This window comes from Python bivittatus, unplaced genomic scaffold (genome assembly GCF_059951505.1).
Source record: "Python bivittatus isolate LINGU-HERP-01145 unplaced genomic scaffold, Pbiv_v1 ctg000330_np1212, whole genome shotgun sequence".
NCBI classification, from domain to species: Eukaryota; Metazoa; Chordata; class Lepidosauria; order Squamata; family Pythonidae; genus Python; species Python bivittatus.
In genome coordinates this window covers 28324766-28613123 of record NW_028277058.1, presented here as the reverse complement: position 1 = coordinate 28613123, position 288358 = coordinate 28324766, and the positions used below count along the sequence as shown (strand labels likewise).

Here is a 288358-nt window from a genome sequence, read left to right as displayed (position 1 = left end):
GCATTCATAGCAATTGTATGTTTTTAAGACTAGTTCCTGACTGAGGTCAATGTGAGACTCTTTTATCAGGAAATATACAAGAGATTTTTAAAATCTGCAAAATTTTGTAGATGCTTAGGGTATGGCTGGTTCTGTAAATTTTCAGGACATGTGTTCAGTGGATAGTTTCCTCCCTGGCATAATCCACAGGTGCAATCAGAATTACATTCCAGAATTTAATAATAAATGTCACTTCTGTACATGGGGCGCATATCTGAGTTCTGTATTAAAAAATAAAAAGAGAAAGAAACCAGACCTTCTGAATATTTCTTTTTCTTACAACTATTAAGTCTTGCCCTTTTCCCCAATGAAGAAAACATACAAGATAGCAAGTAGTCCACAGTGTTCAACTGCAAGAGGTCAAATCAGTATGACCAAAGCACACAGGAGGTTTGCAGTATTGACAGCACAACAATGTGCCGAAGCTTCAATACCCATGCAAGTAGTGTATTATTGTATCCATTAATCTGAAAGCTCAGGTGTGGTAAAGTACTAAAACAAACAATTTACAACCAAAGTTTCTAGTACGCAATAGTTCATAAAATACATTCCTAAGGCTATAAGTCTGAATTCCAAGAATCAAATCCCAGTGATGTTTATACATCTGCATTTCTGAATAGATATGCATAGGACTGAACTGTACATTAACAGAAAAGTGATCAATAATTTTAAATTAAGATTGGACTGCTCATTTCCCTTATCATGTGCCCGTAAATCCTCATACACTTAGAGTTTTTAGATACAAAAAAATTGGGCTTCTGTTCCATGAATAGTTGTGCAGAAGAAGGAGTTCCAGCAAGTACAAGTTGCATGACATGCTACATCTGTTAAGGTTCTATTTTCTACATAACTATTAAAGGGGCAGAAGACCTGTCTTTTTGGCACTTGACCATCCTAAATATATCTGTGTGGCAGATTATAAATATTTAGATTTAGTTAACCAAATGGCTGGGAGAAGAAACAATGAAGAGTTTCAGCAATTCAGCTTCTCTACTGATTCCCATGGAGTGTGCCAAATAGGGAATATTCTCAAGAAGCTGATGCAAAGCAGTGATATTTGAAAAGGCCCTATATTAACTTCTACAGTATAAGTTGTCACATCAAATGTATTGCAAATTGTCATATTTATCTTAATCTTTCAAGAACCTATTTTCCTTTTGGCCCCTAAAATAAATTTATTCTGAGGCTACAAGCCCTGTTGCATGATAGATTACATTTTGGACCATTCTATCTTGTGTGTAATGCTGACAATTTCATTCAAAAAGTAAGCAAAGAAACATCATAATCAAGATTTAACCAATTAAATACATGGGAAAAATCCTCTGCCCATCCAGATTCTTCCTTCCACAAATCACTTTGACAGTAAAACTATTTATGAGGCATTTGTTAAAGTGATTTGTAGTATTTTTGTAGCTATTGTTTTTGTAAAACTAAAATCATTGGTGTTGTCATTTACAGTTCTGCGAAAGAATATTCTACTCTTTCAGATTTTCTAATGTTTTGCCTTTTGCCATTGCATGTTCTCAAAGCTTCATGGGGTCCTACGGTGAAATTGGCCCTTAGATTCAGTAATTGGCCACGCCCCCTTTGGCTGCAATAACTGCAGTCAAATGCTTCCTGGAATCACTCTCTCCCATTCCTATGAAGGTAAACCGCTGAGCATAAAATTCAGGCCCTGCAACAACATTTCCATCAGATTTAGGTTTTTTGGCCTGGTTATTCCAAACATTGAATTTATTTTTCATCATTCATACTTTCCCAGACATAGTTGGATGCTTGGGGTTATTGCCCCAAGTGTGTTTCAGCTTCAGATGAGAGACAGGGGACCTGATAGTCTCCTGTACAATGTTTTGGTGCCAAGCAGAATTTATGTTTACTTAACTAATGGAACACATCCTGATCCTGAGACAACGAAACATCTCCAAACTATGACACTAACATCTTCATGCTTGACAGTTGGCATGAGGTTGTTATTGCAGAATGTAGTGTTTGGTTTCTGCCAGACATAACAATACCTAGGAAGCTTAATACATTTCACTTTTGACTTATTTGTGATAAAATGTTTTTCCAGAAATGTGGAGGGTCATCCAGGCTCTTTTTGAAAAACTTAAGAGAAGCATCAGTATACTACTTAGTAGGCAATGGCTTCCCCCTTCCTGTTTCATGAAAGTTTAGTCGAAGTGAGAGATGCCTGCAGAAGCTAGATATTTAAAGTTCTGATTTGTTTTGTTTGTTTGTTTGTTTGTTTTTTAATGGCTTCTTGGAAATTTTTATGCTGTGCTCTTGGCATGTTTTTAAAATATTCTCCATGTCAAGACTATGCCCAACTGTGGATCCAGTGTAGCTTCAGAGTTTGAGGAATACATTTGCAATCTTTCACCAACTGACAGATATCAAGATCTTTAGAAACTTATTTCAACAGGGGACACTGTGCCATTGATTCTGTATGTTGAGAAATTCATTGTGAAGGAAAAAAAAAATCAAGAGATTTATATAGGACAGCTCTGGCCCAAATTAGCCCTGATTGTTAATAATGAAGTATTCACCCAACTGGCTCTAGTTATCCCTTTAATTGAATTGACTGAATTAGGAGAGCAGTTATTTTTTTCATACTGGTTCAGTTGCATATTAGATGACTTGGGTGCCTATTTCATTTATATTATAATGAAATGTTGGCATTATTTGTTCACTTAGAATCCCTTTATATATAGCAATGTAGCCCATATAAAGAGAACATCAGAAAACAAAGAAATGCAAAAATTCAGAAAATCCAAAAGGCATGATTTACATACACACACACACACACACGTGTGTGTGCGCACACATGTGCGCACATGCATGTGCATATGTGTGTGTGTGTGTGTGTGTATGTGTATGTATGTATGTATGTATGCTGCATTGCTATATATAAAGGGATTCTAAGTGAACAAATAATGCCAACATTTCATTATAATATAAATGTATGTATGTATATATATCACTTTATAGTGATGAAGAAAGCCATTTATCGGCAGAAATACATTGGGTTTAAAATTAAATATTTTATTAGCTTCCTGGGAGTTTTGTCTCTTTTTTCATATAATTCTGTATTTTCTCTTTTCAGATTTTGTGTACAAGTTTGCCTATTTTTGGATACCTTGGGAAATACTCTTTCCAGCCAGAAATCATTTAAAAGGTGAAGAACAAGTAATAAGTTCTATTTATCCCTTTTTCAAAGAGAATGTTCCAATCACTTATGTGACTATGATCACTTAATACCTTGAAGAAAGAGCCCGATTTAACCTAAGCAGATTTGGCACCATTATTCCTGTCCCCCAAGTGCTATGCTTTACTCAAGAGTCTGACAACTGGCACATCCTGCAAATTTAAAATTCTGACATTATGATTCCCTTTCCAGATGTTATGCTTTGAGGGGTTTTTTGTTAGTTATAGTATCTAGGTTAAGGAGTTCCATCATGGCAGCTGTTTAAGTTCATACAACACAATAAGTCTGCAACCTTGCATAAAACAAAGTGGGGAGATGCATTAAAGTTGGTGCAATGCTTGTTTTCATTACTCATATAGGATTACCAGACTTGGGCTGCAAAAATACCAGACCACCTGTAGATGGCAATAGAGTTAGAGTTTGTCTATATCTCTTTCCTACCATCTAGTGGTCACGTGGATTTTCACAGTCCAAATCTGGTTATCTTAATTTGAGGATTTTCCATGTCATGCAAATATGGCCTATGTTTGCCAAATATTAATCACATGCTGCCCCTTCAAGTAAAAAGGCATTTTTAAAGACAGAAGATATCTGCTGAGTTATGAAAAAGGCAAAACAACATAAAACAACTCAAAACATTAGAAGGCTATAACATGGATAGAAAGTCCTCTGCCAAAATATTCTGAGTAACAAACTAAATATGGAAACAAAGAAGGTTGGCAAACCAACACCAGTGTCTTCAACATAATGTCATATCAGGTTCATTTATTCCATATGAATGAGAATAAATGTGCAGAACAAGTTTTCAATGTTCAGAAGCCCAGTTCAATCTATTTATCAACTTTCAAGTAATAATATAAATTTCTACTTAATGGTTTCATAGCTTCGACATAAAGCTTTTTTTTCCTACCTCATTTCAACTTTTGCTTTCCAAGACTAAAGGATTCAAATAAGCAAATTAGAAGGTACAGTATTTCACTTTCTTTCCCTTATCAAATATTAATTTCCTTTTACTGAATCACAAAATAAACTTGCTAATGTTTCACCCAGCATTCCCTTTATGAAGGTGAATAATATGATTTTGCTGATAAAATTATAATTCAAAAAGTACTAGTGCAGTTTACAGAAACGTAAATGTCTAGGGCAGTGTTGTCCAAACTTGGCCACTTTAAGATGAGTGGACTTCAACTCCCAGAATTCCCCAGCCAGCATGACTGGCTGGGGAATTCTGGGAGTTGAAGTCCACTCATCTTAAAGTGGCCAAGTTTGGACAACACTGCCCTAGGGTGTGGATTCTTTTTTCCTTCTGGAGGAGACAGCTGAACAGCAGAATTCATTTGAAGCTGAATAACCTAGGTTTGAATGTTAGAAGCACTGGAGGAGGAAAGCTTTCCATAAAATTTCCCAGCCATCTGCAATGTTCTTTTTCAAAACATATCATGTTCACTATTGCTACCTACATTTCCTTAGTAAACCTCTTCAGTGAAAAGTGCTTGTGTGGATCTTTCCAGTGACTGGTGGAAGGATATACTAGTCAAAGAACTCTTTGTGTGTGTGTGTGTGGGGGGGGGGGTGTCTTCTTTTTTAGGGCCATCAGATCTAGGCTGCAAAGTTCCAGATGAACTTTAGATGGCACCAAATAGACAACTTTTTTATCATCTGATTTCTGCAATCCAGATTTCTGCAATCCAGATCTCTTGGCACTGTTTTTCCTATTTGCCGATGTTCATATTAAAATCAATGAAATCTAAAAGTAATAGTAGAAATTTATTGTGGTGCCAACAACTTAATCCTGCATTCTTTTATACCAAGCCGTGGCTTATATATGGCTTTTATACATTTTTTTCTTCCACATCTAGGGCTTCCAGATGGTGATTGAGGAATGTCCAAACAATTTGATGGGCAGTTCTTTCTTGTGCCTTAAAAAAATTTTTTTTTTTTCTTTTGCCATTGAGGGCAGCAGGGGACATATTTGGTAATGTAGAGTTGTTTCCAAGTACACATTGTTTCAAGTTGTCAATATGTTGTCTACACCAGAATTAGGCCCCAAAACATACTGCAATCTACAGTTTTTGATCAGGTGAATGAAATTCTGCCAGAGGACCATGGGACTCCTCTCTCTCTCTCTCATTCTCTCATTCTCTCTCCCTCTCTCCCCCTCTGTATTCAGTATGGAAAAAAAACCCTTTCTAATGTATCTTTTCATTTACATCATTGTTACATCTTATGCAAGGAAAATAAACAAAATTACTAGAACTGCTTTAGTGCCACTATGTTTTTTTATGATGCTTTGAGCAATGTCCAAACTGAACTGTACATTTGTGGTATCTTAATGCTTTTCTGAGACAAGGTCTCTGTTTAGGTAATATACATGTACAAGCTGCAGATTTTGTGGTTTCTTCTGAATAAACCACTCTAGTCATATGATATTTGAAGAAAGGAGAAGTTAGTAAAACTTTCCAGAACAGAAGATTATGTAAGAACTAAAATGTTGGTCTATCAGACAACTTTATTCATGTTTTAAGAAACTGGAAACTGAAATGAATAGTAATGGTGAAGAGAGAAGGGAGAAGAGAACATAATTTTGCATCCTATCCAGTGATAGCATCCTATCCTATCCTTAGGACGTGCAAGATATTCCCTATCCAGAGGAAATTAGAAATATATCACTGTAGCATACTCATTATATTAACTTCATACATTCCAGCCACCATGATAGAAGCAACCCGGACTATAATAAAAGGAAGAGTCTCCATAGCACCAAGAATACGTGCCACAGAGTTATGCCTATTTTCCCCTCACCTGCCAGTCAAAATCACTTTTGTTATGGCAGTGTTGTCAGAAGGATACCCACAGGAATAACCTACAGAGCCTTTTCTCTTAGTAAGAACAATGAATATGTTCTTAGGATGTACAATACATAATGAAGTGAAGGGCAGCAATGACATCTGCAGCTTCAGCTCCCAAAGGATTTTAGCTTTGTAGGAGAGCATTTACTGTGCATGCAGACATTTTCAAGATCAGCCCCAATATCTTCAGGAAGGATATGCAAAACTGATACCTAAAATCCTGAAGAGGTGTACCAGTCCTTTTGATCATGCTGGGCTGGTTAAACCAATGAACAGAAGGCAGTTTCTGGGTTCCTCAAAGGGGATTATTTATACTACCCAATGCTTAAAAATAAATTATCCCTAGGCATTATACATCTAAAAACAACCTTTTAAAAATTGACAGTAGTCTAGAAATAATCCTTTTACCAAAGGGAAAGCTGAACATGCAAAACAAGTGATCTTGCCAGTCACAAATATTATTCAAATCTTCCTGTAGTTCTATTAAAATTTAAGGTGATTTGCTCTTCATGAGAGGTCTATGACTCCCATTGTGGCTCCAGAAAATGAACATGGTGTATATATGCAGCACCAAATGTGCTATATGTGTATTAGTGGTTGTTTTTATGGGTGGGAATAAATAGAGTACATGCTATGCCTGGCTTCTGAGTAATGGTGACATAACAGAACCAAAGAGATGGTTTTAAGTTCACTCTTAATTGAGAGAAATTTGTACCAATAAATTTATACCAATAATAATATTTTTAGATTAAGGCAGGCATTTCTTATCTGTTTACTTATCATCTATCAAGAGAATTCAAGGGAATTTACAAAATCCACAAATAACAATATCTTATATCTGACAAGTTTCACTCTAAAGCAATGTAGTAGATACTTCTCCAATGTATATGTACTTAGGATGTACAATAACTGCATGATAAATTTCTCATAGTTAATGATATGAGAGTAAAAGCCCTTCATTTATATTGAATAATTGAAAACTTAATGAATCAATGTGGCTATCTAGAAAAGTGGTTCAAGAGTATTTCCTCTGATATAGGAACAAGAATTTCATTAGGCAAAATGTTATAATCATATGCTTTCTTTTAAGGTCACAGAAGGACTTCTGAAATCAACTAAATTTCTTCAAAATACATTGCCTTTTGTTGGAATGTATATTGTAACCCAAATCATGATACAAATGCTGAACACAAAATTGAGAGAATATAGGAGGGAGATAGCAGCAGTGAAAAATGAATCAAAGTTGTGTATATCTGAACTATTACAAGAAGTTACAATGAAAGATTGTTAGAACAATATACTCCTTTAAGCTCTATACAATTTATGGGGAATGCTGCATACGACCTGGCATTTTCTACAGACGGATATGAATTGAGACAGAAAGAGAAGTTAAATTCATCTAGTCTGCAAAGTAAGGATCTGCATAACAGATTCTGTCACACTGGGGGGCTGGCTGTAATATAATTTTTTATGGGTATATATGAGAGGTAATATTCTAAAAGCTGGATTTCCTTCTTTGGCACTCATTAGAAATGTTTGAAAAGACAGAAAAATGGCTGCAAAATGAAATGGCCTTCAGTGAATGCCAAACTAACTGAAGCTCACAAATTCAAAATCAAGGGCTGTCTCAGTGACCTAAGAGGAATTTTCAGTAAAGGAACTTATGTACAGTAATTGCCATAGCAGTAAATGAAATGATCCAAACTCTGTCTTCATACAGCTCCACTGATTTCAATAGAAAAAAAACATGAAATGGATTTTGATGACAGGTCAAGAGTGCTAATCCTGATTTCAGAAATCTACAGTGTGAATCATCTGCAATCGTTGATTTTCTGTTGGTCGTACCAGCTGGCTACTAGGCTTGTTTTTTCAAGAAACAAAAATTATAGAAAAAAGCATTCAAGCAAGTTTGCCAAGCGTGTATCTGCCTCCTGCTAAAACTGGCCTATATTCCCAAATTAAAATCTATTTGTCACGATGGATCACTTATTCTGTTATCTCCCTCTAGACTGCATTTCAACCAATTCAGGATAATGGTACTAGAAGATAAGATTTCAAATGTTCGTACATATAATCCACAGCTGACATAGCTGAAAGGCTGGCCTAGTTAATTGTCTGAAGGCAAACAGAAAAGATTTACATGTCAAAGTCAAAAAATGTCTTCTTTCTAATTCTACCTGCAAGACTTTCTATCACGTCAGAAGAAAGGGAAAAGATAGAAATGCACAGGAGGAGAAAATAAATTTGCAAAAGTCCTATGATAAGGTTTGCTTCAGCAAGAAGCCAATAGCACGTAGGGCACAGAAGTTCTGGTTCAGATAAACTCTTGTTCAGATCCCAAATGTGTTCATGGCTGTTTGAGTAAAGATGCATTCTAAGTACTTATCAGAGAATATTTAGTCTTCTATATTTAAGTCATGAAACGTAGCCACGTGAGGCATAAAATGTCATAGTAATTTACAGAATTTTTAATGTTTTAGAGGCTTATAGTGTTGCATCATCCCAATGGCAAAATCACTTGAAGGAATGTGCAGTTATGTGCAATAATCAACATAAAACCAAAGTTCCACAAAAGTGAACTAGAGAAAGTAGAATAGATATCTGTAGAAAACATTAACAGTATATCCTCTTAGCAAATGTTGTATGTGCTTTTCTTTGGTATTTGTCACACAGCTTTGTTTCTTCTCAAATTTTACTGAGATTGCATTCCCATTTTCAGAGTGTCATAATACTGGCCATTTTGGTACAATCCACACCAGTTCCAGACAATTTCAATACAGATGTTGTAGCTCAGTATAAGATTTCACGTTAATTCAACTTCACATTCTATAAGAAAATCAGAACATTACAATAATTTAGTAAATCGTGCAAAATATCTATGAGATAGGCTATGTTTTTTCATTATTCCTATATCACAGCAAACAGTATAAGACAGAACCATTTGTCTGACTCTCTCTATTTTCTAACTATGTAATCTTATTTTATTCAAATCATACTGCTGAGCTAAAAAAGTTGTTTATGGATAGTAGCATAATGTAATAATGTTCTTACAGAATCATGAACAGAATCAAACTATCCATGCTGGCAGGATTTTAAAAGATTCACTTGTATGACAGGATCAACTTAGTACAGATTTTTTTTTCAGTAAGAAAGTGAAAGCATTGACTGAAGTAATGAGAAATGAGTTGGCAGCCAGCTTTTTTGAACCTGAGGTAGTGCAATAAAAGGACACTTAATAAATTTCACCAACAAAAAATACAATATTGCCTTGCACTTTCCCCTCTGTTTACTCTATTATGGTTATATAACCAAACTGGCTTTAACAAAGAGAACAGAAGAGAAGGAAAATATCAATATTATATGCTTGTTAACAATTATTGTCAGCTTTTTTCTTTTCTATTATGGCATAGATCTAAATGTTGTTATCATCTCATCTTAATGCTGCAGATATTTATTTATTTTTCAAAAAAAAAAAATTGCCCTTGAGTACAAAAGGAAAAATGGTAGCTATCTCAACCTTTATTACTTCTTCATATTGTTTCACAAGACCAAGTTCAGGTTATAGCAAGTTTGGTCCATCTTCTCTATCATATTCTTAAAGTTCCAAACATATTTATAATGAATCCATTAATTCAAACCACAGCCTGTACCAAAGTTTCAGCTACATTATAAACACAAGAAGTAAAAGAGCTCAGCAACTGGACCCACTTACAATTTCTCTGTTCATTTTTTCTTTGCTTTAAAGCCAAAACAAAAAAGCTCTGTGTTTATGCATGTTTATGTGTGAGTGCACACTATCCTACCTTATCTAAGATTCTGGCAGCTCGTAATGTAACAAAACCAAGGACTGCATGAACTAGAGGCCATAAGAAATAACTAGCTTTTAATTCACTTGTCTGACAATATTGTGAGACAAAAAACACAAAACAACCTTTACCTGAATCTCTTCTTCTCCCACTGGCCGCTCATCTACAATGCTAGGTTGTTTCCTGCTTGTCAGCATGCCTGGCATTGAATGTTATCCAAGGAAAAAGCATACAGTGAATTAATAGTACTCTTTGTACCTCTATTCCAGAACTTCCTGTATGTAATGACCAGAGAAATTATACATAACTGTAAACTAAAAACAACGAGGGAAGTAATGGAGCCAGAAGGGAATCTACTGTATCACTGCAACAGCCACAATACTTCACTACTGTAGTATATCATTCCATCTGAGATTGTCAATTCCATTCCATGTTAAGTTTCCATATTATACATCCAATGGAGTTTCTTCATAGCTATTTGCCGTATGTATGTATGTATGTATGTATGCATGTATGTATGTATTCATTGATTCAATTAGCACAATCAGACTGCATATAGCAAAACTGGAACTTTTTTGATATCCACTTTATAGGATTATCCAAACCCTCTGACTGGCCAGAGTTACTGTATAGACAATATACCAAACATCTTCAGGAGTTTCAGTAAAATAAATTGTTGAAATATTCCCCCTGCATCTCTTTTATGGCAGAGATACCATGATTGAGCCAGGAGAATACCCAGCACAAACTCTTATGAGCTTCAAGCAAGAATCTGAGCCTTGCTGAACAATAACAACATCACTTTTATCAACTATATGATAACATTGTAAATTTGGACCATCACCCTCAGATTGATACTTAGCCAAACAACCAGTAATGACTGATGACTCATTGTTCACATTGAGTAAAACAGTTTCTGATTTTCTGAATTGTGATAAAAAGAATCTATTCTTTAGATACCCACTCTCCAATATTTTTTAACTTTGTCAAAGACTATATGCTGCTGCAATCCTATATATCTAAGGTAAATATTCAAAATTCTGCCTACTTTCTGAACTATTGTCTGGAATCTACTTTCCGTTGAAAAATGAAAGTATAACATTGAGATATTGACATCCTACTACAAAAATAAGAAAGAACATTTTCTTTCTTTCTTTCTTTCTTTCTTTCTTTCTTTATTTATTTATTTATTTATTTATTTATTTATTTATTTATTTAAAGAAAAATATATGGATCATAAGGAACTGACTATTAAAAGAAAATTCCAATTAAATATTCTCTGAAATCTTTAACCATGGGGCAAAAAGTCATTTATTAATAAAATGTATCATATTTATTGCTGTCAGAACAGAAGGAAAAGCTGGAATGAGATATAAAACTCTTTTTCATATTACAGAAGGAATAAAGGAGAGAAGAGATCTGATTTCAATAAAGATTGCTTTTGTAAGTTAGAGTTCATTTATGAATGACTATTTATTACAGTATTTTGTCTCCTTTCAATCATTATTAGAGACATCTAGGATTTCTTTATGATTTTTCTTTGCAGTGTACTCAGTGAGAATCTATTGACTTATCAAAAATGTCTTCCTAACAATGCCTCTTGAAAAAGGGTGAATTAATTTAATGTTGAGCAGTTAATCAAAGGGTTCTCAATCTATTTTGCCAATGGATATGTCTGGAATGTTGTAGGCTTGTCATGGGCTTTTCCTCAAAAAGATTGTCATGGTGATCCTGTCAGTCACAAACACTGGGTAACAGCTATTTCTAAGAATGCTCAGGAACAATCTTCTAAATAAAGATGGTGCCAAAGGCTGGTGTTTTGTTTTGTCATATGACAGCTTCCCAATTAAATGTTTTTAATTAAAATGTGATTTTAAGTTTGGGGGGAAGGGATCCTAGCAGGCACTGAGGGGAAAAGAGAGAGAGAAGGAGAATACACTGTCACCTCTGTCACCATCTGACAGAGAGGAGGATGGAGAAGAAGATCGGCCTGTTTTGTTCATCAGCTAAACAGACCCAAGCACCTACTGACACTGCTACTGGTTAATATACTTTATGCTATTTGTGCATCCAGGCAACATTTACATCACAGACCAATATTTTTTACTGTTGTTTTGCTTAAATTAGTATTATAACAATCTTGTGGAACAGCCCTGTTATTTAGAGTAAGATGAGGGTGGGTTACTTACACAGACTCACCCCCCAGCCCCAGCACTACTTTGTAGATCCCAAGACAGCCAAATCACACCACTGAAGTTCTGTAGCAAAATGCTGGTCTTTGGTGGTGTAAGCTTCTTTCCAATTTTGGTTATTAAAAGTTTGAAAATAATTGTTTGGCATGTTCACTTTGGATATCTGCTGCTCAGTGGGAAGGACATATGAGGCAATGAGTGTGGAACCTAGAATTCTTGTTTTTCTTGAGAGTTTGGATAAGGGAAGAGAGTAGGAAGCAGATCTGATCACTTCTAGATTTACAGAGTCTGTAGCACCCTTACCTGATCCATAATCTCTGAGCCCTAAACAGCACCACCACTTCTGAGTGGAGAAATAAAGGTCTGAAGGTTGGGTGACTGTCAGACTGCAGTTGGGCTCCCTGGGAGAAAGAACCATTAACAAACAATAACAAGCACCAGCTGAGTCAACTTGGAACTTTATAGGGTGGGGACAGGACTGAGTGGTAGCTGGAGACAAACTGGTTGGTCCAGTGGAAATGCATAAAATGAGAGAATGAGAAGACATTAAGGTCAAACACAGTCAGTGCCATGCAGGTGCCAAGTCTAAAGAATTGTCCAAATCCAGTCTGTAACACAAAAGCCAAGCAATGCAGTTCCATGTACAAAAGTGGGTTGAGCTCAAAGTGCAGTTGAGGTACCATTAAAGATAAAGAAATCCAAGTATTCATGGTTGTGGGTTCTGGCTATACAGCATAATTCATGCTGAAATAAATGTTGCCTTCAAGAATTCCTATAGCCTATGCTGCCTTCCAATAATTTCATCTCATTATAGCCATAGGCCAGTATAAGCCATAATACAAAAAAGAAACATATAGAATAGAGGCAATACCAATTTAAAATCAGCAGATTATTCAGCAAACACCAACAGATAAAGATAATGATTTCATTAGGAGGCTGATTGGATTGTTCTGATTACATGTTGATGAGTTGTGCACAAAACCTATTCCAAAATTGTCAGATCTGTATAGGGGGAAAAAGGTACATAAAACTCATTAGAGCTGCCATGTTACCTAGAAATAATTAAGGAAATAGAAATGATTAAATGGGATATATCTGAAGTATAAGCAATGCAAAAGAAATGGTCTCATTGTCTCTATCTCAGGGCATAGATGAACAAAATATTTTCATACCTACCTTTAAGCAGTGCTGATGGCAAAAATTAACCTGGTGCAGCACTGTGTTGGCGAAAAGATTAAAAAAAAACTAATGTGTTGGTGCAAGATGCTTCCTGCAACCTCAAAAATTAAAATAATTAAGAATCATTCTACATCTCGCATTATCTCATAATGCATTTTGCTACATAAAGTCTCAGCAAAATCAAAAACTCAAAGGAGAATCCTTTGACTAAGAGGTTTCATTCAGTGACCTCTACCAAACAGAGCAGAGCTGTCTTCTAAAATTTTAAGTGGCTGCCCTTTCTCGGAGTCAGATTATTGTCTCTTCATGATTCTAACTCCCAAGGATGCTACTTCTCCGAGGGAAGCCAGCTCTGCAGTGAGTCACTGCTCTGCTGTTTAGTCTCTGGTCATTCATTTGGCAGCGGTAGCATTATCTGAGGTTCAAAAGCTATGGATTAGAATCAGGGCCTGGAGCTGCAGAGTCTGCAGGTGTAGGTCAGATCAGAACTATTTCAGCCTCCCTCCCTGACTGAATCCTGGAGCAAATCATGAAACCCAGGGTCCATGCTTTCAACTTTTGACATCTCCTCTTTACCCTCTGAGGATGATAGATCCAGAGGGGACATGACAAAGTTAAGTCTCTGTTATAACCCACTCAAAATCCCCCAAAGAGGGAAAAGCGGCCAAACATTTTTGGCCCTGCTGTCCAGGGAATATAATAAGTTTCCTCGAGGTCTCAATGTGTCTGCAGACTCTGGCTGAAAAATGTTGCCCGTATTTGGACCAGCACTGAAGTAACACAACTGTTATAAACTTATAGTGGTCTGTGCCAATGCCATTTTGTGGACTACTACTATGAGCACCCTATATCATCAGGCATTTCATTATAGTGAGCTAAATCTGCAAAGTAGAAAAGAATGGACAGGCTTTGTCTGTTTCCAAGCATTGCTATTTCTGTGTACAAAAACATATGCCTAATAAACTAAGAGTTCTCCTTAACAAACTTGGCATTATCCTTGCAGGATACTTTTGATGAATGTGGCAAAGAACACTATAAGCCTCCTTCAAGAATATTACAATTCTACAGACCAACTTTGCAGACAAGGGATAGGGTTACTTATTGAGTTTGGAAAGTAGAAAGCTCTGAGTATCTGACACCCTACACAATTTTATTTAAAATACCTCTTGGCCAGTGATGACTTACACACTTTGCCCATTGGGAAAGCTTTTTTACTCCATATCGTTACTGTAGGAAGCATGTGGGAAATGAGAAAATTGCTGTGAAAATTTCTAGCTATTGAGAAGTTGATACATGTGTAATATGAAATGGAGCAATAAAAACATAATAGATTTTTTTTTGAAGAAACCCCTTTTTTATATTCTTTTCTGTATACATACCGTATATAGAAATTTTTGCAGGAGGAACAAGAAAATCTATTTGGAATCCTCCCTCCCTCCCTCCCAATTTATTTCAGAGACCCAGCAAGTGCAAACCATGATTTTGTATTAAATATGGAATATTTGGTCATTCCAGTCCTTAGTTAATCTCTTCAAGCAATAAGTGCCACTTCTGTGCCAAAAGAATAATTCATAAAGAACAGTCATTCAGATGCAGTATCCCTTTCTGAATTATTCTAATCATTTAAACAAAGGCAGCCAATGAAAGAATTATAGTTCCTCTTACAGTGAAATGCAGACAAAAAAATATAAGACCTGAGACTTACTGTAAGTTTTTACTGTTCTATTCTATATGCTTGTGAGTTGAATAAGAATAGATTTCCTCAGAATTTTTTTTTCCCTAAATAAAAAAGGCAAAACTACCATTGGTTCTTCTGTTTATTTAATATGTATTTTTTACCTATTGATATTTTTAAAAATGGTTCTGTCCACCATATCAAATGGTCTGAGTTTCAGTCTCCTGGAAGACAGTACCTGGGCCTAAGGAAGCACAATAGCTTCTGTCATTTCCAGAGATAACAAAGAGGACAGCCCTGAGCAGACTTTAGTAGGGTCTGAATGGGCCTGACACGGTAGAAACATTTTTGCAGGATCTGAGTGTACTGCTATTGCCATGATTACAGGAATACAGCTCATCTCTTGGCAAGGATCGGATATTTTGCAAAATGACACGTGGGGTGGGGATGAGAGCACTTGAGCAGCTCATTGGGCTGGTTTCGTAAGCAGGACTGATAAATAGATGCTTCAAGTCCCCCTGGGGGCAGGGGAGAGGGAGGAAACGATATTGCAAAATCCTTACCCTCCCTATCTAAAGCTTTGCTTGGGTTTTACAAGGGTGTCACTTCGTATGTGTACCTATTAACTTGTCCAGAGATCACATCAGGGTTTGGCCAACTGATGATACACTTACACAGTGTACTCACACAAACCTGTGACTTAACCAACAAAGAAAACCCAATTTCTTTAATATCATTAGTCTTTCTGACAATTGTAAATTGGGAAACGGTTATGGTATGATCTACATGGTATGTTCTGTAACTGTTCTTCAAATAGGGGTTGGGGTTAGATTATAATTTCAAAATCAGATATAATTCTGGACAACAAGGGTTTTGCCTGATTATAAAAAGCAACTTATTTTTATTTTATTTATTTATTTAATAAATGTGTATGGCCCCCCCAACTCACACACGGTGACTCTGGGTGGCTTACAGAATTAAAATCCACAATATAAAAAGCCCATCAACCCTCCCACCCCCACAGTGGCTACAAAGACAATCAAATCAACCACTTGATCAGCTCTGTATCAACCTGGGGTCCGTAGGCCCACTGACAAAAACCACTAATTTTATTAAAATATTATTTTATTAATATAATAATATTATTAAATATTATTTTTAATTAAAATCTCCTTTGGTCCTCTGCTTGTTATCCTAGAGGACAGTAGGGAATCTATGGTTCTCCAGATGTTGTTGAATGATTCCTGCCAGCACCTGTTATCATTATCCCTGCAGTTATAATACTAGATAGAGCAAATGCTTTCAGATTCTTCCATCAACTAGCCCCATTCACCTTGTTCATGATAAAAAACACATTTGAAATAAATAATGGGCCAGATTAATTCTTAGATAGCAGCATTTTCAGATGTTGTTTTACAAAAGATGCATGCATTTTAATCATAATTCAGGCTTCTGCTTCAGGGTGATCTTGGGCTTGGTAAGACTTAGTTCTAAGTCAGCATGATTAGAATTACATATAGCATTGATACAAAGGGTATGCATGTTACCCTTGTACAACCTGATGTCTTCCAGATGAGTTGGATTACTCCCCTTTATCCTGAATGTCTACAGTTTAAAAAGGCAGTGCTTCAATCACATTGCAGCCACCATCTTGACTTGTTTTACCATACCTTGAGGATGCCTCTGCTGAATCCAGCATGGCCAATTACTCCAGCTGCCTTGGGAGGGAAGATATGAGAGCTGAAGATCAACCCACCTGGAGAACCCCAAGTTGAGTGCACTATGCTTTTAATGTTGTATAATATGATATATAATTTTCAAATATGAATCTAATATGAACCACTAATTTATCATGCAATTTTTTTTTCATACTATAACAGCATGTCTACTGAAAAGAAGACAAATTCTGGGCAGCTGAAGTATTGACTAGATGCTAGGAATGTACTAGACTCTTAGCTTTAGCACTTGCTGCTATACTTCTGTTTCATTCATTATTAATTATTTCAGATTTCATTAATTACTTGCCTGAGGCAGAAACATACATACTGTATTCCCATAGCCTGTATAGTTAGACAAGACTGAACAGGTTATGAATCTGTTCAGCAGGTTTTGTAACTAACTCACATGGTACTCCAGCAACCATGAATCAGTTCCACTGCTAAGACATCACTTCTATTACATGACAGGATTATTATGCAATCAAAAGAGAAAATAAATGAAACTGGCATCTTAAATATTTTCATTTCAGATAAGGGTAAATACAACACAAGAAATGTTAGTGACTGGAAAGAAAGACAGCCAGTAAGCTTCATAGGTTATCCTTTCAAAAATACAGTTAAAATAGTTGTGGATTATTATTATTATTTACATTTAATATCAGCATTTGCAGTATGATTCTGATAACTTTTATTAAAGGTTTATGCTTTGGATATGTGCACCTGCAAATACCCATTTCATTTTTGATAATGATAGTGGTTTGCCATGTGCTTTGTCAGCTGGCCTCAGAGATGGGATCTCAGGTACCTCCTCTCCACCCTCTTCAAAATCATCCAAACTACTATCTGCAGCTTAGTAAGAAAGGGGGGGGGTGGAAGTAGGAGGGGGGAAGAAAGGAAGGTTTCTTTATAATTTTAAAGAAACCAGCATTTATAATTGTATATTTTTATCTTCAAGCTGGCTTTCCTTTAATATTAGGCAAAATATACAACTTATGAAAAATAGTGACATTTTCCTAATATCAGATCTGATCACTGGGCTAGCTTCATTTCATGCTACCCCCATCCCCACCTCTCTTGTCTCTGGGCCCAGTTTTGCAAGTCTATTCTGCTTTTGGCAGCAGGGAAGCCTGCTTCTTTCAAACCAGGTTTTCCTCCTGCACCCACCAACTCTCCAATCAGACAGAACTCTTCTAGAACAGTGTTTCTCAACCTCAGCAACTTTAAGATGCATGGACCAACTCCCAGAATTCCCCAGCTACCATACTGGCTGGAGAGTTCTGGGAGTTGAAGTCCACACATCTTAAAGTTGCTGAGGTTGAGAAACGTTCTATGGTATCTAAAATCATAAAAATCCCCTCACTTGTCATTATCTGATCCCTGATAGATGCTTAATTGTTACTTGGGAATATCTGAGCTGTAACCTATAGCCAGGACAGGGCAGGCATTGTATTTAAGATCAGTTGGTCAATTCTGTGTGCCAACAGAATTTCATGCTTAATATGAGTAATATGAGTAAGAGTTAATTCGTGTGATGAGTTAATACCATTAGCCAGTCATGTGGCCAAGCTAGTACAGACTAACTCCGTGGTGAAGATCAGCCATGAGAAGATTAAATGCACTGAACACAGCAGCATGGATTGGGACCTTATGGAGGCCTTGGCTTCCGTGTCCACAAAGAATGCTGCCACAGAAAAGCTGCCAGCTTGGATGTCTGATTCCTTCATATTTGTGTAGTAAAGTGCTAGGATGCTAGCAGAACTTTTTACTTGTCCCCCAAAACAGAACAAATATGTGCCTGACTGTTAGTAGGAGGGGGCTTTTCCATTCATGATAAGAAGTTGTGGGAAATATCTGCCTTCATAGTCAAAGATTCAACAAAAAAAGGTGGATCAGACCCGTGAGACACAGGAGGAGACCAAACAAAAAGAACAAGGTGACAGGTTAAATTCAGAACAAGGTAATATAGAAAAAACAAATAAGACTTTATTATTGTAGTTTAACAGGAAAACTAAGGTGTCATTAACAGAGAAAGTTCCATCACAATCTTGCTATTCCAATAGCCCCAGGTACAACCTTAGCAAGTTGAGATTTCATTTGAAATCTCATTAGGGTGTCATGACACAGCCTCCACCCTTTACATACTTTGCATCATCGTAATGTTAAGCATCAAAGGGGTGGAGTACATATTGTGACAAATTCCCCCCTTTCACAGCACTCACAAAGCAGTAGTGCCTCTAGAGTTGAATTTAACAGCCCCAAGGACCCACAAATTCAGCTCCACATGTGTCTTTTAAAAAAATATTCATCGGAAGTCCAGTGTTCTCCCTTTTCCCTTCCCTTCCCTTCCCTTCCCTTCCCTTCCCTAGAGGACCTCTGAGGAAACAAAGAGGCCAGGCCCCATTCAGGTTTGCTCTGTAGGGCTTTGCTGTGCAGTACACTTCAAATGTGTTTGTGTGGAGGGGAATGTTCCTGCCTGCTAAGGCAGGGGGGAAAAGAGCAGAAGTGGGGAGTGTGCATTAGAGAGGTAAAAGGGTGCCAGGAAAGTAAATTGGAGCAAAGAGAAAAATGTTGGGTTGGACACCCACTGTATGTGGAGTTCTATAGAAAGCAGTTTGTCCCTTCAATATAGGCAGTGCTACTGCCACAAAGATTACAGTACAGCTACTCATGCTAATGGGAGCTATTTCCAGACCAACTTTATTTAGAAATGTATTAGTTTCTTTGTAGTTGTTATACTGTATCTAGCACAAACCACTTGAAGTTAGCATCAAAATTACTCTGGGAGTTGGGAAATGTCTGTATCTTTCCTTAGGAAGCATGAAAGTCAATGTGTGCTTCTGCTTTTTAAAATCATTTTTGTTTTATGCTCCATTATGCTCTGAATATGTTTCGTTTATAAAATGATTCATTTGCTCAAAGTCAAGGTGACACAACATAGAAAGCTTGGTTCATAAAATATGAATCCAAAAATATTAGTATTTTATTTTCCTTCTAAGAGTTGAAAAAAAATAAATCATAAACAGCTCTATGACAAGACTTATGATGAATCATTCATTCCATGTCAGCCAGAGGTGACAGTCAAATCCAGATACTCAACCATAGCCTCAAACAGAGGAGACAACTTCTCAGAATGGCCAGGCAGCATGGACATGAGTAGAACAGGAGCAGGTGTATTATTATCCAAATAAACTTTGGAGTAGCTATGTCCCCTTGGGCAAGCACTGCCACCAGGTAAAGTGAGACAATAACACAAACAAAAGATTCTGGGAAGTGGCCAGAAGTTGCTGGAACTGTGTGCCACACACCTTGCCCTGTGCCTCCTCAAACTCATTTGCAGTCTTCAGGGAGCTCCTGTCCAAACCACACCAAAAAAGAACTATGTAGCCACATTTGTAAATGGAATGGGACATCTTGTTCTTTGTCTCATGCTGCTGCTTGGTTGAAGCATAGAACATAAACTCTCTGCTCACCAGTTCTCTGAAAAATACTTCCTCATAGACATATCTACTTTGATATATATACGTATACAAATTCATAAATACGACCACCTACTAGCATGTGTGTGTGTGTGTGTGAGAGAGAGAGAGAGAAAGAGAGAGAGGAGAGAGATAAAAAACCAACATGAGGTTCTTAATCCTTAATTTCCAGAATTCCACTAGGTTAATGGGAGAGAAAGGGCATTATAACCACTAGTATACAATTATCTGGACAAAGCAGTATATGCTTGCTGGATAATATTATTATACTAAGTAAAAATGCTGCAGCAATACAGTAAATGCTCTGGGAATGGAAGTAATTAGAATGTCTACTATTAAACAAATGGATAAAAATCTACCTATAGATTTTGGTAACACATCGGGATTTTTATATTGCCTGATTCTATTAAATACCTGGGGATAATTCATCCTTAGAAAACAGCTTGCTTACTGGAAATGAATATTTTATGTTGTATCAGCTAGATAATAGGGAAAATTAAGAGATGGATAGTCTATAAGGAAGAATAAATGTAATAAAAATAAACATGGCTGTAAGATTTAGAAAGAGACAAGTGGAGAGAAATTGACTGTGTTGAGTCCACTTAAATACTTTAAAACAATTGATAAGCTAATGGACGGAATACATATGTAACATTTCTCTTAAAACTTTACTTTTCATATAATAATGGTTGTTTTAATTTTCTTGGTTTAAAGAATACTATTGGGCATATTTGTTAACTTAAGTAGTGTATTGGAATGAAAATTATATTGAAAATTATATTGTGGGCCCAACTTCTGTCACTTCCTTTTGGAGTCCTGACAAGCGCTTGGTTCCAATCATCCAGGAATCCCATGATTTTTCCATCTGTTAAGAGATTTCAAGATATTTGGGCTTTATGGGGGAATAAATTAAAATTTGATCTTGGTTTTCTTGAGATATCTTTGCTTTAAAATAAACTTATTTAATGATAGCGGGGGGGGGGGCTTTTTTTGAAAGAGTACAAGTGGTGCTCTAAATGAATCTGTACAAAGGTCTTCTTAACTACAGCTGCCATCTGTTCTTTGAGCAGAAGCTGAAAGTCCATGTTCTCCAGATTGCAAACCAGACTCAAAGACGAGATGAAGAACCCCCAGGACTGAGTGGTTCAAATACCTACAGTCACTCAATCTTGTCAGGACTGAACCTGAGTTGTTTCTTGGCATCCAGATCTGCACAGCTTCCAAACACTGGGTTATTACCAGCATCGCTTTAATGTCCCGATGTTGAGATGTACAAACTGGGTATCATCCAGACCCCAAACTGACAGATTACCTCACCCAGCAGTTTCATGTAGTTGCTAAAAAGAAGAGGTGAGAGTGTCAAGCCCTAAAACCCCTCACAGGTGAGGGGCTGTAGGCTTCATCTCTTCCCTCTGTCAATATCAAGATGGCCATGGAGGAAGGAAGAAAACCACTGTAACACAGTGTTTCCCAATCCCAATCTCTGCAGCCACTTTAGAAAGATACCATGATTGATGATATTGAAAGCCACGGAGAGATCAAGGAGTATCAGGATGTATTATCAACAAGCACAATCAGTGAAGTCTCCATACTGTGTCCTGGTCTGAAACCTGACTGAAACAGGTCCAGATAATCCATTTCCTTCAGGGTCTTCTGAAATTGTTGCTCAACCATCTTCTCAAAAACCTTCCTTCAAAAGTAAACATTTAACGCTGGATGAAAATTGTTCAGAATCATTGGGTTCAATGATGGCCTCTCGAGGAGGCAACATACCACTGCTTCCTTTAGGCTAGAGGGATCACCTCCTCCCTCAAAGAAGCCAACACCAGAGCATGAACCCCACACAACCCAGGAGGGCATGGATCTAATAAACAGATGGCCAGGCTTTCAGTGTGAAGGACCTGTCCACTTAATCAAGAGTCATCAATCAAACTCATTCAGGTTAAACCTAGAAGATCATGCCCCAGGCATATCCACTGAACCTGCCCAGTCAGAACCCAACTCTAACTGGATCTGAGTGACTTTATCTGCCAGATAGCTAAAATATTCTTCACAGCAGCCCTGTAGATGTTCCTGTGGCTTGTCCCTCCCCAGCAAGGAAAAGGTCACCACAAACAAGGTTGCCAGACAGTTACCACCAGATGCAACAAGGGCAGAGAAATAATGACATTTTGTCACCCTTAGCATCATGATGTAATCCCAAATCAGATTCACTCTTCATCTTCCTCCAACAGCAATCCCTGCATCTCTTCTCATGCTTCATCTCCCAAAGCTCCTGAGAAAATCAAAGGGCACCTGAGGATCAGTGCACAGGAAGAGGCTGCATAGGGGTAATGTGTTCCAATCCTCCACCACCAGCCCATTCCAGCCAAAATGCCCACAAGATCTTCAGGGAAAACCACAAGGTCCTTTTGGAACCCAGCGGGGTCCTTAAGTTACCTGGAGCAGGCTATTCTAAAAGATCCTATCTCCCAGCCAGCCAGAAAGCTATCAGACAGTGATATGACCATGGCACAGGATTGATAATAATATCCTCCACTACCAGATCATGTTGCAACTGCCCTGAGACAAAAACAACAGATTGAAAGTATGATCATCAGGATGTGTCAGGCCTTTGTTAACTTGGGACAGGTTCATGATTGTCATGGTGGCCAAGAACTCTTGAGCTGCCTAGACTCAACATTGCTTGAAGGAAAGTTGAAATCCCCAAGGGCTAACAGCCTCAGGGTTTCCACAGCCAACCCAGAAATAGAATCTAGCAGATCAGATAGAGATGATGCTGTGCAGAAGGGAGGGCAGTACAAAAGTAGCAATCCCAACTGTTCTCAAAATCCTAACTTCAGCCAGAGGGGCTCACATCTAGTTATCTGGAGCACAGAGCTTCTGAGAGCCTTCAATGACTTACAGATAGCATCCCTGAGCTCTTGGCTGATACCAAACCCAAAACTCCCCTTTCCAAGCCTATCCAGGTCTTGGTTATACATGCTAAGTTGGCTGCCTCATCCATGATTAAATCATGAATGAGGACACTTAGGGACTTCCAGGGAAGAAATGGCTGATTGAATATAGCTCCCTTCTTTATGGAGCTGATGCCCACAGCAGTTAGAGGAGTTGGCCTTGATCCAGCTCTTTGGAGTCATCTCTAGATAAAGGAGACCAACAGGATCAGCCACAGGTACTCCTGACAGAGATTCCCTGTGAAGAGACTGCAATCTAGCAATTTCTAGCAGGTGGAGTGCTCTGGGAGTCGAGGAAACCATCAAGCCCAAGCTGTGGTGTGGAATCTTCAAATGGACACTAGATCGGCTTTACTTCCTCTTTTAACTAACATCGTAAACCTATTTGTGATTTATTTGGCAATTAAAAACCTCCTGAAAGACAAGTTGCTGTACACTGGGGGAATTTCCTATTATCCTGGGAGAAAAAAGACCAAAGTAAGTTTCAAGATCAAAAAGAAATACTTCAACATTTGGAAACAGTGAAAGAGAATTAAGAATGTTGATTGGGGACAATTGAGAGGCTAGATGGATTTGAAATAGCTTTTTAAAGGATTGTTTTAAATATTTAAGAAAATACAGTAAGTGAATTTGGATTTAATTGCAAGAAAATCTGCTCTGGGAAAGTTTGGCTTCTGAAAATAAACATAAGATAAGAAAGAGCCTTCAAGGTCAGAAGGAACAGACACTAACAATGTATCTCTTTTAACAATGGAAGAGTCTCCTTCCAAAGAAGAATTTTTAGCTGTTTGGAATCAGTGTGTCCAGGAACTATTTGCAAAACTGGGGCTAACAGAGGTTGTAGAAGAAGAAAAGATTTTACTGGACAAAATAGTAGTGGAGGACGACTTGAATAAGGATTTTAAAATGGACTTTAAACAAATGCCAGATTATAAGAGAGACTTGGAAGATATGGAAAAAGTTGCTGTGGATCTGAAGATGGACCCAAGTTGCTTCAGTATGAGTGATATGGGGAAAGAAGCTGTAATGGACTGGAAGAGTAACTTTGAGAACTATTCTGCTTTGGACATAGTGAAGGAAAATATCAAATCTCTGAAACCTTTTTTGAAAATAGGAAGAGAATGATAAGAGATTGTTGTCTGGGGTTTTATTTGGAGAAGAGACTGAAGACTGAGCCTTTCAAAAAGAAGAGAAAGGAATTCAAAGTGGATTTATCAGATCAAGGTTAAATTGTCCATGTTTTGATTTTGGATTGTTAATATTGAATTTTCTTTTTCTGACCAGGACTGTAAGATGATGATTTATACCTGTAAAAGTGATTTCTTTGGTTTAGCTTAAAACACATACATGATTATTATTGGTCTTTTGTATGCTTAAGAGGACAGATCTTTTAGGTTTCACTTCTCAAAAAAAATTTAGAAGCTAAAATGCAAAATTGACCTATTTGTTTAAGCTTAAAATTTATAGTTTATTATTACTGGCACCCTTAATCCTTTTGCTGATTAGACTGATTGGTGAATATTTTTTACAACTCTGTTATTATTTAGGGATAAGAAAGGGGATAAAGAGGGTTGTTGGTTTTTTTTAGTAATAGAGAAGGTGTTAAGTTACTCTTAATACATATACTTGTTTGGAGAGAGGGGGAAGTCATATTTTACATTTCTTTTTTTCTCTCTTCTCCTTTCTTTCTTTCTTTCTTTCTTTCTTTCTTTCTTTCTTTCTTTCTTTCTTTATTTCTTTTTCTTTGTAGGTTTTTTAGTTTTGTATTAGTTTTTATGTATATAAACTTTAATAAAAATATTATAAAAAAATGAATGAGGACACTTATTACAGACCAACCTGACATTCCAAAACAATCAGAGCCCCAAGCCACTGGGCTGGTTTAGGAGGGTGAATACTGAGGGCTGCTACCTCCTTTCCCCTCTTCTCACTCTCTTAATTACTGTTTTAATATATTATTCATTTACTTTTCAATTGCTCCAGTCAGCCTGCATCAATAAAGAGCTTAACTTAAAGAAAGAAAACAGAAGATTTTCATCAAGGAAAGATAAAAACCATAAAAAAACATTCAGAGAGATTACTTCTAATGCCAGATTTTGTTCGCTTGCAATGAATATATATTAAATGTTAATATAAATTAATATTTAATGAGTTTTTAAATAAATAAAATTGGATAGGAGAATATTATATGCACTTCTCTAAGCTCCTGAAAAATAGGGGGGAAATGTAAAGAAATATATATATTTTAAAAGTAATATATACTGTAATCCTAGGGCTGCAAGATCTGGCCTGCAAAAATCCAGTCAGTCATTAGATGGTACCAAAGATCTTTCTGTATCCCTTTACCGGCATCTACTGGTCATATGTGTTTTTGCAACCCAGATCTGATAGATCCCAGTACAAAGAATCAAAATATCTTAGTTGTAAATACATGGAAATCTAAAATTCTAAATATGATTCTGTATATATATATAAAAGTTTAATACATTTAAGGAAGCTTGCAAGCTTTATTTTCTCTGTCTATCTGTCTCTCTTTCTTATCTTGATGGCCTGGACATGGCAATATAACATGTGTTGATGTTCCGAAGTTGATGTTCTCTCTGTTATTGTAAAAAGTAAGAAGCCTTTGGTGAAACTACCTGGAAGCATGTTATCTGTAGAACAGAGCCTGACAGATGGAAATGAATTCCAAGGACCAATCCGGAATCATAATTGTTGCCAGGTAAGCCTTATTTTTTGACATTCCTTAAAGTTATTTTTAAACATTTATATTCTACATGTTGATCAAACTATCCCAAAATTAGTTTATAGCTGGCTTAAACAATTTTACTTTTCCTCAAGATCCACACTCCCTTGAAGAAATATTGTTAGAAGAAGATCAATGCCATTGGCGGATTGATACCTTCTGTCTTCTTTCAAGATTATTATTGATGCTGCTTCCCCGTTTTTCTCACACTCTCAATAATCTTGATCTTAAAAGAGGAGCAACAATAATGCTAAGATAACCACCATCTCAAGTTCTATCAAACCAAACCAGAAACTCAATATAATCTATAGCTCTGTAACCAAATAGCCCACCCATATAAAAATGCAATCTGATCACCATAAAATCTCATGCAAACATTACCAAAATCATACTGCAAATGTCTGTTGAAACAAAACATTCTTCACAGCTCTGCTGAAGTTTAATAAGGATGATGCAAGCTCATTTCCAAGGGGAAGGTATTCTACTGCATGGGGGCTATCACAGAGGAGAATTGCCATGTCCTCTTGGGTTCTTGGTACCCTGACCCTATATGCTTGCACAGGTTGGGCGGGGTCCTCTTCAAAGAGGATACAAGGCATCCAAATTCCCTAAGACCTCTTGGTTCCAAACCATATAATGTTTCGTAGATGAATCCTTTGAACCCTTGGAAACTTCTTGGTAATCAATATAACAAGCAGAAAATCAGTATTATGTTGCAATAGCAACCCCTTTGCTCATCTCTGTCTCTTGTTCTCATGTTTGTACACACATACGTTCTGAATGGAGGAAATGCTGTTGGCTTGTCGTTTTCCTCTTGTGCACAAGGGACTGCATATGTGCTATTGTGCTTGGGGTCAGTGCTTTCCACCTACTACTGGGAGTAGACAGAGATACTGAATGTTACTCCAGCCAGCTAAAATTGCTTGACAAAATTTAAAATATTTTTTCTTTTGAAAATTGTAGCTCCAGCAACTATTCTTATTATGTTCCTAAGTGAACATTTATTGGAACTGTCATTAAAATCAGAGATTTAGGAGGAATTTCCAATATAACCAATTCCACCTTGAGCACACAAAACACGTTTGCCAGTGCCTCAAGGAAAATTAAGCAGTCATCAGGACTGATCCCTCATAACATGTCAGAAATAATTCCTTGTCTTCTCCTCTAGTTCCCTATCAGTCCTGCTTAAAGGCACAGGCTCTAGTGGCTTCTTGGCACACATCTAGGGAGCTAATAATTTTAGCCACTCCACCCAAACTGTAACATGTACACAACCAGACAGAGCCCTATAAAGGGCAATACTATCCCTTCCTTTACCTCTCTGTTTGTATCTAACATGAGGTAACTGGGTTACTCTATTTGTATCCTTGGGAAGGAGCTTTGTTGTATTTTGCTGTATTTCACCTGGCCATAAGAAAGGAAAAAAAATATTTTCATATTTAAAATACTGTGGAATCAAGACACAGGACTGAAAGCAAATAATCAAGGCTAACTGCAGTTTTTATTGGACAGTGTGTACTGGAGGGGGCACCACCATGGGCTAGCGGGAGACACCCCTGCAAACAAAAGAGATGCACTGATATTTATATATTTCAGAAAAGGGAAGGGAAAAATGAAGCATACATACATATTCATATGATGATGCAGACGTACTTAAGTAAGTAATAGATCTCAAGTTACTTTCTGCCCCTCTGCTTATCTACAAGGAAAGCAATAGCCTGAGAAGAAGAAACAAATAAACTCAAGGTGCCAAATGCCAGGAAGAGCACATCCTCCTTCAAGACAGTTGCCTTGGTTGCTATGGGGATGTTTGTGGTAAGGTTTTTACAACTAGCCTGGTTCACACCAGCTTCAAGGGTGCTGCACATTCTTTTATATTTCAATTTTATTAAGGTGCTCCCATTCATCTGAAGCCTCTAAAAACTTATTTTCCTCATAGTCCTCCCCCCTTTTGTCCTCCAGAAAGGCAAAATCTAGGTCAGGCAGGAGAAAGTACTAGGATAATTACAGCCAGAAGAGTTAGGCATCCCAGTGCCAAGTTTTGTAGCCAACCTGCACCAGGTAACCAAGAGGTAAGCAAATTCCAGGGATTGCCACTTTTTTGAGATCAAGCTGGTGTGCCAATTATGGATATAGCAAGCCCATAAACATCTGTGGTACTGAACAGCCCTATGTGGTCATCACAGTCGCTATCAAGCAGTGGGCCCTCAGTAAGATATTGTGATGGAATGGAATTATGAAGGCCAGGCTCAGGGAGATAAGCATTTTCTTAGCTCGCCGCAGGAGCGTGGGAACTACAAGAGGGTGAGACTGGCACCTCCCTGAGGAATTCGCACTGTTGTGGCTGGCTGACTTGGGACCTGGGGTTTCAATCTGGGAAGATTCTTGCTAGAGGTTGTAGCTAATAAACATAGCTGAACTGATTTTGCATTGTCTCTTGGAGTTCCTTGGGTTAGGCCTGACAGATATCTATGTAAGGCATAGTTTTCACACAACAGACACCAGCCCTTTGGTAAATACTTGTGAGTGTGTACATAGCCAAGTTCTATTACCTCTGTGCAATTTTAAAGTGCCGATAGGAAAAGGCATGTCCTTTTGTCATCACAGCCAAACACTCACACACAGTTGCACCCTGGCAAATTGCCCTTGGTTTCTACCCTGTATAGTGCTTGGTTGGTCCACTGGTGCTTGGTGGGTATAGATTGAACATTCAGAAAGGTTTGCCCTAGGTGATCAAGGCTGAGTGGTTTATGTGTTGGGATCAGCATAGAAATAGTACAGAGTACCTCTAAAAACTGTTCAGGTACTCCTACAAAGCAAGTTTTGAATACAGAATCCCATTTATTCCCTCAAAAGCACATAAAGGTTCTCCAGGTGGGATTATGGAATGGATTAGGGCTAAATGAGAGTTATTTGTAGGTAGCCAGTTTAGTGATTATTGCATCTTACACCTTGGCAGCTGCAAACAGACACACTGACTAACATAAACATAACGTTTAGCAGAGCCATTACTTTGCTGCAAGGCAGGAAGTAAAGAAAGGAAAAATAATGCAATAGAATAAGCTAAATATCATAACTGCAGTAGCCTTAAATGTCAAAATTAAAGTCCATTAGAACTTATCTTCAGAGCTCTTCAGGATTTCATAGTAAGAACTTCAATTTTCTTCAACTCACTTCCCGGGAGCCTGGAACAATGTCTTCGGTAGTGCTTGCTTCTGGAGCTGGGGCTGGAGCACGCTTGAGATGATTTAGGTGAACCCACGAGGTCAGACCTTCAAGCTTTGCACTGCTGTGAGTTACTAGTAACACTTGGTATGGGCCTTTCTACCTTAGGGAGAGACAGTCTTTCCTCTGATGCACTTTTCAATGCACCTAATCTCCTGCTTGCAATGGGTCAAATGGTTCAGTTTCAGGTAGCTTGTTCCAATCACAATGTAATCTGACCCACTCTTGGGTCTGGTGCTGCTCCTGTCCTATTTTCCTCATAATATATTATGTTTATAAACCCAGATATCTAATCATATACTGTAACATTTTGAGCAGAGACCTATTTATTTGTTTAACGATTTTCAGGGGTAGAATTATTAGAAATGAATAATGGATTCTCTTTGTCTGACACTTCTAATTTTGTACAAGATAAAATATGATCACTTTTTACATTGATTCAACAGCTTTGTATAAACATTATACAATATGTTTGAATATTAAAACAGTGAATTTGTAACAAATACTATTAAGGTGATTAACTTATCTATCTCTATTCTGGATGTTTTTTTAAGTGACAAAGTAAAATGGAAACATATCTGGATTTCTTTATGATAGTCAGAACTTGCATATTTTATCCAAGTGTTAAATTCTTAAACAGAATTAAAACCAATCTTGATTTTTATTTAAAGAGTGATTTTTATCTAAAAAGGGATTTTTATTTAAAACAAATAAAAATATTTTTTCCTGTTGTTTACCAATGATGCACGTTAGATTTGGCCAAAGCCTAAATCTTGAGACAGGCTGGATTAGTACATTTCCATGAAAATGTATTCATTTTTTAATGTTTCTCCTACTATAAATAGTGATGACGTAGCTTTGTACCAGGTAGGTAGGTAGGTAGGTAGGTAGATAATTATTTATAATTATTTTTAATTAAATGTCCAATCAATCATGCCCTTTTAGAATCACAGATCTACAACTCAAATCCATTCAGGGCTGATTTGCACAGGCCTACTCAGGCCGGCTCAGCAGTTACTGCCTATAGCTTTACTGCTAGTAAAGAACTCTTAAGCAGGACAGGGTAACAAAGTAACTCCAATTATGTTAAATTCAACACATGAAAGAACTTTGAAGGTAGCTGTGTGCCCTTTTAGTTTATGTTGTCCCAAGAACCTAAGTATAGCAACAATGCCTTGTTCCCCAGAGGGGAAAGATCTGCTTTCCATGAAACATCCACTGAAACCAGTGTCAATCTCATTGCAATGAAAGAGGAGAACAAGGAAAAGCATGTCAGGCGATGGAGAACCAATCTACATTGTATCTTTCCTCCACTAACTGGAATCTGTGCTGGGTGAATTACTCACACCAGATCACATTCTTACACATTTCTATATTGGGAACAAATCTGCATTTAGCATAGATGAATTCCACACATGTTCATTCTAGCCCATTTTATGGATTCACAATAATTTCATCAGCTGAGTAGCTGAGGCAACAGGACCTATTCTCCATGTATGGAGCAAGGATAGATCACCTTTTGCTGCCGAGGGATCACACTTTCCATTTGAGGGGCAAGGATTTCAGGAGGGATAATGCAAAATATGACAACGCTGAATTACGCCCAGGGATGAGACCAGAGGCATGGGATTATTCTTTGTCTTTTCAAGTTATTCTAAACCTATTTTATATCTTTCTTGCTTCAGATTACTGCGTTTCTTACTTCAAATTGGTAGAAATGTTCAGATGTTCAGTTTTGGAAATTGTGGTCAGTAGGGACTTCGTTGGAGGTTGAAAAAAAAAAGGATGTAATCTGGGGCCTTAGGTTGCCGACCCATGACTTTGAGACATTCTGATGTGTCTACACTTCTGGTGACATCATGAGCTGTTGGCTTTATCTTAACATCACTAGGTCATCAAATATTTTAACTGGAGAATGTATTTAAATTAAAGGGTAAATCTAAACACACACACACACACACACACACAACCAAAAGGCAATTTCAAATAATACATAAATTCTGTTTTTAACAATGACTGAGTTAAGGATTCTTCTTAAAAATTTTCTGGAGGAAACTGAACTATCTAATATCAGAATATTAACAGTGTGAAGTAGAAGATAGGAATTCCATACTACATTCCATGGACTCAAAGCAAATTTAACTGCCAGCAATAACCCAGACATAGCATCAGAGATGAAATAGTAATATGAACCTGAGGTTTTCCCTTAGGAAAATGTTCAATGTTCATAGGTCAAAGGGTAAATATTTGCAAAATGGGCTGTGAAAAATATCAATCAAATCTACCGGTTGGGACCCAGAAAAGGATATAGGTTATATAATAAAAGCATCATGACAAAATTATCAGAGCACAGCAATGGTGGCAGAACAGTACATGGAACAGAAGTATCTTTTACCTGACTAATATTTTTATATGCCTAGGTAGTATATTAACTGTATCTGATGCAAACTATGGCAGCTCTTCTGAAAATATGTCGGGTGAACTATAGAAATATTGACAATCCTCTAATAATTATGGCTTCTAGTTTTTGTCTGGCTCAAATGTACACTGCTGATGACTAGTTTAAAATGTCTATTCCTTCGGGTACATGGATGAGTGGCTGATGGAGTGGGTTCTTAAGTTTCCAAGATTATTGTCTCTCTTAAACTCTGGAAAGGGAGTTTAAAAGTTTCCTGCAGAGGGAACATATTAGAAACATATCATTTTATATTTCAAGGAAAGACTTTTTTAAAAGTGCATCAACCTTTTGCATAGTTTGCATTATATTCAGTTAAGCTGAATTGTACCATACCCCGTTTTCCAATATGAATTCTTGCACCTAAGTATTCTGCTTGTTGAATCCTGGTAAATTATTTGGCTACCTGATGCCTTCTACATATCACAGTTGCTTTAGTATGAAATTAATATTAATAGTTAGTAAAGTAGTATTAAAACAGGTGCCTTAGTGTATATGATTGTAATAGTCTTATTATAAGGCTTAAGCAGAGTCTCCCAACTGGTTTCTCCAAATGTTCTAAAAGTGTACCTGTATAAGCCATAATGTTTGGGCATTCCAGAAATATTGGTGCCAACATACCGGGTACATGCTAGGTTGGAAAAAGCTGTGCTCGGGTATTGCATTGCCCCCAACTAATTCTGCCATTCTGTTTATCTGGTGAATTTGTGTCATTTTTAGAATCATTATTGCATATTAAGTTAAAATATCAGTATATATCAAAGTATTTTTTTAAAGGGCCATCAAAGCCAAAAAGCTTGGAACTGCTGATTAATAAAAAGACAGAACAATATCCCTTGCATGGTTATAGATGAAGCGGGTACTCCTCGTACTTTATAGAACAAAGAACTAATTAAACAGATTTAGCACTCAGTATTCAGTACAAATGATCTTTTAAAATTTACTTCCTCTAACTATAACAGACCCTCCATAGAGCAGAGATTATTTTGCATATTTCAAAGGCTGTAATCAAAATGCCAGAACCATATGGAACATATGGCTTAGGCAGCAACACTTAGGTGCTTAGCGTGACGTGCATTTGTCTTTCTAATGCAGCAGCTATATTATCTGAAATGCTCTGAACCAAATTAATAAAATCAAACTTTCAATAAAGACAGATATTTCACTCCTGGGAACTCTTATTTGTAACACTCTATTATCCTCTTTGAGGAAAGGAAAGAATGCTTTCTCCCTTCATGCATTAATGGTTCTCAAATTTAAAAAATAGATGAAAATCCTTTATATCATAAAAGGCTACCTGTTTGGTTCAATAAGACCAACTTTATGAAATTAGGCTACTATTTATTTTCTCTCTAACTCTGACTGCTCATGCCCCAATTATATAATTTCCTCGGGATTTTTCAGACTCGCTAATTTAAAATGCAAATAGCCTTGTGAGGTATTGAATGCCACGAACCAGGCTTCTCAGCATTTTCTTTCCCTAAGAAGAAAATACAAATACTTATCTTGCAAAGAATAAAAAGTGTAGTATAATTACAATACAAACAATTATTTCATACTAACACTTCTATAAATTGCTGTGTTCTATCAGATCACAACCGACCTTTTCATATGCTTGCTCCCTCTTCTTTACCTTTTCCATAGCCTCTGCTTTGACTGTAAGGAACAGGGTTAGCATATTTGGGCTGCAGAGATCTGCATGGCCTCTAGACAGCAGTGGCAGTGGCAAAGAGGTAGTGTGTTTGTAAAACTCATTTCATTCTAGTCGTTGTCCAATACAGCCCAGATGGAACTTTGGTTTACTGAATGGCAGTCCTGTAGGGTTACCTGATCTGGGCTGCAAAAACCCAGATGACCTACAAATGGCAGCAAAGAGATACCTAAACTCTCTTTCTTGCCATCTAATGCTCATCCAGATTTTTGCAGCTCAGAATTGGTAGCTTTTTTTATTCCTCTATGCAGGCAGAAACAAGAGAGAGAGAGAGAGGGAGGGAGAAAGAGAGAGAGACCCCTTTCCTCTACTCTAATTGAACTGGCATCTTATGAAAAAAGCAGCGGGTTGGGTCAAATCAGAAATTTTTGTTGCTCATTCAAGTATCCTGTAAAGAGAGGAGAAAGATACTCATTCAAGTATCTCCTCAAGAGAGGAGAAGCGGGCCTCAAGATGGTCAAGAGAGATGGGGATTGTCACCATGATGTACGTCAATTGGCAAGAGAATGAGAGAGAGAAGAGGGACAAGTAATAGAGATAAGGAGGGAATTATAGAAGGGGAGGAATAGCACATGTGGGGATATTGAGAAGGGGGAAATTTATCATATGGGTTTCCAGGTTTTGATTGGATATGCAGAGGAATGGGCCTATCACCTTTTCTATTGGAAATTATGTGCCAGTTTAAACCAGAAAATTCCCAAATCTTCATCTAAAGCTTGTGATCTAGAAAGGACACTTGTCAGCCCCACCAGGTAGACCAGACCAGAAAATCAACTCAATGGGAAGGCTAAAACTACTTTTATAGAAATTGGTTATAATAACAGAATCTTGCAAATCTGATTGTGCTGTAACTTCTCTTCCTTCTTATGGTTCAGTGAATTAGGGAAGCATCTGCCTGAGCTGCTTCCAATTGTTCTCTCTTCTAGCCTTAAAAAATGCTTCAGCCCCTTTTGCCTTGCTTTTACTTATCTCCATCAAGGTCGTCATCCTTTCTCTCTACAACACCTAAGATACCGATGCTTTTGTTTGCTCTGTCATATGTACCTCCACGTGCAACATTTGCACCACTTCTAAATTGGTTCAGTGACCCAATCTTACACTGCCAACCTATTGGGCAGTTGAGCCAACTTATTTGTGGTTCATCTGCAGTGCAAGAAGAAGCTGTCTGAAGACAGTTTTCAAGAACCTCTCTGAAAACAGTTTTCAAGTTTTCAAGTAAACTGTGGTGAGGTCAGCACAAATGTGTTCTGGGGGTGCATGGGGAAATCAAATAAAATCTTTATTATGGTCATAGACCAGCTTAGGTATCAGGAAAAAATGTTAAAATATAGAAGGGACCATAATGTATTGAATCCCAGAGTCTTCTCTATGGACATCCAGAAAAGGAGTAGAGGCATATTCACCTCACATTCTCTTTGATGGGATCTGATTTCCATACCCTGCAGCTTTTGCAGTGGCTCCTGCTCTCAGACTGTGCCTGCAGGATCTTGCACATCTAGTCCTTCCCAGAATTATTTGGCAATAAACTCTTCCTGCTTGCAGCAATCTTGTTCCAGGATAGGTATGTGTGCTCTCTGAAGATATCCTGCCCTGCCAGTGTATGCAGACTCTCTCCAAACTCTTTCCTGAGTGTTATGTAAAGACCACATGGAGACTGGAATCTTTTCCTGTAGGGATGCCTGGGGGAGGCACTAATGTGCTTGCTGTGCCCAGTGGGCTGACAGACTAGATACACTATGGAAATGTCTTTGTCTATCTGCAAGTTTTGATTCAAGGGTTCTTGCAGCATGTCATGACAAGCTGATAGGCTGCTACCATATGTGGGCAGACTGTAACTCTTATCACCAGCACCAATACATAATTTGTGGACCATAATGACATTTTCATGGACACAATAGACACATCTACTATTTCTAGACTTTTATTTTTGAATTTTCTGGTTTGGTATTTTTCTCACCCTGGCTTGTGGGATGTGATGGCTATTGCACTGAACTAACTAACAGCTTATGTCTCCCCATGCTCGTGTGAGAAGTGTGCTGCTTTGGCTGGACTCTTTTTCTATTAATCAAGTGTAATTCATCACAGCATTTTCTCATTCCTAAACACTTTACAACAGTACATGTGGAGACAGTGCAGGTAGTTCATGTGTAGGAGGTATACATAAGTCATATGTTCCTTCTATCTATTGGCATAGCAACTGTGCTTACATGTGGTTGCATTCATAAAGTGACACAAAGTCTTTGATTGATTCACAGAGAAAGATATTATAAATCTTGACAAAAGAGAGAGAGAGAGTGTGTGCACAATGTCTGACCTTTTAGAAAAGCCTGTCTATTTTTAAACAGTCCACCCTTCCCTCTAGGCAATCCAACTTTTCTAAAACATGATCTGAACAAACTTACATTGTGCTTTCCCTGTTTGTGCCTTGACAGCAAAGAAGGTGCCTTAAATACTTGGTAAGGGGTAATTCCTTTGTCCAATGTCAAGATTAATGTTATGTCAAAGTTGAAAAGGATCAATACAATTTGCCAAGGAAAACTCTGGAAAGTAGTACCTTAAGTAAAGGTATGGTTTATTACAAAGGCTTAAATCACACAATCACAGATTGCACTCTCAATCAAACTTACCTGGAATCAAACACAATTAAGCTCTTGTAAAACATCAGGTTTTTACTGTAAAACAATGCTGACAGCTGGATATAAATGAAATAAACCACAGTGCTGCCAGCTATACAATAAATGGAAATCAAAATGGTTTAAATGCACTCTATGGTTAAACTGTAAATGCAACAGTAATTTTAAAGTCAGGGATTGGATTATTTTGCTGTTGAGCAACAGTTGGCATGTACTGCCTTAAACTCCTAGGATTAATCTAAATCCCTGTTCACATAGAAGGAAAGATTCTGTGTATCTAGCAATGTTTGCTAAAGACTGACTTAGAAAGTTATTATCTAATAAATAAATGCTTATGTTTATGTATATGTATATGTATTAATTTGGCAGCTACTTGTAGCTACTTTGTTATGATACCAAATATAACTTTAATAATTGTTCAAAATGATAGCAGAACACCTAGCGAGCATAGGTGCAACTGTAATTTTTAAAATATGCACATTTAAAATAGCTGAATAATAATAGTAATGTACTTGTTTTGGGGATGACATTCCTATCAATGCTGCTTCTGGAAGATTATGACTCCTCCACCAATGTTGATGTATACAGCTAGTGGAATATTATTTGAAATCAAATTATTTTAAAACCAAATATGGCTATTATGGAATGGCATGGCATGGCATGGCATGGCATGGCATAGAATAGAATAGAATAATGTTATAAAGTTTGTGAACATATTTACATGCTTTAATTACTGGAATATATATTCATATGGTTGCTTGATTGTTTAATCCTAAATATGTTTATTTGGCATTGCCCCATTGGGTTAAATTTACAAGTAAGCAGGTAGAGGGCTGATTACTACAATGCCTCCCAAATGTTGATATATTTATAATAAAAACATGAAGGACAAAACTCTGCCACATAAAATTAGAAATACCATGGACAACCAAGAAAACAAACAAATGGATCATCAAACAAATCACCCCAGAGTTCTCACTCAAGGCACAAATGACCAGGCTCAAATTACCCTACTTTGGATGTATTATGTGAAAACCTAGCTGTCTGGAGAGGGTTCTAAGGTAGAAGGAAAAGAGAAGAAGATGACCAGCACCAAGGTGGATGTATTCAATTACATGATGAGTGTACCATTGGAGGACCTGAAAGACCATGTTAGGGCTTCCAGAGCAGGTATGGTGAACTGAAGACTTTTCCGTGAAAACTGAGCCAATGACTTCAGCAAAGATCAAGGAACTTGTGAATAGACCAATCCCTCAGAACCTCCCTGGATAAGGAGAGGATGGAAAATTGCCTACATGGGCTCTGGACAGCTGCTTCTCATGAGTAGAAAGCAGGACAGCAGTCATCTGTGGGTTTGAGTGCCAGGAAATAAAGGGATTAGCCATTTTGCTCGCAACTGTGTGGTGCCTTTCAAAGGACACTAAGTTTGTAAACCTCACTTTCTAATCACTTTTGGAAATTGCCTATTAACCATCTTACAGCTATTAAAAACCTTTGGAACAACACATTTGAAAAGTCATCAGGTGAATTTATTTTCAACACTGAACAAAAGAAAAAATAATTATAAGCTTAAGAACTTAAAGAATTTGAAACAAACAGCAAAAAGCTAAATAAGATTTTGATCTAAGAAAGTTATAAACAGATTAAGGGTCCAAATAAATTTGGAATATGAACTTTTACTATAAGTTTTTGGAATTAACTATAAAAAATAAATAGCTTCTTGTGGGAAACAGATTTATTTTGGCTATCCTGGCTATTATAAGTCATAACAAAGATAAGTTATTTTATGACTTTAGAAACTGGGCACTAGAGATTCAAGGTAGAAAGGAAAAAAAGTACAAGTCTGTTGTTGATGTCAACTAATACTGGGACTTACCAAATGACACAAAACATTATAACATCAGAAACATTAAAGGAGATCTTTGAAGAATGGAGCCAGAAATTAGTAACTATAATATCAACACTGCCAGTAATGATGTCTGCTTCTATGGATAGACTATGTCAAAAAAATGTTAATGAAGGAATAACAAATGAGGAACAAAAGACGCTTGTTAAAGCCTTGAAGAAATCTGTGCGATGGGATAAAGAAGAATTGAAGAGAAATCAAATCCTATGACAAAATTGGATTCAATTAAAGATTAAGACTGTTAGAAGTAAAAGGAAGGAATATAAAGTGGATTTATTCAATCAGGGTTAAAATAAGACCTTTTTTGCAAAGTTCTGGAAAAAAATCTATTGACTTTTTGCTGACATCAGATTGAAAAATTGATGTTTTATGGATTTGCTTATAGATAAGGGATGGGATTTGGGATGAAGAGATATCTGTTTGTAACCTTATGAGGGTAAAGAGTTATTAAATTTGTTTATACTTGTGATGAAGGTTGGAAGTCACTTCTTTATATATTTATTTTCTTTTTCTTTATTATATTCTTTTTTCTTTTTTTCTTTCTTTTTCTTTTTTCCTATACTTTTTATTCTTTTTCAAAATTCTCTTCTCTTTAACTCTTCTAAGTTTAGTTTGTATTAGCTTTTACTATTGTAATCAAGATTCTTAATAAAAATTATATGGAAAAAAAAAGGAAGACCTGAAAGACCATGTCAGGGATTGCTGGAGAAAATCTGTCTGTTGTCGCCAGAAGTTGAAAATTACTTCAGGGCACATAATCAATAATAATAAAAAAATCATCTGTCTTCAGTTCTGACTGCTAAAGTCTAGTTTCTGAGAGAGAGAGAGAGAGAGAGAGAGAGGGAAAGAGAAAGAGGGAAAGAGGGAGGGAGAGAGGAATGACATACCAGATCAAACTTGATTACTTGTAAATATGCTTTTGGAATAAGTTGGAATTGGAAGTACTAATTATTTGTGGGATTATGTCTTAATATTTCATAAATTGCAATACATAAATCATGACAGAAGGGAGAAGAAAGTCTGAAGAAATACAGAAAGCTGTTTTATTTTGAAACATCTATAGTATCTCAAGACATAATGTCACAGTGTAGGCATTTACCTGAAAGCATGTCACTTTGAATGAAATACAGCATATGCCCAGGAAAAAGGTTTCAGATGCTGTGAAATCCCACCTGCATTTAAAAGCAGCCCACATGGATTAGTTATCCTATCATACTTCTAGGATTTGTTCATCAATTCTTCAAGGAAAAAAGAGTACCATATTGTAGAACACTCATAATTCATTCTCTAGGTGACTTATAGTCCTCTTATGCAAGCAAGTTCAATTTGTATTAGTTTTAATGTTCAGCTGCAAATACTTTCAAGCATACAAACTTCTGTTTGGAGATTAGTTTCATTCTAAGCAGTGTCCAAAATGTGTTCTAAAAGAAAAATACTGTATTTATGTATGTGAAACAGGACATTTTCTACTTGCTGCTTGCAATGAAAGAGGTATTTACTCTTAATAGATTCATGAATAAGATAGCAGTTACTAGCTATGTTGGATATATAAATATGACACTAAATACCAAAAGTTGAATAACACTATGAGAGTTCTTGAGAAGATGGCATTTTAAATAGATTCAGCATGACTCTTCTTAATTCTTATGTTAGCACAGGTATTATTCTAACATGTTCAACACAATATAATTTATTTTCCAAACAGATGTATATATTTGTATTCCAAATGGATCTGACGTCATAAGTGATCTGACTGAAGTGATAAGCCCCATCATTTCAAAAGTATTATCCATATTCAAAATCTCAGTTTGTTATATGAGTTTCATTTAATCAGATATAATCTTTGCAGTTTAGTTCAGAGTTTCATTTAAAGCACATGGATGTCCCAAAAAGGAATACTAGACAAAAAGCTTTCTATGCGTGTTTGTAGACCTGACCTTATCTTTATTAATAAAAAGCTAAAATGACTTATATTGTCTTGAAAAATACTTGCTTACTACTGTACTTGCTTGTAATTCTTATAAATCAAAAATAGTGATTGGATTAATTGCTGCAAGAATTTCACATGAGAGATTGCCTCTTTGCCTTGGTATCAGTTTCATTCAAGATCAGCCCCGAACAAATTCCAAAGAAATGTCCTGATGGAAAGATGCCCACAGAAATGACAATTCCTTCAATTACTCATTTAGGACATAAAAGTTGCTGGGTCACAGGAAATAACTTTGTGTATCCCCCTCTCCATTCTAGAAGGGCACATAGAAGGCTGATTTTCCTGCACAGCTGCTGTTTTTTGTAGAACTTGGGAGCCCTCATTTCCAAGGCATCAGCTGAGCTCAGCTACATCAAATAAACTCAGACTGTGGAGCAGAAAAGAATCAGTGGAAAAGAACTCCCCATTTTGTATTTGCAATCATTTGCTGAACTACAGTCATGACAAAGAACTTTTGAGTCCAAAGGCATTAACATCATAATTTCAGAATATAACATAACAAATTATTAACAGATTATAACTTTAAATTATTAATCGACAAATACATTAATTATTGCAGGAAAGCATTTTAAGATGGAGAACTATATGTTCTCTTTATGAAGTGAAGCTACAGAATCAACTATAAAGTACCAGCTTTAGAAAATATTATTCCAATCTTGCCAGTAATAGTTCTTTGTTATTACTAACCTGACTGCTAACATTAGCCCTGCAAAAAATTACTATCCTGTTAGAAGAGACATCACTGAAATGTCTATAATTACTGACAGATTTATCCATATGCAATATTACTCAATCTTCCAGAGCTTCTCCTCTGATACTTTGTTTATTTAGATTTAAAGGCTGTCCAGCTGCAGAATGACTTTGGGCAGCTTACATTTTAAAAGAGTAAAAACAATAAAATTTCCCTCTGATATGCAGTTTGGGAGCTCAGTGCAAAGAGGGATTCAATTTTTTAAAAAATGCTAACTTTTCACATTTGCTAACTGAATGACTTGGTAGGGAACTGCTTTTTTTTCAGGGATCAATATGTCCTCTCTCAAAACAGAATGATCCTAATTTAAGCCTTCTGAATAGATACAAGTTCATGGGAGAAATGAGAGACAGAGATATGGATGTATAACCTACTGCTGCTACAATCACATCTCTTAGTCAACAAACATCTTTTTCTTTGTGTGTAGAGAACCTCTTTCTTGCAAATTGAATTATTTTTTCATTCTTATTTCCAAGAACTTTTGATCCTCCCCATAGTTAATTTATACAACTTTCCACTCATCTTTCCCAACCCATTCTTTTTTCCCTTGCTTTCACATTTTCCAATTGTTTTAAGTCCAGAAATTTTTCAACTGTGTTAGTTTCTTTACTTAATCCTTCATGAATAAATCCTGCTTGCAAATCCTTTATTACCTACTATTAGCTTCTACTTTGTTACCTATTAATAGCTTTTTAACTGTGTAAATAATTGTAAATTATATTGCTGTGTTTGCCTTCTTTTTGTCTTTTGCCCCATTATATTTTGGAGTACTGATAGAATTGTGTTTATGTGTGCTAATATATTAAACACTAATTTTTATGAACCTTGGTGTGCTTTATCACATTGTAATGGTTTAGCTTTTGTCCTTTTCTGGTGAAAAGAAAATAGGTTATGGGCATGTTAATAATCCAGAATGTAAAGGAATATAATTCAAAAGCCCTTGTACCTATTTTTATTAAAATTCTTAGCATTTACCAATTTCTATGAGATTTGTCAGGCTTCAAGCCTTCATAAGGTTCTAAGTTTCCTGCAAAATTCATTCTGGTTATCATGGATTTGCTTACCCATGCCCGATAATGGGAGACTAGAACTCCAGTTGTCCCTTGTAGGAATCAGTTTGAAAACATTGGTTTAAGTGACTAGAGCATGCTGGCTGGGGAATTCTGGAAATTGAAGCCCACATGTCTTAAAGTTCCCAAGGTTGAGGAACCTTGGTCTAGAATATAGACCTTCTCAAGACATCCCTGTTTGAAAAGGAGAAGCAGCGATCTGTACAGAAAGGAAAACTGAAGGCAGAGACATCACACATAGCCTAGTGCCTCTTGCACATATTTTAAAGCATATTTGGGCTAATGACTGATTAAGACTTCTTGCACCAGTAAAGTTTTCTTCCAGTGAAGAGCAAAAAGATACTTTCGTTGACAAATCTGGATGAAAGAAGTGGAGGACACTTTCAGAGAAATGGTATGGGAAAAGCCATTGATACATCAATGATTATATAATATATGCAGAATATTCTGATTTCAGACCTTCCTATTAGGTAGGACATAATCTGATTCAATAGCATTTTTCAGCTGTTATTCTAAAAGCACATGGAGCAAATGCTTGACTTCTCATGTCTGCTAGATCTATCCATTATGTCCTTTCACCATATAGCAACGACTTTATGTGGATATATACTGTACATTAATACGACCTATGTGTGACATTAACAACCCTGAACAGGCAAAATGCCAAAATACATGTTTGTTTATTATGCAGGTTGCGTATGGGGGGAGTGATCCTATTCTGTACCACCAAGCACATTCTAAATTAGGTGGAGGTAATGGACATATCTACCCTTACCCTTTAAACTATTTTTGTTCTGTGTATACCAGCTCAAGAAAATCCTGTCTAGACTGAGACACTTTGGCAACAGCTTGAAAAATATTCCATCTGGACTGCAACTTACTATGTCCTCCCACCTCCATTACCTTCCCACCTTTCTGTTCCATGAAGGCAAATGCCAATTGCTTTTGTTCCTGTGGGAGGGTCTTGCTGAACAAATATACTGTTATTGTACGTATACAGTAGATGTATCTGGGGAGAGAGAGAAAAAGTGAAAATTATGCACACACATGGTTAACACATAATACATATAGATACAGGATAGCAAACAGGTTAAAATAAATTCCCCTCTTTACATCCTGTTCCACTGCAACAGGTTCTATACTTCCCTTTTACTCAACAGAGCTGAAATAGAAAAGTTTGCTAGTTTAAAACCCCTGGCAGAATTTTTTTTTTTTAAATTACTATCTTTGTTTCCTACATAGTTCCCTCCCCCCCCCCCCCCCCGTCCTGGGCTTTTTTTTAATGTCTACTTTTCCAGCCATCTGAGATAGAAAGGTTTCATCCCCTGTTCCCAGTTAGCCCATTAAAAAAAAAAATCCCCAAGGGAAAACTAGATACTGAAGAAAAGAAAAATAATATTTTTTTCAAGTCTCAGGTTTTGAACCACCAGCCTTCTCTATGCTAAATGAAGAGAATAACCATGGATTTACTTCAGCTCTGCTGGTAAAGAGCGGTAGCATCTCTCAGAGCGAGGTGTAAGCAGCTTAGTTGAAGGGGCAGTCACTTATCTGCAAAGTAGCAAAGTAGGACTGTTGAGGTTCGCCTGCAACAGACTGAAGCGCTGTGCCCCAAATAACAGGAAAAAATATATTTAGGAAGTAAAACAGAAAAATGTATGTTAAAGTTGCTTTGAATGGGTGTGTGTGTGTGTGTGTGTCTGTGATAATAGAGGCAATGTTATATTTCTGTCCTCCAAAATAGTTGCCTGCTTATTCAGGCAGTGGGACAACTGGGCAGTGGGCATAAGCCATTCTTTTCTATTAGTGTGGTGAATTCTGATAATTGTGGATTTCAAAAAATCCAGATCCCAATAGAAAAGCTAATATTTATATATGGTAGCCTAAACAGCAATGTAGTAAATGCACAAATTTCCAGTGGAAGAGGAGTAAAAGTAATTGCTGAAATAGACCTGATTGTAATACTATTGGACTTTTCATTTGTGCTACAGCTACAAGAGGCTAACGTGTTTTATTCAGGACATGTTACCTGCATATATTTTACAACAGTTAGAAACACACAGGAATAATTTTTACTTTTAATACTCCGAGTATCAAGTCCTCTTGTTCTTTTCAAGATTACTAACAGGACTGCTGCTATTAAATATCATGCCTTTATGTCCTTCTTCCCAGTATGCTAAAGAATATTCAAAACCAGGACTATCAGCACTTAGATTCTACTAAAAGAAGTTGTTGAATATCTTCCAGATACATTTAAGCGAGAAGAAACAGTTGTTACCTGATGGACTAAACCCATAATGTTGGGCAAAATAGCCTAAATTTAGAATCTAAGTAGCAAAACTTGAGTGAAACAGAAAATCTAACAATTCAAGCCAATAACTTAATAATTCTTTTGCAAAGAAATTTTAGGCTGAACATTAGTTATATGAATATTGGCAATCAATTCCGGGTATCCATTTTTACACAGAGTTCTATATATCCAACCAATGTTGGTTGCTTCTGGCCTTTTTGACAAATATGGATAGAAACTGATAGAGCTGAAGTATCATTTATAGCCTAGATGTTACATGACTCACCAATGAAAACTGATCCCCCCAAATGCTAATTTACTTCCTTTCTCTCTCTCACTCTTTGAGACTAATACAGAAAGCTGGAAGAATAAGCTGAAAAGCTTCCCTTACATGGAAGCCACATACTGTGAAATTTTGTCATCCCGCCTCTCCCCACTCATTTTTCATGAGCAATTTCCATTCTGTTGTGTTCTCTCACAGATGGTGTTCTGGAGATATGAAAGAAAACTAAGACTATTTTTCAATCTGTCACAAAACTATCTGTAGGAATGAATGTAGACTGTTGGCTTATAGACACAAAGTCCTCTAAGGAGTACTGTCACTAAGGAATGCTTTCATGCTTGGTATTCTAAATTAGCTGAAATATAGGGACTATAAATAAGGAGGCAGCTCAGTTTTCCATATTTTCCTCTTCTGTCTGCTGGAAGCATATGCATTATATGAATTTGGTTTAGCAATTCTAACTGTATAGGAGCTTAATGTTGAATGGTTGGTTCCTTGCTTATCTTCTTTCACTTTGATCATCAGTTCTCCCATTTTCCTTAACTCCTTTGCTATTTCATGCCCAAGCAGGATCATACCCGGTTAGTATTGGGAGGGGAGACTACCAAAAATACTAGGATTGTAGGCTAGATTGTGAAGCTAGAAAACATCCCAAGAAGGCAATGGCAATGATTATAAATGTAGGAAAGGGTCTGCTCTAGATGAAAAAGGAGACCTGGAATAAGCAGACTAGTTCATCTGGCAAGAAGAGAGGAAGCAGCAGATATTTGCTCTGATGTGCAGACCTGTAGTTCATATTGATGTATTGTTTCCAAGAAAACAGTAAGGGGGTCATGAAGTCAGTACAAGTCAAGCTCAACTTGAAAGAGTTTTATCTTTGCATTGTATTATCCTGATGTATACCTCAGCTTTCTCACTGGGGCACTTGAGGTAGTTACTAATTTAAGAAGTATTAGCACTTAAAAGTTATTAAAAGCAGCTAAAATTATTATTACTTGAAAAAGGTTGGAAGAGGGTCCTCATTTGTTTCCTTAAAGTAGAGAGTGGGGACAAATTAGAAATCCAAAGAAGGTCATTCCATAATTTGGGATGACATAGGAGAAAGACCTCTTCCATACGCTCAGTTGACATGCTTTTGAAATTACAGGCATCTTTAAGAGCATCTTACTTGCCAACCCCAGTCCTGGGCAACTTTATACCAAGACAGGTGTTCTGTTAGATATTCAATCTCTATAATAAGGAATGATAAAGCAAAGCATCCTACTCTACTAGAAATAGGTTTTCATTTAATATCTGGAGGCTTTTTTCTTCATTCTTTTATATTGTATAAATAAGAAACCATTAGGATTTATTTAGGTGTATATTACAATTTCCTACTTTTATAACCTTAATTGCATCTAATAGTGGCAGCACAACCATATCCATTTATTTCTTTAATTCCTAAATGTTTGATAACTCATAAATTAATTACTCTTGTGTTCTAAATGTTTCTGGTTTAAATAGAAAATAAGGATCCAGTATATTTATTTTATTAAAGTTATGTCCACTTTTCAGAGATATCCTTTCAGAAAGCAGCTGATTTTTAAAATATTTATTTATTTATTTATTTTCATTTGTATACCACATGCCCCCTACCACCAAACAGGACAATCAAATCAACAAGGACAGAAAATGTTCATTTCTCAATGATTAAGCTGGCTGGCACAACTGAACTGATAACAGGAATAAATAAAGTCCCAGGCCTGCTAAATTTAATTGAAGTTGGTGCTGTTGCTCCTGCTGCATGTAAAATAATGAAGATGAGAAAGAAAAACAGAAATGAATAGGACCCCGTTCTCAAGAATTCTGTTTACTCACAGCCCATATGGTGTGGAATAAACACAGTGGGCTTTCTATACTAGAATGGTGCAGTTTGTAACCTTCTTTCCTAGCTAAGTCTTGATTGCAGCCTTTGTATAAGCATAAAGACTATGTTGTTTATATTTCTATATAACACACCAAGAGAACTCCAAAAATATTTCAATTATCGCTTCCAACAAAAAGCACTAGGAAAGGGTTTTCTTATAATCTAATCTTCTGGGTTCATGTCACTTCTGAGTGTGTGTGTGTGTGTGATTCTAGAAAGTACCCAGAAGTAGGCTTTGAAGAACCACAGTCTACTGCTGTTCTCTAGATTTCTGTGGATAATTCCATGTAATGGCTCCTGAAAAGTACAAGGCTCCAACAGAATACTTTCAAGAGTAAATTACATGCCATCTGAGTCACTCTGCTGACGAATGCCTATACTATGGTAAAATATCAAATATTCTTAATGCAGCAGATGGCTTTTAAAAAATTCTGTCATACAAAATATCACTTTGCTTGCAGCCTTTCCTTTAACATTGCATTTTAGCATCCTATGCATATTGATGGTTTTCTGAAATGAATTTAATGGCTTTAAAATGTCAGAGTATGTTTTTCTTTCGGAACCTGCCTTTCTGAACAAATGTATTCTTAAAGTTTACATGACATTTTTAAAAAAGAAAAATCTATACGCTGATCACCTTATTTTTACAGTATTGAGAGGAAATGTTCCTCTCAGTCTGATTCTCCCATCCAAGTCTAATAATATCACTAACATCATATTTGACAGGAATGCTGGAAGGGGTTCGGGGAGAGAACAACTCATGTGAGCTCATTATTACTGTGTCTGTGTGTGAATAGTTTGATAATTATTTTCAAGCAACAGCTTTCTTTCCCCCTTTTAAAGTGACATGGTTTGGTATGCCCAAACTTTCAGACTTATCACCTAGATTCTATGGAAACCCCTGACTCCAGTTCCATCACTCCTCCTCTTTCTGTGCCTATGCATGTTAACAAATCAGCAGCTTCTTGGTATCTTATTTGTGCAACAATGTGTATATATATACACATTATCTATAATGTAACAGATATAAATGCCAGATATAGATTATATTCAATTTAAAAGCAAATTAACTCTTCAAAACAAAGCACTTATATAGAAATGGAATCCATTCACATGACCAGGACTTATCATATTAGTATCTTTAGCAACATTAACATAGTAATATGTGATGTCAACCCTTAATCTCTTCCAAGGGCCTTTACACATCAATATGGTGTCCTATCCTGAAACTTAGGTGGAAACCGGACCTGACGGGGTTACACAGACTAAGCAGGTATACCTAATTGTCACTTACTTATTCAACTTGATTGATCTCTGGTCAGTTCATGATCCTTTCCTGTAAACTAAGCTGCAAAACACAATTAAATCCCTTGACAGTGAAATTACCCAGAGGCTATAGGACTATATAATAACGAAGGCACCAAACCAGTATTGTTGTATAGATTTAAATCTAAGCACTGTGTGACAGCTAAAAAATACTTCTTAAATCCCAGAAAACTTTCAAAGCCACCCCACAGTCTACCCTCACCTCCTACTCAACCTAAGAACTGCTAAAAATGAAAAGACATTATGAATCTCTATAAAAAAGAGAGGCTTTCTGACAGCAATTAATACTATTGGTTGGGGCCAAAGAGTCAGCCCTATTTGTTTCGAGTGGCCAGGTTTAAACTCTCCCATAGGCACTTGGCAAGGTGGGAGTCCCCTTTCTTATCACTGTTTAACATCTCAGATGAGGTCCAGATACCTATACACATATTTGAGGGCTATTTTGACCTCTGAGAGCAGAAAACTGATAGCTCAGCAGAAAAATGTCAAAGCCTCTCAAGATGATTACATCCCAGCTGAGCCAATTAAGGCAATGAATTGGGGTATTAAGCTTGGCTTCAATTTTTACCAATATCAATAAAACTTCCCTCATTCCTAGTGACCAGAGATCAGCAGTTATCATCTATATATTTAAACAAATTAGGAAAAGCATGCAAAGTATAGTTTCTGGAATTATTTCCATCCCCTTAATAACAGCTCTACTTTGGATCACATGACCAGGAGGGAGGGGTCTTAGGATGAAGCAGTCGGCAGCCTTCTAAACTGCCGCCCAACTGCATTTCTCATAGGAATGCATGAAGGATTTTTCCTGGAATATTTTTCTCAGATCTATCCCATTGTTTAATTCAATCTTTCTTTTGGTGGCTTCTCTGTGCCCCCTGCCCCACCCATTTCAGTCCTGTTCTGTTTGGTTTTTAGAGAGTTATTCTGCTGATGGACAGACTCCCAAGCCCCTTTACATAATTCCCTTCAACATTTCATTGGGTAGAAAGACTAACAAGGAGGGAAAGCATTCAGAGCCAGACTTCAGGAATTCTTTTCAGATCCTTTATCAGCTGTGCCCATAGGAGGCAACTGTATTTTCCTCTGTATAAGAAAGATCTGTGTTTTGTGGCCGCCAGGGAGGCACTTTCTCCCCAAGTGTTTTGCCACAGCAAAGTGTGGCCAGTGGGTTCATGGATCTGAAGGCAACAAACACACAAACAATGTAAAAGCTGAAAGGATTTATTGAACAAAGCAAAGCACAAGAATAACAGCTTTTAATTGCAAAATGTAACAAAAAAATATTCACAGATAACAAGAAATGGCAACATTTAAAAGAGGAATATGAATATTTAATACAGAATAGAATCTCATGTTCCTTAGCTGATGGGATCCCTGCCCTCATCAAAGGCAACATCGAACTTCCCCCAACTATATCAGCTAATATGCAGTACTTTTTCAAGGATTTAGATCTAACCTGAAGCTCATCCCCAGGAAGTGTTTCAAAGCTTATATAGTATATTATTGCAATTAGTTATACTTCTAATTAAGTATATTCATTGCTTACATTTCTTGTCCATTAGCTATCAGAAATTTATGTGAGATGGAACCAGTTCATACATCACCTTCCCTGATACAGGTAGCTGGCCTTGAAGTTAGCAGAATTCTAAAGGAAGAGATAACACTCTTGAACTAAGCTACATCAGAAGATGAAAAAAACAAAACAAAACAGCTAACTAAAAGAAGCACTGGTGGAGAGAATGGAACAGGTACAGGACAGAGATTTGCTTTAAATATCTAAGGCTTTACCAAGCCATGCTATGCACAAGAATACATAAAGGAAGCCATTTCATACAGGAAATCACAGAGGAAAATGGGGCACCCTATCTCCAACTCCTCACCATTACAGTAGTCTTCCTCAACAGCACTACACAGGGACAAATCAAGGTGTATGACTTGATGTCTGTGTGCATGTTTGTATGTGTGTGTGAAAGAAGGACTAAGCAGGATGGGTGTATATGTGTTACCTCTGTGTGTCTGTGTCTGATCTCCTTTCATGATGTCTGCATGTTTGTGTGCATATGTATGTGGCCAGATGGAATAGAACACTTAACAGGTAGACAAGGATATAGAACCTTTGATTTGTTATAGAAGCAAAGAAATGTGTATGAAACAACTCCAGCAACTCTCTCAATATGTGCACTCAATATGTGTATTCTCAATATGCACAGTTCATACTGCAATCATTGTTTAATTTCTTCTCCTTCTTTCTCCTACATGTTGAATAAAGGGCTAAAAGTGACTCTATTTTGGCAAGAGGGTCATTTTTCTACCTGTTCCATGTTTTGGTATTGGCCAGATCTAGTAGCAGGCTGTTTGCTTTTGACCATGCAAGAACTAATTTTTACCATATACGTGCACTGAGAAGCACAAGGTGGGCTACATATGCTCTGCTGTGGGTCACCTGAGCAGAAGGGAAAAGAGGGGAGCTTAGAATGGAGAAGCCATTATCATTCCAAGCCTCTACCACCTGGCTTTCCTGTAAGGATGCATGGGGAGACATTTTTTCTGGATTTTTTTTTCATAGCACCCAGCCAGATCTGGCCCATTTTCAAACTCAGTTTTTCATTTTCTGGCTTCTTCTGCCAAACCAAATTAAGTCCCATTCTGGCAGGGTCATGACCCACTTTACATAATTATTTTCAACATTCTATTGAGGTGGCAATAAAAAGGCAGCAGAGCAGATTCTGCTAATTACCATCCTATAACCATCATGAAGATATTAATTGAATTATATGTTGGGCTATGTTAGAAACTTCAGTACTGGATGGAGCAGAAGAACATTCTGACCAACTTTATAGCATATGATTCTTCTATGGGCCAAGCATTATTTTACAACATATGTTTAAGAAATACTCTAGCAACCCAAAATAGAACTATATGCAACATTTGTCATTTTTAAGGGGAACTTTGATTCCATCTTGAAAGAAATATTGTGTTATAAGTTTAAGGCCTCTACCATAGATAAACATTTGCTCTTCATTATTTATAAGCTACACAATCTTTCAAGTGAGATGCAAGCATAGGGAGATTCTTATATTTTAAATCCAGATCCAGAAAGAGGTTAATTTATTATCCCCTTCCTCTCTTGCCTTTCCATCTCTACATTAACTCCTTAGTCAGATCCTTGGAAGCTCTGGACTTTCACACTCCTGAGATAAGTGGTAAAAGTTCATTAATTCAAGTTTACACAGACCATGCTGGGATTTTTATCATAAACACCCATCAGTCTCAGGAGAGCATTGAGGATCCTTGCTTAGCATTATACTGATGATTATCTTTTGATTAATGATCAGAAGATTACAATTACAGTGCTTGGCAAAGGCCCTAAGGTGAATAAATGGAACATTCAGGGCAACACTATTGAGCAAGTTACAGTAAATGCTTTAAATATCTCTGGATAGTATTTCATGCCTCAGGCAGTGCAGACAACACAGCTGCAACTACCTTAAGATTCTTCTATTTAAAAAGAAGTTGCTTTATATCTGTTGCCATCAAACTGTTACAAGCTATGTCATTGGACCAACTCTTATATGGAGCCCAGTTAAGTCTATATTCCAGTTATAATTCTCTGGAAAAAGTTCAGTCCAAATTTCTGAGAGCAGTACTTTGAATCCCTAAGTGTGTTCTAAATTTCATCCTGCAGCTGGAGGTTGCTTTACCTGGGATCCTACATCAATTTAAGGACACCACTGCATTTGATGAAGTAAGCTGCAGCCTTTTTTTTAGTCTGAAAAGGTGTTTCTAGACCCCTTTTGATTGTTGGCTACCATAGACTAACATGGCTGTCTTCCTACCTTATGCCTTAGTAGTAATCTTGAATCTTTGCTTAAAATTTAACATTAGTCTAATCAGCTTGAATCCTCTAATAATCTCTGATAAATTTCATTTGGCCTCAGAGTATAGAAACTGTGAACTTAACAGTCTTTCTCCAGAGTTTTTGCTCTCTGCGGACTATGACCAAATTAGAGTGTTCTTAAACAGCAAGATGGGGGAAGAAATAGCTGTAATATAAAAGAAGGGAAGAAAAAGTGGAAAATAAAAATGGAATTAGAAAGGAGAAGTAACAGACAGGTAAGGGTGGGGGGGAGAAGTCCTGTACAGGTATTAAAGTACACAAAATGTTAAATTTACCAGACAGACAGCCCGTCTCAAGGTACAGCTGATTTTCAAAGACATTTAAAATTTTAACAGTAATATTTGCAGCTACTTTCATCTCCTCCTTAATCCTTTGTTTTCAATAGCTTCTTCCAGTCTATTGGGGAATATAAAATGACTCCTATTTGCAGGTAATTATTTGGGGAAAAACTTCCTATTAGGTGAATATTGTGATTATTTCATAAAGTATTGGAATTATGTTTTGAAACTTTTAAACCATTATACTTATAAAATATTTTATTTAAAAGAGCCTAAATGAAATGAGTGTGACTGTGCACAGGTATGATTATGTACAAGGAGTTAAGAGTTAAACTGTGGTCCAAGCTTGCAAATATTAATTTGTGCTTGAATGGCCCAAAATCTCAGTAAGTCAAAATCAGCTGCTAATAATAATCATAATCAGCCCCCAAGAGTCTATGGATTTCACCGAGTAGAAAGATGTAATAAATCAAAGCTGCCTTATTTGGTCACATTTATGATTGTATAATATCTCTTTTGCAAACGTAACTAGAAAAAGTAGAATTTTGCTGTTGGCATGGTAAGAACAAAATAAATCCTCCAACAATGGGTAATTGCTTAGTTACAGTATGTCTGTGTAACCACATAACTGAAATATATGTTGACTGGAAGTGTTGAGTAATCAATGTTGGAAGTTTAACATTAAAAGATTAGGAGTGATGGTGAAAACTAGCTAAGTTGTGATGATTGAATACATGTTGCATCTAAGGAAATAACTGTCATCTTTAATCCTACAATATAGGTTCTGAAAGAATTATGGTTTGCTTTGTTTTCAGTGTTTCTCTACAAGTATACCACTTTTCCTTATTTACTAGGACAAATGATGTTATTTTTGTAGAATAAGTATTAATTTCTGTCAGTTTATTTCATAGTATTAAAGTTGAAAATTATCCGTAAACTCTAAGATTGATTTGGTTGCATAAGCCAAAATAACTACTAAATTGCAACAGAAAAAAGAAACCAAGCTTACCATTCTGCCCCTTACAGATGCTTCATTCAAAGCAATTGTGTCAATAAAAGGTATTTCTGATAGTGCTTTTACTACATTGTCATGGAAAAATGAGTGAAACAATACAGCTATTATTGAACCACAATCCTCCGAATCTGTGATCATTCACTATGCTATCAGGCTGTTAAGAGCTATAGTTCAGCAACATTTGGGGGTCCAGAGTCCCCATCACAGGCTCAATTCAGCATGTGAATGATCCTTCAGCCAATATTGCTGATTAACATTTCAGAATGACAAAAGGACATGCACCAAAAATTTTGGGTTTCACCTTCAAGTACTCCTGCATACGTATTTTATAGAAAATGCTGTTATCACTAAAAAAAAAACCAAAAACTTACAAGTAAGCACAAACACATCCTTGATTAATTTGTACCACTTGTAATCTAAAGAGGGAACATATATAAAAGGTATTACAAATAATATTATATACTTTCTTTGTGATCACTCTAAAATAGTACAGAACAAGATTTGATGCTAAGTAAAGATTTGATCTAAGTCTCCAGTCCTTCATCGCGGTAACTCTATTTTACTGAAAATTGGAGAACTAAAATATTCTGAAGTAAGACACCAATTTTCAGTTCTGTTAATGATAATGTTCTGGGGGAAAAAATCCATTTTCTCTTTCTGACCCCTTTTTTCTTAATCTCTGGCACATTCCTCTGACTCCCTTCTCTCTACTTCCCTGTCACACCATAGACTGGGTTTCATTGTTCTTGCTAAAGAATTTTTTGATTTTGAGATCTAATTATTCTGAGAAGCCTAGGTCAAAGGCTGAAAAAAAAAAACTATGCAGAGGTCAACGTGCAGAAGTATGTGTGAAAGTTGCTACTTCTGCTTTTACAGGCTAAGTAACAATTTCATTTATAATGGTTCTTCAAAGCTTCTTAAACCACATGCATATGTAAATATGAAGAGCTATGGACTGAAGCCAGAATTATGTTAAGATTGTAAAATGTATGCACAGGTTTACTCAAATATATGCATTATTTTCTAAGAATGGATGTTTCTAATAAGAATCTCAAATATGCTTAAGAATATGAAAAAAACCCTCATTTTAAATTTATTGTGGAGGATGACTGAATAATTAGAACGAAAATTAATTGTCACTAGAAAATTGTGCTTTTAAAAATCAAATACAATCTGACATCACCAAAGAGAAAAATGGGAAACTATTAGTTAATGCATTCAATTCACATTTTACACATACATGTGACTCTATGTGACACAACCTTTTTCACTAATAATTTTTAAAGCATCAATGAAGTGGTTCCATTACTTTACTAAAATTCTAATTTTTATCAACTGATCAAGAGAAAGTGAAAGTTTGACCCTTGCTTTACTAGAGTTAAAATACAGTAGTATCTACCACAATAGACTTCTAATTCTGATTATAGATGGCGAGTAACAATAGCTAGTGTTAATAACCCATTTCAGACTCTCCCACTTCTGAATTGCCCCAGCTGATATATTATACACTTACCTGAATATGCACTGTTAAACTTAATGCTTCAAAGTGACATGTATTGTAAGACATCATTCGAACACATACACATTTTATTTAACAAATTCTGCCATGCTTTATGAACTTAGTCTTTGCAATGACTTTTTCCCCTTCACTAACAAGTTATATAATTTGTCCCACACAGTCTGTCCCATTTACAGTGGTACCTCGGTTCACGAATTTAATTCGTTCCACAACTCTGGTCGTGAACCGAATTGGTCGTGAACTGAATCAAATTTTCCCATAAGGTTCAATGTAAATACAGTTAATCCGTTCTGACCCCTATGAATGTGGTCGCCAACCAATTTTGGTCGCCAACTGAATCAAATTTTCCCATAAGGTTCAATGTAAATACGGTTAATCCGTTCTGAACCATATGTATTTTTTTTTAAACCACAAAAATATGAAACAAAGTACAGTACAGTACAGTATGAAGAGAGAGAACACTAACCTTGCTTGAGGCGACTTCTGGCATGGAGGACAGGAAGGCGGGTGGGGAGGCGGTTATTGTTTGGAGGGAGAGTCCCCCTCGCCTACAGGAAACCACGACCATGTGTCAAAGCAGGGAAGATGGCTACGGGTCGTATTCGTCACCCGATGCGGAGTTCGCGAACTGAAGCAAAATTTTGCGAACGCTGCTGTTCGTGAACTGAATTGTTCATGAACAGAAGCGTTTGTGAACCGAGGTATTACTGTACTATCTCCGCTTGTAATCCTTTGGCATCTCTCCCATTGGTTGATGTTGTTGTGCAAGGTGGCACTGTACTCTCAGATATGGATCTTCTATAATCCACATTGCTTGGATTATTTCTCAGTTCTTTCATCCTGGCTAAAACGGTTGCAGTTTCTGGTTATCCAATGAGTAACTGTTCCTTATTCTACAGAGCGCCAAACCAGGAATTCTCTTCAGTACAGATCTTTAGGACAACAGTTCTTGCTTTATTGACACGTTTTTCTGGGCTAGCAATACACTGGATAACAAAATGTATTGTCCTCATTTGTGAGTGAAATAATATTTTGAGGATGCTAATTGGCAAATAATATGTCTCATTCCTAAAATACCTCACAGCTCTTCCAGAAGTCTATCAATGACTGATCAAGGCTGGTTTGGTCACATGAACATACCTCTTCCAAAGTTTGGATATTTCAGTTTGGACACTTTGGTTCTTGATGGATTAAGCAAGAAAAATATGAAGTGTTATTAAAATTTGGGTGGGGAAAGATAGCATCATGTGACCAAGGACTTACTAGGTATTCTGATGCCAATATAAAGATTAAATGAGTAATGCTCTTTCTTTCTTAGCTTTAAACTGGCAATGTGACTATTTTTAACTTGAACGCTTTCCTCTTCTTTCTCCAATGTGATTTCACTTTTTTCATAATACTATTACTCCTGTGGAATAGAATAGATGGTGTTAATTTCCTCTCATGTGGAGCTAATAATTCCAGTAAAGGGACATTTTATACTGAGGATAGGATATAAATCCCCCCACCCCACCCCCAGTACAGCTCCCAATATCTTACAGAATCATAGACTTGGAAGATATCCTAGAGATTATCTAGTTAAGCCGGATTCATAACCTGCATGTGGGGACAACTTCCAAAATTCCCAGCAAGGATGGTTTTCCTGTTCAATGCAGACTGCCACTAATCCTTATAGAATGGCATTCTAATTTCCATTGAAGGGAAAAGCTTCTAATTTCCAGTGGAGGGAAAAGCTCCCAAGGCATTTTTTTTATTGATGAAAACAGCTTTTTATGCAAACAGGTTTTTTCCTAATGTTCACTTCATTGATTTCTAGTCCTAACTTCTGGGCCCACTTATTCTATTTAAGAACTATCAGTCTCCTTCAGGCTAAACACACCTATAGTTATTTCAACTCTTCTTCATAGGTTGCAATTTGGTCACAAGTATAGTTGTCCTGCTCCAAATACTGCAAATTTTTCAGTGCTTAGAACTGGATGCAATGCACAAAATGCTGAAATGTGGAGCAGAACAATCTCTTTTGATTCTATCTGCTTTAGCTTATTGCTTTAGCTTATATTTTGTAAGTGTCCTATTGCTTTAGCTTACATTTAAAAACAGTTACATAGTATGATTAGGTTGTCCCCTCATCCCCATGCCATATTTACAGCTATTTGTTTTTTGAACCTAAGTGGTGGGATTTTATATCTGCTGGTTTTGGCCCAGTATTTCATTCTCTTAAGATAATTGTTATCTGTATTCTATCTTTCTTTACTGTTTTGTTGGAAATAATGCAACAATGTAGTAGTGATCCACCTCCAGAATGCCAGATTTGGGTTTAACTGCCTAAAGCAAGTGAGTTGTGGCTGAAGAACAGGGATTTTCAATACTGGCCTAGACATCAGCAGCATCCAGTCATCCTGCAAACATACACAGTCACAAGATAAATGAACAATGTAGTTATTTTTATTTCCCATCAGACTTTTGCAAATTACACATAGAAAAATGGTATACAGATAGCTAAACAAAGTAATAAGGTTGCCATGTTAGGAAAAATGCAGTGTGTGTGTTGGTGGCATGTGCACATGCAGATGTTGCCTTGATTTCATAAATATATATTATGCCTTAAACAGATCCTATTTCAAGTTGTTTCTACACTTTTTTCAAGGTTCAATGAATTCTGTTTCTATAAACCTCACCTAATTTAAAATGATTCTTCCACATCTCTGCAAAAGACAAGTGTGTAAGATTTGAAGTCATAGACTTGAAATGTTCTTGGATCTCTCCATACTAACTTTTCCTGGGAAACTCCCAACTAATCCTAAAGTCCCAACTAATTTAACTACCAGTAGACACTGCATGCAGATGTAGCCTATATCTGAAACAGTTATTTAGCATTAACTTCATTTGAAAAGAGGTGTAGAAAAAGATGCAGTTAGCTACTTGGTGATGGACTGTTATGGACAAGAAAACTGATGGACTATATCTCCTCAGAATATTATGAGATATAAAACATATAATTAAAACAATAAATTACTGAGTTTATTTCCATTTATGTAAATGCAAATTGTATTTGTGCTGGATGGAGTTAATTGTCTTGACAGGGGTACCAAACATAATGTATCTGAGAAAGGTAATGAGAATGTTTTATTCCATAGCTTTAGTTTGAGGTAGTAATTCATAAGATCATAGAAAATATATTGAGCTACACACATAAAAGTAATGGTCCCATTAGTTTGAAAGCACATTTATTTTGTCTATTAGACTCCTCATAAAAGCAGTGATTTGTTTGGGAACATAATACAAAGAGTACAGATTTTATAGGTAATTATTATTGAGGTGGGAAAAGTCAAACATATTGATATCAAGGAAAAAGTTATGACATAATTATTTCCTAGCATTTTCTTCTTTTGTGTGTGCATGCGTGTGTGTACATGTGTGACTTTAATAACTGAACATATGGAGATTAATTTGAGCGTGGGAGCCAGTGTGTATATCTCCAACAACTCTATAATATTACCAACGTTTCTGCCGTACTTGTACAGATGAATTAGCTCAACAGCTTTTCTGTGTTATGGATGAAAATACTATAGAGCAGAAAAATATCTATTAACAATTATGTCTGTAAATTGTTTTCAGATTTTTTCCCCTAAGCTGAACTGAGTTGGGCAATTACCAAGCAATTGGAATCAAATATGAAATAGTCCAATTGTATGGCTGTCTATATTTTCCTTTCTTTTTTCCTGGCAATATCCTGCATTTACAACAGCTGCCTGATATGCAGAATTTCAATACTGAAGTTCACAAAGATGAAATCCTGCTGAGAGAACTCTGCCAATCAGTAATGAGCTCTGTAGCTATCTGTGAAAATGCAGCTTGTCAAATACAGTAAATGTAGCTAATATTAACTATTTGCTGCATCACTTCAGACAATTCTGTTTTATTGAATTCCAATCTAGTGTTACTCACAGGTTTATTTGATGACTTCTAAAACTAGAGCTTCTCTGGGAAGTTCATCTGACATTCAACTATGAACACATTACATTATTCTAAGTCACCAGCTGATTTTCTTTTTGGATACACATGAAGATATTTCAATTGGCTCTCTTGTGACATAAGACTGTTCAAAGCCATTACTTGACCCCAAGATCTACTGATACATGAATAAGCCAATGCAGCCTGAATAGGAGATATTTTTGCATGTAGACCAATGCAAGGATGGAAAGGCTAGCATTCCCTCCCCAAGATCACAGGTCCTTTGAAAAATTCTTCCTCTTATCTGTTTGAAATGAAGGCTATTTTAAAAGCTCATTGTCATGTTTATACGTAAGACACAAAATCTAAAATAAGAAAACATATCTATAAATAAAGCTGCTTAGAAATGTGTCCATTATAGGGTTGCTTTGTTTAAAAAAAAATCACTTGATCTTTAGTTTTCATGCTATCAGAAAAATCCTTAAATACAAAGTTTTCTAACTATGTCTTAATTCCATTCTTCAATTCTGTTTAGTAGCAGTTTCCATTCCCATGCCCTGTGCCATGCTATTGCCTATGCCTAGAATCAGGCTACTAGTTAGAGATATTGTGTTCAGTATGGGAGCTAACCCTAAATAGTAGGCCCATTAAGGTAGTAATGAAAATAGCACTTCTGTGGTAACCATGCGAAAGAAGAGCAGCTTCATAAAACTATATCCTGATTACTTCTCCTGCCAAGCAGACGACTGACTTGTTTATTTATCTGCTTACTGTGGGTTATGTGCCACTCTAATCCATGGAAACTTATATATATCATGGAATTTACCACGTTGTAAATGATTATATTAACTTTAATAAAAATCCTTCATGAATTTCTAAAATCCCACCTGAAAACTTCCAACTTGGTAGTCACAACTACATCCTGTGGTAACAAATTCCACAGTTTAACTATAAGCAAATTATGAAATAATTTGCTTTTAATTGTGTATATCCTGCCACTGCAGGAAAGGTGGGATATAAATCTAAAGAACACCTAACATTATTAATGGGTCTTAGAACTGATTAAGTGAAATGTTTCTCCTATCCACTATATCCAAGCTATACATAATTGAAAATACTATTAATTGTTTCCTCACCATTCTTGTAAGTTTAGAAACTTCACACATTATAATCATTTCTTCACAGAGAAGTTAATTTTCTCCAGGATCATGATTAGGAATCAGAAACTTTGTGCCTATGAAGACTAGTCACACCCATAGTGTATGTTCTTCTGCAAACTAATTTATTTTTTTTATTACAAATTTAATCAAAATCTTAACATATTTTAATTCAGTATATTATTATAAAACAATATACAATATTGTATGTACTGTATGTTGTAAGATCTTCTATGAGAATGTCAACATTTCTTTCATACATTATCATACGAGATTTTTTGTATTGTCATGTGAGATTTTGGTGTGGAGGGTTAAGACTATCATTATATTGGCAGCCTCTTCTGGCACCATGAGTCTTCTCTTCTTAACTACTCTTTTCAGCACATTTTCTAGCTTATAAAATGTTTTAAGGTGTGATGGCCAACATAATATACAATATTCCAAGTATGGTCACACAATAAATTTATATTATATATTAACATGATTTATATACTTAACTCTTTTTATAACAAACCCAAACATGCATTTTTCTCAGCCTCTGCACACTGTCAATGACCATTCTCCCAATCTGGAAATCTCTTTTTTGGACTCTTTGTGTTGACGTTGGTAAATGTGATCATCTCATTTTTCACTCTTAATAATTTAGAAATTACTTAAGAATCATTCATCCCATTAGCTTCTTGTATAACAACTGACATCCTTCCATTTATGAGGCAATACTTCAAAAGTGACTAATTTCTAATATATACCAACAATTCTGAAATAGGGGAAACTACATTAAAACGTATATTGTGTATAGTACTCATATATTTCAAAGGGAATTATAAAGGACAACTTTTAGGTGTATGGAACATGCCCAGGAGATACTGCAAAAGGTACTTTAGTTTTTTGCTTTTTACTTCAAGATAAACAATAACAACAAAAACCCCAATAAATTATTCCATGTAGACATTTATTATGCAAACTATTCTTACTGATAGGAAGTTAGAGACATTAATCTCTAGTCCCAGCACTGTCCCTGTGTGTCAAAAATGTCAAGATGGCAATTGAGACTGCTTGATTAAATCCCCACTCTTTTGTACATATCAATATTGCATGCATGTACAAAGGGGTGCAGCTTCTATCATGCAGTTCTAATTGCCATCTTGACTTTTTTGACCCTCTCCCTTGCCAGTACCATTGTCTACTCCTGCTTTCTTAAAAAGAAAGCAGTGGGTGATATTCTTTTTCTGAGTTCTATCTGTAGAGAAATAAAAGAGGCTGAGGTAACTGTAACATGATTATAAATTTCCCATGGGAAGTGCTGAAGGGAAAGTCTTTAAATGGTGTAGATATAAAGCACTATTCCCATATTAAACTTATTAAAATATTTATTTAAATAGTTTTTTAAAAAATTCTTGTGCAAATCAGCCAACTGTTTACAATGTTGGATTATTAAAAGAGATAGTAATACTTTGCTCATTGATTATATGTCTCTAAAATTAATCATAGCAAAAACACATCTTTCATAGACTTTTACTATAGAGAAACCTACAGTTTGGGGGGAGGGTTGCATTTATACTGTCTCATTATTATAAACAAGTAAGTGTCCATGAGAATGGTTTCTCTAACAGTTATGAATATCATGCATTGAAGAGCAGCTGTGAGGCTTTTAGATAATGTTATATTGGTTTGCTATGTAACCTAAAATGACCCCACAGAACCTGCATGAATGATACGAACACTATGCAAGTAAAATCTGCAGACCTCTCTATTTTATGGGTCAAAGTTCTTTCTTACATATAAATGTGGCCTACCTTCTTTCTCCTTTTTTATGTTAAGATAAATCAAATAACGTTATTTCAATTGGAGGAGTAAAAATGCAACATTAAAAATGCATTATTTCTAAGGAATCTAGATAATTTGATTCAGTACCTTAATGTAATTCATTCACTTTTAATACTGAAGGTTTCCATCTAGGAGTTATAACAATTGATTGGAATTCTGCTATCTTCAGAAAACTCTGTTCTCAAAGGCAATTTTCAAAAGCCTAGGGAAGCCTTGCTGAGCTACAATGATCAGTATAGATAGGGACACTGAGCTGCAGATAGAAAGAGAGAATTCTATATATCTGTGATGTGTCTTTTCTTATACTAGGAAGACATGAAAGAGAATTGCATAAATAAGTCTGCAGGATGTACCTGTTTCATTGTTTTGATTTTTTTCAATTAACCTAAATATATCTTTCATAAGGTTAAACCTAGCTGTATTCAGAAAAGAAACAAATACTGTAGTGGTTTCTTCATTCTTTAAAGGACTTTTCAGAACTAGCAAACTTGGGTCAAATAAGAATAATAGGGCATGTGATGGAGCCAAAAAAGGAAATAAAATAATTACAATAACAGCTCTGAAAGAATTCTTTATACCTATTTAGTTATACTGTCTCTGTTCTATAATATACCTTTATCATGTGTCTGCAATTATTATAACCTCAAGCCCTCATAGTTGCTTGCCTTATGTAGGATTCTGCATTTGTGTGCACAAACACAATATTAGAACTGACAACTTGAAATTAATTCCATAGTTTGATAGGATAGATAGTCCCTTGTATTAATATAGTGACATAATTAATTAATAACATGCATACTATCAGCATGTGCAAGTGAATATTCAAAACTTTTTAGTCTGACTTACCTGGTACTTAAGACTTCAGGGAGAGTAGAGTGTGGGGGGAGAGGAAGGAAATCTGAGAATGGAAATTACATGTTCTATATATCACTTGGCGTATTAATAGTATAATGCATATTGGGCCTAAGTTCTTTGGAATTTCTCCAAATGATAATTTGTATTTTCTATTATGATTTATTTCAATCACAGGCCGGAACATACATAAACATGAAACATACATATGCAAATAGTTCATAAGCTTATCATGCAATTTAAAAAAAAAAAGTATTTCAAAATTAAAATGATTGAAGTTTAAGTCTTACGGTCAGGTTTATAATTTATTTATTTACTTATCGATTTATATAGCCATCCATCTTGCAATTGTGACTCTTTGCAGTAAACAAAAATAATGAATATCAGCAAACACTGACACTACTCTGTAACAACACAATGTTGCCTGAGGGCAGTCAACTCAAGCACATAAGCACAGTAATGCCAAAGAAAACCGTAATGATGGGCTCACCCGACCCATAGGCCCCATGTCTGGGGGAGCATCAAGGTCTTCAGGAATTACAAAGTGCCAGCAGGATGGGGGCCAAACAAATCTCAGTATGGTGTTCCAAAGGGCTGGCACTGCGACAAAGAAGGTCCATACTTCCTGGATCCTGTCAACACTGCTTAATAGATGGGACCTAAAGCATGCCCACCCTGCCAGATTTAGTGGGCCAGGCAAAAACAATTGGAGAAAGGCAATCCTGCATATAACTTGGCCCCATGCTGTGTTCCTGCAAACTACCACACAAAATATAGCTATTCTTATACATATATTAGCATCTGGGCTGGATAAGTAAAAAGAAAATGGTAGATTGCGAGTCACCTAAGAGATGAACAGAAATTAGAGACCGGTGATTATCTTGATAAAGAGCATATCTTGAGAACACATGGTCCACTGATTCTGCCACAAGGGCTTGTTTCCTTTATCTTCTATATTGCTCTGCAAAGGGAAATAAGTCCACCCTTCTATGTGTAAAACACTTCTAGTAATTAATATATTTGGCTTGAACAAGCAATTCATTCTACCCAAACTATAATAGCTTGAAACCCAAGTCACATTTATTTGGTATTCCATAGCAAAAATGCTTGCTTTAACACTGACTTTAGTATGTTCAACCTCTAAAGCCAAGAGTGATCTTGGTGAAAAGCCTTATGAACAGAGTTTAGCCTCTATTTGATGGCACCACAAAGACTGAGAGGAATTAATACTAAAAGACCAAGTTGAGATGGGTCAAGACTTAACTTTAACCAAAAATTAAATGTGGCATCTCATCTTAATCTTCAGTAATCTGACCTTTAATTTTAAAATAGTATTTGATATGCATTTAGGGAGACTATGTATTCTGAATTTAGAATATCATAAACAAAATATTTATTAATTATTACAACTTATATGCCATTCTATTTCTAGAGATTTTGAGTGGTTTACAATGTTAATATAAGTTTAAAACAAACAAAAATCAAGAATACAATTATGATCAACCCAAAGCAGCACCATTACCAGGAAGATACCCAACGTCTGCCACTTTAATCATTGATAGATGCCTATTAAGTACCTAGTGAATCTGTTGTTTGGGGCAGTTTGGACTTTTGCTATCTGCAAGATCAAAGGAAACAGATAATCATAGTTCTCCTTCTTGACCAGGAAAACCTATGTTCTTTCATCTTTCACTTTTCTTTAACCCTGTCTCATAGTCTTCTCATTGCACCCCTTTAGTCAGAAAGTGTAATTTAAAACAATGGTCTTTTATTTTAGGTTTCCTTGACCTGGTATCCATTAAATCTGATGGACTTCAGCTCCTGACTTTCAACTGTGAATTTCAGAGCCTTGAATTTAATACTAGTGGTTGAAATCCAACATATGTGGGACATCCATCAGGTGAAAGAATAATCTCGGCCTTAAATCAGCAGCCCTAGGGAGGTACTAACATAAGATGTACCCAGATATGTAATTTTTAATAACACTGGCACTCATCCTATATTATACCTAAACTAAGAGCTCCATAGAAGACCTTGAATCCTACCAGCTATAGCTGCGGGTCAAGAGGAAGTGTCTAGAAAAATGGACTTCAGCAGCATTTAAATAATGCCTAGCCAACGGTAGTGGTGGGAAGACATGCCTAGAAAAATATGAAAGCTTCAAGAAGGGGAACTTTCATAGGGTTTTCCCCCCTTCCTTGCTTCATCTGTCATTTGGAAGCAGTCCATACAGGTGACCAGAGAACATGAAAGCAATCAATGTTTGTATTCGCGGAAAAAGCTGCAATTCAAATGATTGCACTGGTTTAGGACTGGGGTCCAACTTCCCTCTGACGCTGCTGGGAAATAAGACTGATTTAAATTTTAGGCACCGCGCTGTTTTCTTAATGGCAGCCTTCCCGTTTCCTTACGTCTCTCGCGCACCCGTTCTCTTTCTCTCTCTCACATACAAGCACTATGGCAAAGCTCCTCGGATGTAACTGTTTGGGCAAGACGAGAGGAAGTGACTAAACATGAAACAGCGAAAGTCGTCATCTCGGTTCTGACGGGGAGGACATAACAAGCAGCACCCGAACAATAAATCCGTCCTCCATCACCCCCAACATCAAGTGCCTGCGAAGGAAAACGGTCTGCAGCTTTCCCTCCCATGTTCCGAGTCTGTAAGTACCGGCCCGCCGGGTGGCCTGAGACAATATCGCTTCGCCTCAGCCCCACCTCCTCTCCCGCCTAGTGCCCATCGCCCGAATGCGCTGGAAGCGACCTCCTCTGCGCTGCCGTGCTACCGGAGCAGCCGCTCCTCCTTCGCTTCGGCGCTCTTTGCACCGAGGCTTAAGCCCACGAGCCACTACCTCAGCCCCTGGACGGTGGGCGATCCGACTCATCGCCACCCCCTTTTACGCGCTTGCCATCAACTCTCCCCCGCCCCGTCGTATTCGCCGACCGAAATAAAGCAATAGCGTGATTGCCCGCGCGGGCGCCAGACGCCCCTGCGGGTACCTTTGTGGGGGAGGATCAATGCTGGAAAAGAGGCGGGACGAAGGAGCGCGGAGGAAGGGCAGAGCGGCTACCCACCACCCCGCTTCTCCTCCCCCTCCTCCCCAAGGGAAACGCTCGTGGCAAAGTCAACGACCCGGAGCCCGCCGGGCCTCATCAAACGCCTCGGCCCGACCCACACACGTAATGGAAACAAGCACGTCAACCGATCCTGCCCAATAAGGAGGCGACAGGAAGGCGGGGAAAAAGGCGCTCACCGCCCTTTCGGGCACCATTCCCAGTCTCCGCCCCATCGCTCATGCCCCCCTTTCTCCCCCATACCCATGAAGGCTCCGCGTCTTCGAACCCCCTCCTCTTCCTCTAAACTGAGCGAGACCCTGTCACGTGACGGGGACCGGGCCGGTTCTGAGCCTGGCGGCTCCTGGTGTGCTTGGGGCGGGGGAGAGCGGCCGGGCACGGCGCGAGCGAGCGAGCGAGCGAGTAAGTGGCCACCCCTTCGCAGGAGGGCGAGGGGTGGATGGGAGACGGTGCTGTGCCTTTACGGGGCTTGGGGCGGGACCCGACGAAGCCGCCGGCTCTTTCCGTGGGATATTGGCCTGGAGAGGAAGGCGAGCGGAGCTGCTCGCACGCCTGCTCGCCTACCGCCGACTAACGAGGGCGAGGTGCTGCCAGGGTGTTAGTGCCGAGGGCAGGGCGGGGAATCCAGCTCCCTCCTCCGTTGCCGCCGCCGCTGCCGCCTCCTTCCCCCTCCCTGCTTCGCGGGCGGGCTCGGCGGTGGCGGCGGCTTGCGCGTTCCGGGGTGGGCTGGGGGACCTTGCGCGGTAGGCGAGCGGCAAGCACTGGTGGCAGTCGCGGTTCTTGTCGCGTGTGAACCTGGGCGGCGGTAAAGGAGCCTGAGGTAAGGGGCGAAGCCCGTGGCCGAAAACGGGAGGGAGAGGGCGCCGCGACGGGGACCTCGAACTGGAGAGGCAGGTGTCGGGGCTCCGCCGAGCGGCGCAGGCCGGGCATGCTGGAGAACTGGCGAGCCGGAAGGAGGTGGGGTGATGAGACCTGGCTGGCGCGGCGGGGCCCGCTTGCGCCCTCCTCTGCCGTCTTCGTCTCGGTGGGCGATGGGCGACCACGCTGGCCGCCTCGGAGCGAAGCGCCGTGTGACCTTGAGGGCACCCCGAGCGAGGCTGGCGGCCGATTGCGGCTGCCCGGCCCCGAATCCCCGCGCCACCTGGTTAGAGCGGGAGCGAACTGCTGCTCTCCCCGTGCGGTCCGAGCGCTCGCAGCTCGGTCCGCCGACGCGTCGCGCCTCTTGCGATGACCGCCGGACCCCTTCGCACAAGGTGTCCGCGCCGCCGGGTTGGGAAGCCGATGCCTCGCCGTCCCCAGCAGCGTCGGTCTTTACTACCCCTTTTCGTGGGGAGTCAGCTGTTCAGCCTTGTCTCGCTGGGGGTCGAGGTGCTAGTTCTGAACTTGAGGCTGGGCTTCTCTGCCTTCCTACCTGTAAGATCGTTGACTTTTGACAGTCAGGTATATTGCTGAAAAGGAAGCGATTGCTCGTATTCCTGCTTTCCCACCCAACACCCCAGCTGGTTTGTCGCGGTATTAATGTTATGTATTAATGGTAAAGGAGATGTTTTTATTTTGAACCGTGATAGAAGCATTTCAGAAGCATCCCTGAATGCAGCTTGAGCCGGTGAGGCTGGTCAAAACAGCCTTGGGTAGTGTAGACCTTGTCTGGTTTTTATGGCATGCCTGTAAGACCCTCTCTGGGGGCTAACCTATGAATACTGCAGCTCATGAATTTACCCTCAGTTGGAGGTGGGGGGAGTGGAAAGGGAAAGGTTACTAGCTATACTCCAAGAAGTAAAGGCACTTGGAAGATTGGTGGCTGAGACTTCCTCATGTATTCATCAACTGATATGTACTTTTAAGCCACGGATATAAAAAACCAAAATAGAGGAAAACTTGAGATACTGAAGAGCATCATATATGAAAACTAACTGATAAAAGTTGGATTGTCTGACATATTGCTGCTATGTATTGTAACCACGTCTATTGTAGAAAAGACCCAATTTCAATAAAGCAAGGTAGGATGCACCAAGTTGAAATAAATACCTATTCTTAAATACCTATTCTTCTGGCCTGTGTATTTAGGTGTAATTCTAATGTTAATAATAACCATTTTTCTTTTGCTGGTCTCCCTGTCCCCCCCAGTAGATAATGAAACTGATGTGTTTTTTCTATAAATGTAAATATATGAAAAGTATGAAGGTATTTGCTGATATACAAACTAGTGAATGTTGCTTATTTCAGTGCAAATAAATACTGTAAAGCATTCAAGCTTGAGATATTCATGTAGAAAAGGCACCAAAGAACAAGAACTGGGAAATCCTTACTTGAAATTTCATCTTTTCCATGAACCTACTTGGTAGCCTTAGGTATACCCCTGTTGTAGCCTCAGCCTGCTCCCATCACCTTCAGCCTTCAGTATGGAAAAAATAATTATATGTAAGAATTTTTACTGAGATAAATATAAAAGTAAAATATTGCTGTGAATAGAACATGAAAAATATGCATATTTTAAAGGATGGGAGCTGATGTAAAACAGCCAAAGCCAGATTCTTACACTGAGTTTCAAATCAAGTATATTTTGTACCATAGAAACACAGATATATGCCTTAACCAAAATGGAAATGGTGTCTTGCTGCTTTTTAAGAGCAGTTGTTTTTAAAAAGGTTGAATATGGTTTCTTTAACAAAATATTTGTAATAGAAAATCATGTATAACAATGAAGGGAAAGAAATAACATGCATAAAATACATTTCAGTAACTTACGTTGGTATAGATTTTGAATTATATGCACACATTTTTTATTCCAGAAGCTTGTCCTGTTATCAAATCAATGATCGTTGCACTGACAATAGAAATAATTTTAGCTATGTTTGAGTTAGACATTATAGTGTAGTAAATGAAAGGTGAACAAAAGCTTCTTAATTAGGAATTGATCTGAAAACTGCTATCTTGAGTACTTGATGCAGTGGCAAAGTGTTTTAAAGGAGTTGTAAGATAGGGAAGCTATTTTGCAGTATTGGTTATTAATTCTTTTCCTGATTATATAGGAGAGATATTCATAACTTCTAAAAGCACAGATGATGGAGAATAGTACTATGAAACAGATGAAAGGTTCTCCGTTGGTATAAAGGAGATTGAAATATTTCATGAAACCTGATGATTTTCTCTGATTAGCAAGAAACAATATTGAAAAGTCAACTTTTAAAATTCAGTTTGTAGATGTGGCATTATGTTTATACACCTCCATCCATAAGGCTGATACGTGTTTTTGGTCTTTAAACGTCATCTCTAGATAATACTATATATTAAAAATGTGCTAAGTACATATTTCTTTCTACATTGTCCTCTGGTTTTTGGTAGTGATACAGAGTAATTATATATTTATGTTGTGGTTTATCTGCTAGGAGCCATTAGTCGCAAAAAGTAACTCCACAGGATTTATATAAGTCATTGTATATTTACGATATAAGTATTTCAGTTGTTCGCATGTGGATGTTACAGTCTTCCAGAAAGACTAAGTCAGGAATCATCTTTAATCACCTTAAAGATGCTCCTTCATTCTTTGCTGTCTGTAGGCGGTGGAAATAGTCAAATTGGAAAGTTAGTTTAACTGGTTGCAGATACATTTACAGGTTCAAGTCAGATGTTGGTTTAAGTTTTTAAAATCTTGAAACAGTTTTGGTCAAGATTATTTGAAGGTCTGCCTACAGATTTATGAAACCACTAGTTTGAAGGACTGTTGGTCTGCCATTAAAGGTTTAAAAGGTTCATGGGGGACCTGATATAGGATCTTCTTGATAGTAGACCCTGACTTATATAACTCTACTCCAAAAGATCAGTGTTTAACTTTATTTAGGTTTTAAGATGTTGTTTGCACTATTATGTCTGTACAGCAATACATTTATTAAATCTGGTTTGTAGTCAATGATTTACTCCTTATTTTTTTTAAATAATGCATGTTATGAACTTGTTATGTTTCTGTAGAGTCCCATGTTTTATGTTAAAACTTATTGAAGAAAATTTAAAAATGAAAAGTGGATAAGCAGTACATTTTGATTATATTTGATTACATAATTGATTAGTTAGTTCACAAATGGTTGCAGCAGTTTGATCTATACATTTTTTGTGTTTGAGTATGACCATTCATTTTGAGATATTTACTGGTAAAAGAATAAAAACAGTTCAGTATAAAATTAACTGAAATGTATTTAATTTCTTATTTTTTAAAAATCATGCAAATCTATTTATTTTCTGAAATGTGTATTTCCCTTTACAAGTTTTCACTTGCTAAAATTTTGGTGTGATGAAGTAGGGGAACTCGATACATGCAATATGAATTTTCATTTGAAGATTGCATGAAGAAGTGCACCTGGAGATTGGCCTGTCTTAGGAAACAAAATCAGGATGATGGAAACTGCAAAATAAATATTGAAATAGTGCCTTAATTAAAGTATATAAAGTATATATAAAGTACAGGCCCAGTTGCATATGGTCTGATATTGGGAGTATATTCTCACTTCATTTTTCACTTCTGTTTTAAATTTTTTACTTTGAATAAGTAAAATTTATCTCTTACTTTTCTATGAGAATAATAAAATGGATTATCTTCCTATGCATATTGTAGGTTGTGGGCCAGATCCTTTCCAAAAATGTATAGGTTTCATTTGGTAAACTGTTGCACATTTTATGCATTATAATTAATGAAATGATATACTTGATGGTGTTATAAATACTACTGAGTTTTTGGCATTCCTAACAGCTGCCTTAGCTCTTATTTGGCCTGTGTGTAATTTGGGGATTTTAGGAACAAGTAGTGGGAACAATGGCTACCAGAAGGAGGATTTTTCACAAAGTAGTTCCCTTAGGGATTTGGTCAGTCATAAAACAAAAACTGAAGCTGAATGGTTGATGGGGATAAAGGGAAGTGACCTTGGGAACATTGGTGTCCACAGGAATCCTCACCTTTGTTCAGTCACAGATACACTCGTGGTATAGTTGTGCATGAAATGAGAAAATATTTGTTTCAGACCCAGAATAAGCAATTACATTCTGGAGATTTCTACTGAAGTATTTTGCGCCAGTCACAATTTAGTAGAACTGAAACCCAGAACACTTTTTTTGTTCCTTGTTTTGTACAAAAGGAAAAAAAGGGGGGGGGGCTTGGGCAAGTAGGGCAAGACTGGTGTATATTGCTTCTTCTCTCCTGTTAGTTCCCAGCACAGAATATCCTACTGGCCCAGCCACCCCTCTGCCACCTCTGATAATGTCCCAATGCAACATATCCCATATGATGCCCTTCCTCCGATCTTCCCAGTTCCTCCCCTTAGTTGCCATTGTCCTGGGGCTTTCCCCCCCCCACCTCGCTTGGAGCCATAAGTTCTCAGAACAAAATAGTTCTGTTCCATTCTGTGCATGGACTAAAACATCCAAAACATGCATGTTTCAGCTTGGGCACAAGACCCATCCCAAACCAGCTGTTCCATGCACCCAACATTTTACACATACTTATTTATCTTACTGCCATGCAAATTAGAGAAATGCCATATTATTTTTGTGGTAATTGAACTCAGATACCTTTGTGGTTTCTTGGGAACCGTGAGCCTGCAAATATTTTATTCAAGGCTTCACTATCAGATTGATATCTTTGGTATTACTCTCTGGCCTAGTCTTCTTGTTTCTGACTTAGATATTTAAGGAAGTAAAATAGTCAGGGTAGCAAAATATCCATTCTTGGGAAGTTTATGTCATACTGCTTTTTGCTTTTTTTTTTTAATTATTATTTGTTTTCTGTTGATTTTGTGTCATGTTTCTGTGTGAGGACTGATGTAGTTATCATTATCATTGTTAATATTGTTTTGATGGGTTTTAACTTCACCGTGGATATTTTAACTTTTATTTACGTAGCCTGTAAGCCACCAAGAGTTGTTTAATTGCAGTGAGGTAGAATTATAATAAATAAATAATATATCATCTGTCTCCAGTTATGAAATACTTGGTGCATCAGAATCAGTTAGACAAGTGAAATCATTAAGAGCCATAATTGTAGGTTTAATCATTGATATAAATCTATTTTAACAAACTTTCTTGCACATGTAACATGTCTCTCTGCTGAATGCTTATCAAAAATCTCTCTGTATTCCCCATTAACCTTCTTTGTCTTTCTTGTTCATATTTACAAGAAATATAAACAAGTTTGTTTAATCATATTATATTAAATTGACTGCAATTGGTTGAATTCACAGAACATACTAAGTTAAAATCAAGGAAGCCATTGTTTATTGTAACATGTGAATACAACTATTGCATTAGGAATTCTATTTACTTACCCAGTAGAGATTCCTCTTTCTGTGAGGATTTCTATCTACCTTTTACCCTTACTTTTCTTTGAGTTCTGTACCACACTCTTTTTTGCTTCTGAACAAGATTGCCCGTGCCATTTCCCTCTGGTTCCCCTTTATAGGTGTGTCCTTGCATCTGTTAATCCTCTGTTTCTCTCCCTCAGTATATATTCTCATTTCAGAATCCCAAGTGATCCCTCTTTCATTTCTTACTGCCATATATCTTTATCTTTGTATATTTCTGTTCCTTCTGTTCTTATTTCTGAGGCTCATTTCTGAACATACAGATACACATTGCCACTTACTGGTATTTGTACCTTAAGTCACAGTTGCTAGGTTACAAGGTAGGACCCCCTAGTTTATTTTACAATACTTCTTAACTTATTGTTTTGTAGGAACTAGGCCTTTTTCTTTCTGCTCCAAACCATTATCTCTCAACTTCCAGAACTCAATCACACACATAACAAAGCCTTTTCTCTTCCAGCAGTTTACTCAATAAGGGAACCCTGTGTTCCCAATTGGGCTGTCTCTGTGAAATGGAGATTTAGAAAAAAGTAGAAAGAGATTGGTAATAGTAGTACCTAACATAACTGAATTATTTTACAGGGCTGTGCAGTCTGGTTTACTAATAAAAGTATAAACAATAGTTTTGGAATCACCATTCCCTGAGGCCATAATTTACTTTGACACCTTTTTTGTGTGTGTGCCTTCAATTCAGTCTTGATTCCTGATGATTGGTTAGATATGTCCTTGCAGTTTTCTTGGCATAATTTTTGGAAGTGCTTTGCCATTACTTTTTTCCTAGGGCTGAGAGAAAGTGACTGGTCCAAAGTCACCGATCTGGACTAGAACTTAGTCTCCCAGTTTCTAGTCCATTGCTTTTAACCACTATGCCAAACTGGTGGTCTTAGATGCCTTATTGATTATTAATTTAAAACATTTATATCCTACTTTTGAACATGAAATATACAAATCCCCAGAATAATGGAAATAGGCTTACCAAATAATGAAAATAAAGCAATGCTTGCATTTAGGTTTATAGTCTAAAAAGACAGGATGCAAAAAGAGAAGGAGATGGCAAAGAAGAAGGAAAAGAATAGTCATTAGCTCTTAATGTTTCATGATTCTTATAATGGCCAATTGTGATGCAAATAGGCTGCTTAGAATGTCCCTAATGATGCTGGCTGGCAGTTTCAGAGCACATGGCCCTTTGGTTTGTCTTCATAGTACAATTAGTTCCAGTTTCCCCTGTGAGTTGAAGCTTAGATGATAACAGCAGCACTGAATTGCTTAGCGCCTGAACGTGCATATATAGACATGCATATATAGACATGCATGCATGCTTTGTTTTGAAACACCAATTATATGTGAAAACAAGAATGAGTGAATTGTAGACGTCATTGTTTCTTGCTAACTTTCTTGTATGTCCTAATTTGTATTACATTATGTGAACATTTAGATATGTCATTGGGGTATAGCTGCTTACTTAAAATAAAATGAACTTTATTAAAAGCATGCCTGATTTTAAATATTTTCATTTAGAATTAGATAATTTTTGTTATTTATATGTAATTTAGACATAGAGCTTGAGCTATTTTTCCAAGATAGCTCAAGCACTTATATGGCATGCACTATATTGCATTACTTACGAAGTGAGTTCAAAAGCTGGTGTTGATTTAGAGCACAGCAGCAAAGTTGACTATGAGTGCACTCTATAAATGCATATTAAGCAGGCATTCTTGCGAGAGATATGACTATGTCCTCTTTTTAATCCTCTACTCCAAGGACTTAGCTGATTTAGATTTCCAATTTAGTGCAACCTAGTAGTTCAGCCACAGATTTTTAAACAAGGATTTCTAACCAAATTGGCTGTAGCAGTAGTTGGGAAAGGCTCTTTGTGGCTTTGAGAAGTAGGACTGATTTATGTCTCAGATCTAAGATAATAGGAAGAACCTCAACGACTAAGCATTAAGATAAACATTTTTTGTGACCTTGGCAGACAAGTTGATCTTTTTCCCTCTTCTGATAGCTTTTCAGATAAACAATGAAGTTAGAAAACTGACAGTATCTGCAGTCAACCCATTGTTCAACGCAGTAAGCTTCTGAGTCTAAGGGAGCAAGCTGATTCATTTGAATCTAAGGCTGATATCCTGAAGAGGCAAAGGGACTGGTAAGTAAGGCCTTCAGAAATGGATGACAATGACAAAAAAATAAAATAATTTCTTAGAAGGAATTCATTCCTTTGGAACAAACTGTTAATGTCTTGTATAAATGATGGAGGCAGAACAGCAATTCAGTCTTTAGAGAACATGCTGAATTTGGGATTGGGTGTATAGACCACTTGATTAATTGCCTGTTTAGTATGAACATCACAAATGTCAAATATCATTTAGCAAAATTGGTAGAAAGTGTTGTAATGGTGCACATTGGCAGTGATGTGGGGAAATGAACTCAGTCAAGTCAAATTTAGGTTTGTCAGAAGTGAGGTCAGCTTTTTAAAAAATCGCTACCATTTCTATGCGTATGCACAGCTAGATGAGTAAAGCTGAAAGTTTCAGTGTAGGGTTGTTGTTACAATTATACAGGAAGGAATTAAATATTGTAGGGTTAGAACAGTATTTTAGAACAAACTGGGCTTGTGTGAAAGGACTATCTGCCACATAAACAAGAATAAAACGAGACTGCTACTTTTTCTTAAGAACAGGAAAGTAATTGGGCATTTTTTTCAACTAAATCTTGAAGGACAGCTAACAGAAACTAGAGATGTTTTGGTTTGGGTTGAATCATCTCTACATAAGAGCAAAAATGTTTTCATCCTCATCTAGAGATTTTCCAAATAGGGACAAGGTAGAATTAAGTTTTAAACAAATACTAAAACATGGTTGCCTCATGTTAAAGAGGTAAAAGTTCACAAGAGTAATTGCCCATGTTACAGACGTTTGGAGAGGAACATCATATATATTTTTTTCTTATGCTAATGTTAGAAGCTTCTGAACTAAATTGGAGAATTGTAGCGCTCAAATCTGAAGAAGAAAATAAATATAGCAGGCATAGTGCATGTCTGGTAAATGAGGAAAAGTAGTTAAATATAATTCTTGCTTGATAAAAATATTGTAAAGACTGAAAAGCGCATATTTTATTTGGTAGCACATATATGTCAAAAACAGTATGGTACTTAAGCCTGTTCAAAATAAGTGTGATCTGTGTCCAGGTTTGAAATGAAGCATTGAAGTTATGCTCTCTACCTTATGAAGCTTCAAGGTAGGTCAATCCACTAGACTGGCTGCTTTCTTTTCCTCAAGGAAAGTAGCTTCTGCAAATGTGCAGAAGACTGCAAAAAGGCCACCAAAAAGTGGCTAAAATGCTACGGCTGCTCCAGCTAGGAAGTAAATTACATGCCACTTAACAGGTTTGCTTTGATAGAGTTATTCACGTGAATCACTTAGGTACTTTATCAAGAAGTATAAATGCTCCTGAAACTTTGCCTAGCCCAGCCCTAATAGTATTAAACTGGATGCCTCAAATGTGGAAGACAGCTCTGTACAATCTGGGATATGCTATTTACCTCGAGAATTTTGAGTAAATTACTATGGTAACCCTGCATTTGGAAATGAAATAACATCATCCAAAGGAGAAACAGGCATTATTTTTAGATATTCTAAATCCATGGTTCCTAACTTTCAAATCCCACCAATCTATCAAAGTATTTGTATTCCAGCCCAATAGACCTTACTTTTCTGAGAACATTCCTTTGTTTACAGGAATTCTGTTATTTATCAGTTATGGCGAGATACAAGGATATATGATTGCAGTACTATTATTTAGAATACATTTTATTGCTATGATTTTAAAACTTAAACATAATTTCATTAGTAGCTGAAAGAAAATGCCAAAAGGTAAAGCTGAGAAGCAGTTGACATTGTATGTAATAGTAGTTTTATGAGATATTTGCTGCTTTGCCAGAAATAAACAAGGAAAGCAATAGGAGAAACTGAGGAGGAAAGCTTACTTTGCTTCTTTTAGTTGCTGGCAAAATAGCAAAAGGGTGAAAAGATTTATGGGAGCTCAGCTGTTGTAGTCAGAAAGAATTGGGAGCAAGGAAGAGGCAAGCTACTGCTTGTCTGGGTCACCCATTGCCCCTTTCCTTCTTCGTTGCTTTGCATCAAGATAAGAAACTATGCAGGAAAAGCTTCCCTTGCCTCTTGCAGCTGCTTGCAAAATAGTTTTTGAAGCAGTTCAAACAAAAGAATACACAGAAGCAATGGAAACTCTGACAACTCAGCATGGAATAGTTGTAAGTTTGTGGCCATATTGCTGACTACATGCATGTCCCATTACTGGCTGGTTGAAAAACTTTGTTCTGAAAGACTTTGTTTTAGAATTGTGCTCATGAAGCCAACTACAAGAGCAGTGATCCCAAGACTTAATCCTCAGTCATGCCCTGGATTTCCTGCCAGATATAAGTGTTCTTGAATAGGCTGGAAATGGTGATCACAGTGGTATGAAATATTAAATCTCCTTCAAATTCTGCAAAAATACAATTCTCAGTATTGTTCACAGTTGCCTCTATTTAGTAAAAGAAGTTGAAAGGAATATATATATGTGCTTCATGTTCAGAAAAATACCACCAATGCCAGAGTTGCCATCATTGTACAATTTTTCACGTGGGCCAGATATAGCAAAGTATACTGAAGTAATTTATTATTCTCTGAATTTTGTGAAGACCTTTGCTTGTTACATTTGTATTCTTCAACTTATTTGTGATTTTATATTTCATGTTTATTGCATCTGTAGCAATGCATGAATTGGTGTAAGAACATGATGGAGGCAAAGATGGTTTGCAAGGATAGAAAGCTATGGAGAGGTGTAGTTAATAGTATTGGTATAAACTACAGTCAATGTTTACTTCCTTTTTTCCCCTTTATTTCCTGTCTCCTGCCTAAAATGTATTTTCCTCAGCACTTCTTTTTCTGTACTTTGCAAAATGCTGTTGTGGCCAAAACCATGCTTACCCTGCAAAAAAGCATAGCATGATTAGCATGCGTGTATATTTGGTGTACAGATAGTTCTCGACCTATGACCATTTGGTCATAGGTTCCCCAGAAAGTCAATGGGGAAGTTCTCAGGGAAGGTTGCAAGTCACTGAGGTAAGTCTCCCCCACCTGGGCATTCTCCCCCAGCCCCTCTATGCTTGGGCCATGCCTGCCACTTGCACACCCCTGTTCACCCTCCCTGACCTGTGTGGCACCTTGTGCACCCTCACACACCCTCTCTGACCTGCGCCACACCTCATGCATTGTCCCTGATCCTGTATCGCACCTCTCACTTGCACCCTTGCATACCCTCCCTGAGCCACGCAGTACTTCTCACACACCCTCTCATATCCTCCCTGACCTGCACCATGCCTCTTGCGTGCCCTCTCTGACCCTCCTGCGCACCCTCGCTTCCTCCCCCACCTGGCAGCAGCAACTTACCTGCCTGTGCGCCTGAGACTTGTAGCCTTCTGCCAGCTTCCCCACTGATTTTGGCTGTGGGAAGCTGGCAGGAAGTTGCCTTGCCTAACAGCCGTGGGATTCAGTTAACGATGGCAACCAGGACTGCAGGGATTACCGTCATTAAGCGACCACATCACTGAGCAACGGAAATTCTGGTCCCAATTGCTGGCAGAAGTTGAGGACTACCTGTATTTTTCATAAATTTCTGGTTTCATATTTTCAATTTCTCTGAGTGATACATGTATATTAGGAGGCCCAGATATAAATTTTGCTTTGAACAGAAGGGTAACAAAGAATGTTTAAAGTTATTCCATATAGTAAGTACTATGTTCAAATTGACTTCTGTTGGCATTTGTTTTTCTGATGTGGCAAACCATTGCCTCAATATATTTAATCATGAATTTCCTTTTTCTCCTAAGGTAATATACATAAAATAATGTGGAAATGGCCTAATATAAAAAAAGTTGGTTTTGACAATCTCAAATGTGTGATTAAAGAAATCTTACTTAACTGCAAATTTTTCAGATTAAACCTGCATAAATTTGGATGTGAAGAAAAATAAGTTTATTTTTAGATGACATGTGTGAATGTTACAATTATCCTATTAAAAATGTTTTCCAGTTCCTCTTGCAAATGAAGGAATGACTGCTGTTAACTTTTTTTATTTGTAATTTTTATAAATGCCAATTTTGCAGTGATTATGCTTGGATAAACAATACAGGTTTAATCTGTTTTATTAATCAGAATATATTATCTTTAACTGGACAACTGAATTAGTATGGTGGTCATAGTATAACGGATCTACTTAGAGTTTAATATCAGCTTCAGACAGTAAGGTAATTAAAATGTATTTGTCCAGTTACAAAAGACAGCTCGATACAGGTAGTCCTTGTTTAGCTACTGCTGTTGGGAACAGCATCTTGGTCATTAAGCAAAGCAGTTGCTGCAGGAAACCACAACTGTGCTCATGATCTTACTTCACCTTTCCTTTGCTTTACAGACCTGCGAAGATCATAAATATGAGAGTTGGTTGCAAAGTTACTTTTTCATCACCATCGTTACTGCAAACCATTGCTAAATGAGTCAGTCGCTAAACAAGGACTACCTGTATTTGAAGAGTATACTTTGAGTTGATGATTGTAGTTTGGCTTTGGCCAATTACCAAGACAGGCATGTGTTTAAGAGCAGAACTGTTACTGCTTCAGTTCACCTTTGGATAATTTGCTCCCCTTCATTTGAAACAATCCAAAACTATTTTGAGATAATGGCTTACATATCTAGTAAGCAATTAAACTCTCTGCATTTGAAAAGTTAATTAGGAGACACTTAAATTTGAAATTCACTCTTTTAAAGGTAGCAGTACTTCAGTCATGGCCCTGCAGTAACATAATTTGAGCATGTATGGTGTGAATGGTCATTCAGCAAGCTGCATGAACTTCCAAGTCCACAATTTCTGATTTTACTGAGCTGGTGTCAAAGAAAGTTGATGGCAATATACCCTATTTCCACTGGGGCCATTTTTAGCTTTTATTTTAAATAAATAAAATCACCCTTAAAATTGCCTCCAAATTTCTGCTCTGACCATCTATCACTATATTTGACTCATTTTCCTCTTCCACAGACCTTGGAAGCCAAAGTAGTTTTTAACAAATGCATTCCAAATCAAAAAAATTACATCCTTTTGTTCAGAGTGGCTTTAAAAACTCTTCTTTTACAGGTTGCCATGGCTAAGGTTAGCATTTTTTAAAAAGTCTTCCAAAAACTTACTGGGCAACGGAGGGATAAAAAGTGCCATGCTGGTATTCAGCAAGAAGTTACATACAGTAGAGTCTCATTTAACCGACCTTCGCTTATCCAATATTCCGTCTTATCCGACGCTCCTAAAAAAAACACAACACACATAAATCAGCGACAAGAAAAGTGTGCCGCTTGTTTGTGAGTGTGAGTGTACTCTTTCTTGTTGTTCCTGGCGGTGCAGCACCGCAACGCAAAAATCGATTGCAACAGGCGCAGCGGATCGTTTTTTTTTTTTACCGCACTCAAATCGTTACTGTGTATTATCCGACATTTTCGCTCATCTGATGTTCTGCCGGCCCGTTTATGTCGGATAAGCGAGACTCTACTGTATCTGGTAAATTTGACTACATCATGTTGTCAAAAACTCTGGCTCTTTAAACTGTTACAAACTTGACATTTAAACAACACATGAAGCAGAACTGACAATTGTGGTTGTTGTTTTTTTTTTTTTGAAGTACAGGAAATAGCAACCAGCTGAATAAAATACAACTGATAAGGGTGTGAGGAAATTGTTATCAAGTTCCCGATTATTCCTTCCGTTTCTGATGTTCAGGTTGGGAGTTCTGCTGCTTTGTAACTTAAACATCACAGGCATACTTGGAAAAAAAAATCAACAAGCTTGAGGTTCACAAAAATATTACGAATTAGGTCTGTGCAAAGCATTTGAAATAAATACTTTGCAATATGGGGAGCCATGAATGAAGCATCTTTCATTGAATAGTTAAAGTAGTCACATCTTGTGTAAGGCTCACATAGCTGTTCTAGAAGCTGTAGTTTACCCCTTAAGTACTATATGGGAGAAAAACTAAGCAGTGCAGTGTGGACAGAGCATACATGATGGTTATGTAATGCTGGCTGATAAGGTGTGGGGGACAAATAGAAAATTAGGGCAAGAACTTACCAAATTTGGGTATTATGAGGGTGAGCTAGAATTAGAATAGGATAATACTACACCTCAACATTTTTGCTACAAATCCCGCTTTTACCTTTTAAGACCTTTTTTAATATTAATGTTGGTATTTATGAACTGGGATATATGTCAATTATAATATATAAAATTTTATATATAATATTTTCATTTTGTAAATGAAAATACAAACCTGAAAGCTTTCTTTAATACATACACCATATTAGCAGCAGATTGATCACCATATTAGTAACAATTAAATGAGTCCATTGCTAGTTCAAAAATCACAGTCAGAGTTCTCAACAATAGTTCCTCCTCAAACTGAAGAAAGGTATCAAGTGGCATTCTAACGAGGTTCAGTCCTAAGCCCTATATTCTTCAACTTTTTTATCAGTAACTTGGTTGGAGAGATGCTGGGAATACTTACTAAATTTGCCAAAGACTCAGAGTTGGCTGGAATAGCTAATATGGTGAAAATTCAAAGCTACAGTGGGGCAAAAAAGTATTTAGTCAGCCACCGATTGTGCAAGTTCTCCCACTTAAAAAGATGAGAGAGGCCTGTAATTTTCATCATAGGTATACCTCAACTATGAGAGACAAGATGGGGAAAAAAATCCAGAAAATCACATTGTCTGATTTTTAAAGAATTTATTTGCAAATCATGGTGGAAAATAAGTATTTGGTCAATATCAAAAGTTCATCTCAATACTTTGTTATATATCCTTTGTTGGCAATGACAGAGGTCAAACGTTTTCTGTAAGTCTTCACGAGGTTTTCACACACTGTTGCTGGTATTTTGGCCCATTCCTCCATGCAGATCTCCTCTAGAGCAGTGATGTTTTGGGCTGTTGCTGGGCAACACGGACTTTCAACTCCCTCCAAAGGTTTTCCATGGGGTTGAGTTCTGGAGACTGGCTAGGCCACTCCAGGACCTTGAAATGCTTCTTACGAAGCCACTCCTTCGTTGCCCAGGCGGTGTGTTATCATTGTCATGCTGAAAGACCCAGCCACGTTTCATGTTCAATGCCCTTGCTGATGGAAGGAGGTGTTCACTCAAAATCTCACAATACATGGCCCCATTCATTCTTTCCTTTACACGGATCAGTCGTCCTGGTCCCTTTGCAGACAAACAGCCCCAAAGCATGATGTTTCCACCCCCATGCTTCACAGTAGGTATGGTGTTCTTTGGATGCAACTCAGCATTCTCTCTCCTCCAAACACGACAAGTTGAATTTAGACCAAAACGTTCTACTTTGGTTTCATCTGACCATATGACATTCTCCCAATCCTCTTCTGGATCATCCAAATGCTCTCTAGCAAACTTCAGACAGGCCCGGACATGTACTGGCTTAAGCAGGGGGACACGTCTGGCACTGCAGGATTTGAGTCCCTGGTGGCGTAGTATGTTACTGATGGTAGCCTTTGTTACTTTGGTCCCAGCTCTCTGCAGGTCATTCACTAGGTCCCCCCGTGTGGTTCTGGGATTTTTGCTCACCGTTCTTGTGATCATTTTGACCCCACGGGGTAAGATCTTGCATGGAGCCCCAGATCAAGGGAGATTATCAGTGGTCTTGTATGTCTTCCATTGTCTAATTATTGCTCCCACAGTTGATTTCTTCACACCAAGCTGCTTGCCTATTGTAGATTCAGTCTTCCCAGCCTGGTGCAGGTCTACAATTTTGTTTCTGATGTCCTTCGACAGCTCTTTGGTCTTGGCCATAGTGGAGTTTGGAGTGTGACTGTTTGAGGTTGTGGACAGGTGTCTTTTATACTGATAACAAGGTCAAGCAGGTGCCATTACTACAGGTAACGAGTGGAGGACAGAGGAGCCCCTTAAAGAAGTAGTTACAGATCTGTGAGAGCCAGACATCTTGCTTGTTTGTAGGTGACCAAATACTTATTTTCCACCATGATTTGCAAATAAATTCTTTAAAAATCAGACAATGTGATTTTCTGGATTTTTTCCCCCATTTTGTCTTCATAGTTGAGGTATACCTATGATGAAAATTACAGGCCTCTCTCATCTTTTTAAGTGGGAGAACTTGCACAATTGGTGGCTGACTAAATACTTTTTTGCCCCACTGTATCTTAATAGATTAGATAGGTTAGATAAAATAACAGAATTAAATTTAATAGACTTGCAGAATTTTGTCCTTATGACCCAGATCAAATGCACAGGTATATAATGGCTGATACTTGACTTGATAATAGTGTGAGAAAAATGAATCTTTGTGTCTTGTGTTTTGATCCCACAATAGTACTTGTGAAAAACATTATGGAATAGTAGAGGGTTGCAAATTGAATATATGAGTCAGTAGTATGATTGTCAGATGAATTTTTTATGTTGCTTCAACAGAAGTATAGTTTCCAAGTTACAGGAAGTAACAGTTCTGTTTTATTTGGTGTTTGGTCAGACTACCGTCTTAAGTACTGTGTCAAGCTCTGGGTGTTGTACCACACAGAAGATTCAGACAAACTGGAACAGGTTGATAGAAGGTCACTGAGAATTATCAGGGGACTTTCAAGTCCTTTGAAGAAAGATTGAACGAACTGGAATGTTTAACCTTGAAAAATGAAAAAAAAAAAAAGACTCTGGTAGAGTATTATGGCACTCTTCAAATAGATGAAAGGATATTATACATAATAAGTTGTAATCCAAGTGGAGGATATAATACAACAAATATAAGTTAGAAAAAGACAAATTGATAATGAAAACAATTAGCCAGAAAAGTGGTAAGATCTCCTTCTCTAGATAGCAGAGGTTAGACGGTCACATTGCACTCTGAGCCACCCAAGGTTGTCTGTATGGCTCAGCTGCCCAGGTTATACTGGACAATTTTACTGTAGAGTGGTACATAAAGCAGCACAAAATCCACCTTCTTTTACAGTTTATATGACAGATTTGGCATGTGTGCATCCATCATTAAATATTCATCATGGCAGTCCATATACCAACTGAGCTATACAAGAACAGCTACGCATGAATGGAACCAACATTAGTCAGCTGTGGTTGTCCTTAAATCCCATTGGAACAATACCAAGATGACAAGAGTCAGAAAATGGTTAATCTTTTGCAGTAGGAATGGCCTAACATTCTTGCTTCCCCTCCCCCAAATCTTTTGGTGATGTTTTTATTTCTTCTTGGTCCAGATCCCTGTTTTAATTTCCCCCCCCCCCCCATTTCCCTGCTGATTAGAGTCCTGGTGAAGATAAATAAGGATTCAAGAGACTGCATTGTCATCACATCTTGGTGGTCTCTGTAGCTGTGGTTCACTGTAGCTGTTGCTGTATCCTGGCTGTACTCTGCCTTTTGAGCTGACCATATCTCTTCTTCATCAGGGACAAGTCTTCAATCCAAATGTTGATTCCTTCTGTGGTACAAGTTGGATTATTTGATTCCAAAGTCTCTCTGAACAGAGTACAACAGGTTATACTCACTCTCAGAAGCCTCCCACAAGGGATTTCTGTGCAACTAAATGGAAATCCTTTGATGATCTCCAGAAAATAGCAATATAATCCTCTGCAATATCAGGTCCCTCATTTTTTTCTTTTTATTGCATTTGAAATAAAGATTTGGCTTTCTCCAGTAAAAGTATGCCTTGTAGCTACATTCTATTGTTCCTTTATTGGGCAGAGGGTTTTTATCCCTCTCTTATCCTGCTAATGAATTGTTTCATGAAAAGCATACACCATCTTCATCATTCAGTATCCCCACTGTTTTTGGAGCATTTCCCTCAACCTCCCAGTGTTAATGTTAAAGCCACTGAGCTCACCTGTATCATCTCAATTCACCTTGTCTCATGGAAAATAACCTTTTGATAGCTGTGATATAAGTTTGCTGACTTCAAGAAGTGTGTGTCTTACAAAGATCCTTGTTTTCTACAGGGACAAAGTGCCCCTTTACCCATATATTTCCTTTCAAAATCAATATTGACCTTTCATTAATTGCCTACCCTTTTTCCGAGCCTTAAAGCACCATTTGGAACATTGCTTCATGCTTCATTCTTTGGTTCTTCATAATACTTTCACTTGTTACCTGGATTATAAAGTAATGTTTTGCAGGAACCAATGTTTATTCCTGACGTTCCAAGGTCTGTCTAAACATGTAGCCTTTACCACCAGTATTTATTCATATAGATGGTGCTGGCCATCAAATTTTTGCCATGAGCTGGCCAAACAGCTATTCCTCATCCAGATTTATACTCCCACTACAAGATTGACAACAGTATTGGTAGCCTTCTTCCAGAATATTTCCCTATGGTTTTATACATGATATCACTGTATGCTGAGTCCTCTAACTTCATCCATATATAAGACTTTGGTTCCCAGAGATAGCAACCTTTGGAAGGACTGTCATTCTTTGGTCACTTTATGATAATCAGACTCATTTCCATTTAAAAAGTTTTCTATGCATCCATGTGTGTGACTCACAGGACAGTAAGAATGAACACATACTAATCTTTAACTGAGAGCTTAGTATAGTATAGTGATTAAGATATTGAACTAAAACTAAGAAAACTCAGATTAAAATCCATACTCAGCCATGGAAGCTCACTAGGTTAGTTTGATTATCATAAAGTGACCAAAGAACGACAGTATATATGGATATATGGATGGAATTGAAACATCTTTATTATGGTCTTTGACCAGCACTACAAATGGGGGTGGGGTGGAGCGACACCAGATTTGCTACAGAACCCCGTCCCCCCCCAAAAAAACCCTGTCATAAAAGAATAGAACACATCTATGCAAAAGCCTTGCACAGTTGTGTGGCTCGGTAAGGGTCTAGCTCCCTAAAGCCATAAGGACAAGTCTCTGAGGGTAAGGAGTATCATGAAGTCTACCCACCAACAGTGCAGAAGGAATAAAACGGACTCTAGAAAAAGACATGCTATACTTAGTGTTAGATTGCGTAAAATACCCTGCAGCGGACAGCTTGTGGCAGTCTAACACTTGGAAATAAAATTCAGAAACACTGATAAGATCATTCTGATGATCAATGTCCCTAATTCGTTCCTTTACCATTGATTTGGCTTCCATAATGGCTAATGCCCTATATATTCAGGAGAAAGCCTGAGACTACATAATTCCTCCATATAATGAGATTGGTAGCTGTGAACAGCAGGTGACTTGAGCTGGTTACTCAGCCCAATCTGCTCACAGAATTATTGTTTTGGAGGGAGAAAATAGTGCTAGATATACTGACTTGACCTCCTGGAGGAAAGGAAATTTTTATTTATATTATGTATGCATTATGCTACCATATTATGCAAGCATTTTTCCCAGTGGCTTAAAAATTAAAATGTGGTTTATGTTGCTGTCACGCTAAACAATTAAGGCAGAAGTGAGCAGAAGTAAGATAGTTGAAAGTTTGGTACAATTCAGCCATTGGTATTTTACAACATTAACATTCTTGAATTTTTAGTAACCAGAAATAATATGAAAGAGTACTAGAAATTAAATTATTAGAAACTGGAATATTTGTTTATTCTGTCTGTATACTTCCCTCATCTACAGGGACTCCCAGTTGTTAACAATACTAGAATTATATACATAGCATAATTAAAGCATTAGTGGTAAACATTAAATTAATAAAACATTAAAGCATTAGTGGTAAACATTAAATTTAATGAAATTAATTAAATACAGAAAAAATAGCTGAAAAGCACAGATACAGTGGTATTCTAATTTCCAAACATCCTCCAGAAGAACTCTGTTTTTCCAGACAGCTATCAGTGAGGGAGTTAATTTAACTTATTTTGATACCTGCCTTGGAAATACCTAAACTGTGAAACAAGCCACTTTTCAGTTTTTAAGTTTTGGGCTGTTTGGATTATAATTCAAACAGAAGAGTCTACACATGTTGGTTTGCTTTTAAGGGCCATATAAAAAATGGAAACTTCAAATCTTCCTCTCACTTTTCCTAAGATGGAGAGCATGTGCTGTTACAATTTTCTGCTTGAAAATAGAACAAAAACATATTTTGTTCTTGCACTTTTTCTGTACTTGACTGAGGGGAGGAGTAACTTTTTGGTTTATCTATCTACCAAACAGTTCTTGGCTTGTATTCCAGTTTTAAGCTGTGAGGGGATGACTAATCAAACAACTGATAAAACACCATGTCTCCACCATTTAAGCTGGGATGAAAGCTGGCCATCCATCATATCTAATGCATCTATATATTTAATATAAACTGATGTGTTGATCCCAATTTAAGCATGTTCATGTTGGGATCTTCAGAGAATATCCATAGGATTTGTTTCAAGAAGCATGAAGCAGAGATAAATTTGGTATTTTGGGCAATATAAAAATCTTAAGTGTGGGTTTTATAGTATATTAAAGTATAAAGTATCCACAAAAGTTCTTCAATATCAGCAAATGAAAAATCTTCTTAGGCAGGCTTGTCATAACTCTGATTTTAGTGATAAGCGTGTAAGAGAAAACCATTCCGTTAATGGCAGGCACATGTAAGAATGTAGTGGAAAAAGTTTAGTATATTCTGTGTGGTAGGATAAGCTGAGCTGGTAAATCAGATACCAGGTTGTAAGAAATAATTGTATAGTAGAGTTCTTAAGGTAGTATTTGGAAGATTAGGAGATCTAAGAGTAGTTTTGCACATTATGTTATGAGCGTTATCCTTCTGACCCAGTGCTTACTAGTTTTGTCTTGAGGAATAACCTGATGTTACAGAGTGGTTCACAAGAAAGCATGAAAATTAAGTTGACCAAAATTGTATATGGTATTCCAGAATAGTTGTACCATAGTTAAGGAATTTATCAGTGTTTGAATTTTTACTTTCTGCCCCTTTCCTAATGATTCCTAGCATGAGATTTGCTTTTTCCACAGCTGCTGCACATTGAGTTGGCAGTTAACTGAGCTATCCACTATGACTCACACATTTCTTTCCTGGTTAATTACAGGCAGCATAGACCCCATCAGTGAACTTACCAAGTTAAGGGACTCCCCCCCCCCCCCCCCCCGTATGCATCCTCTAAACATATTTGCATTGTATGCCATTAGATTGACAGTTCATCCAGTTTTAAATAAATAGTTCTGGAGCTTTTCACAATCACTTGGTTTTTATGACACTGAATAGTTCAGTATCTGCAAATTTGGCCAGATCACTGCTCCCCCTCCACCCATCCTCCATGTCAAGATCATATATAAACAAAACAGTGACTTTTGAGGGACTCCACTTCCTTCTCAACTCTATGTTCTGTTTTTTAAACAATTAGCAATTCATAAAAAGAGAAGTCCTCTTATCCCATGACTACTAAGCTTACTTAAGAGTCTGATGAGGAACTTGATCAAAGACTTTTTGAAAATCCAAGTATTATCAGCAGAATCACCCTCATAAACACACATGCTTGTTGATACTTCAAAAAAGGTTGGTAAAGCAGGATTTACTGATTTTCCTTCAGCAAGGCTTGTTTTTCTGTGTCCTTCATTATGTTTTCTTCAGTTTATTTATTTATCTATTCAATTAATGTTTCTACTAATTTGCTGCTAACCAGATGTTAAGCTGACTGGTCTATAATTTCGTGCATCTCCTCAAGTCACTTTTTAAAAATTGGTGTCATATTGGTACCAATCTAGTCTTTTGGTGACTTGAGAGACAAGTTACTTTAAGTTCTGTACAGTATTTTATGTTACAAGAACTTGTATCTTCACTCTTCTGTTTAAAAAACAAAAAATGCTTGGGTTACATCCAATTCTTTGCTGATGGCATTCCATTTGTTAGTGTGAAGCAACAGTGTCTACCATGAATATTCAAAATCTGGTTTGAAGGGCTGAAAGATTTTCCAGGATAGATTTTAATAAGGTAAGGGGGCATGGACCACAGATGAGCTTCTGAAGAGTGGTTTTATTTGCTGGGTTCATGTTTTAATGTGAAAATAATTGCTCTCCCCTCAAAGTTGATAACATCTTATTATCTTTATGTTCTAGTTAATTATAAAAGCTGATAAATATTTAGATACCATATACAACATATATATCCATCACGATGCAAAGTAATTTAATTAGTTGGTCTTAAAATTGACACAGCTCTTTGCTGCTAAGAGTATATGTTAACAAAAACAAAAGAGTGAAGCTCTAGTGATCAGATAAAGGATTAAATTGTTTTCTTTTGCCAGCTGTAGTCACTGGACCTGGGGGGGGGGGGGTGGGAATCTATGCTTTGTGTTAACATATATGGAACTGAATATCTTAAAATATTATTAATGTGTATTTGTCTACTTGCCAGTAAAAATTAGCTGGTGTACTGTTGTAGAGGAATACAGAGATGATCTTGGAGAACATAACTAGCCCTATCTTGTTTCCCTTTGGTATAAAAGGGAGGGTTGGGGAAATGCTGTAAAGCTTTCTAGATTCCATAGTTATAGCCCATATAAATCAGGTAGAATTCTAATATTTCTTGGAGTGCCTGTTTTTTTGACTTGGCCTACAGTATCTCAAAGGATTGACAACTATGTAGGCCATGCATAGTTCAGTTCTGCTCTCCTGTGGGCTTATTTTCAGGTGACTTTGATCCTACCTTTCAGGAGTACACAAACAGTGAATAACATCTAACACTATCCTATCTTCCTTCACTCAGCTTAAAACATTTACTTTAAGGTGTTTCCTCCATGTTTTTGCTCAGTCTTCCATATAAATCTACAAATAGTTATGTTAAGCACTGAGACCAGATGACAAATTTAGGAAATGGTAAGACTGGTTAAGATTACAGCTTCCATCAACCATTCACTGATGAAGTGGGAGGTGATGGGAGTTGTAGGTTTGGAGACCAGCATTATTTTGGGAGAACAGGGACATTCTTGGGATCAGATTCCCATAATTTCTGAACGGTTTCCTAGGGATATGAACTTCCCTGTTATGCCATTTGATCCTTGAGGTGCTACTTAGGTCTGCTTCTTCCTCCTTTTCCTGCCAGTACCTTTGTGTCACCACTACTGTTTTGGGTAGTGAACTGGGAGTTAAGTGGGTTGGGGAGTGGAGCAAGAATTCATCCATCATAATCATCTTTAACTAGGTCAATATAAATAATTTATCTATCACTTCCACCTTGCAAATACCTATAGAATAATCTCCTATAGTGACCAAGTTCAAAAAGTTGTGACTAATGATGTGACTAAGACTTTTTTATGGCTCCTAAGTTCTGAGGACTTAATATTAATGTCTGTAATAAATATCCTGAGAATAATCTTTGTGATGTTTGTTTTCCTGTCCTGTTTGGTAGAGACTTACCATTGGTTCTATATAGTATAAGTATAATTTCAAGGAATAGTTCAGAAATCATGTTGCTATAAAAGAAGGAAATGACTAGAATGATAGACTTGATAGACTTGCAACTTTGCACTAGTAGGCTTTAAGGCTCAGTAAAAATATTTAGTAGATTCAGCTTCAAAAAAATGGCACATGTTCTTATTACTCATTCCTGTTTTATAAATCTTGGTATTTCTCAGGATGTCATTTTCTGATCTGCTTAAAGGATAACTTTGTATTGATACTGTGAGAAGTATGTTTGACCTTATATAATCATTATTCTGAATATAGTATAGATAATTTGTACTGAGGATTATTTGGAATATATCTCTCTCGGGCACAGATATAAAGATGAACAGGGCAAGAAACAATGTCATTCTAAATATTCATGATTTGTAGAGATACAGAAAACATGCAGTTAAAGGTCAGCCTTCAATGTACAGCAAAGCTTAATCTACGGATTATGAAATGAACTGTTGAAATGGCTCTTTCCTTGAATTTCGGAAAAAAAAAAACATTTAGCTGTTAAAATTTAGCTAAATTACAGGGGAAAAATATTTATATTTATTTTATACACTACCAGACTCAAAAGATGATTCCTAGTGGTTTATACCTTTAAACATAACAAGATAGTATTCTGTTTATGGCTATGCCCTAAATATATCTGGTAGAAAATATATCCATGACAGAAATACAGTATATTCATTTTAGAACACAAGTTTATTTCTTCACAGAAAATATTCTCTATAGAGGTATAATTGCAGATTTGCATGTGACACTTAAAATGCATACATTCTTCCATTACTTTCTTAATACCAGTTATCAGTGACAACATATTTTGACTTCAGTATTCTGTTAACCATTCTAATATTTGATTGCAGTTTATGTCACAGCATTAATGCATTTTCCAGAAATCCAAAATCACTGGATAGAAATGGTAGGAGATTAAAAAATGGCAAATGAGATTTTATATGCTATGTAAACTTTTTTCCAAACAGCAAAGTAGTTGGACTGAAATACCTGAAGTGAATATCAGTATTGCAGATTATTCTCACATAGATATGATAGCACAGTCATAAGCAGTTCTTTATGGTTCATATTGTAGGAAAGAAAAACACTGAACTGCTTAGGATATAAGTACAATGAACTATATAGTACCCATATTCATAGATATGTATATTTACATTTATAGAATAGTTGTTTGGATTTAGGTACAACTTTGAAATGCTACAATTTATGGTATTATATTCATTGTATTAATTTTTGTTGTTCAGTCACTTTAGACTCTTCATGACCCAGTGGACATAATTTCATCAGATTTGTCTTTCACTGTTTTTGAGTTCCTGCTTGTGTTACCAGTGATGATATCTAGCCATTTCCACCAGCCTATTTTCTGATTGCTTTTGAAATTAAAACGGTATTGTCCAGTGACTCTTGTATTCTCATTGTGTGTCTAAAATATCTAAGGCTTATCTTAACTATTAGCACTTCCATTGAGAGTTTGGGTTTATTTCATCTAATACTGAATGATTCTTGTGATGTTCTAAGATAGTCTCAACAATTTCTCCAGCACCACAATTCAGTGGCATTATTTTTTCTTTGTTCAGTCTTTCTGTTGATCCAACCTTTATAGCCATATGTTATAATTGGGAAGATTTAGCCTTGATTATATATACCTTTGTCTGTCAATGCACTTGAGTGTTTTGTTTACATTTGCCATAATTTTTATCCTAACTAGATGTTTCTTTATTTCATGGTTCTAGTCACTGTCACTGAATTTTTGGCCCTAGAGCATAAATTTAGTTATTACTTAAGTTTCTTTTCCACTTATTTGCATTGAGTTAGTATTGCTTGTTGACATAATCTTAGTGTTGTTTTCCCCCCCACCATTGAGCAGGAAATTAGATTTCTGTTCTCTTCTTTCTCTTTTCAAGAAATCTTTCTTGTTTCCAGATATCCAGATGGTATCATTAGCATATCTGAAGTCCTTTTTTTTCTTAGGAATTTTAATTCCTATATCTGTTTCTTCTAATCCAGCATTTCTCATGATGTATTTTACATGTAAATTAAATAAGCTAAGTTGGCAGTATACAACCTTGGTGCACTGGTTTCCCAATTTTGACCCATTTAGTTGTTACATATTCTGCTGTGTTACTTCTGGTCATCATACAGACTCTTCAATAGGCAGATGGGATAGCCTGGTATGCCCATATTTTAAAGAGTTATCTACAATTTATTATGGTGTAAACAACCACAAGCCTTTGTATAATCAGTAAAGCACAAACAGATGTCTTTGTGGAACTCCATCACCATGGGTGCTACTGTCTTTTTTTTTTTTCAGATTTGTGTGTGTGTGTGTGTGTGTGTGTAATTAAAGATTTTTTTTAAAAAAAGATAAAAACTAATACAAACTAATATGAAGTAAGAAAAGAAAAAGAAAGAAATCAAAGAGAAAGCTAAAGGTTCAAGAAAGGAAAAAAGTAAAAGAAAAATATAAAAGAAAGAAAAAAAATACAAAAGTAGCTTCCAATCTTCTTTATAGTAGTTATAAGTACAATTGTAAAGTTACCTCTTACCGTATGGTTACAATATAACTTTCTTCTTTCTATATTTTATCCTGTCTAATCAACGATTAGACAGGATAGATTATAAGTTTATTTTTTTCCCTTTCATGCAAAAAGTCTATAAGAGGTTTGCAGTCAGCAATAAATGTAGATACTGATCAAAGAAGTCAGTGTAGTCATCTCAGCAAGTTCCATCATCTTCACCAACCATTCCTCCATTGTGGGTAGTGCCGAATCTTTCTATATTTGTGCATACAGTAATATCACTGCAGTTATCATGTATAAAAACAAAGTTCCATAACTTTTTTCCAACTGTTTGTCCATCAATCCCCCCCCCCAAATTCTCTGATTTCAATTGTATATTAATCTTTTAAATCCTCTGAATCAGTATATGTATTTGAATCCAGAATTTTCTAACTTTTTTTTATACATCCACCAAACATGATAAGATGTCTCTTCTTGTTCACATTTCCAACATAAATTTGAAGTGCCTTTATATATTCTAGATAATTTTTCTGGTGGCATATACCAATGATACATCAATTTATAAAATTTTTCTTTAATACTGTAACATAGTGTAACTTTCAATCCTTTCAGCATATTTTCCCATTGTTCCATATGTATATTATAACCAAAAATTTTAATCTACTTTATCATATACTCTTTCACTTGTTCTTCTGTTTCAAATTTCAGTAAAAGTTTATACATTTTAGCAATTACATATTCATCATTTGTACACAATTGTATTTCAAACTCAGTCTTACAATGTTCAAAATCATGAATTCTTTTGTCTGCTTTAAATCTTTTTGACAATTGTAAATATTAAAACCATTGACAACTATATCCCTCTGCTACCAGTTATTGTCTTGATTTTATTTTACATTCCTCTTGACAAAATTCTAGTATCTCAGAAGTTAGCCATTTGTGTTTGCCTATTATTTCTCGTCTATAAAATGCTTCTTGTGAGGAGAGTCACAAGACCTGGGTTTGTATCTATTCCATATTCTTAGTATGGCACATCTAACATAATGGTTTTTAAAATCCACATTAACCTTAACTTTATTGTACCACAAATATCCATGCCACCCAAATCTCAGGTCATGTGCTTCTAACTCCAGAAACCTCCTATTTCTTAGCAATGCCCACTCTTTCATCCAAACCAAACATCAAGCTGCAAAATATAATTTCAAATCAGGTAAACCCAGTCTTCCTCTTTCCTTTGCATCTTGTAACACCATATATTTAACTCATGTTTTTTTCCTCACCACACAAATTTAGATATATCCTTCTGCCAATGTTTAAATGGTGCATCAGTTGTCAAAACAGGTATTGTCTGAAACAAAAACATCATTCTAGGCAAGACATTCATTTTTATCACAGAAATTCTCCCCAGCAATGACAGTTGTAGTTTCTTCCATCTTAACATATCTTTTTTAACTTCATGTCTTTACATAGTTATTTTGAAATAACATAAATTCATATTTGTCATACCCAGATATCTTATCTTCTCCTTAATCTTAAAACCCGCCTTATTCATCAATTCTGTTTGATCTTGTGTTTTCATATTTTTTGTTAACATCTTTGTCTTCTGTTTATTAAATGTGAAATCTGCTAATGTACCAAATTCTTTTAATTTGCCCATTAATATTTTAATTCCCTTTAAAAGATCTTCCAGAACCAATACTAAGTCATCTGCAAAAGCCCTTAACTTACAAGTTTTTTTCTTTTAAACTTTACTCCCACAATCCTTTCATCTTGTCCTATATCTCTATTCAATATTTCAACCGAAATAAACAAAAGAGGAGACAGTGGGCAGCCCTGTCTTGCTCCTTTTTGTATCTCACAGGGTTTTATTAGATCTCCATTAACAATTCCCCTTCATGGATCACTGCCTTGTCGTGGCGAAGGGGCTTGCGTAACTCAGTGAAGCCATGAGCTATACCGTGCAGGGCCACCCAAGACGGACAGGTCATGACAGAGAGTTCTGACAAAATGTGGTCCACTGGAGAAGGAAATGGCAACCCACTCCAGTATCCTTGCCAAGAAAACCCCATGGACAATGTTAAAAGGCTAAAAGATATGACGCCGGAAGATGAGCCCCTCAGGTCGGAAGGTGTCCAATATGCTACTGGGGAAGAGCGGAGGGCATTTCCAAGTAGCTCCAGAAAGAGTGAAGCGGCTGGGCCAAAGCCGAAAGGACGTTCAGCTGTGGATGTATCTGGAAGCGAAAAGAAGGTCCGATGCTGTAAAGAACAATATTGTATAGGTACCTGGAATGTAAGATCTATGAACCAAGGCAAGCTGGATGTGGTCAAACATGAGATGACAAGATTGAACATCGACATCTTGGGAATCAGCGAACTGAAATGGACGGGAATGGGTGAATTTAATTCGGGTGACCATTATATCTACTACTGTGGGCAAGAAACTCTTAGAAGAAATGGAGTTGCACTCATAGTCAATAAGAGAGTGGGAAAGGCAGTAATGGGGTACAACCTCAAAAACGACAGAATGATCTCAGTGCGTATCCAAGGCAAACCATTCAATATCACAGTCATCCAAGTCTATGCCCCAACCACTGATGCTGAAGAAGCTGAAGTTGACCGCTTCTATGAAGACCTACAACACCTTCTAGAACTAGCACCAAAAAGATGTCCTTTTCATCATAGGGGATTGGAATGCTAAAGTAGGAAGTCAAGGAGTAATCGGAATAACAGGCAAGTTTGGCCTTGGAGTACAAAATGAAGCAGGGCAAAGGCTAATAGAGTTCTGTCAAGAGAACAAGCTAGTCATAGCAAACACTCTTTTCCAACAACACAAGAGACGACTCTACACATGGACATCACCAGATGGTCAATACCGAAACCAGATTGATTATATACTTTGCAGCCAAAGATGGAGAAGCTCTATACAGACAGCAAAAACAAGACCAGGAGCTGACTGTGGCTCAGATCATGAGCTTCTTACTGCAAAATTTAGGCTTAAATTGAAGAATGTAGGGAAAAGCACTAGACCACTCAGGTATGACTTAGATCATATTCCTTGTGAGTACACAGTGAAGGTGATGAATAGATTTAGAGGATTAGATTTGGTAGACAGAGTGCCTGAAGAACTATGGACGGAGGTCCGTAACATTGTACAGGAGGCAGCAACTAAAACCATCCCAAAGAAAAAGAAATGCAAGAAAGCAAAATGGCTGTCTGATGAGGCTTTACAAATAGCTGTGGAAAGAAGGAATGCGAAAAGCAAGGGTGAAAGGGAAAGATATAAGCAACTGAATGCAGATTTCCAGAGAATAGCAAGGAGAGATAAGAAGGCCTTCTTAAATTAACAGTGCAAAGAAATCGAGGAAAACAATAGAATGGGGAAGACTAGAGATCTCTACAAGAAAATTGGAGATATGAAAGGAACGTTTAGTGCAAAGATGGGCATTATAAAGGACAAAAAAGGCAGGGACCTAACAGAAGCAGAAGAGATTAAGAAGAGGTGGCAAGAATACACAGAAGAACTATACAAGAAAGATCTTAATGTCCCTGATGTCCACGCTGGTGTGATCACTGACCTTGAGCCAGACATCCTAGAGAGTGAAGTCAAGTGGGCCTTAGGAAGCATTGCTAACAACAAAGCTAGTGGAGATGACAGTATTCCAGCTGAGTTATTTAAAATACTAAAAGATGATGGTGTTAAAGTGCTGCACTCAATATGCCAGCAAGTGTGGAAAACGCAACAGTGGCCACGGGATTGGAAAAGGTCAGTTTATGTTCCAATTCCAAAGAAGGACAATGCCAAAGAATGCTCAAACTATCGCACAATTGCACTCATTTCACATGCTAGCAAGGTTATGCTCAAAATCCTACAAGCTAGGCTTCAGCAATACATGAACCGAGAACTACCAGATGTACAAGCTGGGTTTCGAAGAGGCAGAGGAACTAGAGATCAAATCGCCAACATTCGCTGGATCATGGAGAAAGCACGAGAGTTCCAGAAAAATATCTACTTCTGCTTCATTGACTATGCAAAAGCCTTCGATTGTGTGGATCACAACAAACTGTGGCAAGTTCTTAAAGAGATGGGAGTACCAGACCACCTTACCTGTCTCCTGCGAAATCTGTATGTGGGCCAAGAAGCAACAGTTAGAACCGATCATGGAACAACCGATTGGTTCAAAATAGGGAAAGGTGTACGACAAGGCTGTATACTGTCACCCTGCTTATTTAACTTATATGCAGAGTACATCATGAGAAATGCCAGGCTGGAAGAATCACAAGCCGGAATTAAGATTGCAGGGAGAATCATCAACAACCTCAGATATGCGGACAATACCACCCTCATGGCAGAAAGTGAAGAAGAACTAAAGAGTCTCTTGATGAGGGTGAAAGAGGAGAGTGCAAAAGCTGGCTTGAAACTCAACATTAAAAAAACTAAGATCATGGCATCTGGACCCATCAATTCCTGGCAAATAGAAGGGGTAGAAATGGAAGCAGTAACAGACTTCATTTATTTGGGCTCCAAGATCACCGCAGATGGAGACTGCAGCCATGAAATTAAAAGACGCTTGCTCCTTGGGAGGAAAGCTATGGCAAGCCTAGATAGCATATTAAAAAGCAGAGACGTCACCTTGCCGACAAAGATCCGCATAATCAAAGCTATGGTTTTTCCAATAGTAATGTATGGCTGTGAGAGCTGGACCATAAAGAAGGCTGAGCGCCGAAGAATTGATGCCTTTGAACTGTGGTGCTGGAGAAGACTCTTGAGAGTCCCCTGGACTGCTAGGAGGTCAAACCAGTCAATCTTAAAGGAAATCAACCTTGATTGCTCATTGGAAGGATCGATAATGAAGCTCAAGTTCAGATACTTTGGTCACCTAATGCGAAGAGAGATCTCTTTGGAGAAGACCCTGATGCTGGGAAAGATTGAAGGCAAAAGGAGAAGAGGACGGCAGAGGATGAGATGGTTAGATAGCATCACTGAAGCAATGAGCATGAAACTGAGCAAACTCAGGGAGGCAGTGAAGGACAGGAAGGCCTGGCGCAATATGGTTCATGGGGTCACGAAGAGTCGGACACGACTTAACGACTAAACAACAACAACCATTAACAATTATTTGTGCTTTCTGTAAAGTGTAAATCGAATTTACCCATTTTATAAAGTTCTCTCCAAAATTCATTTCTTCAAAAACCTTAACAAGAAAGCCCAGTTCAAATCGTCAGAGGCCTTCTCTGCATCTAAGAAAATCAATGCAGCTTGTTTTTCATTATGTTGTTCTAAATATTCCAAAATGTCCCACATTTACCTAACTGTCTTTTAGGTAAAAACCCACATTGATCCTCATGAATATATTCTTGCAAAATTCTTTTCAGTTTACCGGTTAGAATTGTTGTGAACAACTTGTAGTCATTATTCAATAATGATATTGGCCTATAATTTCTTGTTATAGTGAAATCTTGTCCCTCTTCAGGTATTAATACTATATTGGCCTCTTTCCAACTCTCTAGTATCTTTCCTCCCTGTAGAGAGGAGTTCATCGTGTTTTGTAAAGGTTGTAAAAGTTCATCCTCAAAACATTTTAATAAGAACCTGATAATCCATCTGGTCCAGGCACATTTCCTAGTTTAATCTTATTTTATAGCTTCAGGAACTTCCCATATTGTTATAGGTCCATTCATAATCTCGGTAAATTTTGTTTCTTTAGATATTCATCTATTTTCTCTAGAGTGATATAGATGAAATGCTTTTTGTACGGCTGCATTGTCCATTAATACAGTACTTCCTTCTTGTAATTTCAAAATCATTTTCTTTTCTTTTTCTTTTCGTAAGTTATATGCCAGCCACTTCCCTGGTTTATTTGCAAACTCAATTTTTTTTTTTTTTGCTTCATATACTTCATTTTTATTTCCATGTCTTACAGTCAACATAGATAACTGTTATTATGAAAGCTTAATTTGTTGAGATATACTTATCTTCTCTGGAAATTTCTTTAATTCTTATTTTCTCTTTATCTTATCTAAAATAGCCTGTGTTTTCTCTTGTCTCTTCCGTTTAAGTTCGGGATCATGTTGTATAAAATAACTCTAATAAAAGCTTTACTTGCATCCCAAACCATTGTTAAATAAGTGCCTTTACCTAAATTATTATTAAAAAATACTTTTAATTTCTTTTTATAGTCCTCCACTTTTGCTTCTTTCTGTAGCAACATTTTGTTTAGTCTCCATTTAAAAGAATTAGATTTTATTTTATAAACCAAATTCACAAGATTATGATCCAAAAAAGCCTATGGTCATGCCTCTACTTTAAAAACCTTAATAGCTAAGTTCTTTGAAGTCCAAATCATGTCTTTTCTTGAAAAAGATCTATGTCTTTCAGAAAAGTAGGTATATTCTCTTGAATTGCCATTTTTCTGTCTCCATATATCAACCAGCCCTAAATTGTCCCTCAAATCAAAGAAAACTTTTGGTAATTTGCCTTGAGTGATTTTTCTCAGAAGTTTTGTCCCGTTGTGGGGAGAACACTCCATTCCAATCCCCCATCAAACACAGATTTCATAAGAGAAACCTTATGCAGGCTAGGTCATGCCTCACTTGTATGCCTTTTGCTTATTTTAGCTATGCCAGGCTGACAGGGGAAATTCCATGCTGGATTGAAGTCATCTCATAACCAGAAGCTGTGTCGGCAGAGCTTATGTTGATTAAGCGTGTTCAAAAGTATTTGGGAAATGTAGGATAGACAGGAGGAGACAAAAATGAGACAACAGAAGGCAAAAATGGTTTCACAAAGCCTAATATAGTCAAGAGTTGAGTAGAGGAAATTGACAAGTGTCTTTATAACTAGATAGACCAGCTAGTTCAGCAAGTGGGGCAGTATCTACCACAACCAGTTTTCCAGACCAGTTCCTTCTCAAGATCTAGCAGCCATTGTTGCAACAGACACAGTCCTCTAATGCCTCCTAATGAAGATGATTGAAATCCAAGCAAATGTATTTTAAGCAAACTGAAGAGCCAGTTTGGTCTAGTGGTTAAGGCACCAAGCTAGAAACCAGGAGTTCTAGTCCCGCCTTAGGCATGAAAGCTGGCTGGGTGACTTTGAGCCAGTCACTCACTCTCAGTCCAACACACCTCACAGGGTTGTTGTTGTGAAAAAAATAGGAGGAAGGAGTATTGGATATGTTCGCTGCCTTGAGTTATTTACAAAAAACAATAAAAGGTGGGTTAATTTTTTTTAAAAAAATATATGATCTTCCTTGCTCAGTGTGAACTGTATATCTCCCTAAGACCAAATGATTTCCCCACTGGCAGATCCCACAAAGGATTTATAATTATTCTAATAAACAAGGAAGCTGTAAAATGAGCACCCCTTCTTATTTAGAGTAGCCCATCCTAATAGATGTGGTAATATGTGCTGGGGAGTTTTGGCTGCTAGCTCAGGATGTGTGATGGGATGAAAGTTACTTAATTGACGAACTGAAACTTAGATTATTAGATGAACTGTGGAACAAACTCATTTGTTAAGACACTGCAACAACTATGGGAAAAAGCAAGTTTCCTTGGTGATGGAAAAATCAAAGAATCAGTATGCATGGGAAGGGAAGACACCCCCTTTTCTACCTGTACATCTGGTGCTTCTAGTAGAGCTCCACTATTTGCCTAAGAAAAGTTTGTCAAAAATGCAAAAGACCTATGTCTGCATTGTGGAAAATGTAGTCATGTAACACCTAGGTGCCTTATAAGATTCACCTTCCAAAATATCTCCAAAATATATTTAAGGGAATGGATCATTTTGAAAATAGATATCATAAAGACTCAGATCTGGCTTGTTAGGAAACAAGGTGATTCTAGCCCAATGACTCAGAGACTGAGGCAATTAGGAATTAAGTGGAATCCAGACATATTAAATATTTATCTTCCCAGTTATTCTACAGACCCAAGACTAGCACTGAAATACAACTGAAGGCCTTAATAGATTCTAGCTCCAGTGCAGACATGATTGAATCCTCTGTTGCATGCAAATGATCTACCTACTTAGCCTATCCTAACCTCTGTTATGGTTGAAACTACTGATAACCAGCTCTTAGACCCTATTAGAGTGTTTTGAACCACTACAAAATACTATTGGCAACTCTTGGGATTCTCTACAACTTAGCCTCCTCACATTTTTGAACAATCTTGGCTACAGATTCATAATACACACATTCATGGGATTATTGATTCTGCAAGGTAGAAGAGTCACAGCCTATAAAGCCTCACTACTTCCCCTTGCATCCTCCTACCTTGTCTGCCAAACTAATCTTATTCTTGGAGCCTACATTCCTGCTAAATGCCACTATCTTATATCAAAAACAGAGTTAGTTTGCCTGGAAGAATGCACTCATAAGAACAGAAAGGCTTTATCCCCCCTCCCTCCGCCCCTTCTTTGCCAGTATTCCTATCTGTTCTGTTAACAAGGAAGGCTCCCAAGTATTGTATGAATAATGGATCCTGAACTCTGTAACAGGATCATTAATCTTCTTCTACTCATTTCTAAAATCTGAATGGCTAGAAAGCACACATTTTTACTAAAAAGGATCTTAGGGGCTTACAAACTGATCTGGATGAAAGGAGGTCATGAATATTTAACTATCTTTGATTCTCAGTGTGCTAAGTTTGTATAATAGTGGATTTATTAATGTCCTGTTGTTCTTCATGCAATTCATGAATTATATTTTCCATGATTTTTAGGCAAAAGTTTTATTTTTGTATTTAGATGATTTGCTAATATAAGGATTCTGCTTTCCACAATGATCAAGTTCATGATTACAGTGTCTGTATTAAATTAGACAAATCTTCGCTCTACCAGTATTGGACTATTTGGGCTACTGTATTTTCTTCAAAGCAACCCAGATGGGAGCCTTTCCTCATTCCCCACACTATCCAGGATGTATAACATTTTCTGGGCTTTACTACTTTTTACCAACAATTTTGTTGCACTATTATTGACTTGCCTTTGCAAAAAGGGAGTGTTGTTGCCAGGACCTAACCCACTTAAATCAATCAAATCACTTTGAAGATACCATGTACCTTTAAGATGGATTTTGATGCCGCGACAAGGCATTCACTTTTTATTCCATAATCCAGATACCATGTGGCTCTTTCCTGTACAGATTGATGTGTCTTACCTTGGGAGATATACTTTTACAATCTGCTCTCTAATTTGTGGGTAACCTCCTGTCCTGCACTTTCTTTTTCAGGCATCTCCTTCCAGTCAGAAGGAACTATGTTGTTTTTACAAGGTCCTTTTGGCCATCAAAGAAGCTTTTCCTTATGGGTGTCATCTCCTCACTTTTCCCCATGTTTTAACTTTCATTTTCCCACTTCACATGCAGTTATTTTATCATGTAAATAAGAATGTTTCTTATCCTATAATTGTCCTCCAACCTCCATTCTGTGCACAGAAAACTTTGGTCTCCATCCTCTAACACCTTGTTTACCCTGTGAGACTGTTGGAACCAAAAGGAGACATATGGTCAATAAGAGCTCAATACTTATGTGTGGGCTTAAATAAATGTGTGGTTCCCCTTAGGTGGACCCTTTCTCTTCCCTCCCTTTCCTTGGGAATGGCTCCGCAACAGCCATTTATATGTCCTTTTTTTACTGAGGGAAAGAAATGTTTCTTTGTCAGGCTAGCTGGGCAATTTAGAATATTTAAAATGACCCATCTCCTCCATGCTTTTTGGTGGCTTCATGATAAACATGTCAAGGGCTACATCTCTTCTTGCTACATTATTGCCAGGCCAAGTCTGTGACTAGCAAACCACATGGACTGCTGCATTCTCTCCCCACAGGGACTTTGGGATACAGTTTCCTTGGATTCTATTACTGATGTGCTGATGGCATTATGGTGGTAATTGATCTAAGATGGTTTATTTCATAGCTTGTTGTATGCTTTCCTGTCTTCCTTGGAAGTCTCATATGTTCTGTCAACATGTTTTCTACATTACAGTTTGCTTAATTACTTGATTTCTAACAGGCACCCAATTCATGGCATACTTCTGGAAAGCTTTTCAACTATTGGATGTGAAGCTCCACCTGTTTTCTGTCTGTCAATCGCATGCAGATGGAAAAATGGACAGGACAGATACATTAGAGCAATACCTAAAAGAAAGTTGTCTTGACTTTACTTATGGTTGAGTTCACTTACAAGGACTCTATTCAAGCCTCTACTCAGATGTTGCCTTCCTAGCCTTGTGCAGCTATCACCTGCACCAGCTGCTGAATGTTTCTTAGCTTTCCCTTCTGCTTTTTTCCAGTAATTTCAAGTTGTTTGGCACCATCTTAAGGTTCAAATAGATTGTGCCAAGGCTTCATACAAACACTCTGTTGATCGTTGTCGTCAGGAAGACCCCCATTGCTTTTGGAGATTATGCTTGGCTTTCTGTTAGAGTTTTCACTTCTATATGACCATCTAACAAGCTGGATACCAAGTTTATTGGACCACTCCCTATAGTATCCCAGACCAGTCCTTTGGCCTTTCACCTGCAGATTCTAGCCACACTGAAAATACAGCCAGTTTTCCATTATTACTCCTGATTCTAAAGAGCCTTTGCTTTTTTGTTTTATCCTTCATTTGTGGTGAGGGAAGGAAGCACAATGCCTTCCTGTCATCCGTGTGCAGAAGGAGGAAATGGGAGAAGCACCTGATCTCTCTAGAGGCAAAGAGGAAATAGAGGCAGGTAATGTAGCTGTGGAGATTGGTAAGGCAAGACCCTTTAATTCCCAGGCCAAAGACAATGCAGTCTTCTGAAAGCTTGTGTTCAGTTTCTTTGTTTTTAATTATTCCTGCTTTTAAAGCACAAGCCACCAAGAGTGGTTTGGTGCTGGGCAGCCTCTAAATTATTAATATATTATGTTATACAGTGGGGCAAAAAAGTATTTAGTCAGCCATCAATTGTGCAGGTTCTCCCACTTAAAAAGATGAGAGAGGCCTGTAATTTTCATCATAGGTATACCTCAACTATGAGAGACAAGATGGGGAAAAAAATCCAGAAAATCACATTGTCTGATTTGTAAAGAATTTATTTGCAAATCATGGTGGAAAATAAGTATTTGGTCAATATCAAAAGTTCATCTCAATACTTTGTTATATATCCTTTGTTGGCAGTGACAGAGGTCAAACGTTTTCTGTAAGTCTTCACGAGATTTACACACACACTGTTGCTGGTATTTTGGCCCATTCCTCCATGCAGATCTCCTCTAGAGCAGTGATGTTTTGGGGCTGTCGCTGGGCAACACGGACTTTCAACTCCCTCCAAAGGTTTTCCATGGGGTTGAGATCTGGAGACTGGCTAGGCCACTCCAGGACCTTGAAATGCTTCTTACGAAGCCACTCCTTCGTTGCCCGGGCAGTGTGTTTGGGATCATTGTCATGCTGAAAGACCCACCCACATTTCACCTTCAATGCCCTTGCTGATGGAAGGAGGTGTTCACTCAAAATCTCACAATACATGGCCCCATTCATTCTTTCCTTTACATGGATCAGTCATCCTGGTTCCTTTGCAGAAAAACAGCCCCAAAGCATAATGTTTCCACCCCCCTGCTTCACAGTAGGTATGGTGTTCTTTGGATGCAACTCAGCATTCTCTCTCCTCCAAACACGACAAGTTGAGTTTAGACCAAAACGTTCTACTTTGGTTTCATCTGACCATATGACATTCTCCCAATCCTCTTCTGGATCATCCAAATGCTCTCTAGCAAACTTCAGACAGGCCTGGACATGTACTGGCTTAAGCAGGGGGACACGTCTGGCACTGTAGGATTTGAGTCCCTGGCGGCATAGTGTGTTACTGATGGTAGCCTTTGTTACTTTGGTCCCAGCTCTCTGCAGGTCATTCACTAGGTCCCCCCGTGTGGTTCTGGGATTTTTGCTCACCGTTCTTGTGATCATTTTGACCCCACCAGGTGAAATCTTGCATGGAGCCCCAGATCAAGGGAGATTATCAGTGGTCTTGTATGTCTTCCATTTTCTAATTATTGCTCCCACAGTTGATTTCTTCACACCAAGCTGCTTGCCTATTGTAGATTCAGTCTTCCCAGCCTGGTGGAGGTCTACAATTTTGTTTCCTTCTACAGCTCTTTGGTCTTGGTTATACTGGAGTTTGGAGTGTGACTGTTTGAGGTTGTGGACAGGTGTCTTTTATACTGATAACAAGGTCAAACAGGTGCCATTACTACAGGTAATGAGTGGAGGACAGAGGAGCCTCTTAAAGAAGTAGTTACAGGTCTGTGAGAGCCAGACATCTTGCTTGTTTGTAGGTGACCAAATACTTATTTTCCACCATGATTTGCAAATAAATTCTTTAAAAATCAGACAATGTGATTTTCTGGATTTTTTTTCTCTCATAGTTGAGATATACCTATGATGAAAATTACAGGCCTCTCTCATCTTTCTCAGTGGAAGAACTTGCACAATTGGTGGCTGACTAAATACTTTTTTCCCCCACTGTATGACCCCAGCCAAGCTTCTGTTGACTTGCAAAGGTAGGAGAAAAAGCTTAAATTTTAAACACTGGAGCATAGCTTTATGTAGCATACAGGCTCTCACGTTTTTGCACTATATTAACAGTTAAGCTTCATTTGCCAAGAATAAAGTTTACAATCTAACTGAATTGTGCCTGGGAGTCTCTTGCCAGGACTGATGAAATTTTGAGTAAGGTGTTAAGTGTCTGGAAAACTAAGATTTATTACTGAACCCAGTTGTTGAGCTTGACACTTGGCAACTTCAAGATATATGTACTTTAACTCCCAGAATCCTTACCAATAGCTATGCCAGTTGGGGTATTCTGGGAGTTTGAAGTCCACATGTCAGGAGGATGTCAACATTAGGAAACAGAGTGCAAGACTGAAGGAAGAAGCACAGCTCAGTTGTAGAAAAAAACAAACCTAATGTCATTAGCAAGAGCCAATGGGTTTGTTGAGATTCTCAGAAGAACTATCTAAAGAAGATCTGAGGGCTATGAACGTATTACTGATGAACCCCAGTGCATGCACATCCATTGAGGCTGAATGCACTCATTGTATGAATTAATAAACTATGGTTTACAGAGATCACAGTGGTTAGATTCACATAACATGCTAAGCTAAAATCAAGCAATCACCTGAAGGCTTAGCTCATACTTTGAAATTAGCAATAACAAGCAGAGGAATAACTTTATTAAGTGAAAACATTGTAAAAACCGGAGAATTAGTTAAGAATAGAATAAGAGGTAACCCAAAAAGAGAGAGAGAGAGAGAGAAGGAAGGAACATTGAGTTTTAACTGTATGAAATGTAATAGAAGGATCAGTATTATTATTGCAACTGTTACGTTACTGATCATATTTTTATTTTTATACAGTGGTACCTCGGGTCACGAACTTAATTCATTCTGCGACTCTGGTTGCGACCCGAATTGGTCGCGACCCGAATCAAATTTTCCCATGAGGTTCAATGTAAATAGGGTTAATCCGTTCTGACCCCTACGAATTTGGTCGCCAACCGATTTTGGTCGCGACCTGAATCAAATTTTCCCTTAAGGTTCAATGTAAATACGGTTAATCCGTTCTGAACCATATGTATTTTTTTTTAAACCACAAAAATATGACACAAACTACAGTACAGTATGAAGAGAGAGAACACTAACCTTGCTTGAGGTGTGGAGGACAGGAAGGCAGGTGGGGAGGTGGTTATTGTTTGGAGGGAGAGTCCCCCCCCACAGGAAGCCACGACCACGTGTGTCAGCAGGGAAAATTGCCGCGGATCCTGTTCGTGACCGTTTTGCGAACGGAAGCAAAATTTTACGAACGGTGCTGTTCGTGACCCGAATTGGTCGTGAACAGAAGCGTTCGTGACCCAAGGTACCACTGTACTTTTATTCCACTTTCTGGATAATTGTGATTCATGCATATTTGAGGGAAATGGGCCATTCTATCAGTCATTTAAATTAAAAGGACAAGATATATTAGGAAAGTAAGTGGAAATAAAAAGAGATTAGTTCTTTAAGGCTGGAATAAAGGAGTAAGCCACAAACTAAACTAGTATTTATACCCATTTGAATGTTTTTAAGAATGAAGCTATGTAAATAAGCTCTGTTTGCTGTAAATTAACATGAGTTAACTTAGGCAGTAAGTATCAGTGAGAAGCTTAATTTATGCAGCTATCTTATGGCTAATTTAAATACCTGATGTAAGTTACCTTGATCTAAATTGCCACTTAGAGTTTGCAGCTCTTGTTGAATTTCCCTCCCTCTGCCACAAAAATTGTTTTCTTTTCTAGCATAATCATTAACTAGAAATGGGTTTGTAAGCTGATAATTTTCACAGGTGCAGATACACTTGCACATTTGGAAAATTTCACAAGCATGAGCAGTTCTTCTCCATTTTATTTAAAACATTTGTACAATTGAAGCAGATTATAATAAAATTTTATATGTGTTTGTGTATATGTATCAATAATGTAAGACATATTATTGAATACCAAGTATAATGAAGTTTAATATTAGAAATTTATTTGGTAAGAATATTTCTCAAGAATTAAGTTTGATCCTCTCCTTAACTGCTTATCAGAAAATTACAAATCTGCATTTAGTTTAAAACTTTACTTGATCATATTAAATTGTCTTTTATAAACATTGGTTATGTTTAGCAAAGGCTGTAATGAGTCAATCAGAAATAGACTTGTAAAATTAGCTTGGGATGATGATGATGATGATGATGATGATGATGATGATGATGATGATGATGATGATGATATCTGTAATCTCTTTCTAACTTGGGCCTGATAAAAATCTATCCTATTTAAGGGGTTCCTAGGTTTTTGTGTTTCTCAAACCAAGCTGTTGATCAACTAAGGTTATTACCATGGAGATATAACCTGGAGCAACCTCATTTTTTACTTCTTTGCATATTCATTACATTGCTTTCTTCTTTTTGTATAAAATTACTAAGCAATATAGGTAAGATCAAGTGCTTCTTGATCAGAATAGTCTGTTTTTAGTTCTGATTTTGAATTGTGAATGTCAGTGAAAGGAGATCTTTCATGAAATGCAAAGGACAAAAATTAGGCTGAAGGGAATTGGGGATATTAGAGTAAAAGAAGAAAAAGTTGACTGGATGGAAGCTCACTAAAAGCATTTAAAACTGAAAGGTGAAAGAGAGGGCAATTAGAAAGCAGTGATTTAAAGGAAGTTTAAAAATAGGGGTTACTGTAGTGTGGATTCAATGCTGTAGAAAAGATACTGGGGAAAATGATGGAAGAGAGGAGAAATCAAGGAAGATACAAGGACAGATTAAGGCAAGGACTGCAGCATAGTTGACTCATCAAATGAGGCAGGGTAGAGTTGAGAAATAGCTGATAAAGAGGGAGAGGAAAAAATCAGAGTAGGTTGATTTTAACATTGATAGATTTAAACATTGATGGATTCCTCTATTGAATTGGGCGAAGAGGAATGTGGGAGGGATAAGGGCAAGTATATTTACATATTATCCATAACAGCAAAGAGGCATTGTGAATCAGAATTATAGTTGTACAGTTTACCCATTTCACTGTTAGCAATGAATGGACTGCTTATGAGAAAATGTTGCATCTTGCTGCTGTGAACTCTCTTTTATTTGCAGATTGCATTTACCTTTCACCAGAAGTGGAATGAAGGAACAGACAATGGGAATACACTCAAGATAACACTCCTGGACAAGGTGTCTAATGGCTCTCTTGTTTTGAGTTGATTTATATCTGCATATTTGATGGTTTTCACATACAAAGGATTTATTTTTCTTTTGGATATACTCAAAATACAAAATTATTCCTTGTTGGAAACTTTCTGCTTTTGAAAACTGTACATCATGGGAGACATGGCCAACAACTCGGTAGCATATAGTGGTGTAAAATACAGTATAAAAGATTCTAATCATGGAGATTTTGGTATTACACTTGAAGAGCTTCGTACCCTTATGGAATTGCGAGCTGCTGATGCTTTGCATAAAATACAAGAATGCTATGGAGATGTATATGGAATATGTACAAGATTGAAAACTTCTCCAAATGAAGGTAAGGATAATTTGTACATAAATTTCAAGTAAGATAATACTGGCTTGTATAGATACCGTATGCCCTTTTTAAAAGTTAGTTGACAGTGTTTTTCTATGTCATTTGAAGAGCCACTCAGCTTTTTCTGTATCATATATGTATTTATTTCGTTCCTAAATTAAGATAATGAAAAGTAGAATTTAACAAAATAAAATTTGAATTGAAACTGCGAATATTTCTATTAGGTATAATTCCAGAAAATATAAGTGAAAAATACCACAGTTTACTAAAATACATGTCCTGATAGCCACCAGGAGAAATTTGGCACAACATTGGGAAAGAGAAACTTCCAGTGATACAAAAGCAGGAGACCAAAATTGGAGAATATGCAGCAATGGCAAAATTGACGTATATCCATAATAGACATATAGCCAAATTTTAGCAGGAATGGCTCCTTTATATACTACACATGACACAGCAAGGAAAATTTAGACATTTGGAATATAGTTTCTAGGACAAGAGTTATAGACCAATAAAAAACAACAGATGAAACAAGCAGATATTAGCAATAAACTCAATGTTTGGTACAAAGTACAAATATTTAGGTTAGCAACTGGGAAATAGATGGAAGGGAAGGGGGGAAAGGTTTTTTGGGTTGTTGTTTTTTTTTGTCCTTGATTTCCTTTAATATTTCATTTGGTGCTGGAACCTCTGATGATTTTTTTCCCCATTGTTTTTATTGAACTATGATTAACAAACAGTATCAGGCAACTATATTAACATAAATCCAAGATGCATATAAAGAAAAAAAAATGATGTAGAAAATACAAAAAAGAACTACTACAATGTAAATAAAGAGAGAGGTACTGCATGTGTACAAATTTACCATATATGTAAAGTATTCCATATTATAGACTATTGCCATTGAGGTAAATCATAAAATGCATCCAAATTTGATAAAATTGTGCTTTCTGCCTCTGATTTCTCATAATTTTAATTTTATCTGTGTGGTTTTTTTTAATGTGGCAATTGAAGCAACCTTGTTAGTCCACGTCTTAGATATTATGTTATCTAGAGTTTTCCAATATTACACAATTATTATTTTGGCTGCTAAAATTAAATAGATAATACATTCTTTGTTGTTGGTCCTGTAAATAAATGCAGTAAGCCAAACTCTGGGAAGCATTCAGATCTTTGTTTAGTGATGTTACTTATCTCCCAAAAAAATTTATGCCAAAAAGATATAACTTTATCACATGACCACTACAAATGAAAAAATGACCCTTTTGTGTGACAATCTCTCCAACATTTGGAAGAATATTTTTGATATACATGTGCCAATCTAACAGGAAACAGCATTACTAAAAAAATATTTCTGTAATCTTTTAAACTCTATAGTACTTTTTTCTTCCTTTGGGCTTTGTATCTTTAACTTTTTAAAAGTTTGTTAAATTTAAATTTAAAAAAGTAAAATTTAACATATTTCTATACTAGGATTAAAACAAGTAGTTTTGATTTAAAATTTGTTTCCTAGTGTTGTATGCTTTCAAAAAATAATTTGACATTACAAAAGCAAGAAAATGTAATATGTACATAAATTATAAGACATTCATGAAATCAAAACATTCACACAATTTAAGACCTTTTGTTGGAAATGTGTTTTAAAATTTAGAAGCAACATACTGAGTTTTCACAAATATCAGACCATGAATATATGGTATTTTTCCTAAAAATATAACTTTTTTTTTTTTTTACAGTTCCTTGAGACTTTTGAGTAAGGGTAGATAAACCTGTTAATTTTCTGTAATCACTTTTTTCCAGAGATTTCAGTTTGGAAAAATTTTAAAAGTCTATGCAAACAATATTCATGCATTTTTGTGAGCATGAATATTCTTAGGTATTTTCAGAAACATTTCCTCCTAAAATTAAGCATTCTTATATGTAGGGCCCATTACAGTATGTGTCTTTCTGGTTATTTCATATTGAAACTCAGAGGCTGCAAAACTCAAACTACTTTGCTTCAGCTCTTTAGTGTGATGTGTTTAAGTGTTTTCCTCTGCTTTTTGGGGGGGAGGCAAGGGGGGAATAGAATGCTGCTTATATTTAAAAGAAAGGCTTATATTAAAACATAAAATCTTCCATCTAAAAGATTTATTTAGGACTGTTTATGTATATGAAGTTTCCAGCAACTACTGGTGAATGTTTTTCTGAGTACAACTCATAACTCCTATTCACATATATCTGCTGCCTAATTAAAAAGCAACACACTTGGCCTCTATCTATCTGAGCCACTCATAATTTATGAGATTTATAATGACTTTACAAAGTCCTTCCAACACATGTTTAAAATAGAAGCACTTTCACTTTTAATAGCCCTTGGCCAATGTTGTTCAGTATCATTCTCCTACAAACATTACTGAGCTGAGTGCAAGTGTTCACATGTTGACTTCCAAGTGAGGCAGTCATTATCTGAAGTGTTCTTGTGGTGTTACTAATGTGTAAATTGGGATTCTAATTCTGTGTAGACAAGGTTTGAGTTGCCCAAATATGTTTGGACTGCAGTGCCCAGAATTCGCAGCCAATATTGTTCATGCAGCTGGGAATTGTAATTTGGCAGTAGCTGTAGGAATCACTTCTATTGTCACTGTTTCTGTTGTGTTTAGATGTCCTTAAGAAAAATTGTTTAAATATCCTTAAGAAAAATATATATATTAATACAGATAAAGCTGAATGATTCCTTAATGCAGTCAGGGAGAATAAAATAGCAATACTATTCTGTTGTTTTTTTTTAATTTCTTGTCTTGTATTCTTTGGAATACCCAAGTGGCTTTGTAATATACAATCATATGAATAAATATGATTAGTAGTTACAATGTTGGACAAACTATTTCTGTCTGCACAGCTTGTGTAAATTCCTTAATTAAAGTGTGAGAACATCCATACATTCTGTGCCATAATTATTTCGGGGTAAAGGGGAACAGTGCAATGTTGGAAGAACCTGAAGTTTCCCTTTTGAAATGTTTCAGAAATGATCAAAATCTGCACTCATGATAGATATATTTTTTTTACTTGTTAAAAAAACAAATGACAGTTATGAAAGAACTATTTATACATACGAAGTTTTCAGCAATTATTGGTGAAGATTTTCCAAAGTAAAATCTTCCTTGCATGTGAATCTACCTTTCTTGAAATGTGGGAAAGAAGGAAATCTGATTTTGATACTGTTGTTGATTTATGCTTCTGGAAGGCCACCCATCAAATCTTTATTATGGTCATAGGAATCACCCATGGGAAGTGATGACCAAGAGCATAAAGGATGAAATGTATGCTTGTTACAAGTGAAACTGGAACGGTAGTAATGAATTAGCAGAAACCCAAAATTCATTTGTCAGTGCATCTGATCATGACAACTGGATAAATTATTTTTTCCTTCCAAGTAAATTAGAAAAATCTAGTTTTTCAGAGTAAAATATGCATTGTGAAGCAGTTTCTTCCACATTTTAAATATATATTCATAGACATTGTTATTATTTACATTTTACATGTTTCTAGATAGAGTTACATGTATTTTATGGGGAAAACTTTTTTTTTTCTTTTGTGTATGATACTTTGTACTGAAAGATTTAATTGCCTTTTGTATTCAAAGCTTTGTGTTGGGAAAAGTCCTGCAAAGAACATTTGGTGTAATCCTAACGTCAGTTATTGCTATAATCAATTTCTTTGAAAGTCAGGGGTTGTTTAGCAAATACTTAATTGGCAAAAGAAACAAATACATTATTTTAAAAACATGCTTGGGTTTCATATGGACTCAAATACATAAATTGATTTAAAATACTCAAGAAAACAGTATATTTATTCAGTGATTTTTGTGATTAGCAGAAATCTACATAGCTGTAGCCACTTTCTGTTACTATTTTAGAAAAACACCACCAAAGTGTCTGTCCTGATGTTACCAAAGTGGCTATTTTTCTAGAAAACATGGGAATAAATAGCATGATGTATCACATGAGTGCAAAATAACAAGTTTGCAGTATATTTAATATTTTAATAAATCAAATATGAAAAACTTTTCATTTTTGTTAGGAAGTGACAATAAACAGTTCTATAACCATTTTCCCCTTTTTACTATTTAGGCTTAAGTGGAAATCCAGCAGATATAGAGAGGAGAGCAGCTGTGTTTGGGAAGAATTTTATACCTCCTAAAAAGCCAAAAACATTTCTTCAGTTAGTATGGGAAGCACTACAGGATGTTACATTAATAATTTTAGAAATTGCAGCCATAATATCATTGGGCCTTTCTTTTTACCAACCTCCAGGAGGGAATGAAGCATGTAAGTAATCAAATAGGATTTTTTTTTTAATTCTTGTGTATCATGAAATACATCAGAATGAATGTGTTAGAATTCTATTATAAATTCATAAAGCTGTTTGTGTTCCTAGAATTGTGAGAGAACTTGACAGGTGTAAAGTCTATTCCCATTAAATTAACTTCTTGTCAGTACTTCATTTGAGCAAGATATAGACTTTAATGTTCATCATATATACACGAATCTTGAATGTCTAATAGAAGGACAGTAGGTTTATGTAATCTTTAGTATCACTCTCCCCTTTTCTTCTGTTTTTAAATCTAGAAAACAAGGATAATTAGAGCAACTTCACTCTGTGTTCTCAACTTAATTTTCCCAGGGTTACATAGTGTAGTCAATCAAAAGAGCTCTCTAAAAGGTTAATCTGTGTTTGCACTGGCATTTTGAGCTTTACTATAATCTAATTTCCTCAAGTATAGGATCTCTTCAAATGCTGTATTTTTCACTGGAGAGAGTTCAGGAGCAGGCCTGGATTCATGTACTCCATTCCTTACTGCTCCCGAGCACAGGTAAATATGAGTGTCTAAATAGAGGTATTGATTCTTCTTCCATGAAAGAAGTAGGAAAACTGGTGGAGGCAGGACAAGGTTCACTCCTTGTTAAGTCCCATTCCTGACAGTGTAAAAACAAATATGGTTAATGTAGACCCAGTTAACATGTACCCTGTATCTAGGGTAACATACAGTTACTTGGCAAACACCAGTGCAGATTAATATTCCTGGGCTATCACTTTATCCTTTGAATTTCTTTTAAAGATACTGCATCATTTTAAAAAATGCCATTCAAATATATTGAAAACTGATAAATGGAGCAATTTAGATGTCTAAAGCATGTTCTAATTTCTGAGCAGGTACTTTTCCAAATGCATATAGTTTAAATGCTTATTTAGTCTTATAAACTGTAATAACTAAATACAGTTGCTACAAAATATCAGATTTATAATATAAAATCATAATCCTAAAATGCACATGCTATAGCTGAAATGGTCTGAGACAAAAATTGCATATATTTCAAAATCTGCAGAGACTTTGGATAGTGAGGTAAGAGTGTATTTTTCTGCAAAATTACTTCTGTGGCAGGTTCACTGAGATGACTTCTGAAATACTGTTTGGAAACCTATTCCTCAGTTATTGGCTTAATGTTAAAGTAGCCTAGGAACAAGGTCTCCATTAAAGATTTCAGTGTGTGGGATATAGTGGAGATTTTTCATTTAGAATAGGATCAAGGAGATTTCAGGCATGTGGAATATACTTCATTCTCTATGATAACTCTGAAATTCACCAACTGGAGCTTGGTACAAAAACATAATCTTAAAATTAAAGAATCTATTTTATATTTGAATTTGGTCTAAATTGGAGAATTGGACAGAGTTTCACCTTTCCAGGTAACAAACTCTGTTTAGTTATCCCAGCCTTTCTTCATTCAGCAGTATAATTTGTAACTGGTAAACCTTGTTTCTGTACCTCAGATAGATCTAGATCTATTTTCTATCTGTTTATTCCATAGGTAATCTGAATGGAGCAAGGCCATTAGAGCTTTAAAAGTTAACTAGCACTCTGAATAGTGCTGAGAAATAAATTTGAAACCAGTGCAATGCTGACTAAAACGCAGGTATTGCATTTAGAACAGATAGAACCCCAGATATTCTTTAGAGTCAAACCTATGTAGGCTGATTTACACATTACTTGAAATATAATTTATTCGGGTTTGGTTTAATGTAGTATATTGATACGGTTACGGCTTATGTGTCAACACAGCCATTGTACCTTACTCAATAAAATATGTTTAAAGCAAATTATTTATGAATCTTGCTGTAGAGTGCTGGTTAGTTGCCCAATATGTCCAGTCATGGTTTTAGTTGATATAATAATTTAAATAGGGATAATGCATTCTTGGTTATGGCTGCTATCTACGATTCCAGGAGTGCTGTCTTGCAGTCACTTGATAGCTACAGCCATCCACTGAAGTTTTCCATTATTTCACTTAGTTCTGCAGAAAAGAAGAAGTAGTGTGTACTTAATCCCAAATTTCTGGACTGCCTCTGTATATTTTCATGTGATGTTTACAGAATATCTTAGCACAACATGGTGTTTTACAATATCATTATCTTATGAGCTACATCAGTTATTAGCAGGAAGACTGTAACACTGTCTAAGCTAAACTTGCTAGATTAGTACTACCTTCACAATAACCCAACAAAACTGTATGAATGAATCAACCCATTTTGATTGAGTTATATAACTTTATATATTCTTTCTTTAAATCTGAATCTGATACTATGCTTTTGCATATAGTTCTTTTCAGTATCAAAACTTTTTCTCCCCTATATGCATATACAAGTTTTATGTTAATTCTGATATTTGAATGTTCATATAGTCACCAGAGGCTGGGCTCAGTTTAGTGGCACTTACATTTTTATCATGAACTACAAAATGAACATATGTTTCTTCAACAATAGCCTTATGGAAAATAATGCCACCCATTGCTTTGTAATAACAAAGCAATTTCAGTTTCCTTTTAATTCAAAATTTGGCAAGGTATATGGATTATTTACATGACTATCAGAGTATAATACTTTTCTAAGACCAGAATTATATGTTTTATTTTATTGGAAGCAAAAATCTCTGTTCAAAAGGATCATGAATGAGAGAAAACTACTTCTATTTCTAAAACACTGCTTGCCTTCCAATAGTTCCTGGCAGACTTATGTATATATCAGCCTTCCATATTCTGGTCCCTCCAGGTGTAACTGAATAAGAGCTTTCTTTTGAAGAGCACTGCCTTTTCATTGGCTTCTCTTGGTGCTGCATAGGTTTAGGAAAACACATGTTTGTATAAAGGAAGCAGGAACAGGCCAGTAACAAGCATCTTCCTTAACTCAAACACTTGTTTGTAAGAGTCCGTGCAGCTACCATGCAAGTCTGGGAAAAGGAGTGGCTCCTTTGAGGAATAGCTGACAATAATAGCAAGGATGATTACACCAAATTCAAAGCATCCTCTTCTTCTTCACACCCAGATGCTGCATACCTCTGCTTTGAGTACAACTGCCATCCCTATCCAATATAGCCCTTGGCCTTGCTGGCTGGAAGTACTGGTTATAGTTAGCCAGCATCTAGAAGTCACTAGATTGGGAAGGCTGCTTTAATATGTAGATGTAAGTTTTACTTAATGTATGTAGCAATAGTTTCAGTTTGTAAAGCACACTGAGCAAATAACAAGCTCTTTCTGCCAGCCCAAAGGTAGCCTTTAGCATTTAATTAAAAATGTAATCTGATAAAAAAATGATCAACTAGCCAGGAAAGAAAAGAAATATTCACTCACTAGTTGTTCCTTTTCACATTTCCTCTTTTTGTTTGTATTTATTCCTTCGCAGCTAGGAGGAAGAAACATTTTTAGTATTTCTCAGAAATTGCAAGGTCTGGTCCCTGGCCAAGAGAGGATTAAGCTCCAACTTCAGTTCCCTCATCTTTGTTCTTAAATTAAAATCTATGTTTGCCCTGATTGACATAAATCATACAGCTTAAATAGTATTTTATGACAGTGTGATTTGCATGATTGGCTGTTTGTTGTGTGTTGAATCAGTTTGTTCTTTCTGTCTATCAGTTGATGATGTTAGTTGGTGAATGAGATTTCTCCTCACCCTGTAATGTGTTGTCCACCCAGAACCTGCTTATGCTTGTGATTTCTGGAGCAGATGGAGAATGCTAAGAAGTGATGAAGGGAAAGGCCTGTTGCATAAGCCGAATTTTGCTGATAGAATTTTGATTGTAGCCTTTTCAGTTTTAATTCAGAGTCCACTGATTCTCACAATTAATAAAGCATAAAGCCCTCTAGAACTTATTAAATCACTAGAGAAACAAGCTTGTTTCACTGTAATTATACTGGGGAAAAAAAAGCTTGAGTCTTTTATTGCTCTGTACCCTAATATGGAACCTTTCCAACTGAAGAATTGGGGCTTATTGTCCTTTACATTTTATCAGAGCTTGGCCAGGTGATGATCATTGGTATCAAACACTGAATATATCTTTTGAATAAGTTTGCTGTTACAGTTATTCAGAGGTTTATCATTTCCAGAAACAGGTCTGAAGCCAGAATGATAAAATCGTCTTTATATCCATTCTTGCCATTTCCCTATTCTGGGAGTTGAAGTCCTGGCACATATGGAAAGTTCCAAGTAGGGAAAAACAGAACTAGATTGATTTCTCCTAGCTATATATTTTGTTTAATCCAAAATATGAGAATCCAAGCATATCTCTCTTTGATGGACAGTTTAAAATTATCTATCTATTGGGGTTTTAATCTATTAAAATAAGAGGATAAATGAAGCACCTCCCTGAAAATTGCTCCCAGCTCTCTGCATGATGTATATGCACAGCCGCCTTACTGGAAAGCAAAGCAAAGTGCGGGTGTGTACTCATACACACACGAAGACAGTTGGGAGCCCCTTTTGAAGCAGACACATAACTCTTGCACAGTATGCGTCTGCTTTAACAGTTGAAGGAGAAGATATTCATTTTTCCTTCTATGTATGCATTGCAAAACATCTCTTTTGAATTTCCGAAGATGCCTAGTAACTGGATAAAAGGTACATCAATTATAGTACAATAAAAGATACTAAGAAGCATATTGATTGGTTGGTTTTATTTATTTGTAAATTTTCTTTATTATGAGTTCTTGCTACATACATAGCTTTAAAGTTTACTTCAACACCAAGGGAACAGTACTGGTCTTTGTCAGATTATTTTTATATTGCTACTATACATACATACATACATACATACATACATGTTTTCTTAGAACTAAAAGTTGAAATATCACAAAGAAAATAATTGGGAGCATTGGTCTAAATGCTATATTATTTCCATAAGTATTCATATAAATACTTCTTACAAAAACTGAAAAGAAAAAAATGAGATAAGAATAACTATTCTCAGAGTTAAGAGTGTTGCAATAATTATTCCATATATGAGAGTTTACAGCTTGTACTAATGAGAGACCAACAGAGAACCTTTCTGCCCACTTTCCAAGGTTGGAGAAAAAGTAGGTGATGAGATTATTGCTCCCTTCTTTACCACCTTGTTGTGTTTAGGACTCACCATATACCAGCAAAAGTTAAAGAAATAGGTCTTGGCAGAGTGCAAAAGCAGTGTCTTTTATCCCAGTTGTTCTTTCATAATTTCTGAGATTGTAAAATCCATCACAAGAAGAAAGTGAGATTGGGGGAGCTTGTTCCAAATATCCTTACCACCTTATTTTCAGGAAGATATTAGTGATCCTCTGTAGCTAGCTCTGGGAATATAGAGTAAAACAACTCAATCTAAGCTAAAATGCTTGGGTCAGATCAAAATATAATAAATCAGTTAATAAACTAAAACAATTAAAAGCCACTCAGGTTAAACAAGCAAGGAAACCTGAAAATCTATGGAAATAAAACATTAAAACACATGAGAGAACAAACAGGGCAGATATCTTACAATAGCTGTAAGACAGTAGTGGCTTGATGTGCTTGTAGTATTTGCTAAAGTTATGTAATATGAAAAGCAACTGAAAATATTTTATACTGAATAAGGTCCTAATTAGTATACAATTTTAAATGTTGAATATAATTAACTCATGATTGTGTGGGTTAAATAATTGCAATTTACACTAATATAGATCAATATGAAAACTGAATATGAAATTTGGATTATTTGTTTACTTTCTGCAGTATGTGGAACAGTATCAGTTGGAGAAGAAGAACAAGAAGGTGAAACAGGATGGATTGAAGGAGCTGCAATCCTCCTGTCTGTCGTTTGTGTGGTATTAGTGACAGCTTTTAATGACTGGAGTAAAGAGAAGCAGTTTAGGGGATTGCAAAGCCGCATTGAACAAGAACAGAAGTTTACTGTCATCAGGGGTGGCCAAGTCATCCAGATACCTATAGCTGACATAGTTGTTGGTGACATTGCACAAGTAAAATATGGTAAATATACCCATTAATTTTATTGGCATCTCTGTAACTTATTATCGTTTGTTAAATGTAATTTTGGCTTCTGTTTTAGGTGACCTTTTACCAGCTGATGGTGTACTTATACAAGGAAATGACCTCAAAATTGATGAAAGCTCACTCACTGGAGAATCTGATCTTGTTAAGAAAATGTTGGATCGAGACCTTATGTTGCTCTCAGGTGGGTGATCAAATGATAGCTAGGATCTAATCATGAGATATTATGGAAACTGAACAAAGTTTCCTACTTCTAGAACTAGGTTATGTGACACATTGTCTTCCCAGGTGACAGTATGCTAAGAACTAGTGCTCTTATATATTATGTATTACACTTTTAACCTCCTCAGGACCAAAATGATAGGTCCTAACAACAGGTAGGGTTTCAGACATACAAGCATCCTTTAATGTGATTAGTTTAATTAAGCATATGTAACTGTAGTGTCTTATTTTCCCATGAGATTAAATAATTTCTAGAATACTAGTATACTAGAATAGAACACTATTACAAATTATTGATACTGTGGCCCTCAGTGTTTTGTTTTTCTGACCCAGTGTGCAATAATTAACTGTTTAATACTTCAGCAATAAAATAAATTTTAGAGGAAAGACTGCTACATAATTAAAATTTTAAAAAATATAGTTGAATGCTGCAGTCCACAAAATTTGATGTATAAATAATATATGGCCTTGACTTGCATTTCATTTAGTATGATGGTTTAACTTTTATGCTTCTTTTCAAAAAACAAATAGCATACGTAGTAGAATTATTATTTTTTTCATAATCAGTAATTTAAGAATCAAGACCTGCCATAAATGTATTTTCACTCCCTATAAGACAGAGATAATCAGAAGGCCATTCCATTCCCACTCCCCATTTCATCACACTTTCAGTTCATTTTTAAGTGGATCTGGTTTAGTTTTGTTTTTATTGCAATCCATCACTTAACTGAGTGGTAAAATTGTTGCATATACAATTCCAGATAAACATTATTTTAACAAGCCATAAATAAAAGAGTGGATAAATTTAGCTACAATAATTTTGTATGTGAATGGCTTGTGAAAAAAGTTGTTTTTAATTGTGTGGATGCTGAATATTTATAACAGTTTTTCTCTTTTGAAGTGATAAAATTCAAAACTATTCTGGTTTGAAAAATAAATTCATTTTCTATGGAATTTTTTTTAAATTACTATTTTGTTTGCTATCATACAAGAAAACATTGAAAACAAACTGCGTCATCATGTGTACAAAAATGCTATAACATTATAAGCAGCTCATTTTTGGAAAGGTTAAACTGTAACCACACAAAGCTATATTGGTCAACTCACTGGAGAATCTGATCTTGTTAAGAAAATGTTGGATCGAGACCTTATGTTGCTCTCAGGTGGGTGATCAAATGATAGCTAGGATCTAAGCATGAGATATTATGGAAACTGAACAAAGTTTCCTACTTCTAGAACTAGGAACTTCCTACTTCTAGGACCAGTTCATGAAAACATGTCTTCTACCCAGCATTTTTTTTAATGAATTTGCCTTATCTTTAAATCATAAGACACAAATCTAACATTCTTAAAAACATCAGACCACTGATTTGTTAAGATAGTATATTTCAGTTCTTTAGTTTAAAATGCTAATAAATTATCCTTATTTTATTAATAATTTCAGATTGTGTATATATTTGGATTGTAAATTTATACGCCACTAAAACTTTTTCCAGTAAATTCAGTATTTTAGGAGTTTCAGAAATGCCAATACATCAGGTCCCAATTGTGCATCAGCAGATGTTTTAACTGAATATATTGCCATTCAGATTCTTTTTTTTTTTTCCGATTTAGATTATTTTTATAGTAGTTAAAAGCTTTAGTAGAATCTTTAACATCCATGGTATTAATTTTTTTGTGGGTCCACGTTCTCAAAAAACAAAAGTAAACAAAAAACCCACAACCATTTTCAAAGTTTGAAACTTTCAAACTTTCAAATCAAAGTTATCCTAAAGAGTCAGTTTCTGACTTCGCCTTCATCCTAAAATCTTCTAAATATATCTTGCTGCCTTTAAATAACTGAATGTGGACTAAAATTAGAACCAAGCACCTGCAAGAATTTCAAAGGAGTCAAATAATATCATCCTAGTTGTTCCTATTACTATACTGAGTATTATTTTATTTATAAAAACAAGTGAAGATATAAGCTTATAAGATATAAGCCAATTAGTAGAACTGAAAATCTTAGAAGTTAAACACACACAACTCCCAATTTTTTTTTACTAAAGTGTACGTTAAGCGTACAAAGAACTAGGGGGCTGCCTATCTCATAAAAAAATCTTCAATAACTTTTCTATCAGTTTAAAAGGAATTATTATAGAAATTCCTCTCAAAGTGTAAATCAGTCTAGAAGAAATAATCATTTTGACCATGTTTATTCTCCCCTATAGACTCATAGGAATATTCAATGCAATTAAAAATATTTAAATCTACTAACAAAAGTATGTTCAAGGGAATTCTTGTTCCATGATGTTTAAGAAAATTTAGAGTAGGCAAATCCAAATTATTCACCAACTAATATCTGTGATATAAGCTAAAGTCTATTAGAATTATCCCAATTAACCCAATCATTTATTAGTTTAGAATATTCACAAATTGAGATAAAGAGACTTGAAAGTTATCAGAAATAAGCAAATATTATCTACATACAATAGCAGTTTCTGTTCCTTTATAGCCACTTTGACACCCAAAATTTAATGCGATTGTCTAAAAGAAGAGATCTAGTGGTTCTTATACCAAATTATGTATAAGAGGTGGATCTAATACCAGATTATGTAAAAGAGAAGGTATATAATGAAACTTAAGTTTCATTATATATCCTAATAGGCAAAAATACAATCATTCATTCATTAAGGTTTATATGCCACTGCCATCAAAGATGACTCTGCTTAATACCGTTCATAATCATTCTAGCTGAGGGATTTAAATACATAAATAAATACATAAGAGATCTATTTTTTCCCAAATCATATCCCAATAACCATGTTACACTGAAGGCTTTTTCTGTATCTAAGGAAGCTATCAGAGTCACCTCCTGTTTGGATTGCTGTAACACAATGTCAGGCCCAGCCCAAGAACAATGGTGAAACAGTCCACTTGAGTTCATTTCCTTTATTAGCTTATACCATACAGAGAGAATCTTTCCAGACTAACTCTGTACTGCATTTAGTGGATATACCCTGGGAGATTCTAGGGAAAGGCTATCCTGAACCTCTTATGCTTCCCATGCTCCTGCGGACTGTGGTGTCTTTTGTCTTCTTTCCCTTCCTGGAATGCACCCCCTCCTTCCTGATGATCTTGCTCTGTTGCTATATACCACATCACCCTCCCCTTCATAGATGCATTCCATCACATGAACTGTACATGGGGCTGCCCTTTAAAGGAAGCTGCAGCTGGTCCTGAATGCAGTGGCATGGGCAGTTTTTGGTTTTTCTCATGACACCCATGTAATGCACAGATCTGTAATAAACTTCTGGGGGCAATTCAAGGCGCTGGTTATAACACCCCCCCCCCCGCCTGCCAGAATTTGCATGGCCCCAACTCTGTTAGCCTTTTGCCAGGCATTGAAGTCCTGGCTGTTTCCCCAGGCGTTTGGGGCGAGGGTAGATGAGCTCTACTACTACTATTGATGGTGTGGGGGGTTAATAGTTTATTCTGGGGTGCGGGGGTGGGGGTGGGGTATGTTTGGTGGACTTGTTTGTTTTAATCTTGTAAGCTGTCCAGAAGCATTTGTGTGAGATGGGCAGCTATATATACATACAAATGAAGCTATATATACATACAAATAAATCATAAATAAATTTCTAAAATATCTACCAGTATCTAATATCTACAGTGGGGCAAAAAAGTATTTAGTCAGCCACCAATTGTGCAAGTTCTCCCACTGAGAAAGATGAGAGAGGCCTGTAATTTTCATCATAGGTATATCTCAACTATGAGAGACAAAATGAGAAAAAAAATCCAGAAAATCACATTGTCTGATTTTTAAAGAATTTATTTGCAAATCATGGTGGAAAATAAGTATTTGGTCACCTACAAACAAGCAAGATGTCTGGCTCTCACAGACCTGTAACTACTTCTTTAAGAGGCTCCTGTCCTCCACTTGTTCCCTGTAGTAATGGCACCTGTTTGACCTTGTTATCAGTATAAAAGACACCTGTCCACAACCTCAAACAGTCACACTCCAAACTCCACTATGACCAAGACCAAAGAGCTGTCGAAGGACACCAGAAACAAAATTGTAGACCTGCACCAGGCTGGGAAGACTGAATCTGCAATAGGCAAGCAGCTTGGTGTGAAGAAATCAACTGTGGGAGCAATAATTAGACAATGGAAGACATACAAGACCACTGATAATCTCCCTTGATCTGGGGCTCCATGCAAGATCTCACCCTGTGGGGTCAAAATGATCACAAGAATGGTGAGCAAAAACCCCAGAACCACAGGGGGGGACCTAGTGAATGACCTGCAGAGAGCTGGGACCAAAGTAACAAAGGCTGCCATCAGTAACACACTATGCTGCCAGGGACTCAAATCCTGCAGTGCCAGATGTGTCCCCCTGCTTAAGCCAGTACATGTCTGGGCCTGTCTGAAGTTTGCTAGAGAGCATTTGGATGATCCAGAAGAGGATTGGGAGAATGTCATATGGTCAGATGAAACCAAAGTAGAACATTTTGGTCTAAACTCAACTTGTGTTTGGAGGAGAGAGAATGCTGAGTTGCATTCAAAGAACACCATACCTACTGTGAAGCATGGGGGTGGAAACATCATGCTTTGGGGCTGTTTTTCTGCAAAGGGACCAGGATGACTGATCCGTGTAAAGGAAAGAATGAATGGGGCCATGTATTGTGAGATTTTGAGTGAACACCTCCTTCCATCAGCAAGGGCATTGAAGATGAAACGTGGCTGGGTCTTTCAGCATGACAATGATCCCAAACACACCGCCCGGGCAACGAAGGAGTGACTTCGTAAGGTCCTGGAGTGGCCTAGCCAGTCTCCAGATCTCAACCCCATGGAAAACCTTTGGAGGGAGTTGAAAGTCAGTGTTGCCCAGCAACAGCCCCAAAACATCACTGCTCTAGAGGAGATCTGCATGGAGGAATGGGCCAAAATACCAGCAACAGTGTGTGAAAACCTTGTGAAGACTTACAGAAAACGTTTGACCTCTGTCATTGCCAACAAAGGATATATAACAAAGTATTGACATGAACTTTTGATATTGGCCAAATACTTATTTTCTACCATGATTTGCAAATAAATTCTTTACAAATCAGACAATGTGATTTTCTGGATTTTTTCCCCCATTTTGTCTCTCATAGTTGAGGTGTACCTATGATGAAAATTACAGGCCTCTCTCATCTTTTTAAATGGGAGAACTTGCACAATTGGTGGCTGACTAAATACTTTTTTGCCCCACTGTAATTCCTTTTATAAACTGAGGTTGTACAGATTGCACAATAAAAGGAGAAGTATGTAATAGGGTCCTTTGATTGCCTATATTTAATTTTTTTTTAGAAGGCAATTTCCTCCTCCCCATAAGACCCAATTGAGTAAAGAGCCAGAGAAAGTTTCTGTTTATATCTGAGACATAATTCCTTCTCCTGACTTCAAGCTTCAAATGTAATCCAAAACAATGAAGATAAGATTTATACCTATTGATTTATTGAAGCAGGAGACAGGTGCAGCCTGATACAAAACTTTTCTTCCACATGTAGCAAGCTAGCAGTCTTGCTTGTTGATTGATTGCAGTTAACAATTCACAGGTAATATTCACGGTAGTCTCAGTCTCTCTCTCTCTCTCCCCCCCATCCTTATATATCTATTATTAAAACATCCAATGTAAGATAAAATAATCATGGTTTGCAGGGATTCAAATATACAAAGAGGAATAGTGAAAGGTGTTGATGTAAACAGGATGTAGGTTCTTTCTCTCTTACTTCCTGCCTTTAATTTACTTTGCTTACTATTTACTCTTTTTCCATACTTTGCATAACATGCTTACCTTAAAGGAGATTAATGTGATGGATATGTCTGATAAATCAAACATAATGCTGAAATTATGAGAGTAAAAGTTCAAAGAACTTCAAGAGCACTTGACCCCCTACTGTGTCTTCATCTTGGATAAAATATGTTACTTCTTTTTATTTTCAGAACAGCCTTTATTAATCATATTTTTGTATATTATTAACATGGATTAAAGTTTTACTAGTAATTGAGTGTTGTGACTTTCTCTTAACCAACCTACCTCACAGGTTTATTGGAAGGATAAAATCAAAGGTAATTCTATGTAAGCTACTTTGAACCCTTTAGATGTACTAAATAAATAAATAAATAGCATTAACTTTTTCATAAAACTACAACATTCACATTCCTTACCCTTAATTCACACATGCTTTTTGCATTTTAGGTACACATGTTATGGAAGGTTCTGGAAGAATGGTAGTTACTGCTGTAGGAATAAACTCACAAACTGGAATTATCTTTACTTTACTTGGTGCTGGAGGGGATGATGAAGAAGAAAAAAAGGAAAAAGAGAAAAAAGACAAGAAAAGTAGGCCCATATCTTTAAGAACTTGACAATTGATTTTAGAAATATTACAGATAGATTGTTGCTCCTTTATCCTTTACAGAGGTTATGAGTAATGTAAATTTAGGATTCACTATTTCTTTTTTCAGCCATTCAAAATAAATTTAAAAATGAAATCATAATCTTTCTGATCTCTGGATTATTTCAAGCTAGTATTCCAATTCAGCTTCATCTTGCAGTTCATGAGCCTGTACAATCAAGTTTCATTCAAGTGCTTTTAGAGGTATCATGAGAATAAGATGTGTTGAATGAGGCATGTCAGATAATGATAAACATGACAGAATAATTATAAAAGAGGGAATTGTCTAGAAAAATAAATCCTGAATCATATTTTAGCATGTTGTATATGATCATTGTGATCATACCAGGGATTGATTATAATAGCCGAGAATGATCAGAGTTATAGTACAACCCTTCGGGACAGGATAAGATTAGAGAAGGCTTGGGCCGAAGGAAAAATATTGTCTTTTGACCTGTTTGAGCAATATGTCTGAAATCTTATAAGCTTCAAGGTGACTTTAATTGCCCTCCACTTAGTTTTCTCATCAGTTCTCCAAAAATTCTGATGCCTCTGAATATTTTAATACATTTGCCACATTAGTTTAAACCTATGCTTATGTTAAATAGAAATATTTATATTGCCTTCTGAACTGTTCATTATACCTTTTGATCATTATATAATCCAATAAATGTTCACACTAGATTGTTATCAGTTATTCTGAAAGAGTCTGGCTTAGCGAAGCAACAGGGATAGATATTTCAGTTACAAAAAAGAAATTATGTAAGATATTTACCAATTTTTGAAAATGATAACTATTTTTGGTTTTAGGTAAAAAACAAGATGGTGCTATTGAAAATCGTAACAAAGGTAACAAACAATATGACCTACATTAACAAAATTTAAAAATGTATGTTAGAATAGCAGCTTTTTAGAAATAATCAGAATGCCACAGAAATGTGTCTAAGCTTTCAAGTTCTCCAGAATTCTTCATCAGGTTTTTAAAAAAGGTAAAGTACCATTTTGACTGAATTCTGTAGAATTCAAAAGCTTGCACACACTTTTTCATGGCATTCCAGTTGGTCCTAATGAAAGTGTTATTGTATTATGTTTTTTCCTTCACAGTCAAAAAATAACATATCAATGCAAAATGTTCACTGCACATCTTAATTTTAAATGTCAAAAATGTGATTTGTGATAATCTGTATTAAAATTGTAATATGAGTAAACAGAGCTAGTAAAGCAGTACCTTTAAGTGTGGTAAAGAATAAGGTGCCTAACTTGTGCTGATCATGCTGTTTAATAGAGATGGGCAGAACATTTTATTTTTAATTGTTTTGCAGATAAAAGTTTGTGAAACCTTATTGAAAATGCTGTCTCAAGTGCAAAATGGACTGTTTCAAGCAGTCTGGAAGTATTTGTATCTTTAGACAGAGCTGTTTGGAGTAGAGATACTCTGTTTCAAGTTCAAAAGACTTCCAGGATATTCAAATTGCTTATTTTACACTCAAAATTCATGATATTTTGTGCTTAATATGGTAATATGGTTTGAAATGAAATATTTTGCACATTCCTACTGAAACTGGAAATTTGCACAGACACTTTTGATTGAGGCTTATTTTGTCACCTTAAATATTAAAGTAGTTCCCTTAACTACTGTTTGTACAAAATTAATCTCAAATCTTGATTTTCTGGAACTTATTTAATTGTGTCTTTAGAATTTATCCTAAAAGATAAGCACGCTGAAATCACCTATACTCTTATTCAATTTTGTGCCCAAGACATAAGACTTTACTGTATTCAGACCCAACAGAAGTATATTATTCACTCAATTAATGAAGTTTTGCTGTATTCTCAGATTGTATTTGGTTGTTTTGAAATTTATGGGCCATAATAAATTGTTCATTCAGTTGTGTTTTTATGAATTTAGCAAAAGCCCAGGATGGTGCAGCCATGGAAATGCAGCCTTTGAAGAGTGAAGATGGTATAGATGGAGATGACAAAAAAAGAAATAATATGCCTAAGAAAGAGAAATCAGTTCTGCAGGGAAAACTTACAAAGCTAGCAGTTCAGATCGGCAAAGCAGGTATGACTCTTCTACTGTTACAGTTCTACACAGAATAAAACCATGGATTGGCATTACTGTGATACAGAGAATACAACAGACTAGTTAGACTAGATTCCTAGGGCTTGTCAAAACTAATGTTATCTAGTGCTTGTTGACTGACATTTTAATATGTGCTGGTGTTGCTGTGATTGGACATCAACCGATGTTAACATCTTAGTTTAGATTTGATTTATAATATTTAAATGTTGCCTCTTTCCACAAGCTGAATCCTGGAAGTCTGGCTTCCGTCACACTATTTGAGTATTGTCTTAATGATTCTGATTACTATCTATAGAGTTTGCTTCACCATCAGTACTCCTCATAGGTTACCATAATAGCCATTGTGCTAATTTTTAATAAGAATGATTTTAGGGTATCATAGAACATTTAGGAGCCATGTTGAATCAGTCAAAAGACTTTTTAAAATTTATCCTGTTTCTTTCTGTAGCCAAATATATGGGAAGTATGTTGTTTCAAAGCAGCTGTTATTCAAAAGCTTGTACCTTTGTTTATTCTAGAGTTAGTATGATTAGTAGCCACTGACAATGTTTACATTCCATGATTTTCTAAACAGTAGTCTAAAGCCATTAATAGTGCTGCCTATCAGTACCTTTGGTGGCAGTAAATCCATAATATTAATTATGTGCTGTGTACTTTCTGCCTTATTGTCCTTTTCTCTAAATAAAACAGCCTCAAATGCTGTAATCCATGGGAGTTACTCTCATCCTCTCATCATGTTACTTGCCTTTTCTGCTTTAGTTTCAGCTTTACAATATACATTTTGGATATAGTGATCACAATTAGATTTGAATAAATGCAATATAATGAAGAGTTTTATTTTCAATCTTTTTCCTAAATGAACAACACAGAATTTGGTTTTTTCTTAACTGCTACATAGTATTTTGACATTCTCATTGAGGTAAGCCCTAAAACTCCAAACATGTTTCTGGGTCAGTCATTGCCAGTTCAGACCTCATAAGTGTATATGTGATTAAGATCTTTTTGCACTAAAGTATTGTTTTTGGCACTCTGAAATCACATTTTCTATTGTCCATATCATTCTAGACTTCAAAGAGATTATTTTAACCTCTTCACAATTTTTACATTACCAAGGCACAAGTAGAGAATGGATAAGAGCTGGCTTGGCAGTAGTGCATGTAAAAAAGGGTTGGGTATCCTTATTGATCACAAGTAAACAATGAACCAGCAGTGTGATGTAGCTGTTGAAAAGGAAAATGTTATCTTGGGGTTCAATTGACAGGAACATAGAGTCCTAATCACAGGCAGTAATTGGTCCACTTTACTCTGCCCTAGTCAGACACCACTTGGAATACTATATCCAGTTCTGGTACCATAGTTCAAAAATGCCAATGACAAATTGAATGAAATTCAGATAGGGCTACTAATGGTGAAACCTGTGAGAAATTATTAAAGGATCTGGTTGTTTAGACTACAGAAGAGATGACTGAAGGGACATATGACAGCATTCTTCAAATATCTGAAAGGTTGTCACTTAGAAGAGGGAATAGACTTATTCTCTGTTGTTCATGAAGTCAGAACCAGAATTGATGGATTAAAACTACAAAGAAATTGGTAGATTAAAACTACAAGAGAAATTTCCTAATTGTACAAGTTATCAGCCAGTGGAACAGTGCCACATGAAAAGGTGAGTTCTTCACTGAGTCTTTAAACAGAGGCTAAATGATAATCTGTCAGAGATACTTTACTGAATTATGCACTGAGGAGTTACACTAGATGGTCATTAAGGTACCTTCTGATTCTATGAAACTGGTAACTATGTTTATGAATGCCATTTAAGAATGTTATTTATATACCAAAGAATTAACTAGATCTCTTTTCTTCATAAAAGGGTTGCTGATGTCTGCAGTCACGGTCATCATTCTTGTATTATATTTTGTAATTGATACCTTTTGGGTCCAGAAACGTCCTTGGCTTGCAGAGTGTACTCCAATATATATTCAGTATTTTGTGAAATTCTTCATCATTGGTGTTACTGTTCTGGTTGTGGCTGTTCCAGAGGGTCTTCCACTTGCAGTAACTATCTCGCTGGCTTACTCTGTAAAGGTATGAGCAAGAAGTGTGGTTTGGTACGTAGTATTTTAATATGTAATAGTTAAATGTAGGAATTTTTTTTCCTAAGGAAACTACACTTCAGTGATATTTGTTTGAAGTGGTTATTTAATGGCTTATTTCATTTATTTTCAAACTGTATATGCCGCTTCAGTCAAAGACACCAAATGGCTTACAACTTGTGCAATACAAGGAAAACAAAATAGCAATAAATCATTACCAAATCAACAGATCAGAATTTAATATCTGAGAAAAAAACAATATCACAAACCTTCTCATAAAAATTTGCTAAATAATATGTTTATACTTGGAAAGAGTAATAAAATTATTTCCCTGAAAACTGCAGAAGAGCAGCATTTTAACTGCCTTCCTGATTATTAACAGACATGGCACCATCTTAATAGCTTAGGGGTGGAGGGAATGACAGCAAGAGTATTTAGTTGGGTTATTTCTTAAGTCTTATTTCTAGGTACCCACTCTACTCAACTCCTGAATGGTTGGGACTTGCAGCATGTCCTCCCTGGCAGTATGTATTGGGTAGATTCCACATGGAGTAACTGGTGTCAAAGGTATCCAGGACCCAAGCTGTGTAGGGGTTTTTATGTAATAGCAAGCTCCTTGAATTGGTAGACAATGAAGCTCCTCCAGTAAAGGTAGTTGTTCACTGTTAGCAGGTAGGCCAGACAACTGCATTTTACATCAGCTATAATGATCTCCAGGGCAGCCACATGTAGATTGCATTCCAGTAGTCCAAATGACAAGAGCATGACTAACTATTAGTAGCACCCTCTGCTGCAAGAATGGTCACAGCTAACACTTCAGCCAAAACTGAGCAAATACTTTCCTGGCCACAGCCTCCATCTGCAGCTGTACAGGAGCCACAGGTATAGGAGAACTCCCAAATGTTCTCTTTCTGAGGGACACAACTAAAGATGGAACAGTACAGTACACTACACATTAAAGAAAAATGTGCAAAAATGACTTTGAGAGCTCCCCCATCACATGGCTTTTTGCGTTGCTTAACCCCTGGTGTATGTGAGTTCATTCCAGAGCTTTATGTGCCTCTTCGGTAGTAGAATGTGATGGAGGGCTTCAGAGATAATATGTCTTGGTGGTAGGTGGTGAAAATCTCCCTCTTAAAGAGCAAAAGAGAAAACAACAACTAGACAAAGGAGTGATAAGAACAGTTGGTAAAAGAGCTATCATAGCCAAAAGATACGACCAAATATCAGAACACAGGGCATTACATGAACAGATGAGAGCCCCATGACGCAGGTGGGGCATGAAAGAGTGCAACAAGCAAAAGCAGTCTATATAATTCATCTGGCCTAAGAGCTGGCACTTTTACAATTTGAATTAAATATTTTTATTTACTTATTTAAAAGATTTGTATCGCCGCCCATCTTAGAGCACAACTCTGGGCAACTCACAACAATAATAAAACTACAAACCATAAAAACAAAAACTAAAAAAAAACAACTGTTGCCTCAGTCATGATTCATTAGGATGCCCCAACAACCATCCATAGGCTCCCGTGATGGCCTTCCAGAAGGCTTAAAGGCTGGGGGCCTGCTGGATTCTTTCCAAATGTTGCAAATATGCATTCAGCTCCTTGATTTAATCTTTGCCTGGGATCTATTGGAAAACCTGTATATTTGTGGTCATATAGGAACCTCACTTGGGAGAGATAGTAACAAATACATTCTAAGAATGCCTTAATGCTGTTTAGACTTGATTCTGTCCTTTCTTGAAACAGAAAATGATGAAAGATAACAACTTGGTCAGACATCTGGATGCTTGTGAAACAATGGGAAATGCAACAGCCATTTGCTCAGATAAAACAGGAACACTGACAATGAACAGAATGACAGTGGTCCAGGCATATATCAGTGAAAAGCATTATAAAAAAATCCCAGAGGTGCAAGCTATTCCTGATAAAACCTTATCATATCTTGTAACAGGAATCTCTGTTAATTCTGCTTATACTTCCAAGATCTTGGTAAGTGTATATTGAAAAGACGTATGTTTTAACATTGAACATGTTTCAATCCAAGCTAAGCAATTAATATTTTGTTGTTTTCAAGAAAACTAAATATATTGTAACATCAAAATCAATGTGTGTGTGAAACTACTTATATTTAATTTGTTAAAAGTAAATAAACCTAGTAAAATTCTTTTCAAATATGTATGTCCTATTACAGTATTATTTATGCATTAACAAAATATTACTAAACTAATGGGGAGACCTTTCTTGTAACTAATGCCAGTAGTTGAGTTCTCTTGATTTTAATGATACTGTTGAAAATTAACATTTATATGTAAAATGCTATCTTTGCATTTGCTCTTCAAAGTTGAACCCATTTTAAATTTATAAAGCATAATAAAGCCTGATTCTGGGTAATGTAGCATTAATGGGTCAAACTGATAACTGGCTTAATTAATGGATTGATAAAATGATGACTATTTGAACCATCCTTTGAAAGATGCAAACAAATGTATATAATATATTCTTAGAGTGTTTTTTTTTTCAAACTGGGTTCTGCAAAACCCTGGAGGCCTGTGAGTATTAAATGGGTACTGTGGAACTAAAAAAAAGAAAAGAAAACAAGACTAAGGCTTAATCCCTTACAGAGAGTGTATTTCCCCCCCATGTCTTCTGCAAGGAACTAAGAGGAAAACAAACTTTGAACACACTCAGCCATCTGATCCCATCTCAGTGCTGCTCTAAGAAATGTTGTATAGCAATTTTTCAGCTGACATTACGGTATTCTAGGACAGGGTTCCTCAACCTCAGCCACTTTAAGATGGGTGGACTTCAACTCCCAGAATTCCCCAGCCAGCCATGCTGGCTAGGGAATTCTGGGAGTTGAAGTCCACCCATCTTAAAGTGGCTGAGGTTGAGGAACCCTGTTCAGGATGTTGAAAAAGTTTGAAAATCACTGTCATAGAGATATATTGCAAGAGGTGGGAGACCATGTATAGAGAGGAAGAAGTGCCTTAAATGACTCACCACACCGCATATAATCCATGTTTGGCAGCTGCCAAATTCTCTGCAGCAGTCCCCACCCTGTTTTTGCAATCCCCAGATAGGCAGCAAAAACAATTTTATTGAGAAGCTATGGGCGTGGTCAGTAACTTGAATCTTATTTGCTATGTATCATTTTATGCAAGCCTCCACAACTGCAAACCAACGTGTGGTAATGTATGGTTATGCTTTTAGATTGCAATAGCTTGTAACAATTGTTTACTTTGATCTAATTAAAAAGACTTCCCATGTGGAAAACTGGAATACAAAACCCTGAAATGATAATACACATATGTGGGGGGGGGAGGGGTGTGTGGCTTATTGAGAAGTTATCTTCATCAATTCCTTATCTGAGATTAAAATATACATTTGATAATTGCACATGCACAAAAAAGTCAAATGGTTTTTTAAATTAATTTATCTGACTCCCGAATGTGAATAAAGCATAAAGTTGCACTTGAAGGCAAGTGGCAATTCTAAGTAATCCCATTGGGCTTTTAATATTCTACAAAATGTTCTTCATTTTAGTTTTCATAGTGTGCTTCTTGAGAAATGTGCTTTTGTTGAAGCTATGCATAAGACATTTAATTTAAGCATAGAATTCATAATTCACAAACGGTTTCCAAAAGATTAAATCCTAAATTATTGTGGTATATTTTAACTGAAACAAATTCCTTTTAAAAAAGATTCTTTGTCTTTCAGCCTCCTGAAAAGGAAGGTGGCCTTCCTCGCCATGTTGGTAATAAAACTGAATGTGCCTTGCTGGGATTACTTCTGGATTTGAAACGAGATTACCAGGATGTTAGAAATGAAATACCAGAAGAGGCACTCTATAAAGTCTACACCTTCAACTCTGCTAGAAAATCTATGAGCACCGTGTTAAAGAACTCTGATGGCAGTTTCCGGATCTTCAGCAAGGGTGCTTCAGAGATAGTACTTAAAAAGCAAGTTAGCTTTTGTATTTGGGAACTCTGCTGTATAGAAGTTTGATTAGATTCTTGAGATGGTATTCCCTGGCAGTTAAACACTATATTTGTTACTTCTCAGTAGCACTTAAAGCTAACTAATTTTAGAAACGTCTCATACGGCACTGGAATTGGCAGTATAACATAGTCTATTTAGTCTATTTGCTTTGCTAATGAAATCGAACAAGGTGCTCTCAAAGTGAATTTAAGGCTGTTTTTAATCTGTGTTAGCAACTGAAAGCTTTTGTTTGACATGATGCAGTGCTAGATTAATTTATAATCTATCTCTTTAACACAGCTCCTTAATTTTAGAAACAGTTAAGTCTTCCTTGGCCATTTTTCATTTGTTTATATTTTTTTATTTGAAAGAATATAACCAAGCCAAATATATTCTCCTTCATGATTTTTAAATGCAAAACTGGATTGATGATTGTACAGTTGAGTATGAATGAATTGGATAAAAGGAGAGTTGGGTGGTTCTTTGTGCAGCTATAGTCCCATAATCTTTTAATTTCAGCTAGTATTATGAATCTTATTCTTCACTGGATTTACTGTTGAAGATAATGGTATTTGCTAGGAAGCTTTTGCCAGTTCAGTTCTTGAACTTCCTTATTGTTGTGCCTTATTTATGGAATCCTGTAGTTAGCTATAGCTGTGAAAATACCACACAGGTAGGAAAATGCATTTTGAAGGCTTATTATTCTTCTATTAATAAAAAAAAAAGTTTGACAAATAGTGAAAGAAGTATAGTTCCTCTTGTTGAACTGGTTCTTTTATACTTGGCTTTTTTTTTTTTTTTTTTGGTGCCTTCTAGTCAATTTTGACTCCTGGCGACTGCCTGGACTAGTCCCTGCAGTTTTCTTGGCAAGATTTCAGAAGTGGTTTGCCATTTTCTCCTCCCTAGGGCTGAAAGAGAATAACCGGCCCAAGGTCATCCAGCTGGCTTTGTCCCAGTTTCTAGCCTAATGTCTTAACCACTACACCAAACTGGCTCTTACTTATGGCCTAACTCTAATATTTTTACCCTGTAGACTGGTTGAAAATATGGGTTCTTATGAGTTGCATTTGGTTCTCCCAAGCCATGTTACGTTACATTAGTACATTATGAATTCACAATGATTTATAACAAATTGCACGTTATCCTTTTCATTATTTTTCCTAACAATCTCCCAATTTCTATTCATCACTGAACCCTGGTACAATTTTTTTTCCATATCGTTCAGTGGAGTTGGATGAATTATCCATAAATTAAAAGTATTTGAAAAACTTGTTAGGTATTGAGACTGAGTTCTTCAAACTGGAAGAGTTTTCAATGACATTCAGAACTTTGAAATGGATTATATTTTGTTTATAGGTGTTTCAAGATACTAAGCGCTAACGGTGAACCAAAAGTATTCAGACCAAGAGACCGTGATGATATTGTAAAAACTGTTATAGAACCTATGGCTTCAGAGGGACTCAGAACGATATGTCTAGCATTCAGAGACTTCCCAGCTGGAGAACCTGAACCAGAATGGGATAATGAAAATGATATTGTCACTGGTCTTACATGCATTGCTGTTGTAGGCATTGAAGATCCTGTGAGACCTGAGGTAGGGCAAAACATCCTTCAGTGGTGATTTGAGGATTTAATAGCCATTGATTTAAGCTTTTGTCTTCAAGGCCTTTTTGCAAATGAGTAATAGCTATTCTTAGTGCTGTTTTTAGTGAAGCATCACACATCATGATCTTGTGGAAGATAGATTAGCTCCCACACTTCTTTGGGAAAAACTGCCTTTGTTCTTCATTAAAGATTAGTGATTGAAATAATATTCATTATAATAGGCATATGTATTTAATCTAAAATTGCTTAGATGTCACAGAAATGGGTTCTTACTCATTTGAACAATTCTGAAGCTATTTCTTCAAAATGCAGATGTAATAATGCCTTTCTGCTATATGATGTGATTTATATAGTTTTACTTTTCATATCTACTGCCTAAGAACTAGGTTTTGTCTCAGTATTACAGTAAATTCTTTGTATATCAATTAAACAATAACTTGTTCTAGTCTCTCATTTTGCCTGAACTAGTAAGTCAGCTTATGGTAAGTATAAAATCTTATACTGATGTATATATTCGATGAGTTGACTGTCTCAGTTATAGTAGGATGATTAGACAACTTAGTGCCTTTCTAATGTTTTAAGTTGCAGTTCCCAGATTATTTGTCATTGGATTCAGAGGTTGATGGGAGTTTAACTCCCAAACATTGGGAGGATACCAATTACCTAACTGTGACCATAGGAACACTATAATCATACATGGCTACTTAATATATATCTTTAGGACTTGAAAGGACAAGTTAGGTACAGATCATCCTGGAGAATATCTATGTGGTCACTTGAAGTTGAAAATGACTTGATGGCACATTATCAATCAAATATACATAAAATGTATTATGTCAGTATCAAATAACATTCAAGTTACTCACAAATTCATGGAACTGTTAAGCCTTACTATTTGGCCAAATGCAGTTTGAATCTATTTTTTTCAAGCAAATTAATCATTGTTGAGAAATAATTACATAAATAGCTTTTCCCTCTCCTTAGGTACCAGATGCAATTAAGAAATGCCAGCGTGCTGGTATAACTGTCCGTATGGTTACTGGTGATAATATTAACACTGCTCGTGCTATTGCTTTAAAATGTGGTATTTTGCATCCTGGTGAAGATTTCTTATGCCTAGAAGGCAAGGAATTCAATAGACGAATACGTAATGAAAAAGGAGAGGTGAGTATGGTTAATATTCTTTTTTTTTACTTTTGAAAACTTAGTTATGAAACTAATCTAAGCTATCTTTACAGATAGAACAGGAGCGAATAGACAAAATTTGGCCAAAACTTCGGGTACTTGCAAGGTCTTCCCCCACTGACAAACACACGCTGGTGAAAGGTAAATAAAAACATTTTCTAACAGGCTTTCCAAATACAAACATCTTTTTGGTCAATCAGTTCTTCTGCAGCTGGGAACAGCTCTTGAGAAATAGGAGACTGTACCTTATTATGCGGCATAAATATTGGATTTAGGCTGCAATTTACTCAATTTCAGTAAATGAATGAATGAATGATTGAAATTTATCATTTTCAGTATAAATTTGTACTGTTATAACAAATACTTCTTGTTGTTTCTAGGAATAATAGATAGCACAGTTTCAGAACAAAGGCAGGTTGTGGCAGTGACTGGTGATGGTACCAATGATGGCCCAGCATTGAAAAAAGCAGATGTTGGCTTTGCTATGGTAAGGAGTGTAAATAGTATAACTGTTACTAATAAGTGCTTTTGTAAAGTGAAACGTCAGTCTGGGTTCATGCTGAAGACTGAATACAATTAACTGACACACAGCACTGGGCAAAGCAGAACTGATTGTAGCTTCCTGTGTTTTTTGTCCTCTGCTCAGATTGCCATGGGATAATTGCATAATTAAAGATGAGGTCCAAATCTGATGTCCATATACAAAATTATAATCCTCGTATATAAACTTAAACAGGACTACAGTTGAGTTCCAGAATTAAACTGTGATTATTCAGAGAGATAGTAATGCAGTTTTCTCTGGCTAAAAAGTGATTAAATGTGTCTTCAATTTTTTTTGCGAGTAAATCTATAACTATATATAATTATGTGTTAATGTGAAGAATGTACAAAAACCTTACTTATAGATGTATTCTGGTATGATATTAATTGTTAAAACAGGTGCAATTCTTGGAATATTTCTGGGAATGGTACTAAAATGACTGGGGAGGGAATCACACAATGAATTTAAAACTTCAAACTGGAAATACTTTGACAAGGATAGCCTTGTTTTAAAGTTTGGTGTAAGATTTTAATGTGCTGCATGCTAACTTTAAACTCATTGAGCACGTAATTCTGAAATCAGCATTCTTGTGTTTTGCTTTGCTTTTTGCAGTAAAATTGTGACAATGCATCTAAGATAAATGTGGTCTTTTATTTGTATAGAATTTGGTGTTGGTTATATTATTTAACAGAATACTGAACCATGTGATTCTCAACACTTTTTTATAATGTGGAATTTGTAATGTTGTGTTTTTCTAGGTAGTAGAAACCAGATATTCTAGTTATACTTGTGAGTGTTTAAGCTGTAGATGTTTCCCATACCACTGTAATGCAGAATTTTAAGTTTTATAATCAATTTCCATTTAACTGAGGCCTCTGGGTAAAACAAGCAAACCTGTATGATTGCATATGATATCAGTAATGAGCGTTCTGCTCTGAATAATTAAATATTGGCTGTTTCTCAGATTACATAGATGCAATGATTTGTCACTAGAACATAATTTCATTGTTTGTCAAAGTTTTAAGGAACCACACCTTGAGTCTAAAACATACTGCATACTGCCTCCTTATCCTAGACTATGCAGAATTTAATTAATGTAAATGGAATGTTCAGAAGCTGTTCTCCTGTGCCATCTACTGGCTTTGAAAGTTATCTAGAATTAGAAGTCAAAAGTGCTTGATATAACAGCCGTTTTTACTTTTTCAATTAAATGAGAATTGTGCAAAATGTTGACGAAAGGCAAGTAAATCTTTGTGTAATTCTCATTACTGTTATCAAATGGATATATTATAACAGCTGAAGAATGGCACATAATTTTCATTCCTTCCCAATAGAAAGAGATTCAATATTTTCAAAAGCTGTAAGGATATTGTAGTATTGCAGTTATGCATGTAAGTATATTTAGCTAAGCTCCACTGAATTCAGTCTACTATGTCAGTATCCATCAATAAGATTTTTCATAGAAGCTTCCAATGCAGTTGATCTTTTTGCATAAGTATTGATATGAAAGTGCCTACTTAAAAAAAAGTGGGCATGACAAAACAATTTTGAGTTCATTTAAATTTCATGCTCTAAGACAGCATTATCCAGCTAATGGATAGCTTTTCCACTATTCAAGATTTTAAAAATGTATTAAAAGTTGAAGGAACAAAATCATTGGCTCCAATCCAGTTTCAAGGATTGTTTAATTGCAACATGTCATTACTTCCATGGTAGCTTATAAGTCACAAGGAATTGTATGCCAGCAAATGAATGGACTGGAAGAACAAACTTGAAGGAATCTGTGCCCAGGGTAAATGGCAGGCCACAAAGAAAGCCTTCTCCTCTGCACTTGGTAGACTGCAGGAACACTGATACGTCTCTCTATTCTTCCTCATTTTTCTGACTGATAACAGATTGGGGGGCTGATTTACATGATTAGTATACAGCTGAACTGTCATAATGCTCATGGGTCATATTGTGATTTTGTTTTGTTTCGTCTTTCAGGGTATTGCTGGAACTGATGTAGCTAAAGAAGCTTCTGATATTATTCTTACAGATGACAATTTCACAAGCATTGTTAAAGCAGTTATGTGGGGTCGAAACGTATATGACAGTATCTCCAAATTCCTTCAGTTCCAGCTTACTGTTAATGTAGTAGCTGTAATTGTTGCTTTCACAGGAGCATGTATTACACAAGTAGGTATTATGTATTCGTTTTCATGTAATGGAATTAAATCAGATTGAATCAGATTTGGTTACTTTTGAGAGTGATTTCTTATTTGGTAGATTTATGTCTCACCCTTCCCCAGGAGCTCATGAGGCTCTCAAATCTTTTTATCCCACAACAATGTTCCTGTGAGGGAGCTGGGTTGAGAAAGAGTAACTGGCCCAAAGTAATGCAGTGAGTTTTCAGAGCCAATGTGGGACTAGAACCTGGGCTGGATTTCACCAGTTACCTACCTCAACATCTTAATCACTGCACCACAGTTTAAAGTACAATGCCAAACCTTGATGGGAAATATTAAGTTAGATTGGTTTCTTAGGATATGGTTTCTTAGGATATTGGTTTCCTAAGATATTTGGAAACCTGGTTGGTTTCTTAGGATATTTGTGATTATATTAGGAAACTTGGTTTCTTAGGATATTTGTGATTATATTAGGAAACATGTTGATTTTACAGGATTCTCCACTTAAAGCTGTTCAGATGTTATGGGTAAATCTCATAATGGACACATTAGCTTCACTTGCTTTGGCAACAGAACCCCCCACAGAAGCACTTTTGCTGAGAAAACCTTATGGTAGAAATAAACCTCTCATCTCACGGACCATGATGAAGAATATTCTGGGTCATGCTTTCTATCAGCTTGTGGTTGTCTTCACACTGTTGTTTGCTGGTAAGAATATTATAGTTCAAACATCTGTTGTATACTTTCTGAGCTCTGCTTGCTTTATTGTGAGTGACTAAAACTTCAAATGCATTTCTTCAATATTTAAAGGAATGCTAAAGGACACTGACATGTTAATGGGATGTTAAGAGAAAGACACGTTAAAGAACATTAAAGGAATGTTACAAAAAATCTGAATTTAGGTGGAATTTTGAGAATATTTATGTCTTGTTCACAGGTGAAAAAATCTTTGATATTGATAGTGGAAGAAATGCACCTCTTCATGCTCCTCCTTCAGAGCACTACACAATTGTGTTTAATACATTTGTGATGATGCAGCTATTTAATGAAATAAATGCCCGAAAAATTCATGGGGAAAGGAATGTATTTGAAGGAATTTTCAATAATGCTATATTCTGTACTATAGTTCTTGGAACATTTATTGTACAGGTGGGTAGATTATTTAAATAAAGTCATACAGAATTTGGAGGGGTAGAGTTTTTAGAGGCCAGTGATTGTTAATGTATAATCAATATTAGCACAGGGCACCCCTTGACAGGTTCGGAATTTCTTTATGTGTAAAACTTACCCTCTTACCTGTGTGTATCACATTAGAGGATATTTTGGCCTACGCAAATGTGGTTTTATAATTGATAGTGTACTTGATAGAAATATGTCTGTGTCAATGTTAATTTTTAATATTACTGTTAAACAGGCATTGTATGTTCATATTACACTCAAGTTGGCATGTGGGAAACTTCATAATTAAAATGTGATCACATAATTTGGTATTGTACAAATCAAAGAGTTAATAACTTACAGTGGGGCAAAAAAGTATTTAGTCAGCCACCAATTGTGCAAGTTCTCCCACTTAAAAAGATGAGAGAGGCCTGTAATTTTCATCATAGGTATACCTCAACTATGAGAGACAAGATGGGGAAAAAAATCCAGAAAATCACATTGTCTGATTTTTAAAGAATTTATTTGCAAATCATGGTGGAAAATAAGTATTTAGTCAATATCAAAAGTTCATCTCAATACTTTGTTATATATCCTTTGTTGGCAATGACAGAGGTCAAACGTTTTCTGTAAGTCTTCACAAGGTTTTCACACACTGTTGTTGGTATTTTGGCCCATTCCTCCATGCAGATCTCCTCTAGAGCAGTGATGTTTTGGGGCTGTCGCTGGGCAACACAGACTTTCAACTCCCTCCAAAGGTTTTCCATGGGGTTGAGATCTGGAGACTGGCTAGGCCACTCCAGGACCTTGAAATGCTTCTTACGAAGCCACTCCTTCGTTGCCCGGGCAGTGGGTTTTGGATCATTGTCATGCTGAAAGACCCAGCCACGTTTCATGTTCAATGCCCTTGCTGATGGAAGGAGGCGTTCACTCAAAATCTCACAATACATGGCCCCATTCATTCTTTCCTTTACATGGATCAGTCGTCCTGGTCCCTTTGCAGAAAAACAGCCCCAAAGCATGATGTTTCTACCCCCATGCTTCACAGTAGGTATGGTGTTCTTTGGATGCAACTCAGCATTCTCTCTCCTCCAAACACAACGAGTTGAGTTTAGACCAAAACGTTCTACTTTGGTTTCATCTGACCATATGACATTCTCCCAATCCTCTTCTGGATCATCCAAATGCTCTCTAGCAAACTTCAGACAGGCCCAGACATATACATTAAGCAGGGGGACACGTCTGGCACTGCAGGATTTAGTCCCTGGCGGCGTAGTGTGTTACTGATGGTAGCCTTTGTAACTTTGGTCCCAGCTCTCTGCAGGTCATTCACTAGGTCCCCCCGTGTGGTTCTGGGATTTTTGCTCACCGTTCTTGTGATCATTTTGACCCCACAGGGTGAGATCTTGCGTGGAGCCCCAGATAGAGGGAGATTATCAGTGGTCTTATATGTCTTCCATTGTCTAATTATTGCTCCCACAGTTGATTTCTTCACACCAAGCTGCTTGCCTATTGCAGATTCAGTCTTCCCAGCCTGGTGCAGGTCTACAATTTTGTTTCTGGTGTCCTTCAACAGCTCTTTGGTCTTGGCCATAGTAGAGTTTGGAGTGTGACTGTTTGAGGTTGTGGACAGGTATCTTTTATACTGATAACAAGGTCAAACAGGTGCCATTACTACAGGTAACGAGTGGAGGACAGAGGAGCCTCTTAAAGAAGTAGTTACAGGTCTGTGAGAGCCAGACATCTTGCTTGTTTGTAGGTGACCAAATACTTATTTTCCACCATGATTTGCAAATAAATTCTTTAAAAATCAGACAATGTGATTTTCTGGATTTTTTTTCTCATTTTGTCTCTCATAGTTGAGGTATACCTATGATGAAAATTACAGGCCTCTCTCATCTTTTTAAGTGGGAGAACTTGCACAATTGGTGGCTGACTAAATACAGTGGGGCAAAAAAGTATCTTTAAACCCAACATGGGGTTCTTTATCAGCATATCCATGCATTATAATTATTTTTGGAAGATCTCCTTCAGGTCCTCCTTCAATCCAAGGAAAAGAGGGTATTCATCTGAGAGCCATCTCAGTGATGGAGCCCAGTTGTGAAACTTCTTCCCCCAGAGATAAATAACCCGGGGGGTTCTGGTGTAGGATAGTATATAAATTTTTATTTGTTTGTTTGTTTTTTAAATTTATATGGCTGCCCATCTCACAAGAAGTGACTCTGGGGGGTATACAGCAAAAATATAAAACAATAAACATGTCAAACACAGTCATATTAAAAAAATGTATTATATGGGCGTGTCCCATTTTGGCCTAATATCCATACATTTATTAATGTGAATTGGGAAGAGTAATAAGTTTTTAAAATGTCCATGTTTTCTGGAATTATACAATGAAAATTTGGAAGTCATGAAGAGAACCTTGGATTTATGAAACTTACGGTACAGCACAGAACATTTTCTTGCTACAATGGGAAGCAATGCCATTCCAATTTTACAGTTTTAGACTGATGACATGGGTCTACTAACTGCTTATGAACTGGTTCTTTATCAATGTAATGACTAGAATTACCAGTACTATGCTGTGTGTTCCAGATTTCACAGTGTCTGTTTTAGATATATGTTTTTGTTTTCTCTTTTCATTTTCTTTTTTGTATTGCTTTTCCGCTTCCTTTTATATAATAAAGCAGTAATAGAACTTTTTAAATAATTACAGCATTTTTTATCTGTCATACTTTATTGTTATCATAGAAGCCAATACCTTCATTTTTGATAATTGTAAATAGCTAATAAATTCATTATTTTTTCTTAACAGATACTTATTGTACAGTTTGGTGGGAAGCCTTTCAGTTGCTCTGAGCTTACAGTAGAACAGTGGCTATGGTCAATTTTTCTAGGAATGGGAACACTTCTTTGGGGCCAGGTATGTAATACTAGTTTTATAGTTCAGTTGCTAAAATTACCAAGGCTTGTGTTTCAGAATGCATTTTACTCTGTGTAGAGATTTTTTCATTGTTACAATTTTCTCCATGCTGAACTACTACTGCTATTTTAAACTTTGAAAATTCAGAACAACAAGGAAAAGTAAGCAAATAATACAGACTTTTCCTGGTGCCTCCAGTTATCAATTCTTGTGATGATCTATTGCATCCAAATGCATAGGAATATTATGCTGCAATATTGACTAGCTACCATTTATCTAAACCTTTTCCAAAGAAACAGTGAAAAACTTTAAGCTAGTTATTTCTGATTTAAAGCCATTTTGGGAGGGAGGCAGGAATCTAATTCTCAAATGGAATTTGAACATGACAAAGCTTTCATAAATCTGTTAACTTTTTATTTCCTATTGTTATAGTTGATATCAACAATTCCAACCAGTCATTTGAAATTCCTTAAAGAAGCTGGCCATGGAACACAAAAGGAAGAGATTCCAGAAGAAGAGTTAGCAGAAGATGTGGAAGAAATTGATCATGCTGAAAGAGAGCTACGGCGTGGTCAGATCTTATGGTTTAGGGGTCTAAACAGGATACAAACTCAGGTATGGTCTTGAAAAGGTAGGAAATAGAGTTGAGGGCTTGTAAATTTCCTCATTGTTCTTGGTATTGGTTTGGGTTCTGGTGATGAAATGTGTGAATGAAATCTTTATATGGGAAAAAGGTTAGCTGTTTAATCCCTCAAATTCCTTCTTTACTTCATCACCAAATGTGCTTCTCACCTCTTTACCTGCTCTATAAAAGTGCCTTTTTTCTTTACTTTTTATGTGTTGTAGATGGGATGCTCCTTTCTCTTGTTCTCTCTCTCTCTTGCTGAGCAAGCTGTCACAATCTCTGATTCCTTGCAGATGGATGTAGTGAATGCTTTCCAGAGTGGAACTTCCATTCAGGGGGCTCTAAGGCGGCAACCTTCCATCGCCAGCCAGCATCATGATGTAACAAATATTTCTACCCCTACACATGTAGTGTTTTCCTCTACCACTACTACTACTACTACTACTGCTTCTACTACTGTGGGGTGTGAGTGTGTGTTCCTAAGTGCATGAAATTAACATTTCCTCATTCACACACCTAACGTTTCATTCTTTCCTTCAGTCCTTAAATTCATCATTAAAGTTTTTTCATACTTTTACCTTCAAAATGGGAGTCCTAAACCCCTCCCCCTTTTTAGAGGGCTACAGCTCCAGTGGAACAATTGCAACAATTCTATACAGTGAAAGCTTGAACCTGCATATGGTGCCTTCATACTTGCACGGAAGAGGCCTTTCCTGAAAAATATTTATAGTAATTGCTACAAATATTTGAGTATATGCCTTCAAGTCTGTGAACAAGAAGATATACAAACTTATTCATTGAAATGCTTAAAGCTGGTCCAAGACAAATAGATCATGTTTACTTCTGTAACTTCAGTATGATATGTAGATAATGAGGGAAACAGCTTTAATTTGTAACTGCAAAATTAGCACATATATTTTTCACAAAGATTGCTATTTTGTGTGCTAAGCTCCTTCTTGAATTAGCAGTATTTAAAGTGAAAATACATAAATTAGTGCTATAAATATTTTTGTTAAAATGGCCTTTGTGTGAAAGTTAGAATCCTATTATGTGTGTTAATAGAAGATTAGATGGATAGATTTTGTCTCCCAGTAATGTCACTCAAATGACACTGACCTCTTGGAGATATCCACATATTCAATACTGATGTTTACGGGTAAGAAAGTCTTCACTGGCAGGCACGTTATGCAGAATGCCACATGGTGACCATTCTATGTAATGCCTAAATGGAGTTACAATCTTTAGCTATGGAAAAATACTTAGAATCTGAAGGATTCTAACCAGAGAAGGGATCTGAAGGATTCTAACCAGAGAAGGGATCTGATTATATTTGAATTAAGAAATATATATAAACATGCATTCTATAAAGTCTTTTTTTTAGATTTTTTTATCCCGCCTTTATTATTTTTATAAATAACTCAGGGCAGCAAACATACCTAATGCTCCTTCCTCCTCCTATTTTCCCCACAACAACAACCCTGTGAGGTGAGCTGGGCTGAGAGAGAGTGACTGGCCCAAGGTTGCCCAGCCATTTTTCATGCCTAAGGCGGCACTAGAACTCAATCTCCTGCTTTCTAGCCTGGCGCCTTAACCACTAGACCAAACATGCTCTCAAAAAAGCTTACTGTCATGGCACAAGTGAAAAAGAACTATAGAGATAGAAATAATGTTTCATCAGTGTTCTAATGGGGGCTTTTGATAAACATTGCTTCCTAAAAGAGACTTTCATGTCTTTGGATCATAATTCAAAGTTCTATTTGAAGCAGTAGACATGTAGAAAATATAGTGGATAGAATATCGGGCTCAAGTTAAATATTCTGAATATAAGATGATCATGAGTTGCATTTCATACTACTGAAACTGTAGGCATAAGGACTATTCTGTATTGCTTACTATGGATTTTAAAATACTTTTTTTTCATTCATAAAAATTCTTGTTTTCTCCATTTAACCAGCCATTATTGTGTTGTTGCCTTCCTTACCTTACTTATTCCAACCTAAATATTAATGGGAATGCCTAGTGTTTATAGCACACATGCATCTTATTTACTGTTCATCGATTATTAAAAAGCAATAGTTAGAAAAGCCCCACAAATTACTTCAATTTTAAATGTACTACATATATCAGAGGCTTTGTGCTTCTTTTTTCTTCATAATTAATCTATTTGACATGCAAAAATGGTATATAAGGAGCAACTTGTGAGGAATGGGGAAATCATAAGAAAAACTAATTAGAAAAAATATGAGAAAGAAGGAATTTGTACAAGTGCATTTTCTCAAACAAGTTCTTGTGCGTTGTTATGAATGCCAGTGTGCATTCATAATACTTCAGACAGCTTCACGCTGAACAGTCAACAATCACTACAAGTGAGGCACAGCTTTGGGTCACATAGCCATTTAGAGTCAGATATAATTGAAGTGGCATATAAGCATAAGTAGATAAATGTACAGAAGCAAATTACCTTGCTACTACTACTTTTTGGGAGATGAAAATTTGGAGCCCTTTTAAACAGGGAGAAGCTGTAGAGCGATGTTGGGAAAAAGACAGGAGCTGTTTATATCTCCAGCAGCTTGAGCATTAACTGTATTGGCATCTGCAGGATATGGGAAATCCTAATTGAGGAAATACCTGTTTCAGGAAACAGCTGCCTCCAATAAGATAAATGAAAAGATTGGATAATATATGTAATTAGAGTTGAATTGCTTGGTTCTTGGTATTCTCTGAGCTTGCTTCTCTTTTTGCAGATGTTTCATTACCAAGCTAGGTAACATCATCAGTTGCCTAGCCTGGTGATGAAATGTCTGCAGGAAGAGAAGCAAGCTCAGAAAACACAAAGAGCCCAATAAATAAAAATGTTTAGCTAGGAATGCACAAAAGCACATCGTCAATTTTAAAATCTTTGGGGAGAGGCTTAAATTTACTTTCTAGTGATGATCTAGAATTTATATAAAAATTACAAGTGGGAAATTGGAAGCAAGAGGCTAAAAATACATCCAGAATCATTAGGGTAGGATTAAATTTTTATTTTGGTTGGTGATTAGTACAAAGGACTTTGGAATTAGAAATTAGGATTAATAGCTGTAGACATAATTTAATATACTTCAGGTTCATTTTGTTTTCCTGACGAGGTAATCAGTTTGTTGGACAGAGAAAACAAATAGGCTTATGGAAGAAAAAAAAGACAGAGTCCTGAAATTTATTTATCCTTTCCTTTTCATGGAATCAGAAAATAACTATAGTATTACTTGAAGCCATAAAGAACAGACTCTACATTTAAAATATGTTTGTATAATCATGATGCAGCTCATGTCTTTGTCATTTGAGTGTATATACATGATATGGCTGAAATATTTGCTGTAATGTGAGGGAGAACAAATTATTTCATATAGATCATTTTTTTATCTTGTATTCTTCTTGATCCTACAAATTATGGCAAACATTTCTAAGATTTTTATGTGACATATACTCAACTATTTAGATTTAATCCAGCAATTTTGACCAACCTTGTATTATCTTGAACTTTTCACAGCTGGAAACACAGTTCCCAGCATGTTTAAAACATAACTTTTAAAAATTCTTAAAGCCCTGCCAATAGTCTAAAATTCTATATTCTAGAAGTCTAACATTTCATCTGTGTATTTAAAATGAAGGAGAATTTATCAATTGGCTTAATTTTTTTTTCATCATTTCCTATTAATTTATAAAAGTAGATAGCTTCAATTTTGTAGCTTGACATTTTGAACCAATATTTTACATTTATTTTTGCTGTAGCCTAACAGTGCTCTTCTGAAATGCTCTTCATTTTTATTTTATTTTATTGTTTTTACAGTTTATTGCAAGTTCCACTGCATTATATAAATTCAGTTCACTTGTCTACCTGTCTGTGGATTCAAACTCATAAAATAGTCTCTTAAGAACAATATTATTAAAGAGTAACATTTATACTTTTCATGCTTGCAGATCCGAGTGGTGAATGCATTTCGTAGTTCCTTATATGAAGGATTGCAGAAACCTGAGACACGAAGTTCAATCCACAATTTTATGACTCATCCAGAGTTTAGAATAGAAGATTCTGAAACTCATATTCCACTTATTGATGATACTGATGCTGAAGATGATGCTCCAACAAAACGCAACTCAACTCCTCTTCCACCATCTCCCAACAAAAATAACAATGCGGTTAATAGTGGAATTCATCTTACGACAGACTTGAGTAAGTCTGCTACCTCTTCATCCCCAGGGAGCCCACTGCATAGTTTGGAAACATCACTCTGATTGTATGCTGAATGTTAACACACTAGCTGCATTGTAAAGAAACACACTGAAACTGGGTTTTCTCCCTCATTATGATGGACAAGATGGTATTCTTGTCTTGGACTTCAACAAGAAGATAAAATTGTACGAATGTAGATTTATTTTTTTAAAAAAAGCTTTCTGCCAGACTTCAGGGTGCTTTTCTGGGGGAGGGGGGAAGGGGGAGTAATAATGAACTCTGACAGATAAACAGTAACTTGCTTAAGTGTCCTGTGGATCATTAGCTGTACTTAAGAATGGCCCATAAGAATGTCTTACCAGAACCTATGTTCTCAATTCCTTTGATGAGAGGGCTGAATTGGGCAGGAGAGCCCAGGATCACCAAATTTATAACTTTCATTTCTGCTGTTGGCTGTTAATAATTTGAATTATTTATGTTTATAAATAATGCAGATCTGTTTACAAGGTTTGTAGATACTTTTTTGTTCCTGTTCAGAGATGGGAAGTTTCCTTATAAATGATGTAGAAAAAATTAGTCCATCAAATACTGCTGTATTTTCAGGAAAGGGTGTTTCTATTGAAACTGTACTAAAATTTTGCCTGCAACTTACCTTGTTAAATATTGTAGATAAAATTGCTACTACTAATAGCCAAATAGGTAACACTAATGCTTTGTAAAAACATGAGCAATGGTGTTCTAATGAAGTTATGGCCTCTGTCCTAATTAGTTTCTTAAACATTTACTACTTAATGGTTTTGAAACAAATGTAAAAATTTTAAAAATTGAGAAACTTGCTGAACATGTTCAGAATTTAGTAGAGGATTGTTTAACGCAGGACATGTGATGGAACTTGCTTGAAATACTTTTGCTATCTCAGGCAAAATGGATTAAATCAAAATACATCAGAACCTTAGTCCTTTTTGTTTTTGTCTAGAAACAGTAGCTTGGTGAACTGTGAGTGGAGCTGTTTATTTTTCTGATCTAAATATCTTTATAGCATGAAGGCTATTGGTATTTGGAAAGTTATGAATAGTTACCATACACTGTTTTGAAATTCATTTGAGTTAAAATAAATCACCCCTTTTGATAAAATAAATATGCAGCAATGGTTTTTACAGGATTCAGCATCTTTACAAACACAAGGTTTTGGTGAGTTCACTAGATGCTAAAGAAAAAAAAAAGACTGTGGACTGTTTCTGATTTTATGCAGAAGAGGGGCTCTGGAACACATGGAAGTATGAATACAACATCTGTCTGTAACACTTTAAAGTTGTCGTACAATCCTAGAAAAGAGTTGTAGACAGATTTTGTTTGCACTCCTGCATGTTCCAAAACCCCTATTCCTAATCAGATCTGAAGCACTGCATAGTCCTAAAAGAATACAATTACTATTCTCATTCACAAAAGAGTGAAACATAGAAATAAATCATATTAGAAACTTTTTCCATTCTAAAAGAAAATATGAATAAAAGAATGTGTTCTCCTGTATGCCTATCTTGACATTTTTTAAAAAATCAGTAATTGAAAATCTCCATTTCCCTTTTTGTGTTTATTATCAGCATCTAAAATTTTGGCTTTCTGATGATTTTGGATATATTTTCCTTTTGCCAATAGAGACCAACAGAGTAAGGATAAATAGCTTATTGAAAATATTTGGCAAGTAAGGAGAAACAGGATTATCTGTGCTAATATCTTATATTTTTTAAATCATGACGGAATAAATTTCAACTCTTCAGAATGATCTACTCATAAAATCTTTCTGTAAGAAATGTATCTTCCTCATAAGAGAACCTGGAATATATCCGCTGATAAACCAGACATTAATTTATATTGTCTGGAACCTGAGCTAACAAAGAAGAGAATGGATCTTAAATTTAGTATATAGAATTTAAGCACCTCAAGAACGTGACCTGTGAGCATTAGCTTGTCTTCTGGGGAAGTAATTTAAGACACATGTAATGTTACAGCTAGATTTTATAATATAAATTTCAAGTAAAATATACCGGGATTTGATAATGGATTAATCGTCCCTTCATTGGACAGCATATCTATCCATACAGTTTTGCATATTGCATCCCAATGTCAACCACTCATTTTCTAGTTGGTTTATCCTTAATTCTATTTAGAAAACTTACTATTTATGCTCATACTTTATATAGCAATTATGCCCAAATCCTTATTTTGTAAGTGGATAAGAATTATGCTTTGGAAAGGTGGTATTTATGTAAGTGGGAGAATGATGTGACTGCAACACATGTTGAAGAACGAGAAGTAACTGTTCAAACTATCTCAGCTGTGTGTGATTCATTATAATATTTGTTATTTTTTAACTTGCTATTTGGAAAGATTTTCTTTTCTTTTAATGGTAATCATCATTACATTCTAATGTCCAAACTCTAGTGTGAATTCTACAGGTCAGACCTCAAGGAGAAATTTAATTTACTCACAAAGTAACTTTTTCAATCCTGTTGACTGCAGTACACTGAGTCTTAATAGTAAGTGTAATCTAATACCAAGGATATTTGTTCTATAATTTTACTATTATGAAAGATACCTTAACATCATTAGTTATTAAAGTAGTCATTACTGCTTTTCAATTACTGACCCCATATTGCCTTTTCTGGTTGTAAGGCTTACTTCATTTGCTTGATGTAACTTAAATAAATAAATATGCTGTTTATCTGTCTCTGGATGGAGACTGAAATCTCTGAAAATATTTTACTTGAAATACATAGTTTTATTCTGAATACGTAGCCTGTTCTGTATCTGACTTTTTGCTGTGTGATATGTATTCTATTAGGATTTCAATTTAAAGTACCATTTTAATTAGTTTTATCTAAATTTATGGATTCAAGCCAAATTAATATTCAAGTCAAATTAATACTTGCAAAAATAGATACAGAGAATAGACCCTGTATTAGACGATAATTGAAACTCCAATGAATCTGAAAAAAAAAAACACAATTGTCCTTAGTTCTCTCTTCAGTCTTCACTCATGCTGCTGATTTATTGAGTTATTTGTTCAAAAAGTAATTGCTTGTGGTTTTCACATGCTCTCTAAATATTCTCTTTAGAAGAAAATTACCAAACCAACTTTCTATAGTCTATATACATAGAAGACATGAGAAACCAAACTTAACTGGAGATTGGATTAATTTGCTTCCATATCACTTAAACCTAGCCTGATTGCATACAGGTAGTCCCTGGGTTAAGAACATCCCTGGGGTAAAGTCTGCGGGGTTAAGAATGTTACAGATGACTAATAGTTAAGAATGGAGCCTCTTGTAACAAAAGTTAAATATACAGTGATTTGAGTTAAATACACAATGGTTCGAGTTAATTACCGAATGCTACTTAAACAGTATTATACAATAATAGTGTTACGGGCTTACATGCAAATTCAACTTAAGGACAGGCCTTGGGAATGAAACTCATTCTTAAACTGGGGACTACCTATATATCAATACAACAGCTACATAAGCTACTCCCAAGATGAAGCAACAATCTGATAGCTTTCCATTAGTTGTGTTTGAATCTACTTTGTCCTTTTCTTTTTGAAAGAACATGAAGGATTTCTATCATTTCTTTATAGCATAAAATAAAATAACAAAATGGGAATTGGCACAACCACTTACAGTTGGTTGTTTAATTTCCAGCCTAGAATGTAACAGTTTTAGAATTTAACATAAAAATTATGATCCAATTGTAGTCATTATATCCCTTCAGTCGAAGTGAACAAGAGACTTGATACTGAGAGTATTCTTCAGTATGATCAAATTCAGTCTCAGTGATGTTGTTGAGGAATCCAAAGGCATTTTTGTGAACGAAGGACACTGTGGTTGCAAATATATTCACAAGTACACTTTAAATATTTACCTCTTTTCTCTGTACTTAGACTGATGTAGATGCTTTTCATCTTGCTAAACAGATGAAGTTCTGGAACATTTCTATTTTATCCACATATCACAGTTACACACAGGTAGTCCTTGACTTACGACCATTCATTTAGCAACCATTGAAGTTACTATATGCTGGAAAAAGTGACTTACAACCAGTCCTCACACTTACAACCGTTGCAATGTCCTTGCAGTCAGGTGATTGTGAATCAGGTGCTTGGCAACTGTCAGACATTTACAACAGTTACAGCATCCTGTGGCCACATGATTGCCATTTGCAACCTTCCCAGCCAGCTTCCGACAAGCAAAGTCAATAGTGAACCCACAAGGAAGGTCACAAGTGATCATGTGACATTTCACTTAATGATCACACCACTTAACTATGAATTTTACGGTCCCTGTTGTGGTTGTAAATTGAGGACTACCTGTACACAGTAAAGAACTCCCTCTGACCAAGAAGGATTCCAGTTTTATGTTACAACAACCTAAATGATAGAATAAATCATATTTGCCTTAGCCTTCTATTCTAAAATCTCCTAGAATGTTTTGCCATAGCACATTACAATTCTAAAGTAATTAATTAATTTACACACAATAGTTGTAACTAGGTTTATTCTAGATAATTTAAGTAGAAACTGGCTTAAATCTGAACAATTGGATGCACTGTTGCTTTTCCTATTGACTTCTTCCTGCAAACTCTTAAAGAGCCATTTGTGAAGATAAACAGGTAATGCCATGTGATGGGACTGTACCACTCATATTCTTCAGCCACAATACTGGCTCAGAATTATGGAAATTGAAGTCTAATACATGTAGCAAGCACTGGCTAAGGGAAGGCAGTATTGTGTAAAATTCTTTCATTTATTTAAAACCTACCGCTAATCGATTTAGTTGAGTGTTCCCTATATTCTGATACTATGAGAAAAAAATTACCCATTCCAAATACATTACAAATGATGTAGTGGGTTGTGAAGTGCCATTTTACATGACATGGAAACTAGTGTTTGGGAAATTTACTTGTAAATTTCCTTAGATTTTGGCCTTTCTGTTTGTCCTTTGTATTCTGATCTTCAATCACATTCTTACTTCCCACAGAAATGCAAACTACCATTGTGCATTTCTATATCAATACTACATGTAATTTAAGCTAAATGAAATTCACCGTGATGACTTACCATCATCTTGATAACTTTCCTTTGGTAGCTGTCTGAGGTTGCAAAACGGAGAACATTGGACTAGATTTAAATCTACTTGGTAGAGTGGAATTGATCTTTAGGCCTGTAGGACTTAACTGTCTTTTACTTTTGAAATTATTCTTACCATTCTTTCTTTTGATGCGCAGCTCCACCATATTTTATGAAATACAGTAATGGTTAATAATTATATCCTATTTTCCCTCATACATTCATTTGCATACAGTTTCAGTGTCAGTTTCGTGCACACAGTTTTTGATGAACACAGTCTTCTTCAGAAGGGGATTCAGATCTGCCTGATGTAATCATACTTATTAACGGTTTTATTAATAGTATTATTGGTTTTAATTACTTTATGAATATTTTAGAGTTGTTTTATTGTGTTATTATAAGCTATCTAGTATCCCAAGCCTGGCATACAAACGTTCATAAATAAAAATAAATGTTCAGCCTATATATTTTCACATACAGATGTGATTGTATGTATACCAAGATAATTATTTATAACCTAATGCTTGTTTTTAGGTTGAAGTTCTCCTGAAACCAAAGACTTTGAAACAAAGGATTGTTTTACTTAAGTCTGGGGGAAAAGCAGCATTGACTTGGCTGAAAATAAAGTGCCATTAGGCACAAGATTTCTCTGCTTCTGCTAAAAAGGTGCAGCTGCTTTAGGGAGTTGCAGATGTAATACATTTGTGGCTCATGCTGCAATGACTGTGGGGCAGGGAGGGTTATCAGAAAAATTAAGATGGCAGTCATGGTAATGCTATCAAAGCCCCATTCCTTTCTGCATATGTGTAATATCAACACACAAAAGGGATGGGGTTTCAGTTGTGCTGCTATCATTGCCATTTTGACCTCCAAAGGATTCATGGGCTCTGAAGCATTTTTTTTCTTTTAACTGTAAGTGCTGCACAGCTGTTTGAAAACATGAATTGATGCACTGCACAATAATACAAGTATCAATTTATTATTATTTAGAGTACTTCATTAAATATGATGGAAAGCTATATAAATCAGCAATATCTGCAGGGCATGTGTGTGAAAACTGGTAAGATGATGGATGTGTCATAATCCAAGACCTGCCCTTCTTGTACATGTATCATGCACATAGAAAGGAATGGGGCTTGGGTTATGATTCTGTGTCAAACATTTTGCTTGTGCGCTCTCTCTCTCTCTCTCTCTCAAACACACACACACATGCTGCTGGAAATAATGGTCTGATTGTATATCACAATGGCTTAGAAATATTATGAAATAAACAATGAACAATGATTCCAAAATGATTTTTTCAACCCGCATCAAAAGCTTTAATCTTCCTTGGGTATAAAAGTAAACTTTGAAAACTGAATGCCATTATTTTAAGGCAGTAAGACGCAGAGAGAGAAGGAATAGCTGAAGCACTGTTTTGTTCCTGTTTGATTTGGATGTTATGTGTGTGTCATTTTATGTACTGACATTTTTAAGGAATGTATTTCACAAATATTATGAGCGGGGTTTTTTTTTCAAAACTGCATTTTGCTGAATATTCCCATTGCATGATATGCTGAATTCAGACTTATATGTATCTGTACTTCCAATTTTTGCTTTTGCAACTCAGTCATTCGGTACACAGGCTTCCATTTTTTGGCACAGGAGATAGTATTGTAGTCACTTTAAGATATCTCAGAAACACCAGTCTTTCAAGCAGAAATGAAAGCTTTGTTGAAAAGTAGGATACAAATATTTCAAAAGCATGTTTCATGCCTATGTGCCAATAGGTCCTGATTTCTGGAGACTGTTTGCACAAATGTCTGTTATCGTAACCTGTCTCCAGTATATCGGCTTGGAGAATATTCTAGTGATCTATTTTGTCTTATCCATATACTTTATTTGTTGCCTTTCTTCTACTTTCTAGTTTTTCAATCTTGACAAGCATAGTAAGTTTTTATAACCCATCATTCACTTCTGTCATATGTCCAATATGTGTATGTAAGTTTTTGTTTGCTCAAGGAAGTTCTTGCCCTTTATTTGAACCAAGTTCTATTGACTGGTTCATCTTGTATGTTGGGGTATTCTTAGTAACTCACTACAAATACATATTTTGAGGTCATACTTTCTCAATGTCCACCTTAAACAGGTGTACATAGCTACTGAGAAAACTGTTGCTTTAATCTTGATACTGTTGAAAAATGTTTATCTTTCATTATCTATTATCTTCATTTCTTTGCTGTAAACTATGAGTTTGCTAAGCATGTTGATTGGCGTTGCCTTTATCTTAATATTTAATATTAGGCCAAATTTTTCACTTTCCATTTTTTACTCTAATAATGAACTTCAAAGAAAATACCAACTAACACAGTGATATTGTCTGCATTTCTCAAACTGCTAGTGTTTTGACCTCCATTTTTTATTTCTGCTGTCATCACTTCCAATGCAGCCATTCTTATATTTGTTTTACAAGTTAAATTGATATAGAGATAGCATGCATCTTCCTCTCACATCCATCACTATTTTTGAACAACTTGGTTTCCCAAAAACCATGTCTCACAGTTGCCATTTGTTTATTGTAAAGGTCTCTCCAAAAATAACCATAATATATTTGTGTGCACCCATTCGCCTCAATACATTCCACATTTTGGCAGGAACTACACAAGGAGATCACTTGTCAATAAAGCAAAGATCTTATATTGTCTTGCCCTCTCATATTATCCATGTTAGGTTAACTGTCTTATCCCATATTCTCTGCCTTTCTGAAACATGCCTGTTAATCTGACTGTTCTCTTTCCATGGTCTTTTGTGTAAGATCCTGAGCAAATTTAACTTGCATAAGAAATTAGTGCAATGGTTCAGCAAGATACACTTTTCCTTGCTTATGCCTCTTTCAGCATATATTATATATTAACCATATATTTGATACCAGGATTTGATGGTATGTTCCCCAGGACATTTAGAAATGTCCTGGCTGAAGCACATCTGCATCTTTTCTTCCCTTATCTACTCAATTTATTCCAGTACTTTTCATCTACATGTAGATTTATGTTGCTTGAAATAGATGCTGACAATGTACAAAGAATTCTTTTCATAAAACTCTATTAACTCTGTTGGTCTTACCCAATACATATCTTAAAATTCCATCCCATCAGTTGTATTCCAATCATCCATTAGTAGTACTGTGTTCTTTCCATGTTTTATTTAATACTTTTGCATGGAACTCTTTAGTGTTTTCCTCCATTTCTTCTATAGTAGGCTTATAAACTTATATAATACTGATATTCAGTGGATATCCACTAATTCTAACAGGGAGGATCCTGTCATTTTGGGGATTATAACCAAGCACCTACTTAACAGTGTCCTTTTTCAGTATCATTCTTACTCTCTTCTTTTGTAGGGTCTCATTCTCCAAGTAGTATATGACATCTGATCTAAAGTCAGTTCTGGTCCACTTATGTTTTTATTCCTCAAATAACATCAAATAATTATAGCTTAATCAAGTTTTATATACTTTATTAGAGCAATAGTACCCCACTTAAATCTAATATTTGTTCACAAAAGTATTAGAGTCTCATATGCCAGAATTTAATTTGGTGGGTATTTGGAGATGATTAAATATTTCAAAACTATTTTTTTTTTCAATTCTGTATCAGTTGTTCTTGACTAGATAATGTTCTGATATCTCAATTTTTAGTTCAATGGATTAAAAAATGCAATACAAGTAATATACCTATGTAAGATTGTAAGATCATGCCCCAGTAACATTTCAATTCCTACAAGAAATAATAATCCCATTTTTCCTAGATGGCATTTAATATATATTTATTAAAGGATCTGCTTTTTGAAAATCGATACAAGAGGTTGAAGAATTTTTATTACACATAGACATTCTGTGGATTTATTGGTTGTTTGGAATGTCTTTAAGGCATGAACATTTGGATATATTATTGTTTATGGAAAAATAAAGTTCAAGTTAAGTAAGAAAATGGGGTGGGGAGTTAAACTTTTGAGCATATGGGCAGGATGACCTACACTGAATTATATAATGTTTTATGGGTACTACACAAGAACGTAATTCCCTTTTTGCTCTTGAAACAGAATTGGACTACATAAAGCAAAGATAATGGAGATGATTGAAAGACCTAGTATATTATCAACCTTTTGATTGAAACAACTACATCATTAAGGATATCAGGGTGAAGGATATGATTCTGACTCAAATAACAATATGTTATGTTCCATTCATACAATAGTCAAATGTAGCACTAAAAAATTATTTTTATATAATATAGTTGTTCCAAAGATTACAATGATCCCATTGCCTGTTTAGCTATACCTTTGTGTATCCAAAATAATAGAGAACCATTAAATCTGTGACATTGGTAAAAGTTCCTAGTCTGGAAAGCTATCACATTGAATGGTGTAAGACATACATCAAGGTTTTTGCATTAATACTATTGGAGATATATCTTGACACCTTTTTAAATAATGTTTCTCCAACTTCCTTTAGTGAGGCATATACAACTATAATTGATTAAATTTATCAAATTTCCTTCCTACACCTTTTGATGCAACATATTGACAGCAAACCTAACATGTAGACTACAAACAATATTGTTATCCATCTTGGCTTTATAGAAGTTCAGGGGACTGATAATATTAGATTACTAACTGATATCCTCAGTAAAATTTAAATCAATCATTCTGGTTTTGCAGGATTTGGAAAAGGCTTCTGGTACGATGACAAAGTAAACTTTTAAAACAAATATTGCTCAATATGGATTTCCGTTTTTTTTTGGTCAATTGGTCTTTATGTGGTAATTTCATTCCTTCACTAAGATTATTACAGATAAAATTATATCTTCATCTATCAAGATCTCTTGTCATCTTGGACATATCAAGGATACACTTTTAATTTGCTCTTATTTTTAATTTGGTATTGGAACCACTGATTTGTTTTTACTAAACAAATGGAAGACATTTCCAACATAACAGTACCTGGAATTGAACAGAAACTCTTATTACATGCCTTATTAATATGTATTTTTTATACCAGAACTTACTGATAATATGCAACAGGTTAGTTTCTATAGAAATATAAAATAATTGGGGCTTTAGTTGTTGCCTGACTTCTCTTAAGTATCTGGAAATAGTTTTACCAAGAAAACTTTCTTCAGCTGAGTCTCTAACTATATCAAGCTTTTGTTCCTCCCCACCCCCAGGTTACAAATGATAAACACAGATGGTAAAAAAAAATCCCACTGATTTTATTAGGAGAGAGAAATGTAAAAATGACAAAAATATCAAAGTTGCTTTATTGATTTAGAGGCATTCCTATACTAATTCTGTACTTTTAAATTATTGCAAATAGCTGTATAAGATATTAAGACATTTTTAATGGAAAAGATAAATCCTTGGATTTACTTTATATTATTGCTATTGTATACTGAAGGGGGAGGCATAATTTTGCAACAGCTTTATATTTTGACTTCAGTTTCTTTACAAAATGCAAGTGAACATAATTTTTTAAAGATTATTATTAAAGTGGATATTTGTTATTTATAAACATTTTAGAAAATGAATCAATGGCGTAGAGTTTTAAAGAATATTAATGTATGTTTGTTACAATGTTCAGATGCATATACTATACAAAAATTCTTCATAAACATTTCAGTTAATGGTAGCCATATTATATTTCTGTGAATATATGTCCTGTATGTTTTGGTTTCTTCTTTTTTTAAAGCTTCCTTTTGCTTTGTTTTTTCTCTCTTTTCTCTTTACAATTGTGTTTATTGTTTACTTTTCTTTACATATGTTTGTACTCAATCTATAAAAGCAAAAACCAAATGTGTGTTTATTTCTTAAGATGAGACTAATTCAAGAAAAAGTTGTTTTTCACATTTATTGGGCACTTTGAATGTGGACTTATCACACTAATTTATTTATTTATTATTTAATTTTATTATATTTAAATAATGTAAACTATTGCCGCAATATTCATAAGTTAGCCAGTAAGGTGATATAAAGATCAATATGGTTTAAAGATATAAATGTACTTCTCAATTATATACAAATATTTGGATGTATCACTTTTAAAAAATGTCTTTAAAAAGAATAGAAATTAGAAGAAATAAAATAGTAAAAGGGGGGAAAAAAGCAAAACAAAATATATATGAGAGCATCTCATATATGTATTTATGTATGTATATAAAGTTTTATACAATAGTTTTATTAAAGGATTGCCATATTCCTTCCATTTAATAAAGGATTACCAGGATTACCATATTCTATACAGGTAGTTCTCATTTAGCAACTACAAATGGGACCAGCAACTCAGTTCTTAAGCGAAATGGACGCTAAGTGAAACTGCGATCGTGCTTGTCATCTTCAGCTTTCCTTTGTTTTACAGACCTGCAAAGGTCATAAACGCGCAGATAGGTCACAAAGATTTTCATCACTGTTGTAACTGTGAAAGGTCACTGTACAAGGCAGTTGCTAAACGAGGACTATCTGTATTCCATTTCCATGCAGATAATCTATGTAGTCACTAAGAGCTGACTCATGCAGAAAATCTACATATGTGGTCACCAAGAGTTGACAATGACTTGATGGCACATAATCATATTCTATTATTGTCATCTATGAACAATTTGTACTTAAGTTGCAAATAACATCAAATTTTTAATCTACTGAACAATTGGGACCATAAATGTATTTTTCCAGTGTTGAAGAACAAGTCTTTTAACAATCAGAAGGGTGCAGATAATCCATTTTCATTGTCCAGCCATCAATTTCCATGTACTAGGTATGTATGGACATCTGAATATATTAAACCCTGTTTCAAAGTCAAATTAATATGTGCAATGACTTCTTCCCAGAATATGATTTTAGGAAACTGCAAAGCAAAGCAGTGTCCTAATAGTTTAATGAAGCATTACTTTCATTGCATCTCCAACAACACAATGATTTACTCATTCATTTGATATATCAATTCAATGGGGGTCTACTAAATCCAAAATACTGTGCTGACTAAGCCATAGTCTAAGATCTACTGAAGTTTTTGATACAGACATGATAGTTCCTGCTGTTTAGACAAAATGGGGATCTCCAATTTCTTGTTCCATTCATTCTTTAGAATGTGTGTATTAAATTGATTTATCAGTAACAAGTATTTATAAAAACTAATTGTGGGCTTTTTTTGTTTTGTAAGTTTTAATTATCACTTCTAATAATATTCATTTCTCTGAAACTGAAAATGACATTGATCCAAATTAAGATGTCAACAGATGTTGTAGTTGTAAGTACTGCTGGCAAGAGTATTTATTCCTATATGAAAAACTATAGATTTGGCAAGCGTTGGGGGGGGGGGACCTGTTCAAGTTTGGAAAGATAGAACTATTCCCTAGTTACAATCCTAGATCACCAGTATGTGTTGTTTTGTGTTTACGATCTGATTATTGAATAATGATCAATATAATTTTGTGTGGTCAAACTTAATTATATATTTAAAAATCAGTTAAAATGATTTTCTAAATGTAATATGTTCCTGTTTGTTTCTCTTTTGTTGTTTCTCTTTATTTTTGATTTTTTCTTGATCTACTGTATATTACAGCAATAAAATAAATAAAAACAAAAATCCTAAAACATCTAATATAGTATGTTTCATTTCTGCTTTGATAATTTCAAGTTTTCTTTGATTCATGCTTCTCATAGTCTGTTCTTACTGTATGTGTCTATGAAAAACAAGGCCTCATCTTTCAATACTAACCCCAAATGTGATCAAATTTCCTTGACTGCATTAATTTCATATCTACTTGTGAAAGTTTATCATTCTTCTGGGAAAAGTGACCTCAACCTGAGTACATCGAAGTAGTTTGTCATTGCCTTCATCCAGGTTTAATTTCAGAGTCCCTTTTCCTAGTGGATTGGCTTCTTTTAACCTCTAGAGCACCATCTGCTTTCATTCCACCATTGTGAATTACTCTTGACTTCACTAATCGCCGTTTGACTTTACTAGCAAGGGTAATCCTACTTGCAGATCATCCACACTTGCCACTCTCAGTTCATTGAAGGTAGTAAGCACTCCAACCAATGTAACTGTTTTTAGAATGCAAGATTAAGGAATACTACTACAATGAAGTTTAAATACAATGTGTGAGAAAAATATTCAGTCTCCTTGGTCACTGCAGCTGATCCATAAATAATAATTCTCCACCTTCAATGATTGTCATGATTCATTATGATGCTGTTAAGTACTGTTGCTGTGCTTTATATACATATAAGCTTTATATAAAAACACAAATTTTGTATTTTTTACTTTTCTGGCCTGCTTACTGTTGATGTTATTGCTATATTATTAACATGTAGGTATGACAAAATCCTGTTGGGACTATATTATATAATAGGGAGATAATAGAGGACAGAAATGGAAGCATGTGTAAACCAGGACAGAAATGTGAAACATTTCAACTGCATTTATTTAATAACAGTAAGGTAAGGGACTAGCTCAGTGTTGTGATTTGGAAAATATTGCATGAGAATCTCCAGTATACCATGATATATTACGTTGCCTCGAATGTTCCTGCCCATTTGGGCTTGAACACTTCAATTTGTTCAACTGCAAGCTAAGTTAAGCAGTTCATTGACTGTTTCAAAGAAGATGGAACACCCCTTCAGTTAAGTCAGTGCAAATTAGCTCTGGTACAAGACCTCACTAAGCCTTACTGTTGCAATAGCAGTTAGAAAACTTTCCTCATAAGTCAAACATTGCTGGTTTGAAACGCTATGATGTGAGTGTGTATATATTTTCATACTGGCTAAAAACAGAATGGTGATTCTATCATGATTGAAGCAAGCTTTAAATTTCATAATGTGAAAAATCGTAAACAAGGCTTCTAACATAGCAGAGTAAAGTTAATTACTTTAGTTAATTAATAAAATTTCACCCATTTTATAATCAGTGTTACTACTTTAATGTCACAGAATGCTTACCTCTTAAAGCTCAACAATTACTATTTTTCAGGAGACTTGTCTCTTCTCAATTTCTGCTTAGAGTTATACAATATAGACGGTAAGGTATCCTGCTTTGTTGCAGAAATGTTGTACATGCATCAAACAACTAGTAAGTGCTTCTTTCAAGTCAAAGCTATACTCCAACATCTTCTTTCTTCTTTTAAAATTATACAATCTAACCAATCTGTTTAGGTGGTACCTTTACAAGACATCCTGAAAGCAGGGCTTAGAAGAGAAAAATCCAGTTACCCCCCCAAGGTAATTTTTGAAATGGGAATTCAGAGTTTTTACTATGGGTTTCTCTGTAAATCAGTGGTTCCCAACCTTTTTATGCCCCACACTCCTAGGAAATGTTTGATTAATGTTCACACCCTCTACCAAAGTAATATCACATTTGAAGATGAAGAAGTCTAATTTCTAGTGCTGGTGAATAAATTGAACTTAAAAAAATAAGCTTTTAACTCAGTGCATAAAATTGTCGCACCCCCGATGCTCCATCTCGCACCCCCTGGGGGTGTGCGCAGTCCAGGTTGGGAACCCCCGCTGTAAATGATAACGAGTTTTTGAAAGAGAGGGGCAAGGTAAACTAGGTCATTTCTTGTCAGTGGGCCAACTTCTTCTGGGCGAGGGCACATCACTGGGGAAGCACCTGTACATAAGTTGTGTTTGTTGTACTTCTTATTCCATGATTTGCGGGATCTGGAACAGGGTGAGAGACATTAAGCCCTTTCTTTCTACTCCAACAGCACGAAGAAATCCAGCATCGATATTGCTAAGTAGCACCTGTCTCCCTTAGGACTTGGATTGGAGACCACTAGGCTATCCCAGGCTAGACTGGAAAGTCGAAAAGCCATTGTGGAAGAAAACAGGGACAAACCACTTCTCCCAAAGACTGCATGGTCTGTCCTTGGAGTCACTAGGATAACTCCAAGGCGCTCCACTTGAAGGAGGCTTCCACTTTTTTCCGCATAGTAAAACTGGATATAAAAAAATAACAGGACCCCCAGCTCCATTTCAAGCCAAAAAGTACTCGTCAAAAGGAAACCCGTTTAGCGAAGAGCTTCACATTTTCTTAGCGCAGCCTCTCGTCCCTGGGCGGAAACCCATCCGCTCTTCCGCCAATAATTGGCGAGATCTGCTCGACGCGCGCGCTGTCGCTAGGCAACAGCCCCAGCTTCGACGCCCCCCAGCTTCGGCTGCGGAAGGGCCGTATTGAGGGAGAGTCGAGTACCGATGGCGTGGATGCCTGAGCTCGGCTTTGAAAAGGGGCAAGCCCCTCTCTCCTTGCCAGCGCCTCTCTTGTTTTCCTTGTCCCGGAGGACTCACCTCGCTTTCCAGGCACTCTCACCGTCTCCAGCGCAGGAGGCAAAGTCGGGGCTCGACTGATCCGGCCTAGAGCGCGGGCATTTTGATGGGCTCTGGAAGCGGCGCAGGGAAGAAAGACCCCGCCTTCTTCGTCCGGGATCCCGATGGCGTCGGTGCTGGTAGGGCCAGTCGCTTGAGCGGGGCGCTGCTCGTTTCGCAAGTGGTGGGAAGGGTCTTTCGCCCCTTCCTCAATATTGTTTCCGTTCGCTTTCGCTGTTGGCTCACGCGTTGACCGAGCTGACGGCTGAATTGGCGGCTGTGTTTTCGCGGCGCCCTGAATCACAAATCAGCCACGAACTGTTTTCCCAGCCTGGAGCGCTGAACTCAGCTCGTGCGTGTGGTTTCCTGCGTGTTCAGTGTCTCATGCGCGCCCGGAACATTGAATTGAGTAAACTGTGGTCTGTGAGCCGGGGTGGACCGTGGTGCAAACACAGCCCTGAACTGCTGCTCCGCTCCGGTGCCCTTGCGCTCAGTTGAAACTCCTGAATTCTCTGTCCCAGCGTCTCTGAAAGGCCCGGGGGCGGGGGGGGGGGGAGGGAGGCTACGTTATACGCATAGGCGGTAAAGGGCTGAACTTTTTTTGAATACGTACTTTTAAAAAAGGGATTTGAACAGCTATTTTGTCGTGAAGGAAAAGCCGCTTGATTAGGAGAAGCAGTCAAACAGTAAGCTACAGTATACACATCGCTGTTTTATTTTCCTTTTGGTTGATATTGTATGGGCTGGAAAGCTAAAGGATGTCAAGTTTGGATAATATTTGAATGGGAGACCTCCAGAGACTACCAGTAAGAAAAAAAAAATCACAGAAAAAAGCCCTGTCAAACCATTAACATATGGCTGCCAAGAAAACTGCATAGCTGTGACCATGAAATTTTGCAGATTTTAGCTTTTTTTTTTTTTCTTTTTGCTTTGCAATATAGAGGAGTAGCAACTGCAGAGAACAGAACCCTAATCCAAAAATCTTTTAATTTTTTTTTCCCAGTCTTTCTATCACTCATGCCCAGGGACATAGCACTTTCTGTGGGCTTTACTATTTCAGGAAGGGAAATGGAACAAATGTAATCAAGAGAAGGCAGCAGCTGCTACTTTGTCTTCCTGCTCAACTGCCTTAGCTACCACAACAAAAGAAGGGAGTCTTGAGAATGGTTGGTGACAGATGCGTTGGCTTGTTGCTTTTTCTTTCTGGGCAGTTCCACATGTAGGGTTGGTCATAAAATAAGTAACATACTCCCTCACTCATCTGATCTGTCCCTTTTGGCTTACATAACCCAGTTTTCCATATCATCTGGTGAAGAAGGAAAAAAATTGTATTTCTTCCTTTAAAAAGCATCCATGTTTCCAGTTACATGCAGATGGTGAAGTCCAGTTCTTTCTGTCTCCCCAACAGTGCAACATAGAAATGTAATCTTGATATTTAATTGATAGATATTTGATCATTGATTACAATGTAGCCAATACCCTTCCCAACTATAAAAGCTCCATTCCTTCTTTGTTTTTCATGTCCTGAGTAGTAAAAAGTGTGATCTTCTGACTAAAAGTGTCCAGTCATAGTCCATCTCAATTTGCTGATGCCTAAAATGTTAATTTATAGTTGTTTCATTTCAACTTTCATCATGTTGAGCTTTTCCATTTTCATGCTTCTTACCTTCCATGTTCCTACTGTAATTCTGTCTTTGCAGCTTCAGATCTTCTTTTCCTGTATGGCAACATCAGCAACTAGATGTCCTGAAGGCTTTAATCTAACCACATCTTAAACACTATTAATACTCCAAGAGATACTCAACTCTTCCTCAGTAGCAGGTTGAGTGCCATCTAACCTGAGGGTCCATTATCCTGCACTAAATTGTTAACTGTTTTATTTTCTATTCATATATTATATTCATTTCTATTCTGTTCTCGGTAAAAGAAAGGAATGGTTTACTGTTGCCTTGTTCTGCACTGAATGAACAAGTGCAGAACAAGTATGAGGCTTGCTTTAGTTGGGAAGCTGGGATGGCTTCATGCCTTGGGTGACCCTGCTGGGAATATATATTCTTCCCTGCTGGGAATATAAACTCTTGACATACACTCCCAGCACCCAGCAGGACATGGGGGGCTATAGAAATTACAGTATGATAATACATGGGCATTTGTTTCAATTGCCACCAAACAACAAGGGCAATCTCATTTAGGCAAGGGGAGTTTAATATATCTACTATCATCAGTAGGAGCACTGATAGTAACACATTATGCCATGTCTGAAAGAAATCCTTTCCCTACCTTGGAAAGGTAAGCGATGTTAGATATTTAGCCAGCATCCAAGACCTTTTGAAATCCAGGTTCTGTTTTTCTGGGGCATCCTGTTGGCCTGCAATTTTTACAGTGAATAAAAGCAAAAGATACTAATTGCTCTCCTGCCTTCTGTTTATATATTCATCTTCTTTCATTATGTAGGATATAAAAAAAGGGCTGAAAACAAAAGATTGTGGCATGTACTAACTGTGACAATGTATTACTGTATCAGATTATTATTTAAATAATAAAAGTTCTCATATTGTCTCTGCTATAGGAAGACCCTATTTTGATTCGTCATTTTAGAGGCCACAAAGATGCAGTCACTTGTGTGGCTTTCAGTCCAACTACTAAAGGTCTTGGTAAGTCTACCTGAAGCATATCTAAAAATGTTAATTCTATGATCTCATAGTGGTATCTCTATAGATAAAAAACAAATGTAACTGCTATTTGCTGAACTCCATACTTTAGGGCAATTATAACTTGAAAGCAAGAAGCTCCAAAATGCTGCCACAAATGATCATTTTAATTTGTAAGTAGTATCCAGCTCTTTGGAGTTGAAGGTAGCCTTAATATAGTTCAATAAGTTCTAGAATGAACATATTGAACTATATTAATTTTGCTTAATATAGCTAAATATGTTCTAGAATGAAAACAGTTATGGAAATCTATCCTATAGATAGAACCTTATCCTGTAATGGTGTAGATATCAGTAGAAATCAAGTGAAGGTATTAAAGGGACAAAAGAGGTCGCTCTTGCCTTGGGCAGATCCATAAATTTTCCACAGATAGTAAAGGTTGTTTTCTTGTAATAATACATTCTAAAGAGTCTTACAGATTTTAATCATTTGGTATTTGCCAGTGTAAATTTAGCAAGACAGATTATATATACATATACATATATACATACATACTGATCCTACTATATCTTTTTAAGGTAAACAGTGTTACAGGTAGTCCTCAGTTAATGACTCTAATTGGTAGTAGTCCCAGTTGCAGTCATTAGGTGAGGACCTCATGCTTCTCCTGCCCTGCCATGCTCGCTTTCCCTTCAACTCCCCCATCCACCTATTTCCCTCCATCTCTGTCCTTTTGGCTGCCTTACACTCCATACCTACCACTACCTCCCCCTACTGGCCCCAGCTCACCTTCACCATCTTCTTCCTCCCACTACTGACAAGGCGTGCCCCACTGAGGCAGCTGCTGGCCCTTTGCAAGGCCTTATAACTAACTAATCACTAAGTATATTAAGTATACTAAAAAAATAAAAGCAAAATCAAAAATATGATAAAGAATGGAAGGACTTTATTTCTTATAAATAATATGGGATGTTTCTGGGCAAGATCAGTTGAGAACCTAGCAAGTTTCAGGATAGACAACCAATTCTCAGTCTGGAAATAGATGGACTGAGTGGGAAAATAACCACTGATGTGCTGATATCTATGTTATGTTTCTACACCAGTTCACTTTTTGTTTTACAGCTTTAGAATTTTTTCTTTGCAGCCACCTCTTCTCTGGATAGGTTTCTCATGATATGGAATTTGAGGCCAAACTCCAAAGCCTTCAGATTTGTGGGTCATTTAGAAGGGGTAACCAGTGTACAGTTTTCACCAGATGGACATTTGTTGGCATCTGCTTCTCAAGACCGAACCGCCAGACTGTGGATTCCTTGTATGTAAGTAGCACTGGTTCCCATTTATTTATTTCAGTTATACAAATTTTATATATATCTTAGGCTTAGGACAATTAGTTACTTTTTCTAGAAGGAGAGGTAAATGAAAACAGTTTTATTTTCTACAAGCTTTATTTGAACTAAGCTGATATATTTTGTTTAAAGTATAGTTTCCTCAGAACATGTTATCAGATATACATAAGAGGTCAGATCTTTGTCCTTAAGATCCTTGAAAATGTCACTTGTATTCAGACTTAATCCCAATGACAGATTTTGAAATTGTAGAACAGCTATGTAAAAATTTTGGCAAAATAAATTCCATTCTAATCAACAAATATTAACATATGCCGTTCTAGTTTAATATTGCTCTGTAAAAGCTTATTTAAAGAAGAAACTCCTAAAATGATTCTGGAAAATAACTTCACTAGCTGTCCATTTTATATAACTTTCTGGATCAAGAAGTGGTAAAATATCCTCTGTTATCCCCATAAGTCAGAGTAGACAAGGCTTTAGTGCAAGCGGAGCTTGTTTAGTGTTTGTGGGGTGAGGATTTTAGTGGATAAAATGATGAAGCTCCTAGGCCCAGGCTTATATTTTTTGTAATTTTGAGGAATTTTTCTTTCCAATATAGTCAACGCTTGCAATACTTTTTTTTTTTAATTTTTCATGCCTGAAACTTGCCAAAAACCATGTTGCCAGAGTTTGGCAGCACATTTGGAAGGGAGTCTCTAAAAATTGTAAAGAAATTACTGAGGGTCACAGTAACTGTCCATCCCGAAATAACAAATAAGTACTTTAACAATGGTTAAAATAGAGAGGGATTATGTTTTTAGCAATAGCATTTTGTTAAGCTATGCCTGAAGCTTGGTGTTTTTTTTTTTGAAGCAATTGGTACAATGCTAACATTACTAATTAAAGTTATTCTTTGTGTAAGAATTCTGTGATTTTCACAGAAGCAATACCATATTGGACATGAAATAAAGATCTTTTATTTAGGAATGCACCATTTTAAACTAGACAAGTTCAGGCAGGAATCTGTATTATTTAAAACTCTTATGATTATTTTATGCTAAAACATATTTTATTTATTTATTTATAGCCATGGTGAATCCACACCGTTAAAGGGCCATACTGCCCCAGTCCGCAGTGTTAACTTTTCACATGACAGTCAATTTCTAGTTACTGCATCTAATGACAAGTCAGTGAAAGTGTGGAGCATTTACAGCCAACATCTTTTGTTTTCTTTATCCCAGCACACACACTGGGTACGTTGTGCCAAGTAAGTTTTTAATGCTTTACCTTCCTAAAAGTAGTATATTCTTTTTAATTCCTGTGAAGCAGATTTTTTTTTCTCTTTCAAGAGTGCTTTGCTCAGTGATCTCAAAATATATACTGAAGATATGGGTGCAGGCTGTCTGGGAATTCTGTAATCACTCCCCTCAATTCTAACATGGAAAAAAAGCTGGACGCAAATGTTTTCTATATATGCACACACAAACACAGGTGTGTGCTTATACTTGCCATATATTAAATATTTGAAGTTGTTCTAAAATAAAACAGATAATGCCTACAAAAAACTGTATTTATTTATTTGTTTGTTTGTGTGAGATGGGTGGCCATATAAATGTAACAAAGTGACTCTGGGTGGCGGACAATAAAACCTACTATTAAAAATATACTACAAAACCAATTAAAAACAATTAAAACAGTAAATGAAGATAAAAATAAAACCACAAGTGGGAGAATATTACACATAATACAGCCAACACATGGGCTCCCTATTTATTTATTAATTTTATTTATTTTTCAAATTTATATGACTGCCCATTTCACAAGAAATGACTCTGGGCAGCATACAGTAAAAAAAAAGTATAAAACAATAAACATATCAAACCCAGTCATATTAACATACAGACACACACACGAGAGATTTGATCAGCAACGGAGCTATTACCAGGGGATTCCCTGGCTTGTTGAAAAAAACTCATATTAAGGACTTTCCAGAAGGTAATGAGAGTTGGGGCTGACTTTACCTTGGGAGGCATGATGTTCCAGAGGGCGGGTGCCACAGCAGAAAAGGCGTGTCTCCTAGGTCTCGTCAGATGGAACTCCTTCACAGACGGGAGCCACAGCATACCTCTCCTGCCAGCCCTGATGGGATGGGTAGATGTAATCGGGAAGAGGCGGTCCTTCAGATAACCTGGCCCCATGACATATAGGGCTTTAAAGGTCAAAACCAGCATCTTGAATTGGACCCTGAAGCAAACTGGTAACTAATGCAGCTCATGAAGCAGAGGTGTAATGTGTGTCCTCTTAGGGGCACACATAACTGCCCATGCCACTGCTTTTTGCACCAGCTGCAGGTTCTGATACTCTTCAAGAGCAGTTCCATGTAGAGCACATTACAGTAGTCCATATGGGAGGTGATTAGGGCATGAGTATACCGTACTTATGTGCTCTGGCTCTTTCCAACACAGCTATAAATGGTGGCTTAACCGTAATGCTTACAGTATTGTATAATACTGTATAAGTAGTATTGTGTAATTAACTGGAACCATTGTGTATTTAACTCGAATTTTGCTACAGTAGGCTCCATTCATATTTTATGTGTTCTATGGTTTTTATATTTTTAAAGCTGCACTGGGTGGCATTTAATTTCGTTGTACGAGAAGTACAATGACAATAAAGACTTACTTACTTCTTAACTATGGGTCGTCTGTAAACCAGGTGTTCTTAACCCGGGGACTATCTGTACTTTATTATCATCAATTTTATAACTGCAGATCATTTAAACATTACTTGTGAATATGTAAATCTTTCCCCATCCCCTTATTTTTTTTCCTTTCTAGATACTCACCAGATGGAAGATTAATAGTATCTTGCAGTGAAGATAAAACTATTAAAATCTGGGATATAAGAAACAAGATATGCATTGATAATATAATAGACCATGATGGGTAAATCCTATTTATTTAAAAACAAAGGGAAATGTTTTATTGATTATTATATGATTTATTATAATTATATCAGCAGGTAGTCATTATGTTAAAATATTCTTGTGACTCATTTTCCAGAGATCTTACAGCTGAGGTCACAAAAAATGAACTGCTGATTCCTTTTATTTTGATTGTGTTAACATTACCTTGTTCCTGAATTTATCCAACTTGTGACCAGGCCTTCCTGTAAACACCTTGCAACAGCAACTCCTTTTTGTTTCTTTTTCTTTGATTAAGAAAGAAAACATAAAACACCGAACCATGCCAGCTACTTTTGAATTCACTATATTCCTTAATAAACATTAGCAAATATTATTTACTGCTGGACACGATAAGGTCATCTCCATTTCTCCTCCTTTCTCCTCCCCATTCAGTGGCTTGAGATTAAAAATATACTGTAATAGAATGGGGGTTTTTTTGTACTTCTGAACATTATTGTCTAAGGCAGTGTTTCTCAACCTTGGCCACTTGAAGATGTGTGGACTTCAACTCCCAGGATTTCCCATGGCTAGCTGGAGAATTCTGGGAGTTGAAGTCCACACATCTTCAGATGGCCAAGGTTGAGAAACACTGGTCTAAGGTATTTTTCACTCTGTGTGTGTGTGTGTGTGTGTGTGTGTGTGTATTATGAATCTATAATGTTGCTCCTAAATGTATGTGCAGCTGCCTACTATTAATTGCTCTACTCTCCACTGACATCCTACTTTAGATATAAGGAAAGAGTTAAAAATACAGTAGCCATATTCTCTCTCAGACTGACTCAGATTTTCTCCCTTGGTTATGGCTGATAGAACACCTGATGTTCCATCATGTTCAGTCCTGAGTTGAAGTTGTCCTAGAGCATATATGCATACAAAAAAGTGTCTAATGTACTTATGTGCACTAGCAATTTTCAACACAGTTCTAAATGGTGGTTTAGCCAGCGGGATATGAACGAGTCTAGATGTGCATGCTTGTCTATTTCCCTTCTCGTCCCCTCTGTAATCAGGACTTTCTGGGAAGTGTTTCTTTCAGTTTCCTTCATAGAGGTCTCATCTGTGAAGGATAGACAAATCTTGTATGCATCATCTTTGGCACACTTCTCCAGGTTGTGCCTTCCTCTGTTTCAGATGTCTTCCACTATCGCAGGAACATCCCATATTAACACTGTACAATCCATTTTAAACTTAACAGCTACCATCATTCTATATTAAAGCCAACAAAAAATCTTCATCCATCTTAGTTACCAGCCATTGCATCTCCTTTCTAGTTCTCTCCTCCAATTCTTCCCAGAATTTTCTGGTAATTTAAAATTTCACCTCTGAGGCCAACCCAAAGCCCTATCTCCTCTTATGGGAACATTTTCCTATGGGAAACTAAACTCAGTTTCTCCTATCAGCTAGGTAGCACAGAGTATTTGTGTATCTGCATGGATATGTGAATAGCCAGCAGGAAGGCAAACAGGATGTAGGCTGACACATTACCCTTCCCTCCCCCCTTTTTTTTTCTTTTAGAAATGGCTGGGGTAAAAACACTTTTCCTAGGCTTTTCATAAGTGTAATTATAGCTGTGTTACAGGTAGCAATCTCAAGGCCCGTCCCATATTTAGAAAATCAACAACTTCCTCCTGCTTTCCTGTCTGATGTTGCAGACATCAACTTTGTATTGTTGGAGGTTAAGATACCACTGTGTAAATTTTATGTTGATGTTGATGGGGAGAGAATTATATTTTAGCAAGGGAGATCCAAGTTGAAATGCTATTTAATAATAAAGTTACCAGTATATCTCAGTATGACTTATTTTATGCAAATGTTGGGAAAACAGAATGGGACTGTACAGTGGGGCAAAGAAGTATTTAGTCAGCCACCAGTTGTGCAAGTTCTCCCACTTAAAAAGATGAGAGAGGCCTGTAATTTTCATCATAGGTATACCTCAACTATGAGAGACAAAATGGGGAAAAAAATCCAGAAAATCACATTGTCTGATTTGTAAAGAATTTATTTGCAAATCATGGTAGAAAATAAGTATTTGGTCAATATCAAAAGTTCATCTCAATACTTTGTTATATATCCTTTGTTGGCAATGACAGAGGTCAAACGTTTTCTGTAAGTCTTCACAAGGTTTTCACACACTGTTGCTGGTATTTTGGCCCATTCCTCCATGCAGATCTCCTCTAGAGCAGTGATATTTTGGGGCTGTCGCTGGGCAACACGGACTTTCAACTCCCTCCAAAGGTTTTCCATGGGGTTGAGATCTGGAGACTGGCTAGGCCACTCCAGGACCTTGAAATGCTTCTTACGAAGCCACTCCTTCGTTGCCCGGGTGGTGTGTTTGCGATCATTGTCATGCTGAAAGACCCAGCCACGTTTCATGTTCAATGCCCTTGCTGATGGAAGGAGGTGTTCACTCAAAATCTCACAATACATGGCCCCATTCATTCTTTCCTTTACACGGATCAGTCGTCCTGGTCCCTTTGCAGACAAACAGCCTCAAAGCATGATGTTTCCACCCCCATGCTTCACAGTAGGTATGGTGTTCTTTGGATGCAACTCAGCATTCTCTCTCCTCCAAACACAACGAGTTGAGTTTAGACCAAAACATTCTACTTTGGTTTCATCTGACCATATGACATTCTCCCAATCCTCTTCTGGATCATCCAAATGCTCTCTAGCAAACTTCAGACAGGCCCAGACATGTACTGGCTTAAGCAGGGGGACACATCTGGCACTGCAGGATTTGAGTCCCTGGCAGCATAGTGTGTTACTGATGGTAGCCTTTGTTACTTTGGTCCCAGCTCTCTGCAGGTCATTCACTAGGTCCCCCCGTGTGGTTCTGGGATTTTTGCTCACCGTTCTTGTGATCATTTTGACCCCACCAGGTGAGATCTTGCATGGAGCCCCAGATCGAGGGAGATTATCAGTGGTCTTATATGTCTTCCATTGTCTAATTATTGCTCCCACAGTTGATTTCTTCACACCAAGCTGCTTGCCTATTGCAGATTCAGTCTTCCCAGCCTGGTGCAGGTCTACAATTTTGTTTCTGGTGTCCTTTGACAGCTCTTTGGTCTTGGCCATAGTAGAGTTTGGAGTGTGACTGTTTGAGGTTGTGGCATGTGTCTTTTATACTGATAACAAGGTCAAGCAGGTGCCATTACTACAGGTAACGAGTGGAGGGCAGAGGAGCCTCTTAAAGAAGTAGTTACAGGTCTGTGAGAACCAGAGATCTTGGTTGTTTGTAGGTGACCAAATACTTATTTTCCACCATGATTTGCAAATAAATTCTTTAAAAAACAGACAATGTGATTTTCTGAATGTTTTTCCCCATTTTGTCTCTCATAGTTGAGGTCTACCTATGATGAAAATTACAGGCCTCTCTCATCTTTTTAAGTGGGAGAACTTGCACAATTGGTGGCTGACTAAATACTTGTTTGCCCCACTGTATATTGTCCTGAGCTTTATGACAATGACATCTCCTTAAGGATGCAGTGAAATAAGCCAAACAGATGACCTGATTCCTTCACAATGACAACTATTGTTTTTAATTTTATTTGTAGCTTTGCAAACTATGTGGATTTTAATCCTGATGGTACATGTATAATTTCTGCTGGTTCTGATCACACAGTGAAGTTCTGGGACATTCGAATAAACAAATTATTGCAGCGTTATGAAGGTAAATGTTTTTGCAGCACAACCTGATTAGCCTCTCTTTTGTGTTTTGTTTAAGACATAGTATAGGTTTTAGTAGTTAAAAGTAAAATCTAGAAAATTTCTAATTATAATTTTATCTCTGCCAAAATTAGCTGTTATTGTTTTCAAACTCATTTCTTGCCTTTCCCAGATTTTATACCAGCTTAAAACAGGAACCTATTCCAAAGTGCAAGTCAAACATTTTGAGAATATGATGAAAGTACTTAAGTATTTTAAAAGTGATCTTTTCAATTAAATAGGGAATATATACTTATATTCCATGCAGTATTTTATATATACATATATTTTATAAATATATATGTATAAATTAAAATTATAGGTTGCTGCTTCAAAGCTATTTAATATACTTTATATAATTAATAGCAAATTTTGTCCTTCAATCTTTTTGAAGAAACTCTAGTTCATGATGTGGCCTGGGCCACCTGACCATATAATGCTGTTCCTGAAAGTATTTCACTGGTTTTATGTGACTTTTAAGATGTTTGCATTGGTCTGTGAAGCCCTAAATGCTTAAAGAATCACCTCCCTAAATATATCCAACTTGTGCATTAAGTTCTGCTGGGAAGACCTCCTTATTCTCTTGCTGATAGGTTCGATTCTGTGTAGTATCAAGGAGTAAGGTCTCAGTGACAGGGACTCATATGGAATTCTCTCATGAAAAACATTCAGCTGTTCCACAGAAGACAATTGAAGGCATGCTTATTCTTTAAGACGTTTGTTGGTTAACAATTACCCCAGTGTAAGACTATACTTCAGTTTCTGTATTATTTTGGTTTGCTATTTTTTAAAAGAATTTTGTTTTAATATTTGTATTTATTCTTAAGCATTGTTGGCTTTATTGTGATGGTCTTACATAAGACTGTTTTCTTAACTGGCTTCTTATAAACTGCTCTGAGAAACTGCTATAGAAGTGTGTGTGTGTGTGTGTGTGTGTGTGTGTAGATAAATCCTAAACTAAGATCATAGTCCACATACTGCTTCTATTTTTTAAGGGAAGATTAAAAAATCCAATTAGTTGGAATGTGTCCATCCATTTTAGACCATTTTAACATCTTAGTAATTAGAATACCATTGGTGTCCATTCTGTGCATCCAAATCAATACCTATTGGAAAATGTGTTTAATTTAGAAAATATAAATATATTGTTTGAATTGGGATAGAATTCCAGATGAATATGTTCATAGATACTCCATAGATATTACTTAAATGTGTCATTAATCCATATCCCAAATGAAATGTTCATTCTCTGTACAGTTGTCATACAGTTTCTACCTTAGGAAGGAAACAGGAAAGTCAAAATAGCTAACTAATATCAAAACCATTGTACGTTCTTTTTACAGTCTGAAGTGCTATTTAGTCTGTGTATTGCTGGTTGTTTTAGGAAATTTCCAATTAAGGTATTGTATTTTGTAGATTTAAAGATAAATTATACTATACCTCATTAAAACTGAGTGGTATTGGTATTTAAAGCCACAAGATGGCAGCAGAATCACATAACTTTAGTCAAATATTCATATTCTGCCTTCAGCCTAGAAGAAAAAGGTAATCAATTTAATAAATTTATTAATAATTCAGCTTTTTCACATTTTGCTCTTGGATTTGTTGGTTACAGACATTCCAAACTTCAGTCCTGTAACTTTAGTACTGAAAGGCTAATTCTTTTGAATCAGTAATCTTTCCCTTTTGGGGCAAGGAGTTCCATTATTTCTGAAGTTGAAAACTCTCCCTTCACTCGTATGTTGTTGTTATATACTCTATAGATGAAAGGGTCCCCTGTCCTAAATATTCCCTATTTTCTTCAAAATAGTGGTTACTCATTTTAGCCTGTTCTTGCATATGTAGGGTTTTTGGTGATGGGTCCTAAATTTCAGTGAAATTCTATTTTGATGTGAAACAAGTTTTACAAATCAATGATACTATGTATAAATTGCAGTCAGAGTTGGAAGGGCCATTTAAACCATCAGATAAAAGCTTCCTACTGCCCTGCCCAGTTCTTCTGTTTGTAGTTGTGCTTTCTGTATCTTCCTTTTTTAGGAACTCCCATTCATCTTGAGCTTTTTTTTCCCCTTTAGTTTCTCCTGCCATGAAATTCCTCTTACCATTTCTCTGAATGTATTAAAATACATTTTGGGTTTTTTTAAATCCAATAAATGTATTTGACTAGACTCAGTTTTAGTTTTCTTTAAAATCAAGAACTGCATCATTATCTAATCTCTTTTACCCAGTACTCCAGCTACTTCTACTTCCTTGTATAAATTATCCATTCTTTATCTAAAATGCTTCAGTGTATGTGTTTTTTCTAATGATGCCCCAAGAAGAGCCAGTGTGATCTAGTGGTTAAGGCACCAGGCTAGAAAACAGGAGACTATGAATTCTAGTACCACCTTAGGCATGAAAGCTGGCTGGGTGACTTTGGGCCAGTCTCTCTCTCTCAATCCAACTCACTTCACAGGGTTTTTGTTGTGGGGAAAATAGGAGGAGGAAGGAGTATTAGGTATGTTCGCCAGCTTGAGTTATTTATAAAAATAATAAAGGCAGGTTAAAAAAAAAATTTTAAATGCCACAGTGTTGGATCTTTTGACATGGATCAGAAAATCTCAGATGAACATTTCTCCTACAACCACAATTGTATCTATTTTAGTACACAGTTCTTTCTCTTCCTTGGAAATTATGTTGACCTTTCTTTTGCAAACTTTGAGGTTTCATTGGCAGCTTCCTCCATTCCTCACTTTATTTTTGCAATTTTCTCTAGTCATTTCTTAATAAGAGTTAAGTGAAATTTTATAACCCTGTCTTAGTGCTAGGATGTGGCTCAAGTGCTCAGCAGAAAAGAAGCATAAAGAGATACCAATGAGACTGTCTTAACATGTCTGGGGACTGGTTAACTGTGCAACATTTTGTAATAATTAGTGAATATTCTAAGTCTAGTCCCTTATATCTTGGATTCAAAAGGTCCTGCTCAGCAGAAACATGAGATGGCTTAAATAGCTATGTATGCAGCTTGGCGTGCATCATGGGGCTCAGGTTCTGTATGTTCTTAAATGTTGGTGGGATGTTGATGATTCTGTTTGCAGGAATCCTAGGATTCCTGCAATGTGTACTATAAAAAGCAGCATTATATTACTGAATGAATTTGTCACTTCCAAAAGTAAAATCTACCAAATGATCTGGAATGTAAATATTAAAGGAATTGATTAGTGAATAACAGTAATGAAGAAGAGCAGGAAAACTAATATTGGAGCCTGCTTATTTAAATGTAACGAAATAATTACCACAGAGCAGTACAAAACAACAGCAGTGAAAATAAGCTATTGTAGCAATTCAGAGATAATAGGGATGGGGAAAATGGAATTCAGAATACCCTTTTATAAGTGTAATCAGTTACAGAGTCCTTGATATGACTGTAACTAGTTGTGGGGCATTTCAAATTCAAAACAGTTTGCATATCTGTTAAGGGTAACATTGGAAGAGAATGATAGAGACAATAATATAAAAGCTAGTTAAAATCTGAAAAAAAAAAAAACTTATTAGAACTGCTTTTTAAAAATATCAGTCATAGGATACAACCCTATGCACCATACACTGGAGGTAAACTTTATTGTTATTCTTCTCAGTATTATGATTAAGTTTGTGTTGTTGGTCAGTGATGTTATTATGTTGTTGTCCTTTTGGAGTTTTTCTTCTTTGCATCAGTATCTGAACTATTTTTATTTAAATCAGTTCACAGAGCTAGTGTTAACTACACATCTTTCCATCCTTCTGGCAACTATCTCATAACAGCATCTAGTGATGGAACTCTTAAGATTATGGATCTTTTAGGAGGAAAACTCTTATACACACTTCATGGTCATGAGGTACAATCTCTCCTACTTTTGGTCTTGTTTTTAAGAGCTGCTTTTCATCACAAAAAATAATTTCTGTGCATGGAATGATAACGTTACTGTAATGAAAACTTGTGGCAGTTATACTATGACTATATCAATCAAATTATCCTACTTCGGACACATTATGGGAAGACCCAGCTCTCTGTAAAAGGTTCTCATGCTGAGAAAGAGAAGAAGAGGATAGCCAACAGCAAGGTGGCTGGACTCAGTTACAAAGGCGATGAGTGCACCGTTGGGAGATGTGAAAGAACAGGTTAGGGATAGATTGTCATGGAGAAAATCGATCTATGTGGTTGCTAAGAGTCGAAAACAACTTGATGGCACATAATCAAAAAATATAAATTGGACAAATGCTGCATGCATAACATGCCCAATTGATGTATGGCTTCACATCATTACCTAAATATGTTTAGCCATTACTAATGCGTTACTTGTTTATTAGCAGTGTAGGGATGACTAAATAAGAAGAAAAAGGGACAAATGATCAAAAAAGCAAAACATTATGCCTTTTAAAAATATATTTATCTTATTTTTCTCTTTCCTTTTTTAGGGTCCTGTCCTCTCTGTAGCCTTTTCAAAAGATGGAGAGACATTTGCTTCTGGTGGCACAGATGCACAGGTTTGTTAAAAGTGTTAAATTCTTCAAGTACTTGTCTGTGAAGTTTTTTGTCAGCAAACTTAAATTGTACTGCATGTCTTGTTGTTTTATTAAAAACTGGATATTTAGTTAAATGCTTAATTACCAAATGAAAAGACTGCATTTTAAAAATGGAACAAATAAACTAAACATTAGCAAATGTCTAACAGGTGCTGCTCTGGAAGACAAATTTTGATGCATCTGAATATAAGAAAGTTCTGAAAAAGCATATGCAAAGAATACATAGTGATGACCCCCCTCACCTTCTGGATATTTACCCTCGCTCACCTCATCGCCATGATGCAAAATCACAGTCAGTTGAGGTAAACTATTATGGCTTCTGATAACTCAAATAATAAATTATTGTGTACAACTGGGATCTGCAGCAAAGTTTTGCAGTGTAGATATTTCTTTAGGGAAACTAGCTGAGCATTTGATCATGTTTTTCCACAGAGTTTTTGATTCATTTTCTTCTCTACCATCTCCAGTTTTTAATTTGTTCCCCTGAAAGTGGGCATTCTATACTCACTAAAGATAGCCAGTTCTCATTAAGTAGTTTGGTTCTTTTCTCCTTTAAATCATTTTTCAAGAAAGGCATTTTCCCAAACCCACTAGTTATAGAGCCCCGTATGTTTTTTTGGCAATTTAATCATTTAAGTTTTAAAGTTCAGTTGTTTTTTGATTGAGGTGGCAGGGGGTGGTGAATAGTTTTAGCTATCCTGAGTTTAAAACCTCAAAGCCTTCTTTTCTCTCACTTCCTCCTAACTACCAATTAACACACAGATAACTGTATTCTAGCCAATAAGAATAGGCTAGCCAATAAGAATGGCAGAAAAACAGGACATAACTGGACACTGGTATGGGTCCTTGGGGTTCTCTGAGCTTGGTTCTTTTCTTGCAAACGTTTCATTACCCAGCTAGGTAACATCTTCAGTGCTAAAATGGGATGGGGTTTACTCTCTAGTTATATATTGTGGCATGCCTTGCCAGTGCTGGTGGGGATGGGGGTTTTGTTTTGCTCCTCTGGTAGTTCCTTGATTAGCATATGTTTGCTGCTTGATTGTGTGCCTGGTGGTAACCTCTGCTTATCTGGGTGATGATTGCTTTTTTGAAAAGAGACAATAGAAAACAAAGGACCAGAACATCTCCTTGCCAGGAATCATCATCCAGATAAGCAGAGGTTACCACTAGGCACACAATCAAGCAGTGAACAATACCCTAATCAAGGAACTACCAGCAGAACAAAACAAAAAACCCCACCCCCACCAACACTGGCAGGGCATGCCACAATATATAAATAGAAAGCAAACCCCATCCCATTCTAGCACTGAAGATGTTACCTAGCCAGGTAATGAAATGTTTGCAAGAAAAGAACCAAGCTCACAGAACCCCAAGGACTCCCCAGTTCAACCCTGAGCTACACATATTCACCTCTGTTGGTACTGGTATGAGTTCATGTTTGAGTATACTCAGTAGCAATAAAAGCAGCAAACGTTCGTTCTTCATGTTTATTGTGTGTGTGGGTTCCCACCTCATGCCTCTGCTCAGTGTGACGTGGTCCTTTTAGGCAAGGATGGGCAGGACAAGATGAATTTGGGGATTTCCTTGTGGGTAAAGTTGCTTATATCTGCTGTTGTTTGGATGCCAGTTTGACAGAGCAAGGTGGGCTGAACAACATCATGTGTCCACTTGCAATTCTTTTGAGTCTGTGGAACCTGAAGAAGAGGATAGGGTCTTCTATAGCATAACTTCTGCCACCTGTGAATTAAACTCATACCCCCCCAGGCTTCTGCAGTGATTCGGCAGGGCATGTGCCACTGGATTTGAAAGGTGCCAAATGCCTCTTTGAAGGAGGGTGTTATACCACTGGCCATGAAACACAGTATTGTACATGCTCTAAAAAAGGCATCTCTCAATATACCCACATTTGACAACTTTCACCCTCTTTAGGAAAAGTTGTTGAGAATAGAGTGGAGACTCGACTATGGATTAACAGATCCCTTATATTCAGGATTAAGGCCCAATTTTGGGATCAAAATTGTATTGGTCACTTTACTGAATGACCTTTTTGGGATCTAGATGTGGAAAGTGTATGCCTTTTCTAGTTCTGTTGGACCTCTCAGTGGCATTCAGTACCATTGCCTTGGTTTTTTTCTTGGATCACCTGCAACATTGGAGGTGGAAGATACTATTTTAAGATTGTTTTAAGATAGTTCAGTTCTTACCCAAGTAGGCAGTTCTAGTCCATAACTGTGTGGGATGAAAGGTTGATCTCTGACCTGCTCCAGTGTTGGGTGCCATTGTCAGCCCTACAAGGTAGACTAAGAAACCAGTGCCATGTAGGTCAGTGCTACTTGTATTGCAACAGCTATAGTAACAGAATCTTGCAAGTCTGAATGTGCTTCACCCTCCCTCCCTTTATCTCCATATGAACTAGGGAAAGGCTTGTCTGAGATGTTTTCTCAAACTGCTTTCTTGACCTGAGCTCAGGTCCTTTTTATCTGACTGCTGCCTTGGTAGTGGTTCTTCCTCCTGTCCTTCAAGGCCATTCCCTCTACTGCCACAAAGCTCAGTCTTCTCCCATGTTTTGTTTAACAACTATATGAAGCCAGTCGGAGTGGTCATTTTTTGAGTTGGGGTGAAATATTATCAGTATGCTAGTGATACTCAGTTGTACATTTCTACCTCAGGCCATGCTGGAGATGTCTTGAACTGGAGTCTGGGCCTCAATAGGGAGAAACCGCTCAGGCTTAAATGCTAGAGAGACAGCGTTACTTTACATTATAACATCAGGCCACCCAGTAATATTGTCCCTGGTAGTTGCTCTTGACAGGGTTTCTACTCCTGAAGGAGCTACTCCAGGATGCACTGGCAACAGTAAATCATCACCTTCAATTGGACTACTACACCTTTGAAGATGACTTGGAAGTTGCAACTGGTGCAAAATGCAACAGCTGCACTGCTGGCCAGAGAAACCTGGCAATGCAGAATTACACCCATGTTAAGTCCTCTTCATTGGCTACCAATAAGCATTTGAGTCCATTTCAAATCTTGTAAAATAAATAAATAAAACGTTAATAATAAAAATATAGAACAGAGAGAGAGAGAGAGAAATCTCTTTATAGTGGTACCTTGGGATACGAACGCCTCTACTAACGAACTTTTCGGGTTACGACCAGCTCCGGCTGCAAAAATTTACCTCGATGTGCGAACTCCGGCTCGGGGTACGGTCATTTTTCCACCCTGACACGTGGTCCGCGGCCATTCTCCCGCCCCTGACACGTGGTCCGCGGACGCCAGAACGGATTAACGGTAATTACATTGAACCTTATGGGAAAATTTGCTTCGGGGTGCGACCAAATTCGGAGGACGGAACGGATTAACCGGATTTACATTGAACCCTATGGGGAAATTTGCGTCGGGTTACGACCAACTCGGGATACGCCCAGAGTCACGGAACACATTAAGTTCGTATCCCGAGATACCACTGTAGTTTGTTAGTTATTTGCTTTAAAATTTCAACTCCAAACTGAAACTTGTGAAAAGAATGTAATAAAAGATACAGGAGAAGCAGAATAGGTACTTGGAAAATAAATAATAAAATCTTACTAACCTGCCAGTGGATACTCAATACTCAAGATTTAGGTATTGTAAATATTGCAACTTTTTCATCATGAGACCTAAAGCCAATACAAGCTTCCTTAGCTTGTCACGTGAGATGGTTAGAGCCTGTTATCAGTGCAAAGGAGAAATAAAGAAGCATGTTTCACATTTATTATGTCTGATTGCAGGGGGATGGGGACAGTTTTTTCAGAAAAATTAGTTTCTCACCTTATCCGATGGTACATGAGAATGACCTTGGGAGACAGGAGGAAGACCTGCAGTCTTCCTCCTGTCTCCCAAGGTCATTCCCATGTACCATCACACCTTATGAGGAGTGAGGATAGGAAATGGCTTAAGAGATCTACTTTAATTTACTTCACAAAAATATTATGAATTTTTATGGCCACCATGAATATTTTTAAGGTTTATATTTTTAAAAAATCCAGAGTATCTTATTTTATGTGATAATATATTGGGGAAAGTTTGGAGTATATTGGTATCTAGCAATGTGGTTCCTGAGGTGGTTTATATAATGTTAACATGGATTCTATATATGATGGATGTATATGCTTTACATTGTATTTTATGTTACTAAGCTATTATAGTTTTAGCACACTAGATGGCACTAATATTTAAGAATAATCTGTAGAATGGAAACAATCTACAATCATAATAGGATTTTTAGGATCAGTGCACTTTTAAATATGGAAGTGCTACCCTACATAAGTAGCTTTAATACAGTAAGAATAAAGGTGGTAATAAGGAACATTTTCAGTTACATAGTGTATATAGTGCTCTCATGACGTTGTATTCAATATGATCACACTGAAGAGAAAGTTGAATTATTTTAGATCAGGAGTTATTAAAAGTTTGGAAGCTTCAGTTCATACAAAAAGTATCTGTCTTTTGTCAGGAAAGTAAGAGCAGTTTTAACTTTTTTAATAGTCATTTAACAGCTATTGCAATAGATTCCACTTAGTTTCTATACCAATTGAAATTATCATATTCTTTTTTAAAGTCCTTCATGGAATCCTATTCCTGTTCCATTGTCTGCTGGGATCTGCTTGTTGTTGTTGTTGTTCAGTCGTTAAGTCATGTCCGACTCTTCGTGACCCCATGAACCATATTGCGCCAGGCCTTCCTGTCCTTCAGTGCCTCCCTGAGTTTGCTCAGTTTCATGCTCGTTGCTTCAGTGATGCTATCTAACCATCTCATCCTCTGCCGTCCTCTTCTCCTTTTGCCTTCAATCTTTCCCAGCATCAGGGTCTTTTCCAAAGACTCCTCTCTTCGCATTAGGTGACCAAAGTATCTGAGCTTGAGCTTCATTATCAGTCCTTCCAATGAGCAATCAGGGTTGATTTCCTTTAAGATTGACTGGTTTGACCTCCTAGCAGTCCAGGGGACTCTCAAGAGTCTTCTCCAGCACCACAGTTCAAAGGCATCAATTCTTCGGCGCTCAGCCTTCTTTATGGTCCAGCTCTCACAGCCATACATTACTATTGGAAAAACCATAGCTTTGATTATGCGGATCTTTGTCGGCAAGGTGACGTCTCTGCTTTTTAATATGCTATCTAGGCTTGCCATAGCTTTCCTCCCAAGGAGCAAGCGTCTTTTAATTTCATGGCTGCAGTCTCTGTCTGCGGTGATCTTGGAGCCCAAATAAATGAAGTCTGTTACTGCTTCCATTTCTACCCCTTCTATTTGCCAGGAATTGATGGGTCCAGATGCCATGATCTTAGTTTTTTTAATGTTGAGTTTCAAGCCAGCTTTCGCACTCTCCTCCTTCACCCTCATCAAGAAGCTCTTTAGTTCTTCTTCACTTTCTGCCATTAGGGTGGTATCGTCTGCATATCTGAGGTTATTGATGATTCTCCCTGCAATCTTAATTCCGGCTTGTGATTCTTCCAACCTGGCATTTCTCATGATGTACTCTGCATATAGATTAAATAAGTAGGGTGAAGTGTACAGCCTTGTTGTACTCCTTTCCCTATTTTGAACCAATCGGTTGTTCCGTGACTGGTTCTAACTGTTGCTTCCTGGCCCGCATACAGATTTCTCAGGAGACAGGTTAGATGGTCTGGTACCCCCATCTCTTTAAGAATTTGCCACTGTTTGTTGTGATCCATACAATCGAAGGCTTTTGCATAGTCAATGAAGCAGAAGTAGTTGTTTTTCTGGAACTCTCGTGCTTTCTCCATGATCCAGCGAATGTTGGCAATTTGATTTCTAGTTCCTCTGCCTCTTCGAAACCCAGCTTGTACATCCGGTAGTTCTCGGTTCACGTACTGCTGAAGCCTAGCTTGTAGGATTTTGAGCATAACCTTGCTAGCATGTGAAATGAGTGCAATTGTGCGATAGTTTAAACATACTTTGGCATTGCCCTTCTTTGGAATTGGAACGTAAACTGACCTTTTCCAATCCCGTGGCCACTGTTGCGTTTTCCAAACTTCCTGGTATATTGAGTGCAGCACTTTAACAGCATCATCTTTTAGTATTTTAAATAACTCAGCTGGAATACTGTCATCTCCACTAGCTTTGTTGTTAGCAATGCTTCCTAAGGCCCACTTGACTTCACTCTCTAGGATGTCTGGCTCAAGGTCCGTGACCACACCAGCATGGACATCAGGGACATTAAGATCTTTCTTGTATAGTTCTTATCAACCGTTAGTTATAGTTCCATCCATCAAAATCAAAAAGTAGCAGAGTAGAAATGATCCTTCTAAGTAATTGCCCTGCCCCCATTAGAGAATTCTATTGATTTTCAAGCACGTATTTCATTCAGATTTTAGAAGCTTTAATGTGGCAAAGGATATTTTTAATGTGGAATCCTTGGTGCTCTCTGTGTTTGATTGTTTGCTTGCAGGCATTTCATTACCCAACTAGATAACATCATCAGTGTGGATGAGTGTAGGGTTTTCTCCCTGTTTATATACTGGCTTGCCCTGCCAGTTTTAATGGGGCATGGTTTTCTCCTTGGTAGTTCCTTGATTAGGGTATTGTTTTCTGCTTGATTGTTTGCCTGGTGTTAATCCCTGGTATCTGGGTGTTGGCTGCTGGAGAGGATGTGTTCTGGTCTTTTTGTTTCCTTCTCAGCCTTTTTATTGTCTGTTTTGAATGGTGTGTAAATATGGTTTATTTCTATGTGTCTATTGATGGCTGATCTGTCTGAATGCCAAGCTTCTGGGAATTCTCTAGCATTTTTGGAGTTAGTTTGGCCTAGGATACTCACAGTTTTCCAATTAAAACTCAACCAAAACTATGGTTGAGGCTGTCCATCTATTGTGAGATATTTTTAATGTCATGGTATTGACTATGCTGAATCCATTTGTGTTCTACATTTATTTTAGTGGGTTTTAGCATTCTTCATTATAGTTTTATGAAGATAGTAGGGGCAACATTTTCTTACATTAATAATTTAGACATGCTTCATGGAATTTTACTTCTGCTCTAGATGCAGCACAAAGTCTCCCACTCCTTTTTATGGACTTCCTGAAACATTGTTGGGTCTGCTAGAGAACAACTCTTCCCAATTGCTTGAATGTAAAGTGTCTTTTAATATGCATCCAAATCTAGGTATTAATTTCAGGGCTTTTTCGATGCAGCAAGACTTTGTATTGCATTGATATTGTGGGCATCTGCTTTTACTACTGTTAAGCAAGTTTTAAAATTATTAGCTTATCTAAGAGAGGGTAGTTAACCTGATGCCTTCACATGTTTTGAATGAAAATTCTCGGAAGCTATAAAGATAATTGAAGTCCAAAATATCATGAAGCCCCCAATTGCCTCATCAACATGATATTTAAACAAATTTTACCCTGCATCTTGAAGAAAAGCAAAATAATCTTGATATAAAATCCAAACTGTAAGAAGAAAGTAAGGAAATGAATGTGAGTATGAATTTTTCCTAAGTATTTCCTGAATATTTTTTCTAAAATATTTAAATAACTCATGTATATTTTAAGCATTCAGGCTTTAATTTTTAATAACAGAATAATATCAAATCTGTTTTTCAACAGATAAATCCCAGCTATGATGTAACAAATATGCAAATATTTGACCCTCCTGTTGTAAATATTACTTCATCACCTTCTTTTTCTCCATTATCACAGGTAAGTTTCAAGCTATACAACTTTGTCCAAAGCTATTAAAAATCCAGTACAAGTTAAGATTTAGAGAGCTGACATGGTTATACAGCCTCTGTGCCTGACAATTTCCTTTTTTAATTGAAATGAAATTACAAGTTCATGAATTAAGTTTTATGAGTTATATAAATGAGTAGTAGAAAGCATTTTCTTTTTGTTCAAGAAGTTTTTCTACTGCCAGTATTGTGACACTGATTTTATTTCTCAGTAAGCTTCAGATGTAAAAGTATCTCGTACTCTATCAGAAGAGGATAAGGAATCTGAGTACTGCAGTAAGAGGCAGACTGGGTCTTCTTACAGGCAAACAGAGACATTTCCACTCCAGTCACACACAGCCATGCCTACACACACAGTAGCATTTCTTCAGCCACTGATAATGAAAACATGGTAGTTTTAATCACTGATATGTGTTAGTTTAATAGCACATTAGTGGTTGTGGAAGGAAGTAAAGGGCTCCATGAGCTGAAACAATGTGTTTCTTAGGATTTGAATGAATAAATTATAGCCACTGCTCATTTAGTGACTGTCTCAGTTAGCAACCATTAGCAAATATGATGGTAAAAAAAATTTAATTTTGCAACCAACGTGAGCATTTACAACTTTCGCAGCATCTCTCTCTCTCTCTCTCTCCCCCTCTCAGTCACATGTTTGCTATTACAGTTAGTGTTGCATATAACCTCTTATTTTCATTTGCTTATTTACTTGTTTATGCGCATTTATAACCCGTACCAAGATGTCTTCAAGAACCCCAGTTCAGCTGAAGGAAGTGGCAAGAAACAAAGGAAAGCCCTTGATCTCAGTTTGAAGATGAAGATCATCAAAGCATATGATGCTGGGAAGAAGGTAAATATTATAGCATGAGAAGAAGGCCTGGCCCATTCCACCATCTCCACTATTTTGCAGGATGAGGAAAGGATCAGAGAGGCAATGAAAGGATTACCAGGAATGAAAGCAGTTACAACAAGACAGAAAAAAGGCCTCATCCACGAAACGGAAAAACTCCTTATACTTTGGATCAAAGATCAGATACAAAAGAGGATGCCAATTGGCCTTCTTATCATTTAGATTAAGGCACACAGCATTTTCAAAACACTGAAGGAATGAGTAGTTGAGTGCATGGAAACATTCACTGCCAGTCGTAGCTGTTTTATGTGGTTTCAGCAAAGATTTCATTACCACAACACACACACAAGAGGTGAAGCTGCAAGTGCTGACAAAGAAGCTGCCAAACGTTTTCTGGATGAACTTGATATCATAGCAGAAGGGAACTATTTGCCTGTACAGATATTCAGTGTGGACAAAACTGGGTCATACTGGAAAAAAATGCCAGAGTGGACCTACATACACAAAGAGACCAAAGCAATGCCTGGGTGTAAACCATTTAAGGATAGAGTAACCTTGCTATTGGGCAGAAATGTCACCGGATTCAAGTTGAAGCCATTTCTGATCCACAGATCAGATCACCCCCATGTGTTCAAAAACATAAGCAAGCACACACTGCCCATTTATTACAAATCCAATTGGAAGGCTTAGATGACACAAATCCTATTCAAGGATTGGTTTATGAATTGTTTCATACCCCAAGTAAAGGAATATTGCTTGAAAAAAAGAATTCCTTTTAAAATTCTCCTGCTCCTCAACAACATACCTGGACATCCCCTTCATCTCAGTGATCTCCACTCAGATATAAAGGTAGCTTATCTACCAAAAAACACCACCCCTCTCCTACAGCCTATGGATCAGAGAGTTTTTTCAACATTCAAGGCATACTATTTGCCAAAGCTGTAGCTACGACGGAGGATAAGAGAGTAACATTGCACAAGTTTTGGAAAGGCTACATTATCCTCCATTGTATCAAAAATATCGCAGCAACATGGCAGGATGTTAGTGTGAAATGCATGCAAGGGATTTGGAAAAAGTGTTTAAAACATGTTGCTGTTCTTGTAAATAATACTGAAGGATTTGACCAAAACAAAAATTTGGATGAAATAAGAAAATTTTGACACTCATGAAATCCCTTGATTTAGAAAGTGATGCTGAAGATATGAAAAAAATTGATAACCTACACTGAGAGAGCTTTCAAACGAAGATTTAATTGAATTGGAAGCACAAAGGATTGTGGAAGAAGAAAAAATAGTACAAGTTGAGCCCCAAAAGTTCAGTGTGAAAAGATTGGCTGGTGTTTTCTCAGACAGTAACAAAATTTTATCACGATTAGAAAGTATGGATCCAAATGTTTTGGAAAGGTACATCAGGAAATACGTGAAACCTTAAAAGTGTTATCATGAAATATATGAAGAAAAAAAGAAAACATGCAAACCAAACTTAGTGGGTTCTTTAAGAAAGTTACTCCTTCTTCAATTCCACATCCTTCCCCATCGCCCTCCCCATCCACAGGAATAGAAGACCCAGACAGTCCTCAGCTGTTGACGTTTATGGGTACCATAATTGTAAAATCTGTTTTTGTACTCTTTATTTTGGTAATGCAATATAATTATGCCTCATTTTGTACATAATAAACTAACTTTAAATACACTGAGTTTCCATTTATCCTTTTTGTTTTGATTTAGGCTATTTGTAAGAGAGAGAGAGAGAGAGAGAGAGAATTTATTTATTTATTTATTTCTGTATTTCTGTATTTATTTATTTGCAAATGGCCTAAAGCAATATGCATACAGTATTAAACCAAAGCTTTAAAAAATGTTCATAAGTTTTAAACTGTCATAATGACATGCCAAGTTTTAAAGGGCAATAAATTATTATAGTATATTTTTATGGCAAAAATATGTTAGAATCAAAGAGATCTTTTAAATAGAATGTACCAAATTTTAAACATGTCCTGAAGTATATGAAGAAGGATGAAACAAGGATAAAAGAAATTAAGTATGGAAAGCTGAATAAAGTCATAAGCACAGTTGCAGTCACACCTAGGCTACTGTGATTTTCACTTAGTGACCATTTCGCTTAACTGGGCGTTGGAACAGAATGCAGTTGCTAAACGAGGGGTGGGTGTAGTTACAAGAATTCATATAAATACATTCTCCCTAATTTGGGAAGAGTGCTTGTTCAGTTCTAGAGTTGGTTGTAAGAAAAAAATCTGTTAGGTGTTCTTTATACAATTCAAGGTTCTACACTGGACCTTATTGTATAGGAACTCCTCAGGAAAAATTAGTATGCTGTGCTGTTAGATATTATAGCTGAAATATGTCTAAATAATAAATTTAAATAATTTAACATTTTCCTTGAATCAAAGAGTCTTTTGAATAAATAATTTACAATTGTCCCATTTTCATACACGCTTTATATTAGTTTACCTTGATCTGAATTGTTATGTATCTTAGAACTAATGTTAAAAATTTCCCTTTTTCCTTCCATAAATGCTTTCAGAAATAGCAATTGCGGAGGAGTTTTCCTTTTGCTGCACTTTTCACTAAAACCCTTGTTGGCTCAAAATTACTTGTCAGGCAAATTATTTATTAACTGCTAGTTATACATTTGGAAATAACTGTGTACTAAATATTTCCTCACCTTCTGATACTTAGGCTTCTGAAATGTATTGATACAGTTAATAACTATATAATAACTATATAGATATGATATTTTAAAGCATCAGTATATTATCAAGTTCTTATTACATAATCTTTGTAAATCAAAACCATCCGCAGATGTTATATCTTATATGAAATGTGATGTAAAAAAGTTATTCTTAACCAAGTACTCTGTGTATTTGAACATCTGTTTTAAAATTTCCTGCATAAAGAATTCCTTAGCACAATTTACGTCTCATGCAGTGTTCTGCTGAATATTTATCACTAAGTTTTACAAGATAATTCTTGGGCTACCAGCCATGTACTGGAAAACACTTTTTTACTCTATTTTATTATTTATATATCACTTTCTATGAGAGCCAGTTTGGTGTAGTGATTAAGGCACCAGGCTAGAAACCAGGAGACCAGAGTTCTAGTCCCACCTTAGGCATGAAGCCAGCTGGGTGACCTTGGGTCAGTCACTCTCTCTCAGCCCTAGGAAGGAGGCAGTGGCAAAGCACTTCTGAAACCTTGCCCTGAAAACTGCAGGGACTTGTCCAGGCCGTCACTAAGAGTCAGGATTGACTTGAAGGCACACACACACACACAAATCACTTCCTATATGATCACATCTCCAAATGAACTACAATAAAATTATTCGACTACAAAAAGCAATAAATAGGTATTCCTGGTGATAATTTGGGCTTCCAAGTGATGATGTTAGGAGTAGTTTTTTGTTTGTTTTTGTTTTTGCTTTTGTTCTAGAGAACACAGTTCTATTTAGAACAGGCAAATTCAACAGTTCCCATAACAAGCAACTGCCTATCCGTAGAATTTATTCTCAGTTTATTGACATTCAACCCATCGCTGCATCCAGACACTGGTGCAGAACATGTACATCATAATTTGATTTGCTTTTAACGATATGGGCAGTGACGAATTTGATATATAAATAAAAAATAAATAAATAAAATTCAGATGTTAATGAGTAGTAGAGCTGAGCATTATTGGGATATTAATGCAACTTGGCTCCAAAACTCTTCTGTGACCAATCATGATCTGACAGTCCAAACTGATTGAATCCAAACTGATTAATTGAATGAAGAAAATGAAGCTGAGGGATCTCACTCACTCAGTCTCCAACTTCCATATCAAATATTTTGAATTAGGAGATATGATAAGACAGAAATTTGCAATTTCCCAGGAAAAAAGATAATGTTTATAAAAATTTTAGGCCCCTCATGTCCGAAGAAGAGCATAATAAGTATACTGACCAAGACTGGTGTTAGGTACTCTTGACCACAGAGACTCACTTGGACCTCCAGTGACAATGATACCTCTTGGAGTACCCTCCAACTACATGTTCTAAGGGAATTCTCATTAGAACTAGTAAATTCCCCACTTCTTGTATTTGGGAAGTACATCTCAGTTTATTTCCCCTCATTTATCCCCTTATTGTATTTAGAAATACGCATAGTATTTCTAGACACAATAAGTTCAGAATACACATAGCCTGTTCTGATTCAATGTTATATAGAAATGAATATAATTTGAATATTGATGATACATACCCCCAGAACTACTGAGAACCACTCCCAGAAGATTCATATAGATGTTAAATGGCAATCACAGTGCCTGCCCTCCAGAACATCATACCACCACCCCCTGAGATTAGATTAGCCCCAATCCGGCTGGCCTTTCACAAAGCACTGAAAAACTGGATCTGCTCCAGGGCATAGTGGTGGAGAGGTTAGATGGCCTATGAAATACGTCATTGTATTGTTTAATGGCTTTGTTTTCGGTGACCACTGTAGGGTTTGTTTGTTTATTTGTTTTGTGAGATGGGCAGTTGTATAAATCTATGACGCCCTACAGGATAGCTAGCAGAAATTTATCATCCAACACCCAACTCATGGTTTTAAATTTATTTATTCATTCAGTTTATATGTCTAAACCCCTGTCAATCCAAGGTGGCTTACAAGAAAAAGTCCATGAGCTGGGAAAATATTGTCATAGAAATCAGAACAAGAGTGATTAATGGTAATTCTGGTTCCATGAACTATTATGGAAAAACTGTTTTACTTTACTGGTTGAGACTGAAACTTCATCCCTCCCTAGCAACTAAGGAATACTTTCTTAGCAAAATGTGTCACTTTGAACAGGCAAATAATAGTTCAGCATGTATCATAGAATTTGTTAACACTTAAATATTCCTCTAATTCTAACACTTATACATCATAGATCTAAAAAAAAATGTTCTGATCTACTTTTAAAGTAATACTACAATGCAGAAGTTTGCAGCACAAGTAAGACTGTTTTTCATTCCATTGTAGCTTGAGCTGATGCTATTCTTACAGACTATGACCTGTATCCATCATCATTTCCTTCTTTTCCATTTTTATCTCTCCCCCCCCCCGCCCCACCCCAGTACGTCTAGTAATCTAAGGTCTAGCTATCATTGTCACAGCTGATTCTGAGGCATGTGTAAAATCCTTCAGAGCCATCGGTATACACATCCACTGACAAATGATTCCATCTTCTTCCTGTAGAAAAACAACTCCCTGAGACCTAAACCCCAAGGAATGCAGATATAGCAGCAAGCCTTTCACACAGGAAATAATTATTTTAGCACTCTTAGAAAGTACTTCTGTCACTTGGACTGTCTGATTGTAATGAGTTTCCTGCTGACCTACAAGATGATTTAGTACTGATCTAAATGCCTTTGCCAGTTCATAAGTATAACAGCAGCTAATGATGCAGGCTATCAGCAGTTCTGTAAATCTGTAACTGCCCAGTTTTAAACTTGAATGTGGCAGATGCCTATTTGACTGGTTGTTTGTTTGGTTTTTATTCTATCAAGCATGTTTGGGTAGCACATTAAGAATCCTTTATACTTTTGGAAGAGATTGCTGCAAACCACAGAGCCAATTACAAGTTATGTTCTTTTTTGTGTGTGAGAGAGTTATTGTAATACTTGTTTTTACTATTTTCTAAAGTCCATATCTCAGAGAACTGACCTTAGGATACAGCATGTTAAGGGCTTGACTGCACTATTCTGGCACATTTACTGTTGAAATGGATGGAATTTAGTCAGGGAAGCCATATAGATGGATTATAATCTGAACTGGGAATGCTGTCCTTGATTTATTAAAAATCTTTACGAGTCATTGCAGAATGAGTATTTCCCAAAGTTATGTATGATAGTCCAAGTATTTTTTTTCCAATATTAATAGCACAGTATGAAAGAAATTGAAGTAATCTTGCAGGAAAACTTTATTTTTTAAAAGGAAATGTTATCAATAGAAGAGAGTATCTGTCGTTCCGGATTGAACTGTGAAGTTCTTGGTGCTCTCTGAGCTTAGTTGTTTGCTTGCAGACATTTTATTACCCACCTTGGCAACATCATCAGTGTGAGTGTGGGGTTTGCTGCCTGTTTATATGCAGTAGCTTGCCCTGCCAACTTCGGTGGGGGTGTTTTTTCTCCTTTGGTGGTTCCTTGATTATTGTTTTCTGCTTGTTTGGCTGGTGGTGATCCCTACTTATATGTGTGTGGGCTGCTAGAGAAAATGTGTTGTAGTCTTTTTCTTTCCTTCTTAGTTTTTGTTTTTGTTTTGTCTATTTTAAATAGAGTGTAAGTGTGGTTTATCACTATGTGTCTATTGATGGCTGATTTGTCTGAATGCCAAGCTTCCAGAAATTCTCTGGCATTTTTGGATTTGGCTTGGTCAACGATGCTAATAGTTTCCCAGTTAAAACTATGATTGAGTTTGTCCATGTGTTGCGAGATTAAGGAGTTGTCATCATTTCTGACAGCTAGTTGGTGTTCATGGATGCTCTCTGCTAGTCTTCTGCCTGTCTGTCCTACATAGTGGCTGTTGCGGTCCTTGTGTTATATGCTGTGGATGACCTCTGCTTTTTTTCTTCTTGGGCTACTGGGTCTTTTGGTTTGCATAAGATGTTTTGGAGGGCTTTAGTTGGTTTGTGTGTTACAGTGAGGCCGTGAAGTTGTAGCAGTATGTTGGTTGTTTCTGAAATGTTTTTGAGGTATGAGAATGTTATTCTTTTCATAGATTATACTGGTTGTGCTGTACAGGTTGTGTGATCAGACATTTTTTGATACAGTTGCACGGGCATCCGTTTTGTTGGAAGATGTTGAATAGGTGGTCTGTTTCCTCTTTCTGGCATTCTGGGTTGCTGCAAAGAAATTTTATATATTGCACACTCCCTTAACATTCTAAGCAGTTTACAGAGAAAAAAAAATGATAACAAATGAAAGGCAAACAAAAGGAGAAACACTGAAACATTGAAACATTCCTTCTGAATTTTAACAAGGAGGGGGGTCTAGTCCACTGACAATTTTCCCCACACACACAGAATTAACTGTTGATGTTAGATATAACAGTAGCAAAACTAAGAGAAAGGTGCCCCTGAAGAACTGAGATTGCAGGATTGCAGGCTGTACAATATTGGGCTATCCTACAGTACATGTAATTTGGGCTTGAGCCATGAAAGGCTTTGTATACTAAAGTAAGAGTCTTGAACTGAGCTCAAAAAGCATTTTTTCCCTTTTATTTTTGTAAATGTGAGTTGCTGTAGGTTTTAATTGTATATTTATTTATTGTTTTAATGTGTTGTGAGCCGCCCAGAGTCCCCCATTGGGGGGAGATGGGTGGGGGACAAATTTAATAAATAAAAAATAAATAAATAAAATCAGCATAACTGTTTCAGAATAAGAATGATGTCTGACATCTTTCAAGAGGTATCTTTCACCACCCCAGTCATTTTGAACCATCTGCAATTTCTGGACTTTTCAAAGGGTGACCCACCCAAAAAAAAAAAAAACTATTATAATATAACATTGATATGTGCCAATTCATCCATCAGCACAGAGTTAAGAATCATCCATATGCTGATATTATGCAGCTTTACCTCTCTACCTCAGACTGACTAAGTGATGCCACCAAGGTTCTTTCCCAGGGTCTGGAGTCTGTGGAAGTCTGGAGGAGGAAAACAAGCTTCAGCTCAACCTTTGCAAGATCAAGTGGCTGTGAGTTTTAGTGACCCAGATTCAGAGATTTTCCATTTTCAGCTGTGGATGGGGTACCACTCTTCCAGACAGAGCTGGTGCACAGTTTTGAGATCCTTTTGAAGTGAAGAACCAGTGCCAGCCATGGCCAAGTGAAATGAGCTGTGAGAATAACTTTGAGGAACAGGAAGAAGAGCCGCAACCAAGACAACAGTCAGATAAGAGAAATCTGAGTCCAAAGCAGGAATCCAACTTGAGAAAGCCGCTCAGTTCTCTTGAATGTAAGGGCAGGGAGAGGAGGAGCACATTCAGACTTGCAAGATTCTGTTACTGTAATCTTAAATCAAAGTAGTATTAGCATTCATAACTTTGGTTTCCTGGTCTGGATTACCTCAGAGGGCTGATACCAAGAAGCCTTTTGCCCAAGTACAACTTGTGCAACAATTATACCTAGATCAGGAGGCCCTGCTCTCAGTCACTCATGCCTTGATCTTGTTGCACCTGGAATATTGCAGTGCATTGTACTGTACATGGGGCAGCCCTTATAGACTATCTGGAAGCTACAGTTGATCCAGAATGCAACAGTGTGGGTAGTTATGGACATACTGTAGATTAATGTATGCGTAGGACTAGAGTGAGCATACCTTCTCAGAAGGAGTTGCTGCATTCTATATAATTTCTCTTTAGACATCTTATTGGTCTTCAGATTAACCCCTCTTAATCAGTGTTATGAGGGTTATAGCAGTGGCATGTCTATTGTAAAGTTTATTTAGATAAAAATGTGAAGCAGTTTGAGCCTTATAGTTAAAATTTTATAAATGTTAAACATTATTCCAAATAAGAATTAAAGCTAAGTGTTATAGATTACAAGTCACACAGACCAGGAGTGCATACATTCAGGTCCTTGGAATCAGTTATGTCATTCTCCAAATTAAATGATTTCACATTGATTTGTTTCTGGTTTTAATCCAGCTGATACTTAAGGCTCTCTAACTTGGAATGATCATTGTATTTGCTTAGTTTTAATTGGTCTGATTTGGAAAAGATTATAAATTTTGGCTCCAGTTCTGTATGGGATCACATAGACTTTGCTAACTAAAGTTAGTGGATATTGCTGAACACAGTAGCAGCAGTATGATAGATGCTTTTTCTCACATTAAGTAGCATATTGCTTTTAACATAGTCCTTTGAAATTTTTCATCCTGTTGTTTTTAATGTACTTTCACTTGTTACTCTAACATCAAAATTTAAATAAACTACCATAACTTGTAAGTAAACCTGAATTAGGTGAATGTAAACTTATTGTCTCTACCCATTGGGTTTAAAAAACCCAATGATATAAGTGAGCCACTTGCCTTCCATGTACTTCCTTGTTCATGTATAAAAGTTGGGAAGATAATGAAATAGGATGTACAAATTAAGGAAAAAATCTTCCGACCTGTACTTCTTACCACTCTGTATCTGGGGCACTTTTCTACCAAAGCAACTCATTGATAATCTATTCTGTGTTAAAATTAGATTGATGTGCCTTATTTAATATTTAGTACAGTGTTTAGTACTATTACTAATAAACTGTATTTACTCATAACTCATTCTGAGATTTGTGTTAGTTTGTGGGTCTTACTTCAAAAAAATTATATAGTATTATTATTAGACACTATACCATGGATATTTTTTCAGAATACTTTGAGCTGAATGCTGTTGCATATGTACTGTATGTTTTATTTCTACTTTCAAGATAGTTGTAGATCTTAACTGGAAAAATAATACAGTAATTTTTATATAGCTTTAAAAAGTTTCATAGGCAATTGCTCAATTGCTTTTATTTCATGCTTTTGTTTATTTCCTTAATACATGTACTTCTATTTCTTGCATAAGAACAAATCAAATTTTCCTTGAAAAACTAAAAAAAAAAACCTACTACAAGTTTATCATGTACAGATTTGTTTTAAATATGAAACAGAAGTTACTTTTCCTACTTGAAAGTGGACAAGATGAAAAACTGGGAATGTAGTTTTATATGACATTCAGAAATAAATTCCATTAAAGTCAGTGATTTGCATTCATGCTGAGTACTAACAGCACTCCTTTTTGTGCATTATCTATAGTCGGATGTTCTTAGAAATATCTGATAATGCTGGAATGCTTCAATACTAGGTAGTGTGTAAGCATGCACATTATTCCAGATTCTGTCATTGGTCAGACTACAAAAAGCTATTCTAAACATTCTCACTACTTTTGTCAGGGGTAGGCAGCTTTCTCAGGATTAGAAGGCACAACCTACTTCTCCCACCAGTTGGAAGGATTTAGGATAAAAATTGCAATAGTTTGAAGCCTCCCCCCTCCCCATTGCCATTTCTACCCTTATTTTTTGACCAAACAAACAAAAATAGTATCACCAAAGAGTGGACATTTTAGTGCGATATGTCAGCATTGCTAGGGGGAGACATGTGGCAAGTGACTTTGGATTGCTCATCCTTGATTTAAGTGAAGGTATTTTTTTGTTCTAAGTATTTTCGGGAAAATAAGTGAATTCACAATTCAACTAGTTTTCCTTTCATTTTGGCAGGGAAGAATAATGCACTTTAATCCATTTCCCCTCTCCCCCTAGCAGTAATCCATCATATTCTTAAGATATTTGGTAATATTTTTAAACATCTGGTCAGGTTTATGACCTATAAGTTATGGAATATGTTTTGATTTGACATGAGTAGTGTCTCCTTTATCTCAGTTTGAATATAGTTTGGCACTTACTATAACTATCAAGTTATAATACTGTCCATCCATTCTTGAGTAGCCAGAAAACTAACAGCAAGAAAAAAAAGAGGTTACAATGATGCTGGTGAGATTTTGAAGCTTATTTTGGGTAAAATATTTTTGCTACAGCATCAGTCTGATATGGATATTAGTCAGCCCTGCATCCTTGTGAAGATGCTTTACCGTAAGACCTATCTGTTTGTTGTATGCACTATACGGTCTGAAAAAAAGTGGTGCAAATTTAAACAAACCATTGTTATTTTGCTTGTAAAGGAATATTTGCTTGTAAAGGAATATTTCAGTAGGGACTTTTTATTTCTAACTGCTTGTATTCACAACTGTTTATTTCTTTCCTTCTCTCTTTAGAACTAGTATTGTTATTTTTAGCACCTGTGCTTTCCACAAGAATATGAAAGTGCTTACAGTATATGTCTTTCTTCCTTCTTTCCTGCCTTCCTGCAGCATTTATATTTAGAATTGACTTCCAGATAGGGAATTTCTCACCTTGAAACTTGCCTTCGACAATTTTAGACTCTGAATGTGTGTTTTTTTTTTTCCTTATCAGGCCTGTCTTACTGATAGGTGAAAATAAAGCCATGTTCAGTTGACATGATCATATAAAAAATAATTGCAGTCTGTGAAAAGATCATGGAAAATATCTGCTTAATATAAAATAGGAGAGCCTGTAATATTTGCAAAGATAAAAATAATTTTTCCTTCAGGTTTAAGCAGTTCTTGAGTGTGTCAAAGAAGTAGTTGCTATTTGATGCCATCATTTTACTAAATTTAAATTGGCTGTCACACTTAGCAATCAAGAAATAAATAAATAAAGCTAGCTTACAAAGCAGAGCTGCAAGAGTTGCAATTGAGAGGTTAGGTTTATTTCTACTCCTATATCCCGCTGTTCAAGGATATGTTATATTCTGGGAATTTTAATTTTTTTTTTCTTCTGAAAGACCTAAAGACCTCTGAAAACTCAGACAGATTTAAGTAAAATTAATAACAAAATGAATTATGAAAATGTTAATTTCATTATTAAGATCAGTGGTAATCCTGTTTGTTCATTCTGCTGCTTGGCATTGGGGCTTCCTACATTACCACAGATTTACAGCCCCTAGCTAGGGCTTAAACTGCAAGTTTATCCATTGACTACTACTATTGCAGTAGTAAAGCTGTCTTCCCTGGCAACATCCCAGAGATTGACTATCCCCTGAATTTTATTAAAAAGCCTAGATGTATTACTGCCAGCTTGTGTATTATTGTGTATAAAAAGAATGCAAGTTGCAAAAATTGTTTGTATTTACTCTTTTCCAAAGAAATACAAATTTGCATTGCTTTTCTTCCATACTAGTACTGACAAAGACTGCACCTTGTCCAACTATATGATCAGGCTGTTCATCTAGATTTTACAAATATTAAGTTATCAAATTGTAGGAGACCATTTTCTCCTTAATTCTATTGTACAGAAGTATTATCAATAACATTTATGATTTCTATATTTGTTGATTCTAAACATGTTGATTTAATGGATAGGAACTTTTAACTGAAACATTTGTTGTATACAATTCAGGAATATATATTATATTAGAGCCCATCCCAGAACAGCACTGTTCAAAATTTAAATGCCACTTCAAGGACTTTGCAATTAAGGGTGCAATTTTCCAAGTATTGCTATGAATTTTGATTAGGCTTCTATGAGTGAATAAGCAATTTACATAACAAATGCTTCTTTCCATTGCCATCTATAGAATCAGTCATTATATACCTTATAGAGACCGGGATCTGTCCCTCATTCTTTGTAAAGTGCCTTGGGTATAGATGGCTGTGGTAGCTCTTGACATTTTTGGTATCTTAATAGGAATTAATAAAGTAACCAAATCAAGAAATTGCTACATATTGAATTCAAAATGGGTTAAATAAACCATTCAGCACATATATATATGAAGGATTGTGACCGTAGTTCTGTTTAATTAATCCCAACAGTAATGACAGTCTTGAGGGCATACTGGCTGCTAACCATCCTGTTTTTAAGTGCATGCTTTCTCAGTACTATGATTCATTACCATCATGTTTATTTTCAAATACATTTATAAATGTGTTATTATTCAGATTGGCAACTTTTAAAGAGCAATGAGAATGTTTTTCTGTTTGGACTGTAGCAGTATTTAATATTATTAAGTGTCTAGAAAACATATGTAAAGGAGCAATCACCTGATTATCAGTTGAGTCATCTTGTTTTATCTACAGGGATGTTCTAGATTACATCATTCCTTTCTCTGTAAAATTGGGCTGCAGGATGCTTCACTACTCCTATCTATAAGTCAAAAGGCTTGCTCTCATGTAATGCCAATTCTTTTATGCATAGCCTTTGCATGAATTTCTGTAAACACAGCTCGCTATATTCAACAAATGTGGCCTTTGTTAACTGACAGCAGTGTACTTTGTTCTCTTTAAATAGTGAACCAGATGATAATGATGATTTCTTGTTAGGGTTTCTTTTTTGAAAAAAGATTTCATCCTTTAACTTACAGAGAATATATTTTATGCCTTCAGCTTTTCACTGTATATCTCAAAAAAACAGAAGTTGTAGTACTTCAGACATTGCACCTACACCTTCCATCATCCATGAATACTGTTAAACTGTCACTGAGGTACAAAAAGCTTGGACATGCCCAGTGGAGTTTTTAAATTTTACTATTTCTTTTTTTAAACAGCAGATGCTTCACATATACCACTCAGGGCTGCGTTGCAATATTCTGAATACACTTTTCAGATTCAAAAATTGCTTGGGGGAGGGGTGGGGAAGATATAGCTTAACTTCCTTTTGAAGCATTCTTCACCATTGGCAATACTACCAATGTTATAGATGAACCAACTGCAAAGAGCCACAAATTCTCATCCCTGCTATAGCATAGGTACAGTTCAGAGGCATTGCCAAACTAGTTCTGTGAATCTTTGGATGCCAGCTCATGTATCAGTTACTTGACTGCTTATAAAACAGTGAAGGACAAAAGGAAAATAGTGTGAATTGCTAAAAACTTTGGGAAAATGAGAAAAGTAAAATAGAAGATTGAGATCAATTTAATTTTCTTCTGAAATCAGGAGCAGGAAGGTAGCAGTTGAAATCACACCTGTTATCAGATTTGTTTGTCAAAAGGAGAAAATGGATATCCATGGCTTATAAAGCTGAAGATATTACTAAAAGTATGCTGTTTTCTTTTGTAAATTTAGTTGAGAACAAATCCATCTGTAGCCCATTGGTCTGTGCACCAAAATGGAGTGAACAATGAAGACTTGCAGCATCCTTCCATGTTATCCTCTCAAGCAATGTCAAAAAGAAATTTGAAAGGTGAAAGTAAGTCCATGGTGCACACTGTGCCTGAACCAGGAACCATGGATGGGTCTGTGAGCATTTCACCAGTATTGACTAGTGCCTTGGAGCACATTGTGGAGCAATTAGATGTTCTGACTATTGTGAGTATTCCAGCATCTCTGTATTAGATTTCCATTTTGAAATTGAACTTCTATTAAATAGGGGTTTTTTTCTTTCTATATTTTACACTTAATAAATGAGGTTGGCCCATGTGGGGAGGGGTCACAAACATTTGATTCTTATCCAGACTTGAAGTATCTTATTCAACATTTTTACTTTGTTTTACAAGTTGTAGCTTATCTTTCAAATTTTTCAAGAGTGGTTTATACCTGTACATGAATTCATTGGCTTCAGACCTGAGGCAACCTTCAATTCCTTAGCCCTCTCTTTACAATAAATAATAGAATAAGTGTTTCCAAATTGAGCAGTTTCACATGAAAAGTGACTTAAACACTTGTAAAGTTGTATCATGTGATCCTCACTGTCATATATTAAGGTACAGTATATATGACCTTTTTCCAAATTAGAAATGAATGTAAGTAACATTCACATACAGTTTAAGCCAGTGTTACTTAACTCGTAGTGTATATACTACCAGTGATATACTGGCATACTTGTCACCTGTAGCGGAATAAGAGAGAAGAGTTTCAAACACTAGGAATGGATTGCCGCTACTGAGTGCAGAGAAAGAAATTTTCTTAATATGTTTTGCCTTGAACTGGAATAAAATATATCTGCAGAATCAGAAAGGTAGCTAAGTTTGAACTATGTGAGGGTGTGCGTGACAAAAGGAGAGCAACCTGTCACATTGATAATATTTGTTCTGTAATAGAGAGCACCTCCTTGCCAGAAGGTTCATGTTGCGGGGAACTAGGAAAGGCAACATTTCCATTCTACTGTCACCACACCATTGCATGTCATGGGCACATGGGGTACCTTTGGGGTATCCAGTAAGGGAATTTCCTTGTGTTTCCCATACTGCTCTCAGTAATATTGGGCACCAGTTTTTCCTGACATTGTCCTGCAGCCAGTGACATTGAAAATAGTCTATGTTGCTTGGAAGCTACTCCAAGATGTGATTCCCAACAAAAATGCCCAGCACTTCTTTCTCACAGGTTGAGACTCAGGGTTGCGTTGGCCTCATTCATAAATGTGGCCACCACAAAGAGTAGCTCATTCCAAACCTAAGGAACTTTAACTAAGTTGCTCCTAATGGAAGACTCCTAGATTACTCAACTGATTTTGTCCTGGAGCAGCAGTTCTTGCTGGAGTGCAGATTTGCTCCTCAATGCAATTTAAGGCAACCTAGTAAGCATTAAGGCAGTAGTCTATCACCTTCCAAGTACACCTCATCCTGAGTTTGCAACATGACCAGCCATCCATTTAAATGTATGTATGTATGTATGTATGTTCAAGAATAGCAACTGGAAATGTGTAGAGCAATTGATAGACATAGTCAAGTGTCCTATTATGTGGAGGAGAGTCTTTTATAATATCATGTTTATTATATTTTGATGTGATATTTTGTTTGCATATTATTATTTTCCCCCCAAGGAGCCATATTTTGAGGGTCTCTTAGAGCTCAGTCATTTATCTGCAAAAGCAGCTATGTTGACAAAGGGAGGGGAAGCAAAAATCCCTGCTGAAACAATACTTTGTTACATCAACTGAAGATTTACAAAACAGTTGTAAAAGTGTCATAATTCCAAGAATTCTTCGTCACAACAAAAATTACTGTTAATGTTCAAACCATGTTTGCTCCAGAGTACAATTTTAAATGAAGTGTGAGAGAATTTACAGATTGTTACCGCTGCTCCTTTGGGAGACTAAATTCATATTGGAGAAGGGGGAGCATAAATAAACATAAGTATATTTTTCTATCCAATGCTCAGTGCCTAGGACAGAAAGGCTTATATAGTTATCTCTCTATTTCTGATTCTAATTGTTGTAAGAAGCTTACTATAAATGATAAATGTAATAACAGAAAGCCTATAAACATATAAATGATCTTCTTAGAAAAAAGGATTTTTTAATTTCTGTCACAATGTGACCCAGGTTCTTTGACGGACTTATTGGTGGAACATAAGACACAAATGTTTTAGATTTTTTAAGGTATCAGCATTCTAGCCAATTACTTAAAAATAGGCTTCATTATACTGTTGAAAAAATATGCTGTTTATTTCAAAAAATATGTGAAATTCCTAAAAAGCTTTCAAAGAATTACATTCATATGTTCGAATCCAAAGAGCTCCATGCAGTAAGTGGGTATCTGTTCCACGTGTGTACAGGGAGGAGTGGAGAGAATTGCCCATTTCCTAAGCTGCGGCCAGCAAATCATATTGCATGCTGTTCCTGCAGGTAGCAGGAGGATCTGGAAAAGCCCTGGTGTGTGTATCTGATATTGTACCACTATTATTGTTATTATTTGGTTCTCAACTTGAAGTGGAGAGAACTAGTTTTTCAGAAATTTCGTTTCCAGAGCTGTCTAACATAAAAGAAGATAATTCACTTGCATTTTGGTGATTATAATTTATATTTGAGTATATGCCACAATTCATCCTGCTATACAGAGATTCTGCCAGAAGAGTATACAAATGATATGCCAGATTTTATTCCTCCTCTCTAGTATTTTTTTTAATTATAAGAATACGATGCATTAAACCTCTGTATTACAAGTATCCAAAGTCATGACATAGCAAGAAAGAGTCTTCAAAGAAATAATTTTTCAGACTTCCTAAGCCATTTAGAAAAGTTAAGATTATATGGTCAATTGCTGCAGCTCTCTGATTTCTTGAATGGATTAAAAACAATTGCTTTCAAATAACATATTACACATTTAGCTGGCCTACTAATAGTGTTCATTATCTTTTCCTCCTAACAGACTGTTTCAATCTTGGAACAGCGCCTGACTTTGACTGAAGATAAATTAAAAGAGTGCTTAGAGAACCAAGGGAAACTGTTACTTTCTGTCAGACTGTGAGAAGAAATAACATAAATGCTGGTGAATACTTATTAATCTATTCTCAGGGAAGTGAAGCAAAAAGTAGCAATACTTAATGACATGAATCCAACAAATAAAAAGTGCCTATTGCTTGTAAGATTTTTTAACATATCATTGCTAAAATATTGAACGTTAATTATTTTATTAAATATATTTATTTTGCTTTTTTCTGAATATCCAGTGTACTCTTTATTCCAATATTTACTTATTCTTGACATAATTGGCACAGTCCAAAGCTGTGCACGTACTTCTGCACCTGTACAGAAATTATCTCATCCCTCTCTCTTGCCTAATTGATGATATTTCCTATTTATAGATTTGTAGCATTTCTTAACTCATGGAAAATATGAGGTTGCTACATTCAGAACAGGAACAAGAACAATGCAGCTTCTTGGTCTTAGAGAAGTGTCAAGAATTAGGAAGAAAACGGAGTTCGTACAAAGCTTTTGAAAAAAACTGAGGCATCCTCTTATGTGCCCACACTGGAATAAAAGATTGGGAAAAGGTGGAATAAACAGGAGACGATCAAGGAATTCATTGATCCAGGACAGATTAAAAAATGTCTGTGTCACTGTGGCTGCTGAGACCTCTCTTGGGGTCCATTATACTCCATGATCCTCCAATATTATTTTTTTTCTAATAAGAGTATTTCTGTTAAAAGAAATGGAAATGGTGATTTGAAGTACAGTCCCAGTAGATACTTGTGGGGATGGAGAGTTATGCATTGCTAAAATGTATTCACATGTTCAAGAAAAATAAAACTCAACTGGATAGATGGGCAGCTGTGGTAGTCTATGGTAGCCAAAAATCCAGAGGAATCTAATAGCAGTTTTCCAGTCAGAAAAGATGCTTTATGAATGTATGGATAAATAGGAACACCTTGGGGGCTGGAGAGCAAACCAAAAAGCAACCTCACCAATTTGCTTCCTGGGAAATATCTGCTTTGTGGCTACCCATACCCATTATAGAAATCATTTTATAAAGCACCTCTCCCTGATGGTTGTTTTGGGAAGCAGTAATATAAAAATGGGGGATGCGGTGGTGCAGCGGCTTAATGACGCTGAAAGTTGCCAGCCAGAAATGGTCGACGCTTCAGCGGTTCGAGTCCAGCCTTTGCATTAGCAGGGTGAGCTCCTGTTTCCTCCCCAGTTCCTGTCAACCCAACAGTTTGAAAACTCATGTGAGTAGATAAATGGGGACTCTCACTCCGGTGGGAGGAAAAATGCTGGTGGCGCCTTGCAAAAAAGGAGTCGGGAGCAGTTGCCGGTAAGCGCAAAAAACCGTGCGCGCCCGAAAAGGGCGCGAAGCAATGGAAACCCCACCTCCTGCGCTCGCCAGCTGGGCTCTGCTCTAGGAAGGAGGCTCTGGCAAACCACTTCCGAAACACCTTGCCTTGAAAACTGCAAAAGGACTCGTCCAAGCAGTCACTGCAGAGTCAGTAACTACTGAGCGCAGATTAAATATATATATATATATATAAATAAATAAAAACAGTTTAAGTTGCCCATCCCCTTTCTCTTTAATTTAGGAAGAGCAGAGTTTACATAGAAAGACTACAAAAGCTATATGTAATTCATGCTCCTTTCCTATTGAATAGTGTTATTTCTCATCCTAGGCTCTTGTTTTTCCTTTGTTTTAAAAATCTGAACATCTTCAAGTATGCCGTCTGTTTCCACATATCACTTCACATCCAACCTAGTTTCCTTGGCTGCCACAGCATCCAGGAAGGGTCAGCAGCTACCAGCCTTCCTGAACTTCCTACTGCCTGATCCATCCAAACTGGCTACTGTAAACAATTTCTGAGAAGGGGGGGGGACTAGTAACTGAATTATCTTTTGTGATTTTGTGCTCTTATTTTGCAAAGGTGAGTTAACTACCTAAGGTTGTTTCCCAAATCCCTATGAAATCCCTTTCTTTTTAAAGAGATAGAACAGAGCAAACAGAAAAGCTCAGAAACTGCCTGGTGCTGCTGCTAATGCTACAGAATTTCTATTGAAGCGTTTCCAGCCCCTTGATGGTAAGCTTTACTGTGTTTATTGCTTCACCTGTATTGAATATCAAGGTTTGTGGCAAGATGAATCATTTAAAAAACACAGTAGAGCATGTTAGCACGAGATAATTGTTTCAGAGGGCATTTGCATCAGAAAAAGTTCCACAGAGTTCAAAAAAGTGCTAAAGCATCTGTAAGCTGGGGATTTTTAAATAGGTAAACTCCAACTGAGCTATATGCTATTGCCTGCTGCTTCATGTTCCTTTTTGTTCCTCACATTTCTGTCAAAACATTAAAGCTGCCATCCTCTTTGAGGCAGGAAAAAGGACAGACTGATGCAGGTAGCGTATTTATGCCATGGAAAGCCTCTCTGGGGATTGCCTTGCAAAAAGGGGGAGGCTATTTTCCAATATACATGGAGCATATATTATTATTCAGAGCATCCTTAGGTGTGCTTAAGAGAGAGAATGGTAAAATGAAGAAGAAAGACAGATATAAATGTGTCTCCTAATTTATGGCCAGTTTTTCTTCAATGCTTTGTTTTTTAAGTGTTTAAAATTCTTCCTTTTTTAATATCAGGAACTCCTAAAAATGGAACCAGGAAATTATAAAATATGAATGTAAGCTGATCTGTTCTTAAAATCTTATCTAGATGTTGGATCATTGCTTATAAACCCCACATATGATGAGTGCTTTAAGTTTACTTTGGACTATTCTGCTAGCCTGTGTATGACAGTGGAGGCCAGTGGAGGACAATGGTTTCTTCAGAACTGGTTCACCTTGATCTACATGTTTTTCTGGATGTTTTCTATTTTCCATATTTCCATTTGGAATATAAACATAAAACTATGTAAAGGTATCATTTTTGGGTTTTTTAAACATTACATTGTTTCTGATGTCCAGCTGAATGCTAAAAAAAGGAATGCAGTTCACTCCTGTTCATTTGTGTGATAGGAATGTGTTTGTGTACACCTCTTCAATATCTGTCTTAGAGGGGCCATGTAGCTGAAAAAAAACACCTCCCTGCTCCTTTCAATTTAAAGATTGCACTAGTACATTTGATTATACAGCACTGAAAGTTTGCTGGAGTACATGAATGTACATCCTATCACACTTGTGCTTGAAGTGGGGGGTAGTTATAAGTTTTCCCTCCCCCCTCCATCAGATTATCAGGTGAGTGCCATCCAAAGTTGCGCCAATAAATTGAGCTGTAGCCAACAATAGCTTATTTTGTAATATCAACATCTGGTTGCAATATTATCTGCTCAGTGAACTGCAAATTCTGCATAACGTCAAAACCATTTGCTCACTAGAGTGCAAAACAAGAGAAAAGTCTTGTTCCATTCTTTAATAGCAGATTTTATAACGTGACTAGTGCAAAACAAGAGAAATGGCTTTTTCTCTTCTTTAATAGTGTATTTTGTAATGTGACCATTGTATGTATGACCATAAGGCTCTAAATTTTATCATTTCTTGCTGTAATTATAATATGGGTTTCCTTCATATTTGTTTCATACTAAACCTTCATCTTCAAAGTCCCAGTACAGTCTTTTGGACTAAGGACCATGTCTGCTATTTGAGTAACATGCACGGCAATAGGACAAAAACAATGTTTGATATAGTTTTAATATTTATAAACTGTCCATATATTTAATAATGTTACTCTTCTATACCTAACCATTTTCTATTTGGTAATAGCACTTGGAGGGTGATGTGTAAGGTTTTAGGGGCTACAGATTGGTTATCTCTGGTTTAGACTATAACATAATACAATTTAGCAAAAAATACCTCCCCTTCCCCCAATAACCTGTATGAAAAAGTTGTTATATGAGACATATAAATGTTCCATGGGCAATCTTTGACAAGCAGAGAAAGTTTATGAACATTTTGTGTTTCTGTAAGCTAGCAGGTTTCTAATAGGTCACTATATTTAGCAATACTTTTTGAGAATTACCACAAGAAAGTGACATCTTTGTACTAAATCCATTTCCTACCCCATATGCCTTCAGCTATTCTTGTTATATAGAAGTGAAAAATAATGACGATGTTATTTTCATGAAATTATTTTAAAAGGTATTTAAACACATTTTCTCCCTATTTTGTGTCTCTTGATTCAGGTTAACCAGCAGTAGTTATTTAATTACCAATTGTATGCTAAATTTCCTAATCATTAGGATGTCTTCATGAAGAGGAAGAGAAACATATTTGTTACAAGATTCTCTCATATCAAGAAAGCAATATTCATTATTTTGAATAAACATATGGCAGCAGACAATTTCCAACTGTTCTATCAGCTATTTTCTGAAGTAGAGGAATCAAACTAAGCCAGGTTGGGCAAATTAACCATTGAGCGTTTGGTTATGCTGTTCTTAAGAGGGACCAAGTGGGAGAATGTATTTTAATTAGCAAGAATCTTGTAGGATATGTAAGCAAGATTTTGTCATTTAATTCTTAAAACCTGACTTGCTTAAAATTTCATAGTCTCATCTACCAATGTACCACTCTTACTTTTTCTTTTAAACTCTTTTCACTACATTATTGCATATGAAGACACTTATAAGGACTGTTGATATATTAACTAGTCCTGTAATCATCATAGACAGACAAGAACTTTAAACATAAAGAACCATGTACAATTTTATCTATAAATATTTCACCTACTCTAAGTAAACTCAAGCTAAAAGTTACTAGAAGAATTATAATTTTGTTTTGAGTCTTCGCTAGGTAAACAGTATGAGTAACTTGTTACTGACATTCGAGCCCTCCAAGAACAATTACTCTGATTATTTAAAAGCTCGTGGATTTAATTATTTCATGTAATGGACTGCCCCCCTTCATGGATCACTGCCTTGTCGTGGCGAAGGGGCTTGCGTAACTCAGTGAAGCCATGAGCTATACCGTGCAGGGCCACCCAAGACGGACAGGTCATGACAGAGAGTTCTGACAAAATGTGGTCCACTGGAGAAGGAAATGGCAACCCACTCCAGTATCCTTGCCAAGAAAACCCCATGGACAATGTTAAAAGGCTAAAAGATATGATGCCGGAAGATGAGCCCCTCAGGTCGGAAGGTGTCCAATATGCTACTGGGGAAGAGCGGAGGGCATTTCCAAGTAGCTCCAGAAAGAGTGAAGCGGCTGGGCCAAAGCCGAAAGGACGTTCAGCTGTGGATGTATCTGGAAGCGAAAAGAAGGTCCGATGCTGTAAAGAACAATATTGTATAGGTACCTGGAATGTAAGATCTATGAACCAAGGCAAGCTGGATGTGGTCAAACATGAGATGACAAGATTGAACGTCGACATCTTGGGAATCAGCGAACTGAAATGGACGGGAATGGGTGAATTTAATTCGGGTGACCATTATATCTACTACTGTGGGCAAGAAACCCTTAGAAGAAATGGAGTTGCACTCATAGTCAATAAGAGAGTGGGAAAGGCAGTAATGGGGTACAACCTCAAAAACGACAGAATGATCTCAGTGCGTATCCAAGGCAAACCATTCAATATCACAGTCATCCAAGTCTATGCCCCAACCACTGATGCTGAAGAAGCTGAAGTTGACCGCTTCTATGAAGACCTACAACACCTTCTAGAACTAGCACCAAAAAGATGTCCTTTTCATCATAGGGGATTGGAATGCTAAAGTAGGAAGTCAAGGAGTAATCGGAATAACAGGCAAATTTGGCCTTGGAGTACAAAATGAAGCAGGGCAAAGGCTAATAGAGTTCTGTCAAGAGAACAAGCTAGTCATAGCAAACACTCTTTTCCAACAACACAAGAGACGACTCTACACATGGACATCACCAGATGGTCAATACCGAAACCAGATTGATTATATACTTTGCAGCCAAAGATGGAGAAGCTCTATACAGACAGCAAAAACAAGACCAGGAGCTGACTGTGGCTCAGATCATGAGCTTCTTACTGCAAAATTTAGGCTTAAATTGAAGAATGTAGGGAAAACCACTAGACCACTCAGGTATGACTTAGATCATATTCCTTGTGAGTACACAGTGAAGGTGATGAATAGATTTAGAGGATTAGATTTGGTAGACAGAGTGCCTGAAGAACTATGGACGGAGGTCCGTAACATTGTACAGGAGGCAGCAACTAAAACCATCCCAAAGAAAAAGAAATGCAAGAAAGCAAAATGGCTGTCTGATGAGGCTTTACAAATAGCTGTGGAAAGAAGGAATGCGAAAAGCAAGGGTGAAAGGGAAAGATATAAGCAACTGAATGCAGATTTCCAGAGAATAGCAAGGAGAGATAAGAAGGCCTTCTTAAATGAACAATGCAAAGAAATTGAGGAAAACAATAGAATGGGGAAGACTAGAGATCTCTTCAAGAAAATTGGAGATATGAAAGGAACGTTTAGTGCAAAGATGGGCATGATAAAGGACAAAAAGGCAGGGACCTAACAGAAGCAGAAGAGATTAAGAAGAGGTGGCAAGAATACACAGAAGAACTATACAAGAAAGATCTTAATGTCCCTGATGTCCACGCTGGTGTGATCACTGACCTTGAGCCAGACATCCTAGAGAGTGAAGTCAAGTGGGCCTTAGGAAGCATTGCTAACAACAAAGCTAGTGGAGATGACAGGATTCCAGCTGAGTTATTTAAAATACTAAAAGATGATGGTGTTAAAGTGCTGCACTCAATATGCCAGCAAGTTTGGAAAACGCAACAGTGGCCACGGGATTGGAAAAGGTCAGTTTACGTTCCAATTCCAAAGAAGGGCAACGCCAAAGAATGCTCAAACTATCGCACAATTGCACTCATTTCACATGCTAGCAAGGTTATGCTCAAAATCCTACAAGCTAGGCTTCAGCAATATATGAACCGAGAACTACCGGATGTACAAGCTGGGTTTCGAAGAGGCAGAGGAACTAGAGATCAAATCGCCAACATTCGCTGGATCATGGAGAAAGCACGAGAGTTCCAGAAAAATATCTACTTCTGCTTCATTGACTATGCAAAAGCCTTTGATTGTGTGGATCACAACAAACTGTGGCAAATTCTTAAAGAGATGGGAATACCAGACCACCTTACCTGTCTCCTGAGAAATCTGTATGCGGGCCAAGAAGCAACAGTTAGAACCGGTCATGGAACAACCGATTGGTTCAAAATAGGGAAAGGTGTACGACAAGGCTGTATACTGTCACCCTGCTTATTTAACCTATATGCAGAGTACATCATGAGAAATGCCAGGCTGGAAGAATCACAAGCCGGAATTAAGATTGCAGGGAGAATCATCAACAACCTCAGATATGCAGACGATACCACCCTAATGGCAGAAAGTGAAGAAGAACTAAAGAGCCTCTTGATGAGGGTGAAAGAGGAGAGTGCAAAAGCTGGCTTGAAACTCAACATTAAAAAAACTAAGATCATGGCATCTGGACCCATCAATTCCTGGCAGATAGAAGGGGTAGAAATGGAAGCAGTAACAGACTTCATTTATTTGGGCTCCAAGATCACCGCAGACGGAGACTGCAGCCATGAAATTAAAAGACGCTTGCTCCTTGGGAGGAAAGCTATGGCAAGCCTAGATAGCATATTAAAAGCAGAGACGTCACCTTGCCGACAAAGATCCGCATAGTCAAAGCTATGGTTTTTCCAGTAGTAATGTATGGCTGTGAGAGCTGGACCATAAAAAAGGCCGAGCGCCGAAGAATTGATGCCTTTGAACTGTGGTGCTGGAGAAGACTCTTAAGAGTTCCCTGGACTGCTAGGAGGTCAAACCAGTCAATCTTAAAGGAAATCAACCCTGATTGCTCATTGGAAGGATCGATAATGAAGCTCAAGCTCAGATATTTTGGCCACCTAATGCGAAGAGAGATCTCTTTGGAGAAGACCCTGATGCTGGGAAAGATTGAAGGCAAAAGGAGAAGAGGACGGCAGAGGATGAGATGGTTAGATAGCATCACTGAAGCAATGAGCATGAAACTGAGCAAACTCAGGGAGGCAGTGAAGGACAGGAAGGCCTGGCGCAATATGGTTCATGGGGTCACGAAGAGTCGGACACGACTTAACGACTAAACAACAATGGACTGCCATTGATAGGATTTTGCTTTGTAATAGTTACATTAGTTATAATACTGCTACATGCAGAGAAATGGGTAGTGTTCAAAGTTTATGGCTGCTGGAATATAGTATGCTTTTGTCTTTAGTACTATTTTGTCTCATGTGTACTTACACATATTTAATTGATTAACCAATCAAAAGTCATGCAGTTTACTGATTACTGGTACAATACTATGCATGGCCATGTATAAGTGTTACTGATTTAATAGGTTTTACCTGGAAATAAACGCATACCAGAGATGGGTAATGTTTTCCTTTATGATGATATATGACAGATTTGCTGTCTTAATATGACTTTTAGTGGCACGATTTTCATATTTTAAAGCAAAATAATTCAAAACTGGTTTCTTCTAACAATGTTCAATGAGCTGTTTTGCACCTTAAAATAACCCCACTCAAAAAATCCAAAAGTACCATCTCCTGCAAACTAACTTCATCACCAAATATTCAAAGCTGAAAACTTAAATAAATGAAAAGGGGTTTTTTTGTTTATTTTTCTAATAAATTATGGATTAGAATCCCCTTCTGAAAAGACTTCTAGCCCAAAGAAGGTGGGACTACAAAACATCTGTTGGTGATTTTTAGTTCTACTATTTTGTTTGTTGTTTCTTTATTGCAGCTGACATGATTGTTTTCTGTATTGTTGTTACCCTCCTTAAGTCATTTGAAAACAGTAAGCCATGATAAAAAAAAGCTTAAATCCATAACTTAATCATTTGTATTAATAGCAAACACAATCTTATGAGCTCTACTCTGCACAAAAGAAATTTCTGCCCAGAGATTTCCAGGACAATTAAAAAATTTTGCAGGAGAGGACTAGGGAATTGCTTTTTGGACAAAGCATACTCTCTGAAAGGATTAGAATGCAGTATCTTACAGTGTTATGGGTACATGGGTGACTATAACCCTGAACTGTGCACCTGTCTAAATTTATAGAAGTCAAGGATGTAATACTTCTATGATGCTCAAATCAAGTACTTTGACCTTTAAAAAGAGAACAGTTAATAGGTTACTAAGACTTAGCTTTTGTTTCTACATTCAAAATGTGTCAGAGTTTGAATATTAATGACATTATTTCTTGTGGTCTAATTAGGTAAATAAAAATCTTCAGAAACCTGCAAGAGCAATCAAGCTATTAGGAAGAGGAAATGAGCAGCCTGGTTACACAGAACATATTGTACCTTTCAAATATTAACCATTGTTAATTGTCTGTTGCCCCAGACAGAGTGGCTACAAGCCACCACATGAGAAATGATCTGGACCCACAAAGAAACATCAGTTTCAACAAGTCCTTCGTATATGGAAAAGAATGTTTTCCTGCTGAAAAAGAAACCTCTCATTAACATTCTCTTGTTCAGTAGCAAAGGGACATTGAGAAAAACCTTAATATGGTGACACACACTCTCCTCCCCCTCAAATTCTCCCCAAAGAATTCTATATGCCATGTCTATTCTATTACTTCTCTGTGCTGTGAATGCCATTGTCCTTGAATATATACACACCTATCCATACCATGTATTGCTAAAACAAGTAAGAGGAATGTGTTTCCTCATCAAGTAGTAATTATACACCCTTTGAGATTTCAGAATCCTCAGCACTGACCATACTGACCAACACAATTTAGTTCAACAACATTTAGAGGACCAACCATACACACATAAATGTACAGTGAAAGAGGAAAACATTAGAACTAGTATGCTTGATGATTAGATGAGAATATCTGTTTGGAAAGTGGTACTGATATTATGTAGCCCTAAGTGAAAATATCTGAACCACTACTTCACAGAAAATAGTTTTTTAAAAAATCAAAGAACTAAAATCTTGGGACAAATTATAACACTGAAAATGTTATAGGGCATAAAGCAAACTGTATTTTTAAAAAGTCTGATTCTTTCCATTTACTATTACAGCCATAAATATGTACAGTGGGGCAAAAAAGTATTTAGTCAGCCACCAATTGTGCAAGTTCTCCCACTTAAAAAGATGAGAGAGGCCTGTAATTTTCATCATAGGTATACCTCAACTATGAGACACAAAATGGGGAAACAAATCCAGAAAATCACATTGTCTGATTTTTAAAGAATTTATTTGCAAATCATGGTGGAAAATAAGTATTTGGTCACCTACAAACAACCAAGATGTCTGGCTCTCACAGACCTGTAACTACTTCTTTAAGAGGCTCCTCTGTCCTCCACTCGTTACCTGTAGTAATGGCACCTGTTTGACCTTGTTATCAGTATAAAAGACCCCTGCCACAACCTCAAACATTCACACTCCAAACTCCACTATGGCCAAGACCAAAGAGCTGTTGAAGGACACCAGAAACAAAATTGTAGACCTGCACCAGGCTGGGAAGACTGAATCTGCAATAGGCAAGCAGCTTGGTGTGAAGACATCAACTGTGGGAGCAATAATTAGACAATGGAAGACATACAAGACCACTGATAATCTCCCTTGATCTGGGGCTCCACGCAAGATCTCACCCTGTGGGGTCAAAATGATCACAAGAACAGTGAGCAAAAATCCCAGAACCACACGGGGGGACCTAGTGAATGACCTGCAGAGAGCTGGGACCAAAGTAACAAAGGCTACCATCAGTAACACACTATGATGCCAGGGACTCAAATCCTGCAGTGCCAGGCGTGTCCCCCTGCTTAAGCCAGTACATGTCTGGGCCTGTCTGAAGTTTGCTAGAGAGCATTTGGATGATCCAGAAGAGGATTGGGAGAATGTCATATGGTCAGATGAAACCAAAGTAGAACGTTTTGGTCTAAACTCAACTCGTTGTGTTTGGAGGAGAGAGAATGCTGAGTTGCATCCAAAGAACACCATACCTACTGTGAAGCATGGGGGTGGAAACATCATGCTTTGGGGCTGTTTGTCTGCAAAGGGACCAGGACGACTGATCCGTGTAAAGGAAAGAATGAATGGGGCCATGTATTGTGAGATTTTGAGTGAACACCTCCTTCCATCAGCAAGGGCATTGAAGATGAAACGTGGCTGGGTCTTTCAGCATGACAATGATCCCAAACACACCGCCTGGGCAACGAAGGAGTGGCTTCGTAAGAAGCATTTCAAGGTCCTGGAGTGGCCTAGCCAGTCTCCAGATCTCAACCCCATGGAAAACCTTTGGAGGGAGTTGAAAGTCCGTGTTGCCCAGCGACAGCCCCAAAACATCACTGCTCTAGAGGAGATCTGCATGGAGGAATGGGCCAAAATACCAGCAACAGTGTGTGAAAACCTTGTGAAGACTTACAGAAAACGTTTGACCTCTGTCATTGCCAACAAAGGATATATAACAAAGTATTGAGATGAACTTTTGATATTGACAAAATACTTATTTTCCACCATGATTTGCAAATAAATTCTTTAAAAATCAGACGTGATTTTCTGGATTTTTTTCCCCATTTTGTCTCTCATAGTTGAGGTATACCTATGATGAAAATTACAGGCCTCATCTTTTTAAGTGGGAGAACGTGCACAATTGGTGGCTGACTAAATACTTTTTTGCCCCACTGTAGCTGGTAATTCTACTTATGATGGAAGTGATTAATATCAAGTGTACAAGGGTGGGCACTGGGCCATCTTCTTGGGATTGTGCACAGCTGCCCCATTTTGAAAAAAGAAATACTGTAAAACTAGAAACAAGAAAGGAGCAACCAAAATCATAATAGAACATCTCTTAAAAACATTATAGGAACAGGGTATGATCCTAATGAATTCTTAATATACTTCAGTCTATCTACTTTGACCATTTGGGACTATTTTTGAGTAAACTTATTTAAGATAATGGTTCCCCTTTTTTGAAGTCCAGATAACTGATAACTAAACCATTCTTTGGACTCTAGAGAGAATTAATAAATTTTCACTATAGTCTTATTAGCACAAAGGAAGGAACAGTTGTAATTATTTTAATTTAACCCATTTTTTAAAAAAACATTGTTATGGATGGTTTATCTTCCCTTGAGTCAATGTGACTGTTCTGTTCTGGATGCTCTCTAAATTTCTTTAGATAAATGTCAAGTGACTACTTGCTATTTGCAGAAAAAGTCATCATAACACTTTGTATAATATTCAAATAGTGTGATAACTGAAATAAATTCACCAGAAGTTCTCCCTTTTAAGTAGCTCTGGCTCTTCCCTCTGCTGTAGAAGAAAAAGAAAATCTCTTACCTCACTGATCAGAAAGGCAAGGTAGTAAAATGTTATAGTCCATAAGTAAAGCTTTGTGGGAGCCACAGTCATGAACAAAAAACTAGGAAAAAAAGAATATCCTGGGGCTGTCCATATGATATAGCTCTGTTCATTCTGCATCATCATTTCACCCACTCCAGCCTTTGCCTGTACCAAAATCTGTTCAACGTGGCCCCCTGGCCAATAAAAGTTGCCCAGCTCCAAATATAATCTTGGACTTCTGACACCCTTCACATAGTGGCTCTATTTAAAAAACCATTATAGGTGATTGCAGTCAGAACAGCTTTTTCCAATCTGCACCTCCAATTATCTGAAAGTTACAATCACAACACATCTAAAAGGTGCCAGGTTAGGGATTGCTGGTCATACTAATATTGTGCCAAAATCTGCCTTGCAACTTCTTGGAAACTTTCTTCATTTGCAGAAGAACTATCTATATTCCCACTTTATTTTCACAATGCTTGAGAATTTCTTTTGAATTTTCTTTAATGGTGTTGGGCTTACTTCATTACTAGAGGTGGTATAGGGTGTTACAGCTGATCTTTTCTCATATTTAGTGCAACTTTCCATTGTTCTATAGTGTTCTTCACAGCCCACATTTCCCAGTTTGAAAAAGGGCCTTGGGAAGAGTTTCTTCATCCTTTTTTCCCTTGGGATTTAGCTGAAAAATTGGAAGCTAGAGAGGCTGCAGACTGCAGGATAGATGACTGTATAACAAGACAGGATATCCTTATGCTTCCCTTGGCTCACTTGCAATGAAATCAGTACAAGAACACAACTCACTGCCCATGTGAAGTTCTCTGAAATTACCTTCTCTTTTGAATAATGATTGGGAGGGGAAGTTGCAAGGTTTTTTTTTCTGCCTAACACTAGTGCATATGTTTAATTGAGAACCATTAACCATTTCTGTTGCATGTACCAGAACAACTCACCATTCGACCCAACACCCCTAGCCCTCTTCAAGGTTACTAGGGAGCATTTTGCCTAGGATCTATCAAGCATGCACTGGCCCTGTGTATTTTTGCAAAACTTGGATTCAGCCTTTCCCACTCCCCCAGTTTACTCATAGGTCTCTCTGGTCCATGGCTGGTCATCTTCAGTTACATAAAGGTCAATACTGAGAACACTTGATCAAAGAGGCATAAGTGCTGAATCAAAGGTTATGCTTAGGAATAAACAGAACATTCAATTAAGCTTTTTTTCCCCCATAGTATACTTAACCTTCCACATGTATTTTGAAAGAAAAACATGATCAGTAGCTTGTCCTGGCTCAGTGAATTTGATATTGATTGGTGATTACAGAGAGGTACTTGGGAAGGATGACATTTTGCAAAAATTAGAACAAAATTCATAGAATTGATGACAAGTTATAGAATCTTGAGACAAGCACTTAACAGATGAGTAACAGCTTATCCACTGTTTTATCTCCCTCCCTCCCTCCCTCCCTCCCTTTCTTTCCTGTATGAGTTTAGAAGCTACTTTCCTATGTCTTTATTTCCAGGTTTTGTGGGTGATGAGATTTAAAATGGAGGACTTTTTTTTCTTTTTGTTTCACTTTTAACCTTAGTATAGTTGAGATAGGGACATTTTTAGCATTATGTTTCTTCTTTTTTTTAAACTTAGATCCATATTTACTATTTAAATCTTTTTTCATATTTGCTATTTAGTATGCTTATTGGAATGCAAGATGCCTCTAACACTGGGAAATTGATCTTGAGAAATATTTTGTCTATAAGAAAGTATGCTTTTAAAGTAGTTAGTTGGAATGAAAATGGACTTAAAATTTAAAAAAAAAAAAAACCTTAGGGTCAAATCAGCAAGATGGAAAAATGTCAGCCAGATAGCATTATGTTACAAGAAATATATAACTTACCTAATGGATAGCCCTTCTGAGGCCTAGGAGCTGTACTGATAGTCAAATAAGGCATGTGGAACAGCAGTCTTAAAATTAAGGTGGAATATGTACACCATGACATTTTTATTTTTTTAATAGTAAAGATAGCTGCTGTCATTATTGCTCTGATTAACATAAATGGTCCCAGTAAGAACACTCCTAAAATATTTTTCCTAGCTGTTTCTCTTGTTGTTGTTCAGTCATTAAGTCGTGTCCGACTCTTCGTGACCCCATGAACCATATTGCACCAGGCCTTCCTGTCCTTCAGTGCCTCCCTGAGTTTGCTCAGTTTCATGCTCATTGCTTCAGTGATGCTATCTAACCATCTCATCCTTTGCCGCCCCTTCTCCGTTTGCCTTCAATCTTTCCCAGCATCAGAGTCTTTTCCAAAGAGTCCTCTCTTCCCATTAGGTGACCAAAGTATCTGAGCTTGAGCTTCATTATCAATCCTTCCAATGAGCAGTCAGGGTTGATTTCCTTTAAGATTGACTGGTTTGACCTCCTAGCAGTCCAGGGGACTCTTAAGAGTCTTCTCCAGCACCACAGTTCAAAGCTGCAAACCATCAATTTGTGATGGAAATTTCAACTTAATTCAAGATTCTCAGATAAAAGCATTTTTAAAAAGTTTTCTCAAAATTGGAAGATATTATGAACATATATATTGGAATTTATGTTAATAGATATTTAGCATCTTTAAAATCCAAAAGAAACAGAATATACATTTTTTCACATGCACATCAAAATACTTTTAGATTAGGGTTTTTTAATTTCCTTTGCTTTGATGGATCAAGTTATAGACTCTTCAATAGGTCCCTCTGCAATCTCAGACCATGCTCCAGTTACTCTGTGAAATTTAACATTATAAATCAGCAATTCTAGATGGTATCTGAATATTCCTCTTCTAAGGGATTTTCTTCTTGTTATTTTAAGAGATTATCTTCTTGTTATTAAGAAGAAAATTTATCCTTTTAATATTTTATTTTATTTTATTTTAAGGCATCCTTCTGGAAATCTATTAGTGCTCTCATCTCAGAAAAAAAAGAGAGAGAGACTTGGAGACTCTAATCTTATACAGCTGGAAATGTCAGCCTTCCCAGGTAGACCAGACAGGAAATAAGACCAGATGAGCTAATTTTAATTTATTCTAAGGCTACCTTAACAGAATTTTGCAAGTCTGAAAGAACAAATCTCCTATCACCTCTTTTACAGCCTAGTAAGTTGGAGAGGTTCCTTTCTGAGATTCTTTCTCTGCCCATTATGCAACTGCAGGCTACCCCCGCTCCTTCTCTGATCATTCCCTAGGCTGTATCTCTTCTCCCTATCTCCCAATGTCATTTTCACATACCACTACAGGAAAATATGGCTTAAGATTCACTTTTGTGATATGCCAGAACCTCACCAAGCATTTATAGCAACAAAGCTAAAATTGATGCTACTATCCTTGGAACAATTTGAATACTTCCTAATACAGGTAGTCCTCATCTAATGACCACAATAACTATGGCACCTGCCAAGGATGCTCCTTGTCTCTTTTAAATTTCAGTTTGGTTCTTGAGCTGTTGGCTTCTATTAGATAGTCTTGAGATATTGAGGGTAAGGTGGCACTCAATAAATTTTGATATGCCAATGAAGTTGTGGCCCACCTTGATAATTATGCAATGTCATTAACAAAGGTTATTGAAATCATGTAGCAATATGGCTTACATTCTGGTTATAGAATTAACTGGAACTAGTTTAATTTGCTGCCTTTGGGATCCACTATATCAATAGATTACTGTAAGTGATTGGGATTTACCATTTTTACAGACTCTATAAAATACTTGGGTTTATGTCTTGCTCAGAATATAGCACACTATGCTGAATTAAGCTTGTCTAAATGTATAGATCAATTTTAATAGATACAACTTGATGGTTAAAATTCCTATTAAGTGTTTGGGATTGATTAATTAATGTTATAAAAGTGAGTATTACATTGAGATTAATATATGTTTTAAGAGGAATTCCAATGTTAAATTCTATTGGTTACTATACAGAGATAGATAAATTACTGAGAAAATTGCTACAGCAGATTAAAGCCCCTCAAATATCCTTGGTCAATTTGAGGTTACTCTGTAATGATAGTGGCTTTAAGTCACCAGATTTTGAACTATCTCATTGGGTTTTTGTTTTAACATCTGTTTTCTTTCAGAATGAGACCTCTTATGAATATTCTCCTCTCTGGGCCTATCTGAACCCAGAAAGCCTATTAGTTTTAGGGTCCATATATATGAAACAAGGATCTTCCTTCCAGGTATATTTGATCATTAATAGGTAAACAGTTATGTTTTATTCCTGAATCACATGAGAAATTGATTGAAAACAGTAAGGGAGATATTTTACTGGAATGCTTGTATTAAACAAGGGATCAACGTTTTAAATCAGATGGTTTCTAATAGTTGTTTTAAAGATTTTGAGAAATTGTGTATTGAATATTCAATACTTTAAGTATTACAATATCTTTGGGACTGCCTCTCCCTGAGGGTATCTGCCTGTCCTAGTTAGGGTGGGTGAGCTCAGGACCCCTCCCTTAAAGTTTGTCACCTGATGGGACCTCAGAAGTGCACCTTCTCAGGGACCATGCCAGCCCTTTGGAATATCGTCTCACCTGATATCCAAGGGATCCCTACCCTTTTAGCTTTCCAGAAGACCTTGAAGACCTGGCTCATCCCCCAAGCGTTGGGGTTGAGCTGGGAGGTTGTTTGGTCTAGTACCTGGGCGGAAGGATGGTTTTGTTTTTATCCTAGTTTTTATTTATTGTTGTGAGCCACCTAGGATCATTATATGAGATAGGCAGCCATAAAACTTCTGTAAATCAATCAGTCAGTCTCCATACTTCCAGTTTCCTCACTGCAGAAACAAACACCCAAGACTTGAAAACCAACAACTAGCGATCAGAGGACAAAGCCACTCTTTGTTCACACCTGAAGAATGGGGGGATGGTGGCAAGTCACTACAGCATCTAAATTAGAAGGGAGTTTATTGAAAAGAAGAACATAGAAAAACAAGGGGATGCATCAATCATGCACGCAGAATTCTAAATAAAATTAATAAAACCAGTATAACTAAACTAGTTACATGTTACTTGCTTGAACAAACTATTCTTGAGTTTCAGAACACAGGCAAACTGGAGGGTTTGGAAAGAGTATTTTTGGCCTCTTCTCATCAAAAGAGCAGACTTACTTTACAGATTGTGGAGAAGGAGTTTGCTGTGCCCAGTCAAGCAAAAGTTTCCACCAGTGATATCACAAATCAGAAAATTACTTGGTGGCTGAATCCACCTTTCTAAGGGTAATGTCAAAGGCACTGGTTACTTTTTAGTAGGTAAAAAAGATTATACCGAAAAGCATTTGGGAATTAAAAGAGGAGTTCTCATCTATTCAGGTTCTCAATATGGGGCCAAATTACTAGATGAATGGACTTTGTCACTGCATCCCATTTATACTGATATTTTACAAATGTGGAAAACTGGTGCTAAAACTAATGAGCACATTGAAAATAACCTGAAACAAATTGTACTTTTTAAAAATTAAAATGATTTGGAATGCCAAATCTACTAAAAATCACCCAGTTATTTAACGGTAGAATCTGATCATTTTCTGCTTCAGTTCTATATCAACAGTAATTTTTCCTGGTTTCACTCAAGAAAAATTCCCAGTCATACTGGAAAGCAAGAATATTGAATCTAGGCTTTTCTGCACATAAAATGATGCCTTATATTCCAGCTTGCTTGGATTTAACAAATGTTGACATTTCACATACAGAAACCAATTAAAACTATGGATTTCCGCATTTGTTTCTAATTTATCTGAGTTAGCTTTCACTAAGCACAAATGCCATTATGCTGAAAAGTACAGATGCCTCTCACCAAGATTCATGTTGCCAGGTTTTGCCAGAATAATCAATAGAAACATTTTTTCCTATTTCCTTATCTCTTCCCAGCCTTTTCACCTCCAAGGCCTCTCACTTGGTTGAGAATTCTTTTCCTGTTCACCATACATGCCATTTTATTGCCCAGTGGATGTTTTCCCTTCAAAGCTCAGAGAGACGCCTGGCTTGTTTTTTTTCAAATCCTATTGGGATCTCCCAGTGTCTTTTCAGGCAAACCATCCTGTTTTCAAAGTTCCGGTTTTCTTGAGAGAAATTATTTTTAGATATTTTCAGCAGGCTATGAATTAACGTTTTGTAAAAACAATGTGGCCTCCCATTCGTCTTTCTGTTCAGCACAATAGGATTCTCTTGCTGAATGGGTTTTAGCACATTCTGCTTTTAAGATATATGGCAAATTGTAATGAATATATATGAATGTTATCTAACAGGAGGAAGCCACCAAATGTATATAATTTTAAAAGAACTGGATCATAAAGCCAGCAGGAAAATCCTTGGAGCATAACAGGTCATGACAACGGATACACTGCTGTGGAAGGAATGTCTAATATCTATATTACAAAACCTTGGGGATCTGTGGTTGACGTTACATCTACATTTAGCCATAAAGAGATTTGGTTTTGTGTGTGAATCCAACCATTGCAGTATATAAACAAGATTTACAGCTGACCATGTTGTGTGAACCTAATCAATTGTGCTTCATTCTTAAGCATTATTTTGAATGAAGCAATTGTGCTACATTCTTCACCATTATTAAACAAACCACAGCTTAACATAATGTGTCAGTGCTTCCATCTTCATTTAGAGTTACTATGTCATTGGGAACTGCAGCTTTTCCCAGCCTGGGCACAGACACACAGGAGCCGTGTCAAGAAAAGTATGATTACAACATTACATTACAATAAACGATTATGGCTAATAAAACATTTATTAAATGCAATCCAACACAATTTTAAATGGGAGACATAAAGCACACAGTTTAATGCTGCCACTAGAGTTAATCGGACTTCTTTGTGTTTAATTTTGGTTAGATGATGACTGCAGCTTCTACCCAGATAACTATTTAAATGTCCCTGATATTCAAGTCATTCACAGTCACCTATTTCAACATAATCTCTTGAATCTAAAAAAAAAAAAATTCCCCCATCAATGCCATAACAATAACAGTAATTCTGGTCTTCCATTCATGCAGCTTAAGAAACTAAGCAAATTTCTTCAGTGAACAGATTTAGATGGATTTTTTTTCTGCTTCCACCTGCCTTATTTTATCATTTTGTTTAAAATCTATTTATGTAACATTTCAAATTAATGCTCCAGATCCATTAAAGGATAATTCCAATATGGATGTCTTAATAATTAAAAAGGCAATCAAAGTCTGGCTCCTTTGTACAGAGGTATGTGTGTGTGTATGTATGTATTTATTTTCATGAAATGATAGTCCGACTGAGACTTCTGATTTTATGATCTTGGATATTATTTACAATATGTTTGTCACCTTTAAGTCAGATTTATGAACTGTTCTTTAATGGCAAAGATTGTTATACCAAAATAATTAAATAGTACTAAGAGGCAAATATATGCCTTCATAAATAATTTGTTCTAGCAAAAGGTGCCCAACTGTCAGAGCCACATACCACCACCTCCACACCTTGGATGCTTCCTACAAAGCCCATTGAAAGGTAGCTGCCAAGTTACATTTTTTAATGTCACAAATGAACTGATGATATATCATTTATATTGAATGTAAATCCTTCTCCTGTCTATTCCTGGCTCTACCTATGTAGGAGAATGTGGATCGCTGCTCAAAGTCCAAATGTGACTCTTGAATGAACAAAGGTTATGGACTGCTGGCCAAGGACATTCTCAAAGGGACTGCCTCATGGCATTGTTTGTACAAATAGTGAAAACTTTATTTCCATGATGAAAAAAGACATTCAGCAGTATGCAGTTCACAACTCTGAACAATCTGCTAAACAATAGAGTGAAGTTACAAACCCCTCAACTGATCACTCAGATCTTGAAGTCAACGCACCCAGCTAAACAGATAAAATCAGACCAGTTATACTTCCAGCATAGTGACAAAAGGCTGATAGCATCTCCCTCTTCCAAGAGCCCAGGTTTTATATAGTGGGGGGAATTAGTAATACCAATTGAGAGTCACCAGGAAATGGAAAATACATGAATGTTGTCTTATGTCTGTGTGATAATATGTGCATATCGCCAACTTTCAGTGAGTATAAATTGGCATGGCTGCACTGGCTTGCTTCCCTCCTTTGTGCCAGCCAAGAATGAATGACACTATGATTGTGCTGTCAGCTGCCACATATTCTTTCTCTATCTCTGATCATTACAGACTGACTTCCTGATCTGATTTCTCCTGCCAATAAACATACTTGTGGACTGTTGAGAGAAGCACTTAAACACGCACACACAGAGCAAGAGAGAAAGAGAGAGATTATTAAACTGAGCAATGTCTTTTAAAAAGGTTCTTGAAGACAGTATGTCTTCAACAGCTGCATTCAACCCCTGGGCAAGCTCATCCATTGACATGATATGCTGATGATAACCAAACTTAGATCTGGTTGCCCCAGGTCAACCAAATGATGCTGCCAAGTTTTTTTTCCCAGTGTCTAGAAGCTGTGGGGGTATGAATAGGGGAGAACAAATTTCAACTCAATCTTGACAAAACCAAATGGCTCTGGGTTCTGGTACCCCCTGGGTCCAGACATTTTCCATATATAGTTCTGAATGGAGTAGCACCTACCTAGATAGAGCTGGTGTGCAATTTGGGAGGTCCTCTTGACTCAACAGCTCCTGCCCAAAGAGCAAGTGGCAGCTGCAGGCAGAAGGGCCTTCACACAGGTTCATTTTTGTGCCAATTGTGCCCTTTTCTGGACTGGAAAACCCTACTTATAGTAACTCCTACATTAATAATTTCCTGTGTGGATTACTATAATGCTCCCTACATGAGGCTATTCTTGAAGAGCATTCAGAAGCTACAACATGACCAGAATGTTGTATTGGCAACTGCATGGTCAGTTCTGGGCATTTCATAATTTGTCCGTATGACACCACTGAGTGAGCTGCACTAGCTTCCAGTAAGCTTCCAGATGCAATTCAAGGTGTACATGACATAGGGCCAGATTACTTGCAAGATCACCTGTCTTCAGCTGTTTGATGTTTACCCCTGGAATCAACTTGATGGATAAACTCCAGGTCCCTTCTTTTAAGCAATGTCATCTTGAGTTGTTCCTTCATTGTTGCAGTGCATACCCTGTGGAACAACAGCCCCCTGGAGATCCAGATGCCCCTGACCCTGTTAGCCTCCTTCAAGGCATTAAATATATTGATTTGATTTGATATTTGATTTGTATAGCTGTCCATCTCACCTAAATGACTCATGATGATTCACACCAGTTAAAAACAACATTCCAATAAAAATAAGTTAAAAACCAATATGCAAACATATAAAACCATCAGTAACTACTATAAAACAAAAATAACCATGGTCAGCAGCAAAATCCATCCTTGTGTCAAGCTCAACAAAGCCATTGTAAAAGCTCAGACCCACAAGCATGGTGGCAGGATTAGGGCCAATCTAAGTTCCAGGGGAATGATGTTCCAATGGACAGGTATCATGGCAGAACAGGGTTCTCTTCCTGGGTCCTATCTTTCGTAGATGGAACCTGTAACATATCTCTCCTGCTGGTCCTGATAGGATGGGTAGATATAACCAGGGAGAGGTGGTTCTTCAAATAATCCAGTCCCATGCATCCAATGCAGCCTGCGGAGCAGAGGAATGTGCTGATCAAGGAGCACATGTAACTGCCCACACCACTGTATTTTGTACCAGCTGCAGCTTCTCGATGCTCTTCAAGATCAGCTCCTTAAAGCTTGTCAAAGTAATCCATTCAAGAGGTGACCAGGGCACGAGCGACTATGAGCAGAGCCTCCCAGTCCAGGAACAGGAGCAACTGACTCACAACACAAAACTATGCAAAGGCCGTCTGGGCCATGACTGCCACATGCTCTTTGAGCAGGAGCCATGAATCCAGGAGAACCCCCAGGTTGCACACCAGGTCTGTTTGTGGCAATCCCATCCCATCCCAACCAGAATCAAAGATGATAAATCCCTGGAACCTGCAGGCCTCAAAACCCAAAGTCACTCAGTCTTGCTCAGTGGACATTTGGGTCAGGATGTTAAGCAAGCCCTGCTTTTGATTTGTTTGGTTGTGGTTTCTTTAGTCATTATGAATATGGAATGTTTTTTAGACCTTAGGCATGTGTTATATTGACAGTTTTCAGTTGTTTATTTTAACAAATTGTGTTGGTTGTCTTTTGGATTTAATCTTCTGCTCACCACCTAGAGTTACTGCTTTTAAATGGGTGGCCATATAAATTGTATATACGAACAAACAAATTCTCAAAGCTTTTATAGCTCATTCTGTGCAGCTTCAACCAGGAGCATGAAAGCATCTTCCATATTTGGGCTTATTGGTTGCAGGCAGATCCCCAGATCCATTTGTCTGGCCCCCAGAACTACCTAGGATTAGACCAGCAAAATCTGAGATAAGCTGCAGAATAAGAGTGATATGATTTCCCAGACAGCTTGGCAAAATAAGAAGCAAAATAAATTCAGATTGGCTTCAGGCACCTATTTTTATTAAAAACAAATCAGAAATTCTGCCAAAATGGAAAGAAAGGGCTGTTTCCATTCCCTTGTACCTCTTGAAACCGTATGCACCAAAAATGTATACATTTGGGTAAAATTGTTCCTCTTTATTGAAAAATGGAATGTAATATAAGACTAGTGCAAAATACATGAGATACTTTTGCTCCACAAGGGAAGGAAAAACTTCCCCCCAAAATTCAATAAATTATATTCTTCTTTTCTTTATGAAACATTGCTGGGTAAGCCATATTGTGATTTATTTAGCTTTGCTTTAGTATAATACGTAAAACCAGCTATGTGGTTTGTAAAACTTGGCTTAAGGTTTAGCATGTTACTGCACTCATTTAGTCAGTGAACCATACTTTACAGTAATGTGAACCTCCTGCTTTGGATTCCTATAGTCCAACAATTAGTCCTTGTATATTTTGTTCAACCACTGGGAGATCTTAAGTTCTTTCCATTCATAAAACTATCTAAGCAATATTCTACATTCTAATGGGACGATAGAGACTTTGCAGTACAAAAACCTGGTCACACAGTGCTTTACTCTTTCATGAACTATGGGCAATTTCAATTATATAGACTCAAGGGCTTCATAGAGAAAACTACAGCCTGCTGGTAACTCAAAATAATTTCCACAGCTTATCCAAAAGCAACATGCAACTTCTGGTTTTCCAAAGTTACAGTACTGAGAAGGTGAAAAGACACTTAGTAGATATAGTCAGATTGCTGGATAAAAGAACTGTCAGCAGCAAGGTGGATGGACTCAGTTACAGAGGCGAGGAGTGCACTGTTTGGAGACCTGAGAGAACAGGTTAGGGACAGATCATCATGGAGAAATCTACCTATGTGGTCACTAGGAGTTAAAAACAGCTTGATGGCACATAATCAAATCAAATTTAAAAAATCAGCTGAAGGAAAAACAAAGAATACTGGCAAATGAATTTGTAGAAGGCTAGAACTGCAGCAAAGTTAGAAAATGGCAGGTTTTTCTTTACAAACAACTTAGGAGCCAGAGATTCTTGGCAAGGCAAAATATCTGGAATAATAAAATCGTAATTAGGAGATAACCTAATCCAGTGCTGCCTCAGTGCAGGAAATTCAAAACAAATGCATATGGATGCTAGTTTCTGGTTGAAGACATTCAGTGAGCAAAAGACTCATTTCCATTGGTTTGTAATCCTAGGAAGTTTCTACTAATGTTCAGCCATAATCTATCCTCCTGGGGGACCTAATCCTCCCTTCTCAAGAAGCAGCAGACCTGTCCAAGTCCTCTCCTGTATGATTGCCTTTTGAGTTTTGAAGACCCTCAAAGGGTTTCTTTTGCCTAGATTAAACTTATCCAGATGGGGTTTTTTTAGCCTTCCACATAAGCTCTGTTGTTCATCCACTTTCATTCCCCTTGAATGCACCAATTCAAACTTATCTGATATCTAGTTTAAATGATCGCAATTACAAGTTAATACAGCACTCAAGATGAGTAGTACAACATTTTGTGGAACAGTGGTTATTCCTGCAATTTTTTTCATGTGACTAGACTGACAATATGTAGAACACGGGCAGAGTTGTATTTTAAGTCTGATGAACAGTGTTGGAAATCATGTTAAACAGTCTTAAACCATGTTTTATGAGTAATATAAATATATCTTTTATTAAATGAATAGATCTGTAACTGAGGTACAAGTAAGATCAAGGTGAATTAAGTCTTCACGTTCACACCAACTGCTTGTTGGAACATTACTCTGGGTCATTTCCAGTTTAGTTTGCATTCAGCAACTTCCAGTTAATCCCTATATCCAGGTAAGAGCAAGCACATAACCCAGTCAGTTCAACTAGCAATAATATAGCTTGATGTTTACTAATTAGACATCAGCAGACATACAAAAGAAAAAACAAAAAGAAACAGTTAATTGGCAAAAACAGGTTAAAAGGTAAGCAAAAGTAAGTAGAGACAAAGATATGAACAGGCAAACGTTTACAGTATATTATCTATAATTATCAAAGGGCTCAGAACTTTCCAGAGCCACTGAAAACAATATTATGGTAAATTAGCATAGAAAGACCCAAAGGAAGTAGCTTTGGTTATTCCAGCATTAACCCTTTTATGTATACATAATGGCAGCAGAATAGATATGAAAAGTAGGACAATGGGTGATTGATCCTCTATTCTGCGCCATGAAGGAAACAATTTGTGAATGGGGATGATGTACCCAAATGATGACTGTTAACCCACTGAGTATGCTCACAGATGTTCATTGCTTAATGGCGCACAGGAGTTTAGAAAGAGGTGTTATATACTGAAACACATCTGCTTCTAAATTAGGTTTTCCTTCCTTCCTTCCTTCCTTCCTTCCTTCCTTCCTTCCTTCCTTCCTTCCTTCCTTCCTTCCTTCCTTCCTTCCTTTTCTCCTGTATTGCAGGCCATGTTAAATATTGCCAATTGATAGAAGGAATTATTTTTAAAAGAGAGGAGGAGAGCAATATGGAATGAAATAACTCCTTTCATGTGCAAGAAATATTGAAATGATTAATGAGGAAGAAATATTAAATCCAAGTTTATTAGAACCTGAAAAAAGAAATAATTTCTCATTCTGATAGAAAAAGTACATCTGAAAAGGCTTGCCTGCTCTTGTATATTAGACAGTAGTCTGGCATGGCACCTCACTGACCTTTCTACATATCACTGCAATAAAATATAGACAAGCCCAGACAATCCAATTATTAATGTTGTCATTGGTTCACGTCTGATAAATGAAATGTTGATTTGGGCTGGGTGGAAATGACAAGGGCAACCCACTTAGGAAACATTTCTTAGGCAAGAATTCATAAGATTAAACTGATATTTCAGTACATTTCAATCTGTTGTTCTGCTCTAAAACACTTTACTAAAAGACGTCTCCAAGAAAAAATTGTTCCTTCGATGTTCCATTTATTGGTTATAATATATCCTGCAAGAAAGTCATCCCTTATTCCCATTTGGCTATTTAGCGCAAATAGCAATTCCCAAAGATGGATTTGCTGGCTGGGAAATTTGGGATTTGCATGCCCAATGGATTGAGAGCTACTTCATGATGTAACAGGGAAGAACAATTCACTAAAATGACTTGCATAGCTCAGAACTCCCCAGGCCTGCGGTGTAAACGCCAGACAGGCAGACTGTAAATGCTTATAAGAATGCCTTGTTCTTTGTTATAGTGATATCCTGCCTTTTGTAGAAGAATTAAGGGAAGCATCTATAGCTCTTTCCATTTTCTTCTTTTACAGCAACTTTACAACAAGCTTATATAGGTGTTAATCTCAGCAATCTACTATATTATTGTCACCCAAAATGAAGGGGAAGAGAAATAATTTTCTTCTACTTTTATACATTCTGTATAAAATGTTAAATCTAACTATTAAAGCTAAAGCAGGATGTAAAAACATTCTAATTTGTCTTCATATTCAGCTGGAATATGAGTGTGTGTGTGTGTGTGTGTGTATATACACACACACATACATACATACATACACATACACACACACATACATACATACATACACATACACACACACATACATACATACACACACGTGTGTGTGCGTGTGTGTGTGTAAGACAGAGAGAGAGATCATTGCCAATGCTTAGGAATGAGACAATGATTTAATACATATGTGATAGACATCCAGACAGATGATAGATAGATGAAATTGCCTTACATTCAAAACTGTCCATCCATCCAGACCATTTGGTAACACCACTTCACCATGGCTGAAGCTGAAATTCTTTATGTCAGTTGGTACCCAATCCTCTTAATTAAGGATGGAGGGATTGAACCTGAAAGCTTCAGCAGACAAACTGTGCTGTCTTCCATGGTACTGAAGCATCTTCCCAAAAAGTATCTTACTTCTTGCTTAGGGAATTTTGAATCCTTGTCCTAATCCAGACAAAGTGATGAACAAACAAAGCTGGTTGGTCTGTTCCAAGCAATGTGAAAGACTTCAGGCCAGGGCAGTTGCTGTCAGATTTCAGACAATTTTGTGTATATAGTCCTGTTTTAGCTCAGAGGCTCCTTTGGTTATCCTAATGGATGGCCTATGTTTGATGACAGATGAAAGGTTCTGTTGATTATCCTACTCTTCTCATATTATATTCTGGATATGATGTCCAGGTGAAGTTTTCAGGCACCATGTGGCCGGAATTTCATTCTTACCTAGATCACTGATTTGAGATGCTGGTTTAGATCCTTGGTGTCTATGCTGTGGGACCTTGTAAGAGTCTATTCTTCCTCCCCAGTGACATTCGCTGAGAGAAGCCCTCTGGAAATTTGGGGCCAGGTGTTTATAAAGAGTAAGGAAGATGATCTTGACAGAAATGTGCAGAAACTGTTACCTAAGCAAAATGGACTGAAACATAATATTTGGAAGCAGCCCAGGTAGACACCTCCCTAATTCACTGAAGATTAAGGAGGAGGAAATACAGCACAATCAGACTTGCAAGATTCTGTTATTATAACCAGTCTTAATTCTGTTATTAAAACCAACTAAAAGTAGTTTTAGCTTTTCCATGGGGTTGATTTCCTGGTCTGGCCCTTAATAATTCCTTATTAATTCCTTAATTAATAAGGAATATGATTCCACAAATGGTACTGATCATACCAAATGCTAACATGGTTTATGCAAACTCTTCTGAGGAAATTATGGTTTATTTTTTGTAAGAAACCACTATTTGAAACTATGGTTGGTTGCTGATTTGCAAACCCTAGCTTGATTTAGATAAGGCTTATTGCTATATCTGAACTCAAAATTCACTTTTCGTGATCTGCATCGTTCTTCAGGGCTCGGCAGAAAAAAATGGAAAAAGCAAATCAAGAATTGCCTGAACAAACCATCATTATTTGTTTCTCTGAAACAGTGACTAGTGAATTCCTGGCTTAACTGTATATGTGAACCCAGGCCATAAAAATCTTATTTGCAGGCATTCTTCAATATAGTATATATTCTTAGAAAGCTCTACTTCTTTAACAGTGTACGGTGCAAAGCACACATTTAAGTTTCTCTTACAGTTTTTAAAATTTATAATACAGATGATGGTACCAATGGATATGGCATTTTTAAAATATACAAAAGCTGTTTCCTGATGTAAAGAGAGGAAATGGAATAAAACAGAGACCAGATAGTTCCACTTTCACAGTGACTGAAAATGAAATAGGAAAAACTTTTGTTTATTAAAACTCGATGCCTCTGCCTCATGAATTTCTCTGAATAGTTTTACTGTGGTGACTAGAAATGAACCAGAACAAGCAATAAAATCATAAAATGTATTTTGCAGCACAATACTCTCTATTTATAATGTTTACATTGTGTCTGCCATTGTTTATGTGGCTGAACGGGCACCAGCTCCTGCATAAGACAGCTTTTGCTGGCTTGGAAGAATTCCAGGATTTGCAGAAGTACAAAAATATATAAAACAAAACAAAAGAAGCAATTTCTGGAAAAAAAAATGGTTTACTGGTGCCATAAAATGTGCTGTTGTGGGAAAAGAGAAAAACTGAATGGGAAGAAAATGAAATAGAATCTCATGAAAAGAGGCAGGGATGACGCTTAGCAGTCTAATGTTTTGCTGAGGACTCGGGGTGATAAACTAACGTTTTATTGAGTTTCCACTTGAACAAGTATCTTTTTCTTTCCTCAACAGAAGGTGAATTCAATTTAAAATTGTCAGGAATATAGGCTAATTCTATCTCTGTGTATGATTTCCAGACTGTTGATATGAAATCTTTCTCTCTGCTACTTGGAAAATAATTTTGTTATAAAATAATATATTAGACATTTTAACAAAATAAAATGGGTGAATAGTTCAATGTGTGTAAAAACACAATTTCTACTCTATAATACTTCCAAAGAGTTTTGAAGCCGGCCGTACACTAAAACAGGCAGGAAACACAACAACCCAATCAGTGTTCCCCCTCGTCACTCAACAGGAAAGTGGCAGCAAATGCTGTTCAGTCAGTGCCTGCCCCTTTCCTCCCCAAGCTAAGCTGTTTCTGGAGTAACAAAGTCGTCTTCACACTCCTATTCCATACAAAAAGAAGGAAATGTTGTTCTGCGTCATATGCTGTACATGTTGGACTACCTTGTAGAAAATTTCAGTTGCTGATGTGAGGAAAAGGTTGCCTAGCCATCAAGATTTCCTTCTATGGGCATAAAACATCCCACTGAAAGCATAACACCGTAGTTTTACAGCTAGTCTTTTCCTAACACTGTAACCATGATTGTGGGTTGCAGGATATAACCTCTATGGTGGGGGATGGGGGTGGAAAGTTCAATGGCTGACAAGCATGGCAAAGTAAGAGTTAATACAGATTGCTTACATAAGCAAGAAAAAATGAATCCAGGAAGGTGGGGATATTGGGGCGGGGGAGGGATTAGGGTAACCAGGATTGTGAAATCGATAAGGAAGAGACTAGAAAGTTTAAGATTAGATTCAGTATAAAGTTGCCCTGGGTATCTAGTTCAGAACCTCACATTTTGGCAGGGGAAGGAAGGGGAAGGAAAAGTTTTCCACAAATGGCAAAATGACCTTCCCTCAAACCTTGCAGAGCTCCAATATTGCACATCAACCAACATATGTTCTGCAACTGGAATTTCACCTCAACTGATCCAGAAAAAAATTGGCTTAACTGTCCAGGAAAATAACATTATGGGAACTAAGTGACCTAGTGCCAATGCCAAGTTAGCATGTAAAGGAAGTCTGAATTTTGGAAAATTTAAATATGCAAACATTTTGTCCAAAAATTAGCTCCCAGTTGGAAATTCCGGGTGCTGCAGTTCCACATATCTGGGAAGTTCTATAGAGGAGTAAGCTGAGATGCATATTCACCACTTTTGAAATAGCAGACCAAGCCTTTGCAAGAAGTGCTCCATCTTTACCCCTTTACGGTCAATTATCTCTGACTCAGCTGCTTTGCTGTGCAGAGAATGTGAAAACGTTAGAAGTAAGTAATAACTATTTAACAATTTTATCTGAAAACTAGTTGAAAATGTCACTTATCAATGTTCAGAAACAAAACAAATAGCCGTAGCCACAAATCTAAGTGAAGTGATGGGAGAAGTTTGTAAGTATATTTTAAAGTTTGTATATAGAATAAAATGGCCCCACAAGTGTGGGGAAGAGGAAGTATCAAATTTAATCCATCATTATGCAATGCTTGAGATACTTATCCATGATCTTAACATAATTGAGAAAAATGGATGCTTCTTTTGAGCAAAGCAGTGATCAGTCATCCTTACTGGTGACTGAAAGCATTGATAATTGTCATAGAAGTTAGATGCTACATAGTCCATAAGATTTAAAGATAGCGAAAGTTTTTTATAAAGCCATGTGCATACTGTACATCTTTTCCAACAAACTAGTGATGGGAAGCTTATGTTCTACATATACTATCCAAAGAATTTTGTACTACCTGTATATTATCTCTCAGTTTCATTTCTGTAACTGCACAGGGCTTATGATTCGGCATTTGAATTCTACAAAGTAACTTTCAACTCCCTCCAGAAAACTTCCATGGAAGAAACAGATTATCCTAACCAGGGGTGACTCCCTAACTGCTTGGAGCAGCAATGCCCCATTTGTAGGAAACTTAAATACATCCCTAAAGTGAAAATTATGGAACCATCTATTGTAACATTTTTTCCTGCCCTGGTAGATTTTTAAATTAATATATTAATATATGCTTTTCACTGTTGTTTACTTTTTCCAGATTACAAAAAGACTCTTGATCTATCCTCCAGAGATTTCAGTCCTTAGGGATAATCATAGCAACTACCTAGAGAGGTTTGAGACAAAGGGAGCCTGGAAACCTAGAAGAAAACAAGTGTATTAGAGGAGAGAGAACATATTTTAAAGTGCTATCTAATGAGAAAGAATTTTATTATTTTCAGATTCTTTATTTGCAGAAGATTGGAAATAATGATAGTCAGCCAAACTACTGAATACGCTTGGAGGAAAGTCCACAAACAAGGGGATAATATTGAAGAAAAATATCAAAATTTTACAAAATAGTGAGCCATTTTTTAGACACTTCTGAACATTTTCATCAACTGGAAGATAGTACCCACTGGATTGGCATGAAGGAGGTAGAGAAATGACTGTGGGACTGGGAATGCCACTGGTTTCCATGTGGCTGTGATGGAGTTGGGTAGCCTATAAATTGAATGAATGAATGAATGAATGAATGAATAAATAAATGCACTTCTGAGCTGGAATCAGAGAATTTTATGGGTGAACCTTGCAAAACACATTTAAGATTGTTTTTAAAAGCATAGCACCAGTTATTTATTTGGTTCTGTCTTGTGCCTTAATCAGAACACATAGGATGATTGTAAGGCAGAGACCAAGAGTAAAGAGAACTTAGGTTGTTTTCACATTTGCAAAGCCAGTGCTAAGAAAAATTTATTGGAGCCAAACTACTTGTGATAACAAACCTAATCTTCACTCAACTACTCTACCATGTAAAGGTGAAATGGTTGGGAACCCACCCAGTTGAGTACAGAAGGTGGTGGAAATCATCTCTTTCTTTCTTGATTCTTGCTTGATTGATTGCTTATTGACTAACATGATTATTAAAACAGCAGAAGCTTGCACAGTCACTGGCACATATATATTGTGTCTTTAACCATTCAGACTTTTCATCCACAAATCTTTAGTGGTACATTTGTGGCTGTTAGCACCTATAAGAATCCTTACTTAGCCTTACCAAACTGAAAAGGCACTGCTGCAAGTGTTGCCAGATATGAAAAAGCTGTTGCAACTGGAACCGAAAAGCCAGAATGCAACGTTCATGAATATTTCACATGCCCCACTATATATGAAGTCTATATATTGTGACTTCCTCCTTGTCCACCTCCACTTGACAGAGGATTAATCACAATAAAGAACTGAACTGCATGACTGAGTTTTGCAAACAACTGCAACTGTTTTAATCATGAGACTATTTTGGTTGGCTGCACAGAGCACTCATGGTTAACCTCCAGTCAGTGAGGTTAATCTGGCATGCAAGATTACCCAATAAAGCCTACACAGCTTTCCAAAATTTATGTGACCCTTCCAAGGAAACTCTGTTCATATTCCCTTCCTTCATTCCAAAGAAATCAGAGATGTCCCCTTACTTTTTCTGAGCAGAACACCAGAAGGTAGCAAAGACAGGGCTTTTGTTTCTTGAAGCTCCACCATCTGAAACCATCCAAGCTACTGGGAATGTGTGTGGAGGACAATGGCAAGCTTCTTTTCCTTAACTCTAGACTAGAGCAACACTTTCTCAAGGGGATTTTTTTTTCAGTGCCACAGCGTGAACTTATATTTCCTCTGCTATTAGCCTCTGGAATAGCCGGTGATGCAGCAGAGGGAAGGAGTCTGGGAAAACTGGGAAAGGACGTCCACATGACTAAAAGTGAAGACAGTTGGGGTCCAGCTATACTTGTTCAGTTTCTCTCTCACACCGAAGAGAACTCCAAAGACATTGATGAATAGATGAGGCATTTTTAGAACAGTCTTCCTCAACCACATGCCCTCTCAGTGTCCTGGAGTATAGTTCCATAATTCCAATCTTGCATGTTCAATTATCATATAAGTTGAGAAATATAGGAAATGCACTCTAACATATCTCAAGGTCACCAAACTGGGAGACAATATCATAGAAAGCTTGAACCAACCAAGCCTTGTGCTGGATTCCTTATGCATGTTATTTCTTTGCCTACATAATTCACACTAACCATGGCAAAAAGGAGCCTTATAAGCTGATGGCATCACAATCGCTTCCTTTCCTAGCTCCTTGGTCATGGGATTCTACCTGCCATATTTCAAAATAAAGTTCATTTTATCTATTATTCCAGCTGCTAAATGTCCAGTCAAGGTCCAGTGAGGTTTATGCCTTTCAGACAATCCCTGACCACTTGGTGAATTGATTTACTGTCATTAGACAAGCACAAGCTGTCAGCAGATGTATACAAATACACACAAATACATTGTGGATAGATCTTGGCAATACATTCCCCCTGCTCCTTCCTCCCGTTTACTAAGGGGATTCTTAGGTTTCCTGCTTGGTATAACTTTGGTTCCCATGTGTTGTCATGTTGCCTGTGGAAAGAATATGTGTTTGAGTATTTGGAAATGAAGACAAATATAGGGCAGGGAGAGAGGAAATAATTTCTTATTTTGTTTTATGATGTTGTTGTAAATATCTTTGGCTAGCTGCAAGTTACATAAGAATTTAGGGACTTTTTACTGGGATAAAAGGATTTGGGCCTGCTTACCTATAACAACTTAAAGTCTTCCTCGAGTTGAGCTAGTGACTATGTGGACATTTTTCCACTTTTTTTTTTCTTTCTGAGAAGCTTTACAGTACTGCAGTGACTTCCCAGTCTACCCACAGCTGTGCTATTTCCTCATGGTCTCTCATTCAAGTGTCAGCCAGGTCCCACCATGCCCATCAGCCAAGACCCGCTAAGGGCTGCCACCTACTGAGATTGTTTACCTAAAGATATCTAACAATAGATACACATTACATGAATTTGCAGAAAGGAGGCTTTGGCCATCATCCTTAAAAGTGTCTTTTTAAATTGCAAACTCTGAAATATTTTGAAAATGTCACAGATAGAGGGATCTGGACAGAGATAATGCAAGGTTCTGGATTTAATGTTCTCAAGTGGTCTTTTTTAGGGTAGTAGTGGCATTGACAGCAAGACATCTTCTGAGAATCATGCATGGGTCTCCCCTCCTCCCTCCACATACATACACACACATACATACACACAATAAGGAGTTTCTTTCTTAGGGGGAAGAACAGGGCCAGAGCTAATTTATAAAAGGGGAGCAGTGAATTTGGGAATCCTGTGTCAGCATTGGCTTTAAATGCATAAAACCAGGACTGTGGCTGTTGGCGCTCTCTCTCTCTCTCTCTCTGTGTCCCCCCTTCCCCTTTCTTTCTGGTAAGTTGCACCTCTGAATCTGGCTGTAAAATCCTGACTGGACTGCATTACTGTTCCCAGCCTGCCCACCCCTAGCCCCAGTCTTTCAATAAACTGATTTTGTGACGAGATTGCAAGGTGAAAGCTCTTGCATTCTTTCTGCAGAACTGATATGGCACATAATGCCTAAACATTTCAGTGGACTTTACCTCCTTCCCACCACCTTACAAGCCAGCAAATTCATAGATGTTCCTCTTTGCAGAGTGGGAGGGGGGGCTCCTTGGAAGCCGGGCCCACCAGATGCAGAGAGACTTCTTTTCGAGTGAATGTACGTAGGCGTACCCAAGCTTTGCCTCTGGCTGCAAATCGAAGGCATAGCGGACGCGGCGGGATTTTAACGCGGGTCGTTTTCTCACTGCCTATGCGTGCTGATTCCTGAACTAACTTCCTTGTCCTTGGTGGCTTTTCGTGTTGCAAACCGGGCATCACGCAGTGAGGGAAGGTTAATGCGTGGGAATTATCCCTTTCAAAGCCAAGAACTGCGAGGAAAGCGCGCGCCCGAGCGGGGGAATCTCCCATCTCGATTTCAGGCTATGGGAACAATGGACAATACAGCGCCAGCAGCCACCCTAGGAAATGCCAAACGACTTTCTCTTTTACGCTACACATTAACTCCGGCCCACGCTTGGCTGTAATGACAAGCCGGCCCCTTCTGCCACAATTAGTATGCTTGCCCGGAGGAGAGAATAGGAACCGCAGCGCGCTTTCCTTTTTCCTGACTTTTTAAGGTCATCGGCGCTATTAGTCCTTTCAGATTCCTCGGCTCGTTAGGAAACAGCAGGAACATGTGCGTGCTGGATTTCTTAAAGAAAAAAAAAACACGTGCATTTTTTAAGGGGTTCACCAATGGAAGGTACAAAGGAAAACTACCAGGGCTCTTGTAAAAAAAGGAAGGACAGCATCTCGTCAACTCTAGAAAGATTATTTTAAAGAGGAGGGGTCCACGATCAAGGCAACTCGAGCTGCAGGATGAAACACCCGGCTGTGAAGTGCCCTTAACGAGCGCGTTTGTGTAGGGAAAACATGGAGAGCGAAAGGCTGCCTTTTGTTCTTCCTTTAATTGGACCATTTGTTGAATAATCGCTGGGCTGCTCTGCTTGAGCTTTAACAGAAGGAAACTCGAGCCCCAGACGCGCGGCTCTAGTGGCTGTGCCTTCCCCTCTCCTCCCCTCCCCGCACCTTTCCTCCTTCCTCCCGCTGAGCTGCTGTTGCTGCTTGTTTGCACTCGGCTTATCCGGAGCGGAAATTCCTTTCCGTTTTTGTGAATGACAAACTCATTAACAATTCATCAACACAACCTGTTCCAGCCGGCCGGTTTCCACGGCAACCGCTCCTTCCGCAAGCGCTGATTGGCCGAGTAAGAGAATGTATCCATTGAGACGTTCCATGTTTGTATCCATTGAGGAACTGCCTGGCGCTGAAAGAGGGGGGATAGTGTGCGGGGTTGATTAAAAGGGACATTGATCACATCAAGTGGACTTGAAAGAAAGAAAGAAAGAAAGAAAAATAGGAGGCAAAAAAACAAGAGAAAAGCAGGAGGTGGTGTTTGGGGCGGAAAGCAGGAGGTGAGAAAAGAAGTAGGAGCCAAGGCCATGAAAAGCTGCACACGGGAGCGGCAGGCAGAGCAATAACACCAGGGGCCAGCGCCGGGTCTAGCTAGGTCGCTCTAGGTTGCATTTCCTTGTGCTGTGCAGAACAGCGCTTCGGCGCATTTAACTGGAGCTCCTACTTTCCGGGAGGAAAAGAGCGATGTTAATGGACCTAAACTAAGGAGGTTCCTTGAGGGGGTCTCCGGGAACGACCAAAAGAAAGAAGTCCTCCCGGCACAAGAGCAGCACTCCGGCTTGCAGCGCACAGCCGGGCGAAGAGACGGCTCGGCTGGCTCCCTCTCCCGTAGGCTGAGCCGGACAAGGCTCCGAACGGGCTGAGTTAGGACGGACTGCCGCTCCGCACGGGGCGCGCGCCGCCACTCCATCCCGCTGGTGCTGCGGCCCTTTGGACGGGGGCGCTTTGCGGAGCTGCCCACCCAGCCTGGCCTGCCAGAGTCTTCCCTCATGCTAGATACGCTTCGCCCGCCGGTAGCCTCTCTCGCGTCGGACATGGCGATCTGCAAGACGGTGGCGTGGCTGAAGGAGCAGCTGGAGCTGGGCAACGAGCGGCTGCTGCTGATGGACTGTCGCCCGCAGGAGCTGTATGAGTCCTCGCACATCGAGTCGGCCATCAACGTGGCCCTGCCGGGGATTATGCTGCGCCGTCTGCAGAAGGGCAACCTGCCGCTGCGCGCCCTCTTCTCCCGGGGCGAGGAGGAGCGCGAAAAGTTCGCCCGCCGCTGCGGAACCGACACCGTTATCCTGTACGACGAGAGCAGCAGCGACCGGAACGAAAACACGCTGGGCGACTCCGTCCTGGGGCTGCTCCTCAAGCGCCTGAAAGATGATGGCTGTAAGGCCTTCTACCTGGAAGGTGAGGGGTTAACCAGGTCGACTCGACTTTCCCGGGATCTCCCGCGCTTTTTTTTTTTTAGATTTTTTATCCCGCCTTTTTCTTTTTATAAATAACTCAAAGCGGTGAACATACCTAATACTCCTTCCTCCTCTTATTTTGCCCCCAACAACAACCCGGTGAGGTGAGTTGGGCTGAGAGAGAATGACTGGCCCCTCCTCCTCCTCCTTGCCTCCGCCACCCAGACCCGCAGCGTCTCCTCCCCGCTCTGTCCTTGTTCCTTTACCACCAGCCCCCGGTATCTGGCCGCAAGGCGCCCTTGCCCTCCGCGGCCCGGAGCGGAGCGCTGCCAGATGGCCCTGAGATTAAAGCCTCTTCTAGGCTGCAGTCTGCAAACACCGCCCCCCCCCCCGTTTCAATCCTTTGAACTCGTTCCTGGGCAGGCTTCGAGGCAAGCTCCCGCCTCTGGAGTCCATGGATGGCCGGAACGTGCCCCTGATAGTAAAGGAGCTCTACTCCTTCTTAAGGATTCCCCTCGTAGGGAAAATCCCGACTCCAGAAAAGCGACGTAGCAGGTGGTTGCCTCTGGCGTCAAAACGCCTAGCGCCTGCCCCTTCCAGAGAGAAAGAGCCCGCTCTTGGCGGAGGGGGGAGCAGGGAGCACTCAAGCAGCGGCTTCACCTGCCTTCCCCCAGGAATAGTCCAGGCTCTGAGCAGTCAAGGTTGCCAAATCAAGCTTGCCTCCTAAATGGAATAATGTGCATTGCTTTCTAAAATTCCTCTCTTCTTAGCCATTAATACCCTTTTTCATCTAAAATATTCTTTCAAAGGATATTTTATTGTGTTTTATTTCAAAGCCTATTTTTATTGTTTCAATAAAAGATACTGGTTATATGTGTAGGCTAAGGAAATTCTTTCAAACAAAGGATGTCCTTAAGGAACAGCCAATAATTCTACTGTATCCTTGTTTGAAAAGCCAGGCAGTAATTTTGGCATCCCTAACCTCATAACATCCAGAGGTACCTTAGAGATCATGTAATCCAGTTTCCTGATCAGTGATGACCTACAGTTCTTGATCCCTATCCTTGCTACCACTGTTCTTGCTGGTTGGAGTGACGGTGGTACAAGCTTTGTATTTGAAGGTTATCAAGATGTGGGGAATTGAAACAGGGAAGGTATGTAGGATTTGAATTTTTAGCATGTTGCATTGCCTACTTAGCACTGGAGGCATGTGAGAGCCCAGATAAAAACAGCTCAATGATACTCCTGTGGTGGCAAAAACAGAATTAAGCAATTGGAAACATACTACATATTCCAGGTCTGGTTTCCAAAGTCTGAGTTAATGGTTGATGTACTGCTGCTGTTGGATCAGCTGTAATGCCTGGAATCCAGTTACATAGATTCCCTTTTACTAAGGAACAATTATAGTTACGTTCAACTTGTAGTACTGTTCTACTAAAGTCCACAGAACAGAAATGTTTCAAAGCTGTAACTAATATCTCCAATTAACAATCCTACTTTTTATAGCTGCATCAGTCCCTTTTCAATTTTCTTTCTAGTATTTTTAAACCATAACGTGTTCTGGGACTTCTGGGTCTACCAGTTATAGGACATCTAAAGGGAATTCTCTCCATTCCAACCATTTCTTTTTGTTTTCTTCCCAGGGGGTTTCAGCAAGTTCCAGGCAGAGTATGCCTTGCACTGTGAAACTAATCTAGACAGTTCATGTAGCAGCAATTCTCCGCCTTTGCCAGTCTTGGGCTTGGGTGGTCTCCGAATCAGCTCTGACTCATCTTCAGATGTGGAATCTGATATTGACCGAGATCCTAACAGTGCCACCGACTCTGATGGCAGCCCTTTGTCTAACAATCAGCCTTCCTTCCCAGTGGAAATCTTGCCATACCTCTACTTGGGCTGTGCCAAGGACTCTACTAACCTGGATGTTCTAGAAGAGTTTGGTATTAAATACATATTGAATGTCACCCCCAACCTGCCCAATCTCTTTGAAAATGCTGGCGAGTTTAAGTACAAGCAGATCCCTATCTCTGATCATTGGAGCCAAAACTTATCCCAATTCTTTCCTGAAGCCATCTCCTTTATAGGTAAGGTTGCAAAATGGTTCTTAATTGTCTTGTAGTAGCACTTTATTAGCAGCAAGCCTTCCAAAGGCTACTTTATATGCATTTTACACAAATCTTTCAGATTCCAATGGATGTCTCTTGTTTTATCCATTTATGCTGGCATAATTTCAATTTACAATATATATTGATACTTTAGTTATTCATCTCATTCTGAAATAACACTTTGATAATTTAATCCAGGAAAATGGATTAAGAAAGAGATATTCTAGGGTGTTTTTTTTCCCTGTTATTGTTTTTTCTGTTACAATTTTAGGTTTTAATAAAAATCCTTTTTATGAAGAATGACTTCCATGGTCTGTATGTGGTTCTCGGCATTTCCTTCTTTTTGTTTTTAAAGGAGCAAAACTTTGGGGCAGAATTGTACCAGAAAACAGAAATAGTCCAGGCAGTTATACTTTTTAATCTCAATTTGGCTTGATTGCTTAATCTCATTAGACTGTAATATATTTTTGTCTCTGACTGCAATCCTGTGTACATTGTCTCAGAAATATGTGCCACCAAATGTTAAGGCTGAAAACTTCTGTATACTTCTGATGGAAGTAAATCTCACTGAATTCAATATTTACTTCAGAGTAGGCATGGATAGGGCTATGTTGATTATGCTAATAGCATGCTTTTTTTAATCATTAGATCATTTTCTGTTCAAATATTAATTACAGTTTGGATCTGCTCCCATCCTAGCTGTAGTGGCTGTATGACACTGGCTAGGCAATCCTGGTTTAGCCAATTCCTTAAAGTATCTTTAAACAGGCCTTTTCTTGGGAATACTAGCACTTGAACGTATCAGATGTGCTCACAAGTAGGGCTAGACATGAACAGTTGCTTTTTCTCTACTCCTTGTGAAATGATCCAGTTATGCTGGACTTCTTTTTTCATTTTGCCAGGGCCCTTGTGTGTCAATGAATACTGTACTGTAATCTGATGGAGCTGTAGTAGTAACAAGCAGAATATAGGTAATTTGAGCTCAGAAAGAAGAATCTGTGGGATGGGAGCTGCAAATCTCCAGGCATTATAATGCATTTCTTATGACAAAGGAATCCATTTTCTAACCATGTTGACATCCTGCTTCTCTTAATGGGCTGTCCCCTGTGACTTCTAGTCCCCCCCCCTTTTTTTAAACAGCTGAATACTTTCATTGTTCAGCTGCAGTGCATTACCCTTGGAAAACCATTTAATAGACCTCTGCAACATCCCTGCCTTATAAAATGGCAAAATTATAGGGATTCTCCTCCACTTAGTAATAAACCCAAGCTAAACATATATAAGGGTTTGGGGGTGGGGGGAGGAGAGATTCTTTCTTCATTTGTTTGTTTAAGCCTCTTGGAAAATTGCTTTATTTTCTCAGTCAAATCCTATCTGAACTCCTGTATCTGACCAAGTTTCTACAACAAATGACTTCTATAAAATACTTTGCTGCTTCCTTTTCCAATTCTATCTAGAATGTGATTTTAGAAAGAATTCCTGTAGACAGCCAATAAACATGACCAATGAAATTACAAGAACAGCTCTTGTAATATATTTCAGATTAAGAGTTATTGGGGTTATCCCAGCATGTTGGGATATTCTTTAAATTAAACCCTGCTTCTAGAAGATGGGTATGTCAGGCAGGATAGGCAAAAAGAGTTCATGACTACTTTTCTATGTGCAGGACACTGGAATACCCCTCCGTTACAAGGAAGCAGTTCAATGTTCTGTGCACAGAGTAATATGCATTTTAGCCATGTGTGTGCATCCAGGCATTCAGTCACACAACTGTAGGCTGAGTGAAACAGCCCAGTAAAGATTGAACCATGTAATTTCACTATTTGCTTTTAACATTAGAGAATATTTTGTGCTTTACTGCATAGAAAGATCTATGCATGATCAGAAAGACCTGAGTTCAAGATCTGTTACTACCTTGAACTATTTGGTATGACTTTTGCCAAATCTGCTCAAAGAGTTCTTGGGAAAAGAAATCAAGCCAGTTTTTAAAAATACTATGCAAGCCTAGGCAGGAGAGGGTGCAGGAGAGTGTTAAGAAAAGTTACAACAGCAATTCACTTATGTCTCATCTCACATCAGGAGCTCATGTTATCTGAAACAGGAAACAAATGTATGACTTAATAGTCTCTTGTCTCTGTCCTTTCTTCCAACAGATGAAGCTCGGGGGAAAAATTGTGGGGTGCTTGTGCACTGCCTGGCAGGGATCAGTCGTTCAGTCACCGTGACAGTTGCATATCTTATGCAAAAGCTCAACTTATCCATGAATGATGCCTATGACATTGTCAAAATGAAGAAATCCAATATCTCCCCCAACTTTAATTTCATGGGACAGTTGCTGGACTTTGAGAGGACTCTGGGGCTGAACAGCCCCTGTGATAACCGCATGCCCAGTCAGCAACTATATTTTACTACTCCTTCCAATCAAAATGTCTTCCAGGTGGACTCTTTGCAATCTACGTGAGGGCCAACTGATCATCTGTTCTTTCAACCTTGGGTATTGTGATCATTCCACGATGCTTCTCTTTTGACAGCTGCAGAGAACTGCAACTCTTGTGGGCCCTGTATTTTGGTAGTAGCTGCCTCTGATTGAACACAATAAAGGTTACAATATTTGAAATCTGCTGTTGCAAAGTGAGGGACCTTGCTGGGTTTTCCCAGCAGAAGAAAAACACAGTAAGCTACTGCTTCAAGTTGGACAGTATATTGTGCTTAATGCACAAAAGACACTTATGCAGTGACTTAAAATTTAGGGTTTCCAAACACAGATGGGAGAGAATGAACACTATAAGTACACATCTGTGTATGTGACACTGGGAGTTATGTAATATGTGCATTTATAATATATGTTGTCTTCAGTGAAGACTTGATTTTTTTTTCCTTAATACTGATTTAGGGAAGCCAAAGAGAGATTTCAGTTCAATGTATTTGGGAATATCTGTCTGCAAAGAGTTTTGTAATACCCAGCTTGATCAATGTAAATCTTTTCAATCTCATGAATGACATGAAAGTTGCAAGAGATCAGCTTGAGAGATATCATCTCTTTGCATTCTCCAGTGATTATTACTTTTGGAGCACAAATGACTCATCTGCAGCATGCTTAATTTCATTGTAGAATTAGGCAAACTTCCTTGGTTATAAATGAATATCTATGCCTTTGAGTTTGTTTATTCAGTTTTGTGAATGAATAGTCTTTTCTATAGTTATATAATTTTTATTTTGGGGGGTATATCATCAGTTTGGTCTCATGATTTTTGGGGATAGGACCCTTGCCTTTATAAAGAATCCCTGTTGCATTCTTTAAAAAAATGGAGGAAATCATTTCTTCAAACTGAAGGATTGTACCCTAACCCTTTTTATTGGTCCAATTCTAAATATATATACATATTTTTAAAAAGTTGATAAATGCTAAACAGTGCATTACCTCTGTGCAAACACTTCAGGGAGCTTCACCTCAAATGCAATATTTTGCATTTATTTTTGTAGAAAACTGGAAGTGTGTGTGAACATTGTGTACCTGTATAAATGCAAGAAGATCTTGCACATGATTGTCAGTAAGGGAGAGTCTCAAATTTGCTAGTGTAAAGTTGGGATGTTATTCTCAATATGTAAGAACTTAAATTATTAATAAATGACTATTTTTGGTTATTGAGAAACTGGGTTTTATGTATTATGTAAGGACGTTCATAAGTGAGACCAAAAGCCAAGACTATCTTATAATCTACAAAAAGAGGAATGAAAGTTTGCATGTATTTTAGTCTTAAAAATACTTTCAGCCCAAGCCAGAGAATAACATCTGGGCACAGCTGCATTGGTGGTTTTTTTTTTTTTTTAATATACTTTATTGGAGATGTGGAGTAGATTTTGGGATGTCATTCTTTATTGCATTAATTTCATTGGGATGTGTGTTCAATGCACAACCAGGTGGGAGTCTACATCGTTATATTTGGGCAAGAGTGCATACTTTGAAAGAGAATTCTTTTGAAAATAATGCAGTGATCCTTGCCCCTGTGATTGCTGTTTACAGCTAGTGTATTGCCTTCCCTGAAGTATGCTTTGTTAAGGCCAATTCTAACAAGATTGTTAGAAGAAAAGAATCGGAGTGTTTTAGTGACTCAAAAGCTGAACATTAAACAGCTATGATGCAACTGAAGTAAACGCAGTCCTAGACTCCATTAACAGAAGTCTTGGGTCAAAATCAAGCCATCAATCTTTCTGTCCAGTGTTGATCAGACCACACCTAGAATTTTTCATCCAATTTTAGGAAGGAGAGTGACAAACTGGAGTGTGTCCGGATGAGAGCAATGAAGATGATAGAGGGCTTGAAGAGAATCATTAAAGGTGATTGGGCATTATTAGTTTGGAAAGGAGAAGACTATGGGAACACATGACTATCATCAAGTATCTGAAAGGCTATCTACATGGGACAGAACTGTTCAAAGTTGTTCCAGAAGACAAGGCAAAACAATAGGTTTTCATTAACAAGGAAGTAGGTTTTGGTTGGATTAAAAAAAAAAAAATACTAATAGGAAGAGTTGTTCAACAATGGAGCGCACAGCCTTGGGAAATCTTTCACTAGAAATGATAACCGTTGAATGGCCATCTGTCAGAGATGCTCCAGTACTGGATTCCTAAACTAAGCAATGGGATAATTTACCATAAAGATGTACATATTTCCCTAATTTTATGGCACTTGAGAACATACACATTTTATCTGGGAGGGAAAGTTGCCTACTTTTCTCCCATTTACTTAGAGGACATTTTATTCCTCTTTATCACATCTTATTTACGAGATGTCTGCAGCATCAGCATGTTACTGAATTCTTTGTTTTTCAAATAAACTGAATACAAAGTTGGTATCGTGCATCCTCACAACATCTCTGTTAATTTTCTCTGGAAACTAGGATTCCAAATTTTGTTATCTTAGCCAATATTTTAATGTGGTCTTCCCCTGTCCATTTAGCATCTTTTCCCACCATGGTACAATTTTGTCTTTCAAATACACTTTTTCCAGTATGTTAACATTCTTTATTAGCTAAAAAGCCTAAGCTACAGACTAGGAAGTCACTCTTTCAAATATCACATCTGGCACAAACTGTAGAGACTAGCTTAAACCAGCCGTGACACTTCATCTGATATGACCTGTCTGCCAAGTCCCCATAACATTTGTAACAACAATGTTCATGAGGCACTTTGGATATTTCAGACTGCTTAAATCCCAATGAGTTACATGATGTTAAAATTACAGTTTAATGAGGCAGCTTTGGTTGCACTTGTTGATGACCTGTAGGGGAACTGGGATGGCGGTGGTGCATCCATTCTTGTGCTCCTTGATCTCTCAGTGGCTTTCAATACTGTTGACCATGATATCCTTCTGAGCCAGCACCGTGGGATGGGGACTGGGGGCACCATTTTACAGTGGTTCTCTTCCTTTCTCTGGGGTCAGCTTCGGTCAATTTTGGTAGGTGGGGAGATTGTTCCCCAGGGCCCTCCTTTGTAGGGTGCTGCAAGGTTCTATTTTCTCTTCCTCTCCTTTTCAACATCTATGTGAAACTGCTGGGTGAGGTCATCCACTCTTTGGGGTTCGGTATCATCAGTATGCTGATGATACCCAATTATATCTTTCAACTCCAGGTTGAACAAGTGAAGTTCAAGCTGTCGGGGTTCTGTCCCAAAGGCTGGACAGTGATCTTCACCCAGGCCTTTGGTGAATATGATTTATGCTCCCTTTTCTTCTTCCTTTTTTTTTTTTTTTTTGGTTCCCATCTGGATTTGTTATCTCTGCCATCTTTGCTCTTTTTTGCTTTATGTTGTTTTCTTGATTTAAGTGTTTTTAACAATTTGTAAACCACCCAGAGTCATTGGGAGTTGGGTGGCACATAAATTTAATAAATTATTATTACATTATTATTACAGTTAATTTCCTGGAAGTTGATGGATCTTTGACTGGATCCAGCAAAGCTATTATTTTTCATGGGACACAAATTTCATTTTACATACATTTGTTCAGTATGTTACATGATGCATTTAGATCAAATGGCAAGTTGATGACATAGCATAAATTGGATGGCAAAAATTAAAACACAGAGCAAGAAAGCAGATAGCGTGTAACCAATGTGTCAACAGCATGGTTCTTCATCTAAAATTGCTTCCCTTTCTAGTGATAGAAGTCAACCAAAGCTAAAGCCACAAGAATGTTTTGCATCAGAACTTCCTGTTTATTTCAGCCCCAAATTGTGCTGAACAAAAAATGATTGTTTTAGATACTTGAAACTGAATTGAAAAAGCATCCAAAACATCAGTAGTGGTGGTATGGGTGGGTTAGTTTCACAGAAGCAGAGCTTAGATTGAGTGCATCTATATACAGTAGACGCAAAGTGAGTTGCAGAATAACCTGCTTTGATTTGGACACAAAGATTTTTCAATTTCTCCCCATGTTCATGTACAGAACCAGGCAACAAGAATGGTCATCTGCGCTTAACCTTCCTGTTCTTCCTTTTCTTTCCACAAATGTGGAATAACAAAATGCCTTTGGACCTGTAACTCTAGAAGCCATCATTCTGGAAGCACCCTGATTGTAACCTAGAACTGAGGGTTTCCTTTGCCTTCTCTGTCCTGTGTCATTCAAAGCAGAAAAAATGTAAGCTGCTCCAGCAATTTCCTGTCCAGCTGCAGCTCACTTTTTTTCTTCTTCTTCTTCTTCTTCTTTTAATATGCTCTGTGGATAAATTTAGCACTGTTTCCTCACTGTGGATTATTAATCTGCTTTCCTCATTTGAGTCCATGGAGCTCAGCTCCTACTGTTCTGCCGAAACCAACAGATGGCCTCCCTGCTACTTCCTCTCGTTTTGCTGTGGTTTTGCTGTCAGGCCACTTCTGAAATTAATAACGTTCCCTGGCTGAGTGCCACAGGCCATTACTGGAAAAAGGAAGTAACACATCTGAATAGCAGGAAGCCAGGCAGGGTCACAGTGTGAACTAAACCAGCTGAGCATAATTTGAGTCTCTTCCATTCAGCTGCCCTTCTTTTTTCTCCCTCTCCCTTTTTTTTAAGGATAGCGTACTGCAACACATCCCTCACATTTCATAATCAATGCATCTCAATGAAAGCTTTCTACTCAGCTGACTTCAAAGGTCTGTGCAGGTTCACAGAACCCATTCTGGAGTGGTAGAGAAGCTCCAAGGGAGCTGGTGGGAAGTAGTGGTCACTGAGTTTCAGAACATTTTTAATAAAGAATGATGTCCTACATTATTTGCTTTTATTTAAGGATTTGTTTACATGTGGAGATGACCAAACTATGGTTTTATCAGGCACAGACAAGGACTGAACCAACAAGGATGAGAATAGGAGTGGGGAGGGTCAGGTTTAAATTTTTACCCAACCTGAGCCATGAAGTTCAGTAACTATCCATTTGCTGTTTCACCTACCTTACAAGATTGATATGAGGATAAAATGGAAGAAGATAAAAACAGGCATACTGCTTGGGATACCTTGAGGAAAATGTATAAAAATAATAAAATATATAGTAATGAGAACCCTGACTTGCAAAGTAATTTCTACATTCAGTTAGGTCAGAACTTACAATCTATAGCATCTTGAATAAGCACCTTATTCCTTTGATGTAGGCAAAGCCCATAGCTCTTCACTTCACAGTGGATTTGCAATTGATAGGAGCAAAATCAAAAATAGAAAAATGTGTTGTATGAGTGGGGGTCTTTTTGATCACATCATGGAAAGGTTATCCTGGTGCATTTATGTCAATTTTGTTGCTGTGCTTTGAAGCTTAGAACTCTTTGCCCCACCACCACACTGGAGGAAAGGAAAGGAAAGGAAAGGAAAGGAAAGGAAAGGAAAGGAAAGGAAAGGAAAGGAAAGGAAAGGAAAGGAAAGGAAAGGAAAGGAAAGGAAAGGAAAGGAGGCAGGCAGGCAGGCAGGCAGGCAGGCAGGCAGGCAGGAAGGAAGGAAGGAAGGAAGGAAGGAAGGAAGGAAGGAAGGATATAGATAATTAGAAATATAAAGATATATAGGTATACATGTGCAAACATACACAAACACATACACAAACTAAAAATTGGTTTTATAAGTCATTAGTTTTGAACTATGCAAATGTATGAGATATTTTGAAATGAGAAAATAATCTCATTTTCATGAGTAAAGTTACTGCAACTGTAATCATTCAGAGAGCCACACCAGTTTTCTATATCTTTGGGGAAGAATCCAAATCAGTCTTGCCTTTGGACATATATATTGGTCATTTTAATTACAATGTTGCTGTACTTTGTAGTCCCCGATGCCTTTCCCACCTTCCACCCCCTTTCCCACCCTCCATTCCAAAATCCAAAGGGCCTGTATTTTTAACTGGAATCAAGCAGGTTCAGAATATCATCATATAGTGTCTTTCTGAAATCTAATTGGTGTGCATGCCATTTTCAGAAGGAAGCTAGAAAGCAGGGGGAGGGGACAATATAACTCTTTACATTTTCTATGTTTTTAATAAGAACAATATCAGTTCTCTAGAATGAAGACATTAAGCTTCTGCATTGGTCCTACATCCATATCATATTGGGTATCATGCAAGGGCAGCAAACTGATTTATGTACTTCCATCTCAGAAAAGTTGGTACATTGCAGTATGAATTGTTGTTCTGTCTGAAGTAGCAAAGTACCTTGCACTGACTCTATCCAAATCTCCATTTGAACCCATTATTCTGGCATAAGCCAAAATGACTCATATCATTTCATTTCCTAAGGTACTTAATAGAAGCCATATGCAGGCATTGGCTTATGCATGAATACAGCTAAACTGAGGATGGGGACATGAATGCCATACAAGTCCTATAAGCCTGTGTACCTGGCTGCTGAAAAAGACGGTTATATGTTGAGCACAAAGCTCTACAAGGGAGCAGTAAGTATGTATTCAAAGCAGGTCTCTACGTGTTATCAGCTTCCCTAATTATAGACAGGACTGCAGCTTCGTCCAAAGATGAATATAGCCCTTTTCAGATCTTCACACTGACCACATTCTTTTCATGTATGTGTGCACCAGAGATAAATGTGACCCCAGGAATAATCCTCTCTCTGAACTAGTACATTAGAAACAGCTCTCATATTATAGAACAGGTAGAAAACATATTCATAAGGAGGAAATCTGTGGATTCTTCCAATACTTGATTTATATTTATATTTATAATATCCTTCATTAAGAAGTTCCAAAAGGCAGTTTAAAGTTAAGAACTGCTTGCTAGGATTTCATATGTTAAAAAGGTACATTTTACAGACAAGATATTTCATTCTTCAACCCTTAGCTTAGAATAATGTTTTTATCTATTTGTTATTCTATTTAATTGTTGTACGCTGCCCAGAGTTGCTTTGTGTGAGATGGGCAGCTATACAAATGTGATATATAAATGAATGAATGAATGAATGAATAAAGTTTTTAATATACACAATGTGTAAACTTTCTCTCAGCAGGTATATCTTCATTACCCTTTAAGAGGTGACTGCTAAGTCCATGAAAACTATCCTTTAAAAAGGAATTTCCGGACCGTGAGAGCTATTCAGCAGTGGAACAGCCTGGCTCCTGAAAGTATGAGTGTTCCATCACTGAAGATTTTCAAGTAAAGGTTGGCCAGCCATTTGTCTAGGATGCTATGAAGATTCCTACCCTGGGTAAGGGTTGGACTAGAAGTCTCTACAAGATCCTTTCAACACTATGATTTTATTATCTTTTCTTCTACATACACACAGAAAAGGACCCAGGCACATGTTTGTTTCTAAGGAGGTGATTGAAAGTGCAGAGACAAACAGGACTTCCCATTCAATTGTGCCATCACTTCTACAATGTGTCAACCAGCTTCTTTAATCTCTACGCAGGTAAAAAGACCTCAGGACATGCAGAATTTGCTGCCTAGAGTGGAAAACAAAATGGCACTCTTTCCTATTCCATGCATAAATGTTGACTGGACTGGCAATTATCCTTTTCTTCTGTAATGACAATAGGACAGGTCCCAGTTCCCTCCTCCAGCTCCTAATTGCCAATTCTTAGGATGGAGCTGACCACTATGCTCAGGGATAATTTTGGACCTGAATGTGTGGGAACCTATCTTTGTACCCATCACAGCTCTTCAACATTAAGAGAATCCTGCAGAAGGAAATTTGTATATTAAGTCTTTGCCCACAGCAGGCACCTCTAAAGTTTCCATGTACCCAACATATGTTCCCATAATTCATAATAATGTATAACAAGAGAATGATGGGTATGCTGAGAAGGGAGACAGAATAACCCCACCCAAGCATGAGAAGTAGAATTGCAGATCTATATTTGGGAAGGGAAATAATTCTAATCTATTTCACAACTGTGCCAGGTCCACAGGAAGACAAAGGATCCTCCAGCTGGCCAAGTTCTACTAATAAATTGCCCAACTTGTCAATTTTAAAGATCTAATGACCACACATACACAGACAAATACTATGTGGGAGGTCTGTTTATTTTCAGCTGGAGATTGGGGTGAAGACCTTCTTCATAGTGTCAGCTTGAACTCTATTGAAATCTGTTAAAGACATAATCCTGTTTTCCTTTCAAATATGCCAGTGTGTTTATGTGTATGTCAGGATGGGGAAAGAATGCAATTACTGCAAAATGTTAAGAGTTCACCCCACCCTCCAACCACTTTCTTCAGTCTGTTAAGCATATGATTTGGATTGTTAATTTAACAAATGCATTTTTTCCCCCTGAAAACCTATCTGCATGCATACTGACGTAAAGGAGAGTCAAATGTGTTCATTTCCCAGAATGCCATAGTCCTGGAAGACAACAAGGCTGAATCTTAAGCACAAATGAGGGCATTACAGGAAAAACATGAAGAGCCCCCTCATCCCCACGAAGATGGCAGAATAGGTCTCTATAGGGATAACAAGGCACTTCAGGATCTTAGGAAAGAAACCTGCTTTGTGCAGGTCAGGATAGAAGTAAAAAAGAATGAGGGAGATTTAATGAGAATTTCGGATACTTTTAGAATTACATTTGATATCATTAAAGTAATTCACCTTTTTTAGGTGTTTAAATGGGTACATTTTATTTACTTTGCCAATTCTGTACCTCCACTTTATAAAGTAGATTTAGCTGTCAATGGTTGTGTCACTATAAGAGTGTTAGTTTGTCATTTACTTAATATCTAAAGATTTGGGATAAAAGGAAAGATGATTGCCATCAAGATAGTGTCGACTGTCAGTGACCACATAGACAGATTTTCTCCAGGACGATTTGTCCCCAACCTGGTCCTTTAGGTCTTCCAGCAGTGCACCCACCACAGCTTGCTGCTGGTCAGCCTCTTCTCTTTCCTTCCATGTAGAGCTAAATAATGGAAAAAGAAACCAATTTTCCAAGGCAGAAGCCAGTGTGGTGTAAAATATTAAACTAGGACTAGGAAGACTCAAATTCAATTCTGCCTTCTATCATGGAAGCTTACTGGATGAGTATGGGTCATTCACTATTTTCTAGCGTAATCTATTTCACAGTCACTGTGAAGAAAGATAGGAGTGTATTTCTCCTCTGAGAAGAAAGGCAGAATATAAATCTGAAGGTTTATATAAGTTGCAAGATTGCCCCTATATTTTTAAATTTTGCATGCTTAAAAGACAAATTCAGCAGACATGGCTGTTCCTGTCCTGATGGGGAAAGGGCGCACATATGCCTTCAGTGAAGTTCTTAAGAATACATAGAATCAGGACATAACAAAAATACTCAGCAAATGCTATAGGAAAGAACAACTTAGCAAGTAATATAATAACCATGGAAGAAAGAAGCCTGGTTTGGAATGGAGTAGCCTTCTTCAGCCTGGTATCCTTGAAATGTGTTGGGACATCTCCCAGAATTCCCAGTTAGCATTGCCCAAGACTGAAGAATTCTGGGAACTGCCATCTCAACACATGAGGAGGGCAGCCCAGATAAATCAAGGCTGATACAGAAGGAGCGCTTACATTCTGACATGAAGCAAGGGCAGAAAGTGCAGTGATGCAGGAATAAGAGAAGATCAGATAGAAGTGCAAGCTGCAGTCTTCTCCAGCCAAACACCAAATGTGTCAAAATGATGACCATGATGGCTGGGAATTCTGGGAGATGTAATCCCAATGTGTGTATGTGTATGTATCAATTTCTGTTCTTCTGTCCGTGCAATTAAAATAGCTGTGCTTAAGAGAACTCTTACTTTTACTTGCTTAGGTATTGTGCTAATAAACTATACACTTTATTATGACCATTAAAAAATAAAAAATTAAACATTGGCGTTAAGTTAAGAATATAATAAATATTCTTTTAAGGACTTTTTCCTATTATGCCAGCCAGATTTCCACAATTTAGTTATGGATTACCCCACAATATTCCTGCAAAACAGATTTGTTTTTATTGGAGAGCTTACTTCTGTGATTAATTAGTGTACTGTGTGGTTGCTGATATAAGATTTTCAAAAACTGGAAAAATATCCAGATGGTGAATAAAATAGGAAAAGAAAACTTCATATCCTTTTCCATTAATTTTTCCTTACCTTTATATGGAACTAAGACTTGGATTAAAAATATGAAATCCAAATATAGTAAGCATCCCCCCCCCTAAAAAAAGCTCTTGAAAACCAGCTGCAGAATTAAATTGTGAGACACTTTCAAAAATGATGCAAAGTTTCCTTGGAAACAACAACTGTTGTAATACAATATTTAAAAGAGCAGGTTAGAAATAGAGATTTTTTAAAATCTCCCCTCTGCCCCAATTTATCATGTGATTTTCCACCTACAGACTGGTGGGCAGACACGTATTGTATCCTGTGCCACTACAATAAATAGGACTTCCCACCTCTAGAATATTGTCCAAAGACAGTGAATCCCATAAGTCTGGGACTAGTTACAGGAAGGATTTTTTTTTCCTCCATTGGTTTTCTGACTTTAACATCAGAATCTTTGTTACAATCATGTGTTCATGTTGCAAATTGTAGTTATCCTCAGTTAGACTCTTGGAATATAAAGATAATGATTGCAGTAGTAATCACACACTTCACTAGGTTGGCCATATGTCCTACTTTTCAGAGTTTAAAGGCATTCTCGTTGTACTTCAAAGGCTATTATTCATTCTATATCTGATTTAAAGATACAAAATCACAAAAGGAAAGAAGCTTTGAAATGGTCCATCAAGAGTTAACATCTGAACAGCAGATTGAGCAACCATATAGGACACCCACCTGGTCACAGCCTTCTCAACCGTGGTAAGAGAAACTGCATTTATTTTAAACTGAATGTTATTTTCCAACCTGGTATCCTTCAGATGTGTTTGGACCATAGCTTCCATAACTTTTTAAAGCAATCCTATACAGTAAAATGAATAGTTCTAATATTTGCAATAAAATGATTACAGCATGTTTACTTGAAAGTAAGTTCCACTAAACTGAAGGAAGCCTATTGCCTAGTAAGCATATAAAGGAGTGCAATCTAAAATATGAACAGTGCAATCCTATATATGTCAAGTTAAAAGTAAGTTCTATTTGGTTCATTGGGGCTTAACCAAAGGCAAATTGATGTATTTTTGTAGCCTAAAGGATTTATTGTGTCCAATGATTAAATATGGTGTTGGAAAAAGAGTAATGCATATCAAAGGTACATATCATTTTTCTCCTTCAAATACATCATTTTGAAACTGGAATGAAGTCTGATTTTTTTTTTCAGGGAAAAAACCACAGAGAAATTATGTTTGTACAAGTCTGGGGTCAATCATGGGTAAGTTGCTTATTCATCTGTGGCACACCAGATCTGCCTTGATTTCCACCACTCTGCATGTAGGCCAATATTTTATCCACCGTTATAGTTTTTAAAAACTGTTGTTGTAAATAACAGAGCCATTAAAGATACTACACCACTGAGATTCCCACTTCCTCTGGCCACACATACCTGTGATAATGAAAAAAAACAAAAACAAAAATAAACCCAGACCAGTGAGATGTAGCTGCTGATTAGGCTCCAGTATGTGGTTTCTCTGGAATTCCTTTGTCTGTACAGATGCTGGAAAGAACCTCCAGAATAAACCATAGTTATAAATTGTGATTATTAGCCCTCCCTTAATCCCATCTTAACCCGTGTTCCAGGTTCAATCATGCTAGGCCTAACTACATTATGACTTAGTGCAGGAATGCAAAAATTGTGGCCCAGGGCTGCATGTCGGCTCATCACCATCTCTTTGAGTGGGCCCACTTTTTTGCATATTTGTAGGATTTGCTGTCTTAAGGAAAATGATGCCTTATACACCTTGTGCTTTAAAACTTCTGATCTGTTCACTTTTGGAATGCAAAATCTGGTGTGGCCCTTGAGCTTAATGTAGCATATGAAACCATCGTTGGATTCATATTAAGTTTCTCATTATTGAGGAGATAGCTCCTGATCCAATTTTGGGTCCAACCAATTCAAAAAACAAAAAACCTGAATACCATTGGAATATACGTATTTAGATTATGGCATCAGTCATTTCATTGAGCTGAGTTGGAAATACTGACTTTTAAAAACTGAACTCAAAGGCAGAGCTGTATAGATGTGTGTGTGTGGTGGTGGGAGAAATATCTCAGGGTGCCCCTTTGCTTTTCAATAGTAGTTCAGCTTTCTTCAAGACTAGCAATATCAAACACATTTGACATCACACTCAGGGTTTCAGTAACCTCACCCTACATCTTCTACTATCCAGTAAACTTCTTCTTAGCTGTGGCCCATCCTTTCAATCTTTCATGCAATTCAACCTTCAGTAGAGTTGATTTTGCCTGAAGGAGAGGATTAACATACTCTATCCTAATTGCTAGTGGTTAAAAGAGCTTTTGGCTCCAAAAGATGAGGGCACAGTATAGCCAGACAGAAAGCAGCACAAGGTTCAAAAGTCTGGCAGTATTTGGCTCCACAGGCCTATAAAACTGAACTATTGACTGAATGCAAACAGTCTACATTTTAAGAGGCTTGGCCTGGGGAAATGCGAGCTGACCCTTCTTCCTTCTCTTTGGGTATGAGAAGATTTTTTTCCCCCAATGACTTCTCATGGGCCTGTTAAAGAATGGCTCTTTAGGGTCCTCCCTTTTGTGTGAATACCAGATTTGTCATGTTCTTTCTTTCCCATCATTTAGGATGGATTCCTCTGAAAGTGATCACTGGATTCTTTTTAATTCCTTAAACAATAACTTTCTTCAATAAATTTCTTAAATAATAAAATATCACTGGTGAAATGAGAACCAATATGATTCATATTAAAAGCCACTCTTTATTTTTTTAAAAATAGATTTATTCTTACATTTTCACTTCCCAGAAGATATTCCCAGCTTTTTTTCAAAATATATTTCTATCAGACCATACAGAGTAAACATAAAGTGGCTTATTTTCATTATGAATATGTCACCCAACTTAGTTATAGCTATAGATCATTTGGCAAGAGTTAAGTGAGCAATCATTCTCTTAGCTCATTCATTAAAAATCATACAAATATCAAAAGATATTGTAAAGAATGCAAGGTTTAGAGTTTTTGTCAGCTGATAGTCACACTTTGAAATTCCATGAAGTAATGTCTATAATAAATCATGATTTAAATCAACATTTGTGAAATTCCAGCCTGGGTTTTATTTCCCTACAGAGACATTCTTAAATAAGCTACATGCAATTAAAAGAAATTGAAAAGTTAGAAAAGGTAATAACATTATCAGCAGAACTGAATCTGGATCATTCATTTTAAAATAACATCGCTTCAAGCTTATGATATAGTTGGATAAGCTCAAGTTGTCAGGTTTTTATTCCTCTTAATCATAATGATACTGGTTCATTAAGACATAGTTTATTTCCATAGTGACATGGAGGTGTGAATCTTCCAAGTAACCAAACTTTATAAACTAAATTTAAAAGTTATATATATTTGCAGAAATTTTAATTCCATTATATTTAAATTTTACATCAATTATTTTTTAATAAGAGTGTCATTCATTGTGGTGTTCTTAGTTTCTGAAAATAAACTAAATATCTGCATACCAACTTTTCATACAGTTTAAAAAAAGTTTGTTTTTGCAGATGGAGAGCTAAAAGCTAAATTTTTCATTTTATCCTTCCTCCAAGGAAGTGAAGGTACTTATTTTGTAAAAGAGAGAGGGGTCTAAGAGTATCCTCTTGATTTATCCATTCCTTCATACTGTGCACATAGTACTTTTAAAGAGGCGGATTGGCTACTTAAGGCTGTTATAAATAGGATGCATCCTGTATGATCGGCACTTGTAGAAAAGAGAATAGAGACCTATTTTTTCATACCTTTGTTTTTAAATTATAAATCATCTGATTAGATGATGAGTGGAGTATATTACATGTACACCAAACAATTGCAAGAATGGGGAACAGAGAGAAGAGAATGAAGTAAAAGGAGAGATTTTTAAAAAAACTATAGACAGGGAGCTTTAACAAAGAGCTCTTATGTGACACAATTATTTTTACACTGAAAACAGGGTTAACACAGTGCCTGTTTAATCAGTAGGAATAAATATAAAATCCGATGGATTCTTGTTCAGCTGTTTCATACAGTAAAATCTATATATTGTTGAAGGCTTTCACGGCTGGAATACAATGGCTGATGTGGGTCTTCCGGGCTGTGTGGCCGTGTTCTGGAAGTTTTGGTTCCTAACGTTTTGCCAGCATCTGTGACCGGCATCTTCAGGTCCTCTGAAGATGCCGGTCACAGATGCTGGCGAAACGTTAGGAACCAAAACTTCCAGAACACGGCCACACAGCCCAGAAGACCCACATCAGCCATAGTAAAATCTATCTTTGTACAGTTATTCTTTTTTCAAAGATGGTTTGTAGAATTAAAGTGTTCCCCCCTCTGGTTTTGGGATATTTCCATTTCTGATGTCAGATCTGGGGTTACTGATTGTTTAAATTTGAGAATAGTTGATTTGTCAATGTAATGTGCAGTACAACAGTGCTCATGGAAGAAAGGCAGGGTTGCTGGTAACGTATTGTTCTTTGGCTCTCTGTGGTTGAACTCTAATCTCTACTTCTAAATTATTTTGCTACTTCTCTTACTTTTTTTTTTTTTTTTTTACTGATCACTTGGTTCCTGACTCATTCATGTTGCTTGATATATCAGTTCTGAAAATTTAAAGCCTGAATGGTGATTTTTTCTTTTTGAAATGAAAACTGCATTGATCCTTTGAAAGTCACCTGAAAGGACATTGCTAGTGGGAGAAACTGGGAAAGCTTCTACTTGTCCTTTGCTTGGGGGGAATAATGATTAGAATCCTTTGTCTTCCTAAGATTAGCTAGTTTTTTCAAATGAAAAGATAGGCTAGGATGGATCTATTTATGAATGACTTTTCTCAAGATTTCATCTGCTGTTTCAAGAAAGCTTTGGACACTATGTATTTGCCACACCAACATCTTTTCATTTGCAAATCATCCCCAAAACAATGTGAACCAAGCAGTTCATTTATCTCTCTATTGCCCACACCATCGGCAAGTCAAGCATGTTCTTCTCAGTAGAAGCTGCCAGATCTCAGGCAAGAGCTCAGATTTTGTAGCAGAAAATCTCTTGACTAGTGTGAGGCTACAGCATCCCTAAGACCCTAAGCTTTGAATTATAATTGGTGTCTAAAGGCCCAGTCTGTACTCTGGGAAACGGACAACATCTAGCAGCAGGTCATAGAAATGTGAGCAGGAAATGCAGGGAAAAATTGTTTGATAAAGATTTAGTGAAAAAATTTAGTATCTTGGGGTTTACAGTATGTTACTGCTGGTTTGTGGTGTGTCCACATCACAAGACCATTAGAGTCATTGTGTGGTAAGGCCCTATGCATAGTATTGCAATTCTCAACTGTAACTTTCCAGATGGGCTGTCCTACAATCCCCTTACTTTCCAACCAGCAGAGCTATGCTAATGGCATATGGGAATAATGGGAATTTCTGTCCAATATCTTTTGAGGGCTAGGCCAATTTGGTCTAATGGTTAAAGGAACTGGGCTAGAATCCAGGAAACTATGAGTTGTAGTCCTTCCTTAGGCACAACACAGCTGGGTTACTTTGGGCCAATCACTCTCAGCCCTAGGAAGAAGGCAATGGCAAATCACTTCTGAAATATGTTGTCAAGAGAACTACATAGACTTGTCCACATGGTCGCAAGAAGTCAAGACTGACTTGAAATCACACAACATATGTACATACTGAACTAGATACCACAAATAACTTCAAAGAGCTGTGTTAAGTCTCTGTGATCCTTAGTACCCCCTTTTCACCCATTAAAATAGCAACTTTTAAAACAAGAATTGGAAATGTTTGCCTACCACGTTGCCATCCTTATGTCCCGCAGTCTTCAGAGGGGGAAGAAAATATTCAAAATTCAAAGTGTAATCTTTTTAGCTTTATGTTATAATTCTTTTTAGCCATAGTCTCCAATCTTAGGAGCCAAATGCAATATAAAATTATTGGCTAAAATTAAAATAATTATATGTCTTGATTCAGCAAGGAAATCTATATTTTATAACACAAAGGGTTTTGGACAGGTAGCATATAAGGAGACAAGAGATGATCTTATATGTTCCATCCCCACAATTTTCTTTTTTAACTTTTGAGAAAAAAAACTTCAGTATTTTTGTGTCTTAGGTTAATGAGACAGCAACTCACAGTCCCCAGATTCTTGTGCATTTGTTCAGTCTATTTTTAACTGTAATCTTAGAATCTAAATTTATTCCAAGGTGTCAGAAAACTTATTGTCTCTATTATTTCCATCTAAGGAGCTGGGGACTGTCAGAGCTGAGTCTCAGCATTTTCCCACACAATTATGAATCTGCCTACTGCTTCACCATTTTCTGATTATTACATTTGATAATGGAGATTAGTAAGAGGGCAATCCTGTATGTTTCTAAACAGAAGAACATACTATTAAATTCAGTTAGGCAAGTGTGTGTAGTATTGATTTACAAAGCTGATCTCTATGGATTCACAGACTTCCAGAACATATTTACATGTTCTAGGGCACCCACATTGAAAAAAAGGTATGATGAGCAATCCTATTCTCAGTTTTTGGAGTACTTATTTTGAGGATCTTTGCCAACACGCTGTTTGCTTGCATGCTCAGTTTGTTCACAGAGGCACTTAGCGTGAGGTTCACAGAGGCACTTAGCAGTTGGGTGAACAGTCACAACAATAATGCATGTAATAAATAGCTGCAGGTAAAGGTGCTTTTTTGTAATAGCATCATCATCATGCTGTATGTTTCTGAAGAATGAGCCAGCCGTAAGTTCATCTGTTGAAGTCTGGAAATCTAGTCAACTAGATCATGGATTCTAAGCTACACTTTCAGAAAAAGAGAAAGGGAAAGAAAAGGGAAAGGGAAAGAAAAATGCTTATTTACAGATAAAACCAAATATTTGGAATGTGTTTCTGTGATTTCAGAGAAGTATTTATTTATAGATGATAAAACCAACAATTTTAAATATGATGTTTATGATGAAAGTTCTGCTTATGCTAATCTCAAGACAATCAGTTCATGGTGAGTAATCATGGATTTCCGCAGTGATGCACAGAATCAAAGTTTTTGGCAGCTGACCACTAACCTGTAAGATCTTGAGGCAGCCAGATCATCCATAAATCAGTAGGTATGAATGCCCTACCAACCTCAATGGTAGGAAATGAATACTGTCCTTTCTCTTTTAAACTGCTGTAATGCACAGAATTTGTTGCTGTAGGATCAACCAGGATCTTCATTTTAATCTCTCCAAAGTAACATTTTTGGAAACGATTGCCCTAAGTGTGAGCATTTTTAAAAAATGTGTTTTATAAGAAAACAACAGGAGAGGAAAAGGGATAATTTAGGAAAAAGGGCTCCTGCCAGTTAGGAAAAAAATGCTGTGGAGAACATTGCTCTTTACAAATGTTATTTATGGCATTTGGACATGGCATGGAGTCTGTATTTTTTGCCTGGAATGCAACTATTGTTTGCATTAAAAATTGCAGAAAATGAATACTGTATTTATTGCAGACTCTTTTTTGTTTCCTTATTAGATGAACAAAGAGTTGATGGACAATTGGGGGAGGAGGGCAGGATGGAGATGGAAGAGGCAGATTTTATTGTTCCTTGGATACAAAGTTCCACCAAAGAAAAGTTTAATCTTTATTGATTCACATATAGCTGCAACACTCCCAATTAGTATTCAGGTGAAGAACAGTAAGAGCCAAATTACACTTTAATTTGGGGATTAGCAATTCGATCTAGCAATGTACCCATTTTACTTTTGGCATTTAATTCAGTACCTTATCCTTTTCTTTTAGATTCTGATCTTTCACACTGTATGAGCTAATTGATTAAATTCTGATTTGTTTTCTAATTTTCCTGCTACAAATCATCTGAACATTTTTGATTCTGTGTATTCATATGCACGTGTGTTATATTCAGTAAAGTAATTCCCCTTTGAAGGAATGGTTGTTTGTGGTTGATGGAGAAATCCTACAAGAAACATTATTGCCAAGGTCAAAATCTCTCAATATTTGTGAATTAGAATGCAGGCCAGGTTTAGTCATGTACCATAAGGGATGATGGGGTGGGGCGGGGGGCTATAGCTCAACCAATATGGAGGTCACTAGCTGGACTAAATAAGAAGAGAAGCTCATCACTCTAACAAAACAATATTTAGCATCAACAAAACAAAAATGTACAGTGAAGTAGATAATACTACAATTATATTTTATACAGGAACAGTATGGCAATATTTGCATGGCAGTGATCAAAAACAGCTTCAAAAGTGAACCTCAGAGTTACAAGTCTTTATTTTCTACTACTCCTTCAAATGCATAGAAAATACATTTCTAAAGTAAGATTCATGCTTTAGAGTACATTTTCCCTTTTTCTGTATGGAAGAATTATGTTGTTTATTGTGCCATTTCTGGGGTGGAAGTGCCAAGCAACCTAAAGATGAATGGGGGGATATTATTAGTTGAAAAGAACTAGTGCTCTCATTCAGAGCTACTTCTAAAAGTCTCTTCAGATCACAAGGATGATTCACAATCTTTAGGTCTTCCATTCATTATCACTGCTTTCCTGCTCAAACATATTTGGAAGAGCCTGTTTCTCTTCTATTTTTGTGTACTTTCCTTTCTGGTGCCAAAGTATTTCAGTACATTTGCACAAGCGATTAAGTAAAGAAGCTCCTAGAACAGAATTAATGAGGTTGGTAGATTTTTTTTTTTCAAAAAAAAAAAAACAACCACCAAAAAGCAACTCATGACTTCCACACAGAATTAGAAAACTGTGTCCATGGAAACAGAAGGCAATGTGGGATTTGCCTACTTTTTAATCTCTCTACCAAATACCAAGTGATCAGCACTGTAAGAATAAGTTGTTTGTAGGAAAGTCTTTGGTGAATACTGACAAATCGCCTTAGAGCCATTGGTCCACTGAGCTCACTGAGTGATCTTGGATGAGGCATTAAGGCCATGCAAAACCGCAGAGGGATACTTCACATTGGTCAAAACACTCAGAGCCACGCAAGCCTCCTTAGAATTTTTTTTAAAAAAGGTTTATATCACAGTTTTCATCTTCCCTATCTTGGATTTTGAAGGGGCCAGACAAGGACCTCAGAGGAAGATTAAAAAGCAAGAAGATAGTTTTGGAAATACTTTATCCCAGATTAACTAATACACTCTTGTAAAGGTTAATCCTAGCATCTTGAACTGAGCCTAGGAATGGATCAGAAGTCAGTACAATAGTTTTTAAGAATGGTGAGAAATGTTCTGGGTGGCTGAATTCACTCTGTTATTTATCTGCTACATCTGGCTATCTTCAGCGATCCAAGGACACCGCAGCATTTTGTTACCAAAGAATGTGATCAAAACTAATAAATACATGGAAGGGCATGTTATGGACCCCATCGGCTAAAGAATTTTGACTGGGGGGATCTAGGAGAAGAGCATTTTCTGCCATCGCCCCTGCCCTGTGGAACACATTGCCCCTTGAGGTGAGATCGGCCCCCACTCTTCTGGCCTGGAAAAGTGTTAACACCTGGCTCTGTCAACTAGCATGGGGATCCAATGGGGGTTTGCAGCATTGGGGGTGGTTGGTGGCTTGAAGATGCTCTCTCTGCCTTTTAATTTGAATATTTTTGTAAAGACTTATTGTTTTTTATTGTTTTCTACTTGTAAGGCACCTAGAGTCACTTATACAGTGAGATGGGCGGCATATAAATTTAATAAAATAAAATAAAAACATTAAAAAAATTAGATTGGGGTTCAAGGCCCTATTTTGTATATAAATATCTTTATTGTGGATCACAAACTCAGTTAATCCAAAAACAAAATATGAAATCATCAGAGCGTTTGGAGTTGGCTGCCCTTAGTACTTTTTGTGGACTTTTTGCTGAAAATGGAAAAAAATGCAATGGTGATTTCTGGATTTGTTGAATGAAAAAAGAGTTGAATATGGGATAGAAGGGAACCTTGTAATGTAATTTCAAGGTGGGAATCAGAATAATAAGTTTGTTCGTAACTGCTGTAAATAAGATAGGAAGTTACTTCTTTAATTATTGTTTGCTTTTTTTCTTTTTCTATTAGTATTGCTTTCTGAACTTTTTTTTAAATATTTTTTCTTTCTTTCTAACTTTTCTAACTTTTCTTTATGTTTTAATGTTTATCTTTTAGTTATGTAAACATTTTAAATAACAATTATATATTGTTATTATGTGCTCTTTAGATTTGTCATTTTGTAGAATTTAAACAATTTTTTTTTATTGAAAAGATTTCATGGGAAAATTCTTCTAGCTGATGAGGTGATCCGAATTTGCCATGCCATTTTTAAATATTGTTGCTACCTCTTTTAGCCTTTCTCTTTCAGAAACAGGCAGAATTTACTTTGTAATGCATGTAAAGTTATGAATCAGCAAGCATGAATTCAGAATTATCTTCAAACAGAGGACTTTTTCTACCTGCGTGAATCACTGGTACTTCTTCTATCTAGCATCACCATACTCCATCTACTCATTAGGAGAGCACAAATAATGAGGAAATCTATAGTTGAGACAATGTCAACTGGTCTTCATATATGTGACTTCCATGCACATCCCATTTCACATAATGTACAGAATTTACAGGATATAAGGAGCAGAGAAAAACTGGTTACAAGTAGAAATTGGTTACAACTTACTTCCCTTGTAGCCCATCTGTTTCCATTTGTTTCCCCTCAAAAACTATAATGACCTCACAGAAGATGGAGTTTTGGATATTCTCTGCTTTGAAAATGTGCCAGGTACAGAATGGGATGGTTTAAATCAATCCAAAGGATGCTTGGGAAATTTGCTATAATATGTGCAGAAAAAAGAATAGGAAAATACCAATAGTGAATTGTTGATTTTTTTTTTAATACTGTCACTTTTCCAATTTCCCAATATAATTCTTTTAGCCACTCCCTCTGCATGATACAACCTTAATTCCTGATAAACAGATTCCAAAGCTTTGGTATATAATTCAACATCACACTAACATCCTTAAATTTAAAGGTTTTTCCATAAATCTATTTATATATATTAAAATATCATTCCAAACAAGTACTAAATGGTCACAGGACCATATCATATGGATCAATGAACCTCCAATGTTTTACATCTTCAGCAAAGAAAATCCTGATCTTAAATGATTTGAGACCCTTCATGCTGAATTCGGTTACATTTCTGTCTTACTGAATAGTCCATAGTGGACGGGTGCAGTGCTGGTAGCATTTTGGCTTCACTGTATGAATGAATCTCCTTCATGAAGTAGCCAATCCACTTCATGAAACTGTTGCCAAATCAGGGTGGTTCATCTTCATTTATGCTTTCATGGAGGAAGGATGTCACAAATCATTCCTCTCGTTTTGACACAACTGACCCATTCTGGATAACTTCACATTACCATTTCCACCTCTCTGCCCCATTTATTCCAGTTATAGATGGTTTTTTTTTTACAACTGTGTTTCCCTGTTTCTCATACTCCAGTTGTTCTTAAACTGTGCATATATCACCTTGTTTTGTCTCCCCATTTTTCTCTTGTTTGCATTTCTTATCAAATTTATAAACCTGAGGTATTTAAATCCATTTAAAAAGTTCAGTTTCCACCCTCTCTCTCTCTTTGGTATCTCTTTCCCTAGTTCCAGTTTGAATTATTTTCTTCTCTTGGAACTTCTAGCTAAGACCCATTGCCTGTAGTTCTGTGTCCTGATTTTTCACCTGTACAGGAACTCATTGCTTTCATTTGCAGCTGACAAGCTTGGTGGAAAAGGTCACTGCAAGATGAGAATATGAATGTCATGTCATGAAATATCTTTCTAGGCCTATTGCTTTTCATCTGGGCTTTTCTGCAGGGCTTAGATATCAGAACTATGGCAGGTGCTATATAAAGCCTAACACAAATGGCTGAGCCTATATTTTCCATTTTTCCATCTTAGCTTCTCTTATACGTCATAAGGAATTCTCTTTTCCTCTTTCAGAGTAAATTTAAAATCAGCGGGCTGCGTACCTTGTGACTCAGTTAGCCAAGGATTGTGGCAACCAGGTGGTTGTCAATTCTTTTATTATCAGTTCTTCTTTAGCCAAGCAACCATACCAATTTTCTCTTAGGGCAGAGGCTCATTCTGGCTTTTTTCCTGGGGTCCAAGAGATGTGACTGTTAATATCATAGTGTTATCAGAACAGGCAGTGGAGAGTTGTTGTTGGTTTTTTTTGGGGTGTGTGTGTCCTTTTTTGTATTTTGATGGTTGGGAGGTTTTAAATAACAGACTGGAAGTACCCATTTTGATCCTCAAAGGCATATCCCCCAAAGGCAAAAAAAGTCAAAATATTTGAGTCGGGAGGATAGAACAGATTCTAGATTTTTAGAAAAAAAATCTAGAACAGATTTTTGCATGCAAAAAGCTCAGGTGTCATGTTTATCATATGGACTATGGGTTTCCTTCTTGTGCTATGGTAATGGCAGTAACAAAGCCCTGTTAAGCTGCTGCTATGGCTGGTGGGCCATGTAGATCACTGCTATTAGAAGTGGCAGTGTTTAAGACTGAATGAGTTTAGAATTCAGGACATAAGTAGAAACAGTCAACAATTTTATTTCAAGATAAAATATTTGAGGTTATGTGCTTGAGTTGAATTGCTTTGCTGAAATATCACCTCTCTCCCTGTCTACTGAAGAGATGATCAGAAATACAGTATTATACAAGTAAGGCTTGATATAAGGCAATTAAAAAAGCTATCCAAAAACTAAATAAGTCCTAGGAAACATCACAGGTGATATAAATTGACCCTAGAATTGGATTTAAAATTCTGTGTGTGACATGGTTACTGGCCAATAGAGTTTTATTCATTTTGATTTTAGATAATGATATTTTTAAATATCACAAGATATTTGGCAAGATTCAGAATTGTAAAATCCTATTTTTAGAAGATATCATGCATTTTTCCAACATGTGAATCATGATATTCTCATTTTCTTTTACTTATACACATATACAAATATCCCCAACAAGGAGAAAACCCTCCAAAACTATGAAACTTATTTGGAAAGAAAAGATATCCTCTAAAAAGAAGGCAAACATACGTATGTAGGTATTTCCAGAAATTTAAGTGGATCTTTCCTATTATTGCAGGCTTCCAGGGCTAAAAGGTATCATATGGTATACACTGTGGCGATAGGCATAAACAATATTTACCAGTACTGGGGCTATCTGATCTGATCTGCAATAATCTGGAGGGTCACTAGGTGGTAGCAGATAGATACCATAGTGGCTATCTAGTTTTTTTGCAGCTCAAATATAGAAGCTCTAGCATATGGAGCCAGGTGCCATACATAACCAGGGCCAAGGTGCTTGTTCGCTTATTTCTTGCTTGGGGGGCAGTTTGGGGAGGGTTGTTTGCTAAACTGTGTAAAGCCTATTTTTGAGTTTATATTACAATTTCAAAATGTTCTTTGGCACAAAATTGCAAAAAACCAGGATGCCACTGATCAGGAAGTCAGATAAGAATCTTTTTATGTCTTTCAAATAGGAACTGAACATCAACAGGAAACTTTCTAGTTTCCACCCACAAATTAGTCCATTGCCACTTGGACTTAGGATGTGGAACATGCAAATTCAAATTTGTGTTTGGTTATGAAGCTCATTTTGTGGCCTTATGTAGACCACAAACTTTCAGACTAACCTCGAAATCAACTTAACAAAAATTAAAATCCCTTTGAGGATAGCTAATGGATCTTGGGCTGTGACTGGATATATTAGAAAGAATATTTGCAACCTGTAAAACTTTTAAGTCCCCATAGATTCCTTCTTAGTTTATACAATGTACAATTGTTTACTGGTTCTAAACAGTCAGAAATATACTCTGCATCCTGAAACCAGCACAAATTAACTTGATTGTACTGGCCAAAAAAGAGCAGACAGGAACTGTCAATTACCGGTGTCTTTAAAGCTCTACAGAAACATTCCTATGAAGCTTTGAGATATTCAGCTACTGAAATGTAAAAACTGTCTCCTTAGGCCTTGTCTTTTAAAGAGTTATAGTTTGGAGTATTCTCCACTTTAATTTATTTTTTTCCCCCCGGAGCTAATGAGTGAATAAATTCAAAACTTAAAGGTGTACTTTCATTTTGGCCCCTTTGCAGATAATTGTTAACATGTGTCCTCATTCTTGTTATTTACCAATCTCTTTTGGTTTGGAAACATCTGGTTAATTGTGAATGGCAGGTTCCATTAAGCAATGCCTACTAGTCTGCTGTGTAGCTAATTAAATGAAGCTGATTAAGACCATATTTTCCCCTTGGAAGCAAACAATGATAATTAAAACACAGGCACACAGGAGAACTCATCCTTCCTCCAAGGCATGATTGCATCTCATCAAAATTATGGTTTTCAATCCAATACTTCATTTAAGAGCACTTCCACTAGAAATATGTACTGGGATGTAAGTCCATGTATTTGTTCTTCTCTCTGGAAAGAAACATATTTATGCTTGGCAGGTAATAGAAAATAAATTCTCCTTTCTGGTTTTGCTCATGCTTTTTCAAGAATACAGTTGCTGGCAATGGGCTATCTGTCTATATACTTTTCTACCAGGTCAGAGTTGCATATGTGTGTATGTACAGTATGTGTGCATATGTATGTGTGCATGTATTTATCTTTCATAAGCCATGTGAAGTATAAATGTATTTGGAATGTTCAGGAACTGGTTCAGGTATGTGACCAAGGAAAGCTATAAACATTATAAAAAATGGTTATAAGAGGTCATAAAGCAACTTTTTCTACTTCTGTTTTCATATGACATCTTATACAGCAAACTCTTGCTTTTTATTAATTTTCACTTATTTTAAGTGTCTTACTGATTGTGATATTGTTTTAGATGTTGCTGGTTGTACAATGCCAGAGTCGCGTTCAGTGAGATGGGCAGGCGTATAAACGTATTTAGTTATGTATTTATTTATCCAATTTATATGGCTGCGCATCTCAAAGAGTGATTCTGGGCAGCTAAAAGAATTAAAATAGAATAAAGACAATAACAAACATCATAAAAGTTAAAACACAGGCAGTTGAGAAACAACAACTGAAAACACTAACAGAACCAAGGAGCAGCCTCCTGCACGCTTGAGGCCCCAGGCCCAGAACCAGGTTTTTAAGGACTTAGGAAAAGCCAGCAGGGTTGGGGCCATCCTGATCTCTGGAAGGAGAATGTTCCATAAGGTGGGCACTATGGCAGAAAAGGCACGTCTTCTAAGCCCTGTCAACCGGCATTTTTGGCCAACAGGACCCGAAGCATGCCCATCTTGCCTGACTGGATCAGATGAGTAGAAACAACTGGGGAGAGATAGTCCCTCAAGTAACCCGGTCCTAAGCCATGAAGGATTTTAAAGGTGACAACCAGCACCTTGAATTGCACCTGGAAGCACACTGGCAACCAATGCAGTTCACGGAGTAGTGGTGTTATATGCAGTGAGTAACTGGAGTCATTTACCGCTAGTTGAAGTTTCTGAATGCTCTTCAAGGACAGCCCCATGTAAAGCACATTGCAGTAATCCATATGAGAGGTCACAAGGGCATGAGTGACAGTGAGCAGGGCATCTTGGTGCAGGAACGGGTGCAGCTGGCACACAAATCAAAGGTGTGCAAAGGCCCTCCTAGCCATGGCTGTCACCTGCCCTTCAAGCAGGGGCCATGAGTCTAGGAGACCCCCAGATTATGCACTGGTCTGTCTGAGGCAGTGCCACCCCATCCAAGACCAACAATAGAAGATTCCCAGCACCAGAAGGTCCAAACACCCAAAGCCACTCAGTCTTGCTTGGGTTGAGTCAAAGTCTGTTGTGCCCCATCCAGGCCCCCACAGCTTCCAGACACTGGGACAGGATGTCCACAGAGGCAGCCTGGGGTGGAGATATAAAGCTGGGTATAATCAGCATAATGATGATACCTCACCCCAAACCATTGGATGACCTCACCCAGCAGCCTTATGTAGATGTTAAACAGGAGGCGGAAAAAAGCCAAGGCTGCAGACTGGACCTCTCCCCACCATCTACACTGACTGGAAGCAGCCCTGAAGGAATGAGAACCAACACAATGCCATGTCACCAACCCCCAACTCCTGGAGCAGGTCCAGAAAAATACCATGATCCTTGAAAGCCATTGAGAGGTCAAGAAGAGCAAGGATGGACACACTTCCTCCATCCTATTCCCACCAGAGGTCATCCAAGAGTATGACCAATGCCATATCCATCCCATACCCTGGCCTGAATCCCAACTGAAAGGGGTCTAGATAATCTGTTTCATCCAGAGCCTGTTGAAGCTGCAGTGTGACCACCTTCTCCACAGCCTTCCCTAAAAAGGGAAGGTTGGAAACTGGACAAAAGCTATTCAGACTGGTTGGGTTGAGCAATGGTCCCTTGAGCAAGGTGTACACTTCCACCTCCTTAAGAGCTGGCGGAACCATCCCCTCCCTCAAAGAAGAATTAACCACCTCCTGAACTCAATCACCTGTCCTCTCTGGGCAGCCTTGACTAGCCAGGAGGGACATGGATCTAATATAGTGGTGGCCAAACTAACAGCTGCAAGAACCCTGTCTATTTCTTCAGGCTTCTCCCAGATAACCATATAATTTTTGCTACCATGTAAATTTACTAAATAAATAAAAAGGTCATATCTTCAATTAACATTAGCACTGAACTGACCTGCAAAATAATATTAATATTTACCCACATTTCTCTACACTAGTTGTCATTCTCAGAAATGAAGCTGAAAATATACAATTTCTAATGGTTTTAGGAAATTATTATTCTACATTAAAGAAAAAGACCACATATTACTGTACATAAAGAGAGTGACAGTCCAACAGATCTAGTAGTCACCAGATTGTAGCAGGAATATTGCTGCTACAATGGTTGTCATTCACATGTTTTCCCTAACTCTGTCTAAAAAAAAGAAAAGAAAGTGTAACAGGACTATTTTTTTGCTCAAAGGAGCCTATGGATCTGGGGAAGCAATATTGAATTTGGCTGGCAAAGTGAGTCAGAATGAAACACGTCAAAATTAGCTACATAGACCCCTAGGTAACATCAGGGTAGAGCACAGAATTGTGACCATGGAAACAATGATGCAGAGCTCTTTGATGTTGTATGAAGCTAAGTTTTAGCTATTCCATTCAAACTCTCTTAAGGGCTTCTGTGTGGACTTAAACCAGCCCCCAAATAATAGCAGTGTTAAATAGCTTAATAATGCAAACACACCCAACAAAATAAAATCAAATACCAACTTTGTCTTTCAGTATTACACACATACGGCAATATGTAACCTATGTTACTTAAATTAAGTTAAAATAGAATAAAATAAAACAAATTTAAAGAAAGAAAAAGAAAATGAAAAATCTTGAAAAGTATAACATATACAAATGTCAAAATTTATATAGATTATTTAAAACTCCTCTTCCTTGCACATTGGATGCTGATGAATGTTGACAAAGTTGCTGCAAATCAGATGTCAGTTTATCTTTCCAGTGTTATATAATTATTTGGGCTATCCCACTATGTACAAAATTCTTGATTTCCAAGAATGTGGAAATACAGAAAGAAGATCATACAGTATGTATGTTTGACAAATGATCATTGTTAAGTCATGCTGACAATCTTATTTCAGACCAAGACCATTTTATGAATAATAAAATGACCCAAACCATATGAGTAAATAGGGCTTTGCACAATTTGCATTAGAAGTGAAAAAGTTCAGTGGATGGAGGGATTTATGCCTCACCTTCAGGCACCTCCTTAAAGGAGCTGTGTCTTTTCTTCAGATTCCAATGAAAAATGTATTTGATTTAAGAGACTGCTAAATAGGTGCAAAATGCATGCCCAAGTGAACTCTGAATCATCTTTCCCCCTTTGAATCAAGATCATTGTACAGCTTTATGAGTTAATATTTCAGTTTTTGGGTTTCACCTTCAACAGCAAGTAAATCTTAGACTTCTCCATCTTAGATTTCTCCAGCAGAAAAAAAAATCTCCTGATGTGTTAAAATGCACTTTAGAGCTGTGTATGCTTTAATAATGATTCAGAGGAAGTGCTTCAGACTTTGTGTGATCAGAGCATCTCTTTACTCTTTATGAAAGCAGCCCAACTTTTTCAAGCTTCTTTTCAAACCTGAAAAAACAAAAGCTGTGTTTGCTTTGAGTCTCATTAATACTAAGGACCAGACTCCTTAAAGCAGCAGCATCTTTGTTTCAGGCATGAACAGAATCCTTTAAATAGCTCTGATGAATAGCAGAGAAGCTCACACCTGCATAACATCTGAAAGACATTTTCTAAATAATTTTCAAAGCCTGCACAGCCCTAACATACTGTATATAACATTTGCTGAATGATTTTTTCCATAAATAATTTGTTTGTACTATATATTTGATGCGAAAATGATGTCATAAAGCCAGCACTGTCCTTTCATATTCTTGTTGTATTGCCACATAACAGGCAAAGTTTGCATTGCAACATCATGATAACCCTTTCATCACTTACACTGCCCCTGACCCCCTATAGATGCCTATAGCTAAAAAGGTACCTTTATTCATTTCAGTTTTGTGAATCTTTTGAAAGTTCTAAAATACTATCAAACATCAAAGAAATGGCAACACCAAAGCCACAATGCACTCTGTCTTTCTCCCTCAATCTCTCTCTCTCTTCTACTAAGCCTGAATGTTTATTCATCCTTACAGAGTTGAGATAATGCTGAGTTTCTTAGTAGCTATTTACTGAAGCATAAACTCTTACCAGAAAACAAATCAGAATATTTCCACTCTCTGAATTTTTAAGAAAAATGTGAATCATAGATAACAATTATATATCCACTTCTTCTGAAGTAAGGTTACATTATTAATGGGGAAATTGATATATCAAAAGCCCATGTGAAATCGTTCAGAGTCTGAATTTATAAGTAATGATAAATGACTTACTATATCAGAAAGATAAATATATTTATTGTTACAAGTTAATTAAATGATATGAACAGCTTTCCATGAAATAATAGTTTGCAGGACTATTCAGTAGAGAAATATGCTTTGAAACAGAGATAGCTTTTCACAGCTGGATTTCATTTTGCAAGCTTAAGTTTCATCTTCACTCAGAAAATAGCAGGTGTAGATTATGTAATAAAAACTCAGAAGTGTAGGATTCCACACTAATAGGCATCAATCAGTCAATATTTCCCAATATTTATTTTTAATATGTCAAAAGTGCAAAATATGAGCCATGCTCAAATGGTCTAATAGTTGTTTCTTGCAAACAAGATATTTAAAACCAGTTTTTCTCAGATATCTTTCCTATTTGCAGATCTAACTTTTCCTTAATAAAGTTGCTTAATGTGTGAATTATGTTTTCTCAACAAAATTACAGGTAGTCCTCGCTCAACAACCATTTGTTTAATGACAGTTCAAAGTTACGACAATCTCAGAAAAAGTGCTTTACTACCTGTACTTGCACTTACAACCATCGCAAACCATTGCAGCCCCCCTGCAGTCACGTGGTTGCAATTTGCAACCTTTTTTATGATGGTTGTTAAGTGAATCACCATGGTCGTTAAGCAAATCACATGGTTGTTAAGTGAATTCTGGCAAAAAACATCCATTTGGAGAAGCTGGATTCACTTAATGACCGCCTGATTTGTTTAACAACTGCTGTGATTTGCTTAACAGCTATCAGTCATACAATTGGGTCCAGTCACATGGTGACCCACTTAACAACTGCCCCACTTAAAGACCAATTTTACGGTCCCTATTGTCATTAAGCAAGGACTACCTGTATGTTCCATGCCTGCCTTAACTAATATTCTCCAGATGAACTTGACTACATTTCCCATCACCTTAGGCAGCACGGATGATGGAATTGTTAGCTAATTCATCTGGAGGGGACAAGGATGGTGCCTCAACATTGTAGGAGATTGGAAATCTTTCCTCTTTTTAAAAATTATTATTGTTGGTCACACAGATAGCCAGATGTTTAGACTTGATTTGGCATTTTTATCTGCCTATCCAGTCCTTCCCAAGGACCTGAGATAGGCAGATGTTTTTGTTTGATGCCATTAAAGGTATCATCGCAGGATTTAAGCTGTTCCAAGTAAAGCTGCCTTTTGCAATTGACTGATGGTGATTTTGTCAATGCTGATGGTCTTCAAGTGATACTGACATTTTGGGATTGCACCCAGGGCTGCTGCTGCTGCTGCTGCTGCTGCTATTATTATTATTATTATTATTATTATTATTATTATTATTATTATTATTATTATTTCATATAGGATTTGTGCTTTCCCCTTGTGCAGTTATTTTACTTTCACTGTAGCTTCTTTCACTTCTTTCCTTTACTTCCATATTTACTTTTTCTCTAATATTGTCTCTTGATATCACAAAACAATGATCTGTTCCACATTCAGAACCTTTCATTACTCTTGTATCCTTCATTAATTATTTCCATCTTTCATCATAAACCACCAATTCAATCATTCTTTTCAATTAATTCCTTTTTAAGTCTTGGGTTTCCAAATGGCACAATCATTCTTCTGTACTCACTTATCTTGCTCCCGTTCATCTATTCAGGTCTCTTAGTAGAATAGTTTTCCCCCCTGAGTCACATTCATCTAGAATGTTGCATATTTTCCCCTCAGACTCATTCCTAGTTCTTCCATTATCACTAGTCATGCAACTATCAACAACCTATGAATTCCTATTTTCATACGCATACTCAACACCTAGAAGATATCAGCTCATTCTTTCTGACATACATTTTAGTCATTGATTATGAAACCTATACCTTTAGTTCCCTGCATGTATTCATCAGCTTCATTCCACATGATCAGATCACCTTCACTGAGATCTATTACATCTTCCCTTTTGTTTTAGTTTCACAGAGACACAACATATCCATTTCTCTTTCTTTCATTTTCATCAGCACACAACATATCCATCTTTCTTTCTTTCTTTCTTTCTTTCTTTCTTTCTTTCTTTCTTTCTTTCTTTCTTTCTTTCTTTCTTTCTTTCTCATTCATTCATTCATTCATTTTTTTCATTAATTTGTGCTCTTCACCATACATTCAGAGTTGAAATCTTCCATATGCGATGGATGTCACCAGACTGGCCCACAGATATGGTCCTCCAATACCCATCATGCTTCTGAGGCTTTCACATAATGCTTTTTATTAAGATAGTGAAGTGTAAACTAAGTTGCCAGCCTTTGTCATACTCAAACCACATGCAGCTTTCCTTAAACATGGAAAGGACCAAGAGAGCCATGTCGGGCACATTTTGGCCAGCATGCCACAAGTGCAACCAAAAGTCAATGTTACTCAAACAAGCTCAATTTATTCTGAGCGACAGTATCTAATCTGAGAACTACTTTGCAAGCCAACCTGGAACAACATTCCTCCCAGAAGACCTGACTCCTAAAGACTTGACTTTTTCCACAGGTTCTGGACTAGAATGTTTGGGGTCCTACTAGTTAGGCAGAATGTTGTGGAATGTTGTAGAATTGTCTGTTTTTTCTTCCTGTTATTTGCCATTGGAATTTTGTTTTAACTATTCTACTGTTTTAATCCTTGTTAGATGCCCAAGTAAAGTATACAAGTGGGCAGCTGTAAAAGTTGAAATACAATAGGAGAGAGAGATTGTCCATATCCCTCCAATTAGAAGTCTACTGTACATATAGTGCACTGACATATGCACAGGGCACACTCAGGAAATAGACAGCTGTATTAGGAAATAGAAATGTTCCATGTTTTAATCAGCCTGATATGATAAAAGAATCAAGGTATTTCCATTAAACCTAAAGGTCTGTTTATGTGACATAAGTCAAATATAATGTCAGAAATAATAAGAAAAAGTCAGCAGGATAGATGTTAAAAACTTTCTCGTGAGATGGGCAGTGTCCAAATTTGAAATAAAATAAAATAAAATACAAAAGCAACCTAAGTGGACAAGTAAGCAGAAAGGTCAATCCTGTAAAATTGCTGCTTCTAACAGATGCTCCAACTTCTGTATGTTTAGCCTCAAGGAGTGCCAAGAGATTTTTTTTTTTTTTTTTAATAATTCTTCTTACTGAACTTTCCTTACAGATGTAGACTTAATACCCACGAAACCCCACAGGACTGTGCCGATGTGATGCATGATAGCTACACAGCTGCTGTACTGAGGTCTGTGAGACAAAAGGAAGTGAGTCACTAAGTGGGTTATTCTGAGGGGGATGGAAAGCCACTTGATTCAATTCTTTGGAACCATCCAGGATGTGAGAATCTGACTCCCTGTCCCCATAGCCTGGTAATAAATGGGATACATAAAGATTACACATTCAGAGAGAGGTAATATACAAATCTGAAAATGTTTAGGCTATTGGAACTAGCAATGTTTTGCATTTCCCAATCATGGCATGCTGCTTAATTCATGTGTGGAAAGTAAGCACATGAAGCTCATATACTGAAACTTCAGCTCAGGTTCCTTTGACATGAAGAAAGGAAATAGGGAAAAATTTAACGATTCAAAATCCTGGACAAATGAGCTGCTGCTTCTCTGTAGACAGAAACGCAAAAATGTAAAAAGCCAGGAAAATGTATTTATTGCAATTAGTATATGTTGCAGGGAGTGGTTGGAACAGAATAACTATAAATGGTCTTTTAGTAGCTACTGTATACTACAGAAGTTTCTGGTCTGGCAAAGATGTAATGGAAACAGATGATTTTATCCCACTATGTGAAGAGACTGTGATAAATCTCAGTCTCTTTCTCTTCTCTTCTCTTCTCTTCTCTTCTCTTCTCTTCTCTTCTCTTCTCTTCTCTTCTCTTCTCTTCTCTTCTCTTCTCTTCTCTTCTCCTTCTTCTCCTTCTCCTTCTCCTCCTCCTCCTCAGAAACAACAAGCATCCATTTTCAGATTTAAATTAATCACAGACCTGTGGTTTGGTTAAACTAGGTGTTTTTCTTGATCTTAGATTGTTCTTTTCAAATGATCAGTTTCTTTGTGGACATATTTGGGAACTGTGGTTTAAAATAAAATGTAAAAGCTTCCAGTTTCCTTTTTAACAGCCCCCCAAAAGGAGTGGGGATGTTTATATCTTCATGAAACAAGCAGCCACATATTGAAAAACCATTTTACATTTGAAGGGGATTGTAGTTGACTCTTGATTTCCAACAGATCACTCATTGTTCTTGCTCAAGTCTAGTGAGCGTCTTTGACAATAACAGGACTTTAATTAAAGTAACATTTTGTAGGTTGAGCCTTTGTGATCATTCTTTTCTATGCATGCCAGGGATTCTATAAAACTGTAATTGATAAATGAAAATACTATGTGGAGAGATAATGAAACCAATTACAAACAAATAGTCCAAACAAGAAAAACACACACACAAATAATATAATATTGAATGGTATTCTCCAGGGTTGTTACAACTGACAAGATCTTTCTTTGTTCTACTACCATCATAGAGATCCCTACATGTATGAGTAAGACAAGAAAAGGCAGCAGTGCACATATCAATGATGCAGCATTTTGACCTCAGAGGGATGGATGTAAAGTTTTCAGTCCTTTTATAATTTGGAAGAGGGAAGCTTTCTTTTATCATAGACACATCTGTTCCTCTTTCCCTATAACAGCTTCTTGATATGTTCAATCTAATTTAAAGGGGAGGCAAATCACCCAAAATTCTACACATCCTGATCTACCTTCTGCCAGTCCTGTTTGGGATTCTCTTACTATGTGAAGCAATTAGGAGAAAGGAGACTTCTTGGTGTGGTGTATTGGTTGAGAAAGAAAAGAAAGAGGAAGGAAGGTACAGAAGAAGTACATTTTCAATGAGTGTTAAAACAAATCCCAGTATTACTTGGGATTAGTGTTGTGATGCTGACTTAAGACAGAGGCGGCAGTCCTTAGTAGAATTAAGTCATGACTGTGGCTGTTCATGGATAGTAGCTCTTCAGGTTCTCAAGCTCAGGTCATTCCCAGCTTTGCTACTTAGAATTCTTGATCAACAGATCCTAGAAACTCCCAGAATGGGAGGAACTCACATGTACCAGGGAACCTATTAGATAAAGGCTATAAATTTCAATTCAGAAAGAAAGTATGTAACAGTTAGTAAGCTAACTGTTGCATTCCGGTGTCATTGTAAATGGCAAGTGAGAAAACAGTCAAGAAGGCAGAGAAAGAATGGAGGATATACCTAAGTGGACAAAGTTTATAGGAAGAAAGAAAACGGGAAAGCAAAACAGTGAAGAAAGGAGGTGAGACTGCTTTCACCTACCTGCATAAAACACTTACCTACATACCTCACCTGATGATGTATGGATTTGAAGGATTATGCAGAAACAACAGACAGCTCAGACTGCAAAAGTGTTCTCGTCCTGGGCAAATATTACAACCATGCACCGAAAAATTTCTTCTGAAGGTCTCAATTCCATACATTCTACCTCTGATTGATACTATTTTAAAGAAATCAATGTGATTGTTATCCAGAATGGAACCTATTATTTGCTATCTTGAATTGTCTAAAGAACAAGAATACTGTTCTTTAGACTCTCCAAAATAGTAGATGATTGTTATTTGGAATCCTCCCCTCCGGCCATTCTTAAAGTAAGAACCGAGTAGTTTCCTGGAGGCCTTTGAGGAAATTTTTGGCTGCTATGCTCAATACAAAAGAAACAATGCTACCTCTACCACTCCAAAGCTGCTGATGTCTTTTAACTTTCTTTGAATACATGCTTTTTTTAAAATTCTGAGGGTAAGGAAGCTTTAAGTTTGATGCACCTGTACAGGTGCAGGCCAGGAGAATCCTAGAGGGTTTTTGAGCACTGAATGATAAAGCAGAAGAAAATGTATGACGAACGTTTACAGCTTCCATCAGGTCAGGGTCTAATCAAGCTTAATGTGTTCTGTTCAGGGCTGCTGTCCAGAAGCAGACTCCCCATTTTTAGAGAGTGAGTAGGAGTAAAATTGGTGCATTTTGCCCCTTAAAATCCCCATTCTGCAAAAATAGGAAAAAAAGTGGGAGGTTGCTTCTCTCAGTCTAGAGGCTTACTCATGGGCTGTGTTATTCTTGCCCTATGATCTGAATTACTGGACATATGAATAGGAACTTGGAGAACAAAAGGTAAACTACTAAGATTCAGATTATAAAAGAAGTACTGAAACAAACTAATCAAAGCATCTGGTGAGTGGGAAGCCTTAAAAATGGATTGATTGATTGATTGATTGATTGATTGATTGAATAAATAAATAAATAAATAAATAAATAAATAACATATTTGCTTCTGATGCAATATACAGATAATTAATATTCTGTTAATTACTTCACTTTTAACTTTCTTCTAGTCTCGCTATGAGTTCTTCTCTATGCAAAAGCGTATGAAATCGCAACTATTTGATGCATAATAAATAGAAGCACATTGCCAATCTTTCTGTCTCAGTTTAAAGGCTGGGCCAGACTGAGCTAGCGGATAAAAACCACAATCTGTGCACAAGCCCCAAGTTGAAAAAAAATGCTTTTAGTAAGGACTTCTGACTCTCAAAATTATCAGAGGCTAAATAATCGATTGGGATGAGTAATATAGCAGCCCAGAGCAAATGAACCTGAAATACCAACCAATGTAATACATTTACATTTAGCAGTAGTGATTCTGACCTAAAGACTTCTGTAGCCACATAAATATTTTAAATTGCTTAAGAAAGCTGAATATTATTTGTTTATTCAGGCATTAACGACACAGCATCCAAGGGGAAGCATTTCTCTCCAATAGGCTTGTTTTATAACCATAAAGTTATAGGGGCATCATAGAATAAGGCAGGAAACTGCAAAGCAGTCCTGAAGATTTCAAGCCTAGCATTCATTAGACTGGCAATTACTGCCTGGGAATAATGATGCCACATAGAAATGGACAGGGCATATCTAACATTGCTTTGACATGCCCACTTTTTAAAAAATGAGAGCCTTGCAGGAAAATAGATGCAAAAAGAAGTTGAACCAGATGAGATGTGGAAAATCTACTTTGTATGGTTTTTAAAATTAAGTTGTCTCAGTCACGTAGAAATCAGTGGTCTACATAAAGCTATGAGGCATCTTTTTGCTTTAAAAGGATGTGTGCCATAATCACTAGAGGCTTCAGTAAGAATGGAAATTCTAAGGGTTGTAGCATGCTACTCTAAAACAGAAGTGGATAACCCTGAGGCTCTAGTGCCATTAGTAATCCTTGATCTAATTTCATGCAGCTCTCAACCCTGCACCAACCCTACTATCAGGCAAAACAAAGCAGCTGCCTCAGGCAAAGTTTGAGTTTCATAAAAGGGCTGCAAATTGTTAACTATTTTAGATTGTCATTATTGTACTTATGTTGCTAGGAAAAGGAATGGGATACTCATGGGATTTTCTGAATCATGATTTGAGGTGTAGGAAGGACAGAACATTTGCTGTTCTCCCTCAGAGTGAAAAGTATTTAAGGGGTTGTCCTGTGTGTGTGTGTGTGTGTCTGTGTATGCATGCCTTTGAGTTAGTGTTGACTCTTGGCGACTGCCTGGACAAGTCCCTGCAGTTTTCTTGGCAAGGTTTTCCAGAGGTGGTTTGCCATTGCCTCTTTCCTAGGGCTGAGAGAGAGTGACTGGCTCAAGGTCACCCAGCTGACTTTATGCCTAAGGTGAGACCAGAACTCATGGTCTCCTGGTTTCTAGCCTGTTTCATGTCTGATTTCTCTTCCTTCTCAAGCAGTGTAAAGAAAGGGGGGGGGGAGGGGAGAGAAAACAGCAATGTCAAAAAGAAGAAAAGGGGATGTCAGAAAGAAAGAATGAGTAGCTCCCCCACTTTTGATTTGTCTTTGATTTTGCTTGCTGTGTCCTACCCACCAAATGTTCCTCTCTGGCAGATTGCTCCTGAAAGTGTGCAACTTTGTGTAAAAGAAACGTTGCCCAACCCTCCTCTTCATATGTTCCTCAGCAAAGCTGCAGCAGTCTGTGATAAGCTGCTCTGGGATACTCACTGAGAAAGTAAACCTGCTGGGAGCTTTTATTCAGTCCTGTTCAAGGATGTCAACTTTCCTTGCAAATGTAATTGACCTGGGTCAGTTCCAGGTCAACTGGCAGGCAATACCATTGTATAAGGATATTGTGAACAATGCACAGAGTGGAACATTAAATGTTCAGTGAACAAGGTCATTTCATTTTGACAGATTCTTTGTTGCCTTGAATAAATACGCTTTCTCAACACCTTCCCTCTCACATAATTTATTCTGGAGTACCCTTGAATGAAAGTACATAATCCCTACCGTTGGTATATTTAGCAGTTAATGCAAATTGAGTGGAGAACATACATAACAATAGCCATTGTACACATTTGTTGGATATGACAATGATGTGCACAAATGGGAAATGATGTATACAGTGTGTCTATAATAGAAAAAAAAAACCCTTAATATATTAGCAAGCAGGAAATATGCACTTTGATTAGGCAGCATCTGTGAAATATCCTTTTAATGACTGGAGATTTGATGTCAATTTGAAAAAAAACCTTAATATTTACTAGCCAATATGCAAACTCCCCTACTGTTCAAGGCTGAACCATCTCTGAAAAGTCTGATAAATGTACATGGGAACTGAATTGAATGGCATTCTCCATTTAATTCACATTGTTCAAGAAGTGATAATACATTTTATAATTACTAAGCACTTAACTTCCATTAACTCTATACAAAGGTTTAGAGCAATATAGCTGTTGCTAGCATTTAAAAATGAGATAGAGAAATATACTAAAATAATATAATTAAGCTAAGGTATGAAATTTTTCTCAGCTTGGAATATGACATGGTTCACTTGAAAGTACCCAAATATTTGCTGATTCATATGCAACAGCAGAGGTAGAGGGTTCCCCCATGCCCTGCTCTTAGAAAAACATGTCACTTGGGAAAGCCATAAAGAATGTTCCAGACTTTTCAGACTCGGAGGTAGCAGTGAATTATCACCTGAATAAAGAGCTCTAAATTAATGCAACTATAAAAATAGGAATGCATTCCTGTAATTCAGATAGTTGGGACCAGGAACACTTCTCATAGTGAAAGGACAATTAACTCCCCAAAGTCTAATTACAAATTAATCCTGTCTCCCTCATGAGCTGGGGAGAAATGAAGGCAACATCATGGGGATATGGCAGAAAAAAAGATGCTGCCAAGCCATGTTTGTGCCATGCTTAAAGGCAAGTGGGTACCCAGCGAGTTTCCTGAGGATATTCCGAGTCTGTAATATTTGGGCTCAATGGGAGCTAGCATGGCTTAAGAAGGCATTGGTTGATGGGTGAAGATGATATATGAGGAGTGAGTGATGGGCCTGTGCTGAGACTGAGCTTGAAAAAGAAGTCGATATTTTATTTTGGTCTCTGTGTGGAATTATATGGCAATATAGGCTCTCCTAACCCTTCGATGCTGTTCAGCTTGTATAGATGCATAAATAAACCTTATTTAGTCTTGTGATCCTTGTAAGGAAACAGGATAAGTGGTTGAATTCCTGAAAGAACTCATATCTCTGTAACGTGCAATAACATATTTTAATGGGTATGTTGGAAACCAATGCCAACTGTAAATACAGTATTAACATGTCTCCTGATCTTCTGCCCCCTTCCCCTCTTTATTTCCTGTACTAATGGGCTTGCTCCAGTTTAACAGATTGGCCATACAGGGAACACAGTGGCTTGCATCCGAAGCAAATGGAGAAATAAGCTATCACAAAGTAAGCTACTTGTGAAGAAAAAGAAATGCACTCATAGGAGGGATCTCTGAATTGAATTTCCATGAACTGAGTGAAAAGACTTGTTGCCTAACAATGAAAGCAAGTGTTAGCCAGGCAAAAATGGCTGGCTCCAGAGAGCTGGAGAAGTAAAAATCTTCCTATAGGTGAATATATGTTCAGGATCCAGGGTATACTTGGATGACTTGCATTTTTCTCATTCAGAGCTAAGGAAGGAAAGAACTGGCACCTTAACCAAATATCCAAGTCCTGTTTCTATAACAACTAAAATATATTAATTTAAAAATCAAGCTAAATAAACAAAAAGGAGAATGGGTGAAAAGAATGGTCACCCATTCAAAGAAGAGACCTTACATTCATATTATAATGTCCATTGGTGGTCAGCATCTGAACCCCAGTCCCACACAACCTGTATTTTAATTTGATTGCACCTTCATCTCTGACTTGATTGATCTGTTTTCTAGGTTACAGTTAGACGTGATGCCAGCATAGTCTGACAGACCACCCAAAGTTCAAAATGTGCATCCAATATTCATATATTGTCATTAATTTCACCTGAACTTTTCCTCACTTTGGAAAACTAGACATATGCCCTGTTATTTTGATTTGCTTCTGTCTTCACTGAGTAGGATAAAAAAAGATTCATCTCACCTGGAATATTTTTGTTGTTGCTATTGTTGTACTGTTAATTTGTAGATCAGTTTTTAAATAAGTGTGAACTCCTTTGAAGAGTTTCCTCTTCTCCCACTCTCCTGCTCCTCCTCTTCTTGATGAACATGGCATGGCAAAAGGACAAAAACGGAGGAAGTGAAAGGGGTAGAACAAACAGCCAGTTGCCTTATGTAACAATTTTATATCCTCAGCGGAAGAAACAGTACACACATTTTGGTTGTTTAACTTGGCAAAAGGGAATGTTACTTAGCAATTGGAAGTGTTTGGCAACAAAACAATGACATGTGAGTGATGTTGCAAGAAAGGAAGTTGTACTGAGACAAAGATTTCTTACAAAAATCAAAAGAGTCCATTATGTATTCAGATTGTTCTGGAGATAACCAAATGGACAAATGCTAATGGGAAAATAAAAGAGTGTTGGATGAGGACCATAAAAAAAACCAACCCCCCCCCCCCTGTTTTTAGTCCCTGATCAACCATGAAGCTCATAGGCTACCTTTGAGTCAGTCACAGAGTGACAAAGTCCCAGAGCTATAGTTCCTTAGGGCCATAAAACACACTTTGCATACAGAAAGTCCTAGGTTCAATGCTGGCTTCTCCAATTAAAATGATCAGGTTGTAAAATTGTATGAAAAATCTCTGCCTAAACCCAGAGAGCTGCTTTCAATACTGGTCTAGAGCTGGGAAAAAAATCCAAACTATTGAAAGGAAGTTTTCTATATTAATGTAATAAAATGAAGAAAAGAAAACTCTCAAATGGCACTGGGAAATTGAGAAGAATATGCCATCTTAACTTCTGAGAGATTGAGGGAGATATGATCAGTGAGAAGACTGATTGGGCATAGTTTTTAGCACATTCAAAGATAATTTCTATTAAAATTTAGTTATTGCCTAAGCCAAGAACTCTTGCACAGAGGGTTATACTTGGCTGCATTTCTAAAAAAAAAAGGATGGAGCCAAAGCTAAATTTGATTTGATTCAATTTTAAACTTATTTAAACTTAAGTGATTGCAGCTTGCTGATCTTCCTCATTTGTTCATCTTTACCATTCCATCCTCAGCATGATCCAAATGATCACAACTTAGATTGAAATCCTACACTACTTGTTTGGGTTAATCTCATTGTACTTACTCCATGAAGTCTTGACATGCTGCTTCATTGGGGCAAAGGGATGTTCCTGGGAGAGATGAACAAAGAACACTGGAGCATATATGAAGAGTATATAATCCCAGCAGGGTCACCCAAAATACAATGGTCATCTCAATTATCCAGTTAAAGCAAGCAGGTGCTATGTCAGGTAGCAGCAATATTGGAAGATTCTAGAGGCAGATGATCACTTTGGTGACAATGGCAATTTTCATGCTGTGTGGGAGAAGGCAATGGTAAACAATTGCCATATTTTGCCAAGAAAACCATATAGATAGACAAGATAAAACGATTGACAAGAGTGTGCCGGATTATGGACTCCTCAAGTTGGATGTCACTCAACATGCTTCCAAGAATTGAAGATATTTTGGGGTACAAATGGTTTTTACAACATGGCTAGATTAAAGTCTTCAGGATGTTTAGTTACTGATTTTGTCATGCAGGAAAAGAAAATACAAAGTTGCAAAGAAAGAATTACAGTGGGAGCATGGAATGTAAGAAGCATGAGCATGGGCAAGTTCAGCATAATGAAAGATGGAATGAATCAACTACATTTTGATATTGTAGGAATCAGTGAACTGAAATAGACTGGAATTGGACACTTTCAGTCAGAAGATTATATTGTTTACTATTCAGGACATGAAAAGTAACGAAAAAATTATGTCGCTTTCATAGTCAGAAAGGATATAACAGAGTATATCCTTGGGTATAATGTGGTCAGTTTCCAAGTAATATCCATTAGATTTCCCATACAGTCCTTTAATATGATGAGTATCTGAGTTTATGCTCCAACTACTGATGCAGAAGAAGAGAAGGCTGATGAATCGTATGGTCAAGTTCAATCAGAAATCAAAAGAACATGCAGGCAAGATGTGCTCTCATGGTTGGAGAATGGAATGCCAAAGTTAGAAATAGTAAGGAGGAAATGCAGTTGGACTGGGTGTTGTTATATATTGTTTTTCAATGTTTATTTTGTATTGTGTTTTTATGTGGTATTAACTCTAGGGTTGCTATGACAAGATGGGTAGCCATATAAACCAAATAAATGTATAAAATGGTCTAGGAAACAGAAATAAAGCAGGAGAACAAGTTATCAGTTTCTACCAATCCAATGATTTCTTCATTGCTAACAATTTTCAAATAACCAAAATGATACTTATATACATGGACATCATCAGATAGAATACACAGTAATCAAATTGACTGTATTATTGATACAAGGAGGTGGAAGAGCTCAGTTGCCTGGAGCTATGGAAAATGTCATGATTTGCTCACGTGGGACCTCAGAAGCATGCCTTTTCCGCGGCTGCCCCTACCTGGTGGAACGTTCTCCCCCTGGCAATTCAGCAGGCTCCCACCCTTTTAGCTTTTTGGAAGGCCATTAAGACCTGGCTTTTTACCAGGGAATTGGGATAGGATTGTATAGATAGATAGTATGGAATGAGTGCAACTGGAGCTTGCTGGGGGGCATCTTAAGGGGACAATTAAGGCACAGGGTTTTTGTTTTACCATTTTATTATTTTACTGTTTTTATGATTGTTTTATGCTCATTGGTTTTATTGTTGTTGTGAGCTGCCCAGAGTTGCTTAAGATGGGCGGCCATATAAATAATTTATATAAAATAAAATTAATAAAATAAAATAAAATGAAAATATGCAAGTTCCAAGAAGAAGAACAAAGCCAACCATTTTTCACAATATGATCTTGACTATATGCCCACCATTTTCAAGGAGAAAATCAGAAATCACTTTGAATCATTTCATTGATTCTCTCCTAAACCTCGTTGGTGGGGAATCAGAGGAACTGTGGAATTAAATAAAGAAGTTGTTAAGGATGAATGTGAAAAGAGATTGCCAAAGACCAGAAAATAGAAGTAAGCAGACTGGATGTCAGAACAAATGGTAAAAATTGCCAAGAAATTAAGAGAAGTCAAAGGAAAGAAAGCAAATGTACATCTACGCCTAGAAACAGGTGTGCTAAAAGTTGAGTCAAGAGTGTGTCTAGCCTCTCTAAACCTTTGTCTAAAGCTCAACGTTTACCCCAAAGGCCTAGCACCTCTCATTCTTCAGAATAACTTTCAATCCACATGGGTTAAGACCGTTGACTCTAATCTTTTAAAGCTAGGCTACTCCCCATCCTCACTTCTTGAGATGGAATTCAACTGGACCAAACAAGAGCTGAAATGAAGGATAAAGAATATAGAGTGGCAAGCAGATCTAGGGAAGGTTCTATCCTTCCTGTCTCCAGCGCACAATAAATATATCGTCACTGCCACCAGTTATCTTACACAGCTCGAAACACCCAACAGTTGGAAAGCCTTTTCTTTAGCTCAATGCCACGCTCTCCCCTCTGCAGTCCTGGAGGGCAAATATAAAAAAATACCATTGGCCATAAGGCTTTGTTCTTGTGACTCCAGAGAGGTGGATACCACAGACCATGTCCTCCTTCACTGTGTTTTTTACAGAGATCTCTGAAACAAGCTCATCTTACCTCTGATTAGTAAATATCCTGGTCACCCAGATTCAGACTATATGCAAATGCTGTTCATAGATGAAAAGCCTATTGTCACAGGTAGCCAGGTTTTGTGATGTAGCAATGAAGATTTGCCAGACCCTGATGGGCTAATTTATGTAATGTATTTTATGTAACAGTAATTCATTTAAATGTTTATATATTAACATAGTGATAATTTTAGATACTTACATTTTACATTTAACATAATCTTAGTGACTATATTTTCACCTAGTATAGGCTGCACCTTAGATTGCACCATAGAGTTTAGTTAGATAGGTTTATATATGTATTTTAATTTTATTTTAACTTTTAATTTTATTTTATCCTAGATTGCTATCATTTTAAGATAGACTATGTATACTTTCACAGAGCATCATCCTTGTACTGGTCCAAGACTGCAATAAACTTTGATTGATTGATTGACTGAAGCTAAGAAAGACAAAAAACTTAGGAAGAAATTTAGCAAAAAATTTCAGAGAGACGTTAGAAGAGACAAGAAGCAATATTATAATGACATTTATAAAGACACTGAAGATAGAAACAGACATGGAAAATCAAGGAAATTGTACAAAAGCTCTCTGAATTCAGAAGGAGATTCCAACCTTAAATGCTAGGCTAAGGATGTCAATGGACAGATAGTGACAGATTAAAGCAGATCAAAGAAAGATACCTTGGAAAATATTCCCTATTTACAAGAACCTTTAGTACTAGAAAATGAAGTTAGTTCAGCGCTCTAGTCTTTGCCAAGTTTGAAGGCTATGAGAATTGATAGAACGTCAACAGAAGTATGCCAAGCAGCAGAAGGAGAATCTGTAAAGCTTCTAACCAAACTATGCCAGTAAAACTGGAGAATGACATGGTGGCCAACAAATTGGAAGAGCTCAGTCTACATACCAATACCAAAGAAAGGAAACATAACAGAGCAGACAAACTATCATATGGTATCCTTAATTTTGCATGATAGCAAAATAATGCTTAGGATCATCCAACACAGATTAAAGCCCTGGATTTAAAAGGAGATGCCAGATGTTAAAGCTGGTTTCAAGCAAGACCAAGGATACATTATTGCCGATGCATGCTGGATAATTGAAACACCAAAGAATAGGTGTTTCATTGATTGTATTGGCCATGTCAAGCTTAGGAAAATCTCACTGTCCTCATGAACAACCTAGACAGGAAATAACAGTCTAGACAGACCATGGTAAAATAGACTGGCTCTAGGTCAGCAAAAGAATTGCTATTTCACTATGTTTTGCCAGACTGTAACTTCTTACTTATTCAACCTATATGCTGAATATATATTGAGAGAAGCTGGATTGGAAGAAGATAAATGTAGTTTTAAACTTGGAGAAAGAAACATCAATAATCAGCACTATGCTGATGGCAATGCACGGATAGCTGAAAATGCAAATGATCTGGAAGTTCTAGTACTGCAAGTCAAGGAACTTAGTGAAAAAAATGGGACTAAGACCATC

At 37.0% G+C, this 288358-nt stretch overlaps 3 protein-coding genes across 8 annotated transcripts; all 3 read left to right on the top strand.

Annotated features, from left to right (window-relative positions):
* The first annotated feature begins 65194 nt into the window (after nucleotides 1-65194).
* On the top strand, nucleotides 65195-159656 carry ATP2B1 (ATPase plasma membrane Ca2+ transporting 1). Of its 2 annotated transcripts, XM_088141881.1 has the most exons (23): nucleotides 65850-66960; nucleotides 73313-73453; nucleotides 106929-107358; nucleotides 111471-111668; nucleotides 117412-117666; nucleotides 117746-117871; nucleotides 124136-124279; nucleotides 125145-125183; nucleotides 126244-126399; nucleotides 128291-128505; nucleotides 130268-130510; nucleotides 132239-132480; nucleotides 133856-134093; nucleotides 135089-135268; nucleotides 135343-135430; nucleotides 135670-135776; nucleotides 137817-138008; nucleotides 138493-138706; nucleotides 138936-139147; nucleotides 141972-142079; nucleotides 142512-142694; nucleotides 142998-143084; nucleotides 146665-159656. In XM_088141881.1, the coding sequence occupies exons 3-23, from the start codon at nucleotides 107154-107156 to the stop codon at nucleotides 146977-146979; spliced, it is 3747 nt and encodes a 1248-aa protein (XP_087998007.1). In that variant the 5' UTR covers nucleotides 65850-66960; nucleotides 73313-73453; nucleotides 106929-107153; the 3' UTR covers nucleotides 146980-159656. The 2 variants fall into 2 exon arrangements, with proteins under 2 accessions (XP_087998008.1, XP_087998007.1); XM_088141882.1 differs by lacking the exons at nucleotides 65850-66960; nucleotides 142998-143084 and adding an exon at nucleotides 65195-65362.
* A 1367-nt stretch (nucleotides 159657-161023) lies between these two features.
* Nucleotides 161024-203098, top strand: POC1B (POC1 centriolar protein B). 4 transcript variants are annotated; one of them, XM_015888563.3, is made up of 12 exons: nucleotides 161024-162517; nucleotides 164947-165031; nucleotides 166173-166344; nucleotides 167441-167620; nucleotides 169191-169298; nucleotides 172870-172985; nucleotides 176744-176877; nucleotides 177458-177526; nucleotides 177715-177867; nucleotides 185164-185256; nucleotides 199831-200073; nucleotides 202854-203098. In XM_015888563.3, exons 1-12 carry the CDS (start codon nucleotides 162503-162505, stop codon nucleotides 202950-202952), a joined length of 1467 nt encoding a protein of 488 aa, XP_015744049.1. In that variant the 5' UTR covers nucleotides 161024-162502; the 3' UTR covers nucleotides 202953-203098. The 4 variants fall into 4 exon arrangements, with proteins under 4 accessions (XP_015744049.1, XP_087998005.1, XP_087998004.1 ...); XM_088141879.1 differs by lacking the exon at nucleotides 161024-162517 and adding an exon at nucleotides 162524-162729; XM_088141878.1 differs by lacking the exon at nucleotides 161024-162517 and adding an exon at nucleotides 162952-163063.
* A 35042-nt stretch (nucleotides 203099-238140) lies between these two features.
* Nucleotides 238141-244943, top strand: DUSP6 (dual specificity phosphatase 6). 2 transcript variants are annotated; one of them, XM_088141876.1, is made up of 3 exons: nucleotides 238141-239193; nucleotides 240836-241273; nucleotides 243448-244943. In XM_088141876.1, the coding sequence occupies exons 1-3, from the start codon at nucleotides 238785-238787 to the stop codon at nucleotides 243753-243755; spliced, it is 1155 nt and encodes a 384-aa protein (XP_087998002.1). In that variant the 5' UTR covers nucleotides 238141-238784; the 3' UTR covers nucleotides 243756-244943. The 2 variants fall into 2 exon arrangements, with proteins under 2 accessions (XP_087998002.1, XP_087998003.1); XM_088141877.1 differs by lacking the exon at nucleotides 240836-241273.
* The last annotated feature ends 43415 nt before the right edge of the window (nucleotides 244944-288358 follow it).

What these genes read in the sequence shown, in the direction of transcription:
- ATP2B1 (XM_088141881.1), top strand. Translation starts at nt 107,154, where the DNA reads ATGGGAGACATGGCCAACAACTCGGTAGCATATAGTGGTGTAAAATAC. An exon ending in CGCTGGCTTACTCTGTAAAG is followed by an intron (nt 128,506 to 130,267) that starts GTATGAGCAAGA and finishes TTCTTGAAACAG; the next exon opens with AAAATGATGAAAGATAACAA. An exon ending in GAACACTTCTTTGGGGCCAG is followed by an intron (nt 142,080 to 142,511) that starts GTATGTAATACT and finishes CTATTGTTATAG; the next exon opens with TTGATATCAACAATTCCAAC.
- DUSP6 (XM_088141876.1), top strand. Translation starts at nt 238,785, where the DNA reads ATGCTAGATACGCTTCGCCCGCCGGTAGCCTCTCTCGCGTCGGACATG. An exon ending in TAAGGCCTTCTACCTGGAAG is followed by an intron (nt 239,194 to 240,835) that starts GTGAGGGGTTAA and finishes TTTTCTTCCCAG; the next exon opens with GGGGTTTCAGCAAGTTCCAG. An exon ending in TGAAGCCATCTCCTTTATAG is followed by an intron (nt 241,274 to 243,447) that starts GTAAGGTTGCAA and finishes TTCTTCCAACAG; the next exon opens with ATGAAGCTCGGGGGAAAAAT.
- POC1B (XM_015888563.3), top strand. An exon ending in AATATAATAGACCATGATGG is followed by an intron (nt 169,299 to 172,869) that starts GTAAATCCTATT and finishes TTTTATTTGTAG; the next exon opens with CTTTGCAAACTATGTGGATT. An exon ending in CTGGTGGCACAGATGCACAG is followed by an intron (nt 177,527 to 177,714) that starts GTTTGTTAAAAG and finishes AATGTCTAACAG; the next exon opens with GTGCTGCTCTGGAAGACAAA.